The sequence below is a fragment of the Leptodactylus fuscus genome, chromosome 6 (genome assembly GCF_031893055.1).
Source record: "Leptodactylus fuscus isolate aLepFus1 chromosome 6, aLepFus1.hap2, whole genome shotgun sequence".
NCBI lineage: Eukaryota > Metazoa > Chordata > Amphibia > Anura > Leptodactylidae > Leptodactylus > Leptodactylus fuscus.
Genome location: NC_134270.1, coordinates 21,738,341 through 22,026,698, shown reverse-complemented (window position 1 = coordinate 22,026,698; position 288,358 = coordinate 21,738,341). Strand labels below are relative to the sequence as shown.

The 288,358-nt window shown below is 43.2% G+C and overlaps 6 protein-coding genes across 9 annotated transcripts in view; 3 read left to right on the top strand and 3 right to left on the bottom strand.

Moving 5' to 3' along the window:
* LOC142210409 (myosin-4-like) overlaps window positions 1-17,904 on the bottom strand; it is a 36,554-nt gene extending 18,650 nt beyond the window's left edge. The window contains exons 1-33 of the mRNA XM_075279521.1: window positions 17,494-17,904; window positions 16,611-16,754; window positions 15,475-15,631; window positions 15,030-15,057; window positions 14,428-14,548; window positions 14,096-14,188; window positions 13,387-13,450; window positions 12,890-12,988; window positions 12,312-12,415; window positions 12,047-12,185; window positions 11,564-11,682; window positions 11,254-11,403; window positions 11,000-11,170; window positions 10,573-10,882; window positions 10,420-10,487; window positions 10,141-10,228; window positions 9,561-9,678; window positions 9,232-9,355; window positions 8,929-9,065; window positions 7,906-8,161; window positions 7,311-7,553; window positions 5,909-6,085; window positions 5,617-5,762; window positions 3,758-3,848; window positions 2,889-3,278; window positions 2,371-2,497; window positions 2,094-2,212; window positions 1,825-2,021; window positions 1,447-1,630; window positions 1,195-1,360; window positions 982-1,106; window positions 559-867; window positions 194-397 (exon numbers count right to left, since the gene is read on the bottom strand). Coding sequence (XP_075135622.1) covers window positions 194-397; window positions 559-867; window positions 982-1,106; window positions 1,195-1,360; window positions 1,447-1,630; window positions 1,825-2,021; window positions 2,094-2,212; window positions 2,371-2,497; window positions 2,889-3,278; window positions 3,758-3,848; window positions 5,617-5,762; window positions 5,909-6,085; window positions 7,311-7,553; window positions 7,906-8,161; window positions 8,929-9,065; window positions 9,232-9,355; window positions 9,561-9,678; window positions 10,141-10,228; window positions 10,420-10,487; window positions 10,573-10,882; window positions 11,000-11,170; window positions 11,254-11,403; window positions 11,564-11,682; window positions 12,047-12,185; window positions 12,312-12,415; window positions 12,890-12,988; window positions 13,387-13,450; window positions 14,096-14,188; window positions 14,428-14,548; window positions 15,030-15,057; window positions 15,475-15,631; window positions 16,611-16,754; window positions 17,494-17,697 — 5,172 coding nt within the window. The 5' untranslated portion in view covers window positions 17,698-17,904. The remainder of the gene's footprint in view (window positions 1-193; window positions 398-558; window positions 868-981; window positions 1,107-1,194; window positions 1,361-1,446; window positions 1,631-1,824; window positions 2,022-2,093; window positions 2,213-2,370; window positions 2,498-2,888; window positions 3,279-3,757; window positions 3,849-5,616; window positions 5,763-5,908; window positions 6,086-7,310; window positions 7,554-7,905; window positions 8,162-8,928; window positions 9,066-9,231; window positions 9,356-9,560; window positions 9,679-10,140; window positions 10,229-10,419; window positions 10,488-10,572; window positions 10,883-10,999; window positions 11,171-11,253; window positions 11,404-11,563; window positions 11,683-12,046; window positions 12,186-12,311; window positions 12,416-12,889; window positions 12,989-13,386; window positions 13,451-14,095; window positions 14,189-14,427; window positions 14,549-15,029; window positions 15,058-15,474; window positions 15,632-16,610; window positions 16,755-17,493) is intronic.
* A 38,850-nt stretch (window positions 17,905-56,754) lies between these two features.
* GAS7 (growth arrest specific 7) lies at window positions 56,755-174,795 on the top strand. Of its 3 annotated transcripts, XM_075279514.1 has the most exons (15): window positions 56,755-57,080; window positions 121,976-122,096; window positions 140,463-140,540; window positions 150,011-150,096; window positions 156,578-156,631; window positions 161,947-162,036; window positions 164,715-164,830; window positions 165,362-165,436; window positions 169,401-169,479; window positions 169,714-169,842; window positions 170,061-170,184; window positions 172,507-172,586; window positions 172,770-172,868; window positions 172,952-173,068; window positions 173,108-174,795. In XM_075279514.1, the coding sequence occupies exons 1-14, from the start codon at window positions 56,901-56,903 to the stop codon at window positions 173,063-173,065; spliced, it is 1,425 nt and encodes a 474-aa protein (XP_075135615.1). In that variant the 5' UTR covers window positions 56,755-56,900; the 3' UTR covers window positions 173,066-173,068; window positions 173,108-174,795. The 3 variants fall into 3 exon arrangements, with proteins under 3 accessions (XP_075135615.1, XP_075135614.1, XP_075135616.1); XM_075279513.1 differs by having other exon boundaries at window positions 56,756-57,080; window positions 172,952-174,795; XM_075279515.1 differs by lacking the exon at window positions 121,976-122,096 and having other exon boundaries at window positions 56,907-57,080; window positions 172,952-174,795.
* A 5,171-nt stretch (window positions 174,796-179,966) lies between these two features.
* On the bottom strand, window positions 179,967-197,888 carry LOC142209951 (NXPE family member 2-like). Its single transcript, XM_075278985.1, has 7 exons — window positions 197,494-197,888; window positions 194,697-194,897; window positions 192,854-192,962; window positions 188,269-188,972; window positions 184,233-184,294; window positions 182,016-182,228; window positions 179,967-180,505 (listed from the first exon to the last, which is right to left on the bottom strand). Exons 1-7 carry the CDS (start codon window positions 197,886-197,888, stop codon window positions 179,967-179,969), a joined length of 2,223 nt encoding a protein of 740 aa, XP_075135086.1.
* On the top strand, window positions 197,887-202,957 carry LOC142209950 (uncharacterized). The gene is made up of 3 exons (XM_075278984.1): window positions 197,887-198,129; window positions 198,460-198,817; window positions 202,250-202,957. Exons 1-3 carry the CDS (start codon window positions 197,887-197,889, stop codon window positions 202,846-202,848), a joined length of 1,200 nt encoding a protein of 399 aa, XP_075135085.1. The 3' UTR covers window positions 202,849-202,957.
* An 8,387-nt stretch (window positions 202,958-211,344) lies between these two features.
* Window positions 211,345-254,339, bottom strand: LOC142209949 (NXPE family member 1-like). The gene is made up of 10 exons (XM_075278983.1): window positions 254,291-254,339; window positions 247,968-248,037; window positions 247,289-247,415; window positions 237,368-237,415; window positions 235,738-235,945; window positions 235,414-235,514; window positions 218,435-219,138; window positions 216,360-216,418; window positions 213,820-214,032; window positions 211,345-211,883 (listed from the first exon to the last, which is right to left on the bottom strand). Exons 1-10 carry the CDS (start codon window positions 254,337-254,339, stop codon window positions 211,345-211,347), a joined length of 2,118 nt encoding a protein of 705 aa, XP_075135084.1.
* A 6,380-nt stretch (window positions 254,340-260,719) lies between these two features.
* Window positions 260,720-287,988, top strand: LOC142210398 (interferon-induced very large GTPase 1-like). 2 transcript variants are annotated; one of them, XM_075279506.1, is made up of 4 exons: window positions 260,720-260,796; window positions 270,880-271,139; window positions 279,696-286,925; window positions 287,616-287,988. In XM_075279506.1, coding segments are annotated over exons 2-4 (7,452 nt in total). In that variant the 5' UTR covers window positions 260,720-260,796; window positions 270,880-270,919; the 3' UTR covers window positions 287,618-287,988. The 2 variants fall into 2 exon arrangements, with proteins under 2 accessions (XP_075135607.1, XP_075135606.1); XM_075279505.1 differs by having other exon boundaries at window positions 279,696-287,988.
* Window positions 287,989-288,358: the final 370 nt, after the last annotated feature.

The window sequence follows — 288,358 nt, the reverse complement described above, 5'->3', positions numbered from 1 at the left end:
AAGGTGGTCCCACTGGTTTACCCCATGGGATAATAGCTATGGGATAATCCCTTCAGTGGGCTCCACAGCAGCAATTAAATTGAGGCCCCTTTCATTGTATATGTTTGCACGATCACACCCCTATATCCTGAGACTGTTCTTGTATTCTGCCTTACTTTCCATTTTTTTATGTATTGGTATGATAAGCCCTTACTTGACTGTGTAGAAGCTGGACCCTCTCTGTAACATCCAGGAGTTCTTGTTCAGCTACTTTTCGCACTTTCTCAGTCTGCTCTAGGGCCGTCCGTAGGTCTTCAATCTCTGTCTGCTGTAGGAGATTCCGTCGATCTACCACACCCAAGTGCTCTTTTAGGTCGTCATTGGCTCGAACCAAGTCGTCTAGTTGTATTTGGGTATCCTATAAGAAAATAACAAAGTCTTTATGGTATTTCTCATCACAGAGCAAGACAAAATAAGAAAGCCGAAGATACTTTAGATGGAATTATACTGAAAGTCGTTTAATCCTCAAAATATCTGATGAACAAATGTTATGATGGATCTGTGGTGATATGAACAGACCTTGAACTGTGCCTGTAGGTTCTTCAGCTGTTTCTGGCTTTCAGCCATCAATCGGTTAGCATGACCCAGCTGTACCTCCATCTCGTTCAAGTCGCCTTCCATTTTCTTCTTGGCCCTAAGAGCATCATTCCTGCTCCTTACTTCAGACTCAAGAGTTATGTTTAAGGCATCTATTGTCCTCTGACTGCTACGTTTCAGCTGGTCAATCTCTTCATCTTTCTCAGCTACTTTTCTGTCCACTTCTGACTTCACCTGGTTTAGCTCCAATTGGATGCGAAGTATTTTTGCTCCTTCATGCTCAAGACTTCCCTAGAGAAAGAAGCTTTCTTCCATTAGTGTTAAATTTACAACAGGGTCTATAAGGTTTACAACTGATAGCTGTGTCTGCAGACCATTGCTTGGGTTGTTTCTTTAATGGCATACCTCAGCTTCCTCCAAAGCAGACAGCAAGTCGGCTTTTTCCTGCTCCACTTGCTTTTTGGCTTTCTCCAACTCGCTGACACTCTTTGCTGTCTCGCTAATTTGATCGGTCAGGTCTGATATTTCCTCTACATTAAATACAAAAACATTGATTTACAGAAAATACATTTCCAGTAGACCTTATGCATGTCCTCATGAAACAAAGTAGAAACTTACGTTGGAGATTTTTATTCTCGCGTTTAATTGTCTCCAGTTGATCCAAGGTGACTTCATATGCATTCCGCAACTTGAAGAGTTCTGTGCTGAGGCTCCTTGATTCTTTTTGGGAGATCTCCAGTTCAGTCTGGTATTCTTCACACTTCTGTTTCCATTCACCTATAACCTGCAAGATGGAGAGCAATGATGAGATAAAGAAGTTCCTGGTAGGGATAGACTTGTCCATAAAATTAGATTTGTGGAAGCACTTACCTTGTCAAAGTTCCTTTGCTTTTTATCCAGTGCAGCGGCTGCTGCATTTGACCTCTCTACATCCATCATTAAATCGTCCACCTCCATCTGTAGTCTCTGCTTAGTTTTCTCCAGAGAGGAACTCTTGGAGTTCATTGCTTCAACTTGCTCCTCAGCTTCCTGAAGTCGTTGGGCCAGTTTCTTCCTATCACATAGAACAAAGCAAATGAAACAATTTGTTCTAAAACCATGGGTTGGAAATCTGCACAGACCTAATATGTTAAGCCAAGTTTTAAGCTTTTGCATGTAAACGAGAATGTTGTCCCGCATAGAAACCAAGAACCTCAAAACTGTAGAACTTCACAACTTAAGTTTACAGGAACACATCTGGAGACTCACTTGGCTTCTTCCAGTTCCTCAGTCCGATGAATGGCGTCCGTTTCATACTTTGTTCTCCATGTCGAGACTTCATTATTGGCCTTAGATAACATACGCTGAAGCTCTGCTTTAGCTTCTTGTTCCTCATCAAATTGTTCACGTAGTAGATCACAGTCATGACGAGCAGACTGAAGAGCGTGGGCAAGGGCGTTCTTAGCCTGAAGTAAATGATAAATTAGAGCAGATCTTTCATGTGTCAATCATTTTTGGGTTGAGGAAAGACAGTTTACCTTGGTTTCTTCTTCAAGGAGTCTTCTAAAGTCTTCAATCTGTTGAGTAAAGGCAGTTTTGCCTCGGCTTAGTTGAGAAATCAAAGCCTCTCTTTCTTCCACCAAATGGGACATTTCCCCTAAAATAGGAACCTTAACATCAGTGTCAACACTTACAAGATTTTAGAAAACAACGAGTTACAAAAATTTGCAAAATGAATTTGCAGAAACCATCCAAATGAACCCCAATGTTCTAGAATAATTTTACTTGGACATGTAACAAACAAACCACACAAACCATGTTCACTCTGGAGTCGAGCCTTCTGAGTGGTGAGGTCATTGATAAGCCGGATGTTTTCTTCGTGCTGAGTCTTCATTTCAGACATATGGTCCTCCAAGAGCCGGCAAGTTTTTTCTAGATTAGCCTAAAATACAAAATTTACATGGGTTTATTTTGTGGTTAGTTGATTTTTAAGCATTGTAAATTACTATGCCCATACAAAAAAAATATGGGGAAAAGCTATTCCATGTACAACTCATTCAAAAGACAAGGGGGCACTTTCTATGCCTGGAGAAAAAAAAAAGCATTAATCTCAGGAGCTGGGGATTAGATGCTTTTTTTTTAAAGCAAAATAGCATTGATGATCATGGAAATCTATAGACTGTCATGACGTTTCCATCACCTGGTTGAACTTGATGGGCATATGTCTTTTTTCAACCATACTATGTCACTCTGCTAACAAGAACCATTCTAACAATAATCCAATTGACCAATTAGTGTTAACATCATAACTTGGTGAAACTTGAAGTTCTCACCTTGGTCTTGGAGACAGACTCCATGTTTCCTGCCATGTCATCCAATTCCATTTTGAGTTCAGTCTTCTCTTTCTCAAGTTTTTGTTTGACCCGTTGAAGGTTTTCAATGTGTTCCCCAAGTTCGGCCATGCCGTCGGCCTGTTTCTTCCTCAGGGTGGCCACCACAGATTCATGCTGTAGGGTGGCTTCTTCTAGATCTCGACGCAGTTTGTGGAATTCTGCCTCCCTCTTCTTGTTCATCTCGACTTGAACTGCACTTGCTCCTCCAGCTTCTTCCAGTCTTTCACTGATATCTTCTAACTCTCTAGACAGTTCTGCCCGCTGCTTCTCTACCTTGGCACGAGCTGCCCGTTCCGATTCAATTTCCTCATGCATTTCTTCATTACTAGCCTTTAGTAAAGTGAAATACACAAGTTCACACCAAAGTAGTAGTTTATGATGAATTTTTACAGGGATCAGGATCCTTCTGTTTTGGTCACATCAATTACAAAGAGTGTCTCCTTCTCTGGAGGACCTGTCCTATCCTCCATATCACAAGCAATGATTTGTGTACATAAACAATGTGTAATACTTAATTTCCCCTATGGTGGAGCTGCAGGGAAATTAAATACTTCCAGGTTTTATCACAAGTTACAGCTGATCACTGGGATTCCCAGCATCGGCAAACTTTGTGATCAGCTGTCAAGAGACCTTGTGAACAAGAAGGAATTTTTCAAGGTGGAGAATCCCTTAGATTTCCTTAAATTTTGGGCATATTACATACTTTATTGTAGTGAGCAAAACAATGTTCTTTGATTTTCAAGTATGAATGATATTATCTAAGCCATGCAGGAGAACCTACAAACCTCAACTCTTCTCTATGACAATACCTGCAGTTCCTTAATTTTCTTCTGCAGTTGAGCATTGATCATCTGTTCATCTTCGATTCTTCTCTGTATCTCTGCAACTTCAAAATCCTTTCTGGGGTGTCAAGTAAAAAATTAAATTAAAACACATCCTCTATTAGTGATAAGCAAGGGATGCAGTCAAGTAAATTATATGGAGGGAATTTTTCAGGCTCTTCATTCCAGAATTCTGACATTAAAAAAAGTTGCAAAATTGGGATTTGTAACTTTTTGGAAAGGTGGAGTAATATTGTAGGATAGAAGTGGTAGACTTAAAGATGACCCAAATTTACCAAACATCATGTGAAATTTGATAAATTTGGCACATATTAGGTGACACTGCACACTCCAGCAAATCTCAAAACTGACTTTAAAAATTTCTCCCATCATAAATTCCCCCCATAGTTCATAACATGATACGAAAGAAGACTTAATTTGTACCATTTTATCTTCTATTTCATCCATACGTAAAACTAAATTCTTCTGGTTTCCAGATGGAAATCGATAATTGGAACGCACCTAAGGCTAAGTTCACAAATGTGCACAGGTTTCTGTTCTTAGGGACCCGAAAAACTGAAACCCATTCTGCTTAAAAAGTGGTTACCCGCAGAAACCTGCAGACTTCATAGACTTTCCACATTTTTCAAGCAGAATGGGGGATGGAATCCCCAAACGGAAACCACACGCAGGTGTAAATCCAGGCTGCTTTCACACGGAGTAACGCTCCACTCATCCTGACACGTAAACATGTGTCCGAGTGAGCGCTGTAAAACAGAATCCCATTGACTTCATGGGTGCTGTCTTACGCGCACTACACAGTGAAATCAATGGGAGGCTTTTTAAGCCATTGATTTCAATGCATAGCACGCGTAAGACGGCACCCATTGAAGTCAATGGGATTCTGTTTTACAGCGCTCACTCTGACACGTGTTTACGTGTCAGAATAAGCGGAGCGTTACTCTGTGTGAAAGCAGCCTTACATTGTTGTTCCTCAGCTATTAGACCACGTGTCCGACAACTGGTGATGGTAAACCACTGACTGTTTCCAAGGTTATGAAACAATAATGCTGTAGGTCGCTTTAGTGAGGATCATTGGATAAAATAGTGTTTCTGAAAAAGACTAAAATATAACATTTAATGTGTATCTTTAATATAGGTATAAAAAAATGTGTATTCTCCTCACCAAGGAAATTTATGTTCAGCCGCATGAATCTACAAGTTTTTGCCCTTTTAATCATAAGTTGCTTTCAGACAAATCCATTGTTTACTGAAGCTAAACTGCTTGAATAGGACACACAGCGCACTCCCGAATCTCTCTACGCATTTTAACTTCACCTGGCCTCAGTACAGTCCGAGTACACTACGTGCCTGATAGACAACTATTTTTGGGCAATACACTTAGGCACCAGTTTTTATGCCTATTTTAAACATACACCTTTAATGTTACGTCTTAGTCGTTTACACAAACACTATTTTTTCCATTGTTTCCAAGGTTAACCAAAAAACATTTCAAAACAACTTTGAATGTGAATGGAGAACAATTGCACTTAAAATTAGTACAAAAAAACTAAAAAAAAAAAAAGTAAGTGCCAAGTTTATGTGTGGCACTGTTTTTAAGTAAACGCTACCATATGCGTCATGTCTTGTGGATGACAACAGAATATCTTAATTCTTTCTCGGAATTTGGTGGTGATCTAGAGATAAAGTTCTGTATCGTATAATAAATAATTCTCCAACACTTTCCATCCCAGAGGCCAAAGAAAGGAATGTGGAGCATGAAACAGGGATGATCAGATATAGATGGCAAAATATTATCATTTAGAAGGTGGACCAGTTTTTCTTACTTTTTAAGTTTTTCCTCCGAGTTGACTGTATCATTCTCAAGATCCATTATTGTGTCTTGGCTCAGCTTCAAATCCCCCTCCAGTTTCCTTTTGGTTCTTTCCAGATCTGCGCGGAATTTCTTTTCCTGCTCGAGAGCTGATTCCAGCTGTAATAGAGGAGAACCAACATTTCATAATGTGAACCTGAAATGTCAACATTTCTAACATGTCTGAAATCTACAATTCTCCTCCAATCAGTTTTATAATCCTTCATAAGGATTATTTGTTTCGAATTTGACATTGGCTGACATACGTCATCTACTTGTTGCTCCAGTTTCATCTTCATTTTCGTAAGACTGTTGACTTTGTCTTCTTCTGCCTGTAGGTCATCAAGCGTCTGCTGATGAGCCTCTTGGATGGCTTTCTTCTCTTTGCTTAGCTTGACAATGCTCTCATCTAAAGTCGCCATCTCCTCTGTCAAATTCTTCACCTAATGGAAGGATAAGAAGTTTATTATCAGTTCAAAATAAAAATACAGAACTCATGGTGAATGAGGGAAGTAACAACTAACTACTATAGTACAGCCACTATGTACAAGAATATAGCTACTATAATACTGCTCCTATGTACAAGAATATAACTACTATAGTACAGCCACTATGTACAAGAATATAGCTACTATAATACTGCTCCTATGTACAAGAATATAACTACTATAGTACAGCCACTATGTACAAGAATATAGCTACTATAATACTGCTCCTATGTACAAGAATATAGCTACTATAATACTGCTACTATGTACAAGAATATAACTACTATAATACTGCTCCTATGTACAAGAATATAACTACTATAATACTGCTCCTATGTACAAGAATATAACTACTATAATACTGCTCCTATGTACAAGAATATAACTACTATAATACTGCTCCTATGTACAAGACTACAACTACTATAATACTGCTCCTATGTACAAGAATATAACTACTATAATAATGCTCCTATGTACAAGAATATAACTACTATAATACTGCTCCTATGTACAAAACTATAACTACTATAATGCTACCACCTATGTACAAGAATATAACTACTATAATGCTGCCTCCTATGTACAAGAATATAACTACTATAATACTACCTCCTATGTACAAGAATATAACTACTATAATACTGCTCCTATGTACAATAATATAACTACTATAATACTGCTCCTATGTACAATAATATAACTACTATAATACTACTCCTATGTACAAGAATATAACTACTATAATACTACTCCTATGTACAAGAATATAACTACTATAATACTGCTCCTATGTACAATAATATAACTACTATAATACTACTCCTATGTACAAGAATATAACTACTATAATACTGCTCCTATGTACAAGAATATAACTACTATAATACTACCTCCTATGTACAAGAATATAACTACTATAATACTGCCCCTATGTACAAGAATATAACTACTATAATACTACCTCCTATGTACAAGAATATAACTACTATAATACTGCCTCTTATGTATAAGAATATAACTACTATAATACTGCTCCTATGTACAAGAATATAACTTCTATAATACTACCTCCTATGTACAAGAATATAACTACTAGAATACTGCTCCTATGTACAAGAATATAACTTCTATAATACTGCCTCTTATGTATAAGAATGTGATGATATAACATATAGACCTTATTTTCCGTGGCATGTTTCTCCTTCTCCACTTTGGCCAGGGTAAGTTCCAGATCATCGAGGTCTTTCTTCAGCTCACTGGTCTCATCTTCCAGTTTCCTCTTCCTGGCTGTAAGGTCGGCGCTCATCTCCTCTTCTTCCTCTAGTCTATCCATCAGTTCCTTTACTTTTGCCTCCATCTGGATCTTTGTCTTAATCAACTCATCACATCTTTCCTCGGCATCTGCCAAATTCTGATTTTCCTATTTTGGAGAATGTATTCAGTGTTTATATCCACCATCTATTTCATAGCATCTTCATCTTTGACAATATTTCTTACCATATTGTGTTGTAGGATATATAGTTCTCCTGCTATCAGACTTGATGTATTATGTCAATTCTATGCGCTATAACTCCCATAATACACCAGAACTTATATAATTTGTGGAGACACATGTCATCTGGCCACTATTAAATTTTTATAAGCAGCTCTGGGTACAACTACTGTCTAAGAAATAATGTTTCAAGACAAGCAAAGTTTTGGATCCAAGAATCCAAAATCTCCAAACTAGTAATGAATGACGGGTAATTTTTTGGCCAAAAATGTTGACGTACCGAATTTATTTGGAGTAACAGGTCATTTTTCTCTTGTGTGAGAGACACCAATTTCTCCTCTGCCTCTTTCCTCCGAGCTTCCGATTTGGCCAGTTCCTCTTTCATCTTCTCCATTTCTTCCTTCAGGTTTTGCAGCTCTTTCTCGGTCTCAGCACTTTTCAGGAGCGGCTTTATCTTAAAGAACAATTTCATCCATGGCCAGTGCTTGACGTTCATGAACGACCGGACGTTGTACTGAATGGTTGTGATGGCGTCTCTGTCGCGAATAGAGTAGGGGTACACGTTACAATGTCTTATACTGCGACCTCCTAATTTAAGTCCTGCCAAAATGCCGCCACTTACCGCTGGTTTGTCCAGTGTTTTTTTCTGTGAGTTCATATAATAGATCATCTAACACCCACCACGTAAGTATAGTGTTGGCTGTAGTGGTCATATAATAATGCCAGACACAGTAATGCTAGCCTCTAACTACTGTATAGTACTGTCAGCCATACAACAATATAATAGTGCTGGACACAGTGCATACATAATTGTAGTGTTATAGTGCCGACATAATAGTACTGGCATACTGTACATCAATGTAATAACACTAGACACAATAGTTCTAGCTATAGCTATCATGTATGGTATTAGAATTGCCATGCAAGAGCAAAATAGTGCCGGGCACCAGTGTGTTCATAAGTGTACTGTTAGCTATAGTTCCACATAATAGTACTGCCATACAATGCATGTATTAGTGTTGTATCCACGTAATGATAATCCCAGAAATAGTTTAATGTAATATAATAGGCAGTCACCGTGCCTATATAATGTATTATACTGTCCACATGATTATACTGACCCAGGGCCTGTATTCAGTAACAATATAGTGTCCACATATTAGTACTGCTATACCACAGCATAACAACGCCAGTCACAGTGACTACATAGTAGTGTAGTTCCAGGTACTGTTTTCATATAATACTGCCCCATAATATTTATTCAGTACATTAGGTGTCCAACCCTTCTCCCCCTTCTCCTTACCTCCTCTCCACCATCTTCTTGAACTCTTCTCTCATTAGGTATCCTCTGCAGATCGCCTGGGTGCGGGTGATCAGTTGTGCCAGACGCTCATCTCTCATCTCCTCCAAAATGCCTAGAAGACCAGCTTTGAAGAAGACCTAGGACGAAATATGCATTCCATAAAATATAAAAATATGTTTACTATCCAAAAATTAAAATCCGCCATGCAATGTGTGCTGGCCAAGGACAGTTTTCGACTTCTGAACGAACCTAATGGTCTCATCCATTGACAGCGAGTAGAAAACCACTCAGGATCATACATACCTTTGTGTGGCCAAACTTATACTGCGTGTGATCAATATCTATGGAGCCAAGCAGCTTCTCGCAGGCCTTCTTACTGTCAATAAACTGCCCATCAGGGATGGCGCTGGCATTGAGGACTTTATATCTAGAAGGGAAATGGCAAAAACTGATGATCTGGTGGTCAATGTGGGTGTGGGGCCAGTATTCAGGGGTGGGGCTTTGAAGGTTGCATCTCCAATCTATCTAAACATTGACCGCTATGGTTTTACCTATCTAATTACCTTATCTATTGGATTCAGATGTTGATGTGACCCTTTATGAGCAAAGATGGTAAGTTTCTTTCTTTTTACCTTTGCTTAAAGTCTCCATAGTGAATCCGGCTTGGAAACCCCTTTCGACAAATTCTAATTCCTTCCAATACTCCGTTGCATCGTAACTGATGGATGACGAGGTGGTTATCCATCTCCCCTGAAGTGACAAACATAGATGTATTTATAGGAGTTGTTCTGGATGATAGAAACATGGCTGCTTTCATCCAAAAACAGCGCCACACCTATCTACAGGCTAGAAGTGGTGTTGCAGCTCAATACTATAGAGCTCAGCACGCACAAAACCCATGAACCGGTGTACTATGGCCATGTTTTTCCTATCAGGACAACCCCTTTACAGGGAAGCGCATCCTAGCCATATATTAAATATAGTATCTGTATGCCTGCTTCCATGTCCTCATGATGCTGCCACCTCTCCTGTGGTCCTGTGGTCAGTGTTGTTCTAGGAACATTGTAATCTTCATCCACATCAATGTCCACATCCTAATCGACTCATTGAGCAATCATACCTATGACAACTATGAACACCCAGAACATAGGATAGGAAGTTTTGTCATCAGAGGACATCTGTTGGGATTTGGGCCACCTCCATCTCTTTTACCTGGGTTCTTGGTTTCATTAGGGATTATACACCGGACGAAATGTGGATGAGTGGTCTTCAAGTTTGACATCAGTTTGTTCAGATTCTCCTGTAATATTACATGGAACAGAAAAAAAGAGTAAGTATTCAGATTTTAATGAATTATCCTTCTCCTTTTAACATCTAGAGATGAGCAAATGTCCTGAGAATTGTTTTAGGTCAGATTTGATCAAATTGGGTTCAAAATGTGATTTGGACCAAATACATTTGGTTTGAATAGAAAGTGCTTGGTGGACGTACCCTGAACAATGCTGATACTGTCTGGAAAGAGGAGCCCTTCTTCTTACTCCCTCCTTTACTGGCTGCGGCTGAAGAAAAAAAAGGGATTGTGAGTAAAGAAAATCTACCAAATCTGTGAAATAATCATATTTTTGGAGTGACTCTGAAATCTACCTGCTTCCGAAGTGGCAAAGATGGAAAATAGATTGGCGAGAAGCTTGACAGAAGACTTCTGGTACAGTCCCACCACAGTCTCGTTGAGAGGGTCCTTGTTCTTCTCCAGCCAACCAGTGACATTATAATCTACAGTGCCAGCATAATGCACCAGAGAGAAGTGAGCTTCTCCTTTCCCTTTGCCTGGTTTAGGCTTTTGGAAATTAGGTGACTTTCCAAGATGTTGGTCATAGAGTTTGTTCTTGAAGGTGGTATCAGAAGCTTTTGGAAACATACACTCCTCTTCAAGGATTGAAAATATTCCCATTGGCTAAAAGAACAAAGAGATTGATAGGTTAAAGATTATTGTAACTCCTTGGTTACTTTTCTTCAGTATCGGTTTTACTTGTCGGCTTGTCTCTTGGGAACTTTCTCTAGACAAATGTACCTTCTCAATAAGTTGAATGCAGGCGGCCAAGTCCATGCCGAAGTCAATGAACTCCCACTCAATGCCTTCTTTCTTGTACTCTTCTTGTTCCAGCACAAACATGTGGTGGTTGAAGAACTGTTGCAGCTTCTCGTTGGTGAAGTTGATGCAAAGTTGTTCAAAAGTGTTGAACTGAACCCAAAAAGACAAATATAATAGTTATGACAAAGCCCTAAGATAACATATCATTACACATTCTATAATCTACCACTTACATCAAAGATCTCAAATCCAGCTATATCCAAGACCCCAATGAAATACTGCCGGGATTGTTTTGTGTCAAGCTGCTGGTTGATACGAGTCACCATCCATAAGAAGAGTTTCTCATAAACTGACCTGGCCAGAGCTCCAATTGAGTTATAGACCTAAAATGGAAATATCATGGATCTGTCATCAGCCAGATTTACCAAAAAGAGACTGCAAAGTCAAGGCTTCCAGTTTTGACAAGGAAAGTGATCTTGCTGAGAATCAGCCCTCGGCACACTGTGATTCGGAAGCTCATATGAATCTGACCGTTCGTCTTACCTGCTGCACATTTTGGCTTTTTGTCACAAATTCATTTCCAACTTTAACCCTTGGGTTGCAGAGAGATTTCACCAGATCTGAGGAATTGAGGCCCATCAAGTAAGCCGCTTTATCTGCATCTGTAATGATAATAAATTTGTCCAGTAAGCAAGGGATTAATGCAAACTGACAAAGTTGTCCGAACACGTAGGATGGTGGATGGCTGATGTCTATCTTTCACTAACATGTCCATCTAATAAGGTGCTGAGATAACAGACCTCTATTGTCTACCCAAGTAACACATATGGGACTCTAGCCAGACTATATTCCAGACAGAACCTGACATTGTCAGATTGACTTCTCGATTGGGTGGATTTCTCTTTCTTCTTTGTAGTTCTAGAAGATCATCATTTTTGGTCCTTATAAGCACTGGTGGGTTAGATATTACTGACTTCAATACTCTTCACCTGCCTCAATTACCAGTCCACCAGACAACGTTCTCACCTTCTGTGCCTTCAGGTTCTGCCTGGTCCTCACGGGGTTTCTGCTTGAACTTCATGTTGCCGTGGTGCATGACAGCACCTGTCAACTTATAGATCCCCATTTTCTCTTCTTGGTTAAAGCCGAGGATGTCTATGGCTTCCTAAGAGGACAACGTAAATGACAATAGTATGTGGTCTTCACATAGATTATATGTGCCAACAATGGACCGATTATGGGCTGTAGGTCAGTGGCTGATCTAGCACTTTGACTGGTTCTGGCTACTCACATCGGTTGCCAAAAGTTCTGCTTCATCGTCTATACTTTTCACAGCGATTTCCCCCAAGCTTGTATAATGATAATCATAGGGGTTGGTGGTTACCAGCAGCATTTCTGGAAAAGAAAAAAAAATAAACCGATGTAAATCTATTAATTTTACATACATTTAATGAACATATACACAAATTAAGAAAGCAGCTGTGTTTTCCAAAACTAGACATCCCCTTTAAGAACTGCTTCTCCAGTTGCTGGGGCTGCTGCCCTCTGTAGTCATGATATTGAAATCCCAAATGATTCTCTGCTCCTCCTCGATGGTCATTTAAAGGGTTTGTCTAAGGCTATTTCCATCCATAAACAGTGCCACACTTCTCCGCAGGCAGTATGTGTTACTGCAGGTCAGCCTCATTCACGTCAATGAACTGCAATATCAAACACAACTCTGAACAGGTGTGGCACTGTTTTTGGAAGAATGCTGCCATGTTTTTCTCATTTTGTAAACCACAGTCACTTTAGCCTAGGAAAAATATGGCAAAGAAAAAGTAACCCAACCCTAAAACTGTGAACCTACCCAGAAATCTGACAACCTACCTACAATCTCCGGCTTCTTGTTGGACTGGATTTGGTAGAATATATGGTAGCTGCGCTCATTGGGAAGCTGGAAGGTCACCCTGGACTTCTCCAGCAAATCTACAAGAAAAACAGCGAGAAAGATCAGAACAATGAACTGATCAAAATCAGATGAATACATTGACCTATATCATATATGTGGGATATAAAACTGTAGGGGAATTCTGCGGTATAATGCCATCATCCTGCCAGAGTCCAATGAATGCAAGTGAATGGGTTACTGTATGTGTACATATACCAAGCTACATACATTCTATGGAAGACATGTGTCAGTCTAGGCCTTTGAGGTCCATATTGGGAATTCCCTGCACTGTTTACCCCCCCCCCAAAAAAAAAAAAAAAAAAAAATCTAAGTAATACTGATAAAGATAAAATTAATACGGCAATAATAAACAACTCGATCATAAAAAAGGCCAAATTATAATAATCTTAAGATATAATCATTGTCCGTATCTCACATGTTTCGATATCTGCTGAGGACAGCTTTCCGGTGGCTCCAAAGTGGATTCGGATGAATTTCCCCTGTGTAAGAAATTATTGCAATTATACAAGATCCATAATCCAGAGATAAGGTTTTGCTATTACAAATACAAGAGACACAAAGGGTTAACTTAGGAGACACCAAAAACAACATGGTGGGACGTTTCCTTTTATATCTCTACTTTATGGCTGACTAAGAATCTTACAAGAGCAACTGGATGGGATTCGAGGTAAGGAGAATTTACATCACAATTTGCACGGGTAGTGAAAAAAATATTGCTGGTGCTTTAGGGTTGAGCGATCGGGTTCAGAAAAAAAAAAAATCGGATCCCGATCAGACATCGAGCAAATTTCACAATCGGGAAATGGCTGGAAAATGATTGGAAATCGGATTTTGAAATCTCAAGATCAGCTCAACCGTAAAAGTGACTTTTCCCATAAAGAAGTATTGACTAGGGTTGAGCGATCGGGATCAGGAAAGATCGGATCCTGATCGGCGATCGAGCAAATTTCACAATCGGGTTCGGATGGAAAATGATCAGAAATCGGATTTTAAAATCGATTCTGAAATCTCAAGATCAGCTCATCTCTACTGGTGAATTTTCCCCCAAATTTCCCCCAACCTTTTCTATTACTTTTATTTTCGAAACACTATGAGAGGTGGAAGGCTTTCTGGTGGTGACTTACAAAACGAGAAGAGTTGTCATTCCTGACGGTCTTGGCGTTGCCGAAGGCTTCCAGGAGAGGGTTAGCCTGGATGATTTGATCCTCCAGAGTTCCCTGGAAGAAAGCAAGGGTTTTTTCATTTTTATCTTCAGAGGATGTCTGGAAGGGTTGACTCCCCCTTCTTCTCATAGAAACAACATGCCTGACCAGATGCCACCCTCCAAGCTGATAATAAGCCATTGTCTTTGGCCAGCTTTAGTCACTTTACTTTCTCCCTTCTCTGTGGGTGGATTTAACATGTTGGAGAAAAGGAATGATCTCAGCCCCCCAAGGTAAGTATCAAGGAACCTAACCTGCATCTTGTTTGCGGAGGAAGTTTCTTTCTTTTTACCAGAATCTCCAGTAGCTGCAATTGTTGCAAAATACTGGATAACCCGTTTGGTGTTCACAGTTTTCCCAGCACCGGATTCTCCACTAAATTGAAATAATTATTAATAATGATGAAGCAATATAAAATATAATAAATTCTAACGCAATATAAAAAAATATATGCAAGATCCACAGGAATTTTTTTCATGAAAATTTCGTAATCTTTTATGTAGGGGCCCTGTAGAGGCTTATGTCAAGGGGCAAGATTGAATTATGAAGGAATAAGGTTAAATATTGGCAGTATATGTTAAAATAAGTGAGATTTAATTTTTTTTATATTAGTATTTAGTGAGTGTTTTTGGGGCAGCTACTGGTTAGCATAAGCCCGTCAGTCGGAATTGGCTAGTATGGGATAGTTGTCTCGAGCATTGTGGCTTCTGTTCATAGCAGATGTTATGCCATAGTGCTAGAACGTTCATATAATGGATACTACTCGGGCATCCATTGTGTGGTCTATTGTTTTGACAAAGATGAAGATGACAATTAACTAATGACATAAAAACAAGAGAGTAAAAAATATTCTCACGTGATGAGGATGGATTGGTTTTCCCGATCTGAAGAAAAAGAAAAAATTAAATAAAAATTACGATCATATCATAGTCACAAAGTTACTAAGGCTGTAAAAAATGTATAATTTTCTGGTGTCGATCCAGAAGACGGCACAAACCCCTGTAAGGTGGATGCCAATTACTCCATATTAGAGGAAAAATTCCTTCCCGACTCCAATTTGGAAATCAGAATAAATTCCTTGAACAACCGCTCATCTCCAAATAGGAGGCCTCCTACTATATGTAGTAGGAGGCCTCATACACATACTACACTCACAGACATACCATACCCCACCATACGACACCTTATTTCCATGAAATTCTCCCATAAAAGCATTGATGAAGATATCTTCGTAATACAACATCCAAATAATCAATAAGTAAACACCATAAATTTATGTAAAACCTAATTTTTTTCCTTACCAGTCAACATGAACTGATAGGCGTTGTCGGAGATGGAGAAGATGTGTGGAGGGGTTTCCATACGCTTCTTGCCTCGGTAGCCATTGACCACCTCAGGATTGTACACAGGCAACCACTTGTAGGGGTTGACGGTTACACAGAACAATCCAGAATACGTCTAAAACAAAAAAAATAGGCATGATTAAAAGTCATAAACTCATCAGCGAGACCTTGATCAATGGTTGTGCTGACCATGATAAAAAAAAAAACTAGATTATTTCAACCTCACGCAAAAATTTTCCTGTTTTGTATTAGTTTGGAAAACTGCCGATGTGGATGATATAGGACGTCATGATTTTTTGAAGATGACGGAGAAACTTCTTAGGTCGCCTTTTTCTGGATCAACAGGATAATATCTTGATTTGAATTTCTTTTTCTAATGTACCATTGTGACCTTAGATGGCCAAAAAACATGAAGTGGCTTTCTATACGAGGCCTTTTGTCTTCATTTTTGGCCTAGGCCAAGAAAACCTAACTACTTGGAGAAGACAATTATGCACAGTAGGTAAAGCACAACCAGCCACAGAATGTAAGAATGACATATATGATGAAAACATCTTGGAGAATTGTCTGAAGAACCAAGTACAAGACAAAACATTTTGAAGACCTATGGTTGGCAAGGTATTTTCAGGAGAAGAATATAAAATTGTGAGGGACTGAAGGACAGAGAGATGGAGAATGGACCAATACCATTTTATTTATTTATTTACTGAAGTTGGACCCCCTACCCTATTTTATAACTATCTAAAACCTCCTTTGACAACACCAGTTCTCAGCTCTGCCTTCTCTTTCTCGTGCTATGACTTGATCTTTAGGCCCAGCAACCCAAGACCTAAATAGCCAGCCATCGTAGAAAGTCCAATGGATGTTATACATTAGATAGCTTATTTGGCTGCCAGCTAATTCTCGTGAGCCCCCTGCTACCTCGATCCTTCGGTGGGGAGTTGTCTCCTTCAGAACAAAAGATGGAGCATGTTAATTGTCAATCTTTTTCTCTTCGCCATTGGCAAAGATCTCCGAACATGTCCAAAGTTTGCCGACAGTAATCTAATATGTATATGGCCAGTTTATATAAATATAACATCCAGATATCTTACATAGATCATCCAAGCGGCGTAACGTTCTTTGAGGTTGAAGAGGACAGATGGCTCATTGAGGTGGGTGAGTAACGCCATGTCTTCGATCTTATCGAACTTAGGAGGATTTCTTGGAAAAATATCATCTTCCTTCACAGTGACAACCTAGAAAACGTAATAGTATGGTACAGTGAAGTGATGACAGAAATAATAATTGCTTTCCTCCCACCATCCCGCCACATCTGAGGAGCTTAGCTAAGATGTTAGGGTATGTTCACACAATGGAAAATGAAGAAAAGCTTGCCGAATGTTTTCAGTAACAGCCAGAAGAATTATATCAACTCGGCTGTGTGAGTCAAAGGGTTGGGGCTCTGATAAGCTTCTATATTTTACTATTAAAGATGACCTTACACCACCTCCAACATTTAATAGTCGCTGCTCCACTGATTCCAGCACAGTTGTAACTTTTTCTCTAGCCCCAACCATTCCTGAGTAATAAATTCTGTTAGTTTTGGTACCTGATATGCTATTTAGTCTCTGTACTGTCAGGAGGGCGGGAGCAGACTAGGGGTGTGATTCTGATCTCTGACACTGGCTGCTTCTGATTGGAGCTCTGAATCACACCTCCTGTCTGACACTGCCCACCTGACATTACAGAGCCTACATCAGGAACCAAAACTAACTGTGCTAGTTACTCAGGAATGGTGGGGGCTAGAGAGAAAATTCCAACTGTTCTGAAATCAGTGAAGTGACGCCTATTAACAGATGCTAAGAACTAGAATTGGTGGAGGTGGTGAAAGGTTCTCTTTAGGAAGAGATGAACTTGTCTATAAAATGTGTAGTTTGTGCAACTCTAAGAATTATAATTCTAAAATCAGACTTGTAGACTCAATGCGAAACTTACACTTCCCCCGTCCGTCTTCACCGTGGCACTCGTCCCTTCTTTATTCTGTATGATCCCTTTCACGTACAGCTCCTTACTGTCAGTAACATACACAAACGTCTTGGCATCGAAAGGTTGGTTTTGGGCTTCAATCCTCTCTTTCTCAGACTTGCGCAGATATTGCGCTGCATCCCCAAAAATCATCATATCCCGGTCTCCACTCATGGCTGCAAAGTTTCTGCAAAATTAAAGATAGTTTCACAATGCATGAATAGAATGTCAGTTGTGCGGTGTAGACTGACACTGTAGCAGCAGAGAAATAGGAACGGACAAAGTGCTGCATACAGTTACTTGGTTATAGGAGTAGTCACCCCAGCATCTGTAGGGTAACAAAAAAGATTTGTCACAAGACGGCGCTTCCGGGTCATGATTTTATTTTGTGGAATTGGCCATTAATTTACAATGTAAATGTTTGACTGGAGTCCTAACAGTTTCAATCATTACAGCAGAATCCTTGTAAATTACATCCTACAAGCCCGCACAGAACTGTATAAACAGCTAGATCACATAACCGGCCTGGTTCCAGCTCTGTTGCCAGCCAGATGCCCAGAAAGTTGCTAATCTCCCTATTAATGCAGTGGGCACATGGTGTGCCAGCCTACGGACTAAAAGCCTTACGGTAACTATTCTAATTACATGGCTCTGGTTACAGAGTGGTGGCAGCAGAAAGCGAGAAGCAGCACGGAGTGGAAGGATACCAGCCAGGACCGAGAGTGGCTGCAGAGAGTAGTAGGCAATAAAGCATAAACAGACATGAAAAATATTAGACTTGGTCATTTAAGTATGTGAACCTTTAGACTGAAGCCTCATCGTGGCTCAAAAAAGCAGTAGAATATACAACAAAAGCAATTTTCTGCAGTTTGGGGCCTTATCCTTAGCATTAGCAGATAACCTGAAGATGTTTTTGCTCAATTGGAGGACAATCAGGTGTGAGTGGGTGACTGGCTCTGCTGAAGGAACAAGGATCTATTAAAGTTTGTTCTTCACAACACATTTGGGGAGGGGTATCATAGAATGAACAAAGAAGATTTTTGAGGACATCAGAGAAAGAGTTGTTGATGCTCATCTGGATGGAAATATAGCAAAATCACCTATAAAGATTTTGGACTCAACCAACTTAAAATTTGTTAATGGTTTGGGTTGTTCGTGTTGAACACAGTCAGGGCTCCTAGGAACCTATCTATAAAACATAGTGTATGACACTGTCAGGGCTCCTAGGATCCTATCTATAATACATAGTGTAGAACACTCTCAGGGCTCCTAGGAACCTATCTATAAAACATAGTGTACAACACTGTCAGGGCTCCTAGGAACCTATCTATAAAACATAGTGTAGAACACTGTCAGGACTCCTAGGAACCTATCTATAAAACATAGTGTATGACACTATCAGGACTTCTAGGAACCTATCTATAAAACATAGTATATAACACTGTCAGGGCTCCTAGGATCCTATCTATAAAACATAGTGTATGACACTGTCAGGGCTCCTAGGTACCTACCTATAAAACATAGTGTATGACACTGTCAGGGCTCCTAGGAACCTATCTATTCAATTTTAGCTCTCTAAGACAAACATAGCCAAAGTTATGTCAAAGTGAACATGACATGTATGTTTATGGAAAAACAAAAGGTAAGCAGAGAATACAAGCTCCCACTTTTAACCATACACTGAACCCGACACCATGAACCCCTTCCCCAAATATAGCTTATTATGTGTGGTCACCTAACGTTATATAACATAACATAGTATACAGTGATATTTCTAGGCACTGAATTGCGGTATAATATGGACACTATTACAATATTATAAGAGCTCTTAGAGGGAGAATGACTGAAGTCCTGCACTATATGGGGCTATTATTAGACCTTTATGTAACAGTTTAATTTTGGGAATATATGTGGGGAGATAATGCTGTCTGCTAGGTAGGATAATGACTATAGTAGTGGATACCGACTGTATTATAGGATAATATTAAGTGTATTAGAGCCAGGCTGTCCGGGACATTCTGCTTTCCTCACTGGAACGCACGCACATGACCAGCTGCCTGGATTGTGTTTCCTCTGAGCCCATGTTATTTCCAAGCCAAAATGGAATTAAAACTTCTGCTGGCATCTCAATATCTAAAACGTATCCAGAAATGGCAGCAAAGAATCTGACAACTTGTACGGCATTTTGTGAAGAACAGATTGATATTAACTTAAATCATATTGGATAAAAGGCTCAAAGATAGAGCGCAACGAGTTACTGACTTATAGTCTTGTTATCTTATCTACTAATGTGTAAAGAGCAACTCTATATAGTGTACACAGGGACAGTATTTACAGTAGTTATACCCTTGTATATAGATGGCAGTATTATAGTAGTCATATTCCTGTACATGGGGGCAGTATTATAGTAGTTAGATTCTTGTACATAGGAGCAGTATTATAGTAGTTGTATTCCTGTACATAGGAGCAGTATTATAGCAGTTATATCCTTGTACATAGGAGCAGTATTATAGTAGTTATATTCTTGTACATAGGAGCAGTAGTATAATAGTTATATTCTTGTACATAGGAGCAGTATTATAGTAGTTATATTCTTGTACATAGGAATAGTATTATAGTAGTTATATTCTTGTACATAGGGGCAGTATTATAGTAGTTATATTCTTGTACATAGGAGGCAGTATTATAGTAGTTATATTCTTATACATAGGAGTAGTATTATAGTAGTTATATTCTTGTACCTAGGAGCAGTATTATAGTAGTTATATTCTTGTACATAGGAGCAGAATTATAGCAGTTATATCCTTGTACATAGGAGCAGTATTATAGTAGTTAAATTCTTGTACATAGGAGTAGTATTATAGTAGTTATATTCTTGTACATAGGAGGTAGTATTATAGTAGTTATATTCTTGTACATAGGAGCAGTATTATAGTAGTTGTATTCTTGTATATAGGAGCAGTATTATAGTAGTTATATTCTTGTACATAGGAGCAGTATTATAGTAGTTATATTCTTGTACACAGGAGTAGTATTATAGTAGTTATATTCTTGTACATAGGAGCAGAATTATAGCAGTTATATCCTTGTACATAGGAGCAGTATTATAGTAGTTATATTCTTGTACATAGGGAGCAGTATTATAGTAGTTATATTCTTGTACAGAGGAGCAGTATTATAGTAGTTATATTCTTGTACATAGGAGTAGTATTATAGTAGTTATATTCTTGTACATAGGAGCAGTATTATAGTAGTTATATTCTTGTACATAGGAGGTAGTATTATAGTAGTTATATTCTTGTACATAGGAGCAGTATTATAGTAGTTGTATTCTTGTATATAGGAGCAGTATTATAGTAGTTACATTCTTGTACATAGGAGCAGTATTATAGTAGTTATATTCTTGTACATAGGAGTAGTATTATAGTAGTTATATTCTTGTACATAGGAGTAGTATTTTAGTAGTTATATTCTTGTACATAGAAGCAGTGTTATAGTACCGCATATACTCGAGTATAAGCCGACCCGAATATAAGCCGAGGCCCCTAATTTTACCACAAAAAACTGGAAAAACTTATTGACTCGAGTAAGCCTGGGGGGGGGGGGGGGGAGGGAATGCAGCAGCTACTGGAAAATTTAAATAATTAAAGTGGTCGGAGTTTTTGGGTGCAGTAGATGATGGGGAAGGGGAGGGGGTGTTTTGGTTGTCTGTCTGCCCCTTCCCTGAGCTTAAGGACTGTTTTTTCTTCCCCCACTTGGAATTCAGCCTGGCTGAATATAGGGTATCTGCAGTGCTCCTATTAACCCCTCCCGACGGAACAGGAGCTACATAACCCTATATTCAGTAGACCAGCACTGTCAGACACAGGATACCTAATGTGTATGTGTGTCACAGGAATTTTCTACTTTAGTACTTTTAGTAATTTTTCTTAAATCTTTTTTTTTTTTTTGCACTATTTTATGGGAGATTATATACATTAATATTGTGGCTGGTCATAGACCCCCCCCCCCCCCCTCCTAAAAAAATAATAATTTTTTTTTTTTCTTTTTGCTGACTCAAGTATAAGCCAAGAGGGGCTATTTCGGCACAAAAACTGGGCTGAAAAATCAGCTTATACTCGAGTATATACGGTAGTTATATTGTTCTACATAAGAGCAGTCTCGATGTAATTACATTCACGTCAACATGAGTGAATAAATCACAGGGTGACCTAGCAATATTTGGTTGTCCTAGCCTTAAATTGCTCAGTGGTCAGTCATTTACATTCCCCTCGTGCAGAAAGACATGAGGATCTTCTCTTTAGAGCCAGTGGTAACAGATTTCTTTGGTTCGAGCACCCTCTAGTGGACATTTAAAAGAATACAATCAAAAATCTATAACGTAATCGCAGCTACACGCAGACATATATTAGCCATACTTCCAAAATGTCCGCTGTCCAGAGAGCCAAATTAGTTATTTATGGTGCTGTTAGTCGCTGGTTCACCACTGGGTGACGATACTGTGATCATAGGGGAACAATAGTCCCACTGTAAGGCAGTCATCACAGATAACTATAATTATGAGTCCGGGTCTCTAGACAGGCTGCAATCCAGGAAATATGGATGATATACAGGCCTTAAAGGGGTTGTCCCATCACAAGGATCCTATCTATACTGCTAGTTTATGTGGATTTAAGACTTTTCCTAAATGCATTGCTTTATCAAAACTGCTTTGTTTGGCTGCTATCTTAATTTATTCACTTTATTGTTTACACTCCGTTTCTATGGCCCTTGGGATTATCTGCTAATTTGTCAAGTGATGTAGCTGCTTGCTCTCTAGGGGGGGGGGGGAGGGGCTGGGAGCAGCTCTGAGATGTTTGTGTCTGATAAGTAGAGGAGCTCCTTAGATAGGGGAGGTGAGAGCTCCGGGATTTCTGAGCTCTTATCAGTCGGTTTAATTGGATTTGGCTGAGATAGGGAGTCCGTTACCTCTGTATGTAATGCAAACTGACTCAAATCCAGCTCTGCTACATCAGCTTCACACTGTAGTAATTCATTTACAACCAATCCCATGCAAGTGAAACCCCGCCCACCAATGTGCCAAGAAAAGCAGGAAGTGAAGAGAGCACAACAGCCTGCAGGTTAGTGAACAAGCGTCATGGGAATACCCCTTTAATTCCAGGAGGCAGGTCAGAGGGAAAATAAGTAAGTGGGTGAAGGTGCTGGATGTGTAGTCAAGTAAGACGCTATGTCTGAGATAGTCCATTCCTTCAGAAGATAGTCAGCAAGAATAATTTCTCAGCCTTCAGTTTAAGGGCAAACTGCCAGGGATAGGCCTACTATAATGCGTGGAAGAGTTGGCAGTGTCCTGTGGTGATAGCTATGAATTGACTATCCTCTTGAATGGACCCTGGATCCCAAGTGACCATAATGGACAAGTGTTTGAGAACCACTTCTAATCCTCGCAAGGGAAGTGCAACCTTGGGGCACCTCACAGTAGCCAACATCTTACTAACCTGAGAATAGATGTGGACCTGGACCTTATAAAGTTGTATGACAGTCCAACCCTTGGGACCCCTGTACAAATGGAGCACAAATATATTCTGAGACCTTACATGTTCAAGTATCTGGCACTGGAGCCCATCACAGCTAGATCTCCAGCAGGAGACATGATATCTATGGATAAGGGTGAGTGCTGCCCCCTGAAAGCCCAGGATCACTACAGAGAAGAAAGAAGTCCCCTATACCATTGGAAGAAGAAGACCCGAATGGAGACTGTTTTTAGATTTGGCATTTCCAACAACAACAATTTTTGTCTAACTGTAGACGATGGGACCTTTGCCAAAGTTGCTTGGATGAGAACCAACAATGAGATGGTGTCAATCACAGCCGAGGGCACTTGTTTGGCAGCAGTAGGGTCTGTGAGAATAGCCTTGCCCACACTTGGAAGTGGCAAGCATTGAGCAGACCTGAGTCGGTGAGTACAGTGGCACGGCCATGTTCTAGGCCAGACTCAGGAGCAGTCTGGTGGTCTCAGTGCAAAGCCTTCTTGGAAAATACTCGAGTGCCAGATCTATGAAGAACAGACATAGATAGCTGGAGGAATTGCTGACTGTGCTGATGATCCCGCTACATCCTATCCTACTTGCCACTCATACATTTGAACACTGCATTGGTGCTGGAGATGGCTGGATCGCCGCAGCATCATGACAGAAGTGGAGGAAAGTCTGATATCCCGACCACTGACTCCGATGTAAAGATAATTCACCTCCGGCAGCAGAGAGGAGTGCTGAGGTGTAGGATAGACAGTGGTCAAAGTATCAGACTTTGCCCAAATGCTGTCATGAAGCAGGAGTGGGGACCCCTCAATGGAGAAACCCTCTAAAGGGCTATTCCAGTTACTTGCTATTGATGACCTCTCCTCAATATAGGTCATCAAGAAGAGATCTATGAGGGTCCAACTCTGGGGATCCCTACTGATCAACTGCTTAACCCCTTCCCAACATCTGTCGTAATAGTACAGCAGATGTTGGGTATTTAAATATGGTGGCTGCCATAGCTGCAGGGTCTTTGCTGTATTATACAGCAGAGACCCAGCGCTAAGGCCCAGGCACTGATCGCAGGCTTTAACCCTTCTCCCCCCAGCAATTCGGACAAAGCTGACTGAGGCATCATTTTGCCGATGATCGCTGGTATGCGGAGCGAGATTTGGGGCCGGTGTCTTGTTGCCCCCTACGCCCCGCTCCCTCCGCTCGGCTCCGCCTCCTCCGCTCCGCCCCCTCCTCCAGGGGGGGGGCTTTCTTACATCCGCCTCAGGTGGCACAAAGACTAGGTTCACCCCTGACCTACACATTAGGTATCCCTGTGTCTGGAAACGCCCGCTCTACAAACCTATGCAATATTTTTCCCGTACGCTAAACGCCATTATAGGAAAAAAAAAAAATCAAAAGTACCAAACGACCATTTTTTCACTGTTTTGCCGCTGCTTCAAATTTGAATAAAATGTGAGTAAAGCAATAGAAATTGCCCAAAATGGTAGAACTGAAAAGTACACTTGGCCCTGCAAAAAATACACCCTATACATCCCCGTACACGGACGTATAAAAAAGTGACTGGTGTCAGAATATGGCGACTTAAGAAAAAAAAAATTTTTTTTTTCAAACATTTAGATCTTTGTTAAGGGGTTAAAATATAAATAAAACCGCATACATTTGGTATCCCCAGAATTGTTTAGATATACAGAATACAGGTGACATATAACTTTTGGTTGCAGAGTGAAGGCCATAAAAATAAAGCCTTTAAGAACGTCGCACAAATGCATTTTTTCTCCAATTCCTCCCAATTCTGAATTTTTTCCAGCTTCCCAGTACATTATATAGAATAATAAATAGTGCCAATATGAAGAACAATTTGTCCCGGAAACATTAAGCCCGCATATGGCTCTGTGAACGGGAAAATAAGAACACTATGAGGCTTCAGAGGTGGGAAGTCAAAAGTGAAAATTAAAAAATGTCACAGTAAGGAAGGGGTTAAAGAGACTGTGCTGCTTGTGTGAGCGCTGTGACCCCTTCACCACTTACATATTACATTATACGTCTTATGTATAGCAGTCACTCAGTAGAATGGTCTGTTTGGTAACACGCAGTGATATACAATGGCCACCAGATGGCGAAAAGCTATTGCAGGAAAGGGAATGTGAGCTGTAGATGGCGCTAGACACACAGTCATGAATCCTGGAGGTCGCTAGCTCTCAGATCTCTCCATTGCCTTACCCTCCCTGCCTGGATCTCTGCAAAGAGGGAACAGTATCCTGCAGAGAATAAGTGGAATGACACAATATGGAGATTTGTAGTATCCGTCATAGGCTACACATAGCAAATACCCTGCTGAATGTCCGCAACCGTGTACAGCTGCAGCGTCCACTGCAAAACTGCCCAGGAATAAACACCTGAAATTGGTGCCCCTAAAGGAAGGCGGTCATAGTGCCGGAGAAACATGTGTAGGGTCAGGTGCTATTTGCTCCAGGGATGGTTTAGCCATCTTGACATAGTGCTTAGCAGATATATAGATATATACTCTGTACTCTGCACTTGTATCTCAGACCGGAGTCACTCGCTGCTTGAGCTAGTTACTGCTGCAGACAACTATGGGCATCGGCTGCAGACAACTATAGGCATCGGCTACAGACAACTATAGGCATCGGCTACAGACAACTATGAGCATCGGCCGCAGACAACTATGAGCATCGGCTGCAGACAACTATAGGCATCGGCTACAGACAACTATGAGCATCGGCTGCAGACAACTATGAGCATCACCTGCAGACAACTATGAGCATCGGCCGCAGACAACTATGAGCATCGGCCGCAGACAACTATGAGCATCGGCCGCAGACAACTATGAGCATCGGCCGCAGACAACTATGAGCATCGGCCGCAGACAACTATGAGCATCGGCCGCAGACAACTATGAGCATCGGCCGCAGACAACTATGGGCATCGGCCGCAGACAACTATGGGCATCGGCCGCAGACAACTATGGGCATCGGCCGCAGACAACTATGGGCATCGCAGACAACATTGGGCATCGGCCGCAGACAACTATGGGCATTGGCTGCAGACAACTATGATCGGCTGCAGACAACTATGGGCATCGGCTGCAGACAACTATGGGCATCGGCCGCAGACAACTATGGGCATTGGCTGCAGACAACTATGATCGGCTGCAGACAACTATGGGCATCGGCTGCAGACAACTATGGGCATCGGCTGCAGACAACTATGAGCATCACCTGCAGACAACTATGGGCATCGGCTGCAGACAACTATGAGCATCGGCTGCAGACAACTATGGGCATTGGCTGCAGACAACTATGATCGGCTGTAGACAACTATGAGCATCGGCTGCAGACAACTATGGGCATCGGCCGCAGACAACTATGGGCATCGGCCGCAGACAACTATGGGCATCGGCTGCAGACAACATTGGGCATCGGCCGCAGACAACTATGGGCATCGGCCGCAGACAACTATGGGCATTGGCTGCAGACAACTATGATCGGCTGCAGACAACTATGGGCATCGGCTGCAGACAACTATGGGCATCGTCTTCAGACAACTATGGGCATCGGCCGCAGACAACTTTGGGCATCGGCCGCAGACAACTATGGGCATTGGCTGCAGACAACTATGATCGGCTGCAGACAACTATGGGCATCGGCTGCAGACAACTATGAGCATCAGCTGCACGCAACTATGGGCATTGGCTGCAGACAACTATGGGCATCAGCTGCAGACAACTATGGGCATCAGCTGCAGACAACTATGATCAGTTGTAGACAACGATGATCGGCTTCTAGCCCCTTAGGGTTATATGCAGACGGCAGCGATATATAACACTTATTTCCACCAACAAATATAGCACCCGAGTCCTTGGAGTGTGCAGTAAAAGCACATGGACCCCATAGACTATAATGGGGTCCGTGTGCTTGCTGCGGGTTGCCCGCACATATCATGCGGACAGGAAAGTAGATTGTGAACTACTTTCCTGTCCGCATGTTCTGTATGGAGATCTCGCGGCAAGGACACGGACCCCATTATAGTCTATGGGGTCCGTGTGCTTTTACTGCACAGTGCTTGCAAGTAGTCAGAGACATGCAGCAGCTATAACGCCCACTGTAGTCACAGACACGCAGCAGCTATAACACCCACAGTAGTCAGAGACATGCAGCAGGTATAACACCCACAGTAGTCACAGACATGCAGCAGGTATAAAACCCACAGTAGTCACAGACATGCAGCAGGTATAACACCCACTGTAGTCACAGACATGCAGCAGGTATAACACCCACTGTAGTCACAGACATGCAGCAGGTATAACACCCACTGTAGTCACAGACATGCAGCAGGTATAACACTCAGTAGTCACAGACATGCAGCAGGTATAACACCCACAGTAGTCACAGACATGCAGCAGGTATAACACCCACTGTAGTCACAGACATGCAGCAGGTATAACACTCAGTAGTCACAGACATGCAGCAGGTATAACACTCAGTAGTCACAGACATGCAGCAGCTATAACGCCCACTGTAGTCACAGACATGCAGCAGGTATAACACCCACAGTAGTCACAGACATGCAGCAGGTATAACACCCACAGTAGTCACAGACATGCAGCAGGTATAACACCCACAGTAGTCACAGACATGCAGCAGGTATAACACCCACTGTAGTCACAGACATGCAGCAGGTATAACACCCACTGTAGTCACAGACATGCAGCAGGTATAACACCCACTGTAGTCACAGACATGCAGCAGGTATAACACCCACTGTAGTCACAGACATGCAGCAGGTATAACACCGACTGTAGTCACAGACATGCAGCAGGTATAACACTCAGTAGTCACAGACATGCAGCAGGTATAACACCCACTGTAGTCAGAGACATGCAGCAGCTATAACGCCCACTGTAGTCAGAGATATGCAGCAGGTATAACACCCACTGTAGTCAGAGACATGCAGCAGGTATAACACCCACTGTAGTCAGAGACATGCAGCAGGTATAACACCCACTGTAGTCACAGACATGCAGCAGGTATAACAGTAGTCACAGACATGCAGCAGGTATAACACCCACTGTAGTCAGAGACATGCAGCAGGTATAACACCCACTGTAGTCAGAGACATGCAGCAGGTATAACACCCACTGTAGTCACAGACATGCAGCAGGTATAACACTCAGTAGTCACAGACATGCAGCAGGTATAACACTCAGTAGTCACAGACATGCAGCAGGTATAACACCCACTGTAGTCAGAGACATGCAGCAGGTATAACACCCACAGTAGTCAGAGACATGTAGCAGGTATAACACCCACAGTAGTCACAGACATGCAGCAGGTATAACACCCACAGTAGTCACAGACATGCAGCAGGTATAACACTCAGTAGTCACAGACATGCAGCAGGTATAACACCCACTGTAGTCACAGACATGCAGCAGGTATAACACTCAGTAGTCACAGACATGCAGCAGGTATAACACCCACTGTAGTCAGAGACATGCAGCAGCTATAACGCCCACTGTAGTCAGAGATATGCAGCAGGTATAACACCCACTGTAGTCAGAGACATGCAGCAGGTATAACACCCACTGTAGTCACAGACATGCAGCAGGTATAACACCCACTGTAGTCAGAGACATGCAGCAGGTATAACACCCACTGTAGTCAGAGACATGCAGCAGGTATAACACCCACTGTAGTCACAGACATGCAGCAGGTATAACACTCAGTAGTCACAGACATGCAGCAGGTATAACACCCACTGTAGTCAGAGACATGCAGCAGGTATAACACCCACAGTAGTCAGAGACATGTAGCAGGTATAACACCCACAGTTGTCACAGACATGCAGCAGGTATAACACCCACAGTAGTCACAGACATACAGCTCCAACTCGCAATGTTCTCTACGGGAAAATGGCGCCGAAGGGAGCGCTACTGCGCATGCTTGTGATTTCAATAGAAACTGCCGATGATGGAGGCAGTGAATAAGCAGGAGAAGGAGGGCTTGGAGGCAGCAGTGCACATCCAGAAGGTATGACGCAAGGGGGTGCACGGAACGCCCACCGTGCACGATGCAGCTGATTTGCATATCGATTTCCACGGTAATTAACAAAAATGGAGGGGTCTTTCTACTAACGATTAGCTGCACCTGAATAGACTTTTTAAAGTCTATTCAGGCATAGCTTTAGCTAAAAACATGAAAATCTAGTAATAGCGCCCCTTTAATTAGGAAATTACTAAATAGTAAACAATCAAGAAGTCAACAGCTACGATTGGTTAAATATTGAGATAGTATTGGCTCCTCCCCTGTGACATCACTAATATGATACCGTAAAATAGTAATATAATGACATGTGATCAGCACACAGTACAACTATTCATCTATTACTACTGACAACCAGCCTGTATATCATGTGTGAGAGGTTGTCACAGCCCCGCCCCCTTTTACTGACAACTAGCCCATGTATTTGCAGCTGAGGACAGCAGAGGTCTCTTACCTTGTACTGCTGAGTTTCTGATGTGACTTCTCTCGGCTTCTTATCCTTCTGATATTTATACTGAATCCCCTCTCATCCCACACAACACAGGCTCTATATTAGGGCAACAATGGGCAGTTACCAGATCTACTAGACAGAGGATTATAGAATAACCACTGAGAGACACTGGAGCGGCTGATATCCTGGGAGATACCGAGAATGTATACAGTGTGCTGCACATTATATATTGTAGAGGAACTCATAGGGGAAATATTACATTTATGTTAATTATATTCTAGTACATAGGGGGCAGTATTATAGTAGTTATATTCTTGTACATAGGAGCAGTATTATAGTAGTTATATTCTTGTACATAGGAGCAGTATTATAGTAGTTATATTCTTGTACATAGGAGCAGTATTATAGTAGTTATATTCTTGTACATAGGAGCAGTATTATAGTAGTTATATTCTTGTACATAGGGGGCAGTATTATAGTAGTTATATACTTGTACATAGGAGGTAGTATTATAGTAGTTATATTCTTGTAAATAGGAGGCAGTATTATAGTAGTTATATTCTTGTACATAGGAGCAGTATTATAGTAGTTATATTCTTGTACATAGGGGGCAGTATTATAGTAGTTATATACTTGTACATAGGAGGTAGTATTATAGTAGTTATATACTTGTACATAGGAGGTAGTATTATAGTAGTTATATTCTTGTACATAGGAGGCAGTATTATAGTAGTTATATTCTTGCACATAGGAGGTAGTATTATAGTAGTTATATTCTTGTACATAGGAGCAGTATTATAGTAGTTATATTCTTGTACATAGAGGCAGTATTATAGTAGTTATATTCTTGTACATAGGAGCAGTATTATAGTAGTTATATTCTTGTACATAGGAGCAGTATTTTAGTAGTTAAATTCTTGCACATAGGAGGTAGTATTATAGTAGTTATATTCTTGTACATAGGAGCAGTATTATAGTAGTTATATTCTTGTCAGTGCTGCACCTCCCATGAGGCGACCTGAAGCGAGCGCTTCGGGCAGCACTATGCCAGGGCCTCAGGGAGGGCGGCATTTTTGCTAACCTAAGCCAGTCCAGGACAAGCTGTCCTGGACTGGCTTATCACCGAGCGGTTGTTTGGGGAGGCCACTGAAGCAGCGCTGCTCCGGCAGCCTCCCCTCACGCTCAGGCAGAGAGCAGGCAGTCTCCGGGCCTACTCTTTGCCGGCGAACGGGGCTAAGCCCCGCCCCTTCACTCGGCCACGCCCCCCAATCCAACCAGCCACGCCCCCGATCCACCCGGCCACACCCCCGATCCGCCCCCTCCTCCGGCGGGGGGGGGGGGCTTTCTGCAGTTAGCTCGGGCGGCGAAAGGGGAAGGTTCACCCCTGATTCTTGTACATAGGAGCAGTATTATAGTAGTTACATTCTTGTACATAGGAGCAGTATTATAGTAGTTATATTCTTGTACATAGGAGCAGTATTATAGTAGTTATATTCTTGTACATAGGAGCAGTATTATAGTAGTTATATTCTTGTACATAGGAGCAGTATTATAGTAGTTATATTCTTGTACATAGGAGCAGTATTATAGTAGTTATATTCTTGTACACAGAGGCAGTATTATAGTAGTTATATTCTTGTACATAGGAGGCAGTATTATAGTAGTTATATTCTTGTACATAGGAGGCAGTATTATAGTTGTTATATTCTTGTACATAGGAGTAGTATTATAGTAGTTATATTCTTGTACATAGGAGGCAGTATTATAGTTGTTATATTCTTGTACATAGGAGGCAGTATTATAGTAGTTATATTCTTGTACATAGGAGTAGTATTATAGTAGTTATATTCTTGTACATAGGAGCAGTATTATAGTAGTTATATTCTTGTACATAGGGGCAGTATTATAGTAGTTATATTCTTGTACATAGGGGACAGTATTATAGTAGTTAAATTCTTGTACATAGGAGTTAGTATTATAGTAGATATATTATTGTACATAGGAGCAGTATTATAGTAGTTAAATTCTTGTACATAGGAGTTAGTATTATAGTAGATATATTATTGTACATAGGAGGAAGTTTTATAGTAATTATATTCTCTTACATAAGGAATAGTATATGATAATTGTGTACATAGGGGGCAGTATTTTGCACATTCGCTGTATCTTACAGTCACTCAGATCTGTTCTGCATTAAATGTAGAAGTTTTCCTTGGTAAGAATGTCTCACAAAGTGCTTGATCCTGACATTAAGTCGCCCTAATCCCTGTGTGGATTGGTGCCCAGATAAATTCTTCTATCTCTAGCAGAGCTGAAGGTTTGTCGGGGAGCCCTTCACTCTGGAGATGTGAGGGATGCCGGGAATCTCCTCTCTGATTGGTTTCTTAAGTGTCTGCATTAATAACTCTAGAGATTGTAGGAGATGAAGAATATTTTATTTCCAAGATGCCAATCTTTGGAGTCACTCGGGTGAAAGGGTCGTTGTATGTGTGGTGTGAGGGTGCTATATCTAATATTGCGTAGTAGTTTCTTTTATGTATACGGTAGAAGCTGTTCTCCTGCTCTGTACACTGGTGATAATTATTGAGTATAAGGATCCTTCTTTACTGAAACACTCTGCACTGCTGGGGACCCTGCTCCTTCCATTATGTACTGTAACTCTTAGTCTGCGACTTCCTCTATCAGATCAGCACAGTTATCTCCTGAAATACTCTGTGCTGCTCAGGATCCTGCACCTTCCACTATGTAACGCTCAGTCTGTGACCTCCCCCCCCACACACACACAAGATCAGCATACTCTTCTCCTGAAATACTCTGTGCTGCTGGCAACACGGGTTTCTATGTTACTATCCTATGTGTCTCCTCCTTTTCTTTAAATGCATCTCTGTTCTCGCAACATCTTTCCTTAAATACTCTGTGCTGCTGTAATCGCCTATTTTTGCAGTATCTTTTATGGTGAAATGCTAAACTGATCCCTCATTTCTCAATCCGATATCTTGAGGTGATCTAGGAAATCCTTCAATATCCAAGTTATCCCAGGTATGAGGGAGCTGAGACCCTCATAATCCTGAGCTGTAACATTGGACGTGCTGGTCGCTCAGAGCAAGCGGGCAATACAGAGCATATATCAGCTTCCTATAGGGTCACAGCCCGGAGATTCTCAGTTGCTCGACCCCATAGACCACAAGTGGATTAAAATGTCGCTATTTTCAGCCTCAATGGCGAGTCACAATTTTCGTCCTTACGCGCCTGTCCAGCTTTTAAGTGTTCTGGTTAAGCCTCGAGTCATCCGACCCAGAAACACTTCGCTGCTGCTAAATTAAGATCTCTTGTTCAATTCCGAGGGAAAAGAAAAAAACTTGAAGTGTCGCCATCTGTTCTTCCAAAATCACTGAACAACGGAACAGGTGTGAATGCAAATGTAGAAGCCGATAATGACAGCGCACCGATTTTAACTCAGTAGCTGCTGGTCCAGGGTGCCAGGATCTTTATTAAAGAAAAAAAATTGCCAAAAATTGCAAAAAGTTTTCAAAACTTACAAGTGCAAACTGGTATATAGACAAAGTAAAATCATTGATTTGGCATTAGCCTTTGACCTTCCCATGGAGTCTTCACCTAGTTCTGAGGGTCCAAAATACATTGCAGATATATAAAGCCGTGAATGTCTTTTCGAGCTCACCCATGTACAGCTTTTCAGGCAATAGGAAGGCCCGTACTTCTTAATCCATAGAGAATACCAAATTTGTTGATCTATTTTATTAACATCAAAGCCATTATACAACGCGTTTCTGATCCTCGTTCCTAGTCATTGCAGTGCGTCATTTCAAGGAGCAGAATTGCTGACAGTCACAAATCCATGGAACGTAACACTTGCTTGAATTATGCTGAAAATCTGTGTTACTAGCCAATATACAATAATGGGACAACCAACGCATTTCAGATTCCAGTGCTTAGACCAATCAATGCTTCACTCCTTATGAAAGAGTGATCACCATTTGTTAATCTAATGACAAAGTGGGGGTTTTTTTAATCTGTTTTGGTAAAATCGCATTTAAACTTTCATTATATAAAATGAATAGTAGAAACGCATTTCAATCCAATGAGTTTCAGATACTAGTCCTTTGATAAGTCAGTGCATCAATCCAAAAAGGCGCTATTAGTTAAGTTAATGATAAGGCGATTTTATTTATTTGTTTTGGTAAAATCTTAGCGTAAACACCCATTCTATAAATTAGATAAGCAAGCGCGTTTCAGGAAATGGCCCCTAGTCGTAACAGGACTGACAATGATTAAGTCAATACACATATCCATCCATTTCTGATACCATTCCTTAGTCAAGTTAGTGCTTCATTCCAGAAAGAAGTCTGAGATTTCTCAATATAATTATACAGTGGATTTATTTGGCTGTTTTTGTAAAATCTCAGTTAAACTTCTAATATGCAAACTAGATAGTGCTGATGCATTTCAGGTAATGATCCATAGACATAGCAGGACTCTTTGAATTCATGACAAACTCTGCTCATTTACAAGAATCTGAATGGCTGTCACTCAATACCCATAAAATCCATGAAATGACTGCAAACATCAATCATACAGGATTCATACTCCCACGCATTTCTGATACCTGTCCTTAGCCTCGTCAGAGAATCATTTCAAACAAGAGAACGGCCACTATGTGTTAATTTAATGATAAAGTGATTTTATTTATTTGTTTTGGTAAAATTCCAGTGTAAACTTCTGTTATACAAAATGGATATACCAACACATTTCAAGTATGATCTTTAATCATAACAGGATTCCTGTACAAGTTGATGAATGTATGAGAAACAGAGCTCATTTATAAGAATCTGTATGGCTAATACTCAATACTAATAAAATGCTCATAAAATCAGTGCAAACATCCATCATACAAAAAAATAGAACACCAACGCATTTCTGATTCCATTCCTTAAGCAAGTCAGAGACTCACTTCAAACAGCAGATTGAATACATTTATTAATATAATGATAAAGTGGTTTTATTTATCTGTGTTGGTAAAATCTAAGATAAACTTCCATAATATGAAATGGATAGCGTCTACGCGTTTCAGGTAACAGTCTTTAGTGATAACAGGACTCCTTGAATAGAGGGCAAACATTGCTGCTTTACAAGAATATGAATAGCTACCCCTCAATCCTCATATTATCCATAAAATCATTATAAAATCACTGCAAACACCCATAATACAAAAATCAGAACACCAACGCATTTTGGATACCCGTCCTTAGACAAGTCAGTACTTCACTCCAAACAGGAGAACAGCCGCCATTTGTTATACTAATGATAAAGTGGTTTTATTTATCCGTTTTGCTAAAATGCCAGTTACACTTCCATTATATAAAATGGATAGTTCTAAAGTAACGCGTTTCAGGTAATGATCCTTAGTCATAGCTGGACTCCTTACAAGTCGATAAATGGATGACAAACTGGATAACTCAGGACTTATCCATTCCATAATATGATTATAAAACCAACGCAAACATTTGTCATCCAAGAGCCATACTCCCAATCTGTTTTTGTAAAATCTAAGATAAACTTTGCTAATAATATAGATAGTGCCGACACGTTTCAGGTAACACTCCTTAGTTGTATCATCTCAAGAATATGAATGATTGACACTCAGCACTCATACACTCTATCAAATGGTTATAAAATTACTGTAAAAATCCATTATACGAAAATCATATATCCTAACGCATTTCGTATACCAGTCCTTAGATAAGTCAGTGCTTTACTCCAAATAGGAGAATCGCCATGTGTTAAAATAACGAAACGTAAATTTCCCAACGTAAATTTCCATGATATAAAATAGTTCTGATGCATTTCAGGCAATGATCCTTAGTCATAACAGGACTTCTTAAACGGATGACAAATACTGCTCCTTTACAAGAATCTGAATGGCTGTCACTCAGTACCCATAAAATCACTGCAAACATCCATCATACAAGATTCATAACTCAACGCGTTTCGGATACCTGTCCTTAGTCAAGTCACAGACTGATTTCAAACAGGAGAAAGGCTGCCATTTGTTAATTTAATGGTAAAGTGATTTTATCTATCTGTTTTGTTAAATTCTCATGATACTAATTATAATTCCCATTATACAAAATGGACACCAATGCATTTCAAGTAATTATCCTTGGTCATAACAGGACTCCTTTACAAGCTGATGAATGGATGACAAACAAAACTTCTTTACTAGAATCTGACAGGCTAGCACTCAGTACACATCCAGCACATGAAAAGATTATAAAACCAAAGCAAACACTCCTCATACAAGATCTATAAACCAACGCGTTTCTGATACCAGCCCAGGCAGTGCTTCACTCCAAACAGGAGAAGACTGGTATTTGTTAGCCTAATTCATAATGTGGTTTTATTTATTTGTTTCAGTAAAATCCCAGTTAAAGAGATTGTCTGGGGACTTAAAGGGATTCTACCATTAAAACCTTTTTTTTTGTGGATAAGACATCGGAATAGTCTTTAGAAAGGCTATTCGTCTCTTACCTTTAGACATGGTCTCTGCCGCGCCATTGCTTAAAAATACCGTTTTTTCCGGTATGCAAATGAGTTCTCCCACAGTGATGGGGGTGGGCCCCAGCGCTCAAACAGTGATGAGGGCGTCCCCACCGCTGCCAGAGAAGTGTCTCCAAGCGCCGCCTCCTTCTTCGTCCGCCGTGTCATCTTCAATGTCTTCTGGCGCAGGCTCGTAACTTCGAGCAGAGCAGACTGCGCAGGCGCACAGGTCACGGGAAAATGGCCGCTTGCACAGTATTGTTAGCGGCCATTTTCCCGTGGCCTGTGCGCCTGTGCAGTCTGCTCTGCTCGGTTACGAGCCTGCGCTGGAAGAAGACATTGAACATGACGCGGCGGACGAAGAAGGAGGCGGTGGTTAGAGACACTTCTCTGGCAGCGGTGGGGATGCCCTCATCGCTGTTTGAGCACTGGGGCCCGCCCCCATCGCTGTGAGAGAACTCATTTGGATACCGGTAAAAAAAGGTATTTCTGAGGAACGGCGCGGTGGAGACCACGTCTACAGGTAAGAGACGAATAGCCTTTCTAAAGGCTATTCCAATGTCTTATCCACAAAAAAAAAGTTTTAATGGTAGAATCCCTTTAAATTTACCTGACATCTTCCAGTTATTTCTTCTTGCTGGACCCAGTGGTTCCGGCCTAGTTCCCTCCTCAGGTCATGTGATCAGAACTGGTCTCTGACCCTCAGGTCGTTTCACTCCCCCTCCTATGTTATGGGGGCTGACTGACTTTAGTAAAGCAATTAACTGTGAAATCAGGAGATGTGGGAGAGGGCGGAGTCATCTGGGGTTAAGTATTGGTTCTGATCACACAAACCCATGAGTTTAATTACCTGTACAATGTCTTTAAACTTACTTTATATAAAATGGGTAAATGTGACGCGTTTCAGGTGACATTCCTTAGTCATGACAGGACTCCAATGGAATGAATGATGGCTGCCACTCAAACAATCAATAAAACAGTTATAAAATCACTGCAAACACCCATCATACAAAAACCAGATCAATGCGTTTCGGATGCCAGTCCTTAGAAGAGTCAGGGCGTCAATCGAAATAGGGAAATGGCCGACATTTCTTAATCAAATGATAAAGTAGTTTTATTTGTTTGATAAAATCCCAATTTAGCTTCCATTATATATAACGGATAGTAACGTGTTTCAGGTAACACAGTCACAAGAGGTCTCATTGAGTGGATGAAAAATAGTACATCTTTATAAGAATCGGAATGACTGACACTCAATACTCAGAAAATCAATAAAATATGGTAATTATAAAACCAATGTAAGATCAACAATACAACGCGTTTCTGATACCATTCCTTAGTCAAGTCAAAGACTTATTTCAAACAGGAAAGCAATATGTTCAGTTAGAAAACAGTTCTAGTGGTCTGTTAGGTAAATTCCCAGTGGAAACTGCCATTGTACAAAATGATTAGGGCTAACGCATTTCAGATATTGATCTTTAGTCATAGCAGTGCTTTAGCTTCTTTACAAACATCTTAATGACTGTCAGTCAATACCCATAAAATCCATAAATGTTTGTAAAATCACTGCAGATAGGCATCATACAAATATCTTACCTCCAGCGCGTTTCTAATACCAGTCTTTAGTCAAGTTCAAACAGAAAAATCTCCATTTTCTAATTTCTATTGATCTGTTTTGCTAATTTCTCAGTCTAAACTTCATTATACAAAATGAATATTTCAACGCATTTCCAGTCATAGCAGTGCTCCTTTACATGATGTAGTTGAATGGCTGATGCTCACAAATCTATAACATATAAATACTGTATTAAAATCAATGACATAACAGTGTACCTTAGACAGCCATCTTAAAAAAAATCTGTCATCCAATATGTTGCCAATACAAGCGGTCATTTGTAAATCTAAGGTTGAAGCAACATTATTGTCACTTTTGATAAATTCATAAGGTATGAGAATCAGCCTATATCCAAAAAGGAGCCTCCAACGCATTTCAGGTAACAATCTTTAGTCATGGCAGCATTTAGGTTCAAGCAGGAGTATACGGAAACATTTTATATAACACCTTTATAGTACCATTTTAACAAAATCATATTGTAATCCACATCACAAGAAAATAAAATCACTGACGCGTTTTGCCAGTTTGTAATTGTAGCACCAAAGCATGATCTCCAAAGAGACAAGTGGCCTCCTCTTTAGGATTTTATCAGAATTGATTTTTTTTTTTAAAGTGACTGTCGGCTGCCATTATCCTTCGAGCACCGATATGACTAAAGATTGTGACCTGAAATGCGTCAGGGTTTTTTTGTAGGATGTTCATGCTGCAATTCCGTTGAAATTTATTACGTTTTTATAATTGTGCATAATGAGCTTTGTAGATTAGGACCGCCGCCAATTACTATGACTAAAGCTTCTTACTCAAAACGCGTTAAACTGGTCTTCCATTTTACGTAATACATATTTAGTCATGCTAACAACACATTGGAGGTTTTACAGTTTTATATTGACCACTAGATGGCAGCACGATGGGTAAACGGGGTAGATTTTGCTGTTTGTTAGTAGCGGCGGATTCTTCAGGAGTTTATAGGAGAACATTTCTAAGTAAAACTACAACTCCCAACATTGTCTCATAAACTTGTGACTTGCAGGGGACACAGTGTAGCCATATTGCCCAAGTTTCAGTCAGCGACAACCAAAATTGTTGATTGAAAGCAGAATTTCAGGTAGTTCTGTGTGTGCGTCAGGTCGCCACCTAGTGGTCATGAGTGGCATTACATTTTTGTTTAGTTTTTGTCATACTTTATGATAATTATGATCCACCTCCAATCCTCAGATTATGAAGCTGTGATCTGGCACATCAGTGGTTAATCTGGCTGCCAGTCCTGCACACGGTTACACGGCTGACCCTTGTTAGACCAGATTGGCATTAAATGAGCCGGCTCCGGTTACACGAGATGATGGAGCGAGCTGATGAGGAGTCTGATAATTTGCTGTCGAGGACCGGAATAAAAGGTTAAATATCTCCAGAGTCCCAGTGCTCTACCAGGCGCCAAGTGTGTAGAGTCAGAGGGGTCACTAACTTATCAGCGGGACTATAGTTAAAGGGATTGTGCTTCACGGAAGGGTAGCAGGGACTGAGCAATGTTCTGCAGATCTCTAGAGAGGTCAGTGGTGTAATAATCTGCAGAATATATAACAGATAGGAGAGGGTGCAATGTACTGAGGATCTCTAGAGGTCTGAGGTGTAATAATCTGCAGGATATATTACTACATATCTGACAGCAGGTAGAGAGGACAGAGCGATGTTCTGAAGCCAGTCCTATAACCAGATGGTCACTTGCCCCATGGAGATGGCCCTGTCCTTAGTGCCCGTGGCCGCTGGGGCCAAACCATCAGAAAGTAAGCTGGCCCAGCCTGTGAAGAGGCCTTGGGGTTGGTGGCGGCTTCTGTGTCCATGTTCTGGGTATTGTGGACGGTGGTGGTAATGATACTGATACTTGTTATAGGTGCTGGGTCTGTAGAGCTGCTCCATCTGCCCCTTACCCCAGGCCGGTTGTGTGTTGTTCCTGGAGCAGCGGGTTCCCCCTCCCCATCTCCAGGACAATATGGTGCACCTATGCCTCCTGAGGGATGGTCTGTAAGCCTTAGATTTGGGTTGGCACTTGGCACCCATGTTCACCAGGGTTGTTTTTTGAGTCCATTGTGTGTTCATAACTTTAAAGTGAATCTCTCCAAGAGTGAAGCCCTCAACATTACGTTGCCCCCTGCGGAGGTAGCCCAGCTCGCGGACCGCCTCCTGTTTAAGTGGCAGACCGCCTCCCTCAAATATCTCAGGATTCATATCCCCCTTGACTCAATTACCTCCCACTGCTTGAGACGATTACGTCCGACCTGCGGAAGTATGGCGCATATGGATGTGGCCTCTCGGCTTCTGGACCTGTTTCAGGCGCTTCCCATCCCCCTACCGTGCACCTTCTTCACCAGAGTTTGAGTCCTTGTTTGGGAGATTCATATGGGGCGCTGCACAGTGAAGAAAAAAATACCAGACACTAACCCACTGCAGGGACATGGAGGGCGCGGGCCTGCCGGATGCTAGATTATATTACCACTCCGCGGTATTGCTCCGCCTTTTTGATTGGCTCTACCGAGGGGATGACAAGCAGCGGGTCTCTAATTGAGGCCGATCTGCTCTTGCCCCCCCCCCTTTCCTCCGGGCACTCTCTCCTCGCATTTTCTTATAACCTGGAATTTGGCGTGCTCCAGCGGGAGGGCGGCTAGAGTTCCTGGTCTCTTGTCCCCTCCTTGGTAATGACAAGTTTCCCCCGGTTGCTCTGTGTACAGATTCCTTTTTTGGCGCAGGGACGACGATTTCCGGCTCTGATTTCTGATCCATCACGATTAGTGTGAGGGTCTCCGGCCTGGAGAGGGAAACTATATTCTTGATATCTCAGACACGCATCTCCAAAATGAATCCTTGGCATTGAATTTGAGACCAGAGGGGTTGAGTATGGCCAACCCTGTGGAGTTCCTTGTAAATACCTCTATTAAGACCAACATTGTAAACCTCTGACAAGAGAACGAGGGCCTCTTTGGGGTTTTCTCCTGTAGGGGATGGTCTTGGGAATAGAAGATAGGAGAACAAGTGAAGGATTCAGTGGGCGTCTTCCAGCTTATGCTACCATGGCTTTGAAGGTGATTGGCCAGTGGGGAGAACAGAAAACCCCATGACAAGAATGTCCTGTCGACTCATTTTTGGAGGCCAAACATGCTGGGATGGTGTAGCACTTTCTGTATACAGAGGTGTACAATAGGGCGGACGCCTCCATCAACTGGCCTGGACTGACTAGTGTCTCTTGTGCAGAATGGATGTTTAGGGGAGGACCAGCGCCAGCACCTGGCCATACTGGGCAGTGCCAGGGTGTGGAGCTATTGGAGGACAGCTCTTGCCGCAACCCAATGGAGGGACCGGAGGATGGGAGTAGTAGTGACGGTGGTGATGTCACAGGGTAGGCAGAGGACTCTCACCCGAGCTCCTCCAGCCCCGCTCCCAGACCAGACACTGACGTGGGGGGCCTGTGTGGTACCTGGTGGTATTGGTAGTTGTTCCCTCATGGCGCTCCCAATTGGAGAGGGGTCTTCTCTCTCACTCTGAGCCCTGTCATGGTGTTTGGAAGGGCCCTGATGGTAAGCGCAGGAACAACTCAGGAGGCAGCGGTGCAGTATTGCTAAGGTGAACTTTACTCTGTAAATCTGTATAACCATCAATGTTGGTGGGGGGGAGTAATAGTCTCAGGCTTGAGATGAGAGATGCCCAGTCTATGATAGTAAGATGGTGATTAGTCCACTCCAAATAATATGTGACAGCCTGCCCCTAGGGCCCAGATACCTGGTCATGGATGATGGCTTCCTAATATGTGCTGCAACAGATCTCACTGGGGTCTGGGATTGTGGAGGGAAAAATAAAACATTATTATTGTGATTATTATATTCTGATTATTATTATATTCTGATTGTCAGACATTACGACCATCACTTAGTTCTCAGTTTAACCAATATTTTATATTATATTTGCTATTTTTTTGATGTTATGCATTTTTATATAAGATAAGATAAGACCTGCAGATCTCCAGAGGGGTCATTACTGTTACTATTGGTTGTGCTGCCCTCTAGTGGTCACAGTATATGGCATATGTTTCTGTAACTTTTTGTGATGTCATCTGTAGTTACAGTAGTAGTAGTGGAAATGCAGAACCCTCCTGCCACCTAGTGGCCAACACTGAATATTATGTAATTACTACTATGGAGCCCTGGATAATCATGAATTCAGATTTCTCCTGAAGGTTCCACCTTTGGAGGGCCCCTGAAAAGATGAGAGTCCCGGGTAACAGTTCAGTTTGGCAGCCCCTTGTCCTGTCAGCTTTACTGTACATCACGCCAGAGACCTAGTGTGAGTTATACCCAAAATCTGTACTAGTCCCTGGCTTCAATTCTGGTGCAAGGGAACTCTTGACATACGATAGAATTAATATGGGGCCGTAGCACCGCGCAGCAGCCCATCATGACCAAGTCAAACTCAATACACATGTGAATAGGGCTATTAACAAATGCACACATTTTTGGACAGTTTGTTTTAACAGATAGTCAAAAATCAAGTCATGTCCTATTTTTTACCTGTTTAACAGATTACTCAATACACTGATATGTAGGAGGGATCTATGAAACCGTGCGCCCCTCGGATGCAAAACCGCTGTGAAAACTGTAACAGGCATTTTGAACCATGGTCATGTAAATGTAACGTAATGCTCCCTTATACCCCCACATAGTATAACGCTCCATAAGGTCCCCCCACACAGTATATAGTGCTCCATATAGTATTACTCATTCAGTGCCACACACAGTCTAATGCTCCTTTATTCCCCTACACAGTATAAGGCCGGGGCCCCACGGGACGTAAACACAGTGATTTGCCCACAAGTGCAAGCAAAGGGGATGGGATGCCATGCCCACTTTGCGGAAAAAAACGCAGTGCGGACACGCTGCGATTTGCAAAGCCGTTGCGGCTTTGCAAATCGCAGCATGTCAATTATATCTACGGAAATTCCGGCAGCTTTCCCATAGATATAATTGTAACAGAACGTCCGCAGAGGAAAACTCTGCGAACTTTCTGTTAAAAGCGCTGCGGAAAGAACCACAGTGCATTCACGCAGCGGTTCTTTCCGCAGTGCTTTAGCGCTGTGATTACGGCCCGTGGGGCCTTAGCCTAAAGTTCCCTTAATGCCCCAACACAGTATAATGCTCCCTTTGTGCCCCACACAGAATATTACTCGCTTAGTGCCCCACTCTGTATAATGCTCTCTTAGTGCCTCACAGAATATAATGCTCCCTTGGTGCTCCCACACAGTATAATGCTCCCTTAGTTCCCACACAGTATATTGCTCCCTAAGTGTCCCCACACAGTATAATGCTCCCTTAGTGCCTCCATATATTGCTCCTCCGTATATTACTCGCTTAGTGCCTCACACAGAATAATGTCCCATTAGTGTTCCATACAGTATAATGCTCCCTTAGTAACCAATATAGTATAATTCTCCTTTAGTGCTCCACATATCATAATGCAACCTTAATGCCCCACACAGTATAATGCCCTCCTTAGTTCCTCCACACAGTATAATGCTCTCCTTAGTTCCTCCACACAGTATAATGCTCTCCTTATGGCTCCCACCTAGTAAGAAAACAATTATAAGTAATACTGATGTCTCCCCATTCCCTCAGAGCAATGTTTGTGTCCACTGAAGTCCCGTAGCAGGTGCAGTGACATTATTACATTGCACCAGCTTAGGTTATGGCCGCCGGCAGCAGCAACAGCCATAAAGGAAATAACGGACCCCTGACAGACCCCATTAGGGGGTGTTCACACTACCGTCAGTGTCCGACAGGTAGTGTCCGCTCCTAGTGTCCGTTCAAAATCTGGCACGGACATTAGGAGCAGACACTAGCTGTGTCCGTGACACTTGTCCTTCACTTAAATGGCGATCGGGTGCGTTCTTTTGCACTCCGTGCCTGTTCTTCGATGTCCGCTTGTAAAGATGTCCGACTTTTCAAGCGGACAGAAAAACCCGACATGTAGGTTTTTTTCTGTCCGCTTGAAAAGTCGAACATCTTTACAAGCGGACAGTGAAGAACGGGCACGGAGTGCAAAAGAACGCACCCGATCGCCATTTAAGTGAAGGACAAGTGTCACTGACACAGCTAGTGTCCGCTCCTAATGTCCGTGCCAGATTTTGAACGGACACTAGGAGCGGACACTACCTGTCGGACACTGACGGTAGTGTGAACGCTCCCTTACAGTCAATGAGGATATTTGCATCTGCTGTTGTCCGTCATGGAACAAATCTGTCTTTACTGTTTAACCCTTTCTTCTGTTCCTAAGACTATAAATTGAGCGGTACATCCGGGCTTCACTGTTGCATGGGGTGATGGAAGCGGCTGCCACGTCTGCCCCCGCCGCCCTCTGCCCCCCATGTTTACATCAGCAGATTGATCAGAAGGTTTCTATTCGCAGCGGTTCAGATGTGACTCTGCCGCCATTCACTGATGATTGTCTCTTCTCTACAGACAATGAGGATAATTCTACTGACTGCGAGGAATCTGCCGCTCCGCAGCGCAACATTATTATATCTGCTTCTTATCTGTGCCCTTCCTCTGCCAAACTGGTGCCAAGGCCAAAAATTAATTATCTGGTATTGAGAGGAGGCAAAATAGGAAGAGGAGGAACCAGAGCGAGCGATTCATGTGCCCGCCATCTGCTGCACGAGACCGCAGAGTCATCAGCAGTTATAAATACCCCGGGCTGCCGTATCTCAGCCTGTCATGTTGCATAGTGACTGCTGTATCCAATCCTATCATGTGTGTGTGATACTGTCTGTTGATCTGCTGTATCTAATCCTACCATGTGTGATACTGTCTGCTCAGCTGTGTATTTAATCCTATCGTGTGTGAATGTTAATGTTCTATATGTAATCTATCATGTGTGATATTGAGTGTCACAATATTGTCAGCAGAGTGCCCATAATAAATAATACTGTCAGCAGAGTGATCATAATAAATAATACTGTCAGCAGAGTGATCATAATAAATAATACTGTCAGCAGAGTGCCCATAATAAATAATACTGTCAGCAGAGTGATCATAATAAATAATACTGTCAGCAGAGTGCCCATAATAAATAATACTGTCAGCAGAGTGCCCATAATAAATAATACTGTCAGCAGAGCGCCCATAATAAATAATACTGTCAGCAGAGTGCCCATAATAAATAATACTGTCAGCAGAGTGCTTATAATAAATAATACTGTCAGCAGAGTGTCCATAATAAATAATACTGTCAGCAGAGTGCTTATAATAAATAATACTGTCAGCAGAGCGCCCATAATAAATAATACTGTCAGCAGAATGTCCATAATAAATAATACTGTCAGCAGAATGTCCATAATAAATAATACTGTCAGCAGAGTGCTTATAATAAATAATACTGTCAGCAGAGCGCTCATAATAAATAATACTGTCAGCAGAGTGCCCATAATAAATAATACTGTCAGCAGAGTGTCCATAATAAATAATACTGTCAGCAGAGTGCTTATAATAAATAATACTGTCAGCAGAGCGCCCATAATAAATAATACTGTCAGCAGAATGTCCATAATAAATAATACTGTCAGCAGAATGCTTATAATAAATAATACTGTCAGCAGAGCGCTCATAAATAATACTGTCAGCAGAGCGCCCATAATAAATAATACTGTCAGCAGAATGTCCATAATAAATAATACTGTCAGCAGAGAGCCCATAATAAATAATACTGTCAGCAGAGCGCCCATAGTAAATAATACTGTCAGCAGAGTGCTTGTAATAAATAATACTGTCAGCAGAGTGCTTATAATAAATAATACTGTCAGCAGAGTGTCCCTGTAGATAATACTTTGAGCAGGTCACTAAGAACACAACTTTTAAAGCCAAAGCAGCAGACCTCCATGTATCTAAGCAGGGTCCGGACAAGGTATTGTGTTTCTTTAACTGATATGAAAGGTAATAGAAAACAGAATAAAAGACCCCCAAAGCCCTTAAATAAATACAGACCCCATATCAAAGCCAAAAATATCTACAAATATCTAAAAAAGAAACAGAGCGCAAACCAGGCCATATAAATAAATATGGATCCCCAACAAATACAGACCCCAGATAAATACAAACAGAAACCTGACCCCCTAAATACATACAGACCCCAGACCTGGCCCACTAAATACTTACAGACCCCAGACTTGACCCCCTAAATAAAAACAAATGGCAGATCTGACCCCCTAAATACATACAGACCCCAGACCTGACCCCCTATATACAAATACAGACCCCCCTACTACTTACACTGCAGCTCACTCTCTTCTACTCTGTAGAGCTTTGCAGTTCTGCTCATTCACTTCAGGACCTACATACGAGATATGGTCATGTGACTACAGGTCCTTCTACAATAACAGATCCGCACACTTATGAGCTCACTTTCTTCCTAGTCTCAACCCTGCACCTAAAGGCTTGAAATAGGGTTTTCTGCTGCCAAAAATAATACTTATTAACGCTGGATACATTGGATACAGATGAAGCCTTCATATATACAATATAAATCAAAATGTACAATAAGAAAGAGACTGGACTACTTGCGCTACATACACTTATGTGACAGACCCGCTGGCCTCAGCCCTTAAAGGGATTTTTTTTTTTTCCAGATTGGTGGGGTCTGACACCGGGACCCCATGTGATGAGCTGTTTTTAGCTCAGTGTATGGATCTGGAGCAGACGGCGCCATGTACTGTGCAGTGGCTGAGTGCTGCTACTACAGCTCACATTCATTTGGGTCATTGTTAGTCAGTCCATTGCCCCAGTGCATAAAACCAGCCCTTACTTCTATAATCGCCTTCGCAGACATTAGTGACAGAATGGCCGGCTTTAAGGGGCACTTTGGGGAAGGCTTCTCTTCTGTTTCTGCACCTGGGACCCCCGCTGACCAGCTTTTTGAAGAGGCTGCAGCATTTGGGTGACCACTGTGGCCTCTGCACTACTTACCAAGCATGGCGGCTTATATTATATAGTGGCTGTGTTTGGTATTGCAACCCAGCTCCGAACCATTGACTGGGAATGGGCCATGTGAGCGATGAATGTGATGTCACACGCCCTGTGAAGTGGGAGTGGTGCTCCGAGATGGGGGAAAGAGGGGGCTGAGGCAGTGGGGTTGGGTGTCAGACCCCCCGCTGGATAGGTCATTAGTCAATAAGTCCCAGAAACCCTTCTAAGGAAGTATAACATGAAATTCTGAGAATATGAACTGCCCCTTTAAGGATGGAAATCAATGGTCTCCTATATGCGGCTCTCCAGGTGTTATGGAACTACAACTCCCAGCACAACATGAAATCCTGCAATGCTCGAGCTCATCGTGTAAATAAGTGCCCCCTCCTGTCCTCTATCATGTCAGTGACTAAAGTGAGTGCGGTCAGTTCTTCTCTTTCACCAGAAGGGGGCAGACTTGAATATGAAAATTCTGATTCTGAACTGACTGAGTAGTTGAGAGCCGACAAAAATCTGAAATTTACAGAATAAAAACGGAAAAAACAAACTTTAAGTCAATGAAACATTCTGGGCTGGACGATCAGGATTATTAGCAGGATTTATGCGCAATGCACGTCATGATGTCATATATAATCATATGACATCATGGTGACATGCTTGAATCTAATCCTCTCGTGTGATGCCGTCTACAAATTGTGATGTCATCATATATAATTATATGACATCGATGGTGATATGCATGTACCCACTCCTGAGTGATACAGTCTTCACGTTATGATGTCATCATATAGGGTCATATGACATCACCAGTGACACATGAATGTTCTGTTGCAGTAAATCGGTTCAATCATGACTAAAGGGGATATTCAGGATGGTCAGAGCAGTCGCCTCCTCCTCTACAATTCGCTGTATATTGATATTCAAAATGTGACCAGACGGTACATATCCCGAGTAGTCAGTGGGGCGGAGCCTGCTGCTGATCAGCTACAAGGATCAATTTAGAACTTCCTATTGAGCCCACCACAGATCATTAATTCAGGTGTTTTGAGCATATTCTAATGAAAAAATATTCCCTTTAAGCGGGTCTATTCTGGTGGTGACGTCCCTTTAATTATTTTTGGATCCATTTTTTTTTTTTATTGAGAAAACATGAAGCGGCGTCCTGTGCGGGGAGATCAAGGGCGCGAGAAAACACGGAAGTCAAATATACAGGAGCTGAAAAAAACCACAAGGTCACAAGATTGTGTGTGCTCATGTGCCGCGCTCCAGAGTGCTAGAGTATATGGATGGACAAGTCACAATATACAGTATATACAAGTGACATATATATATATATATATATATATATATATATATATATATTGTAAATAGAAAGAAATAAGTGTATAACAACCAACAGCACAGGAAGACTGGTCTCCAAAAATACACGTCCGCCTCCGTCTCCAGAACAGATCCAGTGTGCCAGCATCTTGAAATTTAATGGAAGTTGCAACACACCATGTATCTACCTGCAGGGGTCTGCCTCAAGTGCCTATATATATATATATATATATATATATATATATATATATATATATATATATATATACACAGTCCTATGAAAAAGTTTGGGCACCCCTATTAATCTTAATCATTTTTAGTTCTAAATATTTTGGTGTTTGCAACAGCCATTTCAGTTTGATATATCTAATAACTGATGGACACAGTAATATTTCAGGATTGAAATGAGGTTTATTGTACTAACAGAAAATGCGCAATATGCATTAAACCAAAGTTTGACTGGTGCAAAAGTATGGGCACCCTTATCATTTTATTGATTTGAATACTCCTAACTACTTTTTACTGACTTACTGAAGCACAAAATTGGTTTTGTAACCTCAGTGAGCTTTGAACTTCATAGCCAGGTGTATCCAATCATGAGAAAAGGTATTTAAGGTGGCCAATTGCAAGTTGATCTCCTATTTGAATCTCCTCTGAAGAGTGGCATCATGGGCTACTCAAAACAACTCTCAAATGATCTGAAAACAAAGATTGTTCAACATAGTTGTTCAGGGGAAGGATACAAAAAGTTGTCTCAGAGATTTAACCTGTCAGTTTCCACTGTGAGGACCATAGTAAGGAAATGGAAGACCACAGGGACAGTTCTTGTTAAGCCCAGAAGTGGCAGGCCAAGAAAAATATCAGAAAGGCAGAGAAGAATGGTGAGAACAGTCAAGGACAATCCACAGACCACCTCCAAAGAGCTGCAGCATCATCTTGCTGCAGATGGTATCACTGTGCATCGGTCAACTATACAGCGCACTTTGCACAAATAGAAGCTGTATGGGAGAGTGATGAGAAAGAAGCCGTTTCTGCACGTATGCCACAAATAGAGTTGCCTGAGGTATGAAAAAGCACATTTGGACAAGGCAGCTTCATTTTGGAAACAACAATTGAGTTGTTTGGTTATAAAAAAGGGCGTTATGCATGGCGTCCAAAAAGAAACAGCATTCCAAGAAAAACACATGCTACCCACTGTAAAATTTGGTGGAGGTTCCATCATGCTTTGGGGCTGTGTGGCCAATGCCGGCATCGGGAATCTTGTTAAAGTTGAGGGTCGCATGGATTCCACTCAGTATCAGCAGATTCTTGAGAATAATGTTCAAGAATCAGTGACGAAGTTGAAGTTACGCCGGGGATGGATATTTCAGCAAGACAATGATCCAAAACACCGCTCCAAATCCTCAGGCATTCATGCAGAGGAACAATTACAATGTTCTGGAATGGCCATCCCAGTCCCCAGACCTGAATATCATTGAACATCTGTGGGATGATTTGAAGCGGGCTGTCCATGCTCGGCGACCATCTAACTTAACTGAACTTGAATTGTTTGTCCAAAATACCTTTATCCAGGATCCAGGAACTGATTAAAAGCTACAGGAAGCGACTAGAGGCTGTTATCTTTGCAAAAGGAGGATCTACTAAATATTAATGTCACTTTTCTGTTGAGGTGCCCATACTTTTGCACCGGTCAAATTTTGGTTTAATGCATATTGCGCATTTTCTGTTAGTACAATAAACCTCATTTCAATCCTGAAATATTACTGTGTCCATCAGTTATTAGATATATCAAACTGAAATGGCTGTTGCAAATACCAAAATATTTAGAACTAAAAATGATTAAGATTAATAGGGGTGCCCAAACTTTTTCATAGGACTGTATACACACACACACACACACACATATACACCATGACAGCATGACAGTCTTCTCCGCGCCGCCATTTGGCAGAAATCCCGGTTTTGCAAAATGAGTTCTCTCACAGCACTGGGGGCGGGACCCAGCGCTCAAACAGTAATGGAGGCGTCCTCAATGCTGCGAGAGAACTCTCTCCAGCTCCGCCTCCATCTTCGTCTGGAACAGCCTCTCTTCGCATCTTCTTCCGGCGCTGGGTTCAAACTGCGCATGCCCGCCGGCCAGAAGAAAATGGTCTCTTACAATTACTGTGTAAGCGGCCATTTTCTTGTGGCCGGTGGGCATGCACAGTCAGCTTGGCCTGAGGTCTAGAAGTTTGAACCCAGCTCCGGAAGAAGACGAGAAGAGAGGCCGTTCCCGTGCCGCGAGAGAACTCATTTACATACAAACAAAAACCGGGATTTCTACCGAACAGCGGCGCGGAGAAGACATCTAAAGGTAAGGCTATTCCGACGTGGCAGGCAGAAAAAATACAATATATTTTGCAAAGTTTTAGATTTTTGTTAGGAGTTTAAAATGTAAATAAATCCAATCAATGTGGTATCCCCAGATTTGTACCGAAACATAGACTGACATGGACATTTTGGCCGCAGTGAACAACGAAAGCCCATACAAGTTGCACCAATGCATTTTTTCTCCAATTCCATCCCATTCTGAATTTTTTCCCGCTTCCCAGTACATTGTACAGAATAATAAATGGCGCCATTGTGAAGAACAATCTGTCCCGCAAACATTAAGCCCGCATATGGCTCTGAGAACAGAAAAATAACAAAGTTATGAGATTTGGAAGGGGGGAGTCAAAAACAAAAATCGAAAAATGTCACTGGCGGGGAGAGGGTTAAGGAATTTTATTTTGATGGTTTTGCAGTGGGTGTGGCTTAAATTAAGGGTAGGCCATAACAACCAATCAGATTCCATCATTCTGTACCCTTTAATAGAAATTGAATCTGATTGGTTGCTATGTGTGATACTACTGATTCCTTAGCAACCAATCAGGTCCTTCCTTTCATTCTCTAACAGTATTGGACTAATGAGAGCTCTTGAAATATTAAGTTGCGATAGAGTTGGGGGTGTGGCACACAGCAACCAATCAGATTCCAGCTCTTGGCTGTACAATGCAGGTTAGAAATTGAAAGCAGGGATATGATTGGTTACTATGGAGGTGGTGGGTGGTACTGTCTACAGCAACCAATCAGATTCTAGACTATAAAACGAAAGCAGGGATCTGATTGGTTTCTATGGGGTTTGCCAATGTGTTTGACCTAGTAACGATTAGATCTTACACGGCTCGCAGTCTAGGGCAGACATCCCCTTTAAGAAGCAGAGAAAAGGACCGATACATCTTGTGTCTGAGGGGCGCCTGATCCTCTGGTAACCAGTTATACAGCGCCATCTGCTGGCAGCACAATAAACAGCATGTAGATGGCTGATAACATAGAACAATAGCCGGGCAGCGCAGCGGCCATGACACAGATATACATATAACCTTTATAAGGCAGGAGCTGAGACGTCAGAGAACCGCACAGTCCTAGTACAGCAAAGGGTTAATAATGATAATACATGACGTCACTATAACTCCGGGTACAGGGAGCTGCTGTACCTAATCCTGTCTGCTGAGCTGTGTATCTAATCCTATCATGTGTGATACTGTCTGCTGAGCTGTGTATCTAATCCTATCCTGTGTGATACTGTCTGCTGAGCTGTATCTAATCCTATCCTGTGTGATACTGTCTGCTGAGCTGTGTATCTAATCCTATCATGTGTGATACTGTCTGCTGAGCTGTGTATCTAATCCTATCATGTGTGATACTGTCTGCTGAGCTGTGTATCTAATGCTATCATGTGTGATACTGTCTGCTGAGCTGTGTATCTAATGCTATCATGTGTGATACTGTCTGCTGAGCTGTGTATCTAATCCTATCATGTGTGATACTGTCTGCTGAGCTGTGTATCTAATCCTATCCTGTGTGATACTGTCTGCTGAGCTGTGTATCTAATGCTATCATGTGTGATACTGTCTGCTGAGCTGTGTATCTAATCCTATCATGTGTGATACTGTCTGCTGAGCTGTGTATCTAATCCTATCATGTGTGATACTGTCTGCTGAGCTGTGTATCTAATCCTATCCTGTGTGATACTGTCTGCTGAGATGTGTATCTAATCCTATCATGTGTGATACTGTCTGCTGAGCTGTGTATCTAATCCTATCCTGTGTGATACTGTCTGCTGAGCTGTGTATCTAATGCTATCATGTGTGATACTGTCTGCTGAGCTGTGTATCTAATCCTATCATATGTGATACTGTCTGCTGAGCTGTGTATCTAATCCTGTTATATGTGATACTGTCTGCTGAGCTGTGTATCTAATCCTATCATGTGTGATACGATCTGCTTAGCGGTGTATCTAATCCTATCCTGTGTGATACTGTCTGCTGAGCTGTGTATCTAATCCTATCATGTGTGATACGATCTGCTTAGCGGTGTATCTAATCCTATCATGTGTGATACTGTCTGCTGAGCTGTGTATCTAATCCTCTCATATGAGATTCTGTCTGCTGAGCTGTGTATCTAATCCTATCATGTGTGATACTGTCTGCTGAGCTGTGTATCTAATCCTATCATGTGTGATACTGTCTGCTGAGCTGTGTATCTAATGCTATCATGTGTGATACTGTCTGCTGAGCTGTGTATCTAATCCTATCATGTGTGATACTGTCTGCTGAGCTGTGTATCTAATCCTATCATGTGTGATACTGTCTGCTGAGCTGTGTATCTAATCCTATCCTGTGTGATACTGTCTGCTGAGATGTGTATCTAATCCTATCATGTGTGATACTGTCTGCTGAGCTGTGTATCTAATCCTATCCTGTGTGATACTGTCTGCTGAGCTGTGTATCTAATGCTATCATGTGTGATACTGTCTGCTGAGCTGTGTATCTAATCCTATCATATGTGATACTGTCTGCTGAGCTGTGTATCTAATCCTGTTATATGTGATACTGTCTGCTGAGCTGTGTATCTAATCCTATCATGTGTGATACGATCTGCTTAGCGGTGTATCTAATCCTATCCTGTGTGATACTGTCTGCTGAGCTGTGTATCTAATCCTATCATGTGTGATACGATCTGCTTAGCGGTGTATCTAATCCTATCATGTGTGATACTGTCTGCTGAGCTGTGTATCTAATCCTCTCATATGAGATTCTGTCTGCTGAGCTGTGTATCTAATCCTATCATGTGTGATACTGTCTGCTGAGCTGTGTATCTAATCCTATCCTGTGTGATACTGTCTGCTGAGCTGTGTATCTAATCCTATCATGTGTGATACTGTCTGCTGAGCTGTGTATCTAATCCTATCATGTGTGATACTGTCTGCTGAGCTGTGTATCTAATCCTATCATGTGTGATACTGTCTGCTGAGCTGTGTATCTAATCCTATCATGTGTGATACTGTCTGCTGAGCTGTGTATCTAATCCTATCATGTGTGATACTGTCTGCTGAGCTGTGTATCTAATCCTATCATGTGTGATACTGTCTGCTCAGCTGTGTATCTAATCCTATCATGTGTGATACTGTCTGCTGAGCTGTGTATCTAATCCTATCATGTGTGATACTGTCTGCTGAGCTGTGTATCTAATCCTATCATGTGTGATACTGCCTGCTGAGTGGTGTATCTAATCCTATCCTGTGTGATACTGTCTGCTGAGCTGTGTATCTAATGCTATCATGTGTGATACTGTCTGCTGAGCTGTGTATCTAATCCTATCATGTGTGATACTGTCTGCTGAGTGGTGTATCTAATCCTATCCTGTGTGATACTGTCTGCTGAGCTGTGTATCTAATGCTATCATGTGTGATACTGTCTGCTGAGCTGTGTATCTAATCCTATCATGTGTGATACTGTCTGCTGAGCTGTGTATCTAATCCCATCATGTGTGATACTGTCTGCTGAGCTGTGTATCTAATCCTGTTATATGTGATACTGTCTGCTGAGCTGTGTATCTAATACTATCATGTGTGATACGATCTGCTTAGCGGTGTATCTAATCCTATCCTGTGTGATACTGTCTGCTGAGCTGTGTATCTAATCCTATCCTGTGTGATACTGTCTGCTGAGCTGTGTATCTAATCCTATCCTGTGTGATACTGTCTGCTGAGCTGTGTATCTAATCCTATCCTGTGTGATACTGTCTGCTGAGCTGTGTATCTAATCCTATCATGTGTGATACTGTCTGCTGAGCTGTGTATCTAATCCTATCCTGTGTGATACTGTCTGCTGAGCTGTGTATCTAATCCTATCATGTGTGATACTGTCTGCTGAGCTGTGTATCTAATCCTATCATGTGTGATACTGTCTGCTGAGCTGTGTATCTAATCCTATCATGTGTGATACTGTCTGCTGAGCTGTGTATCTAATCCTATCCTGTGTGATACTGTCTGCTGAGCTGTGTATCTAATCCTATCATGTGTGATACTGTCTGCTGAGCTGTGTATCTAATCCTATCCTGTATGATACTGACTGCTGAGCTGTGTATCTAATCCTACCATGTGTGATACTGCCTGCTGAGCTGTGTATCTAATCCTATCATGTGTGATACTGTCTGCTGAGCTGTGTATCTAATCCTATCCTGTGTGATACTGTCTGCTGAGCGGTGTATCTAATCCTATCATGTGTGATACTGTATTCTGAGCAGTGTATCTAATCCTATCCTGTGTGATACTGTCTGCTGAGCGGTGTATCTAATCCTATCCTGTGTGATACTGTCTGCTGAGCGGTGTATCTAATCCTATCATGTGTGATACTGACTGCTGAGCTGTGTATCTAATCCTACCATGTGTGATACTGTCTGCTGAGCTGTGTATCTAATCCTATCCTGTGTGATACTGTCTGCTGAGCTGTGTATCTAATCCTATCCTGTGTGATACTGTCTGCTGAGCTGTGTATCTAATCCTATCCTGTGTGATACTGTCTGCTGAGCTGTGTATCTAATCCTATCATGTGTGATACTGTCTGCTGATCTGTATCTAATCCTATCCTGTGTGATACTGTCTGCTGAGCTGTGTATCTAATCCTATCATGTGTGATACTGTCTGCTGAGCTGTGTATCTAATCCTACCATGTGTGATACTGTCTGCTGAGCTGTGTATCTAATCCTATCATGTGTGATACTGTCTGCTCAGTCGTGTATCTAATCCTATCATGTGTGATACTGCCTGCTGAGCTGTGTATCTAATCCTATCATGTGTGATACTGTTTGCTGAGTTGTGTATCTAATCCTATCCTGTGTGATACTGTCTGCTGAGCTGTGTATCTAATCCTATCATGTGTGATACTCTCTGCTGAGCTGCGTATCTAATCCTCTCATGTGTGATACTGTCTGCTGAGCTGTGTATCTAATCCTATCCTGTGTGATACTGTCTGCTGAGCTGTGTATCTAATCCTACCATGTGTGATACTGTCTGCTGAGCTGTGTATCTAATCCTATCATGTGTGATACTGTCTGCTGAGCTGTGTATCTAATCCTATCATGTGTGATACGATCTGCTGAGCGGTGTATCTAATCCTATCCTGTGTGATACTGTCTGCTGAGCTGTGTATCTAATCCTATCATGTGTGATACTGTCTGCTGAGCTGTGTATCTAATCCTATCCTGTATGATACTGACTGCTGAGCTGTGTATCTAATCATATCATGTGTGATACTGTCTGCTGAGCTGTGTATCTAATCCTGTCCTGTGTGATACTGTCTGCTGAGCAGTGTATCTAATCCTATCATGTGTGATACTGTCTGCTGAGCTGTGTATCTAATCCTATCCTGTGTGATACTGTCTGCTGAGCGGTGTATCTAATCCTATCATGTGTGATACTGTCTGCTGAGCTGTGTATCTAATCCTATCATGTGTGATACTGTCTGCTCAGTCGTGTATCTAATCCTATCATGTGTGATACTGCCTGCTGAGCTGTGTATCTAATCCTATCATGTGTGATACTGTTTGCTGAGTTGTGTATCTAATCCTATCATGTGTGATACTCTCTGCTGAGCTGTGTATCTAATCCTATTCTGTGTGATACTGTCTGCTGAGCTGTGTATCTAATCCTACCATGTGTGATACTGTCTGCTGAGCTGTGTATCTAATCCTATCATGTGTGATACTGTCTGCTGAGCTGTGTATCTAATCCTATCCTGTGTGATACTGTCTGCTGAGCTGTGTATCTAATCCTATCATGTGTGATACTGACTGCTGAGCTGTGTATCTAATCCCATCATGTGTGATACTGACTGCTGAGCTGTGTATCTAATCCCATCATGTGTGATACTGACTGCTGAGCTGTGTATCTAATCCCATCATGTGTGATACTGACTGCTGAGCTGTGTATCTAATCCTCTCCTGTGTGATACTATGTATCCCCGCTCCTCCTGCTGTGTTATGTCCGGTGTATCTAATCCTGTGCTGTGTGATATTATGTATTCCCGCTTCTCCTCCTGTGTTATGTCCGGTGTATCTAAGCCTTTCCTGTGTGATACTATGTATCCCCGCTCCTCCTGCTATGTTATGTCTGGTGTATCTAATCCTGTGCTGTGTGATACTATGTATCCCAGCTCCTCCTGCTGTGATATGTCCGATGTATCTAATCCTGTGCTGTGTGATTCTACCGTATGTATCCCCGCTCCTCCTGCTGTGGGCTGTGCCTCAGTATAGTATAGGGCTTGTTCACACTCTGCTCCCTCCCAGTCCTAGGCTGTGCTGCTGCTGCTGCTGGAGACAACTCTGCTGCTCCCAGTCCTGTCCTGGATCTTACAAGGTTTGGGCTGTAGAGCCACACTGCACACCATGAAGGGTTAACCCCCCCTCCTCAGGAGCTCCACAGCTGATCCTGCCTTGAGTGGGCAGCAGGGGGGTCTCTGCTCCTCTCCTGCATCCCTGGCTGTCATGTCTGGAGCCCTGTGCAGGAGCCTCTACGCTTTCTCTGGAGACCAGCACCAACAAGGACTGAAGTTTGAGGCCGGGGAGGTGATCACTGTGCTGCAGGTGCTGGATGGAGGCTGGTGGGAGGGCGAGAAGGATGGCCTGCGAGGATGGTTCCCTGCCAGCTACGTGCAGATCCTGGAGGTAAGGGGGGCGCTCCGCACTCACCTGTTCAGTGGTCCCTTAGCTGGGAGACCAGAAGTGTTGTCATGGGGAATGTTAACAGGTGTGAGGATGTGGGGTCCTCTTATGCAGGGGGTTGTGGATTGTGTCCCCAGTCTGATTGCTAGGGTCCCCCGTCCTCACCAGTCAGCAGGTAGGAGGAACACCATGTTAATACTGGGCAGAGCTGATCTGGGGTAACGCGACATTCGCTTTCTGGTTGTATCTAAAGTTGTGAGATTACACATAAGTGCAGGTCCTGCACCTCGGGGAGCCCGGTGTCAGGAGGCGGCCGCACAGCTCTGATCATTCTGGTTATTTTATATTGGGGGTAACCTGACAGGATTTAAGGCTTTGTGCTTGTATCGAAATCTGTGCAGTCCGGTTATATGGTCTATATACGTGCAGGTCCTGCATGGGTTATATGGTCTATATACAGTACATGCAGGTCCTGCACCTCGGGTAGCCCAATGCCAGGAGGCGGCCACTTGATGCTGCTAGTTATGTTTATAGAACTATATTTTTGGTGTATGCGTCTGATGTGGTACTACAAATCCCAGCAGCTCCGAAGCTCAGTTTATTGACTGGAACTTTCCACCATGTCCATCCAAGCTCAGTGGTCTGTACATGTGCAGGTCCTGCACCTCATAGAGCCCCATGTCAGGAGGCGGCCGCACAGCTGTGAATTATGTTATTCTTGTTTGTATTTTATTGTTTAATGTGGCTCTTGTGGCACTACAACTCCCAGCAGTTCTGAAGCTGTATACATACATATGTATTTGTGCTCCGACCAGATCCATCTGGTCTCAGTAAAGCGATCTGTCATCTGCTTCTAAATTGCTGGGATTTGTAGTGCCCTGAGCATCACTATTTGGCTACTATGGCTGTTATTGCAGCTGTTTGGCCACCAGGTGGTGCAGAGAGTTGGAGCAGATGTTTTGGATCGGAGTAATGACGTGATGATCGCTGGCGTTCAGGTGCACCCGAGAGCGCTGAACATCGAATAATCCACCATAATGTCGCCTGAACTCCTGACGTCATGTCATCGCCATCAACTGTACACAACCACTATGTGGCACGTGCATGGGGGAAAGTTGTCATGTGACATCACTAAACGGAACGTCAAGTTGTAGGAGCCCGACATACTGACAGATACGTAGTGATATACGCTGCAGGTTATTACACCTCTGATCTCTCTAGAGATCCGCAGAACATTGCACCCCTCGACCTCCTGATGGCTGGACCAGGGATGAATCATCTGAGGTCACAGGTCTCCGTTTTCATGAATTGTCCTGAGTTTTGGGTTGTGGCCTCACGGATCATCCTATTGTTGACTTGGCAGCGGCGCTGATCTGCTGACCGGACCCTGGCAGTGCGGAGTCATTGTGTAATTGTGTGTGACAATTGTCACCAGCATGAACTGTGGCATTGTGAGCGGCTGCTGCGTCACTGAACAATGAGCCGCTCTCCGGTCAGGACAGGCTGAGCTGTGACTATTACTGTGTACCAGGAGCGGCATGTCACCTCCATATACATCATACATGGCATGTCCAGAGCTGTCCGTAGGGGGCAGTATTATAGGAGTTATATTCTTGTACATAGGGGCAGTATTATAGTAGTTATATTCTTGTACATAGGAGGTAGTATTATAGTAGTTATATTCTTGTACATAGGAGCAGTATTATAGTAGTTATATTCTTGTACATAGGAGCAGTATTATAGTAGTTATATTCCTGTACATAGGAGCAGTATTATAGTAGTTATATTCTTGTACATAGGAGCAGTATTATAGTAGTTATATTCTTGTACATAGGAGCAGTATTATAGTAGTTATATTCTTGTACATAGGAGCAGTATTATAGTAGTTATATTCCTGTACATAGGAGCAGTATTATAGTAGTTATATTCTTGTACATAAGGCAGTATTATAGTAGTTATATTCTTGTACATAGGAGCAGTATTATAGTAGTTATATTCTTGTACATAGGAGGTAGTATTATAGTAGTTATATTCTTGTACATAGGAGCAGTATTATAGTAGTTATATTCCTGTACATAGGAGCAGTATTATAGTAGTTATATTCTTGTACATAGGAGCAGTATTATAGTAGTTATATTCTTGTACATAGGAGCAGTATTATAGTAGTTATATTCTTGTACATAGGAGTAGTATTATAGTAGTTATATTCTTGTACATAGGAGCAGTATTATAGTAGTTATATTCTTGTACATAGGAGCAGTATTATAGTAGTTATATTCTTGTACATAGGAGTAGTATTATAGTAGTTATATTCTTGTACATAGGAGCAGTATTATAGTAGTTATATTCTTGTACATAGGAGCAGTATTATAGTAGTTATATTCTTGTACATTGTAGCAGTATTATAGTAGTTATATTCCTGTACATAGGAGCAGTATTATAGTAGTTATATTCTTGTACATAGGAGCAGTATTATAGTAGTTATATTCTTGTACATAGGAGCAGTATTATAGTAGTTATATTCTTGTACATTGGAGCAGTATTATAGTAGTTATATTCCTGTACATAGGAGCAGTATTATAGTAGTTATATTCTTGTACATAGGAGCAGTATTATAGTAGTTATATTCTTGTACATAGGGGGCAGTATTATAGTAGTTATATGCTTGTACATAGGAGCAGTATTATGTAGTTATATTCTTGTACATAGGGGCAGTATTATAGTAGTTATATTCTTGTACATAGGGGCAGTATTATAGTAGTTATATTCTTGTACATAGGAGTAGTATTATAGTAGTTATATTCTTGTACATAGGAGGTAGTATTATAGTAGTTATATTCTTGTACATAGGAGTAGTATTATAGTAGTTATATTGTACATAGGAGGTAGTATTCTAGTAGTTATTCTCTTCTACATAGGAGCAGTATTATAGCAGTTATATTCTTGTGCATAGGATGTAGTATTATAGTAGTTATATTCTTGTACATAGGAGCAGTGTAATAGTAGTTATATTCTTGTACATAGGAGCAGTATTATAGTAGTTATATTCTTGTACATAGGAGGTAGTATTATAGTACACATTGTAGTTTTATTAAGACTGGTGTTTCATACATAGAGGCCTCTTCATAAATCTCTTGCACTCCTGTGCACCAGTTGGGCACTTGCATATAATCCCATTATAACACGCCCCTGAGAACTGGTGAGTTATAATGAATCTAAGGGGCTGAGGTGTCTCTGCCCCTCCCCACTCCCTTCCCCGCTCTGTCCCAATTCACATAATGTGGTGAGTGAGGCACATAATGGGGATTTCGGTACATTTGGCGCAAGAATGGACCTTGCATCACAATATCATCTCTCTATGCCAGACAATTGGTTAGAAGGGATTGATGACTCTTCCCCTCTCCAGTATATATCTCCCCCCTCCCCAGTATATATCTTTCCCAAGTTGTCTTCTCTATGTATTGTGTATAGGCCTGTGTCTCGGGACATTGCTGTGTATTATCACTCGCTGACTGGTGCGTTGCTTTATTACTTGCCAGTGATGTATGTGCAGTATATTGTCAGTGACTGTATATCATCCGTGCTGGCTGATGTGCGGCTCCTCCTCTCTGTCTATTATATATGGTCAGTGTGGAGTCGTACGTTACGTTTATGGTCTTGTAAATCGCACAGTGAAGATGAAGGATAATAAAGTCACATGATTAATAGATAATTATCAGTTCAGCGTAAGCGGAGGCGGCGGCCGTCATAAATGTGAATCGGCTCCTGTCATGGATGAGACGGCCATATATATATATATATATATATATATATATATATATATATATATATATATATATATATATATATATGTGTGTGTGTGTGTTACATATAATTTGTCCGAAATTTTCGACACCCTCGCGTCTGTACAGACGTCTGAGCACACAGTACATTTTTGAGTCACGGGGTGAGGCGGCCATGTTTATATCCCTATAATACGCCATTGTCAGGTTTATTCCTGGGCTTAGTGTGAATCATCCTCTATATAAAACCTGATTATATTCTCTGCTTGGATTAACCCTTTAGTGTAATGATGAAATTATTACGATTTATCGAGAAAACACAAGCCATGATATTTTTTTTCCGGTCACCTTCAGGCCTCGCTGAGATATTCAGGAATGGGTCACATGGTGTATGCGGCCATAGTGTGCTTTATAGTATATGCAGGAGTGGACAAGACCCAGAGAGCAGCAGGTTTGGCGCGGTGGTTCTGATCTTTCCTGTTGACGGGGGTTAATAATCCTCTCGAATAAAGTGCGTCCTTGGTCTAATTCTGTATAATGGCGCTTTTCACAGGCTGGGAAGTGAGAATGGCGACGTGTCGGAAAACGCTATTTTTAGGAAAAGCGAAGGTGATAATAATGTCCTGAGACTTCTAACACGAACGCTAAGTGAATAATCATCAGAACGGCGGCAAATGTGAGAAGACGCTTATGGGACCGGAGACAAGTCTAAGCCTGCATTGTGGAGGGCAATGACTTCTCAAACATGCTCCTCCCATCTGTAGTCACGAGACACGCCCCTGCAGAGCTCTAAATCCAGGTGGGCAGGGCTGTCTTCTTCTGGCCTCCTGATTGGCTGGTCTCCCCTGTTGTTATAGGCAGGTTTGTTGATGGTTATATAAGATATAGGATTTTTTTTCCTCCCCCCCCAGTAACCAATTTCCTCTTTTGTCCATAACAGAATATTTCACATTCCTCTGTGCTGGGGAGCGCGGGCAATGCCAGTGTGTGCCCAGGGTGGGGGAGGGGCATACACGGGCACAGTGTTAACCCTTAAGCTCATAGACCCAGACACTGGCACGAAGTATCATGTGTGATAGTGTCTGCTGAGCTGTGTATCTAATCCTATCCTGTGTGATACTGACTGCTGAGCTGTGTATCTAATCCTATCATGTGTGATACTGCCTGCTGAGCTGTGTATCTAATCCTATCATGTGTGATACTGTCTGCTGAGCTGTGTATCTAATCCTATCATGTGTGATACTGACTGCTGAGCTGTGTATCTAATCCTATCATGTGTGATACTGTCTGCTGAGCTGTATCTAATCCTATCATGTGTGATACTGTCTGCTGAGCTGTGTATCTAAGCCTATCATGTGTGATACTGTCTGCTGAGCTGTGTATCTAATCTTATCCTGTGTGATACTGTCTGCTGAGCTGTGTATCTAATCCTATCATGTGTGATACTGTCTGCTGAGCTGTATCTAATCCTATCATGTGTGATACTGACTGCTGAGCTGTGTATCTAATCCTATCCTGTGTGATACTGTCTGCTGAGCTGTGTATCTAATCCTATCCTGTGTGATACTGTCTGCTGAGCTGTGTATCTAATCCTATCATGTGTGATACTGTCTGCTGAGCTGTGTATCTAATCCTAACGTGTGATACTGTCTGCTGATCTGTGTATCTAACCCTAACATGTCTGAGCCCAGTGCTCTTGGATTAGATACATTACCTCCTCCATGTACTTGATATCTCTGCCTATAATTTTTGCACAGGTCACATGGCTCTCGGATTTTCGGAGATCAAAGCCCCTTTTGCTCTTCAGTATTCGGGGCCGTCTTGTAGGATTTGCCGTCTTCCATTGATACGGCGCAGATCTCGGCTCTTACAAGTCACAATTTTCACTTCAAAGAACATTCGTGTTAATTAAAATATTTACAGTTTCATTAAAATCCGTGGGGGCGGAGTCCTGCATTAACCCCATGTTGGGCTGCCGCTCTCAGGAAATCTAAAATGAGGAGAGAAGTGGTACTGTGTACTGTCTGTATATAGGAGGAGAGAAGTGGTACTGTGCATTGCCCATGTATACAAGGAGGAGAGAAGTGGTACTGAGCACTATCTATATACAAGAGGAGAGAAGTGGTACTGTGCACTGTCTGTATACAGGAGGAGAGAAGTGGTACTGTGCAGTGTCTGTATACAGGAGGAGAGAAGTGGTACTGTGCACTGTCTGTATACAGGAGGAGAGAAGTGGTACTGTGCAGTGTCTGTATACAGGAGGAGAGAAGTGGTACTGTGCACTGTCTGTATACAGGAGGAGAGAAGTGGTACTGTGCACTGTCTGTATACAGGAGCAGAGAAGTGGTACTGTGCACTGTCTTATACAGGAGGAGAGACGTGGTACTGATCACTATGTATATACAAGAGGAGAGAAGTGGTACTGAGCACTATCTATATACAAGAGGAGAGAAGTGGTACTGTGCACTGTCTGTATACAGGAGGAGAGAAGTGGTACTGTGCACTGTCTGTATACAGGAGGAGAGAAGTGGTACTGTGCAGTGTCTGTATACAGGAGGAGAGAAGTGGTACTGTGCACTGTCTGTATACAGGAGGAGAGAAGTGGTACTGAGCACTATCTATATACAAGAGGAGAGAAGTGGTACTGTGCACTGTCTGTATACAGGAGCAGAGAAGTGGTACTGTGCACTGTCTGTATACAGGAGGAGAGAAGTGGTACTGTGCACTGTCTATATACAGGAGCAGAGAAGTGGTACTGTGCACTGTCTGTATACAGGAGGAGAGAAGTGGTACTGTGCAGTGTCTGTATACAGGAGGAGAGAAGTGGTACTGTGCACTGTCTGTATACAGGAGGAGAGAAGTGGTACTGTGGAGTGTCCATATTCACACAGGTACACAATGTTACCAATCCTCTGATATCTCTTAGCAACCTCCACAATCCTTTACTATGTCACAGCCTTTTCCATTCCCTTTGTTACATCTTATACTTATGTAATATTCCTGCACTGTCCTTGAGTGATGATGCGCTTCCCCCAGAGCAAGCGGGTGACACATCCCTCCCCGCACCTACAGCCACAGCCCACGACTGACAATTGATAAACACGGTACAATCATCATGTTCTGAGAAATAAATCCAGATATTCTGACTCACCCCCCAAACAACCTGCTGTAATATACCACAAACTGTCTATAAACCGCAGCCCCACCACATGGCGGAGACTGCAACGCTATATGTAAGATCTTCCAATAGAAGGCTCCTACTCACAACATACAAATGTGGGTGAAGGCAGATCGGGATCAATCGCAAAAGTTACAGTGGGGCACCTGAAAATGAAGGGATGATGACTTTAAGACAAAACCTCAAATTCCTACCCTACACGTTCATATATCAGTGATTTAAAGCTGGGGTGTGTCGTTCAGCTAAGCAGGGGTGGAGCTACTGATGTCACTTCCTGTTTCACTCTCTCTAACATTGTGTCACAATAAAGTCCCAGCCAGGGGCATAGCTATAGTGGAGTGCAGTAATAGTGGTCACTATCCGCACTGGACCCTGAGGGAGACCCATAGGTCCTTCTACCACATAAAGTAGAGCATTGTTCTAACTGGCACAAGGTAGATGGGGGGGGCTATTATAGATTTTGGGGCCTACAAGTTTCCGGTTAAACCTTAGGTCACATTGTTACTTTGGGAAGGGGTTGTGCCCTCTGTTCCCCTACTTTGTGGGTGTGATTGTGATTAGTGCCCACTTTTTCACTATTTGGGGAGGGGTTGTGATTAGTGCCCTCTGTTTCACTATTTGGGGGAGGGGATGAGATTAGTGCCCTCTATTTCACTATTTGGGGAGGGGTTTTGATTAGTGCTCTCTATTTCACTATTTGGGGAGGGGTTTTGATTAGTGCCCTCTATTTCACTATTTGGGGAGGGGTTGTGATTAGTGCTCTCTATTTCACTATTTGGGGAGGGGTTGTGATTAGTGCCCTCTGTTTCACTACTTGTAAGTGGGGTTGAGATTAGTGCCCTTTGTTTCACTATTTGGGGAGAGGTTGAGATTAGTGCCCTCTGTTTCACTATTTGGGGAGGGATGAGATTAGTGCACCTCTGTTTCATTACTTGTGGGTGGGGTTTTGATTAGTGCCCTCTGTTTCACTATTTGGGGAGGGGTTGTGATTAGTGCCCTCTGTTCCACTACTTGGTGATGGGGTTGTGATTAGTGCCCTTTGTTTCAGTATTTGGGGGAATGGTTGTCTATAGTGCCCTCTGTTCCACTATTTGGGGAGGGGTTATGATTAGTGCCCTCTGTTCCACTACTTGGGGGTGTGGTTGTGATTAGTGCCCTCTTTTTCACTATTTTGGGGATTGGTTGTGTATAATGTGTTCTGTTTCACTATTTGGTTGAGGGGATGAGATTAGTGCCCTCTGTTCCACTATTTGGGGAGGGGTTGTGATTAGTGCCCTCTGTTCCACTACTATGAAAGGTGCGAGGTCTCGTAAGGTCCTAGGTATAGGCCGTGCACTGTTGTATACTTAAGCTGAGCAATCTGTAGTAGATAGGGGGATTTACAAGGCTGGATTAAATGACTGTGAATCCTTGCTTATAAAAGGAGTAGCCTGGCCCCGCCCCTCAGGAGCCATAGCAGTTTTGTGGCCAGCTTTACTGCTTGTTGGCCCTCCTGGAGTGTGTGTTGGGTGCTTACTAGGTGCAGTTTGACTGGTCACATCCTAATCTGGTAGGAACTTGTATGTGCAGAATGAATTAGCCGATCGGATACCATTGTCATCGCAGAGCTGGATACAGAATATTACCAAATCGCTGTCAGTCAGGTTCAGTGTGATCCCCGATCCTGACCCGCCCCATCATTAATTAACGCTCTAATTTATAACCATCCACCCATTACAAAAGAATAAGTAATGAGACCGAGACAAATTACTGGTAATTGGGCTGTGCCCGCCCTGGGGGATGGGAATACAGGGATGAGCTCAGTACAAGTCTTGGCTGCACTCACAGAGCACGTCACCCCCTGCTCCTCCTCTACATGGGAAAATACAGCACTGTGCACAGAGACTGCGCTCCGGGGGCCAAATGTCATGTGGAAAGCTCGGATACATTCCTAATGAAATCAGATACTACAGTGACTTATCTGGTTGTGAGGATAGGAGTAGTAGTCTTCCTGAAGACATTCATGCACCTACAGTAAGACTAATGTGTGCAGTGCTGTATCCAAGCCCATCATGTGCGATACTTCTGAAGGCTTGGGGTATCTAAGCCTCTGATCTCCATACTGTTTACAGTACATTCTGCATTATCAGCTGTCTCCAGTAGTAAAGAGCCGTATCATGTTCTGTGCTTATGTCTGTTTGTCTTGGCCGTCGCGTGTCTTGTATTTGCGCCACGACACGGATCACGGCAAGATTTAACCCGCTGTATGCCACTGATAACTTTGCGTAACCCTTGGAAGATGGGGATATAGTGATCCATGAGGTGTGTGAGTCATCCAGTGCAGTTTCGGGACACTGGAGGGCGAGCCGGCTGCTTACAAGCTGCTTGGAAAACATTCAAAAAGTTTGGCACGTAAGTCTGTGGTATGTAAAATAAAGGAGCGCGTCTTCTGAGTCGGAACAGCGTCCAAGTGTAATTAGACAGTGTAGCAAAAAAGCAGAAACGAAACGTAACATCAAAGGGTAGCTATAGAAAGTATAACCCGCCCACCCCCCCTACACACACACACACACACACACACACACACACACACACACGACTCCATGTCAAAAAAATCCAAAAAGTTGAAAGTCACTGAGTGTTCTGGTCGACCAATGTACAAGGTTAACAGCTGTCATAGAGTAAAACTGCTCCATTCCCGCCTAGATCTGTAGACTCTCTGCAGGGGCCTATCATCCATAATGGGTAAAAGGGGAGGAGCCTATATAGCTTCTCGGTTTCCAAAATCTTGTGTTCTGCCTATTGCCCTTTGCTGTGGGTCACATGGTCAATCTACCCTACTTAAAGTTCCTTTATGACCACAGTTGACTATCTAGTCCATGGGATTTCAGATCTGAGTATCATAGCCCCGCCCCTGAGGAACTCAAAAGCACATTGCCCTTGTAGCACTCACCAACTGAGCACATTAACTGTTTACCAGTTATTTCTGGATACGCTATAAAATGTGAGGATGCTATTACATATTTTTTTCTTAACCGCGTGTTTGATGGTTTTCCTTAACCCTTGACGAACCATTGAAGATTATATCTGTCAATTAACCTCCTATTAATTGTTGTGATGGCGTCATGTTAATATTGTGTCCTCCAATAACCTCAGCAATGCCAACTTTCACTGGACTGGATTATTGCTTGACTATTCGGTGTTATCTGCCACAAGGCCCTGGGCAAATGTCCCAGAGGAGAGGAGGAGGGCGCAGAGACTGGACGGGCACCAAAGGAATTCCTGCAGAAAAATGCCAAACGTCCCGGAACAGATAAGAGGACAAGGAACAAGTCTGTAACAATAAGTCCCTCATCACCGTGTGCGTGGCGGGCTAACAGGAGAGAACACGTGAAGGCTGTCAGATAACAAGAGAAGGTCTGTAAAATGTCTCACAGCTTCAGATAAATGTAAAAAATATAGAAAAATACTGATCTGTCTGCTCAGAAAATACTGTATAACTAGTGATGGACACTTATACTGTATCAGTAAGAAGAATTATATCCCCCAGTATTATAGTAGTTATATTCTTGTACATAGGAGCAGTATTATAGTAGCTATATTCTTGTACATAGGAGCAGTATTATAGTAGTTATATTCTTGTACATAGGAGCAGTATTATAGTAGTTATATTCTTATACATAGGAGCAGTATTATAGTAGTTATATTCTTATACATAGGAGCAGTATTATAGTAGTTATATTCTTGTACATAGGAGTAGTATTATAGTAGTTATATTCTTGTACATAGGAGCAGTATTATAGTAGTTATATTCTTGTACATAGGAGTAGTATTATAGTAGTTATATTCTTGTACATAGGAGCAGTATTATAGTAGTTATATTCTTGTACATAGGAGTAGTATTATAGTAGTTATATTCTTGTACATAGGGGGCAGTATTATAGTAGCTATATTCTTGTACATAGGTGCAGTATTATAGTAGTTATATTCTTATACATAGGAGCAGTATTATAGTAGTTATATTCTTATACATAGGAGCAGTATTATAGTAGTTATATTCTTATACATAGGAGCAGTATTATAGTAGTTATATTCTTGTACATAGGAGTAGTATTATAGTAGTTATATTCTTGTACATAGGAGCAGTATTATAGTAGTTATATTCTTGTACATAGGAGTAGTATTATAGTAGTTATATTCTTATACGTATCTGAAAGTATTATAGTAGTTATATTCTTGTACATAGGAGCAGTATTATGGTAGTTATATTCTTGTACATAGGAGTAGTATTATAGTAGTTATATTCTTGTACATAGGAGCAGTATTATAGTAGTTATATTCTTGTACATAGGGGGTAGTATTATAGTAGTTATATTTTTGTACATAGGAGCAGTATTATAGTAGTTATATCCTTGTACATAGGGGGTAGTATTATAGTAGTTATATTCTTGTACATAGTTATATTCTTGTACAAGGGTAGTATTATAGTAGTTATATTCTTGTACATAGGAGCAGTATTATAGTAGTTATATTCTTGTACATAAGAGCAGTATTATAGTAGTTATATTCTTGTACATAGGAGCAATATTATAGTAGTTATATTCTTGTACATAGGAGCAGTATTATAGTAGTTATATTCTTGTACATAGGAGCAGTATTATAGTAGTTATATTCTTGTACATAGTTATATTCTTGTACATAGGAGCAGTATTATAGTAGTTATATTCTAGTACATAGGAGTAGTATTATAGTAGTTATATTCTTGTACATAGGAGCAGTATTATAGTAGTTATATTCTTGTACATAGGAGGTAGTATTATAGTAGTTGTATTCTTGTACATAGGAGCAGTATTATAGTAGTTATATTCTTGTACATAGGAGCAGTATTATAGTAGTTATATTCTTGTACATAGGAGCAGTATTATAGTAGTTATATTCTAATACTCTTCCCAGTGGATTCTTTTTTTTTCTCTTTCTTTTCAGTATTTCATGATTTTCTTTCTTTCTTTCTTTCTTTCTTTCTTTCTTTCTTTCTTTCTTTCTTTCTTTCTTTCTTTCTTTCTTTCTCTTTCCCTCTCACTCACTCTTTGTGTCTCTCTCACTCCCTCTCTTTTTTCTTCTTTCTCTCTCTCTCGCTCCCTCTCTTTTTTCTTTTCTCTCGCTCTCGCTCCCTCTCTTTGTGTCTCTCTCACGCCCTCTCTTTTTTTCTCTCTCTCTCTCTCTCGCTCTCATATTTGCTGACAGCCATGACCTCCAAAACACATTTTCCTCAAAATAAAATGAACAACAAACCTTCGCTGCCAACATTTTATATTACACAGAGATGATTGTTTGTGGGATGAATCACTTGGGGCCGTTTTATCTATATTTTTGGCAGTGGTGGGGGTTGTATGGGGGATATCAGTGTTACACTAGCGGTGCACGTGGTAGGTCTAGTGTGATATATTTATTAAGCTTGGGTTAGTTGGAATTTTCTTCATGAATGCAAAACTTAAAGGGCACCTCCACTCCAAGGTGATGTTACCACACACAGGTCCTGTAGGAGTCTTCCTGGAAGATTGTCCTAGTAACTGTTCTCATCTTTAGGCCCCTTATATACTACTGTGTGTGGGCCCCTGGCCGTGATTGAACCGCACAGCTGGTATAATGGTGGTACTGTGCTGCCATGGCCCCATTCAATCAATGATGGGGAGGTCCACGGAAACAATGGCCCAGACTGGAAATGAATGGCTTGTAGGTGGATGTGGAGATCTTCTATAAAGACGTGTTTCCCCAAATACAAAAATGTGGGGTGCAGTGGCTGAACTCCCTCATCCAAGGGGTGTGGCTACTGTTTGTGGGCAGGGCTTGCTTACAACAAACACTTTGCACATGGCGTATCGAGTAGTTGTCAGTATTTTTGGTTGGGCAGATAGTGAGGTATGACCATGGTGGCTGACCACGCTGTTTAGAGGTGACTTCCCTGAGCCCCCTTGATCCCCAGCACATATAAGCCATTTAGATGTCACACCCGACAGACATAGATAATTGACCCCCAGCAGAGGAATCTCCTCCGTCCCAGAGAAGGACAGGACGCCAGGGTGGAAGCAAAACAATGGATACAACAGGAAGGATCTGAAAAGTGCAAATATCTCAAGAATTTGTAGAAGAGTCCTAAACGCTATCGCCTTCTATTATGGAGGCTTGTTATATGCAAAGGTTATGTCATATTACTATAAGTGTCCAGTAGCGCCCCCCATCAGAGACAGATCTATCTTCAGAGGTTACATAAGAAGATGCAATTACATTAATTTACATTACGCCACCTAGTGGCCTTAGAACTGTGAGCCACTGTAAAAGTGAGTCTGACTTCAGCCGTGTCACTGTATCTAATCCTATTGTGTGTAATCCTGTCTGCTGAGCTGTGTATCTAAGCCTTTGCTGTGTGATACATGGTAATCCGCTGTCACTATGAGTAGGGTTTCTCTTCTGTGGTTGGGAGGATGAAGCTTCCCTTTTCTTGTGCCTGTCATGGTGGAGGTGGCGCGTTCAGCCTCTTCACTCTGATGATACCGTCACACGCTGAGCCCAGAATCATTACTTCTGCCTTTCGATGACTTAGGAGGAACTAGAGACCAAAGTCACTTACATGAGGCCGGAAAATCTGAGCTCAGCTCTAGATACTGTACATGAGAATCAGAGGGCCAAGGATATCTCAGCTGATAACAGATAGTAATAGATTATATTCACCTGTCCTACAGTCAGCCTTTCCTCTCCTGACATGGCTGATAACAGATAGTAATAGATTGTATTCACCTCTCCTACAGTCGGCCTCTCCTCTCCTGACATGGCTGATAACAGATAGTAATAGATTGTATTCACCTGTCCTACAGTCAGCCTCTCCTCTCCTGACATGGCTGATAACAGAGAGTAATAGATTGTATTCACCTGTCCTACAGTCGGCCTCTCCCCTCCTGACATGGCTGATAACAGATAGTAATAGATTGTATTCACCTGTCCTACATTCAGCCTCTCCTCTCCTGACATGGCTGATAACAGATAGTAATAGATTGTATTCACCTCTCCTACAGTCAGCCTCTCCCCTCCTGACATGGCTGATAACAGATAGATAGTAATAGATTGTATTCACCTGTCCTACAGTCAGCCTCTCCCCTCCTGACATGGCTGATAACAGATAGATAGTAATAGATTGTATTCACCTGTCCTACAGTCAGCCTCTCCCCCTGACATGGCTGATAACAGATAGTAATAGATTGTATTCCTCTGTCCTACAGTCGGCCTCTCCCCTCCTGACATGGCTGATAACAGATAGTAATAGATTGTATTCACCTGTCCTACAGTCGGCCTCTTCCCAGTCTTTATGTTTTAACCTGGATCTGTAATTCTGTGATGTCATTATTTAATGGTGTGAGGTCAGCAGAGTAAGATGTTGGTGTTCCCCTTTAAGTGCGGGACTCTGGGGGTGACCCGCGATATTTGGACTTCTATCTTCTCTCTGCTCAGGGTCATTATGGGGGAGACATTTCCCACAAACAGGAAAAGGAAGCATTTGTGGCTCGGCCCTGTGGGGGTCGCTCGGCTTTAAAGGGCTACGAATGGCCTGCGGAAATTTCCTGCTGATTTATGTGGCGGTGTGTGCGCAGTCCCAGGGACCGTCTAGTGTGCTGGCTCATGGCATTTAAAGGGATAGTCCCAAAATGTGGCTTACAGAGCGTAACCTTACATATACAGTGAGGATTACAGCACAGGTAGTGCAGCCGTGGATTGGCCGCATTATTATTATTAATGTACTGTGTGGCAGTATTATTATTATTCACTGTATGGTCATATACCGTAATTGTTATTGCGCTGTGTGTCGGCATTATTACGAATACACTTTGTGTTGGTATTAATGCGTTGTGTGGTGGTATTATAGTAATGCACTGTATGGTGCTATGATTATTGCGTTGTGGAGGGGTATTATTATTATTGCACTGTGGGTTGGTATTATTCGTATTTGTAGTGTACTCTAACGGTATTATTCATCCACTCTTATTACCGTAATAATTTCCAGTGTATTAATAATAGTTATAGAGCGCATTAAGAATAATACCGACCCACAATGCACTAATAATACCACCGCTCACTGCACTAATAAATATACCGCCCCACAGAGTATCATTATTATTATTAGTGCACTGTGGGCTGGTATATTTATTAGTGTATAGTATTTTTATACACCATATGTTAGTAGTATGCACATAGTATTAGCCTTGCACTAGATGTACGGGCATATAATTTGGGTAGTGGATGGTAAAGGACAGATGACATAAACCACTCCAGTCACTGACTACGATTCTTCTGGACATGTGGAATCTTCTCTCTATCATTATTTGGTCCTAGTCTGTGATACTGTGTGTGGCGGTAGTATAGTATATACCTCATGTGGTAGGGCCCAGTTTAGAGAAGGAGTATAACATTTCCATGTAATATCTCAGTTGCCAGAGATTAAAAAAAGTGTGTGAGCATGTGTGAGGGCCACAGCCTATATATGAGGGCCACAGCCCATGTATGAGGGCCCAGCCTCAGTGTGAGGGCCACAGCCCATGTATGAGGGCCACAGCCTATGTGTGAGGCCCACAGTCCATGTATGAGGGCCCAGTCTCAGTTTGAGGGCCACAGTCTACGTATGAGGGTCACAGTCTACGTATGAGGGCCACAGTCTACGTATGAGGGCCACAGTCCACGTATGAGGGCCACAGTCCACGTATGAGGGCCACAGTCCACGTATGAGAGCCCAGCCTCAGTGTGAGGGCCACAGCCTATGTATGAGGGCCACAGCACATGTTTAAGGGCCACAGTCCATGTATAAGGGCCACAGTCCATGTATAAGGGCCCAGCCTCAGTGTGAAGGCCAAAGTCCATGTATAAGGGCCCAGCCTCAGTGTGAGGGCCACAGCCTATGTATGAGGGCCACAGTCCTGACTTCTGCTTTGGTTCTTGCACACCAGCCAGTGCCGCCACAATCCTCCTCTAGAAACTATTGACACAGCTGGGGTTGTATAAAAAAAGAACTGACGTCGCCATCTAATGGTGGTAAGGAGAACTGCACAGACATGCAGACCTTTCTGTGTGACCTGTCCGCTGATAGCTGCCCAGCAATGACACTGTTGGATTTTCTCAATTCATTTCCAGTTATGACATTGTCGTTGTCATTCTTACTACAAGGGTTTTTACCCAGCTTTCCCAGACTCCTGGCAGTCACACTCCTGAGCTTATGTCATTCAGCGCTCCAGGAAAGCTGGGTGACTATTCCAGTGGACTGTTGAATTAAGGACATTGGAGCAGATTCATTAATAAAGGCCTGACGGGCGCAGAGTTATAATAAATACAGCAGGCCGCGGCGTCCCTGCTCGGCTCCGCCCACAGCGATACAATGTGGTGAGCGAAGCGTAGAAAGGGGGTTGTGGTGCCTGTTTGGGGTCAGAAAGGACCTTGCACTGCCCAATGTGTGCCACAATATTATCCCTCTACACCACTGGCACATGGAGGGAACGATAAATCTCCCCCAAAATGTGTCTTGTAGGTCCGGTATCTTGTGCAAGGCCGTGTTCACACCAAGTCAGCGTGAAGGAGTCCACTCACATGTCCGCTTTATTGGACCATTTTCTATCTCCTATAATCGACATGTTCTACCGTTATTTGCTTTGGCGCGGACCCTATAGAGACCTATAGATCTGTCTATAACTGATTTCCGAGTTCGTCTGATAAAAACGGATCAGAGGGTTAGAAAAAAAGATCAATGAAAATTCAGGCATTTGTTTTCCGCATTAAAAGCGGAATAAAAAAAGAATAACATCTGAAAAACAGAAGAACCGTCATAGGCAGACAGTAGACCCAATACAAATGGCGCTTAAAGGGGTTGTCCAGGATAAGCTGCTGTTGGCGAGGAGGTCAGGGAAAGTTAACCCCTACTCGCCTGTCCCTGATGCTCCAGTGTCTCCCAGTGGGGTCTGGTGCTCGGGCGCTGCTTATGGTGAGAGTCCTTGCTGCACGTGACAAGAGGCCTGGTTACTTTCTTAGGCCGCTGAGTGGCGTGGACTTTACCGGAACAAGACCCCGGGAGCAGCAGGACTGGACTGCGGTGGGTAATGCCGGACTCCGGGGACCTGTGAGCGTGGATTTTTTTTTTCCACCTTTAACAGCCTCCTTGCCCAAAACAGTTTATCCTGGACAACCCCTTTAAGGCTGCGGTCTCACTAGCGCTGTGTGCTTGCCAATTTCAGGCTGAAACTGTACGGAAACCCGGCAGACGCCATTCCGAAGAACGGAAACCTAAATGCTAGTGTGAATTTAGCGTAAGGCAGCGTTGGGCCTTCATTCACTGCTATACAAGCTCACTGGTGCCCCATTCACAAGGAGGCCTTAGAGGAGCCTTCAGCCCCCCGTCTTCCTGATCACTGGGGGGCTCCGCTATCAGGCTCCCTAGTGATCGGACACTTATCCCCTGTCCTGTGGATACAGAGTAAGTGTCCATAATGGAACAATCCCTTTAATACTGGACCCATTGACTTGTATTGGTCCATCGGTCTGTAATAACCAGACAGGTGGATGCCCCCGTTGACTTCTGTTTTGCTGTTGAGGCATTAGAGCCCCATTTTAACCCCTTGACATAGCCAGGACATGACAGCGCTCCTGTGACCCCCGCTCCTGGCTCGGCCTGACGTCAGCGGCAGATGTGAGCGGAGTCGCTCCTTCCTGTGCTACAGCGGGGGGTTCGGGGTCACTCATGTGCCGATCCAGGAAAATACAGCTGCTGTCCTGTATCGACCCCAAATCACTGCAGGAATCTCCCACCATCCCCATGGCTTAACTCTACAGTGCCCACAGCTTGGATACAGTCAGTTAGATACATCTTACAAATTATCTGGAATCCTGGATGATACTTGTCACAAAGGTACAAAACACTGTACAATTGTAACAAACCTTCAGCCGTGAGAAGTAAGAGGTCTGGTGGGAGGGGGCTTCAGTCTCCAGGCAGCTCTTTCTATTGTCTGACCGCAGAGAGGGTGAAAGTGGAAGCCCAAGACTAGACTGGCCCTTTAAGAGAATCCATAGCAAAATGTGACCCCTTGTTATAGTTTGGGAAGGGGGCAAGGAGGTCTCTGGGGGCAACATGGATATTATGTATTTATTACACTCCAGGGTGGGGGCAGTAGTTACATTTACCTTCTGTTATGGGGGGGGGGGATAGTAGTTACCCTTTATAGGGGGGTGGGGACGGTATTTATAGTTACCTTCTATAGGGGGCAGTAGCCATCGTTAGCCTCTCGGGAGGGGGGGGATTTCTTCTCTCACCAGAGAAAAGCACAAATGTCCGGGCAGGAAATAATAGGAAATTGTTCTCCTGCTGTTGTGAAATCTCTGGATATGTGAAGAATGAGATCATAGGAGGAACCGAGAACTGTCACTGACTCACAAGGTAAACAGAGAGCACACCCCGAATACAGGGGGAACATGGCCAAGGCTATTATTATTATTACAGCCGGGGACTGTGGGCGGGGCTGTGACAACCTCTCAGACATGTCATTATATTATATCAGTATCAGGGGGCGGGGCTGTGACAACCTCTCAGACATGATATACAGGCTGGTAGTCAGTAGTAATAGATGAATAGCTGTACTGTAGTATACGGTGTGCGGATCACATGTTATTATACTATACAGCTGAGAGATTAACCCCCTGTATGCTGCACTGTGGAGCGGACTCTGACGTCTTCTCTGTTGCCTGGCAGCAGGGTATACTAATAATCAGATTCGGGCGCCCCTCTGTGAAGTGTCCATAGAGACCATAGAAAAGACTTTTCTGTTATCACTCCCATCAGTTTCTTACAGTGTATATAGGGGGGATATATACACATTACACAGTACCACTTCTCTTGCCCTGTGTATATAGACAGTGCACAGTACCACTTCTCTTGTTCGCTCTATACAGTATAGACAGTGCACAGTACCACTTCTCTTGTCCGCTCTATACAGTATAGACAGTGCACAGTACCACTTCTCTTGTCTGCTCTATACAGTATAGACGGTGCACAGTACCACTTCTCTTGTATGGTCTATACAGTATAGACAGTGCACAGTACCACTTCTCTTGTCTGCTCTATACAGTATAGACAGTGCACAGTACCACTTCTCTTGTCCGCTCTATACAGTATAGACGGTGCACAGTACCACTTCTCTTGTATGGTCTATACAGTATAGACAGTGCACAGTACCACTTCTCTTGTCTGCTCTATACAGTATAGACAGTGCACAGTACCACTTCTCTTGTCCGCTCTATACAGTATAGACGGTGCACAGTACCACTTCTCTTGTATGGTCTATACAGTATAGACAGTGCACAGTACCACTTCTCTTGTCTGCTCTATACAGTATAGACAGTGCACAGTACCACTTCTCTTGTCCGCTCTATACAGTATAGACAGTGCACAGTACCACTTCTCTTGTTTGGTCTATACAGTATAGACAGTGCACAGTACCACTTCTCTTGTCTTCTCTATACAGTATAGACAGTGCACAGTACCACTTCTCTTGTCTGCTCTATACAGTATAGACGGTGCACAGTACCACTTCTCTTGTATGGTCTATACAGTATAGACAGTGCACAGTACCACTTCCCTCGCTCCTGCCATCTCCTCGGTGTCCTCAGGACAGGGGAGCGGTCTCGGACATCTTGGAAAAACCCAAATATTTACATAACTCTCATTGTAATTAGAAGCATCTGCTGTTGCGTCCCCCTCGGTGATGGCTCTGGATCGGGGGGGAGGGGGACGGTCACCTGGAGGGCAGCCATGTTTCTTCAGGACTTTTATCTACAGACCTCAGAGAACAGGAGAGACCCCTGAGCCTGTGGGACTAGAAGTCCTAGAAGGCAGATCACATGACCACTGCTTGTATAACCTAGAGCAAAGCATTTTGTGGCACTAAGTGGCTGGAAGTTGTAGTTCTCCACACTGTAACATATATTCTATATTTATGTAGTCACACGTAACATAAACTGCCCAGTGTGGGATGGCCCAGTAGGGTGTCGGTAAATATCACCGGACAGCAGCCATATTGGGTCTGGCCATGAGATCTCCGGCCATAGTGGGCGCAGCCATCCGGAGCATCCGTCGTGATTCATGAAGTCATTCAGTCCACTGGCTAATATTTCTACACGTTGTGGCCCGGCGAGGTCCAGACTATTGGAAATTCTAGATGATCAGAATTTTATTGCTCCTTTATCCCGCTGAGGAGCCCCCGATAGTTCCAGTCCTTGTTATGGACGCGCGCTGTCTGTGTCACGTGTCCGCTCTCGTCATCCATCATTTGGACCGCTTACATGTTTGCTCCGCTGATGTTTTGGGCCCGGCACAGCTGCAGCACAGCTGCTCATAATGTCAGCTCAGCACGGGCGTCTCCCAGGAACATCGGAGAATCCTGACAGTGCACCGATCTGTAGAGAAGAACGCAGAAACGCCGAGCTCCAGCATCTGTGGCCTCTACTTAACCTCATGTCACCGGGGACTGCGCCTAAAACTGAAAGAATCAGAACAACAAAATGTGAAAGAGAACATAGAGCGGAACAGAGGAAGAGTATATAATAATGCCCGGTCTACTGAATATAGGGTATCTGCAGTGCTCCTGTTCCGTCGGGAGGGGTTAATAGGAGCACTGCAGATGCCCTATATTCAGCCAGGCTGAAATCCAAGTGGGGGGAAAAAAACTCAGTCCTCAAGCTCTGGGAAGGGGCAGACAGACAACCAAAACACCCCCTCCCCTTCCCCAGCATCTACTGCACCCAAAAACTCTGACCATTTTTATTTTTTAAATTTTCCAGTAGCTGCTGCATTTCCCCCCTCGGCTTATACTCGAGTCAATAAGTTTTCCCAGTTTTTTGTGGTAAAATTAGGGGCCTCGGCTTATATTCGGGTCGGCTTATACTCGGGTATAAACAGTAAGTACTATAATACTGCCCCTATGTACAAGAATGTAACTACTATAATACTGCTCCTATGTACAAGAATATAACTACTATAATACTGCTCCTATGTACAAGAATATAACTACTATAATACTGCTCCCTATTTACAAGAATATAACTACTATAATACTGCTCCCTATGTACAAGAATATAACTACTATAATACTGCTCCTATGTACAAGAATATAACTACTATAATACTGCCCCTATGTACAAGTATATAACTACTATAATACTGCTCCTAGGTACTAGAATATAACTACTATAATACTGCTCCCTATGTACAAGAATATAACTACTATAATACTGCTCCTATGTACAAGAATATAACTACTATAATACTGCTCCCTATGTACAAGAATATAACTACTATAATACTGCTCCCTATGTACAAGAATATAACTACTATAATACTGCTCCTATGTACAAGAATATAACTACTATAATACTGCTCCTATGTACAAGAATATAACTACTATAATACTGCCTCCTATGTACAAGAATATAACTACTGTAATACTACCTCCTATGTACAAGAATATAACTACTATAATACTGCTCCTATGTACAAGAATATAACTACTATAATACTGCTCCTATGTACAAGAATATAACTACTATAATACTGCTCCCTATTTACAAGAATATAACTACTATAATACTGCTCCCTATTTACAAGAATATAACTACTATAATACTACCTCCTATGTACAAGAATATAACTACTATAATACTGCTCCTATGTACAAGAATATAACTACTATAATACTGCTCCTATGTACAAGAATATAACTACTATAATACTGCTCCCTATTTACAAGAATATAACTACTATAATACTGCTCCCTATGTACAAGAATATAACTACTATAATACTGCTCCTATGTACAAGAATATAACTACTATAATACTGCCCCTATGTACAAGTATATAACTACTATAATTCTGCTCCTAGAGCTTCCTGTGTTTCGGGGAAGGGGGGAGAGGGAACAGATATGTGAGTGTCACATTTGATGGTCTTCCCTCCTGATACTTGTCGCTCATTTCCTCAGAGATACGTCTCCATCTTGTTAATGGTCAGAAGTCATTAGTTCTCCGCTTTCTTCTGTGATCTCGCCGCCTCTGCAGAATTTCTTCTTTCATCTTCTTCACAAAATTATTGTGAATAAAATTAATTTGAGCAGGAAATGCGGAGATTGTTAATCCTAAGTGACAGGGTGTAATATCAGAACTATCCGCGATCTTCCAGTAAGTCTCCTAGGATGTGACATATGGGGGTTAGTGGTCAAGTGCTCCAGATCAGCCACAGACGCAAAGCATTTTGTATGTGGGAGGAGGAATTGTTTCTAAATGTTTTTGTACTACATTAAGCAGAATTTTTATGGAGTGAAACAATTAATTCTTGGAACCGTTTTGTCCGAAATGTATCCATAGGTCTGTACAGACAACATTCCTACCGATATTGTACAGTCATCTAAGTCCTGATCTGTGGCTTTGATGTTAGTCCTGATCTGTGGCTGTGATGTTAGTCCTGATCTGTGGCTGTGATGTTAGTCCTGATCTGTACTGTGATGTTAGTCCTGATCTGTGGCTGTGATGTTAGTCCTGATCTGTGACTGTGATGTTAGTCCTGATCTGTGACTGTGATGTTAGTCCTGATCTGTGGCTTTGATGTTAGTCCTGATCTGTGGCTGTGATGTTGGTCCTGATCTGTGGCTGTGATGTTGGTCCTGATCTGTTGCTGTGATGTTGGTCCTGATCTGTGGCTGTGATGTTGGTCCTGATCTGTGGCTGTGATGTTGGTCCTGATCTGTGGCTGTGATCTTAGTCCTGATCTGTGGCTGTTATAGTAGTCTCATAGTCCTGATCTGCGGATCTGATAGCTGTCTATTACTCCTAATCCATGGCTACGATCATCATCTTAGTCCTGATTTGCAAGTGTGATTGTCGTCCTTTGGTCCTGATTAAAGATGAGCGAGTACTATTCGAAATGGTTGTTTCAAATAGCACGCACCCATAAGAACGAAGTGAAGCGGCCACTTAATCCCCTGCGTGCCGGCTACGTCCTTTCATTACTATGGGTGCGTGCTATTCGAAACTGGAGTTTCGAATAGTACTCGCTCATCTCTAGTCCTGATCTGTTTCTGTGCTCCTCATCTTTTAGTCTGGATCTGTGGTTGTGATCATTGTCTCTTTAGTCCTGATCTGAGGCTCTAATCTTCGTCTTATCTGTTAATGTGATTATCATCTTAATCCTGATTTTCAGTTCTGATCTATAGCTGTGATCGCCATGTTAGTCCATACCTTCAGCTGTAATCAACGTGTTAGTCCTGATCCGTAGTTCTGATCACCGTCTCTTAGTCCTGATCTGCAGTTCTCATCGCCGTCTTAGTCCTGATCTGTAGATCTGATCTCCGTCTCTTAGTCCTGATCTGTAGATCTGATTGCCGTCTCTTAGTCCTGATCTGTAGATCTGATCTCCGTCTCTTAGTCCTGATCTGTAGATCTGATCTCTGTCTCTTAGTCCTGATCTGTAGATCTGATCGCCGTCTCTTAGTCCTGATTTTAGATCTGATCGCCGTCTTAGTCCTGATCTGTAGATCTGATCGCCGTCTCTTAGTCCTGATCTGTAGATCTGATCGCCGTCTCTTAGTCCTGATCTGTAGATCTGATCGACGTCTCTTAGTCCTGATCTGTAGATCTGATCGACGTCTCTTAGTCCTGATCTGTAGATCTGATCGACGTCTCTTAGTCCTGATCTGTAGTTCTGATCACCGTCTTAGTCCTGATCCGTAGTTCTGTTCGCCGTCTCTTAGTCCTGATCTGTAGATCTGATCGCCGTCTCTTAGTCCTGATCCGTAGTTCTGTTCGCCGTCTCTTAGTCCTGATCTACAGCTATGATCGCCGTCTCTTAGTCCTGATCTGTAGATCTGATCACCGTTTTTTAGTCCTGATCCGTAGTTCTGTTCGCCATCTTTAGTCCTGATCTACAGCTATGATCGCCGTCTCTTAGTCCTGATCTGTGATCATCGTCTTTTCTCGTCTCCACCGTGGGAGTTCTCTCCGGGTCTGTTCTCTTGAGTGTTAATAAGATATTAACGCTGCGTCAGATGCCGATAAGAGATTTCCCGCAGAGATCATTGTAACGGCTGATTTTTGCTCTCATCTTCTCTGTGGGATTTCCTGTGGAGAACATATTGTAGTGTAGACGCCATTTAACCCTGTTACTGATACGAGCTCCCTGCAGGATGGATTAGTCTTGTCTGATCATTAGACCTGACCATATACAGCAGATAGAAGTCTGTCTTGGTAGAACCGTCTGATTCTTTATGCAGCCGTGGTCTGTCTTTGGGGCCGCCATCTTACTGTAATGATTAGAGATCTGGAACATTGCATGGCACAACATACCCGTACAAATTCATTGTTGTCAGACAAAACAGCATAAAATATCTTATCAAAAAATACTTTTATTTGATTGATATTTGTAGTGGCGCAAGAAGAGGTATCTGCGGGGCTCCAAATGGAGATATATACTGTGTATATATATATATATATATATATACACACTAGCCTCTGCCCGCGATTTTGTCTGCGTGTTGTTGGCGTCCGTGATCCGCCTATATTCAGCAAATTGCTGCCGTTGATGCTTCACTTGCTTCAGCGTTTTGGCAGTTCTCAAGCAGTCCTGCCGCTGAACTCGTTCCTGTGATTGTTCCAGCTTCTCTGCAGCTCGCTGCGATGCCATATAATGAGCTTGTTGTTGACGTCGATGATCCGCCTGCTCCCCTTGAGGAGAAGTCTATGACTTCTGGCTACCTTCATAGCTCTCATGCTTTTAGAATTATGCGACAAATTAGATATTAGGTGTTTTTAGCTGTGTGTTTTGGGTCATTATCCTGTTGCAAGACCCATGACCTGCGACTGAGACCAAGCTTTCTCACACTGAGCTGCACATTTCTCTCTAGAATCCCTTGATAGTCTTGAGATTTCATTGTACCCTGAACAGATTCAAGACACTCTGTGCCAGATACAGCAAAGCAGCCACAGAACATACCAGAACCTCCTCCATGTGTCACAGTAAGACAGTGTTCTTTTCAAGATATGCTTCATCTTTCTGTCTGTGAACATAGAGCTGATGTGCCTTGCCAAAAAGCTTTGTGGCATGTCAACAATTTTTACTTTTGTCAAGTTCAAGTCATTTCTGTGACCATTGCGAGTTTTTCTTTCATTAAATGAGTCGTACCAACAATTTTGTCCAAGTTTGTATGTGTAATTTTTATATATATATATATATATATATATATATATATATATATATATATATAAAATAATCCAATAAAAGAAAAATCCAGTGCTGTGCAATAATAAACCAACAACCTACAAACACAGAGGCATTGTCATCCAACCCATCCTGTTACCGTGGTGACAGATTTATTACAAACGCTACATTGTAGTCACATGGGGACGTTATATAATAAACAGAGGAAACTCATTATATTCTAATCATCGGGTAATTATAACGAATGTAACTAAGAGAGAAGGAAGATGATTACACCCATTGTCCAGAGGGGTCAGTATTATAGTAGTTATATTCTTGTACATAGGAGCAGTATTATAGTAGTTATATTCTTGTACATAGGAGCAGTATTATAGTAGTTATATTCTTGTACATAGGAGCAGTATTATAGTAGTTATATTCTTGTACATAGGGGGCAGTATTATAGTAGTTATATTCTTGTACATAGGAGTAGTAGTATAGTAGTTATATTCTTGTACATAGGAGCAGTATTATAGTAGTTATATTCTTGTACATAGGAGCAGTATTATAGTAGTTATATTCTTGTACATAGGAGCAGTATTATAGTAGTTATATTCTTGTACATAGGGGGCAGTATTATAGTAGTTATATTCTTGTACATAGGAGTAGTATTATAGTAGTTATATTCTTGTACATAGGAGCAGTATTATAGTAGTTATATTCTTGTACATAGGAGTAGTATTATAGTAGTTATATTCTTGTACATAGGAGCAGTATTATAGTAGTTATATTCTTGTACATAGGGGACAGTATTATAGTAGTTATATTCTTGTACATAGGGGGCAGTATTATAGTAGTTATATTCTTGTACATAGGAGGCAGTATTATAGTAGTTATATTCTTGTACATAGGAGGCAGTATTATAGTAGTTATATTCTTGTACATAGGAACAGTATTATAGGAGTTATATTCTTGTACATAGGAGTAGTATTATAGTAGTTATATTCTTGTACATAGGAGTAGTATTATAGTAGTTATATTCTTGTACATAGGAGCAGTATTATAGTAGTTATATTCTTGTACATAGAAGCAGTATTATAGTAGTTATATTCTTGTACATAGGAGTAGTATTATAGTAGTTATATTCTTGTACATAGGAGGCAGTATTATAGTAGTTATATTCTTGTACATAGGGGCAGTATTATAGTAGTTATATTCTTGTATATAGGGGCAGTATTATAGTAGTTATATTTTTGTATATAGGAGGCAGTATTATAGTAGTTATATTCTTGTACATAGGAGGCAGTATTATAGTAGTCATATTCTTGTATATAGAAGCAGTATTATAGTAGTTATATTTTTGTATATAGGAGTAGTATTATAGTAGTTATATTCTTGTACATAGGAGGCAGTATTATAGTAGTTATATTCTTGTACATAGGAGCAGTATTATAGTAGTTATATTGTACATAGGAGTAGTATTATAGTAGTTATATTCTTGTACATAGGAGGCAGTATTATAGTAGTTATATTCTTGTACATAGGAGCAGTATTATAGTAGTTATATTCTTGTACATAGGAGTAGTATTATAGTAGTTATATTCTTGTACATAGGAGGCAGTATTATAGTAGTTATATTCTTGTACATAGGAGCAGTATTATAGTAGTTATATTCTTGTATATAGGAGCAGTATTATAGTAGTTATATTTTTGTATATAGGAGGCAGTATTATAGTAGTTATATTCTTGTACTTAGGAGTAGTATTATAGTAGTTATATTCTTGTACATAGGAGGCAGTATTATAGTAGTTATATTTTTGTATATAGGAGGCAGTATTATAGTAGTTATATTCTTGTACATAGGAGCAGTATTATAGTAGTTATATTCTTGTACATAGGAGCAGTATTATAGTAGTTATATTCTTGTACATAGGAGTAGTATTATAGTAGTTATATTCTTGTACTTAGGAGTAGTATTATAGTAGTTATATTCTTGTATATAGGAGTAGTATTATAGTAGTTATATTCTTGTACATAGGAGCAGTATTATAGTAGTTATATTCTTGTACATAGGAGCAGTATTATAGTAGTTATATTCTTGTACATAGGAGCAGTATTATAGTAGTTATATTCTTGTACATAGGAGCAGTATTATAGTAGTTATATTCTTGTACATAGGAGCAGTATTATAGTAGTAATATTCTTGTACATAGGAGCAGTATTATAGTAGTTATATTCTTGTACATAGGAGCAGTATTATAATAGTTATATTCTTGTACATAGGAGCAGTATTATAGTAGTTATATTCTTGTATATAGGAGGTAGTATTATAGTAGTTATATTCTTGCACATAGGAGCAGTATTATAGTAGTTATATTCTTGTACATAGGGGGGCAGTATTATAGTAGTTATATTCTTGTACATAGGAGTAGTAGTATAGTAGTTATATTCTTGTACATAGGAGCAGTATTATAGTAGTTATATTCTTGTACATAGGAGCAGTATTATAGTAGTTATATTCTTGTACATAGGAGCAGTATTATAGTAGTTATATTCTTGTACATAGGGGGCAGTATTATAGTAGTTATATTCTTGTACATAGGAGTAGTATTATAGTAGTTATATTCTTGTACATAGGAGCAGTATTATAGTAGTTATATTCTTGTACATAGGAGTAGTATTATAGTAGTTATATTCTTGTACATAGGAGCAGTATTATAGTAGTTATATTCTTGTACATAGGGGACAGTATTATAGTAGTTATATTCTTGTACATAGGGGGCAGTATTATAGTAGTTATATTCTTGTACATAGGAGGCAGTATTATAGTAGTTATATTCTTGTACATAGGAGGCAGTATTATAGTAGTTATATTCTTGTACATAGGAGCAGTATTATAGTAGTTATATTCTTGTACATAGGAGCAGTATTATAGTAGTTATATTCTTGTACATAGGAGCAGTATTATAGTAGTTATATTCTTGTACATAGGAGCAGTATTATAGTAGTTATATTCTTGTACATAGGAGTAGTATTATAGTAGTTATATTCTTGTACATAGGAGCAGTATTATAGTAGTTATATTCTTGTACATAGGAGCAGTATTATAGTAGTTATATTCTTGTACATAGGAGTAGTATTATAGTAGTTATATTCTTGTACATAGGAGGCAGTATTATAGTAGTTATATTCTTGTACATAGGGGCAGTATTATAGTAGTTATATTCTTGTATATAGGGGCAGTATTATAGTAGTTATATTTTTGTATATAGGAGGCAGTATTATAGTAGTTATATTCTTGTACATAGGAGGCAGTATTATAGTAGTCATATTCTTGTATATAGAAGCAGTATTATAGTAGTTATATTTTTGTATATAGGAGTAGTATTATAGTAGTTATATTCTTGTACATAGGAGGCAGTATTATAGTAGTTATATTCTTGTACTTAGGAGTAGTATTATAGTAGTTATATTCTTGTACATAGGAGGCAGTATTATAGTAGTTATATTTTTGTATATAGGAGGCAGTATTATAGTAGTTATATTCTTGTACTTAGGAGTAGTATTATAGTAGTTATATTCTTGTACATAGGAGGCAGTATTATAGTAGTTATATTTTTGTATATAGGAGGCAGTATTATAGTAGTTATATTCTTGTACATAGGAGCAGTATTATAGTAGTTATATTCTTGTACATAGGAGCAGTATTATAGTAGTTATATTCTTGTACATAGGAGTAGTATTATAGTAGTTATATTCTTGTACTTAGGAGTAGTATTATAGTAGTTATATTCTTGTATATAGGAGCAGTATTATAGTAGTTATATTCTTGTACATAGGAGCAGTATTATAGTAGTTATATTCTTGTACATAGGAGCAGTATTATAGTAGTTATATTCTTGTACATAGGAGCAGTATTATAGTAGTTATATTCTTGTACATAGGAGCAGTATTATAGTAGTTATATTCTTGTACATAGGAGTAGTATTATAGTAGTAATATTCTTGTACATAGGAGCAGTATTATAGTAGTTATATTCTTGTACATAGGAGCAGTATTATAATAGTTATATTCTTGTACATAGGAGCAGTATTATAGTAGTTATATTCTTGTACATAGGAGGTAGTATTATAGTAGTTATATTCTTGTACATAGGAGCAGTATTATAGTAGTTATATTCTTGTACATAGGAGCAGTATTATAGTAGTTATATTCTTGTACATAGGAGGTAGTATTATAGTAGTTATATTCTTGTACATAGGAGCAGTATTATAGTAGTTATATTCTTGTACATAGGAGTAGTATTATAGTAGTAATATTCTTGTACATAGGAGCAGTATTATAGTAGTTATATTCTTGTACATAGGAGCAGTATTATAATAGTTATATTCTTGTACATAGGAGCAGTATTATAGTAGTTATATTCTTGTATATAGGAGGCAGTATTATATTATTATATGATATTTGTCTCAGCATATACACTGTACATAGCACAAGGCACTAGTCCTGTAAAATCCATTGATGGGGAGACTCTGTATAAAGATAAACTACCGCCTGTGGTGTTTCGTGTGTTAATCTTGTGACTGATAAATGTTTTTGCTCCGGTTTTATTAATATCAGTAATATCTAGACTTCCTATCATCTTTGTGTGATACTTTGTCCATACATTACGATAAAACTAAATAGTATATGACTGACCACCCACGATGGGAGGACATTGAGGGTCACTTTACATTTTTCTTCCTCCAGCTGTGATCTATCTCTTTGTAGTCGTCTTCCGTGTGTTGTACATAAGAGAAGATCTTACAGATGTGACTTATCTGCCCTGATCCGCTGATGATGGGATGGATTATAATCTGTATAATAGGAACGTGTCTGGTGACTGTGAGTGTCTGGCCTTGTCTAAGTCATGGTTTTGTTGTTCCAGTGAATGACAATCTAATCTTCCACATCCCATGGGCCCTTCAGGTCTAGGGGCCCACAGCTCCAACTGACCTCAAAGGCAGAGAGATCAGAAGAGCCCCCTCCTCACATAGATTTATCCGACTTCGCGGCTTTGCCGGAATATTTCACAGCATTGTCTATTGATGCCCAAATCTGTGTCAAATTTTTCTTTGAGAAAAACAGGAGTAAGTCTCGCAGGAAGTTTCCGCAGCCGGTGCCATGAGCGTGTTTGCAGCGTGCTGCTCAGGACCTACAGAGGCTTAAGGGATAATGATTTGTTTCTTAACCTGGTACGTGAGGCAGGGCGCTGGGTACACGCTGATCGGCTCCATGTTTATAAAACTGTCAGTGTGGAGCCGCCCGCCGTGCGCTGCCGCCAGGCACCATTAAATAGAAGCTTGTTCTTCTCACGTGAAAATATCAACACACCGAAATTTGACTTATTTCAACACAGTCACGTACATCTTGCTCCTGCCAGGGCTGCGCACGCAGCGGGGGCGAAACGTTAGTATATTGTATGTCTATGGTTCATTACAACACATTCAAGGAGGGTATGGCTTACAATGTGCACCTAGTATGCTGCCAGGAACTATGGTATGGACGCCATATATGTCACTGGGCGGTCCGGGACATTGTACATTGCATATATACCAATGGGCAGGTAAGTTATAGACCACCAGGGACTTGACAATATAAATATCACTGGTTTAGGCCATGTTTGCACCAGAAGCATCCCTAGGTTTCCATTAGTGTTGGGCAGACCTCATGAGCTCATTTAGTGAATATTTTTGAGGTTCTCCCGCAAGTTTTTGGTTCAGACCGGGAACTGGCAGCTCCATTATATTATGGGGTCTCCACAGACCCCAGAGTATAACTAGCAGAGGTGCAGACAAAATAAAACCGTTACTCCCCATTCCCTAACCTCTCCTGGGTGTTTGGTCTTAGCCTCAGGCTCTTGTGGCCTCTCCTGTTATCTTCTCCGTTGCACACCACAAGCTTTGATCCAAGTGATAGGACATTGATGCGCCCAATCAGAAACCTCAGAGGTGACCCGGGGCGTGAGTTGTTGGAGAAGACACTGGAAGAGTCTGCAATAGCCTGAGGCTGAAGACCAGAATTTTTATTTTGTCTGGACCTGAGCCTCCGCTAATGGACTCTTTTTAGACCTCAGAGTATAACAGCAGTTCATGGGGGACAAAAATCTAAAATTTTGATTTCCATCAAACCTGTAAAATTTGGGCAAATTCCTAAGGAATCCGCCTCATTATGAACTAGTTCTCTCCTTTCTAATCTTCATTCATGCAACAGACCTCAAAAGTGACCTTTTGGTCTTCCTTGAGTTGATGTCCAACCTTCTTCCTATACATTAGAGTGTTGTAGCTTTCCATCCAAGTTATATATTCTCCCGAAATAGTTCTCCAGTGTAGACTCTAAATGTTATGTGAACGTTTCCTTGCAAGCAACATCTTTACTACTGGTACACAAGGGCATTGCCACTAATTTCAGGGGAGGGGGTTGTAGTTCTCTAGTTTGTTCAGTGTTAATACCTTTGTGAACTAGTGGTATATGCCAAACCAGGTTTGTGTTACCCAGTGATCATGTCGTGGAGCCCACTGGTTCATGTACATGGGCATTTACTAGGTCATTTGGAATCAGTGGTGTAACTAGGAATGGCGGGGCCCCGTGGCGAACTTTTGACATGGGGCCCCCCCGACACCGAAGATCTCGACCGAGTCCCTCCTACGCATTCCTGCGCGCTCTATTATGTCCCATAGTGGCCCCTGCACACAGTATTATGTCCCATAGTGGCCCCTGCACACAGTATTATGCCCAATAGTGGCCCCTGCACACAGTATTATGTCCCATAGTGGCCCCTGCACACAGTATTATGCCCAATAGTGGCCCCCTGCACACAGTATTATGTCCCTTAGTGGCCCCTACAGGACTAAATACTGTCACTGCTGACCGCTATACCAGGACAAATTGTGGATAAAAAAAAATCTGGTCCTGTGCATTACAATTTAGTAACTCCATGTGCCTCATATTAATAACAGTTAACCCCATCATCTCCCTCACCATAAGAGTTACTGATATGTGAGAGACATGGAGGTAATAATAAAGTATCTTCATTACTATTACCCCCATATGTCTCACATATCAGTAACTCTTATGGTGAGGCAAACGGGTTAATATGAGGGAGATGATGGGGTTAACTGCTATTAATATGAGGCACATGGAGTTACTAAAACACAAGTAATCCCCCCATATGCCTGACATTAATAAGTAACCCCAGTACGTACCTGTGTAGCTTTAGTTTCACTTTCCTTCTTCCTTTCTTCCTCCAGTGCAGGACGGCAGGGATAAGCCCCGCCTCCTCCTCTCATTGGTGGGCAGAGGACAGCAGAGAAAGGGAGGGGGGAGAGAGGGGGAGCATCCTGCAGCGCTGAGAGGAGCCAGAGCTGCAGCTCCTGTGTCTCAGCCGTTGCTGCAGCTTCGGGGCCCCCTGTTGGTGGAAAGTATTCCACCAACAGGGGGCCCCGATCATTATACTCGGGGGTCCGAAAAGACCTCCGAGAATAATGATAGCAGCGGTAGCAGCTGGCACCGGGCCCCTAATGTCCCGGGCCCTGTGGCAGCTGCTACCGCTGCTATGGTGGTAGTTACGCCACTGTTTGGAATGGTATAAACCACTATGCCGCCATAGACTATTCACCATATATACTCCTGAAACAGCTCAGGTCAAATCCAGAACAGAAGTCGGTCTAAAATAGGAATCCAAAGCTGGACGTTAGGTCAAGTAGAAGGGGTGCAATCATAATGGAGTCTTGGTGTCCACAGGTAGCAGAGGTACATTTATAATGGCAGCTCGAAGGCCACACTTCAGAGGCGAGTTGTGCTTTGTTAGTACAATCATAATGGAGGCTTGTGCGCCACAGATAGCAGAGTTACAATCATAGTGGAAGCTTGGAGGCCACAAAAAGCAGAGGTACATTCATAATGGAGGCTTGGAGGCCACAGGTAGCCAAGGTACAATCATAATGGAAACTTTGAGGCCACAAGTAGCAGATTTACAATCAAAATAGAGGCTTGGAGGCCACAAGTAGCAGAGGTACAATCATAATGGAAGCTTGGAGGCCACAGGTAGCAGAGGTACAATCATAATGGAGGCTCGGAGGCTACAGGTAGCAGAGGTACAATCATAATGGAAGCTTGGAGGCCACAGGTAGCAGAGTTACAATCATAATGGAAGCTTGGAAGCTACAGGTAGCAGAGGTACAATCATAATGGAAGCTTGGAGACCACAGGTAGCAGAGGTACAATCATAATGGAAGCTTGGAGGCCACAGGTAGCAGAGGTACAATCATAATGGAAGCTTGGAGACCACAGGTAGCAGAGGTACAATCATAATGGAAGCTTGGAGACCACAGGTAGCAGAGGTACAATCATAATGGAAGCTTGGAGGCCACAGTGATAGCAGAGGTACAATCATAATGGAAGCTTGGAGGCCACAGGTAGCCAAGGTACAATCATAATGGAGGCTCGGAGGCTACAGGTAGCAGTGGTACAATCATAATGGAAGCTTGGAGGCCACAGGTAGCAGAGTTATAATCATAATGGAAGCTTGGAAGCTACAGGTAGCAGAGGTACAATCATAATGGAAGCTTGGAGACCACAGGTAGCAGAGGTACAATCATAATGGAAGCTTGGAGGCCACAGGTAGCAGAGGTACAATCATAATGGAAGCTTGGAGACCACAGGTAGCAGAGGTACAATCATAATGGAAGCTTGGAGACCACAGGTAGCAGAGGTACAATCATAATGGAAGCTTGGAGGCCACAGTGATAGCAGAGGTACAATCATAATGGAAGCTTGGAGACCACAGGTAGCAGAGGTACAATCATAATGGAAGCTTGGAAGCCACAGGTAGCAGAGGTACAATCATAATGGAAGCTTGGAGGCCACAGTGATAGCAGAGGTACAATCATAATGGAAGCTTGGAGGCCACAGTGATAGCAGAGGTACAATCATAATGGAAGCTTGGAGGCCACAGGTAGCAGAGGTACAATCATAATGGAAGCTTGGAAGCCACAGGTAGCAGAGGTACAATCATAATGGAAGCTTGGAGGCCACAGTGATAGCAGAGGTACAATCATAATGGAAGCTTGGAGACCACAGTGATAGCAGAGGTACAATCATAATGGAAGCTTGGAGACCACAGGTAGCAGAGGTACAATCATAATGGAAGCTTGGAGGCCACAGGTAGCAGAGGTACAGTCATAATGGAAGCTTGGAGGCCACAGGTAGCAGAGGTACAATCATAATGGAAGCTTGGAGACCACAGGTAGCAGAGGTACAATCATAATGGAGGCTCAGAGGCCACAGGTAGCAGAGGTACAATCATAATGGAAGCTCGGAGGCCACAGGTAGCAGAGGTACAGTCATAATGGAAGCTTGGAGGCCACAGGTAGCAGAGGTACAATCATAATGGAAGCTTGGAGGCCACAGGTAGCAGAGGTACATTCATAATGGAAGCTTGGAGGCCACAGGTAGCAGAGGTACAATCATAATGGAGGCTCGGAGGCTACAGGTATCAGAGGTACAATCATAATGGAATCTTGGAGGCCACAGGTAGCAGAGTTACAATCATAATGGAAGCTTGGAAGCTACAGGTAGCAGAGGTACAATCATAATGGAAGCTTGGAGACCACAGGTAGCAGAGGTACAATCATAATGGAGGCTCAGAGGCCACAGGTAGCAGAGGTACAATCATAATGGAAGCTTGGAGGCCACAGTGATAGCAGAGGTACAATCATAATGGAAGCTTGGAGGCCACAGGTAGCAGAGGTACAGTCATAATGGAAGCTTGGAGGCCACAGGTAGCAGAGGTACAATCATAATGGAAGCTTGGAGGCCACAGGTAGCAGAGGTACAATCATAATGGAAGCTTGGAGGCCACAGGTAGCAGAGGTACAATCATAATGGAAGCTTGGAGGCCACAGTGATAGCAGAGGTACAATCATAATGGAAGCTTGGAGGCCACAGGTAGCAGAGGTACAGTCATAATGGAAGCTTGGAGGCCACAGGTAGCAGAGGTACAATCATAATGGAAGCTTGGAGGCCACAGGTAGCAGAGGTACAATCATAATGGAAGCTTGGAGGCCACAGGTAGCAGAGGTACATTCATAATGGAAGCTTGGAGGCCACAAGTAGCAGAGGTACAATCATAATGGAAGCTTGGAGGCCACAGGTAGCAGAGGTACAATCATAATGGAAGGTTGGAGGCTACAAGTAACAGAGGTACAATCATAATGGAAGCTTGGAGGCCACAGGTAGCAGAGGTACAGTCATAATGGAAGCTTGGAGGCCACAGGTAGCAGAGGTACAATCATAATGGAAGCTTGGAGGCCACAGGTAGCAGAGGTACAATCATAATGGAAGCTTGGAGGCCACAGGTAGCAGAGGTACATTCATAATGGAAGCTTGGAGGCCACAGGTAGCAGAGGTACATTCATAATGGAAGCTTGGAGGCCACAGGTAGCAGAGGTACAATCATAATGGAAGGTTGGAGGCCACAGTGATAGCAGAGGTACAATCATAATGGAAGCTTGGAGGCCACAGTGATAGCAGAGGTACAATCATAATGGAAGCTTGGAGGCCACAGGTAGCAGAGGTACAGTCATAATGGAAGCTTGGAGGCCACAGGTAGCAGAGGTACAATCATAATGGAAGCTTGGAGGCCACAGGTAGCAGAGGTACATTCATAATGGAAGCTTGGAGGCCACAGGTAGCAGAGGTACAGTCATAATGGAAGCTTGGAAGCCACAGGTAGCAGAGGTACAGTCATAATGGAAGCTTGGAGGCCACAGGTAGCAGAGGTACAATCATAATGGAAGCTTGGAGGCCACAGGTAGCAGAGGTACATTCATAATGGAAGCTTGGAGGCCACAGGTAGCAGAGGTACAATCATAATGGAAGCTTGGAGGCCACAGGTAGCAGAGGTACAATCATAATGGAAGCTTGGAGGCTACAAGTAACAGAGGTACAATCATAATAGAAGCTCGGAGGTGACACTTCGGAGGCGAGTTGCAGAAAAATACTACTCGAGTCCTACTTTCCTCTCCTCACGTCTTTGGGTTTTCTTAGGCCATCACGGACTTTCTCTGGCATCTTCCTTCCTCCCGTGTGAAGTCAATGACCCGTGGTCACCACCAAGGCCTATGATTGAGCCTCAGCAGTCACATTGGGTGCGTCGACATCACAACACTTGCATTAAAGTATCACAACATTAACATGCCCCGCGTGACCGATGAGGCCTAAGCACAGGCCTTGGCAGTAACTGCGACCAATGATGTCACTCAGATTCATGGGTGGTGAACGTCATAAATTTAGGCTTAGGCTGAACTTGAAATTTTTCCAAAACTTGTAACTAGCCCAGTTCCTTGGAAGCCGGTCCGCTCATCCTAATGGGGTTCTGTCTCCTTTAAGTCGCACCCTATAGATATATTTTTCTTTCCTGAACACATTTCGGCTGGGTAATGATCTCGCTCTGCGAGACACAGACGCAGCAACAGCTGAAAGTGAAATTCGGAGAGAGGAAGCAGCTGCTCTTGTTTTGCGATAAATTAAAGCATTAAGTAGGAGCCTCTCTAATTAGCCCAGGAAATTAGCATAAATAAATAAATATGATGACATCATCGGTCTCCGCATTACCAGGAAGGGAGATAGGCCTCGCTCTATGTACAGAACAGCAATCCGTGCAAGAACATGGCTGCCCCTAGTCTCATATAAAGGGAGATGGTCACACCAGGATGATAGAAGAAGACGCTGTGTACCATTACCAGAGAAGAACAGCAGGACTCAGGCAGCCAATGTGAACACTGGCCAATTTCCAACCACTTTTCATTCTAGAGCTATCATTTTATCAGAATGTTTGTGCTGATGGAACATTGTATAAAGAATATGGGGGGGGGAGGATACAGCAGGGTTATGTGTACTGGACTGTTTATAAGAGTGCTCTCTATACCATAAACCTCTCTGTATTATACACTAGTTGTGGGCAATGTATAGTGAATTACCAATCAGAATGCTCTCTGGTACTTGAAGCCTATCCGAGGAGCCATCTTGGAGTCACACACTAGATATTGGAATAGTCTGCATTATAAACGGCCCATCGGAATGCTTTGTATACACGACTCAGTTGTTAGACTGCCCCCTGTGCCATACATCACTCATTATAATACCCCTCTACCATACAGACATCATTAGAATACCCCTCTACCATACATCACTCATTATAATACCCCTCTACCATACAGACATCATTAGAATGTCTGTATGGTACCATACAGTACCATACAGACAGCATTATACCATACAGACAGCATTATAATACCCCTCTACCATACAGACAGCATTATAATACCCCTCTACCATACAGACAGCATTATAATACCCCTCTACCATACAGACAGCATTATAATACCCCTCTACCATACATCACTCATTATAATACCCCTATACCATCCAGAAAGCTTTATAATACCCCTCTTCCATACAGACATCATTATAATACCCCTCTACCATACAGACAGCATTATAATGCCACTGTGCCATACAAAAGTCATTATAATACCCCCTGTACCATACAGAAGTCATTGTTATACCCCTGTACCATACAGAAATCATAATAATAGCCCTGTACCATACAGAAATCATAAGAATAGCCCTGTACCATACATCAGTTATTATAATGTCCTCTGTACCATATCCCCTATATAGTACAGGTATAAATAGACTGTTCTCTATTATATGTGATATTCTGCTGAGACCTTTCCTCTCTTTTCCACCACTTCCGGTGCCGCCTCTTCTCTAGTGGTTACTGCACTTGTGGGTTTATTTTAGGTATTTTGGGAAACCAAAGAACTTAACAGAGTTTTTCTTAAAAACTGACCAAAAACCCCAATGGAATGGAGAAGAATCTGTGGTTTAGTCTATAAAGAGTTCAATGGCCCAAAGCGAATTGTAATATGTAACAATCTGTCACCACCAAAAACATCTAAAGATGAAAAAAATGATAGAAATGGCACAAACTCCCCACAATACAGACCCCATAAGAAACGTACAGAAGACTAGAAGAGCACATGTAATTGTGCAGTATTATAGTAGTTATATTCTTGTACATAGGGGGCAGTATTATAGTAGTTATATTCTTGTACATAGGGGGCAGTATTATAGTAGTTATATTCTTTTTTTTTTTTTTTAATGTAGATTGTGAGCCCCACATAGAGCTCACAATGTACATTTTTCCCTATCAGTATGTCTTTTTTTTTGGAATATGGGATGAAAATCCATGCAAACACGGGGAGAACATACAAACTCCTTGCAGATGGTTTTTTGCCCATGGCGGGATTTGAACACCAGGACTCCAGCGCTGCAAGGCTGCAGTGCTAACCACTGAGCCACCGTGTGGCCCCTCAGTAGTTATATTCTTGTACATAGGAGCAGTATTATAGTAGTTATATTCTTGTACATAGGAACAGTATTATAGTAGTTATAGTCTTGTACATAGGAGTAGTATTATAGTAGTTATATACTTGTACATAGGAGCAGTATTATAGTAGTTATATTCTTGTATATAGGAGCAGTATTATAGTAGTTATATTCTTGTACATAGGAGCAGTATTATAGTAGTTATATTCTTGTACATAGGAGCAGTATTATAGTAGTTATATTCTTGTATATAGGAGCAGTATTATAGTAGTTATATTCTTGTATATAGGAGCAGTATTATAGTAATTATATTCTTGTACATAGGAGCAGTATTATAGTAGTTATATTCTTATACATAGGAGTAGTATTATAGTAGTTATATTCTTGTACATAGGAGGCAGTATTATAGTAGTTATAATATTGTACATAGGAGCAGTATTATAGTAGTTATATACTTGTACATAGGAGCAGTATTATAGTAGTTATATTCTTGTACATAGGAGCAGTATTATAGTAGTTATATTCTTGTATATAGGAGGTAGTATTATAGTAGTTATATTCTTGTACATAGAAGTAGTATTATAGTAGTTATATTCTTGTACATAGGAGCAGTATTATAGTAGTTATATTCTTATACATAGGAGCAGTATTATAGTAGTTATATTCTTGTACATAGTAGTATTATAGTAGTTATATTCTTGTACATAGGAGGTAGTATTATAGCAGTTATATTCTTGTACATAGGAGCAGTATTATAGTAGTTATATTCTTGTACATAGGAGCAGTATTATAGTAGTTATATTCTTGTACATAGGAGTAGTATTATAGTAGTTATATTCTTGTACATAGGAGTAGTATTATAGTAGTTATATTCTTGTACATAGGAGCAGTATTATAGTAGTTATATTCTTGTACATAGGAGCAGTATTATAGTAGATATATTCTTGTACATAGGAACAGTATTATATTAGTTATATTCTTGTACATAGGAGGTAGTATTATAGTAGTTATATTCTTGTACATAGGAGTAGTATTATAGTAGTTATATTCTTGTACATATGATCAGTATTATAGTAGTTATATTCTTGTACATAGGTGGTAGTATTATAGTAGTTATATTCTTGTACATAGGTGGTAGTATTATAGTAGTTATATTCTTGTACATAGGGGCAGTATTATAGTAGTTATATTCTTGTACATAGGAGTAGTATTATAGTAGTTATATTCTTGTACATAGGGGCAGTATTATAGTAGTTATATTCTTGTACATAGGAGTAGTATTATAGTAGTTATATTCTTGTACATAGGAGCAGTATTATAGTAGTTATATTCTTGTACATAGGGGGCAGTATTATAGTAGTTATATTCTTGTACATAGGAGGTAGTATTATAGTAGTTATATACTTGTACATAGGAGCAGTATTATAGTAGTTATTCTTGTATATAGGAGCAGTATTATAGTAGTTATATTCTTGTACATAGGAGCAGTATTATAGTAGTTATATTCTTGTATATAGGAGCAGTATTATAGTAGTTATATTCTTGTATATAGGAGCAGTATTATAGTAATTATATTCTTGTACATAGGAGCAGTATTATAGTAGTTATATTCTTATACATAGGAGTAGTATTATAGTAGTTATATTCTTGTACATAGGAGGCAGTATTATAGTAGTTATAATATTGTACATAGGAGCAGTATTATAGTAGTTATATACTTGTACATAGGAGCAGTATTATAGTAGTTATATTCTTTTACATAGGAGCAGTATTATAGTAGTTATATTCTTGTATATAGGAGGTAGTATTATAGTAGTTATATTCTTGTACATAGAAGTAGTATTATAGTAGTTATATTCTTGTACATAGGAGCAGTATTATAGTAGTTATATTCTTGTACATAGGAGCAGTATTATAGTAGTTATATTCTTGTACATAGGAGCAGTATTATAGTAGTTATATTCTTGTACATAGGAGTAGTATTATAGTAGTTATATTCTTGTACATAGGATCAGTATTATAGTAGTTATATTCTTGTACATAGGAGTAGTATTATAGTAGTTATATTCTTGTACATAGGATCAGTATTATAGTAGTTATATTCTTGTACATAGGTGGTAGTATTATAGTAGTTATATTCTTGTACATAGGTGGTAGTATTATAGTAGTTATATTCTTGTACATAGGGGCAGTATTATAGTAGTTATATTCTTGTACATAGGAGTAGTATTATAGTAGTTATATTCTTGTACATAGGAGGTAGTATTATAGTAGTTATATTCCTGTACATAGGAGCAGTATTATAGTAGTTATAGTCTTGTACATAGGAGCAGTATTATAGTAGTTATATTCTTGTACATAGGAGCAGTATTATAGTAGATATATTCTTGTACATAGGAACAGTATTATATTAGTTATATTCTTGTACATAGGAGGTAGTATTATAGTAGTTATATTCTTGTACATAGGAGTAGTATTATAGTAGTTATATTCTTGTACATATGATCAGTATTATAGTAGTTATATTCTTGTACATAGGTGGTAGTATTATAGTAGTTATATTCTTGTACATAGGGGCAGTATTATAGTAGTTATATTCTTGTACATAGGGGCAGTATTATAGTAGTTATATTCTTGTACATAGGAACAGTATTATAGTAGTTATATTCTTGTACATAGGTGGTAGTATTATAGTAGTTATATTCTTGTACATAGGTGGTAGTATTATAGTAGTTATATTCTTGTACATAGGGGCAGTATTATAGTAGTTATATTCTTGTACATAGGAGTAGTATTATAGTAGTTATATTCTTGTACATAGGAGCAGTATTATAGTAGTTATATTCTTGTACATAGGAGTAGTATTATAGTAGTTATATTCTTGTACATAGGGGGTAGTATTATAGTAGTTATATTCTTGTACATAGGAGCAGTATTATAGTAGTTATATTCTTGTACATAGGAGCAGTATTATAGTAGTTATATTCTTGTACATAGGGGCAGTATTATAGTAGTTATATTCTTGTACATAGGGGGCAGTATTATAGTAGTTATATTCTTGTACATAGGAGCAGTATTATAGTAGTTATATTCTTGTACATAGGAGCAGTATTATAGTAGTTATATTCTTGTACATAGGAGGCAGTATTATAGTAGTTATATTCTTGTACATAGGAGCAGTATTATAGTAGTTATATTCTTGTACATAGGAGCAGTATTATAGTAGTTATATTCTTGTACATAGGAGTAGTATTATAGTAGTTATATTCTTGTACATAGGGGCAGTATTATAGTAGTTATATTCTTGTACATAGGAGGCAGTATTATAGTAGTTATATTCTTATACATTGGGACAGTATTATAGTAGTTATATTCTTGTACATAGGAGCATTATTATAGTAGTTATATTCTTGTACATAGGAGAAGTATTATAGTAGTTATATTCTTGTACATAGGACCAGTATTATAGTAGTTATATTCTTATACATTGGGACAGTATTATAGTAGTTATATTCTTGTACATAGGAGTTGTATTATAGTAGTTATATTCTTGTACATAGGAGCAGTATTATAGTAGTTATATTCTTGTACATAGGAGTAGTATTATAGTAGTTATATACTTGTACATAGGAGCAGTATTATAGTAGTTATATTCTTGTACATAGGAGTAGTATTATAGTAGTTATATTCTTGTACATAGGGGCAGTATTATAGTAGTTATATTCTTGTACATAGGAGGCAGTATTATAGTAGTTATATTCTTATACATTGGGACAGTATTATAGTAGTTATATTCTTGTACATAGGAGCATTATTATAGTAGTTATATTCTTGTACATAGGAGCAGTATTATAGTAGTTATATTCTTGTACATAGGACCAGTATTATAGTAGTTATATTCTTATACATTGGGACAGTATTATAGTAGTTATATTCTTGTACATAGGAGTTGTATTATAGTAGTTATATTCTTGTACATAGGAGTAGTATTATAGTAGTTATATTCTTGTACATAGGAGTAGTATTATAGTAGTTATATACTTGTACATAGGAGCAGTATTATAGTAGTTATATTCTTGTACATAGGAGCAGTATTATAGTAGTTATATTCTTGTACATAGGAGTAGTATTATAGTAGTTATATACTTGTACATAGGAGCAGTATTATAGTAGTTATATTCTTGTACATAGGAGCAGTATTATAGTAGTTATATTCTTGTACATAGGAGCAGTATTATAGTAGTTATATTCTTGTACATAGGAGTAGTATTATAGTAGTTATATTCTTGTACATAGGAGTAGTATTATAGTAGTTATATACTTGTACATAGGAGTAGTATTATAGTAGTTATATACTTGTACATAGGAGCAGTATTATAGTAGTTATATACTTGTACATAGGAGCAGTATTATAGTAGTTATATTCTTGTACATAGGTGGTAGTATTATAGTAGTTATATTCTTGTACATAGGAGTAGTATTATAGTAGTTATATTCTTGTACATAGGAGCAGTATTATAGTAGTTATATTCTTGTACATAGGAGTAGTATTATAGTAGTTATATTCTTGTACATAGGAGCAGTATTATAGTAGTTATATTCTTGTACATAGGATCAGTATTATAGTAGTTATATTCTTGTACATAGGAGGTAGTATTATAGTAGTTATATTCTTGTACATAGGGGCAGTATTATAGTAGTTATATTCTTGTACATAGGAGTAGTATTATAGTAGTTATATTCTTGTACATAGGAGTAGTATTATAGTAGTTATATTCTTGTACATAGGAGCAGTATTATAGTAGTTATATTCTTGTACATAGGAGTAGTATTATAGTAGTTATATTCTTGTACATAGGAGCAGTATTATAGTAGTTATATTCTTGTACATAGGGGCAGTATTATAGTAGTTATATTCTTGTACATTGTAGAATTAGTAATATATTTATCTCTTTCATCATCCTTCCCTCCGGTGACCTGGGCTTTGCTCAGTTTTTGTCCTATTGTTACCTTCCATGGTGGTTGTTGCTGTTTTTGCTGTATTACAGATTTTCGGATTTGTTTTCATGCTCGACTACATAAATACTATTGTCACCCGGTGAATAATCTCCATGGTAACACACGCCTCAAACACTGTAAGATGCGGCTGAACTCTTGGGCACACAGAGTCGGAAAACCATAGAAACCAAATATTTTTCTGTCACATATGAACAGAAAAAAGAACTCAGAGGATGAAGAAAGTGTGAAAAGCAGAACTTGTGTCAACCTCTCTGTAAGCGGGAACTGACCGCACGTGTCAGGACCTCGGTGACTCTCGGAAACTCCAAGTATTGATCTTCTGATGTATTTGGCTTCTCTGGGGTTATGTACAAATTGTACAAAATAAGAGAGGTGTTCGAGCTACACTTTATGTATTGGCTTAAAATGCTGCCCTCTAGTGTAGACATTAGCAACTACAGCATTATCAGTGGGCGGGGAGGGGGTATACCCACTGCGTCATTACCTAATTATCTTGAAATGGTAAGCTTTCGTTGTCACTCCAGTCACTTCCAAAGCTGCATTCTTACTACTAGATGGTCACCTGGAGTCTAGGTTTGTAAGAGTTATTACATCCATATTACCTCACCATTCCCTGCATCATACACAACCAGAAGGACATTGAAAGGCAGAGGATCCAGAAACCTACAGACCAAACGTGAATGCTGCTTTAGCTGTGACTGTAGTATACCAGCTGATGACGAGGAGGTCACTTTACTCTGATGATGTCATCTGTTGGTCATTACATTGCACCACAATTTCCTGTCACGCTGTCAGGTTTCGGCTTTGTAGTCGTTCTTCCTTCCTGGGGGTTTTCCTTTGTTGACACACGGTAGAAATGGACACAATTAGTTAATAGGGAAGACCCTTCTGTAAGAACCTGACGACTCCTCTCCATGTATCCAGAGGCTTAAGTAGTGAAAACTACCATCACTAGTGTAGTGGGCTGTATAGTTACATCATGTTGACTTTTGGTGGGAGATCAGCCATGCCCAACATGTCCGATCCTCCTCTTTACTTCCTCAATGAGAAACTAGTCATTTTTGGAAACTTACTACATGTATGAATTATCGATTGGAAGTTCTTATCAAGGAGTGATCATATCCATCAGCTAACCTGGGGTAGTCAGAAGTCCAATAGTGTGGACCTAACATCAGGCCACCTTCTTGGGACAATCTGCAGTCCACTAATATGGACCACTTATTAGGTCACCCTCATGGACCAGTCATCTGGTCATCAACACGGAACAGTCATCAGGTCAGCAACACGGACCAGACAGCAGTCCAGCAGCATGGAACAGTAATCGGACAACTACATGTACCACTTATTAAGCTTACATCGTGGACTAGTCATTATGTCTCATTTTGGGTCAGCTCATGTGTGGCCAGGTGAAGAGACTGAAGAGTCAAAGTGTCTCTGACTTCATTGGTCTTCCACCACTCATTATGCCTAAAGGTCCATGAGGCACATCCTTCACCACCACATTTTTAAGATCATGGATGGACAAACTAAACTTGCCCAGGAGATTCTTTGACCTCTATTTTCAACCCTTGGGTTGATGCCACTCTACTTCCAGAAGACTCTCTAGTACTCGGAGTTCCTTCCCCGGGTATACTCTTGTCAGGAGGACCAATGCTGTTCTTTACATGAAATAGGCATGGGATTGAGACTCATCCTATACATTCTGATTCATCAGTCTATGGATGAGCTTGAAGAGCCCGAGACATGTTTGAGAATATTGTGGGACTGAACCCTTTGGGAGTAGTTTGTCTTTGGTACTTGCATTTCCCCATAATTTAATATTACGCTATCTATATGTTCCAACGTCTTATTCCGGTGTCCCCCTCTGGGTTTTGCCTAGTGTTTCGTTCCTGTATCTTTGTAAACTACTCCGCTACTTATAAACATGTCAATTACAGTTAAGGCCTGCGGTGCTCAAGGAAGGAAACCGGATGGTATTGTCCTGTGTATACAAGTCGTCTCCTGTGCCCTCCAGCTTCCTGACAGCTTGTATTGTGAGCCTCTAATATATTGTCCTCCTGCTGTGAGAGAGGATTAGAGAGGCGTTCTCCACACTCTCTGATACACTGTCCCCTTCGTCATTCTCATGGGTCATTCATGTCGGAGCTCTAGTGGTGCCTTCGGCTTACTGGTGCCTGCTAAGAGGTTTCCTTCACCATAAATATTACAGTCTCATATTGTTTTTGTTTTGGATAACTATTTATTGTGTTGAGAGAGACGTAATGACTTATGGGTTGATATATGTGAAGAAGATACCGTGACCAGAGTTGACTGGATTGGGGCAGCTCAGCTCAGCTGATCAACTGGAGAAGAATAGGTAAGATGGACATGGGAAGATCAAATGGAGATGAGGAGTTCAACTGGCCATGCGTATAGTAGATCCATTGAAAATTGGCCAAGTCAACTGGAGAAGGGTGAGAATTAAATAAAAATGGGGTCAGATCTGGAGACGGGAAGGTCAGCTGGAAATGGGTAGGCCAACTAGAGATGGATATCAATTGAAAATGGGTAAAGAACTAATGATGGGAAGGTTAGCTGGAGATGTGTAGGCCAACTGAAGAACAGAAGATCAACTGAAAATGGGAACCCAACTGGCAATGAGACCATGAGATGGGTTGGTCAGCTGGAGATGAGGCAAGGCAGACTTGTCGAGTAGACCTTGGATGGGTAATTTGCTAAAAAGCGAATAGGTGGGCAACATGTGTATAAATAGATATAAGTTCTCTACGTGGACATGGAACTTGGTGGAGGATGTTACGTAAAGTGGCTAGATCTATATCCTTCAGATATGAGATGAATAGTGATCGGACATAGGTAACTGGATATGGGATGGTTGGTACATATAAACATTCTGAATATGTTCTGCATCTCTATTTCTCCAGATTTTTGGGCAGCAGATAATTGTAGATCTGCCCTGAGGACATGAGGATGAGGTGACCGTTCAGACAACAGAGCCGCCTCACATTCCCCCTCATAGGGTCTTTGTAGATGTCTAGGGATTGGGCTCACGTCCAAGGTCATGTACTACAATCTTTCCTTTCTCTTCCCCTAAACTTGACCGCAAGTATCTGCTGTAACCGACCATTGTGTCCTCCATATGATCTAACCGGCTGTGCAGACTGGGGGGGGAGGGGGCCATGGTGCCCTTTTCGTCTTCCTCTAAGGGACAAAAGTCTGAATGAAAGTTTTGAATGGTCGGTGATGGGCAGGAAAGAGTCACCCAGATTGCTCCATCCATCGCCCTCGAGTGTTCGCACTTTGCTTCTGTAATCATTTCCTGCCCGTAAACTACATCCTTATACTAATCCCTTCTCAGTTGTGGTGCAGAGTCGAGAGCGTGCCGAGCGGTGAACATCAGAGGAGCCTACGGTAAGCAGAAGTTATTGTCAGTGATCCTATATAGAGGGGTTTGGGTATTACCGCACCTATTTACCTAACTGCGCACTCTGCAGCCACCTGACTCTAACATAAAACTAATATTAATCACACTTGAGAATTTTTTAATGCTTTTTTGTCCACTGGGTGGAGCTGTTTTATTGCATACTGTGTTATTACTTCTCCATAGCACACTATGATGATATGGCAACCTTTTAAGCCTTTGAAAAACCTATAAGATGACTTTTAGACCTGGCTGTAGACTGTTATTGTACCTGTATAAGTATTTCTTCTTTATCGGTTCTTAAAGCTCCAATACGGTCCGCCACTTTCTTCTCTTGTTCCAAAGCGTCAGACTAAGGCAGAAACGATGTAAGCCGTCAGATGTTTTCTCTCCCTCCTCACTCACTGTCTACAGTCCGTCCTCATCACTTAGTCTTTCTGTTCCCTGGCGCATGTGTGACAATAACTCTGACATCTAGAACCTCGTCCAACGTGCCACGTAACTCATTATATATCAGCACAACAAAGTCTCTGCCAAAGTCGCAGAGCGAAAGCGAGAAATGTTATTCTACTGTTTGTGTAACGGCAAAGTGATTCACTGGTCTGGCTGAAAAACATCAGCAGAGCGAGAAATCCTGCAGGAAGTCAGAGAAGGGGCGAAACTACAGAACCCCAGAACACTGGTATAACCCGGGCATAGAGCTGATGTATAGTAATATAGACCATACTGGTATAACCGGGGCATAGAGCGGATGTATAGTAATATAGACCATACTGGTATAACCTGGGCATAGAGCTGATATATCATTATATAGTAATATAGACCATACTGGTATAACCTGGGCATAGAGCTGATATATCATTATATAGTAATATAGACCATACTGGTATAACCCGGGCATAGAGCTGATGTATAGTAATATAGACCATACTGGTATAACCGGGGCATAGAGCGGATGTATAGTAATATAGACCATACTGGTATAACCGGGGCATAGAGCGGATGTATAGTAATATAGACCATACTGGTATAACCTGGGCATAGAGCTGATATATCATTATATAGTAATATAGACCATACTGGTATAACCTGGGCATAGAGCTGATATATCATTATATAGTAATATAGACCATACTGGTATAACCCGGGCATAGAGCTGATGTATAGTAATATAGACCATACTGGTATAACCCGGGCATAGAGCGGATGTATAGTAATATAGACCATACTGGTATAACCGGGGCATAGAGCGGATGTATAGTAATATAGACCATACTGGTATAACCGGGGCATAGAGCTGATATATCATTATATAGTAATATAGACCATACTGGTATAACCTGGGCATAGAGCTGATATATCATTATATAGTAATATAGACCATACTGGTATAACCCGGGCATAGAGCTGATGTATAGTAATATAGACCATACTGGTATAACCCGGGCATAGAGCGGATGTATAGTAATATAGACCATACTGGTATAACCGGGGCATAGAGCGGATGTATAGTAATATAGACCATACTGGTATAACCTGGGCATAGAGCTGATATATCATTATATAGTAATATAGACCATACTGGTATAACCTGGGCATAGAGCTGATATATCATTATATAGTAATATAGACCATACTGGTATAACCCGGGCATAGAGCTGATGTATAGTAATATAGACCATACTGGTATAACCCGGGCATAGAGCGGATGTATAGTAATATAGACCATACTGGTATAACCGGGGCATAGAGCGGATGTATAGTAATATAGACCATACTGGTATAACCTGGGCATAGAGCTGATATATCATTATATAGTAATATAGACCATACTGGTATAACCTGGGCATAGAGCTGATGTATAGTAATATAGACCATACTGGTATAACCTGGGCATAGATCTGATGTATCATTATATAGTAATATAGACCATACTGGTATAACCTGGGCATAGAGCTGATATATCATTATATAGTAATATAGACCATACTGGTATAACCTGGGCATAGAGCTGATGTATAGTAATATAGACCATACTGGTATAACCCGGGCATAGAGCGGATGTATAGTAATATAGACCATACTGGTATAACCTGGGCATAGAGCTGATGTATAGTAATATAGACCATACTGGTATAACCTGGGCATAGATCTGATGTATCATTATATAGTAATATAGACCATACTGGTATAACCCAGGCATAGAGCTGATATATCATTATATAGTAATATGGACCATGCTGGTATAACCTACATATCTCCTGTATATAATTATATATGTACAGATGGTATAAGTTATACATCTTCTTGTATATAGTGACTAGCAGGAGGATCCGGCTTCACATGGGTATATTTCATTTTTTGTTTGTTTATTGGCTCCATAAGAATTGCCCAGTTTTGCACTGGTGTATTTTGTATGTCATTTGTGTGTGTCCATAAGCGTCATGTGATCTCATTTTGAATATCCGTGAAAAACCTGCGATTGGTTGTTATAGATACCTGGAGTAAAGCTGTGTGAATGTGACCTTGTGTAACAGTGCCATCCACAGCGCCCTGCCCTGTTAAAGATGACATACAGCAGTGAAGAAAAATGGTTGGGTTGCTATGGAAACCTGGAGTAAAACTCTAATGTGTGGTACTATGTGCAGAGCCGCATATCTAATCCTCCGGTGTGTGGTATTGTGTGCTGAGGCGTGTATCAAATCCTCCGGCCTGTGGTACTGTGTGCTGAAGCAGATATCTAATCCTCCGGTGTGTGGAACTGTGTGCTGACGCATGTATCAAATCCTACTGTGTGTGGTACTGTGTTCTGATGCACGTATCTAATCCTCCAACATGTGGAACTGTATGCAGACGCACATATCTAATCCTCCAATGTGTGGAACTGTATGCAGATGCACATATCTAATCCTCCGGCGTGTGGAACAGTGTGCATATGCTCATATCTAATCCTCTGGTGTGTGGAACTATATGCAGATGTGTGTATCTAATCATCCGGCGTGTGGAACTGTGTGTAGATGCGCAAATCTAAACCTCCGGTGTGTCAAACTGTGTGCTGATCTGTGTGTATCTCAGTTTGGATATCAGTGTTGGGTTGTGCATGTGGAGTGACCCAGTGTATGGCAGTTGGAATATGAGTGAAAGCCTTGCAGGTTTGTTTTGGCTAATGGGGGGTGTCATTGTGTTGGGAATGCTGTATCCCAGCAACGGTACGTCCGAGCGAGTTGAGGCCTCGTCTTAAACCTTCCCGGACACCTGAAGAATCTGTGTGCCGAATTTGGTGAAAATCGGTCTAGTTGTTTGATCGTGCATAAAGAACAGACAGGCAGACAGAAATTCATTTTTACAATATAGAGAGATTTGGACCATGCTGGTATAACCTGGGTATCTCCTGTATATAATTATATATGTACAGCTGGTATATATTATACATCTTCTTGTATATAGTGATATGGGCCATCCTGGTATAACCTGGGTATATACTATGTATACTTTTATATGCTTAGCTGGTATAAGATAAGCATTGTGCATGCAGCATAAAGCTGCAAGCTTTTTTCAATGTCCTGATTTTTATTCGTACCTTTCCTGTGGACATTACAGTGATGGATAGGTATTACCAATATTCTTTTCACTTTTCCCCTTAATCCTGCAGAATTTATGTAGCCAGAGACACAATCTCCCTCTAAGCTGCATTACAGATCTGTCCACTGGGCGACTTCCTGCTCCATATTTATGAAGACTCCTTATTTTCTTGCTATAAAATCCATCAGTTCGACTGCCCTGCTTCATGGGAATTTTATGTAATTTTCTAGCTTGTACTTAAAAAAGAAACGAAACTTGGTTATAGATAATATAATTCATACAAAATGTCTGCTATGCACAAAATTATAACCACTTTAATACTGTCCCCTATGTATAAGAATATAACTACTGTAATACCGCCCCCTATGTAGAAGAATATAACTACTATAATACTTCCCCCTATGTACAAGAATATGACTACTATAATACTGTTCCTATGTACAAGAATATAAATACTATAATACTGTCCCCTATGTACAAGAATATAACTACTATAATACTGCTCCTATGTATAAGAATATAACTACTATAATACTGCTCCTATGTACAAGAATATAACTACAATACGACTACCTCCCATGTACAAGAACATAACTACTATACTGCTGCTCCTATATACAAGAATATAACTACTATAATACTACCTCCTATGTACAAGAATATAACTACTATAATACTGCTCCTATGTACAAGAATATAACTACTATAACACTGCTCCTATGTACAAGAATATAAATACTATAATACTGCCCCCTATGTACAAGAATATAACTACTATAATACTGCATCCTATGTACAAGAATATAACTACTATAATACTGCTCCTATGTATAAGAATATACTACTATAATACTGCTCCTATGTATAAGAATATAACTACTATAATACTGCTCATATGTATAAGAATATAACTACTATAATACTGCTCCTATGTACAAGAATATAACTACTATAATACTGCTCCTATGTACAAGAATATAACTACTATAATACTACCTCCTATGTACAAGAATATAACTACTATAATACTGCCCCTATGTACAAGAATATAACTACTATAATACTACCTCCTATGTACAAGAACATAACTACTATAATACTGCTCCTATGTACAAAAATATAACTACTATAATACTGCTACCATGTACAAGAATATAACTACTATAATATTGCTCCTATGTACAAGAATATAACTACTATAATACTGCTCCTATGTATAAGGATATAACTACTATAATACTGCTCCTATGTACAAGAATATAACTACTATAATACTGCTCCTATGTACAAGAATATAACTACTATAATACTGCCCCTATGTACAAGAATATAACTACTATAATACTGCTCCTATGTACAAGAATATAACTACTATAATACTACTCCTATGTACAAGAATATAACTACTATAATACTGCTCCTATGTATAAGGATATAACTACTATAATACTGCTCCAATGTACAAGAATATAACCAATATAATACTGATGCTAGATCCTGAGAACAAAAGAGAAGACAATGTAGAGACCATAGGTAGGTAGGTGAAGGTAGGTATTGGGGCATAAGTTAAAGAGGACCTTTCACCACTTCTATATACTGCCGGAAAGCTGACAGTGCGCTGAGTTCAGTGCACTGTCAGCTTTCCCGATCTGTGCCCGGTGTGAAGAGCTTATGGCCCGGTACCGTAGCACTTCTATGGTCAGAAGGGCGTTTCTGACCGTTAGCCAGAGACGTCCTTCTTCACAGCACAGCCAATCGCGCTGTGCTGTGAGAGCCGGGAGGAACGCCCCCTCCCTCTGCTCGCAGTACTCGTCCATAGACGAGTATTATCAGGGAAGGAGGGGGCGTTCTTCCCGGCTCTCACAGCACAGCGCGATTGGCTGTGCTGTGAAGAAGGACGTCTCTGGCTAACGGTCAGAAACGCCCTTCTGACCATAGAAGTGCTAGGTCCGTAAGCTCTTCACACCGGGTACAGATCGGGAAAGCCGACAGTGCGCTGAACTCAGCGCACTGTCAGCTTTCTGGCAGTATATAGAACTGCCTGTGGGCAAAATGGTGAAAGGTCCTCTTTAAGGCTCGCGGGCGCTAATGCAAAATATTTAATGTAGCCCCTGTTACCTCGTACTGTCTATATTACTGTTGTTTTCCCCATTCTAGAGGCCTTAGCTGCCCTCCTGGTAGGGGAAAGCCATTTTAATTATTTCACCCTGTGCATTCTTCTTGAAAGTGCCGCCCCCCCCCCCCCCCATAATGTAAGTTTCCCTGTTCCCACAACCACCAATATTACAAAAGAAAAATAAAAAAAACAAAGAATACTTACCGACCCTTGGCTTCGATGAGTGATGTCTGTTAGTCGGCGCTCATTGTGCTTCCCTGCGGCCGAAGGCTGAATAATGGAGCGCCGAGCAGATCGCTACTTGCTCCATTATTGTATTTGACCTATTAATGTGAGACTGTCCTGCACGATCCGGGGGGCTCTGAGGGGGCCCTCGCACCCATTGACCCTAAGGTTAAATCGGCCCTGGGTAGGGGACACCTCATATAAATGTTTGAATGTTTGGTGAAGGTGTGACTTGGTTTGGGCTCCATTTCTGGGATACGGCCCACTTTTTGTTTAATAGTTTCATGTCCATGTATTTAGGAGACCATAAAGAGGAACACAAAGGGTTTCTTCTGCACGTCTGAAGGACGTTTCGCTCTGTCATGCCCCGTTGAGTTCTTTTAGCTTTCTTTATCCCTCGTGAGGCGTGAAGACCACCTGTGGAGTTGTCCCTGTCAGAGGGTGAAGGTCCGTGTCTGACATTCGGTCCCTGCTCCCTCTTGGCTTTGCATTTAATCTTTTGCGTTCTATTTCTCGCTCTCCCTTCTTTTCTCGTATTCGCACTCTAATAATAAGGGGTCTGTGACGTTGTCCCTTTTCTAGAAGTCACTCGGCCTGATCTTTAACCCCTCTATGGTATAGTAACTTTTTGACTGTTTTTGTGGGGGCGCTTTAATATTTGTGTGTAGTAAATCGGGAGACGCTCCTGCTGATCTAGGACAAGAGTCTGACTCTTATTTTAAAGGAGACTTCTGAAAGGTCAGCGACTACGGGAACATTAGCGCTCCTCGCGTAATGAGGTGCTGACAAATGGAAGCTCGCCGCTCCGATCCTGCCGCTAACAAAGCAGCCATCGTTTAACCGTTCCATTCCCGCAGATTAGCTGGGAGATTTTTGTGCATTGACCATAGACTCGATGTGTGTGTTTGGGGGCCTAAACCTCTGCATGAAACCACCCTAAGATTAAGGCCGCACGGGGCGTCCTGCAGCGCTTTAGCAACGCATCGCGTTTTTTTCCACAGCGCTTTAGACACAAAGTTTGCAGAAGTTTCCTCTGCGGACTTTCTGTTTCAGTTATACCAATGGGGAAACCACCGGCATTTCCGTAGGTATAGTTGACATGCTGCGATTTCCAAAACCGTGGTAGATTACGGTCACTGCGGCCCCGGCCTAATGCGGTTTGCCCTTAGCCCATTCATTAACTGGTTCATCTCAACACAGTCTTGGGTTTTTGTGATCAGGAGGACATGTTTTTGTGGAATTTCAGTTTTAGTGATTTTCTGTTTTGGCATCATTGAACTTTATCCAACGGTAAAGTCTGATTGCCAACCAATCAGATTCCCACCATCATTGTCACCACCAGCTATGTGCCAACACCAGTGTCCCACTGTTCATGTGCTGCCATCACTGTTTCACAGTCCATGTGCCACCACCAGAGTTTCTCCATTCATGTGCCGCCACTAGTGCCTCACCGTTCATGTGCCACCATCCATCATTGTCTCCCCGTTCATGTGCCACCACCAGTGTCTCCCCGTTCATGTGCCATCACCAGTGTCTCCCCGTTCATGTGCCACCACCATTGTCTCACCATCTATATATTTCATCAGAGCTTCTTTGACACTGAGACTACAAAAATCTCTTTCCTCAAAGATGTCGTTGTGGTTCAGATTTGTTACAAACCATGGCCACCTCCTCCTGAGAATTAGTGGAACGTCTAGCTCATAACACCCCTCCTCCCCACCGATGTGGTCAAGACCAAATTTTTCTTCTAATGAACCCTTCTTCTTCATGTTTACAGCCAGTGTGGGATATTGCAGTGTACACACATCTGGCCAACGTCAGGACCTCCTGTGGTGTGAGATTCAACTTCTACTTTAAGGAACAGCCAAGACAATAAACTGTAAACGATATTACTCCGAGGCCGCGGCACCACATCCATGCCAACATCCCATCAGTGATCGTCAGGAGGTCTGGACTCTCTCCAGCTCACCATTGTCTGCTCTCTTTCTAGTAGCCCAGGAGACCTCATTAGACGTTTCCAACCCTCCTAATCGCCCTTTCATCCACCTCTTCCCTCCCAGACACATGGGTCTAATCTAAGGGTTTGGCAACTTGTCTGCAGTGTCTGGCAGAGGTCGTAAGGATTGAGATGTTTGTGTCTTGTTTGTTTCTTTCTGCTCGTGTCGGAATGAGATGGTTTATTGTAGGAACCTTCAGACCTGATTGTGGGACCTGAACACAGGCCAAGTTGTACACAGACAGAAATGTTGGGTGATGTCCTCTTCACCATTGTATGGAGGATGTTGAGAGTCGGGATCTTTTTACACCAGTAGATGACATGCCCGTACCAAGTGCCGACTGGCTACAGCAAGTCCAGCAGACTAACCCTCTGATTTATCAAGCTGAAATTATCGGGTTGGGGGTTTTCATACCATTGATCACTACAGAAAGTTTTGGACTGGCCCACCATAGCAATAGAGAATCCTTCCATGAGCCCAGCTCCGACACATCAAAACCATAGTCCCTCTATGGGGAGCAGTCCCTGGACCCCTGAAATAGTTGTATCTGGTGGACCCAAAGAACCTCTTACACTGACCATCGGGATGTCTTGCCAACAACTGATGATTTTTAAACTATTCTAAAATATGTGATAAATGACAAAAAAACGTGAATGATTTTTTTTTTTAATCATTGGGTTTGTGGACACTTTTTCCACTGGATGATGATTGGGAACGATTGTTCTAACCGGGAATTATTGATCCAAGACTAAGTACAAAACGGTTGCAAAAGTCACCGTCTCCTCCAAACCTTTACTTAGAGGTATCGGGGAAACTTCAGAGCTGGGAAATGGACAACCTAATGTTGTCTCAAATGTTCCATTTTTCATTGTGTGAGGATTTTTCGATTGTTTGTGGAATTTGAATTTCAAAAAGATTTTGGAGATCTTCGGTGGGCGTCTTGGCTACAGCTCCTCCTGGAGTGTTTGAAATATTTTGGAAATTTTACATCTAAGTTTCTGAGTTCCCACCAAAGATCTCAGAAAGAGGTGACTCGGCTACGAATCTTCAAAAGATTGTTTTGTGGAATTTGATTTAAATTTTCAAAAAGATTTCAGAGATCTCTGGTGGACGTCTTGGCTACAGCTCTCCCTGGCACCACCAAACGTGTCAATAGTCACCTGGCAAAAGACTTTTGAAATTTTACTTCAAAATCCACAAATAATCTTTTGCCAGTTACTGTGCTGGGTAGCCATCGCCATAATATTCACCAAAAGTCTCAGAAATCTCTTTGAAATTTTGCTTCAAATTCCACAGAGATCTTCGGCGGACGTCTTGGCTCTCGCTTCCTATGATTGCACCTGGCAAATGACTGTCTGACGGAAAATTTACAAAAGATTTCCGAGATCTTTTGACTTTTCCTGACAGCAACCGACAACGGTCTACTGGTAGGGTTGAGCCGATCTTGAAATTTCAGGATCGTTTTTAAAATCCGATTTCCGATCATTTTCCATTTGAACCCGATCCCGATGCAAGTCAATGGGATTTTTTTAATAATCGAAGATCGGATTTTAAAAATGATCCTATTCACTACACAGCATGGAGTCATGAAGGCATGTGAAGGAGAGAGGACCGGACGACAAGAGGGCAGCGGCAGCACTTCTGTGCAGGTAAGTTGAGCGAAGTTCGTGAGTAGATAGACAAGTCAATGTACAGTAGTATCTATCTACTCGTGAACTTGCCTCGTCGTCCTCACAGCAGCGCAGCACACAGTGATTTACCGCAGCCTCACACTCTTCTGCTTCGTCCCTGTTTTACCGTATATTCAGCTTAGTATACGGTAAAACAGGGACGAAGCAGAAGAGTGGCAGGCGGCGGTAAATCCATAGGAATGAATGGATGCAGCCGGCACGCAGGGGGTTAAGCGGCCGTCTGCTTCCATTCGTTTCTATGGGTGCTAAGCTTTTCCCACAATGATTGGCCAGTAGCCAAGCATTGTGGGAAATAACCTCCGCCCAAAAAGATCGGGATCGGAATTCTGATCGCGATCATGAAATTTACTCTATCGCCGATAGGAATCCGAACATATCCCGATCACTCAACTCTATCAACTGGCAAAAGACTGTGGGTGAAATCTTTTTGAAATTTTCCATAAAATGCCATGAACAATCTTTTGTCGAGTGCTGTCCTGAGGAACCGTAGCCAAGACATCCACCAAAGATCTAATTTTTTTTTTTTAAATTTTACGTCAAATTAAACAATGATCTTTGGTGGATGTCTTGGCTACGGTTCCCCAAAACAGCACCGGCCAAAGGATTTGTAAAAAATGTCCTTATTCTAGCAGCGGATCACTAGTGTTTGCTGTCTATGAAGCTCTATGGTAGGGAATGGTGGTGGGTTTTACAAATTTTTGGATTAACCAAGTAAAATCTGTCTGTGCAGGGACTCCTTTATAAGGACAATTCCCAGCGTAGTCGGCACCAGTGTGGCCTCCTTTGTTTTTCATGGACCACTTGATTTTCCATGTTTTTGACTTGTCTTGAATTGGTAGTGTGAACAGAGCCTAATCCAGTCCACCAGGACGTGACAGTCCACATTTAGGAATCCTGTGCCGGGCGATTATAATGTTACCGCATTACCATATTGTCAGCCTTTACGTGCAGCTTACCGACACTGAGAAGATGATTAATAATATATTATTTTTTCCTGGAGTTGAACGAAAAAACATCCTCCCCCCCCTCCCCCCCTTAATTCTGCATTTTCTGACTTGCCGTCTCCAACCTATTTCCATAGAGATTCCATCGACCATCGGTCTTTACAACCGGGAAAGTCTTTGATCCAGACTTAAAAGGCGCAGTGAATAAAAGGCTTCCCCCGGGCGCACGCCGTCTCGCACGTCACTTTCTCTTGTGTTTTTTTTTTTTTGCTTGGCAGTCGGGTTTGTGAGCGAATCCGCCTCTCGCTGTCACTGAATCACAGCAGATCTGTTAATGAGCGATATCAAAAGATTCCAGCCTGCCCGAGAAACGCGCGTGGCGAGTACGAGGAGAGGATGGCGTTGTCAGGGAGACGGGCAATGTATCTGCATATAAACATAATACGCTTAGATTTAGTGTGTACAGTCACCAGGAAATCAGGAACCGTCTTCCTGCTGACATCGCTGAACGGAAACTTCAGTCTCTGCGTCGCCCCTTTAATATCCTCTTAACCAGTAATGTGAACGGTTGGTCACCCGGCTTTCCACAGATCCTGAATGCCGTATACATCTGCATTATGTAGAGTTACAGCCCGCTACTCTCTGTGTCAGTCTTAACTTCTCCTAGTATTATATTCACAGTTCATAAAAGTGATTAATGAACCCTGAAGGGCGTGACATTGTCAAAAAAAGGGACAAGAAAATAGTTTATATTCGGATTTTAGGCTAGTGGGTGGAGCTATGCAAATAGTTTTCTATGGTCTCTGTTGCCATCGTGTAGCTCAGTTTCCCAGATCTGAAGTATTATATAGAGTTCCATCTCTTTCTTGCTTATTCGGTGTCAGTCTTTACTGCAGAATTGGAATTTTATTCACAAGCCAGAAATGGGGTTATAGGTCCTATACCTTGAGGGTAGTGGGTGGAGCTATGTAAATGAACATCTATTGTTCGTATGGCGATTATAATCGCGCTCATGTGCAATTTATAGGCCGCCTCCATAGTTCGCACTTCATAGAGGTTCTGGAAGCTTCTGTCAGGACTTTTCCATACAGCTTGTACCTTTTTGGCATGGTGCGCGCTCGTACATTTGGTGTTTTTGATGTTTTTTTTACTTTTGACGGTCAGGGTCTGCTTATTCGCCAGCAGCGAGGAACTTTCCGCTTTTTCTCCTGTCCATTAATGTGATACATTTTCTTACTTTCTTTATGATTTATCTTTTGCCGTTTCCTTCTCCTTTTTTATTTTTGCCAAAAAAGATTTCAGCAGCAGATTTTAGCTCTCACCTCCCCCCCCCCCCCGTACATACTTTAACCCTTTACCGTGGAGTCCAACACTTAAAGGGCTGCTCCTGTTTCTTGTGATTCCACTGGCAGGACGTTTTCCTAGTCTGACTCGGTGACAATCTTGATAGGATATTTCTCTGCCTTGCCCTGTTCTCCCGGGTGGGCGACTGGTAACATTAATATTTGGGTCAGGCCATTATGCGCAGGGGGGGTGATACCCGGTTAGTCTGCTCTGAGCGTGTCTGACCTATAAATAGTTAATATTAGCAAACTGCAACGATTTTAGCACAAGCCATGACACTTCCTTGTCACACTCGTGTAGGTGACAACAGCACAGAAACGGGTGATAATGAACCAGGAGAGGGGCGAGTGGATCTGCAGCACAGAGCATTTCAGGAGAGGAGTGTGCTGATCTTCTAGGAAGGTCACAGACTGAGCGTTACATGGTAGAAGGAGCAGGGTCCCCAGCAGCGCAGAGTATTTCAGGAGATGAATGTGCTGATCTTACAGAGGAGATCACAGACTAAGAGTTACATAGTGGTAGGAGCAGGGTCCCCAGCAGCACAGAGTATGTTTTGCCCCTTGGCTAGTAGTGCAGGGCGTGTAATGTGGAGGTGTTTGCGGAGTATCAGACAGGCCTGGAATCGGGGATATGTCAGGAATGTGCTCAGATCCCAGACAATCCTGCATTGTATTCTGGAGAGAATGGGGCCATTGTGCCGGATTCCTGCTGTACTGGGCGGATGGGAGCGAAGTCCAGGCCGCCACATAGTGACAGTGACAGTGACCGTGTACCATCAGAGGGGTGGTCAGGCACTTAATTAGTTCAATAATTGGACGGAAATATTTATAATTAACAGATAATTACTGAGGAGAGAGAGAAAGTTCCACTGAGCACAATCTATCTAATATCTATCTATCTCCTATCTATCTATCTATCTATCTATCTATCTATCTATCTATCTATCTATCTATCTAATATCTATCTATCTATCTATCATCTCCTATCTATCTATCTATCTATCTATCTACCGTATTTTTCGGACTATAAGACGCACCACAGGTTTTAGAGGAGGAAAATAGGGGAAAAAAATTTTGAAGCAAAAACTGGTAAAATATTTAATATATGGGAGTTGTAGTTTTGAAACAGCTGCAAGGCCACATTGACAGGTGACCCTGCAGCTGTACGGGGATGCATAGAGTGTTTTTTTTTTGCGGGGCCAGAAGTACTTTTTAGTTATACCATTTTGGGGAATATCTATTGCTTAGATCACCTTTTATTGAAAAAAAACCCGGTGGTTTATGATATATGATTTTCTACTTTTATATATATATTCTAGGGACAGGAGGTGATTTAGAACTTTTATTTATTTCATATTTTTATTATATATTTTTAAAGCTTTTTTTTTTTTTTCTTACTATTTTATTCCCCACCGGGGCTTGAACCTGCGGTCACTTGATTGCAAGTCCCATAGACGGCAATACAACTGTATTGCCGTCTATGGGACATTCTGTGTATTAGTATTACGGCTGGTCACAGACCCAGCCGCAATACTAATATATAGCAGTGACAGGCCCGGGAGCCTCATTAGGCTCCCGGCTGTCACCCGAACAGGTCGGCTCCTGCGATATCGCCGCGCAGGAGCCGCCCTGCAACTTTACAGGTACGGGGCCGGTGGGGACCGGCCCCGGGGGAGAAGAGGCCGCTGATACTGACCCGGCATCCGCTGTACTAGAGAGGCGGATGCCGGGGAGGGATAGACGCCATCACAGGTGCCGGGGCCTGAGACATCGCTGCCCTGCCCTGCATGAAGCCAGCGGCGGGGGTACGGAGGAGCGGAATAGCATCGCCCCTGCTGCTGCTGGCTTCATGCAGGGCAGAGGAGCGTAGCGATGTCTCAGGCCCCGGCACCTGTGCCGGCGTCTATCACTTGCCGGCTTCCGCCTCTCTATTACAGCGGATGCCAGGCGCCACATTCGGCCTATAAGACGCACCCTGCTTTTCCCCCCAAATTTGGGGGAAAAAAGTGCGTCTTATAGTCCGAAAAATACCTATCTATCTATCTATCTATCTATCTATCTATCTATCTATCTATTATCTATCTCCTATCTATCTATCTATCTATCTACCTACCTATCTTTCCATCCATCCATCTGTAGTGTTGTAGTGAGGATGCAGGTCTTCTGGAATAAGTCCACTATGAGATGGTTACTCTTGTAGATCAGAACACTTTATTCCATGCTCCATCATGGCTCCCTGTCTAACAACTCCTCCCCCTAAGCTCAGCTCCTCCTCCATTACTACCTCACTGTTGCTAGGCAGACAAAGCAGAATAAGTAAGCAGAACAGAACATACAGAACTTACTTATAACAACATCACATCTCTCCCCTTCTTATAAAAAAATAAATAAAATGCAAACATTATAAATGAACAATAAATAAAAGGTCCGAACTGAAAAGAAAATTTTACTGCAGAACATAGTCCCTGAGGTGCGTTGGTGGCCTTCGACTTATCCTTGTCGGGTAGCGTTGAGACATCTCGTTATCAGAAACAGTCTGTGAATTTTCGGTATCTCTTGTTGGTGTTGCTGAACCAGTTGTACCTGGTGAAATTTCCTCATCATCTGTCTCCTCTGCACTTGCTCCTGGGTTGTAGTCACAAAGCTTTTTAAAATGGGAGACATTTCGTGTCACTTGATGACCCTGGCGTTGAGCAGTAACCATGGTACCTTTGACATGTGTGACTTGAAAGGGTTCTGGATGATAAGGGGATGATAACTTGTCACTGGGTCTCAGCCTTTTAACCAGGACCCAGTCTCCCACATCCAGCTGTTTGAAGCGACAACTTCTCTTATCTGCATATCTTTTCATCCTGCCTTTGGCAAGGGAATCATTGAGGACCAATGGAGTCTGGACGTGAACTACTGGGATGTTTGGAAGCTTAATGCGCAAAGGCCTGCCGAAAAGCGCAGTCGCTGGCGGAGTTCCTGTAGTAGAGTGTGGGGTGGCTCTGTACTGTCTAAGGAACCTGTACAATTCTTGCTGCAAATCCTTGTGTTCCATGGTAGCAATCCAAAGAGTTTTGTTGATTGATTGCATGAAGCGCTCCACTTCACCATTGGCTTGAGGCCAGTAAGGAGTTATTTTCCTGTGGTTAAAACCAAGATAAGTTGCAAAAGACTGAAAATCTGCACTATTGAAAGGTGGCCCATTGTCAGTCTTCACCGTTGCAGGTATGCCATATGCAGAGAAGATTTTGTCCAGTTTTGGTATGACAGCTCTTGCAGAGGTGGTGGAAACGGGTTCAATGACTGGAAACCTAGAAAAATCATCTATGACAACCAGTAAATAGGAATGATCTGGCAAAGTGCAGAAATCAACACTCACAGCAGTCCATGGATTGTCTGGCAGAGGTGTCATTTGTACTGGTGCTCGGCTATGGTCCACCGTAGTTGTTTGGCAAGGTATACATGTGGCAATAAGTGCTTCCACTTGTTTATCTAGTCCAGGAAACCATACTTTCTCCCTAAGTAATTGCTTTGTTTTAACTATACCTTGATGAGCCTCATGGGCCAGATCGATCACTCTACTCTGAAGTTTCTGAGGAATGACCAGGCGGTTGTCACGTAGTAGTATGTTTGAGTCAGATACAGAAAGAGAGTGTCTTGCATTAAAGAAGGCCTGCAAATATGCTGTTTGGCCCTGCGGTTGAAGACGAGTGTCAGCTAGAAAAGAGTTCCAGTTCTTAGACCGAACAGTGTCAATTACCAACTGAAGTTGGGGATCAGAATCCACCGCATGTTTAATTTCTTCGAGGGTCATTGCTCTTGGCACAGAGTGAGTAACAATGAAATTTACATGCTCCTCAGCTAAGACAGTGGCAGGCAAGTCATCTTTGGTAGACTGTGGTGAAGGGTGTCTTGAAAAATAGTCTGCAGGGTTCCCAGCTCCTGCCTCATATCTCAAGTGAAAGCGATAGTTCTGCAGGCGTAGTAGCCAGCGTTCAAGTCGTGGGGGTGGCTTTGATGAATGTTTATTGAAGATTGGAATGAGTGGTTTATGATCACTGACCACTGTGAATGGACGACCAAAGAGGTAAAGATGAAAATGAAGGCATCCCCATACAACTGCGAGAGCTTCCCTCTCAGTTTGAGAATAGCGCTGTTCCGTTTCTGTTAAAGCCTTGCTCGCATAGGAGACTGTGGAGATACTGCCAGTTTTGGACACCTGAGTTAAAATTGCACCAAGGCCTACAGGACTGGCATCCACAGTGAGCTCAGTAGACTTTAGTGGGTCAAAATAGGCCATGGCTGGTGCTAGGATTGCAGTCTTGTACACAGTTTTCTGTAGCAGTGAAATACCTTTAGCTGATTATCCCATCCTCGTCGCCAATTGTAGTGTTGTAGTGAGGATGCAGGTCTTCTGGAATAAGTCCACTATGAGATGGTTACTCTTGTAGATCAGAACACTTTATTCCATGCTCCATCATGGCTCCCTGTCTAACAACTCCTCCCCCTAAGCTCAGCTCCTCCTCCATTACTACCTCACTGTTGCTAGGCAGACAAAGCAGAATAAGTAAGCAGAACAGAACATACAGAACTTACTTATAACAACATCACATCATCCATCCATCCATCTATTTGATCTATCCCACATCTATAAGTCATATTTATCTATATCTATCTAATCTATTTCTAAAACCATCCACTAGCTAAATTATTACAATGACATCACTGCCCCCTACAGGTAACAAATAAAAAAAAGCAAAAAAAGCTGTACGTGTTGAGAAAGTCTTGTAAGAAGGTCTTGGCAGGGAAAGTAAAGTTGTACATCACTTGGCGAGTCAGATGAGGAGGTGAAATACGCGCCGCAGACCTCACATACCGCTGATCCCGGCGCAGTAAACTTGGACTTTTTTCCCATCTTCTTTTTTCAGACCTCAGTCACATTGTTTCTAGAATATTTTCCCAGCTTCAGATCCTTCTGTTATTGAATGGTTCCTTTAAATCCGCTGTTTGCAGTAGGCCGATGATTTGGGGTCAGATGATCACCAGAGGGCAGCCAAGTCCTAAGCCACTATGTCCATGGCTCCGCTCCAGCACAGGGGACATCACAGTGGTGTCTGCAAAAAGAGAGGGGAATAGGCACAAGGGTCATAGAAGGGGGGCCCTTCTATCCCTGAGGGTGCCCTCATGTTCTGTGTATGCCGGTGATGCAATTAACCCTAAATACACTGACTATAACCAGCAAAAAATGATCTGATAGCTAGATTGTTTTTCCTAATTTCAGCAGGCCCCACCCATGCTTATCTAGCCACACCCCCAGGGAACAAGTGTCTAAGAAAAAGTGATGTCTATTAATATAAATCTATCAGGGGGGAGGAGGAGGGGTCATAACTGGGTACTGGGACCTCAGGGGCCCCTCAACCACATAATAGTCCAGTACTTTAAATGACATAAGTGGGGCCCCTGTGCATATCTGAATATAGACCTGTGTTGTCAGGCAGCTGTGGGGAACTACAACTCTCAGCATGCCCTGACTGCAACAGACTGGGATTTGTAGGAGATCACCGATCTAGTCAGTCCCACAAGAGATTAGTTTGCAGCGTTTGCCGTATCTGGTTGCCAGGCTGCGCCATGTGACCACAGGAAATGTTTATTTATTGCACAGAAAAACCACAGAAGCAATAAAAAGATAAGATTATCTGCCGGAACAATGTGATCGGAAAATTCTGCAGCCGAGCTTATCCTATGCAATGTAGTGTATGATATATGATCCCATGTCCCGGGTGACGGCAGGCCTTAAAGAGGAAGCCCATAAAATGATCACCTGGCCCCGCACCCCGGGGCGCCGGCTATTAGTCACCGGCATCAAGAGAATTAGCTGATAACGTTTTTCTGCCATTTTATATCAGTTTAGTGAATTTCACTTTTTATTTTTTGCCACAGAAACCGGGTATGATGAACCCACAGAGAATAGAAGATTCAAGCCAAGGCCCGCTGCCCCAGGGCTGGCAGTGCTACATGTCCCCGCAGGGTCGGCGCTACTATGTGAACACCAACACCAATGGTAAGTATGACCAGCGCCCCCTGTAGGAGTGCACTGGTACTAGTTATCTAGTTGGCTTTTCACAGGACTGAGTGTGCAGGCCGGGGGAGAGGGCGATCTTATAGTGAAATGTACTCAGATGACATCCAAATACCTTTTGGTCCCTTTGACTTTAATGGTGGGCTTCACACAGCAGGATTGGGCATGCTCTATAATTGTAGGGATGGAACATCGGACTCCCCCCCCCCCCCCCCCCCCCATCCCCATCGGAAGAGCCTCGGCCTGCACTCTCCGTCATGTACATGACACTTTTGTTCACAATATAGTTGGTGGTGGAGGAACTAAGCCGCAGTTCACACTGCTTGTCCGATTTGCCAGCGGCATGGCTTCAGCACAGTGTAGCCTGGGTATTATTGTGTTATACACTCACCGGCCACTTTATTAGGTACACCTGTCCAACTGCTCGTTAACACTTAATTTCTAATCAGCCAATCACATGGCGGCAACTCAGTGCATTTAGGCATGTAGACATGGTCAAGACAATCTCCTGCAGTTCAAACCGAGCATCAGTATGGGGAAGAAAGGTGATTTGAGTGCCTTTGAACGTGGCATGGTTGTTGGTGCCAGAAGGGCTGGTCTGAGTATTTCAGAAACTGCTGATCTACTGGGATTTTCACGCACAACCATCTCTAGGGTTTACAGAGAATGGTCCGAAAAAGAAAAAACATCCAGTGAGCCGCAGTTCTGTGGGTGGAAATGCGTTGTTGATGCCAGAGGTCAGAGGAGAATGGCCAGACTGGTTCGAGCTGATAGAAAGGCAACAGTGACTCAAATAGCCACCCGTTACAACCAAGGTAGCCAGAAGAGCATCTCTGAACGCCGCACAGTACGTCGAACTTTGAGGCAGATGGGCTACAGCAGCAGAAGACCACACCGGGTGCCACTCCTTTCAGCTAAGAACAGGAAACTGAGGCTACAATTTGCACAAGCTCATCGAAATTGGACAATTGAAGATTGGAAAAACGTTGCCTGGTCTGATGAGTCTCGATTTCTGCTGCGACATTCGGATGGTAGGGTCAGAATTTGGCGTCAACAACATGAAAGCATGGATCCATCCTGCCTTGTACGGTTCAGGTTGGTGGTGGTGGTGTCATGGTGTGGGGAATATTTTCTTGGCACTCTTTGGGCCCCTTGGTACCAATTGAGCATCGTTGCAACGCCAAAGCCTACCTGAGTATTGTTGCTGACCATGTCCATCCCTTTATGACCACAATGTACCCAACATCTGATGGCTACTTTCAGCAGGATAATGCAATGCCATGTCATAAAGCTGGAATCATCTCAGACTGGTTTCTTGAACATGACAATGAGATCACTGTACTCCAATGGCCTCCACAGTCACCAGATCTCAATCCAATAGAGGAGCATCTTTGGGATGTGGTGGAACGGGAGATTCGCATCATGGATGTGCAGCCGACAAATCTGCAGCAACTGTGTGATGCCATCATGTCAATATGGACCAAAATCTCTGAGGAATGCTTCCAGCACCTTGTTGTATCTATGCCACGAAGAATTGAGGCAGTTCTGAAGGCAAAAGGGGGTCCAACCCGTTACTAGCATGGTGTACCTAATAAAGTGGCCGGTGAGTGTATATTGTGTTGTGTTGATATACGACTTGCACCATGTGATTGTATTGGTATATGTGTGTCACTTGGTGCACATCATCGCATGTTTTAGGAAGCTTCTGGAGGTCATGACTCTAGAAAGGCGTTATGGAGTTACATGTGGATCGTTGCACCATGGCGGAAGCTGTGTGCCCCTGTCCTGTGGCGCTGCTCAGTGACATCCAAGGCCATCGTGCACGGCTAGCTGCGCTGGATTGCTAATGCAATGGGATCCCGCTCCGGATTAGGCCCGAACCAATGCCTAATTGGGAGAGAGTCTTGTGCCGCGGACGCTGTAGCTGAGTCAGCCTTGGAATCCGCAGCAATACACCGCATCTCGCTTCTTCTTTCTGCTACTAGTGGATTCTGCATCAAAATCCACGGCCAAGAAACTCAGTGTGAACTAGCCCTTAGAGGTGACACAGGGTTTGAGAGGACGGGCTTGTAGAAGTCACAGAGATCCCGCCAAGCTGTCTGAACTGCTGTTACCGACTGTTCCTGCTCAGCGGGGATCCAGGTGTCTTTGATATTTGCCTATGTCTCCATTCCCCACCCATGAGGAGCCCCATTATGTAACCTGCGAGGAAGGGGGTGGTGGGTCCCCCGATGACCAGTCAGCTAAGTGGTTTGTTGGTTGCTGAAGACTGCGACCACTGGCCATTGCTGAGTAAACGTCCCATTCTTCACTGTCCCACCAATATGTGCGTGCATTGGTTACTCTATCACTGGTCACCCCATCATAAAACGGGCAAATCAACTCTTGGTCTTCTCCCATCCCCAGTACTTCAGTACTTGTGGACCTGCACTGGTTCGGGGACTCTGACAAATTATTTTTACATGTTTATAATTTTTATATATTCTATTTTCTATACTCTACTATCTTTTGCACCTAATCTAGTTCAGGCTTCACTTGACGCCTAGCAGCCATGTTTTGACCTCTCGGTGCCGTCACCTTCCTGATGTGAGATTACAAAATTGAATGTTCTTCTGGTTTTTCACATCACTTGTGATGATCTGAGGCAATGACACATTTTGCAGATTTTTAGCCCTTGTCTTCTCCACCTGCTCCTCTATTACTGCCATCATGTGTGAGATGTTACCTGCTGAGCCTGAGTGATTCCAAGGAAATGTAGTGTGAAGGGGTCAGACAAGAGGCGGGGATGGAATACATAGCAGTTTTCAGATCGGTCACAGACTAAATATGATCGGAGCGCTAGTTTTTATGTGTGTTGGGGGATTTTTTTTAACCAGCAAGGAACAAAAAGTGATTGACACAGGCCCCATGTAAGGGAGGAGGTGTCCGGAGCCAGGAGCATGGTCGTGACTATTGGGAACCTGAAATTTCTGGGGCTCCATAGACCCTTCTGCCCCATATGGAGGCCAATATTATAAGATATGTGTAATAGAGGGGCTGAGGCTCTTCACAATACCCCATACTGGACAACTCTCTACGTTGCTCCCAAAAAATATCTGTAGAATTTTCAAGGGTCATTGAGTCACTTTAGATGTGCTGGTCACACGGTAGCAAATTTAGTGCCCAAAGGGGACTTGGCAAAGACTCTGAGGGGGTGACCGTGCCCACACAGGGTGTGTATTTTCTTTAAAAGTTACATGGCGCGCTGTATGCGCTGTTCTCCCAGAACTCATGAGAAAAATGTTGGCAAGTATGTGTTACCCTTTTGCCCAGGAAAACGGGGGTAATCGCCAGATGGTCAGTGGTAGGATGGCAGCTCAGTTGGTTGCTGGTTTGTATAGATGACAGATATTTTTTTTCAATTTCAATTTATAACCAGTACAGCGAAGCTTCTATCTCCCTCTAGTGGTGGCAGTAGGTAGCCAGAATTTATATCTATGCAGGGGACAACAGACTGATAAATGATAGAGATGAGCGAACAGTGAAATATTCGAGATTCGATATTCGTTTCAAGTAGAGCCTCAATATTCGACTACTAGATCGAATATCGAATCCCATTATAGTCTGTGGGGAAAAATGCTCGTTTCAGGGGAAATCACTATTTGACTAAAGGAGAGTCACCAAGTCCATGAATAGCAGGAGGAGAGTGTTTAGGAGGAGCGCTGTGAAGTTAAAGCGCACGGACCCCATTATAGTCTATGGGGTCTGTGCGCTTTAACTGCACAGCGCTTGCGGTTGAGCTGATAAAACGTAAGCTCCCTTGTAACAGCAAGCTGCCAGCTCTCCTGACTAGCAAGGATGAGCCTGCTGCAGAACCAGCATTGATTGGCCGCAGGCTCGTCCTTGCTACTCAGGAGAGCTGGTAGCTTGATGTTACGAGGGAGCTTACTTTTTCTCCACAATGGAGACTGCTGTGGCCCGATCTTAGACTCCGTCTCCTCACAGATGAGCCTCTGGCAGGACCAGCGTTGATTGGCCGAATGCTGTACACTGGCCAATCAACACTGGTCAATACACTCCTATGAGAAAAAGTAAACTCCCTCCTAACAGCAAGCTGCCAGCTCTCCTGACGAGCCTGCTACAGAACCAACGTTGATTTGCCGAATGCTATAACCTGTATAGCATTCAGCCAATCAACGCTGGCTCTGTATCGAATATTTACTGCAAATAGCTAGTAGTATTCGATCGAGTACGAATATTTCGAATACCGTAGTATTCGATCAAATACTACTCGCTCATCTCTAATAAATGACTGTATTAAGAATTAAACTGCAATCCCTCCCCTGACCACCAGGTGTCATTGCTTATAGATTTACCATAGAAATGGCACATAGTAATTTGTGCATTATAGTGGTCAGGAATTGCATATACAACATGGAGGACCCAATGTCTATGAAAACGTTGGCAATCCCTGCTTTGTATCAGTTACTGAACTCTCGGAGTAAAGTTTTCAAGTGACATTTGATTGAATTAAATTTTCTAAGGAAATCAGCGAGACTATGAGCAATCAGCGGATCGTGAACGTCTTAATGCTCTGTGTAAGAGGCGCATGATTAATCCCGCAGAACGCGGCTGTTTTATTATCCAAAAAAGAAATGTGCTGCGGGGACGGAAACGTGACATCTGCAACACTCAAGTGTAGTCAATAGATCCGGGCGGGGGAGGGGTGACGCCGCCGAGACTCAAGTGGCTCCAGCTGGGGAAGGTATGGAGGCAGAGGCTTCAAGAAAGCGCTTGACTTTTCGGGCTGTGTGAGAAGAAAATCCTTTATCCAATGGTGGTCATGGTTGCATTGGTCCTGTAAGTGTTTGGACGAGGATAGTTTTTACGTTACTGTCTCTTTAAATGTGAAGACTCTTCATCTTTATCCTGATGGAGAGGAACTTTCTCTATCTCTCATAATGCAATGAAGCAGGAGGTGAGGTATCTGTCAGAAAAATTGTGTATGCAGCTTTGGATGCGACTGGAGTATAAGACATAAGCAGTCCATATGTCGACCTCCTCCCATGTGAATCCAGGGTTAACCGTTCCCTTATTTTACATCGTCAGCAATTTTTGGCGTTGCATCTTTCTGTGGTGGTAACGTGACTATGTGCTGTTTACGAAATGCTTGCTGTGGGTTCACTTACTTTATCAGCACTTGCACGGATTCCTGCTAGCTGTAGTGCATGCTGGGAGATGTAGTGTTGTACAACAGTCTTGTGAGTGCAGCTCTGGATGTGACTAGAATATCACTGCCTTGCTGACGACTACCTATACAATATATAGGGTTCATTGTAGTCGTATAACCTTTACAGTCAGTTCGTGAAGAGAAGACATGGCGCAGAGGTCGTCTCTAAGGGTATCAAGTGTCCCTTGGCTCCCATCACTAGTTGCCATTCTATCTCTTCTCATAACTGGACATATCACCATTATATTACCAAGTAAGCAGAGAAGGACGGCCCCTGAGGATCCTGAGACTGGGAGGAGGAGGGGCAAACAGACATATCCTCCCCTGCAGGGCTAGGGAGGGGCATGTTTTGGCCAGAACCAGCTCAAGAATAAGGTTAGGGGGTGTAAGCTTTATAATTATTGTTGCCAATTACTGGGGTACAACTGGATGATAATGGTGGTGTGTAAAGAGTGCATGGTGCCAAAAACAGTGTGACTGTAACAATTCTGGGTGTGTACAAGACCGTAAAGCAGAATGTCACCTTTCCCACATCCAAACTATGGGAGGAATATGCAAATCTGTCTCCCAAGATGTAAATAGGGAGACAGCGCCTCGGTTATGCCGCCCTCTATAGGAAGCACCCTGAACATCATGTCCGACTTTCCCAGAAATCTTTACTGCATAATGTGGGTTATATACCAAGACAGTTTGTCAGCTATGGACGGCTGTTTCGGTCTGGTTGGACCTCGTCAGCGCAGCGTAGAGAGAACTGACTTGGTAGAAGTGAGAGGCTGAGAGACCAGATTATGGGGATAATGTCACTCCTTAAGGAGAGACCACCTATTAGGTGTGTGGAGACTTATACAGCCATAGTCGCTCCACTGTAAGGGATCATGGGAGGAGTATGCAAATCTGTCTCCCAAGATGTAAATGCATATTCCTCCCATGATCCCTTACAGTGGAGCGACTATGGCTGAACAAACTCCCCGGCGGACGAGAGGAAGCGAACCCGGAGGATTGTGGAAAGAGGATACGGCAGATGTATGGCATACAGGTAGAGAAAAAAGAAGCAACTAAACTGTCCCTGTCTGAATTCGTCCCAGTAACAGCCAGGATAATACATCAGCACGTGCCAAACACTAGACCCAACAACCAGAATCCGGCCTACAGCTCCATCGGTGGTCCTTGTGGTTGGCCCGTTATAAAATGGCTTTGGTGTTACAGGATGGGGTTAATCATCTTTCTAAGGGCTCCTTCACACATCCTAATTTTTGTCGCGATTTTTAACACCACTTTGGAAAAATGATTGCAAGTTGTGAATATGCCCCTATTGGGAATCGGCAGCGTCGCGGTAATTATAAGACCGTTCTTTGTTCTTGTGATTTTCCATTAAGGCTAATGGTGAAAGTTTTCCGATTTTCCTGTTCGAGCCGAGAATACGGGGGATTTAGAGCGGTTGGATGGATTTAGCGAGGAGAGCGCGGGGATGAGCCTTTAATTCTGCCTTTGAAGTCAGGAGAAGATTCTCTGGCAAGTCATCTCAGGGACGGTCTGTGAAAGCGAGAAAAATAAGGGCATCGCTGACCTGAGGAAAGTTAGAAAAAGTCATTAAAGGGAAGTCCGCCTTAAAGGGATCTCCATCAGTTCATTCTTTAAAAAGTGACCAAGTTGTCACCTGGTAGAGATTGTATCTTACAGGTGCCGATGGGAAAAGAAAACCATTGTTATGAGGCCTCCATCACTACATATGGTCCACCCTACGGTACCAGCTATAGCATTATCCCGGCACTGTATAATGCTATTTTGTGGGCACTGTGTGGCAGTATTACTGTATGCGATACTATTATATGGGTGTGCCCTTATAATCGATTGTATTGTTGTGTTATTACCTGGCACTGTGCGGTGGTATTATCTGGACTTGTTATGACAGTATTATTATCCATTGTACATTTTAGGGTGTGGAGGGTGTTTAAGAACAAAAGCTTATAAATGACACGACAAACAGATTCTGATCCCTCCCTGCAGGTATGAGAGACTGCCGCACTCTTCACCTCCGGCCTCCCCCTTATCCATCAAAGTTAACATCCAAAAACACAGGGTACCCAAATAGGAGGTGAGGGGGCAGAGGGGTCAGGTGAATTCATGCTGTTGTGAGGATATTTAGAAGAGTGAGGGTAGACCAATGCCATATTGTCCTATATACACCCTATATACAGGTACAGTGGTGCTTTAAAGAAGGAAAATCTGCACAGCAACATGAGAAAATCTTCTGCCGCCTGACGCTCTGTGTTTTCTGTGTAACCATTGCTTTACATATTCCTGGTGGACACGAGCCAAGATTAATCCAACGAAAGTGCAGGAATCCCGCAACAAGCAGAAATAGACCCAAAATGTGTTTCCTGTTACTTCTCACATTGTACACACTCCCTGTAATTTCTGCCATGTCTGACCTGTGGGCGGAGGGCGAGGCGGCTGATAATGACTTAACCAATTCACTGCTGCAGAGGAGAGAGGCAAACAAAGCTGTGTCTTCCCAAAGTACTAGAATACTACCCCCATGTACAAGAGTATAACTACTATCACTGCTCCCTATGTACAAGAATATAACTACTACAATACTGCCCCTATGTACAAGACTATAACTACTATAATACTGCCTCCTATGTACAAGAGTATAACTACTATCATACTGCTCCTATGTACAAGAATATAACTACTATAATACTGCCCCCTATGTACAAGAATATAACTACTATAATACTGCTCCCTATGTATAAGAATATAACTACTATAATACTACCTCCTATGTACAAGAATATAACTACTATAATACTGCCCCTATGTACAATCATATAACTACTATAATACTGCTCCTATGTACAAGAATATAACTAGTATAATACTGCTCCTATGTACAATCATATAACTACTATAATACTGCTCCTATGTACAAGAATATAACTACTATAATACTGCCCCCTATGTACAAGAATATAACTACTATAATACTGCTCCTATGTACAAGAATATAACTACTATAATACTGCTCCCTATGTATAAGAATATATCTACTATAATACTGCTCCTATGTACAAGAATATAACTACTATAATACTGCTCCCTATGTATAAGAATATAACTACTATAATACTGCTCCTATGTACAAGAATATAACTACTATAATACTACCTCCTATGTACAAGAATATAACTACTATAATATTGCTCCTATGTACAATAATATAACTACTATAATACTGCTCCTATGTACAATAATATAACTACTATAATACTGCCCCAATGTACTAGAATATAACTACTATAATACTACCCCTATGTACAAGAATATAACTACTATAATACTGCTCCTATGTACAAGAATATAACTACTATAATACTGCTCCTATGTACAAGAATATAACTACTATAATACTGCTCCTATGTACAAGAATATAACTACTATAATACTGCTCCTATGTACAAGAATATAACTACTATAATACTGCTCCTATGTACAAGAATGTAACTACTATAATACTGCTCCTATGTACAAGAATATAACTACTATAATACTGCTCCTATGTACAAGAATGTAACTACTATAATACTGCTCCTATGTACAAGAATATAACTACTATAATACTGCTCCTATGTACAAGAATGTAACTACTATAATACTGCTCCTATGTACAAGAATGTAACTACTATAATACTGCTCCTATGTACAAGAATGTAACTACTATAATACTGCTCCTATGTACAAGAATGTAACTACTATAATACTGCTCCTATGTACAAGAATGTAACTACTATAATACTGCTCCTATGTACAAGAATGTAACTACTATAATACTGCTCCTATGTACAAGAATGTAACTACTATAATACTGCTCCTATGTACAAGAATATAACTACTATAATACTGCTCCTATGTACAAGAATATAACTACTATAATACTGCTCCTATGTACAAGAATGTAACTACTATAATACTGCTCCTATGTACAAGAATGTAACTACTATAATACTGCTCCTATGTACAAGAATGTAACTACTATAATACTGCTCCTATGTACAAGAATGTAACTATTATAATACTGCTCCTATGTACAAGAATGTAACTACTATAATACTGCTCCTATGTACAAGAATGTAACTACTATAATACTGCTCCTATGTACAAGAATGTAACTACTATAATACTGCTCCTATGTACAAGAATGTAACTACTATAATACTGCTCCTATGTACAAGAATGTAACTACTATAATACTGCTCCTATGTACAAGAATGTAACTACTATAATACTGCTCCTATGTACAAGAATGTAACTACTATAATACTGCTCCTATGTACAAGAATGTAACTACTATAATACTGCTCCTATGTACAAGAATATAACTACTATAATACTGCTCCTATGTACAAGAATATAACTACTATAATACTGCTCCTATGTACAAGAATATAACTACTATAATACTGCTCCTATGTACAAGAATATAACTACTATAATACTGCTCCTATGTACAAGAATATAACTACTATAATTCTGCTCCTATGTACAAGAATATAACTACTATAATACTGCTCCTATGTACAAGAATATAACTACTATAATACTGCTCCTATGTACAAGAATATAACTACTATAATACTGCTCCTATGTACAAGAATATAACTACTATAATACTGCTCCTATGTACAAGAATATAACTACTATAATACTACCTCCTATGTACAAGAATGTAACTACTATAATACTGCTCCTATGTACAAGAATATAACTACTATAATACTACCTCCTATGTACAAGAATATAACTACTATAATACTACCTCCTATAGACTCCCATCATTATAAGGTGATACTCCCCCAGCCCCCATTGTCTCCTCTTCTATAAGGGCAGTGTAGATGTTATACTAGATTTATGGAGTAGATGCGGAGTTCTTTGTGTGGGTGTTGTTGTCTACATTACAGGAAGATCTTTGTCAGTGTCTTTTCTCTGGGGTTGATGTCGTACAGCTGTACTCGGGCGTCACCCCATTCCTGGAGAAATGAAATGCAGACGTCTTCCTCCGTCCTGGAGTATCAGAGCCTTCATCCTGAGGATGATACATTTGTCTTGAATGCAGAATTTCTTTACTTAACCCTCCGATCTGAGATTATACAGAATCTCCTGTAGCTGATCCTTCCATAAATATGGTTGGATTTTTTTCTCCGTACATTTGTCTCGGTTTTGATGGTCTGGGAGGGGTAGCATGAATGAGGTCAGTGGTGGCTGCTGAAGATCTCAGTGGTGGGTTTCCTCCTGGGTGGGTTCTCCTGTCTGACATTGCTGGTGACCTGACTGTCCAGTCCACCCCAGTTTGTGATTGGTACCATCAAAATATAGGGGTAGGGGCTTAGGTTCAAATTCAACCAGGACCGACATTTGTGTGTCCTCCTCATGTTCTCATTGGCTTCCATCAAGTTCTTGGTTTTCCTGGACCAACCTTTCTATGTCTTACTCATGTTCTTGTAGGTTTCCACCAGGATCTCACTTTTTTTTGGGGGGACCAACACTTGTTCTCATGTTCTTGTGGGTTTTCCCGAGGTTTTCAATTTTCTTGAACCAACATTTTTGTGTTGTCCTCATGTTCTCATGGGCTTCCACCAGGTTCTTGGTTTTCCTGGACCAACCTTTCTATGTCCTCCTCATGTTCTTGAAGTTTTCCACCAGTTTCTTTTTTTATTTATGGACAAACATTTGTATGTCCATGTTCTTGTATGTTTTCCCCAGGCTCTCAATTTCCTTGGACGTACATTTGGATGCCCTCCTCATGTTCTTGTGGTTTTTCAGCAGGTTCTCAATTTTTCTTGCACATCCCAAAAATATATTGAGACTATGGCCATGTGAGGACAGAGATGACGAGAGTGATAGTCTATAGGAAGATTATATTGGGAACTTCTGGGGTCAAGGACGTTAGAAAAGAAGCATTGTGTATAGGACTTATTTTCTGGGGATGATGGGAGTGATACATTATGGATAAGACATTAGACCATGGCCTTCTAGAGTTGTTGTAGACCGTACACAGCGCTGCGCCATATAAATCACATGGAATAAAACTGGTTCCTAAACATCTATGGTAGCACGTCAGCAAGCACGCCAAGATGGCAGCAGAGACCCCGCGTACTGCGGCCATGTGTAGGATTTTCTGAGATGATTGATTTGATGTTTTTGCTTCGCAGATGGTTCTGTGGGAAAACTGCAGACGAAGGCTGAGCGCTGCTCTGAGGTCTCTGCTCGCGGCTTCATTCATAAACACGGTGTGACTCAGAGGTCACATGAGTTCATGTTGTGCTGAAAGGAGAGAGAGAGTATTCTGCGCAGAGATACTGAGCTATTCCAATATGGCTGACAGCGGGCGCAATCTCCGCGCCACTTCAGTTCTCATAGTGAAGTTGCTGATTTCGACGCGATCGATGAAACTCGGTAGTTTTGGATTTGATTACTTTAGGGCAGTGATCCTTCAAAATGATACCAAACCCACAGGCCTGCCATAAGACCGAATATACATAAGAGGTGATGGAAGCCACAGGTTATGGCGGTGGAAATGATGATTATTATGTGTCCTGTCATTTCTATAAGATTAGTAAGAATTCCCAGGTAGGATATTCAGCAGCCTCTAATGTTATAGGGTCACAGGACGTATGATCAGTGATGTTGGGTGATCCCGAGTACATGGGGGGCAGCAGAGGGGAGGGGTCTTAGTGGGCTTTGGTTTCTCCAACCTAGTAGCTCTAGACATTCTCTTCTCCGTGCCGTCTGTCTCTTCTCTGCCGTCTGTCTCTTCCATGCCGCCTGTCTCGTCCATGCCGTCTGTCTCTTCTCTGCCGTTTGTCTCGTCCATGCCGTCTGTCTCCTTTGGTCTACTATTTTCATTCTGAATTATGAGACTCTTCATTCATGAACTATCATAAGCTTCAGTGTAAGGGGTTTTAATGGGATTTCTTTTCGATGGGGGGGGGGAGGGGGGGGGGTGACAGTGATGTAATCTGAGACCAGAAGAGACTCAACAGCGGGAAATATAAGATATTCACAGATTACACTGCTGTGGATTATTGTTATGGCTTTATCCCATATATAGAGGGCGCCACCACCCTACTATGAGTGATAATAATAATATCTGCAGCCTGTAGTGTGGGCACTTGTAGGTCCCCAGCAGCACAGAGTATTTCAGGAAGGGAGTGCATTGAGTATTTAGTAGATGGAGTCATTTACTTCTTGCACAGTGATTAACCATCTTTCCTCTTTTGGGAGCTTCTGTTATCCAGAGATTATTACTGTAATTTCATCATTTTACTAATTACTATTATAACTGTTGTGTGTCACCCCCCCCCCCTGCACTCCTATCCCCCGTACCTGTACTCCTATCCCCCCTACCTGCACTCCTATCCCCCCTACCTGCACTCCTATCCCCCCCACTGTCCTATCCCCTCCCCCCACCTGCACTCCTCTCCTAGCCCCCTCCTGCACTCCTACCCCCCCCCCGCAGTCCTATCCCCCCCCCCACTGTCCTATCCCCTCCCCCCATCTGCACTCCTCTCCTAGCCCCCTCCTGCACTCCTATCCCCCATACCTGCACTCCTATCCCCCCTACCTGCACTCCTATCCCCCCCCCGCAGTCCTATCCCCTCCCCCCACCTGCACTCCTCTCCTAGCCCCATACCTGCACTTCTATCCCCCATACCTGCACTCCTATCCCCCCTACCTGCACTCCTATCCCCCCCCGCAGTCCTATCCCCCCCACTGTCCTATCCCCTCCCCCCACCTGCACTCCTCTCCTAGCCCCATACCTGCACTCCTATCCCCCATACCTGCACTCCTATCCCCCCCCCGCAGTCCTATCCCCCCCACTGTCCTATCCCCTCCCCCCACCTGCACTCCTCTCCTAGCCCCCTCCTGCACTCCTACCCCCCCCGCAGTCCTATCCCCCCCCCCACTGTCCTATCCCCTCCCCCCACCTGCACTCCTCTCCTAGCCCCCTCCTGCACTCCTATCCCCCATACCTGCACTCCTATCCCCCCTACCTGCACTCCTATCCCCCCCCACTGTCCTATCCCCTCCCCCCACCTGCACTCCTCTCCTAGCCCCCTCCTTCACTCCTACCCCCCCCCCCCGCAGTCCTATCCCCCCCCCACTGTCCTATCCCCTCCCCCCACCTGCACTCCTCTCCTAGCCCCCTCCCCCACTCCTAACCCCCCTCCTGCACTCCCCCCCCCCCCACTCCTATCTCCTCTCCACCCGCACTCCTATTGCATGAGCATATATATAAGTGTGTAGGAATGGGGCGCTGGGAGATAATGTGTGTACTGTACAGGACCTCTTCTCCGAGGGCACTGCAGAACAGACATAAAACCAACATGCCACCCCAGTCAGAGACAGCAGAGGGCAGCAGTGTTATAGGCCCAATGTCACATTCTGTTGTGAGTCCTGAGGGCTTGTTACAATGTACCAGTGAGATAACACCACACGTCTCCCTCTGTCCCTTCCATATGGTCGGGTTGTGGGATGTTCAGTTTATCGCTATCGCTTACAACAGGGCGGATTGCTAAAACATCAGTTACACACGAAGTCTGGCGCATTGTATTGACTATATTGTGGTCCGTCATATTTAGAGTCCTATTGGAAGGCTTTTTTGGAGGCTGATTTTGAGGCAGATCCTGACCAAAAAACTCTGTGTGAACTCAGCCTTATACTGAAAGCGACAGAGGAGAAGTCCTGCATGGAGACTGGTCGCAGGTGTGAACATAGTCCATGTCCGGTGATGCCCAGTCTTATATCAGTTTACAGGAGGCCATGGAGAATCATAGCCTGTATATGGGATCGCTATAGTTATTGCCCCCAGTCTCCGAATAAGACACAATCAGGACATGATGGATTCAGGATGTTCTTGGCTTTTCCTTGGCTCGGCCTGAGACTTGGTCTTTGGTTTTTTCTTTGATTCCATGTATAGCATCATCATTCTCCATTGGATATTTGTACTGTACATGGACAATGTATAGGGCTGTGCTGTCATTAACATATATACAGGATCTTGTCTCCTTTCTGTTGTCTTGCCTGTTTCATGGCCTGCAGACCTCTCTTGGTGGTCTTATGGCTTCCATACATAGTCTCCGGTATGCTCCATTGAATACATGTCTTATACTCTATATGAACCTTGTATAAGACCATCCTGTCATGTTGGGTATATATATATATATATATATATATATATATATATATATATATATATATTGTTAGGGTCTGGGATTGCTAGGTGGGTGGCATAGACACACAAGTCCAGTTTCTTTTAGTCCAGAACAAAGGTAGAGTTTATTTTCACTCAAAAATATGGTGCAGCAGCAACAAAGGAAACAATACAAAAATAAATCCCTGCCCGGCTAGGCACTAACTAAACATAGAATAGGTTACCTCACCTAGAATAACAGAAATCCAAAAGCCAGTAGAATCATTCAGGACACAGCTCCCAAAAACATGACCTCTCTGTCAGCTCTCCAGCCAAGCTCTGCCCAAGTGTTGCTGCTGGAGCTGGCTTCTTAAGCCTCCCTTGACGAGGTGACTCTGAGCCGCTGCCGGAACATCCCCAAAGTGTGGACTGGAGGGGGGTGGAATTACAGGTCCCACTACCAACCTACCTTCCATTTCTAAAAATCCAGCCCAATACTGAGCATTTACCAAAATGCTCAGCAGATGAAAGTTGTCTGCTGAGAACAAACATTCCTGGAGTTTTCTCATCTCACCCATCTGAGTAGTCTGGGCGAGATGTACACCCCCTCCATTACCTGACCAGCCATCGGCTTTCTATATATATATACATATTGTCTTGCCTGGAGACCTCTCTTGCCATTGCTGCAGGTTACTGCTCCTACTTTGCCAATACTTTGCTCCCTCATCAATATATTGGGATCTCAATAGGTTAAACCCTGAGAGAAAAGAGAGATAAATCCATAAATCCATCTGTGGGAGAAGGTAATGAGTAATCATCTCCAGCTGTGCCGTCACCTGTGCCTGATTAAATCCGGGCTCGTTATCTGCCGCTGATTAGCTGGAGCTGATTGATACCAACAATGCCGCTCCACCTGTGCTATACACCTACCATTGTACCCACTGGAACACAAGATGCCCTGTAGTTTACATTCACATCACAGATCAGCCCTGCTCCAGATTCCAGCGACACGTCCCCTAGTACTGCTAACCAGGCCACTTACCTAGAATACGCGTACCTTTATATCCACAATACTGTCTCTTTAAGAGAAAGATACTACAGCGCTTTTGGGTATTCAGCCTTTCACAGTTTTATTGACCATACCCTGTGGGTTGTGGTACCCCACCTTGTGTACATGTTGTAGTGTCCACTCCTAACACTAGGGGTCCTTGTTATACAGTATGTGATATAAAGGCTTGCAGCAGGGGGCAGGTGGTAGCCAGGAGCTGAAGTCACATGGTATGACAGAGGACTGTAGGTCCTTACAAAGGAGTCAGGTGGTAGTGGCGAGCCAATCGTCCAGGCAAAGCGCGACCTATGAATCAGAGGTCAGAAGACTATGCGATACCAGGTATACATTGAGGTGACCATTGGTCTGGCCAATTTTTTTCATACTCCTATTCAGCGCAACTACCCCTAGCTGGTGTAACCATTAGGCCTGCGCCACCCTGGAGTAAAGATTGAGATTGTTGCATTCACAACTTGTGCTGTAAATTCTTCCCGTGCTTTTCCTCATTGCCTACCACACAGTCATATTAAAAGCGAAACCAAAAACCAGTACGAAAATGGAGAAGTGAATTTGAGATCTTTGAACTGGACAAGAGGTAGCTAAGAGGGGAAGTGCTCAATAATATAGTGATCAGAGGGAGAGAGCTCAGTGATATGTCTGATCAGAAGGAGAGTGCTCAGTGATATGTCATATTAGAAGGAGGAGAGTGCTCAGTGATATGTCCAATCAAAAGGAGAAGGAGAGTGCTCAGTGATATATCTGATCAGAGGGAGAGTGCTAAGTGATATATCCGATCAGAAGGAGAGTGCTCAGTGATATGTCTGATCAGAAGGAGAGTGCTCAGTGATATGTCTGATCAGAAGGAGAGTGCTCAGTGATATGTCATATTAGAAGGAGAGTGCTCAGTGATATGTCCAATCAAAAGGAGAAGGAGAGTGCTCAGAGATATGTCTGATCAGAAGGAGAGTGCTCAGTGATATGTCTGATCAGAGGGAGAGTGCTCAGTGATATGTCTGATCAGAGGGAGAGTGCTCAGTGATATGTCTGATCAGAAGGAGAGTGCTCAATGATATGTCGGATTAGAAGGAGGAGAGTGCTCAATGATATGTCCAATCAAAAGGAGAAGAAGAGTGCTCAGTGATATGTCTGATCAGAAGGAGAGTGCTCAGTGATATGTCATATTAGAAGAAGAGTGCTCAGTGATATGTCCAATCAAAAGGAGAAGGAGAGTGCTCAGAGATATGTCTGATCAGAAGGAGAGTGCTCAGTGATATGTCTGATCAGAAGAAGAGTGCTCAGTGATATGTCTGATCAGAAGGAGAGTGCTCAGTGATATGTCATATTAGAAGAAGAGTGCTCAGTGATATGTCCAATCAAAAGGAGAAGGAGAGTGCTCAGTGATATGTCCGATCAGAAGGAGAGTGCTCAGTGATATGTCTGATCAGGAGAGTGCTCAGTGATATGTCTGATCAGGAGAGTGCTCAGTGATATGTCTGATCAGGAGAGTGCTAAGTGATATGTCTGATCAGGAGAGTGCTCAGTGATATGTCCAATCAAAAGGAGAAGGAGAGTGCTCAGAGATATGTCTGATCAGAAGGAGAGTGCTCAGTGATATGTCTGACCAGAAGTAGAGTGCTCAGTGATATGGCCGATCAAAAGGAGAAGGAGTGTGCTCAGTGATATATCCGATTAGAAGGAGGAGAGTGCTCAGTGATGTGGCCGATCAGAAGGAGAAGGAGAGTGCTCAGTGATATGCTGGATTAGAAGGAGGAGAGTGCTCAGTGATATGCCGGATTAGAAGGAGGAGAGTGCTCAGTGATATGCCGGATTAGAAGGAGGAGAGTGCTCAGTGATATGGCCGATCAGAAGGAGAAGGAGAGTGCTTAGTGATCTGTCTGCTCAGAATGCGACTGCTCCGTAATCTGCCAGGAGGAGTTGCAGCGCTCAATCAGTAATCTTTGACCCTCGACACTTCATTGACCACTTTGTGTCTTAGACTCCTCCTTTTACACTCTATGTATCCGCATAAACAATATCTGAGGGATGAGGTCGACATCACATGAGGTTCCCGACCACAAGAGGTCCCAGCCAAATTCCCGACCATCTCGCCCCCGGAGTCATCAAATGTTCAGAGCAAATAAATCGCATCCATCATCTTCATTCTCGTCTTGGCACTCGGGCTCCGGCTCAGAAGACTCATTAATTCTCACCCATTATTTAAGACTCAGAGAAGTTATCGGGGCGATGGATCAGTTGGCGAGGCGGCGGCGGCGGTCTTATCTCTTCTCTCGCACCCGTTTCTTTGTAAACAACATAATTAATTCATGACAGCAGATCAGTCCCTCATGCAAATCATGGTTTTAATTTTCACTTGTTTTTGTTTTTATTGACTGTGGTGGGTCAAAAACATTGTCAAATTTAAAGGCGCAGGACGCCATCATTTTACCATCACGCCATTGCTCGAACTACTCACCTGTGACCCAGTGGACATCTGGATTTATTGCGTTCAATAGGGGGCAGCACTAACATAGATCTCAGGCTAGCGAGTGGAAACAACAGAATTGTAACTCCCATAGACTTGAATGAAGAAGCCCAGACCACTTGGGTGAATTATCCAGTAATTACAGTGCATCAAATGAAGAAGCCTGCAGTACCACCTGAGATCAGTAGGTTGTGCTAATGAGCATGTGGATGTTAGTGTTATTTGTACACTATGGGGGTCAGGAATCAGATATACCAAGAATATCTCCAGACTAGGATTAGATTACTGTATGTCCAGAGCCAACGCCATACTGTACGGTACATGAATAATCTCTATCTGTATGTTTATCTCCTGACCATGTGACATGTAACTGCATCATATTACATGCGTGTAAATGTTGTTTATTTCTGTTTCAGAGACGACGTGGGAAAGACCGAACACCTCACCTGTGAGCATCAAAAGTCCTTTAGTGAAGAAGACGTCACTGCCAACAGGTGAGATGATGTAAGAGCTGTGTATCTAATCCTATCATGTGTGATACTGCCTGCTGAGCTGTGTATCTAATCCTATCATGTGTGATACTGTCTGCTGAGCTGTGTATCTAATCCTGCCATGTGTGATACTGTCTGCTGAGCTGTGTATCTAATCCTACCATGTGTGATACTGTCTGCTGGGCTGTGTATCTAATCCTATCATGTGATACTGACTGCTGAGCTGTGTATCTAATCCTACCATGTGTGATACTGTCTGCTGAGCTGTGTATCTAATCCTGCCATGTGTGATACTGTCTGCTGAGCTGTGTATCTAATCCTATCCTGTGTGATACTGTCTGCTGAGCTGTGTATCTAATCCTATCATGTGTGATACTGTCTGCTGAGCGATGTATCTAATCCTATCCTGTGTGATACTGTCTGCTGAGTGATGTATCTAATCCTATCATGTGTGATACTGTCTGCTGAGCAGTGTATCTAATCCTATCATGTGTGATACTGTCTGCTGAGCTGTGTATCTAATCCTACCCTGTGTGATACTGTCTGCTGAGCTGTGTATCTAATCCTACCCTGTGTGATACTGTCTGCTGAGCTGTGTATCTAATCCCATTATATGTGATACCGTCTGCTATCGTGTGATGCTATCTGCTTAGCTGTATTTAAGTCCCTCTCATGACTAATTCATTCCTGTGTATCTAAGCCTCTCATATGTGATACAGTCATGGTGTATCTAAGCCTCTTATGTGTGATACAAACTGCAAGAGGAATACAATATGGCGTCTCCTCCATACACCTAATTGTAGACAAGTTTTCGGCTCGGCTCTCCTGTGATTAACCCTTCGCTCCTGCAGCTCCCCTCCCCCACAGATTATACCATAATATTGATGATATAACAATGGAGGAACCGCCATCTTTACTCGTCTCCCAGCAACCAAGAAAGATGGCTGTAAGAGGATATAAGTCAGCGCCCCCTGTAGGTTCTTCTTACTTTTGCGCGTCCTCCTTGGCTCTCTGCCTCTAATGCTCAGTAACCCAGTTGCTACGGCAACCGAGCTGCAGGAAAATGTCTTAAGAGGCTTCGGAAGAGACAACTTATTTATAAATCTGACTGGTTAATGGGAACAATCCCCGAACCTGATCTACAGGTACAGGGCACGGCCCCGAGGCTGGTAAACAGGGCGACAGCTGGCCAGAAACTGCGCCAAGAGCCACGTATCAGTAGTACGAGGGGGTAGAACTGTATGGCGGCCATATTGAAGCACGGTCGTCCATCAAGGCCCCGACTACATATAGAATTCAGCGAGTCTAGGTTCTGAGATGGGAACCAGAAGAAACCCAAAAAATATGGTGACAACCTCTCACACGTGTCATTATATTATATCAGTGATGTCATATTAGGGGGCGGGGCTGTGACAACCTCTCACACGTGTCATTATATTATATCAGTGATGTCAGTAACAGGGCGGAGCTGTGACAACCTCTCACATATGCCATTATATTATATCAGTGATGTCAGTAACAGGGGGCGGGGCTGTGACAACCTCTCACAGGTCATTATATTATATCAGTGATGTCAGTAACAGGGGGCGGGGCTGTGACAACCTCTCACAGGTCATTATATTATATCAGTGATGTCAGTAACAGGGGGCGGGGCTGTGACAACCTCTCACACATGCCATTATATTATATCAGTGATGTCATATTAGGGGGCGGAGCTGTGACAACCTCTCACACGTGTCATTATATTATATCAGTGATGTCATATTAGGGGGCGGGGCTGTGACAACCTCTCACACGTGTCATTATATTATATCAGTGATGTCAGTAACAGGGGGCGGGGCTGTGACAACCTCTCACATATGCCATTATATTATATCAGTGATGTCAGTAACAGGGGGCGGGGCTGTGACAACCTCTCACATATGCCATTATATTGTATCAGTGATGTCAGTAACAGGGGGCGGAGCTGTGACAACCTCTCAGACATGATATACAGGCTGGTTGTCAGTAGTAATAGATGAATAGCTGTACTGTAGTATATGGTGTGAGGATCTCATGTCTGATCACATGTCATTATATTAGTGATGTCAGTATCAGGGGGCGGGGCTGTGACAACCTCTCAGACGTGATATACAGGCTGGTTGTCCGTAGTAATAGATGAATAGCTGTACTATAGTGCAAGGTGTGCGGATCTCATGTCTGAAAACAATATGGCTGCACCATTACTCCCAGGAATACCCTAATCTTAGTAATAGGGGATTTCGCTATAAGGTGGACTTCCCCTTTAAGAGTTTTTCTATTCCCTAATCATTTTTCTATCTTGTATATTCTGTATCTCATCCTCTTCTATATCCTGGTGATGTTTTCTCATCTCTCGTACATTTCAGAACAATACATGTGATTATTATCAGATTATTATTCTCCCGGCACTCGTCACCTCTCATTCTCTGGAATGTTCCATTTCTCACATTGTTAATTCTGATTATATGTGACAGATGTCATGTGACCGCGGTGACTGCGAGATATCGGGTCATCAAATAACATTGTGTGATTCATATTAAAACTGCTGGCTGTCGGGGGGGGGGGGGGGGGGGAGAGACACCTCCAGGCGGAAAACAATGGTCTTATCCTGGTCTGTAATTAAAGGGCCAGCGCAGTCAGAGATCAATCGCTGTACAGTAACAAGTTTTGGAACTTTCTAATACTTTGTGTATTATTTCCTATTATCTGCAGTCAGTGACCACATACAGTATTACCACTACGTAGTGAATGAATAATGCCACTCTACTAGGGAAAAATAATACCCCCACATCATTACCATATATTGCCACCATACAGTAACTGAATTACATCAATATACAAGGAAAAAAATAATACCGCCAGATGAAGTCACATATTACCATCACATTGTTGCTAAATAAATGAAAAAATAATACTACCACACAATGATAACCTAATACTACTACATAGTAACTGAATAACACCACTCTACAAGGGACAACTAATACAGTCACATTACGGTTATAAACAGTATTACCACCACATACTGACTAACTAATACCACTATACAAGGTGCAACTAATAGCGCCACAACATGGTGTCTGACTGCCCAATCCACCATGATGACTTCTTCTCTCACTGCCCAGTCCACCATGATGACTTCTTCTCTGACTGCCCAATCCACCATGATGACTTCTTCTCTCACTGCCCAGTCCACCATGATGACTTCTCTCTCTGACTGTCCAGTCCACCATGATGACTTCTCTCTCTGACTGCCCAATCCACCATGATGACTTCATCTCTCACTGTCCAGTCCACCATGATGACTTCTCTCTCTGACTGCCCAATCCACCATGATGACTTCTTCTCTCACTGCCCAGTACACCATGATGACTTCTCTCTCTGACTGTCCAGTCCACCATGATGACTTCTTCTCTCAATGCCCAGTACACCTTGATGACTTCTCTCTCTGACTGTCCAGTCCACCATGATGACTTCTCTCTCTGACTGTCCAGTCCACCATGATGACTTCTTCTCTGACTGTCCAGTCCACCATGATGACTTCTTCTCTGACTGTCCAGTCCGCCATGATGACTTCTTCTCTGACTGTCCAGTCCACCATCATGACTTCTTCTCTGACTGTCCAGTCCACCGTCATGACTTCTCTCTCTGACTGTCCAGTCCACCATGATGACTTCTTCTCTGACTGTCCAGTCCACCATGATGACTTCTCTCTCTGACTGTCCAGTCCACCATGATGATTTCTTCTCTCACTGCCCAGTCCACCATGATAACTTCTTCTCTGACTGTCCAGTCCACCATGATGACTTCTCTCTCTGACTGTCCAATCCACCATGATGACTTCTTCTCTCACTGCCCAGTACACCATGATGATGACTTCTCTCTCTGACTTTCCAGTCCACCATGATGAATTCTTCTCTCACTGCCCAGTACACCATGATGACTTCTCTCTCTGACTGTCCAGTCCACCATGATGATTTTTTCTCTGACTGCCCAATCCACCATGATGACTTCTTCTCTCACTGCCCAGTCCACCATGATGACTTCTCTCTCTGACTGTCCAGTCCACCATGATGACTTCTCTCTCTGACTGCCCAATCCACCATGATGACTTCTTCTCTCACTGCCCAGTACACCATGATGACTTCTCTCTCTGACTGTCCAGTCCACCATGATGACTTCTTCTCTGACTGTCCAGTCCACCATGATGACTTCTTCTCTGACTGTCCAGTCCACCATGATGACTTCTTCTCTCAATGCCCAGTCCACCATGATGACTTCTCTCTCTGACTGTCCAGTCCACCATAATGACTTCTCTGACTGTCCAGTCCACCATGATGACTTCTTCTCTGACTGTCCAGTCCACCATGATGACTTCTCTCTCTGACTGTCCAGTCCACCATAATGACTTCTCTGACTGTCCAGTCCACCATGATGACTTCTTCTCTCAATGCCCAGTCCACCATGATGACTTCTCTCTCTGACTGTCCAGTCCACCATAATGACTTCTCTGACTGTCCAGTCCACCATGATGACTTCTTCTCTGACTGTCCAGTCCACCATGATGATTTCTTCTCTCACTGCCCAGTCCACCATGATGACTTCTTCTCTGACTGTCCAGTCCACCATGATGACTTCTCTCTCTGACTGCCCAATCCACAATGATGACTTCTTCTCTCACTGCCCAGTACACCATGATGACTTCTCTCTCTGACTGTCCAGTCCACCATGATGACTTCTTCTCTGACTGTCCAGTCCACCATGATGACTTCTTCTCTCAATGCCCAGTCCACCATGATGACCTCTCTCTCTGACTGTCCAGTCCACCATAATGACTTCTCTGACTGTCCAGTCCACCATGATGACTTCTTCTCTGACTGTCCAGTCCACCATGATGACTTCTCTCTCTGACTGTCCAGTCCACCATGATGACTTCTCTCTCTGACTGTCCAGTCCACCATGATGACTTCTTCTCTCACTGCCCAGTACACCATGATGACTTCTCTCTCTGACTGTCCAGTCCACCATGATGACTTCTTCTCTGACTGTCCAGTCCACCATGATGACTTCTTCTCTGACTGTCCAGTCCACCATGATGACTTCTCTCTCTGACTGTCCAGTCCACCATAATGACTTCTCTGACTGTCCAGTCCACCATGATGACTTCTCTCTCTGACTGTCCAGTCCACCATGATGACTTCTCTCTCTGACTGTCCAGTCCACCATGATGACTTCTCTCTCTGACTGTCCAGTCCACCATAATGACTTCTCTGACTGTCCAGTCCACCATGATGACTTCTTCTCTGACTGTCCAGTCCACCATGATGACTTCTCTCTCTGACTGTCCAGTCCACCATGATGATTTCTTCTCTCACTGCCCAGTCCACCATGATGACTTCTTCTCTGACTGTCCAATCCACCATAATGACTTCTCTGACTGTCCAGTCCACCATGATGACTTCTCTCTCTGACTGTCCAGTCCCCCATAATGACTTCTCTGACTGTCCAGTCCACCATGATGACTTCTTCTCTGACTGTCCAGTCCACCATGATGACTTCTTCTCTGACTGTCCAGTCCACCATGATGACTTCTCTCTCTGACTGTCCAATCCACCATAATGACTTCTCTGACTGTCCAGTCCACCATGATGACTTCTCTCTCTGACTGTCCAGTCCCCCATAATGACTTCTCTGATTGTCCAGTCCACCATGATGACTTCTTCTCTGACTGTCCAGTCCACCATGATGACTTCTCTCTCTGACTGTCCAGTCCACCATGATGATTTCTTCTCTCACTGCCCAGTCCACCATGATGACTTCTTCTCTGACTGTCCAGTCCACCATGATGACTTCTCTCTCTGACTGTCCAGTCCACCATAATAACTTCTCTGACTGTCCAGTCCACCATGATGACTTCTCTCTCTGACTGTCCAGTCCACCATGATGACTTCTTCTCTGACTGTCCAGTACACCATGATGACTTCTTCTCTCACTGCCTAGTCCACCATGATGACTTCTCTTTCTGACTGTCCAGTCCACCATGATGACTTCTCTCTCTGACTGTCCAGTCCACCATGATGACTTCTTCTCTGACTGCCCAGTCCACCATGATGACTTCTTCTCTGACTGCCCAGTCCACCATGATGACTTCTTCTCTGACTGTACAGTCCACCATGATGACTTCTCTCTCTGACTGTACAGTCCACCATGATGACTTCTCTCTCTGACTGTCCAGTCCACCATGATGACTTCTCTCTCTGACTGTGCAGTACACCATGATGACTTCTTGTCTGAGTACTCCACACAGCAGTAATGCCCCATTTATACCCCTAACTCAGTGTCTACGTCGGACCTCCATGCAGTAGTAATGCCTCCTTTTGCCCCTTCTGCCTCTCTTATTTGCACTATTCTGGACATTAGAGATGAGCGAACAGTGTTCTATCGAACACATGTTCGATCGGATATCAGGGTGTTCGCCATGTTCGAATCGAATCGAACACCACGTGGTAAAGTGCGCCAAAATTCGATTCCCCTCCCACCTTCCCTGGCGCCTTTTTTGCACCAATAACAGCGCAGGGGAGGTGGGACAGGAACTACGACACTGGGGGCATTGAAAAAAATTGGAAAAAGTCATTGGCTGCCGAAATCAGGTGACCTCCATTTTAGACGAATAGTGGATTTCAAATCCGGGTCATATGAGAATGTGAACTTTGTGACTATGAGACAGGGATAGCTGTACAGGCAGGGATAGCTAGGGATAACCTTTATTTAGGGGGGAATGTTATTAAAAATAACTTTTTGGGGCTCTATCGGGTGTGTAATTGTGATTTTTGTGAGATAAACTTTTTCCCATAGGGATGCATTGGCCAGCGCTGATTGGCCGAATTCCGTACTCTGGCCAATCAGTGCTGGCCAATGCATTCTATTAGCTTGATGAAGCAGAGTGTGCACAAGGGTTCAAGCGCACCCTCGGCTCTGATGTAGCAGAGCCGAGGCTGCACAAGGGTTCAAGCGCACCCTCGGCTCTGATGTAGGAGAGCCGAGGGTGCACTTGAACCCTTGTGCACCCTCAGCTCTGCTACATCAGAGCCGAGGGTGCGCTTGAACCCTTGTGCACACTCTGCTTCATCAAGCTAATAGAATGCATTGGCCAGCGCTGATTGGCCAATGTATTCTATTAGCCTGATGAAGTAGAGCTGAATGTGTGTGCTAAGCACACACATTCAGCTCTACTTCATCGGGCTAATAGAATGCATTGGCCAGCGCTGATTGGCCAGAGTACGGAACTCGACCAATCAGCGCTGGCTCTGCTGGAGGAGGCGGAGTCTAAGATCGCTCCACACCAGTCTCCATTCAGGTCCGACCTTAGACTCCGCCTCCTCCGGCAGAGCCAGCGCTGATTGGCCGAAGGCTGGCCAATGCATTCCTATGCGAATGCAGAGACTTAGCAGTGCTGAGTCAGTTTTGCTCAACTACACATCTGATGCACACTCGGCACTGCTACATCAGATGTAGCAATCTGATGTAGCAGAGCCGAGGGTGCACTAGAACCCCTGTGCAAACTCAGTTCACGCTAATAGAATGCATTGGCCAGCGCTGATTGGCCAATGCATTCTATTAGCCCGATGAAGTAGAGCTGAATGTGTGTGCTAAGCACACACATTCAGCACTGCTTCATCAAGCCAATACAATGCATTAGCCAGTGCTGATTGGCCAGAGTACGGAATTCGGCCAATCAGCGCTGGCTCTGCTGGAGGAGGCGGAGTCTAAGGTCGGACCTGAATGGAGACTGGTGTGGAGCGATCTTAGACTCCGCCTCCTCCAGCAGAGCCAGCGCTGATTGGTCGAGTAACGTACTCTGGCCAATCAGCGCTGGCCAATGCATTCTATTAGCCCGATGAAGTAGAGCTGAATGTGTGTGCTTAGCACACACATTCAGCTCTACTTCATCAGGCTAATAGAATACATTGGCCAATCAGCGCTGGCCAATGCATTCTATTAGCTTGATGAAGCAGAGTGTGCACAAGGGTTCAAGCGCACCCTCGGCTCTGATGTAGCAGAGCTGAGGGTGCACAAGGGTTCAAGTGCACCCTCGGCTCTCCTACATCAGAGCCGAGGGTGCGCTTGAACCCTTGTGCACACTCTGCTTCATCAAGCTAATAGAATGCATTGGCCAGCACTGATTGGCCAGAGTACGGAATTCGGCCAATCAGCGCTGGCCAATGCATTCTATTAGCCCGATGAAGTAGAGCTGAATGTGTGTGCTAAGCACACACATTCAGCACTGCTTCATCACGCCAATACAATGCATTAGCCAGTGCTGATTGGCCAGAGTACGGAATTCGGCCAATCAGCGCTGGCTCTGCTGGAGGAGGCGGAGTCTAAGATCGCTCCACACCAGTCTCCATTCAGGTCCGACCTTAGACTCCGCCTCCTCCAGCAGAGCCAGCGCTGATTGGTCGAGTTCCGTACTCTGGCCAATCAGCGCTGGCCAATGCATTCTATTAGCCCGATGAAGTAGAGCTGAATGTGTGTGCTTAGCACACACATTCAGCTCTACTTCATCGGGCTAATAGAATGCATTGGCCAGCGCTGATTGGCCGAATTCCGTACTCTGGCCAATCAGCACTGGCTAATGCATTGTATTGGCTTGATGAAGCAGTGCTGAATGTGTGTGCTTAGCACACACATTCAGCTCTACTTCATCGGGCTAATAGAATGCATTGGCCAATCAGCGCTGGCCAATGCATTCTATTAGCGTGAACTGAGTTTGCACAGGGGTTCTAGTGCACCCTCGGCTCTGCTACATCAGATTGCTACATCTGATGTAGCAGTGCCGAGTGTGCATCAGATGTGTAGTTGAGCAAAACTGACTCAGCACTGCTAAGTCTGCATTCGCATAGGAATGCATTGGCCAGCCTTCGGCCAATCAGCGCTGGCTCTACCGGAGGAGGCGGAGTCTAAGGTCGGACCTGAATGGAGACTGGTGTGGAGCTATCTTAGACTCCGCCTCCTCCAGCAGAGCCAGCGCTGATTGGTCGAGTTCCGTACTCTGGCCAATCAGCACTGGCCAATGCATTTCTATGGGGAAAAGTTAGCTTGCGAAAATCGCAAACTGACAGGGATTTCCATGAAATAAAGTGACTTTTATGCCCCCAGACATGCTTCCCCTGCTGTCCCAGTGTCATTCCAGGGTGTTGGTATCATTTCCTGGGGTGTCATAGTGGACTTGGTGACCCTCCAGACACGAATTTGGGTTTCCCCCTTAACGAGTTTATGTTCCCCATAGACTATAATGGGGTTCGAAACCCATTCGAACACTCGAACAGTGAGCGGCTGTTCGAATCGAATTTCGAACCTCGAACATTTTAGTGTTCGCTCATCTCTACTGGACATGACTTCCTTGTAATGTAAACTTTTTTTTTTTTACTTTTTTTTTAATGTCTTTTCAGTAAATGGATTCCATCCCTCAGGATCTCCGTTACATCAGCAGGATATTGGTCATGTGACCGTCCGAAAACCCAGTGGTGATCCCCAGGTGAGTGAGTGTACACCAAGACTGTTCAGCGAAACAGGGAGGGGCATCATCAAACCGCGTATCCTTATAACATGTATCCTTATATAAAATAGTTTGTGTAAGATTATTATTAATTCTACAAACCTGAGAGAGGGGGCGGGGCTGTGACAACCTTTTCAATATTATATACACAGGCTGGTTGTCAGTAGTAATAGATGAATAGCTGTACTGTAGTATACGGTGTGTGGATCTCATGTCTGATCACGTGTCATTATATTATCAGTGATGTGAGTAACAGGGGGCGGGGCTGTGACAACCTCTCAGATATGATATACAGGTTAATAGATGAATAGTTGCACTGTAGTATAAGATGTGTAGTTGATTGTAATGTATGAATCATAATTTTTGTTCTGGGTTCTGTCTGGTCACAATGTACAATAACGAAAGGGTTATATATTTGGCTAAAGTTCCCCTTTAAATTTACAGATATACATTCTGTATTTTCTTCCATGCTTGCATCATTCTTGTATTTCTGCCCATATGATTCTCTGCCATTTCCCATCATGGACTCCATCCAATTGGCCCCATAAGGAAACATCTGTTCGCTGGAGATCCCGTCTTCCTCTGCAGCTGCCAGTTCACGTTCAGTTTCTGGGCATAGAGTAGATCAAAGTAGAGACCACAGTGTGGAGGAGGGGGCGTCATATAGTAGAAACCGCTTTATGGCATTATCCTTTAAGTGGTAACGTCACCCTCTAATTATATTGTACAAACTATTTTGGTCGTGGATAGGAGATCCTCAGTGCTGGATAGTGTTAGTATTCATCTGCTCTATGTAGGTGTCAGTGTATACTGTAGTACTTGCATTTTATTCATGAGCTAGTACATCCAGTATGAGCTGTGCAGAAGTTTCCTCCCACCTAGGGATCTGCTGCAGTGCAAGGAATTATGGGAAGACTAATGAATGCAGACTCTGAGGGGTAGTCGCATGCTGTATCTATGGGGCCTCCAGGAATAGCCCTGTGTGTCCTATATCCAGGTGACGCAGCTGCAGGCTATATGGCGTAGAAGCCATCAGGGGCTGCAGTGCTGGTTGCAGATTTCAGGGCTTCCATAATATCGGTCCTATCGGATCCTGTGCCGTTCCGCAGTCCCTGCTCTTCCCCCTCCTCATGCGGCATTTACCTCTCTGCAGTTATTTGACGGAGTTTTGTGGAGTGTAAAAAATTGCAGCAATCTCGTATCATCGACTGTAACATTATATCAGCGCTCGTCTGCGGAGGGAAGACAGAGCCCCTTAATGGGCGCCATCATCTGATATTTGTCAGCTTAACCCCTCCTGCCCCGCTGCTTGTACAAAAGATACAAAGCTCTACATGACTATTACTTCAGCTCACTATTTTTGTAAAAAGCTTCATATTTTTTAAAAAATTTTCGTTTTGTATTGATGTTTTTGATTTTTTGTTTGTTTGTATTTTTTTGTATTTTTTTTTTTTTTACTATGTATGTCATATATCTTTAATCCTAAATGGACGATCTACAGAAGACGTCAATCTGGCCTTGGCATCATCATTGAAGACCTATAAATGATCTTGTAATAGACTGACGAGAAGACTCTTGTGGCCGAAACAGAAAAAGTATTGGCACCTTTGATGACTTTAGAGAAGTAAACAAATTTATGGATCCTTGAGGAAGTCGAGTCAAACCTTCTACTAGACTGGAACTCCGAGAACCTTTAAAGGGTTTTTCCTATCTCGGCATATATGGCTCATAGGATATGCCTGATATGGTAGGATTTGATAGGATATGGTATCATAGGATATGCCTGATAGTTTAGTGTCCCTCCTCTGGGATCTGCATCTACCATTGAGAATGGGTCCCCGAATGAGAGAGGCCTACACATGTGTGAGCGTCTCCATTGACTTCTGTGGCTAAGGTAGACTAAGGATATAGTCAAATGGTGAGATGGAAATATCCCTTTAAGGTGGCCATACACATTAGACAGAAATAAGTAGGTGGTTGAACAACTATTAAGTGTGATCATCTGGTGGCTGATCATGTCATGGCCACACACATCTTAGTCCTTCTGGCCCTTCTTGATTTCTGCCTCGTCATATATGGCTCTATCCATAAGATATATTATAATTATCTGATAGATAACAGTCCCGCATCTGTATTGAGAATGGAAGCCCGTTCATGGACTTAGGTAAATTCAAGAGGTCTACACCTGTGCAAGACTTTCCATTCACTTGTATGCGAGGTCCAAAAATAGCTGAGACTTTGTAAGGATATAATCATATGCCAAGATAGGAATACCCCTTTAAGGAGGCCTTACATTAGATCATCTGGTGACCATCTTTGTGGCCATATACTTAGACACTACTCTGTGTCCATAACTGTTCACTGACACCTGGAGAAGGATGAACAGTCTTTCTGCGAACGTTCTTTCGAGATGAAGACGGTTTGAGGGCTTTTTTAGAAACTTGTGAAAGCTCTTTCATAAGATTGCATGATCTTCATCCAATTCTCAGACTAATATTTTCATTCCTGGTCAATCCCTTCCAGATGATGATGGTCGTCACTCAGATAGAATGATTAACAAATTTTACCATCATAAATGTTCGGTATAGTTGAAATTGCCAATTTTCATCAACTTTAGTCTGGTGAGTATGGACACCTTGATGAGAAGATCCAGCACATTGGAAACCATGAAAATTTAGTTGGAAGAGTTGGCCATAAAAGAGAAGGATGACTGTCATCAAGAAGGAAGATGGAGACCACCAAAGGGATCCCGAAGACATCATCGAGAAGCCTGAGGAGCCAAATATCAGACCAGATGTTCTATAGATGTATCAGTCATAAAGTCACCAGAGGAGATAAAGTCTGTCCAATTCAGAGACTTGCCCACTTCACTGGCACGTAGAATCTAATGGGCAATTGGATTGTCCAACTGATTTTTGAATTGTCCAAAAGTAAAGCTCAATTTTGTTACAGAAATCCAATGTCAGGCTGGTAACGCCTTGGGAGGAGACACAAACATTGGACACCCCACACTTTTTAGCTTTGTCGAAATGGATCCTTCTTGTACAAATAGGAGGAGCCTGATTACATTAAGGGGCATCTTACAGCTTGACGTGAAATCACAAAACTTACCCTATACAGGGGTAATTAGAGAATGGACATATCTTGGCCTCAGCTGACAATCTCTCCTTCTCAGCTTTGACCTCTCCCCATACTATATATATATATATATATATATATATATATATATATATATATAATTATTGGCAGCCCCTCTAAATCCGTGCAGGGGGCAAAACGATCTTCACCATGTCTTATTGTTCCATAATGAGGAGCAGGTGGGTCATTCTTGAGGTTTCAGTTGACCTGGACCCAGATAATTACCCATAAATGACTGCATCACTAGCACATTGGCTTCCTATTTACTGCTCATGATGGGATTCAATTATATCCCATTGACCAAATGACCTCAAAGCTAAATAATTCACCACCAGGACAATGGAAGCCGCCAAGAACCGGTCAACGGACCATTCACTTGAGAATTTTTTTTTTTTAATTAAATGAATGTTATTACTTGAATATTTTAATATTATTTATACTTGTTTATATTTTTACAAAATTATTTTTTTGGGGAAATTGATCATTAGAACTTTTTGAAAAACAAAAATTTGTTCATTACATCGATAGACAATAACAACTGTCTATCTAGAGAGAGTTCAGTAGTCCTGATCCTATGATGCAGGGTGGTTCCCACAGTGGTTACCCTTCAAAGGAGTTACCCCTATCCAAATGCTGTTTTGGGGCATGTAAACATCGTAGAAGAAGGAACTCCACTTAGGGTGCTCCTCTATAAGCTTGGTAGCAGTTCCTTCTATGGTGGACAGTATTAAGTATGCACACCATAGAGACAGACCATGTAGCATAGAGAGAGGGACCATCCCTAGTTGGTCCCAAACCCTATTCTGTTGAGTGGTAAGGTCTGTATAAAGCCGAGTTCACACTGTTTTTTTTTTGGTCAGGACTTTGATGGGGAATCCGCGTCAAAATCTGGCTCAAAAAACTGCCTCCCGTTAAATTCAAAAAGAAGCGACATGCCCTTTCTTGAGGCAGAATCCACCGCTGAGTCCGTGGCGCGAACACTCCCTCGTCAAAATCCAGTCCAAAAACCCCAGTGTGAACCCGGCTTAAAACTCCTCTCAACAGTGGAACTTTTTTTGTTGGTAATGAAGAAGAAAACTTGATCAGAAGGTTATAATAAGGATTTGGGGAAGTCAATTCAAAGCCCGTTGTGGGCCCATTTTACCACTACTAAGATGACAGCTCCCCTTCTACATACCGTATATACTCGAGTATAAGCCAAATTTTTAAGCACAGTCTTTGTGCTGAAAAAGCCCCCCTCGGCTTATACTCGAGTCAAGCTGTCTATGACCAGCCGTAAAAAAATGACTGTGAAACACATTATACACATTAGGTATCCCTGTGTCTGACAGTGCCCGGTCTACTGAATATAGGGGATCTGCAGTGCTCCTGTTCCATCTGGAAGGGGTTAATAGGAGCACTGCAGATACCCTATATTCAGCCAGACTGAATTCCAAGTGGGGGAAGAAAAAACAGTCCTCAAGCTCAGGGAAGGGGCAGACAGACAACCAAAACACCCCCTCCCCTTCCCCAGCACCCAGCAACTACTGTACCCAAAAACCATTTTAATTTTTGAAGTTTTCCAGTAGCTGCTGCATTTCCCCCCTCGGCTTATACTCGAGTCAATAAGTTTTCCCAGTTTTAGGGTGAATTCACACTGAGTAAACGCTAGCTTATTCTGAACGTAAAACACGTTCAGAATAAGCGGCGTCTAAAGCAGCTCCATTCATTTCTATGGGAGCGGGGATACGAGCGCTCCCCATAGAAATGAATGGGCTGCTTCTTTCACTCCGTGCAGTCCCATTGAAGTGAATGGGGAGTGCCGGCGTATACGGCAAGCTCTGCTCATGCACTCCCCATTCACTTCAATGGGACTGCACGGAGTGAAAGAAGCAGCCCATTCATTTCTATGGGGAGCGCTCGTATCCCCGCTCCCATAGAAATGAATGGAGCTGCTTTAGACGCCGCTTATTCTGAACGTGTTTTACGTTCAGAATAAGCTAGCGTTTACTCAGTGTGAATGCACCCTTATATGGTAAAATTAGGGGCCTCGGCTTATATTCGGGTCGGCTTATACTCGAGTATATACGGTATCTCACAAGACTTTGCCCCGTCTATGAATTACACAGTGGTCTTTTCATTTCAGTATATGGGTTCAGAAGCCGGGCCCACCGCTGGTTGTCACAAGGCGACCCCTTTATCTATAAAGTGAGATTTGGCTTTTTACCGTAGAACCCAAATGTGGCCACTTTCCGAAATTTGTCATTTTTAATCCTGAAGGCTGCAAAGTAGAATCTATAGAACATTTCAGGTTGTGATGGATATTGATTGTCTTGAGCTTCGTACATCTTCACCGTCATCTGTTATATCATCGCTGCCTAAATTCCATCGACTCACTATAATATATAATAGTGACAAGAGGCGGCGAGGACGTCAACATCAATATAATAACGCCCAAGACGAGGACTGCACCGTACTGTGCGGATAACGACTCCCCCCCCCCCCCCCCTTCCCAGATAGTCCGCACCATAAGTAGTGATTATTGCTCAGGGTAGTCTATACTACTATACTATATGGAATATAGAGAAATAAAACGGGGGACATGTTGAATTGCAAACAGGAAATTTAAAAATTTTATTTTACGTGTAAATTTTTGAAAATGTTAAAAAATGGAAAACCTATAAATAAAAAAAAATATTAAAAAATAAACCAATATCTAATTGTATGAATTATGAAATATTTTAAAATATATAAAAAAATAATAATAAGTGGAACATTATTTTTTACAAAAATAAAAACCTAAGGAATTTTTATTTTTCTGTCCCTTTCCCTACAAAAAGCAAAGAATCCGCGGTTTAGCGTATTATTTTATGGGATGTGTTGAGTATTAATATCATGTCTCAGGGACCGGCTATAGGGATCGGAAAAAAAATTCAAAAATGAGAATGAATGGCTTAAAAAAAAAAATTCTGCCTCCATTGTACAAGCCATTCTGGGATTTCCCTGCACTTGAATAGATTTGTTTAGCGAGCCCCGGTCCTTGCGAGCGTCTGCGCTAGCCCTTTAGTCCGCGTGCTGATGACATAAGGGAGGTGTGAGTGCATTTTGGCTTCATGTGCTGCTTGACTGGGCAGAGTACATGAGCTTCATGTGGCAAGCGATCCTCGCTGTTACCTCAGGACACGGTGACAGAATTCATGCAGATCCCTACAAGCGTGCAGGGCTAATGTTCAGCTCCTGAGCCGTCCTTCCTCTCCACCCGACACCACCGAGACATTGGCATCACAAAAAAATGTCAGACATTGAGACCAGCTTTGACGATGCTTCTTGCCTCTCTCCACAGAGTCCCGGGTCCCCATCACCCACCAAAAAACAGAACAAGGAGACGACCATCACGGTGAGTATCCTCTCATCCTTGTTACTATGACGATGTAGCCATAAAAGCGGCAGCTCGAGGCAGCAAACATGGAGGCGACCTGGTTTGTGTTACATTGTGCACAAATTCAAAAACATTGCAAAAAAATAAAATAAAATTAAAAATGTCTTCCTGCAGTTCCCATAGAGCAGGGAGTGTTTTTGATTTTTTTTTTTCTAATGTAAAAAAAATACAGGGGGGGGGGGGGTCTTTATTAAAATATAATCTCAATTAGCTGAATTTTTTAATTTTTGTTCCCCCTCATTATTCCATTTTCACCCATGCTGCCAAGGTAAATATGACAAGAAGGGGGGGGGGGCGCTTGTGTACGAGATCTGCTCCAGTGCCCATAGATGGGGAACGCTTGTTCAGAATTTCTCCAGAATTTCAGGGGTTAATTTTTTTTTTTTTTTTTTTTTCTTAAATCACCATTTCTGTGTTTTTTTATTTTTTTTTAGGTGAAAGGGTTAATATGTACATGTATAAATGTAGATTTGTTTTTTAATTTTTTTTTGTGGGGGGGGGTGATCATTAGGCCGTAAATGCAGGAAGATTCATGTGAAATTTGCAAATGTGAGAATCCAAAAATAATGAGGGATTTGTTGGCTAAATATAGGCTTTGCCGGGGTTTACAGGAGAGGGGACGGTGTTTGCAGGTGTTTAATCAGCTGTTTACATCGGCGAGCAACAGGCGAACGCGACACGGGACTGCTTACCACGTTACGGCCATCTGGTGGGAATAAAAGCGAAAATTAGACAGGATTTTGAAAAATAAAAAAATTTTTTTTTTGCTGCAGTCGGGTGTTCTGTTGCTCACGTCTGTGCAGGTAAATATGGGGTGGGGGTGATTGACAGTGAGTAGGAGAGACTCTGTGTACTGTATATAGGGGGGGGGGGGTCTGGAGGGGGAGGGGCTCCGGTGTAGCAGATGAGATCCATATGCTGTTCCTTGTCAGATGGAATTCCCTCCGAGCATTTATGTAACGTTACATAAGTTGGATTTCGGAAGCGTTCACATGGCGACCACCCGGAGTAACCCCCGCCACTCCAGATCCAGCTCAATTCTTTTATTTTTTTTTTTCAAAAATTTTCATCTTAATCTTCGAATTTTATGATTTTTTTTAATGTGTAAAAGAATAAAAGAAAACAGTTTGATCAGTTTGTACCAATTTTTTCAAATTTTTTAAAAATATTATAGTAAGGAAAGCAAATACAAAACTGGCGACAGCGGAGGAGTCTGTATATAACATGTATCCATTCTATAGGCGGATATGCAGCTGAGCCCCTCCCCCTCCTCCCACCTACCCTCCACCATTCAATGGAACCTTCCTAGATTGTCAGTAATTACATTGCTGCTACAAAGTTGTAATTTTCTGCAATCCCCGGAGATGCCGCCATCTTGGTTTTTTGTAACTGGAAGCTGAAAAAAATTGTAAATATCTTTCGGGGTTAATTTGGAATTGGATTTTTTTTTTTTTTTGTATTTTGCCTTTTATTTAGTAAATGTGATTTCATTTTGTTTTGTTGTGTTGGTGAAATTCAGAATTTCTAGATTGTGTAAATGCTGCACGATGGTCATGGCCATTAGTATTCTCATTTATAGCCTTACCCCAGTGTAGTTGTATCATGTATAACAACATGGCTGATTGTATCACACGTAATGGGATTAGATACAGCAGCTCGGTATACAGAATAACACATGATAGGATTAGATACACAGCTCAGCAGACAGTATCACACAGGATAGGATTAGATACACAGCTCAGCAGACAGTATCACACATGACAGGATTAGACACAGGAACTCAGCAGTATCACATATAATAAGATTAGATACACATCGCTTCAGACCGTATCACACATATTATGAGATACAGCAGCTCAACAGACAGTATCACACATGATAGGATTAGATACACAGCTCAGCAGTATCACACAGGATAGGATTAGATACACAGCTCAGCAGACAGTATCACACATGATAGGATTAGATACACAGCTCAACAGACAGTATCACACATGATAGGATTAGATACACAGCTCAGCAGTATCACACATGATAGGATTAGATACACAGCTCAGCAGTATCACACATGGTAGGATTAGATACACCACTCAGCAGACAGTATCGCACATGATAGGATTAGATACACAGCTCAGCAGACAGTATCACACATGATAGGATTAGATACACAGCTCAGCGGTATCACACATGGTAGGATTAGATACACAGCTCAGCGGACAGTATAACACATGAGAAGATTAGATACACAGCTCAGCAGACAGTATCACACATGATAGGATTAGATACACAGCTCAGCGGTATCACACATGATAGGATTAGATACACAGCTCAGCAGACAGTATCACACATGGTAGGATTAGACACAGGAACTCAGCAGTATCACATATAATAAGATTAGATACACATCGCTTCAGACCGTATCACACATATTATTAGATACAGCAGCTCAGCAGACAGTATCACACATGATAGGATTAGATACACAGCTCAGCAGACAGTATCACACATGATAGGATTAGATACACAGCTCAGCAGACAGTATCACACAGGATAGGATTAGATACACAGCTCAGCAGACAGTATCACACAGGATAGGAGTAGATACACAGCTCAGCAGACAGTATCACACATGATAGGATTAGATACACAGCTCAGCAGACAGTATCACACATGAGAGGATTAGATACACAGCTCAGCAGACAGTATCACACATGGTAGGATTAGATACACAGCTCAGCAGACAGTATCACACAGGATAGGATTAGATACACAGCTCAGCAGACAGTATCACACATGGTAGGATTAGATACACAGCTCAGCAGTATCACACAGGATAGGATTAGATAAGCAGCTCAGCAGACAGTATCACACATGGTAGGATTAGATACACAGCTCAGCAGACAGTATCACACATGATAGGATTAGATACACAGCACAGCAGACAGTATCACACATGAGAGGATTAGATACAGTATTTCCTCTTCTATCAGTACGTAGACACGTGATGTGTTGCTGATGGCAGTGGCTGTCAGAACATATATGTACATTTTGCAGAATGTGTCTCGGCTGTTGCTCCCCTGCACGTCACGCTGTTGGGGAGGGGGTACGGTGAGAATCGTAGAGTACAGATCTTCTGTATTTTGGTAATAACATCCTAGAAAAGCTCTAGAAAAAAGTCATCCATGTTGTATCATAATAGGAGCCTCAGACGATTGGCTGTACAGCAGGGCGGGATGTGGGGTGGGTGGGGGCTCTTTTAGGTCATTCAGGTCGGTTCCTGGTATCCCTGGGGGTCTATGAGCTGGGATTGTTACCAATGTAATGACCCTGTATCTCTGAGTTTTGACCCTCATACCCTGAATATCTCATATAGTGGTTAGTGTTGTCTGACAGCTGATAGGATCTTTATCTAGACTCTATGCAGTATATACAGTATATATAGATTCTAGAGTAAATCTCCAGCGTCATACAAGTCGCCTCTCCAGGATTTCTGCTCTTGCAGGATAGTTAATGCTGCTGATCAGTCCTATCACCTCTTCATTGCTCCCGATATCTCTCTGGACTGTTGACCATTCTCAGAAGACATTCACACACTCAAGGTTTTGATGTGGTCTTTAAAGCCAAAAACTACTGTGGATCAAGAAGATAAAGTAGAAGTAACATGCGCTATTCCTTTTTTTTTCAGTCCACTCTTGGTTTTGGCTTAAAAAACTGCCTGCAAAAACCTGAACATGTGAATGCACCCTTCCTGATCTCCAGCGGCTGGATCAGATCAGAGACTGAGAGTAACACCTACATCTCCTGCTTGTCCATCTCAGCCAGGACTCCTCTTAGTTGTCTTCTGGTGACCTCTTTTAGGATATCATGTTCGTGACTCTTTGCTCGCGCTCCTTCAGGACCTTGACGTCCCTCTCCTCCTCTTTCTCCTGTCTCTTTCAAATAAATATTTTTGGATATTCTATGTCTTCTTCTCAGAAACTCTGTTCAGAGACTTCCCTCGATGTTCCGGGTGTTACCATCTGCCAAACTGTTGGAACTGTCACAGGACTTGATCTTGGGTATTTTTTGGATCTCTTGGTGGACAGACCATTTTCTGTTCTCCGAGTTGGTGATGGGCTCACCCATGATGTGTTCTGCGGACTTGCTGTGTGGTCATCACAAAGAGACGCTCATACAGGCGAGTGAACGCTGTAAGAACAAATAACCCTTTAGGTTTAAACTGGCCGAGCCCAGAAGTTCTACAACATTATATTGTTGGGTTCTTCTGTCTGTGCAGGACTTCTCCAAAAATGCAACAATTTTATAGCCCCAGGTTCAGAAGTCATGTCCATGTCTCAGCGTTACGGGGTTAGGGCTTCTGACCAAGGGAATATTTTAAATGGTCATGTAAACTCCGTCCCATTGGGTCTTGCTCAGTGCCCACCATTGAGGACTGTAGAGATGATGAGGAGCACATTCTGGTAAATTGACTTCATTACCATTGATATGTGGTCCTCTGACCACAGGTATCAAAGTGTGACCTCCCTTTCGGAGGTGGTGTTGGTGTCCATTGATGATATCATCATGGTTTGGATAAAAACTTAAGAAGGAAGAACATTTTTGGAACTGTTTTTGACTCGGATCCCTTGTACTAAACATCCATAATCCATGCGAAGGATAAAGGGTGTGGACCTGGCCAAGGTTTTCCTTCAAAAATGTCTTGTCGTCTACAGAGTTCCTTACAAAGACCGTACATGAAGAATCACGTTTCCTGCATCTCGGCAGAGCAGGAAGGGCCCACATTGGAGAAACAAAATGACCCTACAAGTTTTCACCTCCTTAGAATCGTCACCTATTGGACATCCATTTCCTTGTCTTCTACCACCAACCTACTGAGCTTACATCAACCTGGTGGCGTTTTTTATAAATAGCCAGTGGTAACCCAATGAATTTTGTGACACACTAGGTTCATGCAAAAAATGCAAGAGCTACAGTGAAGACTGACACAAGCAAAGTAATAGAGTCGGGTGCAGGTTCTTCTGAACATACTAATGATGGCGGCCATAGTAGGCTTAGTCACAGCCTCAGATCTCAGGCAGGATGAAGGATTCAATTGCCAGACATGCGACAACCAATGGTGGGACCAATGAGGATCTCCATGAACAGGAATCCGCACCAACCACCGCCATGTTTATTCATTGTAGAAAATTACTTGTATAATAGCTGTGAAATGTAAAAGACAAAGATAATGAAAAATAATTGTAATACTGAAATATCCGGATATTGTCTTCTAGATAAACTGTGTGACGTTCCCTCACCCTGACACCATGCCGGAGCAACAACTGCTGAAGCCTGGAGAATGGAGCTACTGCGATTATTTCTGGGTATGTCATATAACATCTTGTATATAGTCACCATGCTGGTATAACCTGGGTATATACTGTATATAATTATATATGTACAGCCGGTATAACCTGGGTATCTCCTGTATATAATTATATATGTACACATGGTATAACCTGGGTATATACTGTATATAATTATATATGTACACATGGTATAACCTGGGTATATACTATATATAATTATATATGTACAGCTGGTATATGTTATACATCTTGTATATAGTCACCATGCCGGTATAACCTGGGTATATACTGTATATAATTATATATGTACAGCTGGTATAACCTGGGTATCTCCTGTATATAATTATATACGTACAGCTGGTATAACCTGGGTATCTCCTGTATATAATTATATATGTACAGCCGGTATAACCTGGGTATATACTATATATAATTATATATGTACAGCTGGTATATCTGGTGTATGTGTCACTATCATCCCCTGTATATACTATTACACTAGTGCTCTGTATAATACATCAGTCAATTAACCTTGTGATATTGTCACTACTTGTTCCTTCTTTGTGTCTTCTTCTTATCATCTTTACCATGTGACGGTTCTTCCCCTGAGACTCCTTCCTTGAGCGCCATTATCCCCCCGCCCCCTCATAGTTACGATTGTCAGGTGTCGGTGGCTTCACTGTCTTCCCAGCTGTCAATAGTGATCACGTTGTGTACGTGTGACAGGTCCAGGATGGTGCGGACAGACATGGCGCTCACTTCAGTCATAAGGTGGATGAAAAGTACAAGGCAGAGAGTAAATGTGTCCTCACGTCTCAGACTATGGACATAGTAATTCTGTACAATGTCCATGTAGCACTACATACACCCAGCTGTGGACACTATATGGCAGTGTTATTTCTGATCTTATATGGGCACCGTATTACATACTATTTAGGTAGTGTAGGGAAGTATTATGTGCACTCTCCCTTGTAGTATTATGCAGACTTTATGGCAGTACATCATCTGAGCACTGTATGGTGGTATTATGAAAACACTATATTGCTGTATAATTTCTGATACCATGTGGATACTAATATTACATGTTATATGGACACTGTAGGGAAGTATTATTTACACACTTTCTTACGGTATTATGTGAACGCTAGGCTAATATTTGAGAATGGTGGTATTATGTGGGCACTATATGGCAGGATTATTTGTGATATTATAGAAGTACCAGTATTACATGTCATGTGGACACTGTAAGGAAATATTATTTGCACAATTCCTTGTGGTATTATGTGAACACTATATGGCAGTATTATGTATGATATTACTCAGGTACTAGTATTACGTATTGTGTGAATAGTGTAAGGATATATTATTTGCACACTCCTTTTACACTGTAGCAGTACAGTATTTTAGAACTGTATGGTGGTGTTAGTTGAATATTGTTTGTTATATCTACATACTAAGGCAGTATTATTTTACCACTAGTTATATTCTTGTACATAGGAGGAAGTATTATAGTAGTTATATTCTTGTACATAGGAGCAGTATTATAGTAATTATATTCTTGTACATAGGAGCAGTATTATAGTAGTTATATTCTTGTACATAGGAGCAGTATTATAGTAGTTATATGATTGTACATAGGAGCAGTATTATAGTAGTTATATTCTTGTACATAGGATTAGTATTATAGTAGTTATATTCTTGTACATAGGATTAGTATTATAGTAGTTATATTCTTCTACATAGGAGTAGTATTATAGTAGTTATATTCTTGTACATAGGAGTAATATTATAGTAGTTATATTCTTGTACATAGGAGTAGTATTATAGTAGTTATATTCTTGTACATAGGAGTAGTTATATTCTTGTACATAGGAGTAGTATTATAGTAGTTATATTCTTGTACATAGGAGTAGTATTATAGTAGTTATATTCTTGTACATAGGAGTAGTATTATAGTAGTTATATTCTTGTACACAGGAGCAGTATTATAGTATTTATACTCTTGTACATAGGAGGTAGTATTATAGTAGTTATATTCTTGTGCATAGGAGCAGTATTATAGTAGTTATATTCTTGTGCATAGGAGGCAGTATTATAGTAGTTATATTCTTGTACATAGGAGGTAGTATTATGGTAGTTATATTATTGTACACAGGAGCAGTATTATAGTAGTTATATTCTTGTGCATAGGAGCAGTATTATAGTAGTTACATGCTTGTACATAGGAGCAGTATTATAGTAGTTATATTCTTGTGCATAGGAGCAGTATTATAGTAGTTACATGCTTGTACATAGGAGCAGTATTATAGTAGTTATATTCTTGTACATAGGAGCAGTATTATAGTAGTTATATTCTTGTACATAGGAGCAGTATTATAGTAGTTATATTCTTGTACATAGGAGCAGTATTATAGTAGTTATATTCTTGTACATAGGAGCAGTATTATAGTAGTTATATTCTTGTACATAGGAGCAGTATTATAGTAGTTATATTCTTGTACATAGGAGTAGTATTATAGTAGTTAAATTCTTGTACATAGGAGCAGTATTATAGTAGTTATATTCTTGTACATAGGAGCAGTATTATAGTAGTTATATTCTTGTACATAGGAGCAGTATTATAGTAGTTATATATTACATGTACTATATTGTATATTGTATGAATTCCTCTCCTGGTTTCGCCTTGTTTACAGGCAGACAGGAAGGATCCGCAGGGAAACAGCTCGGTGACTGGGTTTGAAGAACTCCTCCAGAAACAGCTTAAAGGAAAACAAATGCAGAAGGAGATGGCAGAATTCATCCGTGAAAGGTACTCCTGAGTTTCCTCTCCTCTCCCAATAATCGCTGCCCCTCTCGGCCCCCTGTGGGCTTTAACCTACTTTCACAATGAAACTCTCCAGACTCTCCCAGTATATTAGTGAATATTAATCAGGATTGGGTGCATGCTCGGATCCAGTGGAAAATGCAGTTTTTCAGTTTTTTGATGCCAGGGTCGAATGGCAAGGACACAGATGACCATGACCCTCTCACCCTTGGGGTATACACATGGAGAGACCTCAATTCCTGTATAATAATGGGATAAGGCATTTTTCTTCCTCTGGATCTTGGTCATAGCCCGTGATCTGTGTTCACAGTAACCTGTGTCTCCAAATCTACTTGACTCCTCCCACAATCTTCTCAGTCTGACCCACTTAAAGGGAGTTTCCAGATCTGACCTGTTGACCACCTGTGTCACCTTTTCTTCTGACTTCATATCTTGTCATGTGGGCTTCTACAAGGGGTGTCGCATTAGGGATGTGTTTCCATGTATTTCACTCATCTTCTGTGTTTACATTTTCAGGATCAAGATTGAAGAGGAGTATGCCAAAAACTTGGCAAAACTGTCCCAGAATTCCCTGGCGTATCAGGAGGAGGGGTAAATTGTCTAAAAATAATAATCTTATTCTATAATTGATACAAGATATTATTAAAATTCAGTAATGTTAGTTGAAGGGGGCGGGGCTGTGACAACTCCATTGTTCTCCCCTTATTACTGTTGTGTTTCTATATAAACCCTTATAGTTTGGTCGTCTTTGCTCACAGTATTATATAAGTATGACACAAAGGTACAGGTAGATTTTAGGCTAGCTACTCCTCTGCTCGCGGCCTCCTTGTAATGTGTCTGCTGTTTGCAGTAGTCCCTGTAGGAGTGATGTGCTCAGCGGGGGCAGTACTATATCCTATATCATACATGTAATCTCTGTTTTATCTAGACTACATATAACAGTATCTGCAGTCCTGCAACGCCCTCTAGTGTCCACCCTGTGGTATTACAGCTGCATTCACAGCGCTGCAGCCTCTTGTTTTCTAAGCCCCATGTTGTGTCACTACATAATTCCTTTGTTACACTCCATCAATAATTCCTTGTAACAGAACAGGGGATCAGAGGGAAACAAAGACTGCGACAGGAATTACCCCCAGAACACCATGCAAATGAGATCACAAGATTAAGTGGCAACAAAGGCGACTGGAAGGAGCTATTAACTCACGATGGCCTGGAAGGGTTCTCGTCCGGGCTCAGGAGATTTTACAGTGCAAAATAAATTCAATTAAAAGACTTTACAGATTATAGAGGGAAAAATAAATGTATACAATGTAATTAAATAATCTCACCCTGGTGCCCTAGAGGTCAATGGTGAAATAATATGACAGGTGGCAGGTCGTGCTATGAAAACTACTGGTAACGTCTGTTAATAGCCCTGGTGTCCGGAGGTATCGCTAAGGATATTATTAACCCCCTATAGTATTAATGTAGTAAAAATGTCAGATAATATCCCTGGTGTCCGGAGGTATCTCTAAGGATATTATTAACCCCCTATAGGATTAATGTAGTAACAATGTCTGATAATTCTTTCTGGTTTTGTAGTTTTATAATATTGCATTTGTTTAGGAACTGAATGACTTCATTAATGTCTTATGAATTAATAAGATCAGTGATGTCTAGTGGATGCATAATATGTCAAGTAGAAGAAGAGGAAACAAATGGTCTGATAATTCCCCTGGTGTCTAGCGGTCTGATCATAGCCCTGGTGTCTAGTGGTCTGATCATATCCCTGGTATCTAGTGGTCTGATAATAGCCCTGGTGTCTAGTGGTCTGATAATAGCCCTGGTATCTAGTGGTCTGATCATATCCCTGGTGTCTAGTGGTCTGATAATAGCCCTGGTATCTAGTGGTCTGATAATACCCCTGGTGTCTAGCGGTCTGATCATAGCCCTGGTGTCTAGTGGTCTGATCATATCCCTGGTATCTAGTGGTCTGATAATAGCCCTGGTGTCTAGTGGTCTGATAATAGCCCTGGTATCTAGTGGTCTGATCATATCCCTGGTGTCTAGTGGTCTGATAATAGCCCTGGTATCTAGTGGTCTGATAATACCCCTGGTGTCTAGCGGTCTGATCATAGCCCTGGTGTCTAGTGGTCTGATCATATCCCTGGTATCTAGTGGTCTGATAATAGCCCTGGTGTCTAGTGGTCTGATAATAGCCCTGGTATCTAGTGGTCTGATAATAGTCCTGGTATCTAGTGGTCTGATAATAGTCCTGGTGTCTAGTGGTTTGATAATAGCCCTGGTGTCTAGTGGTTTGATAATATCCCTGGTATCTAGTGGTCTGATAATAGTCCTGGTGTCTAGTGGTCTGATAATACCCCTGGTGTCTAGCGGTCTGATCATAGCCCTGGTGTCTAGTGGTCTGATAATAGCCCTGGTGTCTAGTGGTCTGATAATAGCCCTGGTGTCTAGTGGTCTGATAATAGCCCTGGTATCTAGTGGTCTGATCATATCCCTGGTATCTAGTGGTCTGATAATAGCCCTGGTGTCTAGTGGTCTGATAATAGCCCTGGTATCTAGTGGTCTGATAATAGCCCTTGTGTCTAGTGGTCTGATAATAGTCCTGGTGTCTAGTGGTCTGATAATAGTCCTGGTGTCTAGTGGTCTGATAATAGTCCTGGTATCTAGTGGTCTGATAATAGCCCTGGTGTCTAGTGGTCTGATAATAGCCCTGGTGTCTAGTGGTCTGATAATATCCCTGGTGTCTAGTGGTCTGATCATAGCCCTGGTGTCTAGTGGTCTGATAATAGCCCTGGTGTCTAGTGGTCTGATAATATCCCTGGTGTCTAGTGGTCTGATAATATCCCTGGTGTCTAGTGGTCTGATCATACCTCTGGTGTCTAGTGGTCTGATCATATCCCTGGTGTCTAGTGGTCTGATCATACCCCTGGTGTCTAGTGGTCTGTTAATAACCCTGGTATCTAGTGGTCTGATATTAGCCCTGGTGTCTAGTGGTCTGATATTAGCCCTGGTGTCTAGTGGTCTGATAATATCCCTGGTGTCTAGTGGTCTGATAATATCCCTGGTGTCTAGTGGTCTGATATTAGCCCTGGTGTCTAGTGGTCTGATATTAGCCCTGGTGTCTAGTGGTCTGATATTAGCCCTGGTGTCTAGTGGTTTATCACATGTGCACTGTGTATCTCCCTTTCCTGGTTGCTACACTTACTGTACATGAGTTCTGATCCACTTCTGTGTTTTCTCCAGTACTTTTGGATTGTGGACTCTTATGGACTCCCACCCCCACCCCATCATATCTTCCTGTAGCGTATTTTTGGAGGTTGTATCACCTATATACCATGTTTATCCTTCACTTGTTGACTTTGTGATGTTTATTCAGGGCTGAATTTATTGAGGTCTTGGAGTTAATAGTCCATAATTCAGGGGAACGGGGCTCCCTCCGAACACTAGACACAATGTATTATTAATGGGGCAGATTAGGAACCCGCAGGCCTCATCTATATTCATGAAGCGGCTGCGCTCGGGATGATGGATCTAGCTGTGCCTTCCAGACTGGCACCAGACGCCTTCACCGGTGCGATAGATCTGGGGGAGATTACTAATCCGACCGGCAGCAATACTCGCCGCTTATACAATTACTGTTCTCAGACTAAGGCCCCGCGTTGCGGAATCGCAGCAGTATAAAATGCTGCGTTTTACAGGACCAGCAAAGTGAACGAGCGTCGGGTGAATTTGTACAGGGGGCGTTAGGGGGGGGGGGGGGGGTTCCTGCGGGGGGGTGTTTGGGGGTGCTGGGGCACATCTAGGTATACTGCCTATATACACAGCTGGAGCAGAGCGCCGAGAACAACTTGCGGAGGAAGTCGTGGGCAGAAGCTAGTATACTGTGCAATAAAAAATATTAGAATCCCGTTTTTAGCTAAACCCACATAGAAATAGCCTTAAGAAAGTCTATTCTTCCCCCACCTTTAGATGTCTTCTCCGCTCCGCCGTTCCTTAGATATTACGGTTTTCGTCCATATGCTAATTAGCTTTCTTGCAGCACTGGGGGCATCCCCTGTGCTGCGAGAAAACTCTCCAGCGCCGCCTTCCTCTTGGTCTCCGCCTCCTCTTCCTTGTCCCATCACGTCTTCTTGAAAAAGCGCCAACTGCGCATGTCCATCGCCATTTTCCTGTGGCTAAACGGGAGAGGCCACAGGAAAATGTCCGCGGACATGCCTAATGGGCGCAGTCGGCCATTTTTCTGTGGCTAACAGGAATGAAGAGGTGGCGAACAGAAGAAGGTGGCGCCCCCAGTGCTGCAAGAAAACGAATTAGCATATGGATGAAAACCGGGATATCTAAGGAACGGCGGCGCGGAGAAGACATCTAAAGGTGGGGGAAGAATCGACTTTCTTAACACTATTCCTATGTGGGTTTAGCTTAAGATGGGATTGTAATGATAGGACCCCTTTAAGGTAATACAATATGGTAACGTATTATAATATATTGTATTGGGCTGTAATATGATGTAATAAAATGTAATATAATATTATGTAACGGTCTCTTTCGGCAGAACCCTGGGTGAAGCTTGGGGCCAAGTCAAGAAAAGTCTTGCCGATGAGGCCGAGGTTCATCTCAAATTTTCCTCAAAGGTAAAACCAAAACCAAAAACCCAGTCCAATGTTTCAGCTGTGCCTTTATGGCCTGTGGCCTGTGGTGGCTCGGGCCTTGGGTGCGGCTCAGTGATTCTATAGCACAGGCCTGTGGGCTCGGTCACACCAGCTGGACACTGGTCTCTGTGGAGGATTGTCCTGTCCTGGGGGTCTGATTGGGATGTGACTGTATCTGCGGTCAGTGACTCCTTCATCTCCACATTACTCCTATAGTTACAAAGTGAGGTGGAGAAACCGCTGCTGAACTTCAGGGAGAACTTCAAGAAAGACATGAAAAAGTTTGACCACCACATAGCGGACCTCCGGAAACAGCTCGCCAGCCGATACGCCTCCGTAGAGAAGGTGAGTGACCAACCACATGGGATACTGTATAAAAGGGAACTCCATCTGGAAATGGTGTCAGGGGGCGGGTCTGTGACAACCTCTCATACATGATACTCAAGGGTGCGGTGCTCTCACCAGGTTACAGTAAGAAGTAGAGAGTTCCCCTTTAAGTCCCCCCCTTTTCTCTCCTTTTAGGTGTTGTATAACCTCTGACATTATATTTCCCTCCTCCCCAGGCTCGGAAAGCTTTGGCCGAGAGACAGAAAGATCTGGAAGTGAAGACACAGCAACTGGAAATAAAACTGAGCAACAAGACGGAAGAAGACATTAAGAAAGCGCGGAGGAAGTCGACACAAGCAGGTGAGGGGTCCGGGGTATAGGCTGATCTATAGGCCCATAGGGGTCACCACAGGCCTCGATTCCTGTCTATGTATGGGAGTGGTGACACCGCATTGTCCTCTCATCTGCAGCTTGTACATTACCTTGGAGGCTCCGCTCTGTCTTGTGACATAAAGTCAATATCTAATTCTCGGTGATTCTGCCGCCCGCAGCCCCCGGGGATTATAAGTAATGTTAGACCTCACCAAATGTCGCCGAGTAGCAGCATCTACTGAACGAAATAGAAAACTCAGCAGGTCTCGGCACTTCTGGACGATTAGTATCAGTCATGTTCTTCAGTATATTAGGCAATTGGAAGGACATTGAATTTAAAAAAAAAAAAAAAAAAAAAGCGAAAATTTTTTGCAAATGATAAATGACCCCCACTATATAATAACCTGTAGGTGATGTTACAATGCCAGCCATATACTGATGTGTTAGTGTTTGTCGCCATCTACTGGCCCCTGGAGGGATCAGAACATTACAGGCTAACCAGCATCATTCATTAGTCTCAGAAATCATCATCCATCACAATAGTCTTCACTGTCCAAGGTCTACTATCATTTGTAATGGTCCTTCATCGTCTCGAGTCCTTCTCCACCGTCGCGAGTCCTCCTCCACCGTCGCGAGTCCTCCTCCACCGTCGCGAGTCCTCCTCCACCGTCGCGAGTCCTCCTCCACCGTCGCGAGTCCTCCTCCACCGTCGCGAGTCCTCCTCCACCGTCGCGAGTCCTCCTCCACCGTCGCGAGTCCTCCTCCACCGTCGCGAGTCCTCCTCCACCGTCGCGAGTCCTCCTCCACCGTCGCGAGTCCTCCTCCACCGTCGCGAGTCCTCCTCCACCGTCGCGAGTCCTCCTCCACCGTCGCGAGTCCTCCTCCACCGTCGCGAGTCCTCCTCCACCGTCGCGAGTCCTCCTCCACCGTCGCGAGTCCTCCTCCACCGTCGCGAGTCCTCCTCCACCGTCGCGAGTCCTCCTCCACCGTCGCGAGTCCTCCTCCACCGTCGCGAGTCCTCCTCCACCGTCGCGAGTCCTCCTCCACCGTCGCGAGTCCTCCTCCACCGTCGCGAGTCCTCCTCCACCGTCGCGAGTCCTCCTCCACCGTCGCGAGTCCTCCTCCACCGTCGCGAGTCCTCCTCCACCGTCGCGAGTCCTCCTCCACCGTCGCCAGTCCTCCTCCACCGTCGCGAGTCCTCCTCCACCGTCGCCAGTCCTCCTCCACCGTCGCCAGTCCTCCTCCACCGTCGCCAGTCCTCCTCCACCGTCGCCAGTCCTCCTCCACCGTCGCCAGTCCTCCTCCACCGTCGCCAGTCCTCCTCCACCGTCGCCAGTCCTCCTCCACCGTCGCCAGTCCTCCTCCACCGTCGCCAGTCCTCCTCCACCGTCTCCAGTCCTCCTCCACCGTCTCCAGTCCTCCTCCACCGTCGCGAGTCCTCCTCCACCGTCGCGAGTCCTCCTCCACCGTCGCGAGTCCTCCTCCACCGTCGCGAGTCCTTCTCCACCGTCGCGAGTCCTTCTCCACCGTCCACCAACACTAGACCTTCTCCACCGTCACGAGTCATCCTCCACTCTCGCGAGTCCTCCTCCACCGTCATCACTATTTCTCATCTACCATAAGTAAAGTGCCTACATATTATAGTGCCTGTATAATAGAACTAGTTGTAGTTACTATAGTACCATATTGCCTATATAATGTTTGCACATGCCTTACAAAATAGTGACCAGGCCGTATTGCCTACATAATAGTGCCCACTCCAGTGTCTACATATTATGTACATGTGTCTTACATAGTACATGGCGGTGCCCAACGCAGCACCCTACATATTATAGTACCTATATAATAGAATCTACCTGAGCACCTACATTATAGTTTCCAACCAAGTGGCTTACTTATTGTATCCCAGTGCAGATATCATAGTACCCACATAAGTCATGACCTCTCTTCCTTACCTATTGCAGTGCTATTTTAATAGTGCCCACTACAGTGCCTTACATAATACAGTGCCCATATAATAGTGCCATTACACTGCCTTATATACCACAGTGCCCACATACCATTCCCCTTTATATAATATAGTGTCTATATAACCTCAGTTGTCATCTGCTCATTCACCACTTTCTCCTACTCCCATTGATGTCTATGTCTACCTTTCACATGGAGTCAGAGAAGTGAAGTCCCCGGTGATCAGCTGGTCATTGTCTTAATAAATATATGGCGGCTTCTCCAGACCTTCAGTCTCTGTGATCTGTAGATTGTCCATGTCATGCCTCAGCCTCTGAACTTTTTGCTGTCTTCTACCTGCAGGTGATGACCTCATGAGATGTGTGGACCTCTACAACCAAGCACAATCCAAGTGGTTTGAAGAGATGGTGACAACCACTCTGGTAAGTGTCCGGCCACTAGTGGAGGTCATAACGTGTGACAAGAATTAGCCTTCAGTCTTAGCTGTTAGTTGTCCTTTACGATAGATAGCATGGATAGAGTAATGGTTAATGGGTGGCATCACCCTCAGAGTAATGGAATATCTTCCAAGGTGGAACATCTCACATGATTTTTCTGTCTTGTAGGAACTGGAGAGACTGGAGGTAGAGCGGGTGGAGATGATCCGTCAGCACCTCTGTCAGTACACACAACTACGGCACGAAACAGACATGTTCAACCAAAGCGTAAGTACCAGATGTCTCCTCCATAGACAGTCACAAAGATACTAAAACCTTGGGTAATCTGCAAATGTATTCCTTCTCTGCAGACGGTGGAACCCGTGGACCAGCTGCTCCAGAAGGTCGATCCTGCCAAAGACAGGGAACTGTGGGTGAAAGAGCACAAGACGGGCGACATCCGACCCATCGACATGGACATATAGACTGTTTTTGATGTATTTTTGCCATTTCCCTGGTTTGGAGAGTTCTTTATACGGCCGCCACCGGGATATTGTACATTGCTGTAAGATATACAAGGTCATTCCTTGCCGAGCTACCAAATCATTATTTTTGGAATAGGGGACACTGGGACTTGTCTGTTTTTGGTTCCATGAATGCAGAATTGACAGGCATCCCGCGCCATTTCACTCGTGGTGCCAACCAGCTTAGCTTCTCTATCAGGAGACCTTATAGCTTGTGCCACACTGGATATTGCTGCATAAATGCCACGTTACCAGATCATCACCATCCTAAGATAATACTAAACCAAGTGGTTAAAACTCTAACGCTCGTGTCCCCTGGGGAGAACCCCTTTAGTTTAGGGCACTCGGAAGATGACATAAAACAGTAAGACTAGTAAGTATCTCCCCGCAAGGTGATGAGGTTGGGTTTTTCTGGTGAGTTGAACTCCCAAGAGGGATCACATGATATCCGGAATTTTTGGATACGTACCCTACTTGGGTGGGGAAATCTCAACATTTAAGAAGGCGTGGCCAACTCGGTGGGACCCATAGCACACACTGGTTCCATCAAGAAGACTGTCACTAATGGTGACCTTCCTTGTTCGGAGATTTTTTCCTGGGAACTGCACATTGGAATTTTTTGGCCAAGTGTTTTCAGAACATCAATGGCCATTTTAACTCATTTCCTGCCCGTGTCCTTTGAGCAGAAGACCTGTCCATGTTGGAATGTGTCATAAAGTATCAGGGTCCCAAATCTCCAGGCCATCTATGAGTAAATCACATCTTAGGTCCCCTTGGTGGACTCAAAAATATGGTCATCTCAAATTGTTTCACCTTGGGAAAAATAAGACCGCAAGTTCCTTAGTCCAGGTCCTGGGATTTGAGGATAGGTCCCACCAACCTGGTCTTATTCTAAGGCAAAGTCCATCTTTAGAAAGTGACTTTTTTGTCCGAAAGGGACCCTGATATTTTATGGAGGAGACTTAAACATACACCTCCTTGTAGCACGAGGGAAGGGAAGCGATTACCATAGAAAACCCACCTGAGGAATTTTTCTTACGGCTTTGGGTGGAAATATTTTTGGAAATTTTTGATTTGAGAATTCTTGACTATAATGTTATAATTGGAATTGAGGCCTGTATCCATGCAGCTTCCATATGACCCTTCAGCTGGACGTGGGCCCGAGCCAACTATTTTACTCTATGGGACTCAGTCAGCTTGAGGCCAATTAAAAATGTTTTTTTCCAGTTTCAAAAAAAAAACCCAAAAACTGACATTTCAGCAAAATTTCACCAGATTTTCCCCAATTCATCTGGTTCATATGATTCCCCGTAATTATGTATATTGTTGCTACCTGTGTAAATTCTGACCCCTCCCCCTTTCATGTAAGATACAAGATTTCTAACGCCTGATACCCTTTCCTCCTGCCCGGTCGCCCCCCTCCCCCATGTTTCACCCCCCTCTTTGTACAGATCTAATGTAAAAGACAAAAAAAATTTCAGAGTCTATAAAACTAATTTAATCGGATGAAGCGGAGAATTGTGTCCGTTGTTTCACGTTTGTGTAAAGTTGTGATGTCATTAAAATGTTTCCAGGACGAGACTGAGAATTTATCGATAAAAAAAGCAAAAAATGTAAAAAAAACAAACACGGACAGCCGGAGAAGCGAACGGAAGATTCCTGCTGTATATTCAGAGCTCTAATAAATCCTATATATATAACCAGGTCTGAATGGTGGCTTCTGTTTGTCATTGGGCGTACAGAGAAGTGGTACTGTGCAGTGTCCGTATATACAGAATAAGAGCAGATACTTAGGATTACACCCTGTATACAGGGCAAGAGAAGTGGTACTGTGCATAGGAATCACACCCAGAATACAGGGCAAGAGAAATGGTACTGTGCATAGGAATTACACCCAGAATACAGGACAAGAGAAGTGGTACTGTGCATAGGAAACATACCCAGAATACAGGACAAGAGAAGTGGTACTGTGCATAGGAATCACACCCAGAATACAGGACAAGAGAAGTGGTACTGTGCATAGGAAACATACCCAGAATACAGGACAAGAGAAGTGGTACTGTGCATAGGAATTACACCCAGAATACAGGACAAGAGAAGTGGTACTGTGCATAGGAAACATACCCAGAATACAGGACAAGAGAAGTGGTACTGTGCATAGGAATCACACCCAGAATACAGGGCAAGAGAAGTGGTACTGTGCATAGGAATTACACCCAGAATACAGGACAAGAGAAGTGGTACTGTGCACTCTCCATATATACAGAATAAGAGCAGATACTGAGGATTACACCCAGTATACAGGGCAAGAGAAGTTGTACTGTGTATAAGAATTACATCCAGAATACAGGACAAGAGAAGTGGTACTGTGCATAGGAATCATACCCAGAATACAGGACAAGAGAAGTGGTACTGTGCATAGGAATTACACCCAGAATACAGGGCAAGAGAAGTTGTACTGTGTATAAGAATTACACGCAGAATACAGGACAAGAGAAGTGGTACTGTGCACTCTCCATATATACAGAATAAGAGCAGATACTGAGGATTACACCCAGTATACAGGGCAAGAGAAGTTGTACTGTGTATAAGAATTACATCCAGAATACAGGACAAGAGAAGTGGTACTGTGCATGAGAATTACATCCAGAATACAGGACAAGAGAAGTGGTACTCCTTCATGTGTTCTTCATGTGTATACAAAAGAGAACATAAAGGACAGAAGGTGGAAACTATAACTGAGGCTTCTGAAAAGAAAAAAAAAAGAGATGCTTAGAAATCTTCTGGTAAGACTGACCTCCCAGAGAGCGTGAGACAGAGCAAACTATCCAAAGCCTATTGGAGCAGGTGAAAAGAGCCAAGGAAAAAGCAGCTAACCTGACAGAGAAAGTGACAGATGTCTTTAGAGATCTACGAAGACAACTGCAAGATCTAGAGAACACGGTCCTAAATGAGATTGCCAAGAAAAACGATCAGGGGTCACTCTCAGTGTCTGAGCTGATCCAGCAGCTTGGCATAAAGAAAGCTGAACTATCCAAGAACATCAGGAACATTGAGGACCTGTGTCACCTGTCTAACCCCATGCCAATCTTACAAGAAGACATTTTAGGCCAAGATGACTACAAGGTTGAATAGTCCTCTGGTGGACCGGTCTGTGATATTGGTGAGAGTCTGATTGTGGAGACTTTACACAGAGGCTTAATGGATGTGATCAAAGACACCAATGTGAGGTTCTACATGCAGGAACCTTGCTGGATGTAACGACAGCCGCCAATAATATCTATATTTTAGATGACCTGAAATCTGTTCTCTGGTCACAAAAATTCTTGAGTCGCTTAGAAGCGCCAGAGAGGTTTCAGTATTACCAGGTTTTAAGCAGCAGGAGCTTCTCTTCTGGGCATCATTACTGGGATGTGGAGACCAGTCAGTCAGGTGGGTGGCGTCTAGGGGTGTGCTATCCTAGTAGTGATAGGAAAGGCGATCAATCACTGATTGGAGACAATAAGATGTCTTGGAGTTTATGCAGATTGTGTCTGTGGAGATGGTACAGCCAGCACTCAGTGAGACATGACAGTAAAAAAATACAGGTGTCTCGAGGCATCTCCAGTAGTAGATTCAGGGTGTATACAAAATTTTCTCCCTACACAGTATTATGAGCACATAATACTGTGTGGGGGCCTCTGTGGAGCATATAATACTGTGTGGAGGCCACTGTGGAGCATATAATACTGTGTGGGGGGCCACTGTGGAGCATATAATACTGTGTGGGGGCCACTGTGGAGCATATAATACTGTGTAGGGGCCCACTGTGGAGCATATAATACTGTGTGGGGGCCACTGTGGAGCATATTATACTGTGTGTGGGCCACTGTGGAGCATATTATACTGTGTGGGGGCCACTGTGGAGCATATAATACTGTGGGGGGGCCACTGTGTAAAAATATAATACTGTGTGGGGGGCCACTGTGGAGCATATAATACTGTGTGGGACCACTGTGGAGCATATAATACTGTGTAGGGGCCCACTGTGGAGCATATAATACTATGTGGGGGCCACTGTGGAGCATATTATACTGTGTGGGGGCCACTGTGGAGCATATTATACTGTGTGGGGGCCACTGTGGAGCATATAATACTGTGTGGGGGCCACTGTGGAGCATATAATACTGTGGGGGGGGCCACTGTGTAAAAATATAATACTGTGTGGGGGCCACTGTGGAGAATATTGTAACGTGTAGGGGTCCTTCACTATTAGTCATACAGTATCTGTTCTATAGCAGACGTGATATTAGTACAGGCTGAGATAACATTGCTCGGTCACTATAAAACTGATCTTGTGCAATGTAAATAGTGATCATTAATTGTTCAAAAGTACTAAATGTGAACTATTTTACACCCCGACCCCGCACAGATCAGTTGTGGCGGCACCTCCGGGGACAGGATGCGGAATAAGCTCTGCTCCATGTAAGCAATAGGAGTGGAGCCGGACTCCCTGGGCCACCGAAATACAGTGGATGCCCCACTATACAGTGGACACCCTGCTATACAGTGGACACCCCGCTAAACAGTGGACACCCTGCTAAACAGTGCACACCCTGCCATACAGTGGACACCCCACTATACAGTGGACACCCTGCTATACAGGGCCGCCCCTATTACTAGCATAGAAGCATCCTCACCCATCCACTGCACCAGCTTGTGGAGCCTGCAGGGGCAGCTGCTCTGTGCGGGATGTGGGTGTTAGACTCTCACAGATCAGATACTGATGACCTACCCCCAACATGAATTTAGGGGCCATAAAAACCCTTTAACCCCTTCCCAATGTGCACCATACTATTACGTCACACTGAACATGTAGTTAATGTTCAGTGTTGTACAAATCTGTGCCTGCGGCATTAATTACAGCCCTCGACAAAGGCCCAGGATTAGTCGCTGGAGTCAGAAGATACTCAAACGCCAGCGAATTATCCTCCTGGATACTGTGATCAATAGTGATCGGAACATCCAGGGAATCTGGGGGAAGATCACCCCCGACCCATAGGATCCCCCACGAGAAAAACCTAAAAATATACATCATATAAATAAATAAAAGTGCAAACAAACACAAGAGCCAAGTCAAAGCCTGAAAATACCCAAACTATTACAACCGGGGGAAAAAAATCGTCCCGTATGGAAAAATCATATCATAAAATCGTATGGATCAGAATGGCTGAGGTGGCCAAAAATTTAATAAAAAGTGATCAAAACATCAGAAATTCCCCAACATGGTATCAATAAAACCGACATATTGTCCTGCACAAGATGCCTTACACAACCCCGCACACTAAAATATAGAAAGGTTACAGGGTCACAATTTGGGGAGTCGAGGAATTTATTTTCCAATCAAAATTTAGAATTTTTGTAAAGTTATTAAAATACGAAATGTGATCGTCCCGACCCAGAGAATAAAACTGACAACATCTGTACCGAACAGTAGAAGCCTTAGAAACAAATCCTGTAAGAAAACACAAACATGAAAAATCTGATCTGCGGGGTCCAACATCCCGATTATCGATTATTAGTAAAGACTATAATGATTATTCTTCATCAGTCTCTGGTCATGAGTGTAAAATAAAAAGAGAGAGAGAGAGCGCCATCTTGTGGAGGGAGACAAGAAATACAGTCCAATTGGATTAGATAGAGCAGACTAATATAGGAAACTGAGGACATCTAGTGGTGACTCTATTATAACAGCCCAAGGCTGCCATCTTGTGGCTAAAGCTTATAACTACTACTACAGTATATTCTACAAGGTTTCTCAGTCCAGACACCTCCTGTATACAGTGTATACAGACCTCAAAGCAATCACCCTTGTAAATACAACCCTCCTAGGGATAGTAGTAAAGGTAGAAAAAAAACGTGCAAAAGGTGTAAAAGGTGCAATTCACACCAATAAAGGTGCAACTAGCTTAATCTATCAGTCCCACTCATTTATCCATCCCATGTGGACATGTTTGAAGTGTTTGGATGTATCTGACAAGCTGAGAATACTACTAGCTGAATTAATGGAGAATCCTACATAGATTTTAAGCTTATGTGTAGTGCAACCAATGTATTGCAAATTGTATGCATACCTCCCAGTTGTCCTGGGTTCAGTGGGACAGTCCTGGATATTAAGTCCTGTCCCACTGTCCCGGTCGGCAGGAAGAATGTTTCAGCTTCAACTCATCTGTGTCTGGAGGATGCAGATGAGTTGAATATGGTGGTGAATCCAGAGCTCTCTTCCTCTCTTCCCTCTATCCCCATGAAATGGCAATGTTTTTGTTGTTCTCTTATATAGTGACTATGACATCATCAGTGACCTCACACACGTACGATGCATCATGATTGACCAAAGGGCAGCTATGCTTGACATTATAGAGAACCCTTCCTGCTCCTTTAGGTCATGTGGTCCTTCTTGTCTCTCTCTCGGCTTTTACGTGGCAGCGGCCATGGATGGTGATTTGGTCGGAATTTGTAGGAATCTGAAACTTTTGAAAAATTTGAGTTGAATTCTTAACAAATTGATTCGCTCAACTCTGATTGGACTTTATCAGGGAATAGCGGCAGAGACCTCACGAAAAAACATCAAGTTGTCAATTTATTTACATATTACACAATACATAGTTCTAAGAAAAAACGCTCCAGAATCGTTACTTCATGTGGAATACAAATATTTACAGAGAAGGTGAGAAAAAGCAAAAAAACCAAACAAAAAAAAAACCACATTATTTTTAAGATTCTACTTTTTGCTATTTATCTGCTATTTCGTTGCAATACCAGACACCACCCATAGGCACCCTCTGATTTTGGACGTAAAGCACTCCTTTAGTGGACAATCTCTTTAAGAACAAATATATGCCAGGAACATGTGTATTTGATTCAGGACTACAACATCAGGTGGATGGATTTTATATGAATTGAAGGCAATGGTCATGTCCCATGCATCCACTATAGCAACAGGCAGATCTTTGAAGACTTCCATTACAATCAGGTTCTGGACGTAGCCATGAAAGTCACTGAATCTCTGCGGATCCTTATGGACTTCTCGAATGTTCTCGGTTTTGATGATGACCTTGGTATCTGGACTCCTTACGAAGAGTCTTTCCACAGCTTTGTGCACATTGAAAACCCTCCTGGTGAAGAGCTGGATGGGGAAAGGCCTAAAGTGTTGACCAAATGAGATGGCAACCACATGGTGTGGACCTCCGACGACATGGTCAATCTCATCACTCATATAAGAATCGTCTTTGACAACATAGGGACGTATTGTGACAAAAGGATGGCTGTGCCTCTTAAAGAACATCAGAATATTCCAAATATCATCCACAGCAAAGAATTGTGAAGGGAAACCATAGAGGGTAAGATTAAAATTCTTGAAACCTATCAGAAAAAGAAAATGTTGAGGTCCTCAGCCAACATTACAAGTTTCAGGCTCCTGAGAACACAACAGTCACACTTTAGATTATGGCCTAAATATCTTATCAGTGGGGGATCAAGTTGTGTCATCTCTGAAGAGACCCCGAAGTATAATAATTTACCTCCCGGATCTATCCCTGCAAGTTCGGACCGAACCAGGGTTTCGCTTCATCCGAATATTCTAGGGTTTGCTTATCTTTACTGCCACTCTCTAAGAAGGGATGGATAGTGAGCCTAAGAGATCACGACCTCCATACTCCCTTTGCTGTATTTGATCCTCACTTGCCCCCAACATAACTGCAATGGCCCAGATGAGCTCACAGCTTGAAACCACATCCTTAGGCCTCAGCCCATAACTGCGCATGCGCCAGGGGTTTCTATCATTACTTCCATGTCTCATGATCTAATAGAAGATAAGGAGTACATGCGCAGAAGAAAGTGAATCTGAAACTCTACCGGAGTGATGAACGTAGTTGAGTCATTGAACATTCCTGCGTGGCAATGAGCTGATGTCTGAGGTTGTTGTTTCCAATTGTAGAACATTGTGGATTTAGAAGAATGTAGCATACTGTTAATATGGAAGAGTGCCTTACCAATGGAGAGACAGACTGCCATCAGGAATCAACCAGCTCACCCCCAGTCCACCATGGTCGATGCTCCACAAGGATATAAACCTCCAGTACTTGGATGCTGTTGTATTTATATTGTTCTGCCTCAAGTAAACACTCAGAGCTACTTTGTTGTGCAAAACCCTGCCAAGTCTTATTCCTCCACAACCATCATGGCCACTTCAACCACCATCAGGATCATGGAGGCTTACACCAATTAAAACATCAGGGAACACTATTACCTCCATCATACACCCTGAAGGCATAGGAGAAGCATTGGTGGATCCACCATGACCACTTTGACTACTACTCCCAACCACGTGGCCTTCCTCCCAATGGGCTGCTACACGTAGCTTATTTCCTATAAGTACCCCAAGTGCTACAGAAGTAAGACCAGAGCCAATGGTGAGGTGAGTAAGTAGCCGCTCTTTGGGGTGTAAGTGACTTGGGGTTCTACTGTGATAATTAAATGTTCCTTTCATTTTGTTGCGCATAGTGTATACAGTATATACATTGACGTTGTGTGAATGATTTGTTATAGTTATGGTTTAAATTAAATTCATGGAAATTCTGGTCTAAATCCAATTTGTTGCCTACCACGCACGCCTTACAGTGCAACCATATGTATGTGTTGAGACATGTACTCGATGATCATTGGGGTGTATTATGTATGTCCATGTTAGTATGGTGCCATATTGCCTCCACTCCCATGGCTGGGGCTGAATGGGCTGAGCCTCTTTTAGTTTCAATCGCTGGAGGGCATGAAAATATACATGAAGGAGGAGCAGTGCTGACTTCATGGCACCGGGCACCAATGTGCTAATGTGGCCCTGCCCAAGGTGGATGATAATGTATAATGACAATACCTTTTAGTACTTTTATCGACTGGTCAAACCATTGCCGCACCGTTGAGTCTCCAAAAAAATAGACCATCTTTTCCTTTAAACAAGCGTACATCTGATTTTGGGTGGTAAAGTCGGGCACTTTGCAGAAGGCAGGTCTCCACTTATTTCGTAACACAAAACCACTGGGAAATGGAGATTGCATTCCAGTCGTACAGATACGTAAGTTAGCCGGAGCTGTGAAGAAGAAGAAGAAGAGAGGAGGTTACTTATGTGTCCACATCCTTCTCTAGTCATAAAAATGTCTTACGGTAGGTTCACTCTAGCGCTCGGCGCTCCATTGTTTGGGTCTGCCGGGGGATCTGAATGGCGGCAAGTGAGACAGATAAAACAGTGGTCACACAGGGAGACTAGCGGACCCCACCGACTGAATCATAAAAAAGTTATGGGGTTTAGAAGGCGAAAAGGAAAAGACGGAAAATTTGAAAAATTGTCCGGGGGGAAGGGGTTAATATTCTACAACAATTAGGAGTATTAATAATACAGTATATAATAATAGCAGTATTTGTTGGGGGTTGACGGACCTCACGTACTGATCCCCGCTCCTGCTCACAACCGCTTCCCCATCTACCCTCCAGGGGCCCCAGCGACATGACATCGGACGCAGAAGGGGAAACAGAGGCGGCCATGAGCAGAAGGGATGAGTATGTAAATAGGGCCTGTTATCGTCTGGGGTTTCTCCAGCAGGTAACGGCCTATTTAAAAAAAAAAGCATCAGGGGCCCGCCAGGCCCCCTAACGTCCCGAGCCCTGTGGCAGCCGCTACCTCGGTACTTACATCACTGACCGTATGGGATAAATGCTTTTGTATTTCAATGGCACAGGCATTTATGGAAGGGGTGACATCTTTTTTTTTTTTTTTTTTTTTTATAATTTTGTCTTATTTTTATTGTAAAATAGGAAATGGTGGTCATTGTAATTTTATTTCCTTTTTTTCTCAGATTGTACAAAATTTCAAAAAATGTGCATTTATTTATTTTTTCCTTCCCTGGGGGATTTACACATATGGTTACTGCTTATACCTAGGATGCCATAGTATTGCAGTCTATAGTAACATTACTAAGTTGCTATTAAGTTCTGCCTCAGGCAGGGTCTACTAATGGTAGGCCTGGGGAGTTTTCAGAAGGCCCCGGTCTGACATGGCAACCAAACTGCTCCGGCAGTTTTGCCTCAGAGGACCATTTGGTTGCTCTTACATGTCCCAAATCCAACCTTATCTACATTCTGATAAATTGAGTACAATAGTGGAGCTGAGCGCCATCATCAACCTGTGAGGGGCCACTAAGGTGGCATTATACTGGGTGGGACCACTAAAAGGGCGTTATACTAGGTGGAAATACTAGGGGGGATTATACTAGGTGGGACCACTTGGGGGGGGGGGGCATTATATAAGGTGGGACCACTAAAGGGACATTATACTAGGTGGGACCACTAAAGGGAAATTATACTAGGTAGGACCACTAAAGGGAAATTATACTAGGTAGGACCACTAAAGGGACATTATACTAGGTGGGACCACTAAAGGGAAATTATACTAGGTAGGACCACTAAAGGGACATTATACTAGGTGGGACCACTAAAGGGAAATTATACTAGGTAGGACCACTAAAGGGAAATTATACTAGGTAGGACCACTAAAGGGACATTATACTAGGTGGGACCACTAAAGGGAAATTATACTAGGTAGGACCACTAAAGGGAAATTATACTAGGTGGGACCACTAAGGGGACATTATACTGTATGTTATATAATGATGGTCAATATTACTGTGAGAAGATACAAAGTGGCTTATATTACAGAAGACATAGTGTCAGTGTTTCCTATTAGGGCAGCAGCTCTCTGCGCTGGATAGTAGAAGGTGGTCTCAACCTCTATAAAGCCCATGTGCCTTGTTAGAGCAAATAGAATACTGTAGGTTGCCCCCCCCCCCCCCTTCCTCTATTAAGTGGAGACCTGATGCAAAGAGAATCTCCTGCATTGGAAGACTCAGCCCAACTATGCAATATATAGGTGTCATATCACTGAAATAAATTCCCTGTAGTACTACAAGTCCCCTGTAGTGGCCACCATAGTGGTAACGTGACGTTACTCCTACTATTAGCAGAACAGCCTAGGTGTTAGCTCCATATGTGGCAACAGTGAGGAATGAAAATAATATTAAACACCCCCCCCCCCCCTTACCTGTACATGTGGATACATCGATGTCACCAAACTCTGCTGGAATATTAACGGCTATATTTCCCCTAAAGAGAAAACATAAGGAAATATTGAAAAATATATAGAAAAATAATGTTTTATTATTGTTACGTGTCAGAGTGGATGTGATATACAGACAACTATACTCGGAGGTGAAAGGATCATCAGCCTTAGAAACTTCATGTCCAAATACTATATAAGGGCTAGTTCACATCTACATTTGGTATTCTATTCGAGGAGTCCACTTGGGGACACCCTGAACAGACTACTGAAGGCACTAAAAAGTGGTAAGCAATGAAAGACTACAATGGGGTCCGTGGGTTTTCTGCGCGGTGTCCGCATGAGTCATGTAGAGAGAAAAATACTTCAAGAACTGAACATGAATATGATTAGTGTGGCCACCGCGTGGAAAACCTACGAACCCCATTATAGTCTTTCATTGCTCACCGCTTTTTAATGCTTTTGATATTCTGTTCAGGGGTCGCCAAGTGGACTCCCCGAACGGAATACTGAACGCAGTTGTGAATCAGGCCTAAGGCTGAGGCCATACGTTGCGAAAAAGCAGTTTTTTGTTGCATATTTTGCTGCATTCTGAATTCACAAGAAACCCACAATGCAGTGTAAGTTAAGCTTGTGCTACATAGCGAAATAGCAGCAATGCCCGTCACATGACCAAAGATTGCCACCCTGTGCTATGTAATGGGAGTTAATGGAGTCTTATTGTGATCCTGAGGACACTGCGACTGCAACTTCTAGCTGAGTTGACTAAGTTAAATCCAGGATATACTTCCCACCGACTGGGACTGTGGGACACGACCTGGAATCCGGGACTGTCCCACAGAATCTGGGATATATGCATACGTTTCATTACAGTATCTGAGAGTAGATTTTAACAACACGTTTCATGCTAAGAAGCCCTTCAGCAGGTTCATAAAATCTTGTACTTAGTTTACAAACTAAATTTTGGTAACGTGATATGAATAACTGCGGCTCTACAACTATTCACCCTACAATGAAGAGGTTGGTCCCCTTACATATTGGCAGCAGAACTCACACTCTAGGAGATATACCACAACTATAGGTTTCTTTCTGTACAATTTCTCCCCCCCCCCCCTCGAGACATCTACCTCCCCCAAAAAAAATAAAATACTCCTCCACATCCTTTTGATAACTTTAATCTCTAAGATATTCTCATTCATGATAACAGATTTATTAGGATAATAGGAATTTACAAGCCCTATGGAATGGATACAGGACTATGCTCTCTTGTATCATCTGACACTACTGAAGGGGACAGGTCTCTGAGAAAGGTTTTGAAAGCATTGGAGGATCTACACACACGGACAAAATTATTAGTCGCCCTCGTGTAATGAAAGGAAAACCCACAATGGTCACAGAAATAACTTGGATCTGACAAAAGTAATAAGAAATAAAAACTATGAAAATTAACAAATGAAAGTCAGACATTGGTTTTCACTTCAGCAGAATTAAAAACAAAAAAAATAAATAAAACTCATGAAACTGGCCTGGACAGAAATGATGGGACCCCTGAAAATAATGTGACCAAAGGGAGAAGGCTGTCCCAACCGTGAAATGTGAAGGAGGCGCTATTATGTTCTGGGGATGCTTTGCTGCATCTGGCACAGGATGTCTTGAATCTGTTCAGGGTACAATGAAATCTCAAGACTATCAAGGGATTCTAGAGAGAACTGTGCTGCCCAGTGTCAGAAAGCTTGGTCTCCGTCGCAGGTCATGGGTCTTGCAACACGATAATGACCCAAAACACCCAAGAATGGCTAAGAGGAGAACATTGTATTATTTTGAAGTGGCTTTGATGAGCCCTGACCTAAATCCTATTGAGCATCTTTGGAAGGAGCTGAAACATGCCGTCTGGAAAAGGCGCCCGTCACACCCGAGAGAACTGGAGCAGTTTGTACATGAGGAGGCCAAAATCCCTGCTGAGAGGGGCAGAAGTCTCATTGACAGTCACAGGAACCGTCTGATCGCAGCGATTGCCTCAAAAGGTTGTGCAACAAAATATTAAGTTATGGGAACCGTCATTTCTGTCCAGGCTGTGTCATGAGGTTTATTGTTAGAAAAATTCTGTTGAAGCGAAAAGCAACGTCTGATTTTCATCTGTTCATTTTCATAGAATTTTTGTAACTTTTGTCAGATCCAAGTTATTTCTGTGACCATTTCAGGGTTTTCTTTCATTAAACAGGGGCGACCAACAATTTTGTCCACGTGTGTATCTGTAGATCTTTCTAATGGGTGATGCCACTGAGGAGGTTCAGAAATCCCTTATAGATGTATTACATTGGGGCACGGGTTTGGGTATACTATCAGAGCAAGACGTTGCATTTCTGCTGTTTCTGGTATTTGATGTTGTCCCTAAGACACATAAAGGGCTGTTTCCTCCACTTCTTTGACCCATCATTTCAGGATTTGTATCTCTCAATGAATGGCTTAGCATATGGTTGGCAATGGTTGGCACCTGTTTAGAATACTAGATCAGTAAGAATGATCTTACAATGGTCTGCACTGCAATGGCGTCAGAATCTTATGTAGCTTACATGTGACGCCTCTGCTCTATATACATGTAGGACTGGCCCAACAGACTACCACAGGATCCTCCAGTAGGTCCAAGCTCTAAGACAATAATTGTCCAGTAGAATGCACCTAAATATAAAGGGCGCCTCCTGGTCTATCTCCTGGGGGCTGCTGGAGGGGGCCTACACAATAATTTATCTCTTGGGCCCAGGGAACCTCAGTCCAACACTATAGCTAATAATGTTGGCTCTACCTTGACAATGCATCGGCTATACAGCAGGATTCTTAAAATGATGCCCATTATTTCATGATCTTAATGATAGCCAAGATTTCTTGAGTTGTATTTTTCATTTGGAATCAAATGACACATCTTTTATGGCTTTGACCTTGGTAGGTGATGCTTCAATGGGGCGTATTGTCACAAAAACAGATTCTTTACAGACCCCAGAGTATAATAATTGGAGACCGAGGGGGGTACAAACATAAAAAACACTGTCACTTACCTATCCCCGGCTCTGCTGCACTCCTCGGTGGTATCGGCCAGCTTCAATGACGTCGAGACATCACATGACCTGGGACACAGGTCCCGGTCATGTGACGTCAGATACGTCACACAACTAGGCCGAAGCCTGTCTGGAACGCGGAGAGGTAAGTAACACAGTTTTTTATGTTCCTTTACCTCTGCCGGGCCTCCGATCATTATACTCGGGGGTCTGAAAAGACTCCTGAGTATAATAATAGTATTTGTGGGGCCCGCGGTGTCACTTACCGATCTCTGCCCCTACCAGGATTAGTAAGTAACTCCAGACGGTAATGGCCTATTAAAAAACAAAAAAAACACAGCGGTAGCGACTGCTGCCAGGCCTCTAACGTCCCGGGCCTTGTGGTAGCCACTACCCCTGTTACCATATAGTTAGCTTACTTTGACCAGATTTCTGAGCCAAACTCTTGCCTTGCATTGTTAGGGCTCGTTCACACGGGGGGTGGTGGGGCGGATTTTGACCATATTTTGACTCAGGGAGCCAAGTCAAAATATGGTCAAAACCTGCCTGCCACGATGTCGCGGTCGCGGCTTCCCCCACCTTGGAGTTGGCTCAAATGAATGGGCCAACGCTGGAGGTTGCAGCTGCCAGGCGGAAGCCGCGGCTCAGGGAGCCGCGGAATCCGCCTGAAAAAAGGGCAGCTCGCTTTTTTCCCGCTATCGGCAATTGCCGATAGCGGAAAAAAGAACGCTAGTGGTCTCCATAGACCACCATTGTAAAGGGGTGGATTATGACGTGGATTCCGCTGTCAAAATCCACCCCTTTGGCCCTGTATGAACTAGCCCTTACATATTAAGCTATGGCCCCTTATGGCAGATCACGCCCATTTTCAACTAAGCCCTTCTGAATTTAGCTCAGTATAACTCAGTCTATCTGCCTTGTTGTATCCAGGACAAGAGTTCTACATATAATCATGTTATATCTAATACCTGTTAAATAGAGGCTTCTCCGTATTACTGAGGAAGGTGACGGGGCGGTTGTTGGTTTGAAGAAAAGTAAATGTACTGCAGTCGAAATTGTCGGCCTTGATGCAGTAGAAGGACTCCTGATATCTCGCAGGTTTATACTCACAGACTTCTTTTCCTGAGTCTACCTTGAACCCACATTGAGTTTTAATGGACTGATTTCTGTTCACAAACGTTCCCGTGAAGGCTATGAGACCGTAGTCGTTGTCCCTGGCCCTCCATAGAGCTGAAACCGCTTCACTGGAATGATAAAGTAATAAGGAAATAGAGACTTTCCCTTCCCAGAATAAAGTAAAATGGACGTGATAAGTTCCATTGTTAAAGTCTTCCACCACCCCGGAGGCTCCGGCCTGGAGTTTAGGGTTGAACATTCTTGGTCTTATGAAGTCTCCTCCATACGTCTTCCTATTACCTAGAGAATCAAACATCTCAATCTGGATAAGTAACTTGTCTCCGGTGCAGTACTTCTTTTTTGGGTTAATTATAATGGCTCTGCTCTTCTTTGCGTTTGATGCCAATTTTGTGTTATTAATAGACACTGTAGGGATGACCTGAGATATCTTGTTGAGAAGAAGGAGCTCATCTTCTGATAGGATAAGGCTGCTGCGAGGGGACGGTACTGTAGAGGTCGGAGTCAGTATAGGTGGAGGAACATTTGCAAGGGAAACCTAAAAAAATAAATAATTCTAATAGATTATCGCATGTTTATAGTTTTTATTAAAAAAAGAAAATATACATATGTTACTGCAGTCTATATCCTCTCAATATACCCGTATATACTCAAGTATAAGCCGACCCGAATATAAGCCGAGGCCCCTAATTTTACCACAAAAAACTGGGAAAACTTATTGACTCGTGTATAAGCCGAGGGGGAAATGCAGCAGCTACTGGAAGATTTCAAAAATTAAAATGGTCGGAGTTTTTGGGTGCAGTAGTTGCTGGGGCAGGGGAAGGGGAGGGTGTGTTTTGGTTGTCTGTCTGCCCCTTCCCTGAGTTTGAGGACTGTTTTTTTTTTTTTCCTTCACTTGGAATTCAGCCTGGCTGAATATAGGGGATTTGCAGTGCTCCTATTATCCCCTTCCTGATGGAATATGAGCAGTGCAGATACCCTATACTTAGCCTGGATGTAGTCAGGCTGAATTCCAAGTGGGGGGGGGGGAGGGGGAAACTCAGTCTCGGGGAAGGGGCAGTTAGACAAAAAATTTTTCCCGCTACGGCATTTACGGTACAGGAAAAATATATTTATAGGTATGTAGAGCGGGTGTTTTTGGACAGAGGGATAACTAACGTGTATGTGTTTCACAGTATTAGTATTATATGTGTTCTAGGGAAAGGGGGGATTTGAATTTTTAATACTTTTTATTTACTAATACTTTATTTTATTTTATTTTTTATTTTTGCATTTATTAGACCCCCTAGGGGTCTTAAGCCCCAGGGTGTCTGATCATTAATGCAATGCATTGTAATGCTAATGCATTGCAATACATTGCAAAAATTGTCATTTCTTTTGCAGGCTGCATAGAGCAGCCTGCAAAAGAGAAGCACTGCCAGCAGGGGAGCCTTTACAGGAGCTCTGAAGGGAACCCCTGGCAAGAGCTCTGAAGGGAATCCCCAGCCGGCTGGAACTGCAGCTGGCCGGCAGCAGGAGCGCTGAGGGGAATCTCCGGCAGAAGCGCTTCTGCCGGCAGCCGGCCGCAGTTCCTAGGATCGCCCTTGAGAGAGCGGCCGCGCTCCCTCCCTCCCTCCCTTGTACCGGGACATCGTAGAGCATCTCCGCTGTAACACTTACAGCGCAGATGTTCTAGCTCCCCATACCTGCAATCTGTGATTGCAGGCATGATTGCAGGGAGCACCGAGGTGCTGGTTGGTAAGGTGACCGCTCTGAAGCAGAGCGGCGCCATTATAGTTAAATAGTCAAAAACCACAAATGCAACAGATTTTTTCATATTAGCAGGGTGTGGCTCTGTTTATTTGGTGAGCAAAACCCACATAAAAAACAGAGATTTTTCTTCACAGGCAGAATCAGTGTTTTGCAGTTAGAATGGCATTTGTATGTGTTTAATGGAAAAAAAGATTTTTCACTAACAGGATGGACTTTGTCAATAAAACAATGTAAGACACTCTGTGGACAGTCACAGATCAAACTGCTTTGTTGCAAAATAGTCTTTGGCAAAATTATATTCTTGGTAATGAAAGGGTTAACTGTCCATTGTCTATATTCCTCTAGCAGTCTGGCTCACACATCTCAGATATTCTCTCGCACTCTCATCCATAATTTCTATCACCAACTCACTGTAATTGACTAAATCTGACTACTCTTTGCTCTAACTCTCCTACTCCTAAGATTCTCTAGCTGTATCACAGGCTTTGCTGCGCTCAGTGCTTTGTATTGCAGAATAAAACGGAGTGATTGCTTTAGGTCATGTAGTGATGAGTAGCACATTCATCTACTACTTCCACCATCACTGAAGTGTCCCATGTTCTTGTCCACAGTACCTTATATACTGTATATGAATCAACCCTGTAAGTTGTCCACCAACCACTGACTATTGGCTGAGAGGCGGTCATGTGATTTCAGGTGATACCCGGATGTCACAGTGACTCTTTTTCATTTTTAACATGCAATACATGTTGCTGCGGGCAATTTAGTTAATCTGAGATGAAGCGCCATTTATTCGGTTTTGTTAAACACCGAACAATTTGTAACATTCGGGTCAAGTCTGGCTCAGAACAAATCTAATCACTCATCTCTAATGGAAAGTGAGCAAGTGAGCCTCCCTTAAAGAAGCCATGCTGCTCTGGTAGGCCAGTCCTCTATACGTTACTGACACTAGTGATGGGGGGGACATACACTAGCATTCTTCTGATACTCTGCTATGTTTCCACTTTTGTAGTCACTTTCATGGTGCTGTTAATGAAGGCACTTCAGCTGTCATCATGCCAATGGTTTGACCTGGCACCTTAAGATTGTTCAATATTCCTGGTGCCTCCTTGTGTGTGGCTGCCTGATACAGTGCTCCAAGCTGGGAGCAACCTTTATCTTTACTTTTTCACTCTTTTTCTCTGTATCTTTAAGAATCCTGTAACCAAGCAAACTAGCACTATGAATTAGCAACTATAAATCGAATGGAAGATCCTGTGGAGTATTTTGTTCCTTTTGTTTCTATTGTTAAGCATGGACAATGAATCAAGACCTGGAGACCTGTACATGTGCCTGTTACCATCCCCCCAGGAGCTAAGGACAGCATGGACACCATGTGGCATGGAGGAGAAACCTATATGGAAGTGTAGACTTCTTCTTTTCAAGGAGATGATTTTTGGAGTCTGTTGCTGATGTGTGAAGATGCTACAGCTGGCTGGTATTTCTTTCTTTTACTGTGGACACGTGGGCCTCTGTTACAACCTGGGAACCTATCATCACCCACCTACCCATGTGTTTATGGAAGCTTGGCAAGAGAGCAGCACCCTGTCTACCTGGATGGCTTCAGACCTGTCTGGGCAGTAGAACACAGTGGTAAGAAGAAAGGAAGAGGAGGAGGGCTTGTGATGAAGGATATTTGGGGCATTTTTTTGTGGTTAATGGACAATAGCGCTGATGCAAGATACCGAACTATCAGCTGTGAGCAGGAGATCTCACCACCTACCAAAGGAACTGCCACATGTTATCATGATAGCTGCATATGTCCCCAACCTCTGCAAAAAAACACGTTTTTTGCCTGTTATATCTACATGCTGTGACCCCCTCCTCGTGTCCTCCAACCACATTCGGCTGTATTATTAACATCACTCCGCACAGAGAACTAAATGATCCTGCAGTGTGTCTGTGTTTCTTTCTTTTTAGTTGCTATGATTCCTAGGATTTCTCTATCTGCCATGAGCTTGTATGTGTTTTTCTCTCTTGTTATATACTACTGTACCATCTATGAAACTGTATCACTGAAATTTCCCCATTGTGGGACTGTTAAAGGATTATCTTATCTTATTGTAGTATACTTAAAGGGGTTGTCTCATCTCAAGGATCCTAACTATACTGGTCACTTATATAAATTAAAGACTTTTCCTAATATCTTGCTTTAGAAATCCTGCTTTGTTTGCCTGCTATGTGACCTTATTCCTCCCATTGTTTATGCAGTGTTGCTATAACCATGGACCTATAGGGTAAGTGAAGTGATTTCCGGCAACACAATCATTCAGCTAATTGCAGTTTGCTGATAAAGCCCGATCTGTTATCTCTCTATGTAAACACACAGATAGCACTGAGTCCATTGTGTACAAGCATCTGCATATTATCTGATTTGCATAAGTATTGTGAGACTTCTCTGGCCGGTTTAGCAAGAGAAATGAGGGGAAGAGAAATACAGGAAGTGAGATGAAATACTCCAGAGCCAGATTGTTGAAACATTGAGATGGGAAAACCCCTTTAAGTACTGTTTGAAGATTTATAAATTGAAGACAAGTGCTGGAAATAATCTCATGATGTATATAAACAATCTAGGAAGAGATCATATTCTTCTTACTGAGTTATGCAGACAGGAGTGAGATACTGTACCTGTGGGAACTGGCGCTGAATTGAGAAAAGTATGAAGATGATGGATATGAATGTAACAGCCAGAAAGATCTTACGTTTCCGAGATCCAGACATCCCCTTCAGGTCAGCTCTGTAAGACATATTCTACTGTTATTAAAGCTTAATAATACATAATACATATTATTTAACCACTTCAGGACACTCCTATTTTGATACTTAAAGGGGTTGGCGACTTTCAGACCAATATTGACAAAGAAATGTACAATAGTGCGTGCTGTTGGGGTCTTCAGCATCGGTCGGTAAGGTACCCATGTCAAAAGTTCACCACAGGGCCCCACCATTCCTTGTTATGCCACTGGATGGGGTTAATATTAATGCAGATTATAGTATACTACCTAAGTGGGTGATAACACGGGGCTCAATCACTAGTATAATACTCCACAACACTTGTGTATTCCTCTGCACTAACACCAGTCAGCAGAACAATATTAGCAGAGGTGGAGGCTTTTATTAGGAATTATAAGGAAGGAATATTATAATAATAATAATAATAATAATATTTCCATTTCCTACCAAACATTTCTGGTCTGAATTTAAACAAGGTCGGCCCATCACTACTATTAGAGAAGAGCGAGTAGTACTCGATTGAGTAGGTATTCGATCGGATACTACGGTATTCGAAATACTCGTACTCGATCGAGTACCACTCGTTATTCGAATGGAAAAGTTCGATGCAGAACCAGCATTGATTGGCCGAATGCTATACAGTCAACCAATCAACGCTGGTTCTTCTCCTACCTTTAGAAGTCTTCTCCGTGCAGCTTCCCCGCGGCGTCTTCCGGCTCTTCATTCACTCTGCAAGGAATTGGGCCTGGGCAGAGCCGACTGCGCATGTCCGCTTGTAGTGCGGGCATACACAGTCGGCTCTGCCCAGTCCTGATGCCTGGCAGAGTGAATGAAGAGCCAGAAGACGCCGCGAAGACGCTGCATGGAGAAGACTTCTCGGAGGATCCAGCCCGACCCTCACTGATGGACTTGGTAAGTATAGTTTGATTGAACGTTACCTACCCCTGAAACGAGCATTTTCCCCCTATAGACTATAATAGGGTTCGATATTTGATTCGAGTAGTCGAATATTGAGGGGCTACTTGAAACGAATATCGAACCTCGAACATTTTACTGTTCGCTCATCTCTAACTACTATGAGTATATTTCTGTATCTCTATATATACTGTATATATAGTTTTATTTACTTTCATTTTGGACTATAATATCTTTATATGAAACATTTGGTGCAGTATTCTGTCCGAAGCCTTTATCCATTGTATTACTGTATCAGATCCCCCGCAGGTCACATTTCATCACCGGGGACATTTTGGAATTATTTTATCCTCTACATTTTTTTTAAAACCTGAAAACAGAAAACCTGGTAAACCAGTTTTCCTCCTGTATTATGGTGAGACTATCTTCAGCCTCTGTGTGTAAACAGAATTGTGTAAATTCAATAACACCAAGCAGAAAAAAATTGCACTGTGTGAACCAGACCGCAGGTGATCATGATCAGATTTCTGTATTGCATCCTAATACAGCAGATATAATTGATATAATATATAGGCGATATCTACACATATAGATGGATATCCTCTAAATCTATAGTAAATGGTCTGTATAACTGTAATAATATGTCAGCCATTATATCTAATAATTCTATGTAGTCAACACAACGAAGATCCAGATAAGGAGACATAATAAGATTGTACGTCTGGATTTTCATGATAAAACATCACCCTATACAGCAGCTATAACACAGAGTCTTGTAACTTATGTAAATGTCTTACATTACATTCAAAGAATTCTGTCCCACAAATGTGTTTCACGACATCGACGTTTAGAGGACGACATTAATGAGTATCTTTCCGTCCACGTCTTCGGGGCTTGAGGTCTGGACTTTACGATGTTACATTGGTCGGTCTCTTTGCCTCTTCTGTCTCGCAGACTGACAGTACTTGTTATAAACTGGAAGTCTTTGAACTCTGAGTACTGCTTGTATATAGACTGGGTGTAACTACAGGGAAACAGGTAACATGTGGAAATGTTATGAGATCTAGAAAATCATCCTTTTCACCCAATTTCTGACCTAAAATAGATGACTTCTGCAGATACATTTTCCAAAAAAATCAGCAAAACCAGTCAAATTCAAGGGGCAATGTCAGATTTGTAGGTAAAGGCTCTGGGACCCAGTGGCAAAGTTTATATGGGCTTTGGGAAGCTTCTTACACCCCTCATACACTGCCTATCCATGCTGCTTACGTGACCCCTAGAGATGAGCGAACAGTAAAATGTTCAAGGTTCGATATTCGTTTCGAGTAGCCCCTCAATATTCGACTACTCAAATCGAATATCGAACCCTATTATAGTCTATGGGGGGAAAATGCTCGTTTCAGGGGTAGGCAATGTTCGATCAAATTATACTTACCACAGTCCACGAGTGAGGGTCGGGCTGGATCCTCCTCCTGCACATGTCCGCACTACAAGCGGGCATGCACAGTCGGCTCTGCCCAGGCCTAATGCCTGGCAGAGTGAATTCAGAGCCGGAAGACGCCGTGGGTACACTGCGCGGAGAAGACTTCTAAAGGTAGGAGAAGAACCAGCGCTGAGTGCCCGACTGTATAGCATTCGGCCAATCAATGCTGTTTCTGCATCGAACTTTTCCATTCGAATAGCGAGTGGTACTCGATTGAGTACGAGTATTTCGAATACCATAGTAGTCGATCGAATACCTACTCGATCAAATACTACTCGCTCATCTCTAGTGACCCCTCAATGCAGCCCAAACGGCCAGATTCATTGCTAGGGTCTTCATAGACTAAAGGCACAAGCTTCAAGATATATGTTTTTCCCCCTTTATCTATTATAGAGGAGCAAACTCATTCCAACAAACCAGATTTGTTCCAAATTTTGCCCCCAAAAAAAATTCAGGTTTGAACAAACCCAAACTTTTGCGGTTCTCTTTACACAAACCAACTAAAATGGCAGCTGCCATGTGGAAAGCATGAAGAAATCAGAAGGGTCTTGAATTTGCAAGGCATTATGGGAGAATCCATCTTACTACAATACAAAAAAAAAAAAAAAAAAAGCACAGGAAGGGTTAAAAAGTCTAAGGTTATCAACGACTCGCGGGCAGTATAAAGAGCCCGGGCAGAAAGAGAAAGTGTCTATTATGTGGGGAGAAATCAGATGGGGGGGTCTCAGACTAAGGTTAAGTTCACATTTGCCTTCAGTGACCATTTGGGGACTCTATTCCCAATTCCACTTTAAAAATTTTTGAGCCGAGAGATCCGATTATGGTCTATGGGATCTGTGGGATTCCAAAAGTAATGACTTTTTAAGCGGATTGGATTTCTGTTTTTTGGGTCCCCAAGTGGACCAGAAGAACGGAGACCCCAGTGCAGGAGTGAACCTACATTAGATAGATAGGAAATAATACACAGATAAGGCGGTGTGGGGGTTGTAGGGTCAACGAAAGATGGCAGCAGTGCATTTGTGTTTCCTTGCGGCAAAGATACACCACAACTATCCCCATCCAAGCCAGTTTTGTGACATAGAGGGAATATTCCAGGCACTGTTTAACATTCTTTGCTGTTATCCCCATTGTTTACAAGGTTTTGCATTGCCTTTAAGACATTCTTTTTCGGTTGTGACATTTGGTCAAGAGTCTCTAGAAGGAAGGAGGAGATAACAGCCAGTTTAGCAACCTTTAGCCAGAATGGAGGAGACGTATTTACATGTCTTATTACCCCCCAGCACATCATGTCATGCATGTACTTTTCCATATTGTCCAAACGAGGCGTGGGAAAGGGCGTGGCCTAGGTTACGACACCTTATGACAAAAAAAAAATGCAGTAATTTTTTGCATTTTTTCTGGCATAAACTCAGCCAACTAATAGGAAGTCTAAAGTTAAATTAGACAATCTAATAAAGTGACGGATTCTCAAGCAATATCAGATACATAGACAGTATTAGTAATTCTGCTCCAGTGAATTCAGTATGGAGTTAGATGGAGTTGAGTCATGTTCGGACATGGTTTAGAGCAGCTTTGCTTTTCAGTTTAGTCGCCGTTCAGACCAGATACCTTGAGACAGACTGCACCACTGGGCCTCAAAACCTCAGAAAAGTAGACAACAGAAGATCTCCGCTAGTAATGAAACTTGTATCCATGGCCTGTGGCTTTAATTACACCTTCCACCAAGGGCCAAACCAATATCAGCCAGAAGGTCCATAACAGTGTGCACAAGGGGAACTTCTACTACTCACATCCACATTGGTGCATCCACCTCAACACTTTGTTTCCTTAGGGCCTGTGGGAGAGTTTGAAGCAGAAGCCACCATGGTCAGTGAGGAAGAAACCAGTTGACACCTGCTTTGGTCTGTCATCGTCACACCATAACTCCTGGGATATGGCCGACTGACTGAATGTAAGAACCGTGATTGTGAGGAAGACTGACAGCAATGACGCTTACCTGACTGTGACACTGAAATAGCCCTAAACTGAATAAGGAAAGGGCTGCTGACTCATTGGCTGAGTTTTTGTATATTTGGTAAATATGGTGACGTTTTGGTAAGTCCATATATAATAGAGGGCACGTAGGCGGGAAACTCACCTTCTACCAGCGCTGGTGAGAGGAACAGGACCTGCCATGGCAGACTCTTTGGAGCAGATGGTGAGGGATCGGGTGGCTAGCCAGGGCCCTGGCTGGCTTCTAGGCCTCCTACAGCAGACTTGCAGCGACGGGGCCGGGGGATCGGCGTCTGGTGGAAGTGGGCGGCCGCAGCGGGTGTCTCGCCCGCCGTCGCGGCTGAGTCCTAGCCCGCCTGCTCGAGGCGTTTCCAGCGCTTCCAGACAGAGGAGGGATACACGCGCGCGTGGGAGACAGTCGGCGTCCGGCTCCGGCAGACAAGGTGAGCGGGTGGGTCGGGTTCCCCAGCGTGTTCGGCCCTCGGCGGGTGGGGGTGGGTCACTTGTGCAGCCGGGAATAGGTTCCGCTGTGTCCAACATGGCGGACGCCACGAGGTCGTCCGAAATGGCCGCTGCTGAGTTGCCTGGGGGAGGAGCTTCTCCTCTCCTGTTCGGGGACGCGTCACTGGAAGGGGCGGGGCTTGCGTGTGACGTCGGCAACGCGGCCGGAAGTGTCGGGGCGGAAGGGGCGGGGCTTACCGCCGGGAGCTCCGTGCAGGACAAGGCCCTGCCTGGGCCTGTTGTTTTCTCTGATCCTGCTGGCGAAGGCTCCACTTCTAAGGTGGGTGCTGCCTCTGCTGGGACAGTAACGGGGCATAGTGCAGCAGGAGGGCATAGTGCAGCAGAGCGGCGTGGGCCGGGTGTATCGGGAGCAGCCCCCGGGGGGGGCGGGGCCTCGGGTGTCACCACAGTGGGGGAAGTTATCTTAGCCCCAGGATCCTCTGCAGCCGGTCGGTCTGTGGGTGGTACCGGCGGTTTTGATAGACGGGCGGCTCTGGCTTATCGGGGCTCATCTGTATTTCATTGCCGCGGCCGCGATGAAGGGGTTAAAGGTTGGGGGAGGTCGGCCAGGGGTCCAGGGTCCCGTGATAATGTGTCCTCTTTTTCTGAGTCTTCTTCTTCAGAAGACTCCAGGTACCGCCGCAGCAGTGGGCGCCACAGAGAATCTTCCAGAAGACGCAGCAGTCGACGACGCCATCGCAGTCGGGCACGCCTGGACAGACGTCGTACCCCGCGCAGCCGTTCGTCCTCAAGGTCAAGGCGGAGCTTCAGCCGTTCAGACAGGAGGCTGCATGGCGGGTCACGTCATTCCTCCACACTTCAGGAGAGTCGTCGGGGGTCTCCAGCGGCTGTTCGACCGGAGAGGGCTGCCTCTTCTTCATCCCAGACAAGACGTCAGGAGCTACAGCCTCTTCCGACCGCTCCTGTTCCGGCTGAACCTCTACCGATCCAGGCGGGATCGCAACACGGTGAGTACGCCTGCCGTTCGGCTTGGGCACCTCACACCACACCTACACTCGCTCCAGGACAGGATATGTCTTCTTATCTTAGGCAGTTATTAAGTGTCTCCGAAAGTTCTAAGGCTAGGAAGGATTCAGAGGTGGTTGCTGTACCTGGGGGGGTTGCTCCTGCCCCGGCCGTAGATGTAGCCTCAGCTTGTATGTTTAGGGACTCGATGTTTTGTGGCGTTGCTCCGCTGGGGACTCATGTCCCGGCGGAGACTCGTGATAAAATAGTCAAGGGTGAGTACGTGGATATATGGTCCTTGTTGTCGGCCGATCATATCGCCGTTGACAAGGAACGGAGTTTTGAGAAGGGACCGGAGCGTAGGCAAAAGGTGGCCAAGACTTTCGGCAATTGGCTGCAGGCCTTCGCCACCTTGGCTTACATCACTTGTCAGGCTTATCCGGCGAAGGGCCCTGAGCTCTTCGTTTACATGGATACAGTTTATAGTGCCCATAAATTGCACGGGGGCACAGCTTGGTGGCGATACGATGAGGAGTATCGTCGCCGCCTGGCTCTTTCCCCATCAGTCGGTTGGGCCTCTAAGGCCACCGACGTATGGATCCAGCTGATCCTTTCCCAACGCCCTCAGCGGCCATTTCTGTCCGGTGCCGCCGGTGCGGGGCAACAGCCCGCGGCGACCACACCGAGACAAAGTGGATCGTGCTGGCTCTACAACGAGGGCCACTGCCGTTTCCATGCATCCTGTCGTTTCCGACACGAATGCTCTATCTGCGGAGGGGGACATTCAGCATTGCGATGCTTCCGCCGTAATCGGCAAGGTAGCAAGCTGGGTGTTGCCGGCTCCGCAGAGAACGCCAGTGAACGTACCGCTGTTGGGGCGGTGGCTCGCGTTGTATCCCAAGAGGCGGGAGGCAAGCCTGCTCCTTGAGGGATTTTCCGTAGGTTTTTATATCCCCCATGTCCCTTCTCCTGTTATGTTGCTTTCACCCAATTTAAAGTCGGTTAGGGATAACGAGGACGAGGCCTGGGAGAAGGTCATGAAGGAGGTGACTTTGCGCCGGATGGCTGGCCCTTTTCCGGACCCTCCTTTACCGAACTTGAGGGTATCACCTTTGGGTTTGGTTCCTAAGAAGGAGGTGGGCAAGTTCCGGCTCATACATCACCTCTCGTACCCTCCTGGGTCCTCTGTTAATGACGGCATCTCAAAGGAGGATGCGGCAGTGTCGTACACCTCCTTTGACAAGGCTGTGTTGTTGGTAAGACAGGCAGGTCCGGGTGCTCTCCTAGCTAAATCCGACATTGAGTCGGCTTTTCGTTTGCTCCCAGTGCACCCGGATTGTTTTCATTTGTTGGGCTGTAGGGTTAGGGATAGCTATTTTGTCGATATGTGCCTGCCCATGGGTTGCTCCATCTCTTGTTATTATTTCGAATTGTTTAGTTCTTTGTTAGAGTGGTTATTGAGATACGAGACGGGCATCCCATCGGTGATACACTATCTTGACGATTTCCTGTTTGTTGGCTCGGGTGGTTCAAGCGTCTGTGCTTATTTATTGTCTACTTTTCAGTCTTTGATGTCCCGCCTAGGTGTTCCCCTCTCAGCCGAGAAGACGGAGGGCCCCTCTACTCGGCTGTCATTCCTGGGTATTGAGATAGATTCGGTCGAGATGGTGTTCAGGCTTCCGCCTGACAAGCTTGACCGTCTCCTATGCTTGGTGAGGGATTTTCTTGTGGCTAAAAAAGTTACGCTGCATCAGATGCAGAGTCTCCTTGGCCTTCTGACATTTGCCTGCAGAGTCTTGCCCATGGGTCGTGCCTTTTGTCGTCGGCTGTCGCTGGCGACAAAAGGCGTGTTACGGTCGGATCACTTTATCAGAGTGACGCGTCCTCTTAAGGAGGATCTCCGAGTCTGGCTGTCTTTTCTTTCCAATTTTAACGGGCGGGCGGTTTGCCAGAAGGCCGAGGTGTCGAATGCAGAGCTTTCCCTATTCACGGACGCAGCGGGTGGCGACGGCTTCGCGGCCATATTCGGGGATGATTGGTGTAGGGGGTCCTGGCCGCTGATGTGGTCAGAGACAGGGTTGGTTAAGAACTTGGCCCTGCTGGAGCTATTCCCGATTGTGGCCGCTGTCGTGCTTTGGGGCGATAGAATGTCCAACCATAGAATTATTTTTTGGTGCGATAATTTATCGGTAGTGCAGGTTATCAACAGCCAGTCCTCTTCCTCCCCCCCGGTGCTGGCGCTGCTTAGACATTTGGTTTTGGTTTGTTTGCAATACAACATTTGGTTCAGGGCGCGTCATGTTCCGGGGGTGCGTAATAGGATGGCTGATGCTTTGTCCCGCTCACGTTTACAGGACTTCCGTGCCCTGCATCCGTCGGCGAGACCGGAGGGATGGAGTTGCCCCGTTTCTTTGTGGGACCTGGTAGGGAACAGCTTCTAGAGCTTATCCGAGGATCGGTTTCAGCGGCTACCTGGAAGAGCCACTACAATGCCTGGGTCCTTTGGCTATCCGTGTCTGGCGGCGTTGTACCCGCGGACGTACATGGTTTGTTGGATGTATCCTTGGAGTTTTTAGCTAAATTGCGCAGTCAGGGGTTGTCGTATTGTGTTGTCGCTAAAAAGGTAGCGGGTGTTGCTTTTATGCTTAAGCTTTTTGGTAGGTTTGATGTCACTAAACATTTCGCGGTTAGACAGGTTTTGAAGGGGTGGAAGAAAGAGAGGGGTCCTGGGGATCGGCGCCGGCCGGTCTCGGCGAGCTTGTTGGAACGTTTGTTGCGGGTGTTAGCCGTGGTTTGTGTGGATGGCTATGAGTTGGCTTTGTTGAGGGCCGCTTTTGTTTTAGCCTTTTTTGCAGCCCTCCGGGTGGGGGAGTTAGTCAGCCCCAGCAGATCTAGGCCCGGGGGTCTTGGTGCGGGTGATGTGGTGGCCTCTGACGTTGAGATCAGGATTTGTATTCGCCGCTCGAAAACGGATGTTTTCGGGCGGGGAACTTGGGTGACTATCAGGCGCACTGGGTCTGAGTTCTGCCCGGTGGACTTGGTTAGGGGTTATATTGCTCGACGATCTACGGGCAATGTTTTCTTGCTGCATGAGGCGGGAGCGCCTCTGACCCGTTTTCAGTTTTTGTCGGTTTTCAGAACCTGTTTAGTGGAATTAGGTCTGGAGCCTCGGGACTTCGGCACCCATTCGTTTCGCATTGGGGCCGCCACAACGGCCGATGCGTGCGGTTTGGGCGAAGAGGCGGTGAAGCGCTTGGGGCGCTGGAGGTCCGACTGCTTCAGGTCTTATATTAGGCCCGACCTGATGACTCCCTGATCCTCGGCGTCCGCTGAGTGTGATGGGGTGCTGATTTGGGCACGTAGACTGTATTTTGTTTTTTGCACCCTCTCCTGTTTTGCTATGTTTTTCTTCCTTTGTTTTCTTCTGTTTCTAGATGGCGGTCCGGTTGTTGTATGGCTGATTGGGCATTCCTTCCTGTATTGGGCGGAGAAGAGGGCGGAGGTTCGGCCTGGCGGTCGGCATTTTGGCTTGGAGGGCGTGGATGTTCGCTGGCGGGGCTCTCGCGGGCTCCGTTGGCGGCAAGTCTTGCCGGATATCGTGGCGGCTAGTCGTTTGACGCCCGGCCCGGCGGTGGTGATAGTCCATGCCGGGGGAAACGACTTGGGTCACGTCAAGTTGGCGGAGCTTATCACCATGATAAGGCAGGACCTTCGCCGGGTATATGACTTCTTCGGCCAGGTAGTACTTGTCTGGTCGGAGATTGTGCCTCGCATTTGTTGGCGTGGTGCTCGCGACCTAACCGCTATCGAACGGGCCAGGAGAGTGCTGAACATTAGAGTCTCTAAATTTGTCAAGTCTTTGGGGGGTGTGACGGTGCGCCACTTGGAGTTGGAAGGGGAAAATGAGAAGTTGCTTCTGAAAGACGGGGTGCACCTCAACGCTATTGGTACCGATATATTTCTGTCAGGTATTCGGGATGGTTTGGAAAGGGCGCTAGTGCTTTTAGGTGGGGGGGCCAACAGGCAGGTGTAGGGTGGAGGCGGTACACTGCCTGTTTGGATGGCGGGAGGGTCCATGCCCAGATACAGGAAACATTGGCCTACATGCTCGCTGGATCGCAGCGGAGCATCCAGGAGGAAGAGGAAGAGGTACTCGGAGGAGGGGCATGGACACACACATTTACATATGTTTGTTTATTTTCTGGTTTATTATTCAAATAAAGCTGTGGCCTACCCCACTTATACCACAGATACGCTTTTGGTCATTCTTGGGTATTAAGGAGTAAGTCACCAAGGTTAAGGTTTTACATTCATATAATTATATATGGGTCCAATGAGTCGAAATAGCCCTAAACTGAATAAGGAAAGGGCTGCTGACTCATTGGCTGAGTTTTTGTATATTTGGTAAATATGGTGACGTTTTGGTAAGTCCATATATAATAGAGGGCACGTAGGCGGGAAACTCACCTTCTACCAGCGCTGGTGAGAGGAACACCCACCCACCCTGCCCTTCTGGTTTTTGTCATGGACCGGTTTCTGGTTTTGTTTTTATGTCTTGCAGGTTCGTTGTCACAGCTGGCGGGAGGGTCCATGCCCAGATACAGGAAACATTGGCCTACATGCTCGCTGGATCGCAGCGGAGCATCCAGGAGGAAGAGGAAGAGGTACTCGGAGGAGGGGCATGGACACACACATTTACATATGTTTGTTTATTTTCTGGTTTATTATTCAAATAAAGCTGTGGCCTACCCCACTTATACCACAGATACGCTTTTGGTCATTCTTGGGTATTAAGGAGTAAGTCACCAAGGTTAAGGTTTTACATTCATATAATTATATACGGGTCCAATGAGTCACTGTACTGACTCCCATCTCTCCCTAGTATCTATCTCTGATGTCCACTCTTCTCAAGCCTTTATCTCTATCCCCAGGGGTGTAGCTATAGAGGATGTATTGTAGTAAATGCTAACAGCTCTGGACCCTGAGGTGGCCCCATAGTCCTCTCCGCCACATATGTTATACCACTATTCTAAATGGCACAAAGAAGCGAGAGGCCCCAATACAGATTGCACATTGTGACCCAGGACCTTCAAGTTACTCTGTCTATCCCTACAAAAAAATCCTGCTTGGGCTGTTTTGTGACTGGTGATGACTACCTGAAAGACATTTAGGCCTCTTGAATACGACCGTGGGCGAGATCAGTGTGCTACCTGTGTTTTTCCCGCATAGCACAATGACCTATTCATTCCTATGGGCACATGCACACATGATTTCTACTGATCAGTGAGTGGGCCGTGAGTCTGCGCCACAAAATATAGAGCAGGTCCTATTCTGTTCAGTGTTTGCGGAATGGACTCACCCATAGAAGACTATGAGTAAAGGCAAAACCAAGGACCAAGGTAAAGAATCCGAGCTTCACCCAGTAGATGATTAACAAAACCTTTTATTAGTTCGGAACACACAACACGTTTCGGGCAGGGATTGCCCTTTTATCAAGTGCATAAGAACTGCTGTGGATGGCTGGATGCAGTGGCGTAACTACCACCATAGCAGCGGTAGCAGCTGCCACAGGGCCCGGGACATTAGGGGCCCGGTGACAGCTGCTACCGCTGCTATCATTATTCTCGGAGGTCTTTTCAGACCCCCGAGTATAATGATCGGGGCCCCCTGTTGGTGGAATACTTTCCACCAACAGGGGGCCCCGAAGCTGCAGCAACGGCTGAGACACAGGAGCTGCAGCTCTGGCTCCTCTCAGCGCTTCAGGATGCTCCCCCTCTCTCCCCCCTCCCTTTCTCTGCTGTCCTCTGCCCACCAATGAGAGGAGGAGGCGGGGCTTATCCCTGCCGAGCTCCTGCCGTCCTGCACTGAAGAGGAAGAAAGGAAGAAGGAAAATGAAACTAAAGCTACACAGGTACGTTCTGGGGTTACTTATTAATGTCAGGCATATGGGGGGATTACTTGTGTTTTAGTAACTCCATGTGCCTCATATTAATAGCAGTTAACCCCATCATCTCCCTCACATTAACCCCTGTGTGCCTCACCATAAGAGTTACTGATATGTAAGACATATGGGGGTAATAATAATGAAGATACTTTATTATTACCTCCATGTCTCTCACATATCAGTAACTCTTATGGTGAGGCACACAGGGGTTAATGTGAGGGAGATGATGGGGTTAACTGCTATTAATATGAGGCACATGGAGTTACTAAATTGTAATGCACATGACCAGATTTTTTATCCACAATTTGTCCTGGTATAGCGGTCAGCGGGTGACGTGACAGTATTTAGTCCTGTAGGGGCCACTGAGGGACATAATACTGTGTGCAGGGGCCACTATGGGACATAATACTGTGTGCAGGGGCCACTATGGTGGATAATACTGTGTGCAGGGGCCACTATTGGGTATAATACTGTGTGCAGGGGCCACTATTGGGTATAATACTGTGTGCAGGGGCCACTATTGGGTATAATACTGTGTGCAGGGGCCACTATGGGACATAATAGTGTGTGCAGGGGCCACTATGGGACATAATACTGTGTGCAGGGGCCACTAAGGGACATAATACTGTGTGCAGGGGCCACTATTGGGTATAATACTGTGTGCAGGGGCCACTATGGAACATAATAGAGCGCGCAGGAATGCGTAGGAGGGACTCGGTCGAGATCTTCAGTGTCGGGGGGGCCCCATGTCAAAAGTTCGCCACGGGACCCCGCTATTCCTAGTTACGCCACTGGCTGGATGCATGATGCGAAACGCATTGTGTGTTTCGATCTAATAAAAGGTTTTGTTAATCATCTACTGGCAGTGTTCGGGAGTACTTAAATTACAAGAAATTAAAATAGTAATTAAAATACTTGTCAGGTATTTGTATTTTGTAATTAAAATATTTTTAGGAAGTATTTTACATATTTTAATTACTGTCTAAATTCAAAACAAATGCTGTAATTTAAATATCCCGCCTCACCGCACTTAAAAAAACAACAACAGTGCGAGTCACGTCATCACTCTCGTTTCTCGTATCTTGTGTGAGGTGCGACGAGAGGAGGGAAAATTCCAGCGCGTTCCAGCATCACAAGTCCGCCTTGTAGTGAAGTGTGATTTATTTTTAGTTTTTAATCATTCCGATCGCATAATCCATTCCGTAAAATTATTCAAAAATGAAGGAAAATCGTAATAGCAGGCTCGGTTCACATCTGCGTTCAGGTTTCCATTCCTGAATGGAAACCTACACGCATTAAAAAGTGGTTATCTAAGAAACCACACGGACCCCATAGACTATAATATACTCTGGGATCTGAAGAGACCCCAGGGTATAATGTGGCAGGCATTTTAGTTTATCAGAGACAAATCTCCATTTTTATGTTTCCTAATAAACATTGGAACAATATGGAATATTCTGATTGCACCCGGCTCGGTACAAGTGGTTTGGCCCATCTCTAGACCTCTTCCAATCACGTTCCTACGTCAGCAGAACCGAGGCAGCTAGTTTCTAAAGTCTCGGTCATATTTTTAATATTTCAGTGAATGGTGAAACATGTAAATGGACAGCGCTCCATCTGCACCATTCTGTCTGCTTTTCTGTCCTTTGCTCTGATCCTACAATGGATCAGACAAGTGACAGAAAAGACAGCAGTGTGAACATAGCCTTAGATATTAAAGGCTTTTCACTATTTTTTTTTTTTAAGGGTGCCTTCACACTTCGGATACGCTGACTGATTCTGAACGTTAAAACATGTTCAGAATCAGCGCGTATAAAGCAGATCCTATTCATTTCAATGGGAGCCGGCATACGAGCGCTCCCCATTGAAATTAATGGGCTGCTTTTTACTCTACGAGCGCTCCCATTCACACGGCGTAAGCGCTCGGCTCGGAATGAAGCGCTCGTATGCCGGCTCCCATTGAAATGAATGGGATCTGCTTTATACGCGCTGATTCTGAACGTGTTTTAACGTTCAGAATCAGTCAGCGTATCCGAAGTGTGAATGCACCCTAAGAATGACATTTTGGCCTATAACACTGGTCAACACAAGAAAATCATCAGCAAAGGTAATAAATCTGTTTTGTGGGGTTTGATGTGCTGATTCCAAAAATCTGCTTAGTTTTGCTCTATCACATAAGGTTTCTGAGATTGAAGCAATTTTGTTATCCCGTTATTTCTACATTTTCAATGTAAGCGGTTTTTCTGATGTTATTCCCATTTCTTTCCTTGTCTTACTTAATTGTGAATTTTCTTCCAGGGACAACATCAGTAAAGGTTTTAGTGAGTTTTATGGGAAGGAGTACTGACAGGGCAGCCAACCAATGACGGCTTCTCGGAAAGTCACATGTTATGGGGAGGAGCTAAGTGTTATGAGGAGGTAAGATTTCAGCCAGTCAGAAAAGGATGGTGATGGCAGCAAAGACTGGTATGTGAGACTGTGACAGGAGACAGGCCTCTACAGGGGGATAGGAGGGAAGGCAGCGGACAGCCGCCATTGTGAGACTATGACAGCAGACAGGCCTCTACAAGGAGATAGAAGGGAAGGCAGCGGACAGCCGCCATTGTGAGACTGTGACAGGAGACAGGCCTCTACAAGGAGATAGAAGGGAAGGCAGCGGACAGCCGCCATTGTGAGACTATGACAGGAGATAGGCCTCTACAGGGGGATAGGAGGGAAGGCAGCGGACAGCCGCCATTGTGAGACTATGACAGGAGATAGGCCTCTACAGGGGGATAGGAGGGAAGGCAGCGGACAGCCGCCATTGTGAGACTGTGACAAGAGACAGGCCTCTACAGGGGGATAGAAGGGAAGGCAGCGGACAGCCGCCATTGTGAGACTATGACAGCAGACAGGCCTCTACAAGGAGATAGAAGGGAAGGCAGCGGACAGCCGCCATTGTGAGACTGTGACAGGAGACAGGCCTCTACAGGGGGATAGGAGGGAAGGCAGCGGACAGCCGCCATTGTGAGACTATGACAGCAGACAGGCCTCTACAAGGAGATAGAAGGGAAGGCAGCGGACAGCCGCCATTGTGAGACTGTGACAGGAGACAGGCCTCTACAGGAGGATAGAAGGGAAGGCAGCGGACAGCCGCCATTGTGAGACTGTGACAAGAGACAGGCCTCTACAGGGAGATAGAAGGGAAGGCAGCGGACAGCCGCCATTGTGAGACTCTGACAGGAGACAGGCCTCTACAGGGAGATAGATGGGAAGGCAGCGGACAGCCGCCATTGTGAGACTGTGACAAGAGACAGGCCTCTACAGGGAGATAGAAGGGAAGGCAGCGGACAGCCGCCATTGTGAGACTGTGACAAGAGACAGGCCTCTACAGGGAGATAGAAGGGAAGGCAGCGGACAGCCGCCATTGTGAGACTGTGACAAGAGACAGGCCTCTACAGGGAGATAGAAGGGAAGGCAGCGGACAGCCGCCATTGTGAGACTGTGACAGGAGACAGGCCTCTACAGGAGGATAGAAGGGAAGGCAGCGGACAGCCGCCATTGTGAGACTCTGATAGGAGACAGGCCTCTACAGGGAGATAGATGGGAAGGCAGCGGACAGCCGCCATTGTGAGACTGTGACAAGAGACAGGCCTCTACAGGGGGATAGAAGGGAAGGCAGCGGACAGCCGCCATTGTGAGACTGTGACAGGAGACAGGCCTCTACAGGGGGATAGAAGGGAAGGCAGCGGACAGCCGCCATTGTGAGACTGTGACAGGAGATAGGCCTCTACAAGGAGGATAGAAGGGAAGGCAATGGACAGACGACATTGTGAGACTGTGACAGGAGACAGGCCTCTACAGGGGGATAGAAGGGAAGGCAGCGGACAGCCGCCATTATCAGAGGATTTTCACTGCATTTCTGGGAGGACAACTCACCTCAGAGGGAAGAAAACAGCTCAGCCACTGAGGTAACTGAGTGAGGGTCTCCACAGAGACAGAACCTGAAAGCAGCCGATATCACACTGAGAAACTGCCTGTCTGCAAATGTAAGGAATAGGCCGACCCGTTTACCTCACAACTGTGTATAGTCGTCTACCAGATTACCTCCAATTTTTTGGTCAGGAATGCGCCTCAAAATCCTCCTCCAAAAAAAGCCTCACCATACAGTCCTATGTAACCTGTTTTTTTTCCCCGCTAGTGGAAAAAAATGAAGTGACGTCCATTCTTCAGGCGTTTTTTGAGGTGTTTTTTGCCTGAAAAAATCAATGCAAGTCAATGGGAGGCGGAAAATCCGACTGCCATTTTTTGACAAAAAACTCCTCAAAAAACGCCACTCGGATTTTTCGCTTCCATTGACTTGCATTGATTTTTTCAGGCGGAAAAGGCTTCTAAAAACAATTCAAAAAACTGATTTTTCCTGACCAAAAAACTCAGTGTGAACTCAGCCTAAAATCAGTTCTAAATACAAGACAAATTCCCAAGGGTTCCCAGACATTTCACAGAAATTCTCCAGCATTTCACCAGCGATACTGAAGGAAGGTCCTAAGATTAGAGAGCTTATGAGAAATGATGTGTTTGAAGGAATTCTATAAATGATAAGGAATTGAGATCTTAGAAACCTTCAAGTGGATCTGTGAAAACTTCTTACTGCGCAGTACGCACTGTTCGGCGAACTTTGCCGAACGTACTGCGCATGCCCGCGGCCATAGTGCTGACACCGCAATTTCGCGCATGGCGTCCGACATCAAGCTGAAGAAGGAAGGGGAGGATACAGAAGAACATAGAGGCGGCGCTGCAGTCGGTTTTTGAGCAGCAATCGGGACGCCCCCATTGCATCTCCTATACTGGGGGACGCCCCCATCGCTGCAAGAGAACTAATTAGCATACCGGTACAAACCGGTATTTCGAACGAATGGCGCGGCGGAGAGCACTTCCAAAGGTAGGAGACTAATAGCCTTTCTAAAGGCTATTCCGACGTGTTACCTAGAAAAAAAAGTTTTTTAATGGTAGAATCCCTTTAAAGTAATGGCACATCACTACCAGGGTTACTGGAATGACTCATTGATGGCAGATTGCTGTTGGACGTTATATAGGGACAACTCTGAAAATTCGTATCAATCACAGTCTAATGTCAAGCACTTTTAATTTCTGCTCGTATTTTGGTTTCTATTTTGCATGTTTAAGATTTTTTTTCTGATATGTAGATGACTATTTTCTTAATGTCGCCAGTATATTTCCTATACCTTATAATAATGATGCTGCGACGTTTTTGAAATCAGGATAAAAAGCGGAATCAGAAAAATACAAAGTCACAGGCGATGATTGCAAAAAATATTTTTTGTCGACCTGTGTAACCATTGAAGATCTACAGTATATCAGACCAAAGTCCTTCAATTATCAGTCTATACGTAGCTATAAAGCAATCCTTCACCTTCATCCGTGCAGACATATTTATCAGGTACATATCAGAAGAAAAAACGTATATAACCACGTAGTGTCATCATGTGAATTGTTTTACAGTCGTACAATGACAGTTCTAAAAGTCTGTTGTAAAACTTTAATGGTTATAAGTCATGTAATGCTTATTGACAATGATCTACAGTTTCCTTCTGAAAAGAGAGAGCTCATAGACAGGGCTGTGCGGTCAGACTAGACAGTCTTTTCTTGGTGCTGAGGCTCCACATACCGCCCTGTAGTGTTTTATGGCTGTGTGATGTCTGTTTTTTTTAACAGATGTTACATGGCAGCATTAAATTCAATGTCAGTGAATGGGGGCTACGCACATGGCTGTTATTTTGATAGTCCGTTGTCATAAACCGTCAAAATATAGGTCAAGTCCTATTTTTGGGAGTGATCTATGAATATTAATTCCCCTCGGGTGCAAGACAGACGTGAAAAAATGTTTTGCACCTCAGTCACTTGAATGTAGCCTTACATTGGACCTCTATATAAACTGTTGTGGAATGAACCGACTAAGTCTCCCAGAATACACTGCATTACAGTGCACTGAATTATAGGAGCTTATCAAACTTGTCAAGGGTACGTCTGTCGGTAACCGTCCACTGGTTGATTGTAGTTCTTTTTTAACTGTCTAGGTGGTTTATATCTAGATGAATGACAGCGTAAAATTCTTGTCCATGTATTGTGTTTAGATATTGAAGATCATTCTTATTGGCTTGAATTGGGATGAACTGTAATACCACCCATAGACAAGAGGTTCTCTGTTTGCAGAAGTAATGCTGGTTGCAGGTGACCATGATACAACCGGCCTGCCATGACTTAAAAGCATGGGCCGCACACGAATGACACGGAATGTCCCTGTGTGCTGCCCATGCACGGGCCGTGCTTCCCTGGCTCCTTTCATTAAACAGGAAGCACGCGCCATGAAATAGGACAGGAATAGGAGCTGTTCTATCTGATGCGGCCCGAACTGTCGGCCCGCATATGAGACCGTAAAATCACAGTTGTGTGTACGGGTCCACAGAAAAGAATAGATCAGTGTGATATCCCTGAAATGACAACACACTGACCCACAGCATGGTCATCTGCAAGGGGTCTAAAGCAGTCCCAGTTTTCTAATTGCGGATAATCCCTTTAAAATCGTCAAGTACAAAGATATGACAGGAACATGTACATTTCATTCATGATTACATTCTCCAGCGGATGGACTCTACATGAATTGAAGGCAATTGTCATGTCCCATGCATCAACTGTAGCAACGGGCAGATCCTTGAAGGCTTCCTTTACAATCATGTTATGGATGTAGCCATGAAAGTCACTGAATCTCTCCACATCTGCACTGATTTCTCGGGTGTTCTCAGTTTTGATGATGACTTTCGTATCTGGACTCCTTAACAAGAGTTTTTCTATCGCCCTGCGGACATTTAAAACTCTCCTGATGAAGAGCTGGATTGGGAAAGGCCTAAAGTGTTGACCAAGTGTAAAGGCAACCACATGGTGAGGACCTCCGACTACGTGATTGATCTCGTCGCTCATATAGGAATCATCTCTAACACCATAGGAATGTGATGCAACAAAAGGATGGCTGTGCTTTTTATAGTATATCAGAATATTCCATTTATCATCTCCTGCGAGCATCGCGGAAGGCCGATCATTACTGGCGAGGTCATATTTCTTGAATCCTATCAAAAAATGAAAAGTTGACAAAAAGGCTTTTTAACACTGGGAACGACTCAGTAAACTTTACAGGTATACTTTATTTTCCATCTCCTTCGAAACACACAACAGCCATGGTTTAGAAGAGACTTTTAGTATCTGATTTTTTTGGGGGGTTTAGATCATGGCACCCCTGCGGACCAGCTAAACAAAGGGGAAGCTTGAATTGAATAGAGTTACTATGAGTTGCAGTAGGGACCACTGTGCTGGCAAGAGTGCCTGGATCCATTCATCGAGCTGGTTGGCAAGGCTGCCAGGACTAGGACCTCACAGAGCAAATGCTTCATACAAGGGATAATTCTTCAGTATTACAGTCCTGGAAATTCAGAGACCATGTGTATATTAAATGTATATAAATATAAGTTTTTCATGAGTGCATCTATGTATAGTATGTGTGCACTTATATGTGGTAAGAATGTTATGTGACTAATAATATGAATCAGTAGTGTGTATGGATCTCACCTGCTTGACAACATCTGAGCATGTTCATGATGAGATCTCCTCCCAGACCTGGAGCTTCTGGGCATCAGTGAGCCATTTTTTGGTACCCTTGTACCTGGATCAGTTATATATACTGATTTATTATTCCCTAGAGATTTGTTATTGGATTTAGGTTTGGAGACATGAGGCCCAGTCAAAGGCATTAATACCTTCTTCATCTAAGGATCTACCTATATATACAGGTCACATGTGATCAGGCAATGTCTTGTACCAAGAGGAACCCAAAATCCACCGTCCATGTGTAAGATCTGACAATAGTGCATTTCGTCCCAGCACCCAGTGTAATATTGACTATCACATGGAGGGTTATGTGACCTTCTAAACATATTCCTCTCCAGACCATCACTGACCTATTACCAAACCAGTCAAGATGGATGACGTCGCAGGCAGTGTAATGTTCGACATGGCATCTCTAGACTTTTTCAGGTCCTTGACTTGTACTTAGTGGGAAACATCTCTCGTCTGTGTACAGAACAGAGCCTATGGCAGAATTTACAATGTGGGTCTTCTCTGGTGAATGCCATTTAAGTTGAACAATGCTGGGACGTGTGTGTGTGTCCTATGACAAGATGTTGGGCACCCATTCTACCCTCATGGCATCTCTGAGAGTTTAGTCACAGACATGCTTACTAGTAGTCCTCTGAAAGTCATTTTGTAGGACTCTTTCCACTACTCCTCCTGTTCCTCCTTGCATAAAGTAGCAGATACATGTCCTGCTTCTGGGTTGATTCCCTATTACTGTCCAGAGGCTCTCCTCTGGAATGGCCTGGTATCTTCTCAATGCTGGAAGCACAATAAACCATCTTGCAATGGCACATATAGCTGCGCCTGTCTGGAATAGCTAGACTACCTTTACAACCTTAATTTGCTTCAGGTACTGCCTCATGTTACCGGTAATGACAAGAGCTCTAGCAAAATGTAGAAGAATCAGTCAGGATGGATAAGGAGAGAGGCATTGCCACGACCTGCAAAACCATTCTGACATTGGGGGCTGTATTTCTGTTGCCTCTCCAGTATACCTATTGTCACGTTCATTTACATCAGTCAGTTTATTTCACTTAAGAGATAGATGGATCTATTTTTTTTTTCTGAAAAGGTTCAGAAATGAGGATCACTTGGGGGCCACACGGTGGCTCAGTGGTTAGCTGGTCCTGGTGTTCAAATCCCTCCAAGGGCAAAAAACCACCTGCAAGGAGTTTGTATGTTCTCCCCGTGTTTGCATGGATTTCCATTCCATATTCCAAAAAGACATAGTGATAGGGGAAAAAAATGTACATTGTGAGTTCTATGTGGGGCTCACAATCTACATTGGAAAAAAAAAAAAAAAATCACTCAAGAAGTCCTGGCACTGGACCCACCAACATACTGAAGTGGCCCTGCCCAAATAGATGATCACAATACCTTGTAGTGTTTTTGCCAACTGATTAAACCATTGTCGCATAGTTGAGTCTCCAAACAAATATACCATCCTATCCTTTAAACAAGCGTACATCTGATTTTGGGTGGTAAAGTCAGGGATTTTGCAGAAGGCAGGTCTCCACTTATTTTGTAACACAAAACCACTGGGAAATGGAGATTGCATTCCAGTCGTACAGATGCTTAAGTTAGCCGGAGCTGTGAAAATGAAGAAGAGAAAAGATTACTTATGTGCCCACATCCTTCTCTAGTCATAACAATGTCAATGTACAGATGGAGCCATCGCTAACTTGAATTGGATAACTTGTTGCAGCATAACACAAATCAAAACCCATTGAAAATAGTTAAGTATAAGTGTGCACTTGGACATAGAGCCGGATACAATGGTGAACCGTGGAGATAACAGCCCCATGCTCCATTATTCAGGCTTCTACTAGGCAGGGAGGCAAAGTGACCACCGAGCCACAGACCGCTCTAGAGCCAGACACAATAATCTGATAGCCACATAATAAAACCAATAATATCATTATATCATCAGGAACCCCCAAAGACCAGCCATATAACCAATAAATACTTCTAGGAAGTAAACTCACTTCCAAAAATAATGAACAAATAACTGCATAAGCAAATCATATTACAACAAATTGTACAATCAGACAGTGAGGCATTGTATAACATTCATATACATCATAATTCATCAACAACTGAGTATAATCCCTGGCAGAAGATATCATTCCCTACCATATACCACAATTCATCATTAAATTGATAGAAATAATCAATCAGATGTTCTCAGCTGCTGATACACAATGAGTAGAGAGATAAGAGATCCATTCTCCATGTAGCGGCTGAACATATCACTACACCTTAGTTTCCATCCAAGTGAATGGGAGCGGATCTACAGGAACTTGGCCTAGCTACTACAAAGAGAATGGAGTCAACTACTTCCTTCTCTATTTCTTTCATATCAGGAAGGACCGAAGAAAAAAGGGGGATCACTGCGCTCAACTGGTCATCAAATGGATATACTTTATTTCTTGTAAAAGGCACACACTACGCGTTTCGGGCAAAATTCCCTTTTTCAAGTGTATAAGCTTGCTTGCCTCTGGCATCCAGCCAGGCTATATTGAATGGTTGTACACACAACCTTTTAAAGGTGAGAAGCTTTTTTTCACTCCACCTTTCATCCATTCATACGGTACTTCACCATATGCAGCTCGGTGTTGTTTTTTGTTTTTATCTTTACCCATTTCTTTCATGTTAGGGTATATTCATTTTCCGATGACGTTTTCTGTCCTCGGTCCGCCACCCCCCCCCCCCCCATGCTTAGGTCTAGTCAGCAGGAAGTCTCAAGAGAGGAATCCTTGGAAAGATGGAGCTTTATGCTTATTCAGCATCCTGAGGACTTATCCTTATGATAGGAATAAATCGTTTTGGTCTGGAAAACCACTTTATGGTAACAAGCACAATAATACCTTTTGCACTCTTCAATGAGAACACTGCAATGGACCACCGATTTTTAGTTGTAATGACTATGCTATAACCAGAATAAAAAACAAAAGAGACACCGAGCACACTATATAGTGTAGAATGTCTGATAAATTTTGGTGGAAATAACCAGAAGATTTAAAAGGACCAAATGGCCTCTCACCTGATGAGGTTGTGACAATCGCTCACAACTACGTTTGGGGTTTACCGTCAGGTGGAGGAGGCAGCACGTCTGATGGACACCGGCCAAGGCCAGGGAAGATAGAGTTTTCAATGAAATGGAAAGACGGCGCTCTCAGGTCACAACAGGATTTTATTCAAAAAGACAATGATGCACTAAGTGCATCATTGTCTTTTTGAATAAAATCCTGTTGTGACCTGAGAGCGCCGTCTTTCCATTTCATTGAAAACTCTATGCTATAACCAGTGCACACATACCATGTTAGGCCAGCAGTTCTCTACATTGGCAATAGAAGGAAGTCTTAAGCAAAGGATCTCCTTTGTGATAACATGTGCCCTGTTTGGGCATAGAGATAAAATACTGTACCAGATAATCCTCTATTACCCAATGTAGAGACCAACTACTAAAGCAGGGTTCACACAAGCGTTGGTGTCCGACATCTAGTGTCCGATGCCAATGTCCGCGGAAGATTTTAGCATTGGTCACTAGCGGTGTCCGTTCACAATTTGAATTGTTTTAAATGGGACACCATGTTGTGTCTTTTAGTATCCGTGGGTGTCCGTTTGCAAAGATGTCCGATTTTTCAAGCGCACAGCAAAATCCTACATGTAGGATTTTGCTGTGCGCTTGAAAAATCGGACATCTTTGCAAACGGACACTTAAGGACACCCACGGATACTAAAGGACACTACATGGTGTTCCATTTAAAACAATTCAAATTGTGAACGGACACCGCTAGTGACCAATGCTAAAATCTTCTGACGGACATTAGCATCGGACACCGACGCTAGAGTGAACACTAAGAGAATCTCCTGCTTTGTAGGACTTAGAACAAACATGTCTTATAGAAGTTTACCTGTACATGTAAATACATTGATGTCAAAGTCTGCTTGAATATTAATGGAAAGATTTTCCCTGAAAAAGAAAACAAGGAAATTTTTAAAAATTTATGGAAAAATCTTGTTTTGCGTTCATTTGTATTTTCAAATATATTATTAGTGAGTTCTGGTTTATTAGTCTTACTGATTGTTTCTGGCAGATGATACGGCACTTGGATAAAGTTACTGAAAGGCTTATAGCCCCTGGCCCCTGTACATGCGGGCGTTTAGCCATCCGGCATTATGGCACGCTATCCACAAGATTTTCATTTTTAAGTTACAATTTGAAATATGGTCACTTGGATATAGACCGGTAGTTGCCCTGGTTTTGTATACATAGAAGCTTGAAGCTTAACTATACACATTGCACCAATTTATGGTACCACAGGTAATAAAACTAATCTGAAGTGTATTTAATGGCATTGTAAAAGTGAATGGACTTGTTGCAGGAAATACAGTAATGGAAATAATGGTTGGCTATCGTATACGGTGTGCAATAAAATGAGTGCCGCCGTGCATGTGCATCAATTGTCACTTTACTTATAGACAGTCTAGGAATGTAGGAAATGTGACAGCAATGGCTGATGCCGCCCTGACTGTCCCACTGCCTACCTAATATAGAGACAATAGTACTGACTACATTCTCCCTAAAACTTCTCTTTATCAATTTGTAAATTGTAATTAAATGTAATACATCTCGTCTCCTCAGTATGGCGCATACTAATTCCCAATATCTATCTATATTCCGTGTTTTATACAGTTTCTTCCTGACAGATAGGGTCCATTCACACAGAGTAATGTGCCACGTGATGTGGCACTTATACGGCGTGTGAGACTTTGCGCGCCGTGAAAGCTCCCATTGATTTCAATGGGAGCCTGGATCGTCTACGCCGCGTTATTTTGCGGCCCCTGGTGTTGAACCCCAGGGGGTCTGATCACTAATGCAATGCATTAAAATGGTAATGCATTGCAAAAAAAAAAATCATCCTTTCTTTTGCAGGCTGCATAGACCAGCCTGCAAAAGAAAGAGCTTGCAGACCGGCTGGGGAGCCTTGTAAAGGCTCCCGGCTGTCATGCCAATGTGACGTCGGCCCTGGAGCATGTTCCAGGAGCTGGCGATCACGGGCAAAATGGCGGCGCCCATGCGCCGCCGGGAAAATGGCGCCTCCGGCGCCTTTGACCGTGGCGTCGGAGGGGTTAATGCCTCCGATCGGTCCGGGGACCGATCGGAGGCATTAGAGTCGGCTGTTTACTGCTTAAAGCAGTAAACACCCGGCGTTATGGCGGCCGCCCGGCTCCCGGGCGGTCGCCATAATTACACACCCGACATGCGCTGTACTATTACGGCGGATGTCGGGAAGGGGTTAAGGACACGTTGATTCAGGGTTTTTATACTGACTGCCAGATTAGAGTCGGGAAGGAATTTTCTCCCCAGAAACGGGGTAATTGGCATGAGCCTCATGGGGTTTTTTGCCTTCCTCTAGACCAACATTGTAGGGATTGTAGGGTTATAGTTTGAACTTGATGGACTGATGTCTTCATCCAACCTCATCTACTATGTAACTATATGTTGACAATGGAAAATTGCAAATTTTTAATGTAAATGTGTCCTAACTGGCATGTAACCGAAACCGGAAGAAATGACATTATCAAGGTCTACATTGGTTGGCTTGCTCATAATGTTACTGCAAGAAATATAACAAACATACAAAAGAAGAGAAGATTAAGTAGCCCTGGTGAAGTGATGATATCACCCCCGACAGAGCTCTGAACTTATCATCATCCAGTCTGTCTGGGATGACATGAGACAGAAGGATTTAAGATATTTGGAATTACCTCCAAGGAGAGTTCCTTCCAAAACTGTCTGCAAGAGTACCGAAAAGATTTGATACTTTTTTGAGGACAAAGGTCGGGCACACCAAATATTGCGCTAATGAGATTTCACTTTTGTTCATTAACAAAGATAAACTATTTTGCTATTTTTGGAAGTATTCCTAATTTGCATTTTTTCCACACCGACTAAAATATTGCAAAATTTAGGTAAACTTTTTACCTGTTAAACAGAAGCTTCTCTGTATTACCAAGGAAGGTGACTTCACGGTTGAAGGACTTGAGGGAACTTAATGCTCCACAGTCAAAGTTGTCCGGTTTGATGCAGTAGAAGGACTCCCGATCTTTTACAGGTTTATACTCACATATTTCTTTCACCAAGTCTACCTTGAAGCCACATTCACTTTGAGTGGACTGGTTTCTGTTCACAAACGTTCCTATAAAAGATATGAGACCATAGTCGTTGTCCCTGGCCCTCCATAGAGCTGAAACCGCTTCACTTGAATGATAAAGTAACAAGGAAATATAGACTTTCCCTTCCCAGAATAAAGTAAAGTGGATGTGATAAGTTCCATTGTTAAAGTCTTCCACCACCCCGGAGGCTCCGGCCTGGAGTTTAGGGTTGAACATTCTTGGTGTTATGAAATCTCCTCCATACGTCTTCCTATTACCCAGAGAATCAAACATCTCAATCTGGATAAGTAACTTGTCTCCGGTGCAGTACTTCTTTTTTGGGTTAATTATAATGGCTCTGCTCTTCTTCGCGTTTGATGCTAAATTTGTGTTATTAATAGACACTGTAGGGATGATCTCAGATATCTTGTAGAGGAGAAGGAGCTCATCTTCTGAGGGGTTATTGCTGCTGTGAGGGGACGGTACTGTAGAGGTCGGAGTCAGATTGGGCGGACCAACTTTTGCAGGGAAAATCTAAAAATTCATATTTAAGGGTTATTTACTCAGAAAGGGTGAATTACATACAGTATCTTACGGGTACGTACAGTACAGACCGAAAGTTTGGACACACCTCATTCAAAGAGTTTTCTGTATTTTCATGACTATGACAATTGTAGATTCACACTGAAGGCATCAAAACTATGAAGTAACATGTGGAATTATATACTTAAAAAAGTGTGAAACAACTGAAAATCTGTTTTATATTCTCGGTTCTTCAAAGTAGCTACCTTTTGCTTTGATTCCTGTTTTGCACACTCTTGGCATTCTCTTAAGGAGCTTCAAGAGGTAGTCACCGGAAATGGTTTTCACTGCACAGGTGTGCCCTGTCAGATTTAATAAGTGGGATTTCTTGCCTTATAAATGGAGTTGGGACCATCAGTTGTGTTGTTCAGAAGTCAGATGCAGTGGCGGATCCAGGGTTTGCGGGGCCCTGGGCAATTGACTTTGGCGGGGCCCTAAGCGCAGCGCGCCGCAGCAAATTAGGCCCCGCCCACTTATATGTTGACTACGCCCATTCTCATTCATTTTTCATGTGATTCCACACAGTATAATCCTCCTATAGTCACCCGTAAATTATATGTCCCCCCTCCATCTCTCCCCATTTTCATATACACCCTTCATCTACCCCTAGTTTTACCCCCCTCTATCTCTGTCCCCAGTTTCATGCCATTCTCCCCCTTTATCTGCCCACAGTTTTATGTCCCCCCCCGTCTCTGCCCCAATGTCATGCCATTCTCCCCCCCTTCATCTGCCCCAGTGTCATGCCATTCTCCCCCCCTTCATCTGCCCCAGTGTCATGCCATCCCCCCCTTCATCTGCCCCAGCATCATGCCATTCTCCCCCCTTCATCTGCCTCAGTGTCATGCCGTTCTCTCCCCCTTCATTTGCCCCAGTGTCATGCCGTTCTCGCCCCTTCATCTGCCCCAGTATCATGCTATTCTCCCCCCTTCATCTGCCCCAGTGTCATGCCGTTCTCTCCCCCTTCATTTGCCCCAGTGTCATGCCGTTCTCGCCCCTTCATCTGCCCCAGTATCATGCTATTCTCCCCCCTTCATCTGCCTCAGTGTCATGCCGTTCTCCCCCCCTTCATTTGCCACAGTGTCATGCCGTTCTCCCCCCCTCCATCTGCCACAGTGTCATGCTGTTCTCCCCCCCTCCATCTGCCCCAGTGTCATGCCGTTCTCCCCCCCTCCATCTGCCCCAGTGTCATGCCGTTCTCCCCCCCTCCATCTGCCCCAGTGTCATGCCGTTCTCCCCCCCTCCATCTGCCCCAGTGTCATGCCGTTCTCCCCCCCTCTATCTGCCCCAGTGTCATGCTGTTCTCCCCCTCTCCTTCATTTGCCCCCCAGTTTCTTTGGGCCTCCTCCATCTCTGTCCCCAGTTTCATGCCGTTCTCTCCCCACCCCTTCATCTTCCCCAGTGTCATGCCGTTCCCCCCCTCCACTTCATTTGCCCCCCAGTTTCATAGGCCCCCTTCATTATGTTCCACCTTAATATTTAATACAAAACAAACACTTACACTCACCTTCCATCACTCACCTTCCATCGTTCCCCCGACGCTCCTCTCTCTCACTCCAGTCACATATGCGATGCAGGAGCTGTGACCTCAGCTCCTGCTTAGCTGCGGCCCGGCTTGCGTGTGTAAGCGTGATGTGATGACGTCATTGCGCCTACACACGCAAGCCGGACCGGAGCTTTAAAGCAGGAGCTGAGCTCACAGCTCCTGCTTTAATCGCGATTCAGCTCATCGGCGGACGGACGCCGATGAGCTGAAATCGTGACTGGCAAGTGCCGGGGGGCCCCCAGAGGCTCTGTGGGCCCCGGCACTTGCCTGACTATGCCGAGCTGACCAGGACCATTTTGTTAGGGCCGGGCCACGGGGCCCCACTAAGCGCGGGGCCCCGGGCGGTTGCCCGGCTCGCCCGGCCCTGGATCCGCCCCTGGTCAGATGGATACACAGCTGATAGTCCTACTGAATAGACTGTTAGAATTTGTAATATGGCATGAAAAAAGCAGGCAAGTAAAGAAAAACGAGTGGCCATTGTTACTTTAAGAAATGAAGGTCAGTCAGTCCAAAAAATTGGGAAAACTTTGAAAGTGTCCCCAAGCACAGTTGCAAAAACCATCAAGCGCTGCAAAGAAACTGGTTCACACGAGGACCGCACCAGGAAAGGAAGACCAAGAGTCACCTCTGCTGCAGAGGATAAGTTCATCCGAGTCACCAGCCTCAGAAATCGCAGGTTAACAGCAGCTCAGATTAGAGAGCAGGTCAATGCCACACAGAGTTCTAGCAGCAGACACATCTCTACAACAACTGTTAAGAGGAGACTTTGTGCAGCATCCGGCCTTCATGGTAAAATAGCTGCTAGAAAACCACTGCTAAGGACAGGCAACAAGCAGAAGAGACTTGTTTGGGCTAAAGAACACAAAGAATGGACATTAGACCAGTGGAAATCTGTGCTTTGGTCTGATGAGTCCAAATTTGAGATCTTTGGTTCCAACCACCGTGTCTTTGCGCAACGCATTAAAGGTGAATGGATGAACTCTACATGCCTGGTTCCCATCGTGAAGCATAAAGAAGGAGGTGTGATGGTTTGGGGGTCCTTTGTTGGTGACACTCTTGGGGATTTATTCAAAATTGAAGGCATACTGAACCAGCATGGCTACCACAGCATCTTGCAGCGGCATGCTATTCCATCCGGTTTGCGTTTAGTTGGACCATCATTTATTTTTCAACGGGACAATGACCCCAAACACCTTCAGGCTGTGTAAGGGCTATTTGAACAAGAAGGAGAGGAATGGGTTGCTACGCCAGATGACCTGGCCTCCACAGTCACCAGACCTGAACCCAATGGAGATGGTTTGGGGTGAGCTGGACCGCAGAGTGAAGGCAAAAGGGCCAACAAGTGCTAAGCATCTCTGGGAACTCCTTCAAAACTGTTGGGAAACCATTTCAGGTGACTACCTCTTGAAGCTCATCAAGAGAATGCCAAGAGTGTGCAAAGCAGGAATCAAAGCAAAAGGTGGCTACTTTGAAGAACCGAGAATATAAGACAGATTTTCAGTTGTTTCACACTTTTCTGTTAAGTATATAATTCCACATGTGTTACTTCATAGTTTTGATGCCTTCAGTGTGAATCTACAATTTTCATAGTCATGAAAATACAGAAAACTCTGAATGAGAAGGTGTGGCCAAACTTTTGGTCTGTACTGTATATTTTATCCACTTAACTAAAGGAAAAACACACAAAGTGGGGGGTCTGTATGAGACGCTAATAGGTTACTTGTGGACCATCTTGGAGGACCTATTCCATTTTGCCATGATAATACACACAAGGCTAAACCACACGAAGTTAGGTAATCTTTTACCTAAACTACTGGCAAAGGATTAAAATTCTCATACAGTTTTATGTGTACAACTAGTATACAGAGCTATGTGTTTTCTCAGTCAAAGACTACAAACAAATCCAAATTTTATTATACCACCTATGTACAGTAAGATTATGTAATATAATGCATGTAACTTCACTGAGTTTTTTGGCTTGTTTTTCTTTGTCTGACACACACTTTATAGATTGAATAACTTTTGACTCCGAATATTAGAAACTTTGTAATATATCTTATTAAACATTTTTTTCCATTTCACTTTTTTACATAGAGGTCTATGGAGGGGAGGGAAGGAAGTGGCTGCTGGTAAAGACACAAAAATAGCTATAGATGCTAAACTTTTCTACACTGAGTGGAAGAGTGTTCTTCAGATACTGTATCTTAAAGACAAGATTCTAACACCGCACAGAATTAGGCAATTTTCACAGTTTTGAGATGGAGAAATCAAAACTAAATTGTAACATTAAAAAGCATCCCCCCCCCCAAAAAAAAAAAAAAACCTATATATTTTCTTAAAGTAGACACCTGCAGCATTGTCAGAATGCCACTTGGTACTGTATATGAACAAGCACCTTCATGCAATTTTGATTTAAAGTGAGTGTTTTATGAAAAAATGCAAATAAATGTATATTAGTTGTTAAAAGTGGAAACCAAACAAAAAATTATATGCACCAAACCTCCTAAAAATAAGAGTTGAACATGTGCAGAGTTCATACATATCACTATGGCCTACACCCGCATGCCTGTGTCTTCAGAAAATCGCTAGAACTGGAAGGAACAAAAATCTGCTTTAAAGCTGGAAATGTTAAAAAGTATCATCCTATAAAATGTAGGGATTACACAGCATGAAAAGTAAGTGAACCCCTAAACCCTATAATTTTTTTTGAAATTAGACAGCCTTAAGTTTACAAATGTCTTAATGGGTCATCAACATCCTCCTTCATGCAACTTTGTGACAGCGCATTTTTTCAAAAAATTCTTTAAGAGATATTTGCACCTAAAACTCATGTTCAATCTCACATTCATATACAAAATGCATTTAAAATAATAGCTTAAGGTGTAGATAATATATATATACATACACACACATACATACACTATATGTACCGCAAACATCAACTACAACAAGAGCTCAGACTCCCCAAAATACTAATACAGAAGACAAGCAGGATTTTGCTGTTATTCACTAATTAAAAATCTATACTGCACCTACCAAACTGTGACACCAAAATCTAACTTTTTTCAGAGTACACAGCATACCGTGTATAAAAACACAATTTAATATTTCATATATACAACCACCTTCATGCAACTGCAGCAAACAGAGATTGCAAGCAAAAATTCAAAAGTGCGGCTCAGGCAATCCCTTTCTGCAAACAAAATGTACTTACCAAAAAACCACAAGATGTGAGGAGTTCATACATACCACACATGTATATATTTACGGGGCGGGTGTTAAAGAAACACCAAAATCGCAGAAATGCGTCATCCCATTTTGTGCATGCAAACTAAATAGGACTTTATATAAAAATTTTATTTTCCCCCTACGTCCTACAGAAGCACAACTGGGGTATTCCTGCCCCTATGAGCTGTTAGGACAGGTGGAATTTTTAATTACCTAACAGCTTTTGACCTCTATAAGAGGCCGGAAGACCTGCTCCTCCCTTGTGTTTTTTTCTGTCCTGTGGGACAGGACAGGTGGTCAGGGGGGGGAGCAGATGTTCTGACCTCCTATAGGGGTCCACTACTCTCCCCCACCGGTACCTGACAGCAGAAGATCTTTTTTCTGGACATCCTCTTTTTTCAGCAGAGGTCCCCTTCTCCCGGCGGGGACCCTGCCGGCTCGTGCACGCTCCTGTCCGGCTGGCGCGCCGGGTCGGGGCTTTCCCCTAGGAACGCTAGACCTAGGAACCTTTCTCAGGTTCCTCCGGTCCGCCGTCTAATAGGGTCCGCCGCACATGCCAGTGCGCGGGTCTCGCGGCGGACGGGAAGAGAACAACCCCTAGACACGAGCATTGCACGGTAGTTCGGGAGGGGGGTCCCCCGGTCCTGGGGACCATACCTGGGTTAGATCCCCCCTCCTCCTGTCTTCTCCCCTCCCCTTTTTTTTTTTCATGAGATTCTGGCTCCATTGTAGCCCCTACCCCTTGGGCGGGGCTCCGGGCAAAACCCCGCCCCCTGGCCTATTTAAGTCCCCTTAGAGCTTCAGTTAGTGCTTGTCGCTCCGGTTGCAAGCACATCAGTTGGTGAAGCTCCCTGGTCAATTTCTGTGCTGGAGAACTGTCTTCATTGACTAAGAATGTCTTCTTCTTCCTCCACTGTTCCGCCTAGAAGGAAGGCTACTTCCAAAAGGAAGCATCTGGCGTGCGCTTCTTGTAGAGTGCTGCTGCCTGATGACTCCCAATATCGCTTCTGTCAGGGGTGCAGGGCCCCCTCTGTTGAAACAACTCCCATGCGAGAGATGGTGTCCTGGGTGAAGGGGTACGTCCAGGACTCCATGAAAAGAATGGAAGCCGTCTCCCTGGCCAAGAGGCCACGGCTGGATTGCGAATTGTCCCTGCCGCCTCTGGAAAAGCTGCGCCTCAGGGATGTGGAGTCGTCTTCTAGTACGAAGGAGGAGAAGGAGATTTTTCCCCTGGACAAAATGTCCAGAGTATTCAAGACCCTAAGAATCAGAGACCGGGAAGGCGGGGAAGGCTCTAGCCGTAGGTCTCGTACCTTCAGGCCCTCTTCGGAGATGCTCCGCCTGATGGAGGGCGAATGGAGGCACCCGGAGAGATCCTTTGCGCCATCCACACGCTTCAAGGCACTTTTTCCCGTCTCTGAGAGTCAACTAAAGGCGTGGGGTCCCCCGCCAAAGGTGGACGTCGCCGTGGCCAAGTTATCAAGGCGCTCCATCCTTCCATCAGAGGACGGCTCGGGCCTCAGGGACCCCATGGATCGCCGAGTCGAAGGATCTTTGAGGCGTATATATTCGTCCGCCTCTGCCCAGGCCTCTTTGGGCATGGTCGCGAATGAGGTAGCAACTGGCTTACGCGCAGAACTGTCATCCCTGGCCAAGGACATCGATTCCGGCGTGGATCGTGATGATCTCCTCGCGGCAGTGTCCGACATCACGCTGTTGGTGGATCACCTGACAGAAGCTACCCATTTTCAGACCCGTCTGGCGGCTAGATCCATGGCACTGGCTACTGTGGCTCGCCGACCCCTATGGCTGAAGCCCTGGAAGGCTGACCTTACTTCCAAAAATAGCCTCTGTGGTCTCCCCTTTGAGCCCGGACGGCTGTTCGGAAGGGAGCTCGACCATATCATGGAAGGCTGGGCCGACTCTAAGAGCAAGAACCTGCCACAGCCCCTTGAAGGTCGGAGTACCTCCTTTCGAGGAAGAGGCACTCGAAGAGGCACCAGAGGCCAGCGGCGATCCGGGAAAGGAAGAGGTCGGGGCTCATCTCGTGGCCGTAAGAATGCCCCCTTCTAATTCCCTCTCAGTACACCCCCCCCTTCCTACTCCCCCCCCCCCTTCCTACTCCCCCCCCCCTCCCCTGGGGTGGGCGGTCGTCTTTCCCACTATGTGGAGGCCTGGCGGCAGAATATTCGGGACCCCTGGGTCATCCAGATGATCCAGGAAGGTTATAAAATTAATTTTGTTTCCCAGCCGCCAGAGAAGATGGTAAGAAACCGCCCTCTTCAGGGCCCCAAACAACTTCATCTGGAGAGATTGATTCAGGAGTACGTGGACAAGGCCGCGCTAGAGATGGTTCCTCGCGCAGAACAAGGCACAGGCGTCTACTCTCCAGTCTTCTTGGTCCCCAAGCCATCAGGCGAGTGGCGTATGATCATCGATCTCAGGTATCTGAATCACTTCATCCGCAGGCTGCGGTTTCGCATGGAAACCATAAGGTCAGTCTACCTTTCATGCACCCTGGAGATCACTTCGTCACTCTGGACCTGAAGGACGCCTACCTCCACGTACCCATCTTTCTGGCACACCGAAAGTTCCTAAGGATTGCCGTAGACATACAGGGGAAAGAGGCGCACTTCCAGTTCGCAGCCCTCCCGTTCGGCATATCCTCCGCCCCCCACACCTTCACAAAGGTCATAGCTCCGGTCGCTGCCGCCCTGCGCCTTCAAGGCATATTCATAGTCCCGTACCTGGACGACTGGCTTCTGAAGGCTCATTCAAAGGAGGTTCTTACCACGCAGGTGCAGACCGTCGTAGCTCTACTAGACAAGCTGGGGTGGCTGGTAAACTGGCAGAAGTCAGTGATGGTGCCATCAACACGAGTTCAGTTCCTGGGACTTATTCTAGACTCTCTCAACATGACGATCTCTCTACCCTCCTCTCGCAAAAGGAAAATTGCTCGGGCGGCACATCATTTGTCTTCCACACGGAAGGTCACCATCAGGACGGCGATGAAGGTCCTCGGATTGATGTCCGCTGCCCTAGATGCAGTTCCTTGGGCCCTATGGCATATGCGCCCTCTACAGAACGAGATCTTGAGAGTCTGGAATCACAGTCCTTCAGGTTTACAGAAGCCAATCCAGTTAACCATCAGCACCCGGCAAACCTTGCCCTGGTGGACCCATCTGCGAGATGGGAAGTCCTCGGTCCAGCCCGCCTGGACCCTGTTGACTACAGATGCCTCCCTCACAGGCTGGGGAGCTCATCTGGGGGAGACCCTGGTTCAAGGTACATGGAATCAGCGGGAGAGGACGCACTCATCCAACTGGCGTGAGCTTACCGCAGTTCATCGAGCCCTTCTGTCATTTGCACCACTTCTACGAGGGAAAGCGGTCAAAGTAAGATCAGACAATCTGACGACAGTCCACTACATCAACAAGCAGGGAGGAACCAGGTCCCCCTCGCTCATGCAAGTCACCAACCTGATCTTCTCCTGGGCAGAACGAAACCTCTCCCAGCTGGCGGCGGTACATATCCAGGGCCGCCTGTACATCCTAGCGGATCAACTCAGCAGAGGCCGGCCGACCGCAGGCGAATGGTCCCTGAACCAGGACATCTTCCACTACCTGACCAGGAGGTGGGGTCTCCCCGAGGTGGATCTGATGGCCACCCAACACAATGCCAAAGTAGAAAGGGTTTGCTCCCTGTACCGGGAAGTCAACCCTTTGGCTGTGGATGCCCTGTCAATACCATGGAGGTTCGAACTGGCATACGTGTTCCCTCCCATCCCGATGATACCGAAGGTATTGGCGAAACTCAGGCAGGACCAGACTTCGGCAATAGTGATCATGTCGTTCTGGCCAAAAAGGGCATGGTTCACCGACCTTATCCTTATGAGTCGGGGGAACTACTGGAGGCTTCCACCAGTCAGGAACCTGGTGTCACTGAACAGTCGGCCGTGCCTGGGCCTAGACAAATTCAACCTCACTGCCTGGAGGCTAACCGCGCCATACGCGCAGACAGAGGATTGTCCCAGGGAGTGCTAAGTACCTTAGCCCATTCAAGAGCAGAGGCAACCAATCAGAGCTACCAAGGGATCGCCCGGATATTCCGAGATTGGTGTACAGGCAGCCACCGCGATCCAGACAGAGATGCAGTCCTAGAGTTCTTACAGAACGGCTTGGAGAGAGGACTAGCACCTGCCACCCTCAAGGTTCAAGTGTCAGCTCTATCTGCTCTCCTGGAGACACGGTTATCACAAGATCCTCTTGTCAAACAGTTCCTTAGGGGGGCTGCCAGGCTCCGCCCCCAGGTACGGCCCCCTGTCCCCAGGTGGGACCTGGCCGCGGTTCTACAAGGGCTATGTGCGCCCCCCTTCGAACCATTATCTGAAGTGGACTGGAAGTACCTGTCATTTAAAGTGACCTTTCTGTTGGCAATAACCTCCGCCAAGAGGGTTGGCGAATTGCAGGCTCTAGCAGCCTCCGAACCTTTCATAACTTTCTTTCCTGACAGAGTACAGCTAAGGTTCGTCCCAGGATTCTTGCCGAAGGTACCCACACTTCAGAACACCAATCAAGTGATCACCCTACCGGGCTTCTTTCCCTCCCCTGCTACTGAGCAGGAGGAGAAGCTACACACCCTGGATCTGGTAAGAGCACTACGTATCTACCTGGATCGTACAGCACCGTTCCAAAAATCAGAGAATCTTCTGGTTAATGTGTTTGGCCACAATAGAGGCGCTAAAGCATCAAAGGTAACCCTGTCTAGATGGATCAGAGAAGCTATCAGCTGTTCCCTACGGGCTCAGAATCTTCCTGTTCCAGATTTCCTACGAGCCCATGCCACCCGATCAGTGGCGACATCATGGGCAGAGACACGGTTCCTCTCTCTAGAGCAGATATGTGCTGCAGCCTCTTGGAGCTCACAGCTGACTTTTGCCAAACACTACAGATTGGACTGGCGTACGGCCGATGCTACAGCATTTGGGCACTCCGTCTTGGCATCAGCCTGCCAGGAGGTCCCGCCCTAGGGGAGATAATACTTGCTAAATCCCCAGTTGTGCTGCTGTTGGGCGTAGGGGGAAAGAAAGATTATGAATGATAATCTGTTTTCCCTTAGCCCAAACAGCAGCACAAGGCTCCCTCCCTAAGAGGTGCTATTGTACAGATTTTGTGTATGTGTGTAGCTCTTGGCATAGATTGCTCTGTATATCATACTTGTTACTAACACAAGGGAGGAGCAGGTCTTCCGGCCTCTTATAGAGGTCAAAAGCTGTTAGGTAATTAAAAATTCCACCTGTCCTAACAGCTCATAGGGGCAGGAATACCCCAGTTGTGCTGCTGTTTGGGCTAAGGGAAAACAGATTATCATTCATAATCTTTCTTTCCATCCCCCTATACAAATTTTCTATCTCTAGTGATAATCGTTATTACTATTATTTTAGCGTGTAACGGATATCGCTAGAGGCGTATTTTACTGTAGAAAGCTCAGGTATGGACAGGACAGGGATTGGGTGAAATGTAAACTTTATTCATGACTTTGTGTATATGTTGTGTAAGTGTTTGGTGCGACTTTTTTTTGGCGCTGTGACCTGGACAATGGTAAACTTCTGGGTCACAGCGCCAATATGTTTAGATCAGTGGTTCTTAACCAGGGTTCGATCGAACCCTAGGCCCTATGCACGGTTCATTTTGTGTACCAGTAAAAAAATAATATACCTATGTCTTGAATTTGGAAAAAAATCATATTTGATTTATCACTAAAGAAGGGTTCGGTGAATGTGCATATGAAACTGGTGGGTTCGGTACCTCAAACAAGGTTAAGAACCACTGGTTTAGAGGGTATTACATAACAATACCCCACTAGTAAAGCTTGGGGGGGGGGGGAACTACATTACGAGTATACCTGTATGTGACAGTCAGAGTGTAAAAGTATAGTATAATCTCTGATTGGCATGAAAGGGGTTAAGAAGGATGAAAGTCCCTGATAACCCCCCTCCTGGTGTCACATACAAGTTATGCACAGATAACGACGATCATTTATTATCACTGTGCACGCTGCAGGGCTGCTCCTCCCCCTCCCATTCTGCTACAGTTCACTAGTGCTTCCCGAGACAGGAGTGGGGGGGGGGACAATTTAAAGCCCTATATCTCTGGACTGCATTAAGATATATTTATAATTTAAAATTAATTTTAAAGAGGAGAATCTCATCTTTAAAATGATACCAAGAACTTGATGATAGAACTTAAAGTTTTGGAGCGATTCACTATTGAAATGCAGTTGGGAATTGAGATCTGCAGTTGGATCTCAATGCCAAATAGCATTTTCAACAGTGAATTGCTCCAAAACTATAAATTCTATCATGAAGACCTTGGTATCATTTTAAAGATGAGATTCACATCTTTATAATGAATGTGAAAGCATCAAGATAGGTACAGGCAGTACAGAGATATCGGCATTAGTAGGGAGGACATTTTAGCTACGTCCTCCGCTACTGAAGTGCCAACCTGGGAGGACATAGAGCTGACGTCCTTGGCCAGAAAAGGGTTAATGATATCCCTGTCATATAAATCCTTAGCTTACACTTGTTGATGTAGCACTTAAGCCTATTTGGAAAATTTAAATAAAAACCCTCTATTTAAAGGGAGTCTTCCACTAGATCCCAGTAGATCAACCAAGCCCTACAGATAAATAGGTCCCTTGAATCAAACAATGTTTTCTCATTGTGAATCGCTGCCATTGTTGCTGAGATATCACTATTTTTGTCAATATGGAAGTGATTGGCAAAAAGTCAATATCTCAGAAACTGTTTTATTCAGGTGATCCGAACCAATCTGTGGGGCTGGGTTGATATGCTGGGGTCTGGTGAAAGACCCCTTTGAAAAAAAAAAAAAAGTAAATCATAGACAAGTGCAGGGAATAATTTACCTTTATCAAATGGAAATCTGATGATGAAGGTAAAACATGTAGGAGTTCAGTTTCTTCTTACTGAGTTTTGCAGACAGGAGTGAGATACTGTACCTGTATGAACTGGCGCTGAATTAAGAAAAGTATAAAGATGATAGATAGGAATGTAGCAGCCAGAAAGATCTTATGGATCCAGACATCACCTTGACGTCAGCTCTGTAAGACATATGTGCGATCTATTGTCAGGAAATCTTAATAAATCCTTTAAATGAATGTTACTTAACCCCTTCAGGATGCAGCCAAGTTTAGTACATCCCAATTTTTTTTTTTTGTCAACTGTATGGTGTTATGGTTCTGTGTAAGTATATAAAAATAATATTTTAAACAGAACCGCTAGTCTGCAAGATACTGCAGCGAGGTCCACAGGCCCAGATGGGCGGCTGTATGTCTGAACAGCGCACTACCAGTTAAACTGCACTGGCAGTGATGTGGCGCGGCATTCAATGTGAACAGGGTGCAACCAAACCTTGCCAGTTAACCTCACTGGAAAGGAGCACCTGTATACAGCTGACACAGCAAGGCTACCAAGGGTTAACCCTCACCCCTGGTCAGCAACAAAACATGCACCTGCAACAGCTAGGAGTACAAAAGGAATAGACAGTTCAAATAGGCTAACTAAGAGACCAAACCTGCTGTCAGCGCCACAGGCTGGAACAGAGACCACTGCTGCTAGCCTACTAGTTCTACTTACAGTGCCAGATAGAGGCTGAGGTATCCCCATACAGAGGTCTAATCTGGCAACCTGCCTGACTACTGGATCCAAGCCATGAAGTACTGTCATTAACAAATTACCAGTGAAAGTGTGAGCACCCGGCGGGTGTCGGCTCACACTATATAAAGGGAAGTCCCCACCCAGCAGGAGCGAGCAGTGCCCATGACCTCACCGGTCATGCTCAATATGGCCAAAATGGGACTTCGCCTCTGAGCGGCTCGAAAACGTCCAAGCACACTCAGTAGGGGGAAACTGGACTTAGAATCCAGTCGTCTCACTGCATGAGACCGAGGGCGGGAGTCGGGCTGCCCCGCAGGTGGCGCTGTGTGCCAGGACAGATACCTGCGAGACCCGATCCTAACATATGGTTGCTTGTTTTGTGTGATGAGTTGCAATTTTTCAATGTCACTTATAATATTGATTAAAGGGGTTCCAGTTTATATTTTATGAAAGCGAGCTATGATTTCCTTATGGCGGACAGGTTATTGGGCAGGTACTAGTGTTGGGCGGATCGGTTTGAAACAAACCAAATTTGACCCAAATATTCAATTTTTTAATTATTTTCCACAATTTTAAATCACTAAATTATATTTAATGGACATCCAATTTCAAGGCAACAAACATACTAAACACCTTATAAGCTTTAACTGCAGGAAAACTGAGAACCCCCAGACAGATCCCTGCACAGGTTATATTCTGCCAATGCGGACACTTTGCCTTTATCTTACCATCTAGATACCCTTCTTACATAAAATATCAAAAGTAGAAAACTGCATAACCCAGCGGTGCTCCTGTATAATGATCAGGACAGGGCTCCGGCCTCAGGATTGTTTCCATTCATTAACACCAAGCAGAAAAACTGCACCAAACTGCCCTGTGTGGACTTGACTGTTGCAGATCATTTATAACGTAGTATATTGTGTGCTAATACAGCAGATACAAGTATAATAATTATTAGATGGAATCTACACTTATAGGTCCACTTACATGTCTAAATGAGCGGCGCATTACTCCGTGGGTCTTACGAGGCTTGAGGTCTGGAGTCTCTGACTTTCTATTTCTTGGTAAGTTAGACGGTCTCTTTGCTCTTCTGTCTCACAGACTGACAATACTAATAAACTGGAAGTCTGGACTTTGAGAACTTTTACCTGTATAAAGACTGGGTGTAGCTACAGGGAAACTGATAAAAGAAATAGAAACGTCATGAAAAATAGAAAATCTAAATTAAAAAAAAAAAAAAAAAAGTAATTTCTCATGAGACATTATTCTGAAAGAGGCAGAGGCACACAGACCCTGGTGGAAAAGTTCAGATTGGTCTTGGGCAACTTCTCTGCAGGAAAACCTGCCAAAAAAAAAAAAAAAAAAAAAAAAGGACTTCATAAAAGGTTCCATTTAATAGTCTGTGCAATGTACTGGGAAGCTGGAAAAAAAAATCTAAATGGGGTGGAAATGGAGAAAAACTTTGTTTATGCAACTTTCTTATGGGCTTGGTTTCTATAGTGTTTGCTGTGCCATAATGAGATGTCACCTCTATTCTATGAGATGGTACAATCCAAAAAATTTACAAAAAAAAAATGCCATGGTGTCTCTATATTCTGATACCCAGTTTTTTTTTTTTTTTTTGGTTTTTTTTTATAAGGATGCATAAGGTGTTCAGCTAATGATAAAAAAAAAAAAATCACAATTCATGACAGAGGTCCCATCCAAAACCCGGCACAAAATTAAAGACAATACAAAGATGATATGATTAGAGATGAGCGAACACTATTCGAAACAGCCGTTTCGAATAGCACGCTCCCATAGAAATGAATGGAATCTAATTACTCACAGAATTTAGTGATATCCACCAGATATTTACATACGTTTTAATGATAGTGCCATACATATAAATAGACATAACAGTAAATGGCCTCACAAAGAATTAGTGCAATTGACAAATAGTCTCTAATATAGCTGTGTGTATACACCAGACCACTACACAAATCATCACATAATAGCAGACCATTAGAGGATATCACAATAATGTCTACTAGGTCTGATGCCGCACATATAAAAGGACCTTACACACTATTGTGTCCTTGACAGACAAAGACTGGAGGAGGTAAAAACATATTCCAAGTTATGGCACAAATGGCAAATCTCCAGATCTCATTATATACAAAAGGAGTGTCCAATATACATGTGTGTATACAGCAAAGCACTAGAGATGAGCGAACACTGTTCGGATCAGCCGATCCAAACAGCACGCTCCCATAGAAATGAATGGAAGCACCTGTGACGCTGGCCGGCTGCCGGCAAAGTCAGCGTCACAGGTTCTTCCATTCATTTCTATGGGAGCGTGCTGTTTGGATCGGCTGATCCGAACAGTGTTCGCTCATCTCTACAAAGCACTACACATAACATTACATAATAGCAGACTATTAATATATATAATATTGTAACAAGATTAAATAATACAAAGCATCACCAGAGGTATAAGATGTACATCAGAGGTTTACAAGGAGAGTTTTGTTAGGTCTGAAGCCGCACATGTAAGGAGACTTTACACACTATTGTGTCACTGCACAAACAAAATAGACTGGAGTGGATGGTAACAAACTCCAAAGTATGGCACAAATAGCAAATCTCCGAATCCTAATTCTATGCTTGTGTATATGCCCAGAACACATAGAGCTACAATAACTATTACCATGCAATGAAAGTGAAATACAATACCAGGGAATGGATGGGACCTCCACCACAAGCCCCTACACATGTCTCACCACTGGCTTCCTTAGGGGACTGCTAGGTCAGGGTGCCACATCCATACATAAGTAATACCTGCAGCAGGTGTAGATAATCCTATATTACCCTCAGTGGCACCATTGGGGAAGTTGCACTACTTGAAGTATCAGAATGACACCAGCAGCCAACACCCACCTAATTCCATAACATAGACACTTGTGTAGGAAAATGCCGTGGTAGTGCAAGGTAAAAACAAGAACTGCAGCATTCATGTATAGAGTCGTGCATGCTCAGTCACACAAAAAACAGCAAGAACCTGGCAAGTATTAACCCATGCTATGCACAGAATAATTTAAAGGGAAAAAATAAATATATTATTAAAAAAATTATAACAATAAAAAATAAAAATAAAATGAAAAAATAATGAAAATATGACTAATTGCAAATGTGAAAATAAACAAAAATAAAATAAAACAAAGCAATGTTGATTTCATCGGATTTTGTTGTCGCCCATAATAAGATATCATGCTGCAGTAGTTTTACCAATTGCAAAAGTTCAGGTTAACTCTGCTACATTTGTAATACTCCTTCTGTACCGGATCGCCCCCTGCTTCTTCTGGCAAAAGAGATGCTTACTGAACGCCTCAGGATCTCCTATCTGTAAGGGGTCTTTGTCCCCTTAAATAATAACATGTCTATCCCATGTTCTCCCCATTATTAGTCATTGGGGGGCAGTTGGCTGCCCATATACACAAGTGTTGCTGTTTCCACCAACATTTTTATCATTAGTATTATTACTCTTGCACTAGTAGACAGAATGGTAGAGGCACAAGTGTTTCCTCCTACTATTCTAGCCTTTCCCCTGCCCTGTTTTTCCTTTTTTTCCCAGTTATTTTATTTCACTGCATATATAATAGCGACTGGCAACAGTCAACAGTTCTGACTCTGTGAGAATTTCTTTTTTCTTTTCTTTCTTTCTTTTTTTTTTTTTTTTTAAACCCCTCGTGTTGAAGAAAATTAGAAAAAATTAGGTCAGTATTATACTATAACACACTGCATTAGTCAGCTTGGTTTTATTTTTCACAGAACATGTGTCATCCTTCTCTTCTGTATTTTCACTGCACAATACAAGTCCCAGCAGACTTTTAAGTTCACCTGAGAGAAATTGCAAAGGTTTTGGTTTCATTAAAAAACAAAACATTTGGTATATTTGGTTCCAATCTGCTCACTATGAATTAGTTTGCCCATATCTAGCCTCCATTAGGTCTGCCCAGGAAGACTTTTTGAATGTTTGGTATGCACATTGGCTGGAATTATTAGTATCACCCCTGCCAACACCCCATTTCTCTGATGGAATCATCATTGACGTTGCCATCACCTTTCCAACTTTTTTCTGAGTCATCTTGGCCATGAGATTTTTGCACACCCTCATAACTTCCATCTACAAATTTCCTCCTAGAGCTTCTCCCAATACAAGTACCAGCACCACACTCCATGCCATAACTACCTTTCCCACCAACATTTATGTCTTCCTCTTCTACTTTTGCTTCCTCTGCTTTCATATAGTACTGACTGTTCTCATCCGACTAATCAAAAAGAGGAGGAAGACTCAGACTAGGAGAAATATCTTTCTTAGCATGTGCCACATCACTACTAGGGATCTGTGTCAATGAAGATGAAGGAGACATAGTTAACAGTCCAGAAAGGCCTTCCAATAAATTAAAGGGGTTGTCCCATCACAAGGATCCTATCTATACTGCTTGTTAATGTGGATGTAAGACTTTTCCTAAATACACTGCTTCAGCAAAACTGCTTTGTTTGTCCACTATCTTACTTTATTCAATTCATTGTTGACACAGCCCTTGACTTATCTGCTCAAAAGTCAATTGATGTATCTGCCTGCTCTCAGGGGGGAGGGAGGAGGGGCTAAGTGCACGGGAGCGAGCCTGTGTATCTAGCTATTCCTGTGTCTACACCACGTGACCTAGGTCCTGCACTCAGATAGGGGAGAGGAGCTGCTTTCATTTCTGAACTCGTCTTCTGTTCTCCCAGTTATCAGGCTAGCTAATTCAGTTGTGTTCATTATGGCAGAGACAGGCAGTCTCTGTATGTAACACAGAATGGAGTTGCTCCTGCCTGTACTTCATTGTACATTGTACATATAGTGTTTAAGGACCTTTGATGACATCACAGGCCCTTCAGCCACCCCATAGGATCACGCTAATTTGGACGCGGAGCTAAGCAGCAGGTTGCATATGAAACTCTGCCCACCAAATGACGCAAGAAACCAGGAAGAAAGAAGATTTTACAGCAGTGAAGACTGGCGAGTATGCCACATGGGAATCCCCCTTTAAGTCTTACAATATAAGAGGACATTTTACCAAAAGATCCTCATTTAAATCTTCCATCTAGGTCAGTGATCACTTTCAGAAGAGCTCCCTCACTGAAAAATATTCTTGCACTTAGCATTTAACGTCAATGCTCAATTTCCTGCTAAAAAACCTTGTGAGCTTTAAATGTGGGATCCCACACTGTCTGTGTCATAGAACAATTGTGAACAACACAAAAACTTCACATCTATTTCTACAGGAGAGAGATTTTCTATTAAATACAATCTGATATGTCCCTCATCTTTTATTATATATTTGATGCAATGTAAATGTCCATTACATTACACAGGTAGAACTACACAATCCTTCTGGCCATTGGTATAAAATCAATAACAATTACTTGGTTTATCTACATTGTTGTAATGTTCATCCCCAGGATTCAGATCCCATTACTATTATCCCAATAGATAACATCCCCCCCCAAAAAAAGTTTTGAATGACTGAAAAAGGGACATTTATTGGATATAAAGATCTGAATGAAATCAGAGAAACCATTATAGAGAATTAAAGATTCATCATTTTATTTCATTTCTGTTATTTTAGCAGATTTATTAGTTTTGACTAATCCTTTCCAGTGTTACATTCCTGACTAATAAGTAAATCTGCTTTTATATTTACCATTTTTCCTGTTTTTCCTCTTTGGGACGTCTTTCCCATCACCTCATTCTGAAACGAGAATGTACAAAGGAAGAACTCAGCGAGGAGCTGGTGACATCTTGTGGCTTATCTGTATTTCTACACTTCTCTGCATAGGGTTTTTCACATCAGTATTTTATCACAACATCTATAAGGTTGCATTCACACGGAGTAACGTGCCACGTGACCTGGCAATGGGAGAGTATACGGCGCTCAAAATCTCACACGGCATATACGTGCCAGGTCTCGCGGCACGTTACTCCGTGTGAATGCACCCTAACATAGGAATTGTCTCTTTTTTGTGCCTTTTGCTGTTGTTATTATGATTTTTCCTTTGTATGGATTCCATACCTGTGTAGATTTTTTCTTTTTGTGTCTGGTATTTTTATGCACCATGACTTGGTTTCTTTAGCTGTAGTGTCTCTACTCTACATATATGTTTTATTGTTATTTATTTCTATATCCTTTATTCAATCACCTTTGACTTTACTCCAATATGTGTTATTTGAACAAGCTGGTTTTCTCTTTGTTGGATGTATTTTTGGACTTGACATGGAGCACAAAAGGGTTAATTCATTTTACAATGCTAGCTAGTGTGCATCTGCTTTTTTGTCTAGGTTTGGAGTATTCTCCACAGAAATACAATGTAGTTCATGTATGAATACCACATATGGTATCACAATTCTGATATGGCATGATTAGAGATGAGCGAATCGATTCTGTAGAAGTGGAATTCAATCCAAATTTCAGGAAATCTTCAATTTACCAAGAATCCAGAGTTCCTCACGCTTCGATGCATTGAATCGCCTATTTTAATAAAATGGCCGCTGCACATGTTAGAACAAGGGGCAGGGAACTCTGGGAATGAGGGATCACCCACAATGCCAAGCGTACAGATAATCAGCAGCCAGCCGCCCCGGTGATGTCACAGCCCTATAAAAAACAGCAGCCATTTTAAGTACAGTCATTTCACATCGCTCTTACTGTAGTGACAGACATCAGCAGGAGCTAGGGACAGTGATAGAAAACAGATAGAAGTTCAGGGAAAGAGGATTACAAGTGAAGGGAAAGTACAGGGAAGAAATCAAAGAGGAATTTGGCGTTTTTACAGCCTCATTAACAACAGCAAGAATCTTAATACACATTGCATTGCTCACTGCCGCTATACTGCTGCTCATTACTCATACCTGTGTGTTCAAGGTGTAAGAATAAGGGGCCTTGGTAGCAGGGATCAATTACAGAGGCCTGACCTCCCAGTGTCATGTTGCGGTCGTGTTTTGACCAGCAACCCAACGGTTGTAGACTGGTTGACTTGGTCATCCACTTCACCCCAAGTCACATCAGACACCCCCAGCCAAGAGTCGGTGGGTATGTCAGACCCAACCCTTAGGTTGCATGGCCTGGGAGCAGGCCCTGTACCCTCAGGTGTCCTGAACCTCTCTCTGTCCTTTTCTGTTCCCTAAGCTAGAGAAGTACTGTATTCTGTGGGCTCAGAGCCACTATACAGTGAGGAAGACCCACTACAGGACAGTCAGCAGCTAGCGCCCAGCCTAGATCTGGAGGAGACATCCGGTAGGCAGGCAAGTAGTGATGATGAGAGTGGGGTGGGAGCTGGTGTTGCGAGCAGTCAGGGTCTTGGCTCAAAGACCGTTGAGGAGGACATTAGAGACCTTCAGACATTAGTGAATGACGATGTAGCAGATCGCAATTGGGAGCCATGTGACAAAGGATCTTCATTGTCATCGGTAGAAGAGGGTGGCAGCTTGCACATAAGGCAGTGGTGGAGTCAGCAGGGTGGTAGCAGTGGTAGGTCGGGAGCCAAATGTGCCCAGGATAGACCACCTGCTTTTCAGCAGCCTACCTGCTCAGAAAGCAGTGGTGCAGGGGTTCATGGAGGCTGTGGCTGTAGCAGTCAGTTAGTGCAGAGTGTTGGGTTAAAATCACCTACTCGGCAGTGTGGCAGTTTTTTGTTAAGCTGCCGGGAGAGGTGAACATGGCCATATGTTCAATCTGTGCACAGAAGGTGAAGCATGGCCAGGGTGCCACTGTTGGCATCACAGCCCTGCATCAACATATGCAGTGTTATCATAAAGTGGCCTGGGAGAGCCCCAATGTGGTGGCCCAGCCTTACGCAGGCTGGAACCATTGAATCACCCAGTGGCACGCACCCCATTTTAGGGAGTCAAGGCTTTACCACCTCAGCCGAAGGTAGCTGTGTGTCTTTCCCATCATCTCCTGGTCGTGATGCTCCAGCTCCTCCTCCTAGTCAGTCATTGCGACAGCAATCAATCAGAGAATCTATATCTAAGAGACAAGAGTATGCGTGCACTCATCCAGTGGTGCAGAAGCTGAATGTGCTCCTGTCCAAGTTGCTGGTTCTGCAGTCACTCCTTTTCCATTCGGTGGACTCTACACCTTGCAGTTAATTGAACGCTTGCACCAATGGAGAATCCCAAGCTGTCATTTCTTTGCCAGTATCAGTCGTGCAAAAAATATGTAGAACTTCTACACTGTAGAGCTTCTCAGTGTCTGCCAAAGTGCACGGCATCTGTAACGTTCTTGCACTGTTGGTCTTGAAATGTTTGCCTCATCTTCCACTATCTTCTCAGCCTCCATTGCAGGGACATCTCCCAGTGCTCTTCCAGCATACCACATGTGCAGGACACAACGGTGTCATTCACCTGGGCGAATGTAGTTACACAGGGGAGGAAATCCTCCATTGTCTCAATCAGGAAATTGAATCCTGGCTTTCTCTAAGAGAACTTAAAATTGGAACCATGGTGACTGACAATGGTTAAAACATGGTGTCTGTGATACGTCAAGGAGGGCTGAGCCATGCTCCTTGCATGGCACACATGTTCAATATAATTGACAAGTGTTTTCTTAAGTGTTCCATCCATCTTAAGACATCCTAAAATGTCAAGGAAACTTTGCATGCACTTCAGCCACTCGTACACAGCCAAGCACAGCTCCTTGAGCTGCAGCAGCAGAATGGCCTCCCACAACATAGGCTGATATGTGATGTTTCCACCTGTTGGAATTCAACCCTCCATATGTTGAATCTACTATATGAACAGAGAAAGCCATAAACAATTTCTTGATGATACAAGCGGACAGAGGTACTCCCCTTTGTAACTTTAATGTTAGCTAGTGACAGCTGCCTTTTGCTTGTTCCCTTTGAGGAGGCCGCTTTGTTAGTCAGTCGCCAGGACTACGGGATGAACAACATCATTCCACTGATTCACATCCTGGAAAAAATGCTTTTCAATCTGGCTGATCAGGGGACTGGAGATGTGGCGCCAACAATGTGGCGTATGTGGCACAGATTAAATGATCCATGCTGCCTCACCACACTCTGTCAATGGGTCACAGTATGTCCTGCTAAGGCTGTTGCTACTTCTACATTATATTGCCTTTTATTACTGTATATCTTTGTATTCCCTGTCGTCTCCGACTGTGATGAGGCCTACTATTGCAGAGTCATCGGAGTACTTCTGTAAGTAACAGCTGGACGAGTTGCATCTAAAGTCAGCAGTGTACAGTGTGAAGAGAAAAGGGGCAAGAACTGTACCTTGTGGTGCCCCCGTACTACAGATCACAGTGTCAGATACGTATAATCTGGCCTGGAGGGGTACAGTTTGGCCTAGGCTATTTTATACCCTAGGGTATAGTTTGGCCTAGGCCAGTTTATACTCCGGGGTATATTCTGGTTTAGGCCAAATAATACCAGGGGTTAATCTGGGACAGGGTTACTCTGGCCTGTTACACCCGGGAAGCAGGCCGGGTTCATGTGATTTCAGAGACGTCAGACAAGAAGGAAGGAGGCCTGGCAGGATCGTGGAGAGGCAAGTAACTGTGTTTGTCACGTTCCCTTACCTCTCCTCTCCTGGTCCTCCCAAAAAAAGTTGCTTTAATGGTAGAATCCCTTTAAATATCCGCTCAGATTTATCATACATTTACTGACTAATTTATCAGTGTAACCAATTTTTAATAATAACCATTACTATTTAGTTTCCCATAAATTAAGTAGGTTATTTAATTTTCATAGAAATACATAAAATAGTACAATACAGTTAACTAATATAATTAAAATACATTTACTAATCATACAATATAATATTACATTTTATATTCAATATTGTTAATATTTCTATATTTCATTTTCATCTGTATCTTGAAGAATAAAGTAAATCTAGAAGAACAAAAGATAATAATAAAAAAACAATAATAATCTTTTACTAAACATCACTTAATACGAATATGTTAAGATTATACTGACCTGGGGTTTCTTTTTGGTTTTTCTAGCAGTCTGATGGTTTTGAGACTTGTTGCTGTGGGAATTGGTGCTTGTGCTATCACAGTAAGGTTGTCCACTCCATTGTATTATGGGTATGAAATATGTGGTCATGTGATTCATAGATCACATGCTTAATTTAAAGGGGCTCTATCAGCAAAATTATGCTAATAGAGCCCCACATATGTGTGAATAGCCTTTAAAAAGGCTATTCAGGCACCGTAAATGTTATATTAACCCCCGGTCCCGTTTTTAAATAAAAGCATTAAAACATATATGTTAACCGTACCTGAACATGTACCATGGGCAGGGATGCACGATGCTAAGTCACCTTCGGGCACGCCTGCCTCTTCTGTCTTCTTGTAGTTACGCCCTCTGGTTCCGTGTCTTCTTCCGTCTTCTTGTCTTCAAATCCTGCGCCTGCGTAGCAGCGCTTTTCTCCGGAGCACTACTGCGCAGGCTCACTTGCCAGTCCCCGTAGAACTACACGAGCGTACTGCTCCGGAGGGAAGCGCTACTACGCAGGCGCGAGATTTAAAGACCACAAGCTGGAAGAAGACCAATAGGAAGCTGGCAGAAGAGACGGGACCAGAGGGCATCGCTCCAAGAAAAAAGAAGAGGCAGGCGTGCCCGAAGATGATGCGACATCATGCATCACCGCCCCCGGTGCACGTTGGGTAAGATTTGTATATATGTTTTTATGCTTTTATTTAAAAACGGGACCGGGGTATAGCATAACATTTACGGTGGCTGAATAGCCTTTTTAAAGACTACTCACGCATATGTGGGGCTCTATTAGCATAATTTTGCTGATAGAGCCCCTTTAAGAGGTGGTTTTCTGTGCCTCTGTAACAATATCAGCATATATAATCATGTGATCAGGGTATCACGTGACTACCTTGGCTATTGGGTGAGTGATCTTCCCTCGTTCTAGTAACGGAGAAAACCACGTAATATGATGATGTGGTATCCACTAAAATGATATAAAGTTCTTCCGTTTAATTGTATCGGTTATAGAGCATGTAACTTATAAATCACATGCTTTCCTTCACAAGTGAAGAGGCGTCTCCGTGTCCCTGTAGTAACAACAGCACATGTGATCGGGATATCATATGGCTACTTTTGTAGTGAATGAATGGTTTCCTTTTGCTGTAGTAACAGAGAAGTCTATATACATAATTATTAGCACTCATTAAAATTACAGAATTAAGTTTTCAATAACATAAACCTAATGGATTTTCAAATATATTTTCAGTTTTTTATATTTAGATTGATTTATTATACAACAATAGGTTTATGATTATTAACGGGATTGTCCGATGACCTGTTCGTGTTTCTAAGCATATGACTAGTGTCTATCATTTAAGTAAACTGTAAGATCATGAGATAAGGAGGTATGAACATATCATTTATAAGTCTATATATGTTGTATAGAAGAAGTGAAGAAGAAAACGGTCGAGTATATATTTCTCTTAGGGGTTAAAGGTTTTAAGGGTGGAGACATCAATTAAGGGTGTTTTTAAGGAAAGTTTGCACAATATGTCAGAATGCCATGAGGAAGGAACAATGTTCTGAAACGCGTAGCTCTGTTATACTCTGTATCCGCTTCTATTCCCTATGGACGTGATAATTGTTTTTAGAAATAGCATAGCTAATGCTTCTCTCTCCTCTTGATTGAGGAGAAAGAAGCATTAGCTATGCTATTTAGGCAGCTAGTATAATATGATAGGAATTGAGATAGAGCCTGGTTTTCATTAACTATGTGGAGCCTGGGTGTTTTTCTTGCCGGTTAGTCAATAAGCTCGTCTATCTTCGGGCATCTGACTAGTGATATGTATAATGCATATATTTTGAAGCATAGACATTGATATTGAAGCTTCTAAGTGTGAGGTTTTGTTGAGACCTTTGGGTTTATTCAGGCGATGTGAAAATCATACACCGCATGCCTATTATTTAAAGTCCAACTACCGAAACACATTTTTTAGGACTTTACATTTTCTCCTATATTTTAAATTATTTAATAAAAGTTAATTTTTAGTCACTCCATCAGTGAAATATATTTATAGAGTGGTAACCCGTCAGTGAAATTTATAATAAAAAGTTGTACAATTTTCCAATAAACTTTCTGTATCAATGCCTCATGGTTTTCTAGATCTCTGCTTGCTGACATTGATTCTTTACTCCAGTGGATAAAAATCAGTCCATGGTCACGCAATATACTTTTCATGGTCATGTGATGTAGAGATGAGCGAGTACTGTTTGGATCAGCCAATCCAAACAGCACGCTCGCATAGAAATGAATGGACGTAGCCGGCACGCGGGGGGTTATGCGGCCGGTCGACGTCAAAGTGGAAGTACCAGGTGCATCCATTCATTTCTATGGAGCATGCTGTTTGGATCGGCTGATCCGAACAGTACTCGCTCATCTCTAATGTACAGTCCAGGTGCACCTGTGTCCATCACATGACCATGGACCGTATATATCACATAATCATGGACTGTTGTTTATCCACTGGGAGTAAGCAGAATGAATGAATGCAAGCAGAGATCTAAAAAGCCTTGAGGAATTGGTACAGAAAGTATATTGGAAAACTGCACAACTTTTTATTATACCAACAATAATATTTGTGCCAAGAAGTTTTAAGCCAACTGATAGGAAGAGCAAAGTTAGACTAGATAGTCGACAAATGCAACAGATTTATCTAACTGCAGCCAGGGGTATATCCAGGGCCGCCGATAGGCCAGTACTACTGCTACTGGCGTCAGGGGCCCGGCCAAATTTAAAAATGGGGGGGGGCCCGGTTTTGGCCCGCCACCGTGTGCCGGCCCCCTGGCGCCCACAGCAGTCATTCTATGTCTGCTGTTTCAACTCAGATCTGCGTCCAGAGGACGCAGATCTGAGTTGCAGACATACGCGGCTGAAGCAAGGAGCTGACCTGTGTCAGCTCCTCTCTTCGCTGCTGCCGCCTCTCTCGCTGACACATATGCGGCTGAAGCCGCATATGTGTCAGCGAGACCGGCGGCAGCAGCGAAGAGAGGAGCTGACACAGGTCAGCTCCTCGCTTCAGCTGCATATGTGAAAGCGAGACCGGCGGCAGCAGCGAAGAGAGGAGCTGACACAGGTCAGCTCCTTGCTTCAGCCGCATATGTGTCAGCGAGACCGGCGGCAGCAGCGAAGAGAGGAGCTGACACAGGTCAGCTCCTCGCTTCAGCCGCATATGTGTCAGCGAGACCGGCGGCAGCAGCGAAGAGAGGAGCTGACACAGGTCAGCTCCTCGCTTCAGCCGCATATGTGTCAGCGAGACCGGCGGCAGCAGTGAAGAGAGGAGCTGACACAGGTCAGCTCCTCGCTTCAGCCGCATATGTGTCAGCGAGACCGGCGGCAGCAGCGAAGAGAGGAGCTGACACAGGTCAGCTCCTCGCTTCAGCGCTGCCGCCGGCTACCCGGCAGTGTAGACGCGATGTGATGACGTCACATCGCGTCTACAACTGTGCGCCAGTAAGAGAGAGAGGCGCCGAGAGAGCAGCGGGGGAACGAAGGAGAAGGTAAGTCTAATGTGGAACGTGAAACTGGGGGCAGATGAAGGAGAGGACGGTATGACACTGGGGGCAGAGATGGAGGGACATGAATCTGGGGGCAGAGATGGGGGGCATGAATCTCGGGGCAGAGATGGGGGCATGAATCTGGGGGCAGAGATGGGGGGCATGAATCTGGGGGCAGAGCTGTGGAGACATGAATCTGGGGGCAGAGATGGAGGGGACATGAATCTGGGGGCAGAGATGGGGGGACATGAATCTGGGGGCAGAGATGGGGGACATGAATCTGGGGGCAGAGCTGTGGAGACATGAATCTGGGGGCAGAGATGGGGGGACATGAATCTGGGGGCAGAGATGTTGGGACATGAATCTGGGGGCAGAGATGGAAGGGGGACATGAATCTGGGGGCAGAGATGGAGGGGGGACATGAATCTGGGGCAAAGATGGAGGGGGGACATGAATCTGGGGGCAGAGATGGAAGGGGGACATGAATCTGGGGGCAGAGATGGAGGGGACATGAATCTGGAGGCAGATGAAGGGTGTATATGAAGCTGGGGGAGAGACGAAGGGGGGACATATAGTTTACAGGTGACTGTAGGAGGATTATACTGTGTGCGGGCACATGAAAAATTAATGAGTTGTCGGAGTCAACATAACAGTGGGTGGGGCTAAATTTCCCACGGCGCGCAAAGCGCGCCGCACATTTTGTCCCTCTTTTGGTTCTTCAAAAGTTGGGAGATATGGGTACTGGGGGCAATGGAAAGATGTTAGAGGGTGGACGGGGGGGGGGGGGAGGGGGATTGTTGGGACATCGGGTGTGCGGCACTGCGGAGAGGAAGCTGGGGCAATAATATATAATATATAAGTTTTTAGCTGGAGAACTACCAAGCACACAATAGCTCCAAAGGTATGTGTGCTTTGTATTAATAATGATGTAGGCGGCTATGTTACTAGCATAGCAGCCTGTTTGGGGGTGGGACTTTCACTTTAAAGGAGTGTTCACGTTGCGTTTTTGGCCTCCCTTGCCGGGATACGTTGGTAACCAGTCACAATCAGCTACCCACTTATCCCTGCACGGAGAACTGCAGGCCCCCCCTTTTTTTAATGGCCAGTTCTTTGTGCAGGGATAAGTTGACAGGTGATTCTGACTGGTTACCAACGTATCCCGGCAAGGGAGGCCAAAAACGCAATGTGAAAAAGCCCTGAGGATTTATTAGGAGGCTCTTATAGATGGTGTTGGCTCTCTACACATAGTAGATTTTACCTGCAAATAGAATCTGATTAAGCCTTGTAATGCTGCTAAATAAAGGGAAATGTGATACAGAATTGGTATGACGCAAAATAAGGTAGTTTTAAAATGGCGTGGGGGGGGGGGGGGCCCAGACACTTAGGCTGTATGGGGCCCCAAAATTCCTGATGGCGGCCCTGGGTATATCTATTCCATCCGCTGCCTGAGGCAAACAGTGAACTAGCAACCCCCACCCTCACACAAACCATAGCATTCACTATTTATGTTGGCACTGGACTGTAATTGAAGGAGAATGCCATGGACTGATTGGGAATGGGTAAAATCAGTGAACTAGTTTAGTTCCCCTTATTCCTTCCCATGGTAACTTACCAGGTCCCGGATAGTTTCAATTTCCATTGCTGTGTTTAGTGTAAATGTCAATAAAGTTGCACTAATACTGTACATGGTATGCTATCCTATACTTTGTGTCCCCCTCATATTCACCATTAGTCCAGTCAGACCTCTGTGGGGGCTTTTTCTGCATCTGCTTCTCCTTCATAATGTGAAACTAGGTAGGGGTTCCTGTTTCACTATTATAGGTGAGTTATTTCTCCGGCTGTGCTCGTGCCCACTCAGGCAAGTTAGTCTGGCCCACGGCTACTTCTACTTGTGCAAGGCAGGGTGTAGGAGTATCCACACTAGTATTCCAAACTTCTCATACTTCTGGGGGGTTTTGTATGTTTTTTCTTTTAAGCTGATTGAGAAGTTATCACTCAAGGGCCAGTCCATGGTAAGAGATCCCCAGACCATAACACCCACCACTACTACCTCCACCACCACAAACACACATCATGTCTTCCTTCTCTGCTTGTTCATAATGCTGACTGTTCTCATCCAGCTCATCAAAAAGAGGAGGAAGTCTGCTCTGATTAGGAGGAATAGATTGCTCAGCAGTTGCAACATAACTACCTCTGTGTCAGTGAAGAAGACACGGGTGACAGTCCAGAAAGGCCCTTCAGTAAATTACTTGTTATGAAGGAGGAGGTACACACAGAAGCCTGACTCAAGATCACATCACTCTTGGATACAACATCCTCCTGTGACTGAAATGAACTAGCTAAATAATAAAAACTTCATCAACATTCTCAGGAAGTACAATCTCATGGCTACTGGCAGTGTCATCGAAACCAGTGCTGCTGTTCCGCAGATATCCCGGTTTTCGTCCATATGCTAATTAGTTTTCTCGCTGCACTGGAGGCAGTTCCCAGCACTCAAATAGCACTGGGGGCTGCAAGAAAACTCTCCAGCGATGGCCTCTTCTTCCTCTGGAACACCCTCTCCACGACCACTATTTCCGATGGTTTCTTCTGGCTTTAAATGTCATGCATGTGCAGTCAGCTTTGTCATCGGGAAGAGCCAACTGCACATGTCTGCGGCCATATTCTTGTGGGTGCTTACATGAGCATACTGTGTAAGCGGCCAACTGTGCATGCGCGCCATTTAAAGCCAGAAGAAGATGTCACAGAGAGGGCATTCCAAAGGAAGAAGAAGCTGTCGCTGGAGAGTTTTGAGTGCTGGGGACCGCCTCCAAAGCTGGGAGAAAACGAATTAGCATATGGACGAAAACTGGGATGTCTGCAGAACGGCGGCCCAGAGAAGACATCTAAAGGTAGGAGAAGAATAGTCTTTCTTAAGGTTATTACTATGTGTTAGTCTTAAAAAAATCATTTTTAATGATTTTAACTTTAACTCTTGCCTAAAAAAGTCCTTAACAAAATATTTTTCACTAACAGAATTGTCTTCTACAGTACAAAATTATGTTTAAAGAATGTGTATAACTATTGTACAGCTTTCTGACTTCTGCTGCCTATAGTCTATCTAATAGGTTGTGAGCCAGTGAGTTAATACACAGATGTGTGTATGTCAACCCCTTTCATGAGCTGGAGCTGATCAGTATTGTCCAAGCTTTTTTTTTTTACTAAATATGACATCAGCACTGTAAGGTCTAATGGATGAGAGGCTGGTAGATGTTACGATCACGTGATCTGCGAGTCACTACACATGACATTGTCTGCTCTATATCTCCTGGTCTAACACGTAGTGCAGCCATTTTTGTTCATGCAAAGAAAATCGCCATTTGTTTGGTTTGGATTATTTTAACCCGGCTGACTTCCAATGGATTTGTCAATCTCTATTACATAGACACAAATCCACATATATAGACACAGACCCATGTACATAGACCAACATACACATAACACACAATGGCTGTTTACTTTATCACTATCTTGAGGATGTCGGATCACTATGGGGCACTGCTCAGAGTGAATGAATAGGGGAAGAAGGGCAGCTTGGGTGGTTTTCTAATATAGAAGCAGTCAGTACATGTAAGGTGGCTCTTGGCAGTATCTGTTGACATCAACATGGATATTTATATAGCCTGCTGACATGTGTAGCTACGGCCCAGCAGTCCTGTTACTCTGCCTGTGGATCTGCTGTACCTGGATGGCGGTAAGAGCAGGTACTACACCCCTGACCGCATCAGACACTTCGCGATATATACGGTGCAGTTTAAAGGGATTCTACCATTAAAGCAACTTTTTTTCTAATTACTTCTTCAGAATAGCCTTAAGAAAGGCTATTCGTCTCCTACCTTTAGATGTGATCTCCGTCGCGCCGTTCCTTAGAAATACCGGTACTTACCAGTATGCTAATGAGGAGCAATGGGGGCGTCCTTCTTATTCATCTGCCTTCTCCCCTTGTCTGTCGTCTTCTTTCTTCGTCATGTCTGACGCCTGCGCAGTCGGCTCTGACAGCGAGACCCTGTTAGAGCCGACTGCGCATGCTCAGTAAGGTCTGTACAGCCCTCCGACGCCTGGATGAGTTCACTCGCGCGTCGGAGGGCTGTACAGACCTGTAAAGCTCTCAAAAGTGCCATCATATACAGTATGATGAATAGAGATGAGCGAGTAGTATTCGATCCAGTAGGTATTTGATCGAATACTACGGTATTCGGGCCTGGACAGAGCCGTCTGCGCATGCCCGCGCTACAAGAAAATGGCAGTCGTCTCTGCCCAGGCCCGATGCCTGGCAGAGTGAATTCATTGCCGGATGACAATGCGGGGACGCTGCGCGGAGAAGACTTCTCGGAGAATCCAGCCCGACCCTCACTCGTGGACTTGGTAAGTTCAGTTTGATCGAATGTTGCCTACCCCTGAAACGAGCATTTTTCCCCCATAGGCTATAATAGGGTTTGATATTCGTTTCGAGTAGTTGAATATTGAGGGGCTACTCGAAACGAATATGGAATATTTAACTACTCGCTCATCTCTAATGATGAACATATATACGTACTGTAGGGTATTGTCTAGTTGAAGAACACTTGTGTCTACCTCTTCTCAGCCCGGAATGAACACTTTACTTATAGATCCAACAACGTCATCAGCACAATCAATCAAAAAAATGATCGGACCCTGGCTAATTATTGATAGACTATTGGTCATATATTGGTAAAATGTGACATTTATCTCATAAAGTTGCTTTTGGTCTCATGATGAATTAGCTAGAATTCGTCCTATCCCACGCGTCAGCACGAATGTTTTACATACAAGACCATAAATGCTCAAACATTAAAGAGATGATACTCCACAACTTTGGAAAACAAAAGGGTTAAATAATCCATATCTATAATCATATAAATGTATCTATCATGCCACAGTGCAATCATTGGGCAGGGCCAATGTACTAATATAGAACCAGAACTTAAGAGCCTCTAGCAAATCCAGTGAATTCCCCGGATAATATTTAGTAGTGGGGGACTCGGAGCTATAGGAAAGTCACTAACATACCATGAGCAGTATACCGGAGATGAAATAGAAGGAGGGTCAGGATGTCCAGAACTTGGCAATGGGATACAAACTGAAACAAACATGGTTTCCTCTCTCCTCTCCATAGACTTCTATGTAATAAGTTACGCTTAATAAGTGAAAAGGAAACATATTTATTTAATAAATTATATTACAATGTTTCTTATATTCACCTGTAATATTAATTTATAAAAAGCTGTTTTATATCTGGAGGTTCCCTTTATGGCCTGTAGTGAGGTGAGCCAGTGATAGACCTGGGTAGGTGATACAATAAGAAGGATAGGAAGGTGGTCCAGAAATGCAGATATAGCGGTGCTGAATGTGCAGTACAAACATTCAACTGTGTTTTACAACACAATATGAACAATATTGTTCCCAACACTGGTGTGGTGAAGAGCGCCCTCTGGTGTGGGGGTCAATATAACTTACATACAATCATAAGAAAATCTTGATTGAATTCTATAGTTTTATGTTTCAGGTCATACAAACATCTAGTCCTTGGAAAGTTTAGGTGTAGGTTTCATTGACAGAAAAAATAAGAACAATCCACAGGACACAGATGTGTCTTCTCACTTGAGGCCTCTGAGATAAGAATCAGCAGCTTAGGGACATGACTGTCTACATCTACATCCCTTCACACACAGAGTGACCTCACCTCATAGCGTGTATGTATAAGTGTTTTATTTATTTATATATACATGTGTATATATATATATATATATATAAATATATATATATATAAATATATATATATATATATATATATATATATATATATACAGTCCTATGAAAAAGTTTGGGCACCCCTATTAATCTTAATCATTTTTAGTTCTAAATATTTTGGTGTTTGCAACAGCCATTTCAGTTTGATATATCTAATAACTGATGGACACAGTAATATTTCAGGATTGAAATGAGGTTTATTGTACTAACAGAAAATGCGCAATATGCATTAAACCAAAATTTGACCGGTGCAAAAATATGGGCACCTCAACAGAAAAGTGACATTAATATTTAGTACATCCTCCTTTTGCAAAGATAACAGCCTCTAGTTGCTTCCTGTAGCTTTTAATCAGTTCCTGGATCCTGGATGAAGGGATTTTGGACCATTTCTTTCTACAAAACAATTCAAGTTCAGTTAAGTTTGATGGTCGCCGAGCATGGACAGCCCGCTCTCAAATGATCTGAAAACAAAGATTGTTCAACATAGTTGTTCAGGGGAAGGATACAAAATGTTGTCTCAGAGATTTAACCTGTCAGTTTCCACTGTGAGGAACATAGTAAGGAAATGGAAGACCACAGGGACAGGTCTTGTTAAGCCCAGAAGTGGCAGGCCAAGAAAAATATCAGAAAGGCAGAGAAGAAGAATGGTGAGAACAGTCAAGGACAATCCACAGATCACCTCCAAAGAGCTGCAGCATCATCTTGCTGCAGATGGTGTCACTGTGCATCGGTCAACTATACAGCGCACTTTGCACAAGGAGAAGCTGTATGGGAGAGTGATGAGAAAGAAGCCGTTTCTGCACGTACGCCACAAAGAGTTGCCTGAGGTATGCAAAAGCACATTTGGAGAAGCCAACTTCATTTTGGAAACAAAGATTGAGTTGTTTGGTTATAAGAAAAGGCGTTATGCATGGCGTCCAAAAAGAAACAGCATTCCAAGAAAAACACATGCTACCCACTGTAAAATTTGGTGGAGGTTCCATCATGCTTTGCGGCTGTGTAGCCAATGCCGGCACCGGGAATCTTGTTAAAGTTGAGGGTCGCATGGATTCCACTCAGTATCAGCAGATTCTTGAGAATAATGTTCAAGAATCAGTGACGAAGTTGAAGTTACGCTGGGGATGGATATTTCAGCAAGACAATGATCCAAAACACCGCTCCAAATCCTCAGGCATTCATGCAGAGGAACAATTACAATGTTCTGGAATGGCCATCCCAGTCCCCAGACCTGAATATCATTGAACATCTGTGGGATGATTTGAAGCGGGCTGTCCATGCTCGGCGACCATCTAACTTGACTGAACTTGAATTGTTTGTCCAAAATACCTTTATCCAGGATCCAGGAACTGATTAAAAGCTACAGGAAGCGACTAGAGGCTGTTATCTTTGCAAAAGGAGGATCTACTAAATATTAATGTCACTTTTCTGTTGAGGTGCCCATACTTTTGCACCGGTCAAATTTTGGTTTAATGCATATTGCACATTTTCTGTTAGTACAATAAACCTCATTTCAATCCTGAAATATTACTGTGTCCATCAGTTATTAGATATATCAAACTGAAATGGTTGCTGCAAATACCAAAATATTTAGAACTAAAAATGATTAAGATTAATAGGGGTGCCCAAACTTTTTCATAGGACTGTATATATATATATATATATATATATATATATATATATATATATATATATATATATATATCCTATTAATATTAGAAATGTGAAAGTTTGTGAGTTTGTGGGTTTGTGTGTTTGGATGTTCGGATGTTTGTTCCTCAATCACCGAAAAACCGCTCCACCGATTTGGCTCCAATTTTCCACAAACATAGCTAATACACTGGATTTTCGTCACAATAACGCACATACGTTTTTCCCACGACCCACACAAACATCCAACTCACATCACCATCTCTGCAAAATCACACACTTTGGCCCATAGCAAGCCCCTAAACTTCACATTCCTCTCTACAACCTAGCCCCTAACCACACACAATCACATTCACATACACTCACCGGCCACTTTATTAGGTACACCATGCTAGTAACGGGTTGGACCCCCTTTTGCCTTCAGAACTGCCTCAATTCTTCGTGGCATAGATACAACAAGGTGCTGGAAGCATTCCTCAGAGATTTTGGTCCATATTAACATGATGGCATCACACAGTTGCCGCAGATTTGTCGGCTGCACATCCATGATGCGAATCTCCCGTTCCACCACATCCCAAAGATGCTCCTCTATTGGATTGAGATCTGGTGACTGTGGAGGCCATTGGAGTACAGTGAACTCATTGTCATGTTCAAGAAACCAGTCTGAGATGATTCCAGCTTTATGACATGGCATTGCATTATCCTGCTGAAAGTAGCCATCAGATGTTGGGTACATTGTGGTCATAAAGGGATGGACATGGTCAGCAACAATACTCAGGTAGGCTTTGGCGTTGCAACGATGCTCAATTGGTACCAAGGGGCCCAAAGAGTGCCAAGAAAATATTCCCCACACCATGACACCACCACCACCAACCTGAACCGTACAAGGCAGGATGGATCCATGCTTTCATGTTGTTGACGCCAAATTCTGACCCTACCATCCGAATGTCGCAGCAGAAATCGAGATTCATCAGACCAGGCAACGTTTTTCCAATCTTCAATTGTCCAATTTCGATGAGCTTGTACAAATTGTAGCCTCAGTTTCCTGTTCTTAGCTGAAAGGAGTGGCACCCGGTGTGGTCTTCTGCTGCTGTAGCCCATCTGCCTCAAAGTTCGACGTACTGTGCGGCGTTCAGAGATGCTCTTCTGGCTACCTTGGTTGTAACGGGTGGCTATTTGAGTCACTGTTGCCTTTCTATCAGCTCGAACCAGTCTGGCCATTCTCCTCTGACCTCTGGCATCAACAACGCATTTCCGCCCACAGAACTGCCGCTCACTGGATGTTTTTTCTTTTTCGGACCATTCTCTGTAAACCCTAGAGATGGTTGTGTGTGAAAATCCCAGTAGATCAGCAGTTTCTGAAATACTCAGACCAGCCCTTCTGGCACCAACAACCATGCCACGTTCAAAGGCACTCAAATCACCTTTCTTCCCCATACTGATGCTCGGTTTGAACTGCAGGAGATTGTCTTGACCATGTCTATATGCCTAAATGCACTGAGTTGCCGCCATGTGATTGGCTGATTAGAAATTAAGTGTTAACGAGCAGTTGGACAGGTGTACCTAATAAAGTGGCCGGTGAGTGTATACTTCAGCACTTTCACACTCACCTTCACCATCCTGCAGGAGCCGATCTGTTTCACTCTCCGGCTCAGCCATCTTTACCACCCCCCACCACTGGGAGGATCCGTGGCTCTGCCACCAGACTACTCCACTCTCTTCACACACTGTCACGAACATGGCGGCTGGCCGCATGGTTCCATACACCGCTCATATGCCGGCCGCCACACATTGCCTCAGGCCGGCATACCATACAGCAGCAGAACCCAGCCGAACACGGCCAGCCGCACGTAACCCCCGTACTCTGTGGCTGGGAACACAGATGCCTCGTGTAACACCACGCATGACTGCTGAAGCTGCAGCCGTGACACACACAGCTCCCGGCATCATCATGATAAGTGTTGTAGGGACACTGATCGGCAGGTTGCTTAGCGGAGGCGGGGGGTTACAATAGGTGGTGTGCAATGAGGGGGGTGGTAGTGGTTAGGGAGGGGTTCTGCTGGGGGGGAAATGGTGCCACAGGGCCGAGGATGCGTAGAGGGGGGTCCCAGATTGCACATGTGGAAGGGAGGGGGGGTTACGGTCACCGGAGTCATGGGTGGCTGGTGCTGGGGGGAAGGGGGAGATGTAGGAGGTCACTGTAATCTCTATATGGGGGCAGGGGGCTGGGGGAGCGGGTGGTGGGTAAGGGCAGGGTCGGGGATGCAGGTAGCGGAAAAGAGGGGGGGCCGAGGTGCAGCAGCAAGGCCGTTGCCCCCTGACCCACCATCATGTAGGAGGGGCCCGCCGCAGCCGCAAGGAAAGGGACGTCGGGGGCCACAGGCCGCGCTGCAGGTGGTTCGCGCCAGGGTCAGGGGGGCTGCGGAAGAAGTCGCGGGTAGGAGGGGACAACAAACTGAGGGCAGAGATAGGGGAACAAGAAATATAAGAAGTTCACCGCCACCGCCAACCCGTAGACGAAGTCGCGGGTAACTGCTAGTGTGTATATATATATATATATATATATATATATATATATATATATTAGAATACAAAATGGATGACAGATATAAAATGGAGGACTACTCATTGAAGATTATCTCTAACCCCACTATTACCATATCTAAAGCCATTCTGTTCCGCCACGTCATTGGAGAGGTTGGTCCGCGATGATCAGCTATTCCTATTATTGTCCAGGAGAATAGTCAAAGGTAAAACCAGAGGTCAGGAATATGAATTCAGGTAACAAAACAGCAAGCGTAAATAGCCAGCATGCACAAGGCAATAGCAAGCAGCAAAGTGAATGTGAGCAAACAATAAATAGGGAGGAACAACCCACCCCAGACTTGATAAGATGATAGGCTGTCAATCACACAGTTAAGGCTAACATTAACTATTAGAGGAGCAGAGGGAAACCAAGGTGAAGGAGATGGGTGTGGTGGGAAATCAATTACAGAGGTGAGGGAATAGGACAGTGTTCAGACAATACAAGAAGAATCTACAGCAAGGAATCAAAACTGAACATACATCCTGCGCCGCAGCGTGCAAGTGGGTGGGGTAGAGGTTTGAACGGGTGTGGACGTAACAACAGGACATACACAATGCAGACAAGGCATTTATCTAAAGGATCTTTTAAAACCAACCACTTGACAATCACTGTTTATACAAACCGCAGCATTTACGCCACGTAATATTGTGCACTGAAATTACGTATTCCTGGAAAAAATGTCATTCTTACTTTGTGCATGTGATGGTGCGTTCATTTCTGGAAAATAAAATAAATCATAATAACATATATAATGCATATTAACCGGTTAAGGACCGCTGGCCGTAAATTTACGGCCAGCAGTCCTGGTCTCTAAGACCAGCCGATTGTAAATTTACGGCCGGTCTTCAGAGACTCACTAGGCAGGGGGTGGGGCGGGGGGAGGGCAGGGGTTAGGTGTTACTGACACCTAACCACCCCCTCAACAACATTCAGTCGGACTCAGTTCCGACTGAACGTTTTAACCCTTTCGATCGTGCCGTGAAACATCACGGCGCGATCGAAAGGGATCCGCCGCATATTGAAGCTGATCGGCACCCCCCGCGGCGAGATCGGGGGGTGCCGATGTCAGTAAAAGGTAGTCTGGGGTCTGGCCAGTGACCCCAGACTACCGGAGCCCCCACATACCTGGTTGATCCTGCCGACCGATGGAGGAAGTGAGCGATGTGTCTCACTTCCTCTGCTGCTTGCAGGACACGAGCAGGCTCATGTCCTGCTCGTGTCCTGCAAGCTACTATACAAAATCAGTTGATGCTTTCATGAAAGCATCAACTGATTCAAGTGTCCTAAAGGGACACATGAAAAAGTTAAAAAAAAAAAAGTTAAAAAAAAAGTAAAGTGTATGAAAAAAGTAATAAAGTTATAAAGCCCAAAAATCCCTTTTTCTCTATACAAAATGAACTATATAAAAAAGTACTAAAAATTAATAAAAACAATGCATATTTGGTATCGCCGCATCCGTAACAACCTGTACAATAAAACTGAAATAATATTTAATGTATACGGTGTACATCTGAAAAAAAAACCGGAAAAAACCCGCCAGAAGTAGTGATTTTTCACCATATCACCTTACAAAATATGCTATACAAAGTGATCAAAAAATCATATGCACCCCACAACAGTACCAATAAAAAGCGCAGGTTGTCCCGCAAAAAATAAGCCCTCAACCAACACTGTCAACCGAAAAATAAAAATGTTACGCCTCTCATAAGATGGCGATGCAAAAATCACTGATTTATGTCCCCAAATGTGTTTTTGTTCTGCAGAATTAGTATCGCATAAAAAAATAGTATAAATGAGGTATCGCCGTAACCGTACCGACCCGCAGAATAAAGGGAACATGTTACTTTTACTGTGCGCTGCATGGCGAAAAATTTAAAGGGTACAACTCAATGCCAGGATTTTATTTTTTTTTTAAATCCAGCAAGAAAGAGTTAATAAAATGTATTCAGTATGTTGTAGGCACCCAAAAATGGTGTCATTACAAAATATATCACATCCCGCAAACAACAAGCCCTTATATGGCCGCGTCACCAAAAGAATAAAGAAAATATAGCATCTACCAATGTGAAGACAAAAAAAACCAAAATCGCCAAATTATTAGAATACAACTGGCGGCGTCAGGAAGGGAATGTATAAGCTGTGTCAGTGTACTTCAGGAGACACCCCAGATTTACAGTTTACAAGGGAAAGACACCAGAAGTGACCCCCAAAATGAGCCCCAGAGTGACTCCCCCAATCATAGGAGCTACTGGGACATAGTAGGGAATTTGGTGTCTGCAATGTACTCCGCACCGCTTACACATTCCCTCTTCGCCATCCGCTGTGCAGTCATGTCCGGGATACTAATACTCACTACACCCCCTGAGAAATTCTTTGAGGGGTGCAGTTTTCAAAATGGGGTCACTCCTTTGGGGAATCCACTTTTCTGGTACCTTACAGGCTCTACAAACATGGCATGGCGTCCAGATACCAAACATCTGAATCTGTACTCCAAAAGCCTCATCGCGCTCCTTCCCTTCTGCGCCCTGCTGTGCGCCCAAACTGCAGTTTATGCCACATGTATGACACATGTATGACACTGGTGTACCCGGGATAACGGACGTAATGTCATATGTGGGTATAAACTGATATTAGGGCACAGCCGGACACAGAAGGGAAGAAGGGTTATTGGGTTTTTGGAGCGCAGACGGTTTGGTTTTTGGATGCCATGACACTTTTGCAGAGACCCTAAACTTGCCCCTACAAAATGGGGTTTACAGTTACCTCCAGGTCTCTCCAAAAGGAACATGGCCCCCAGAAAGTCCCTCTAAATCTGTACCCCAAAAGCTAAAAAGCGCAGTGCTCCTTCCCTTCTGAGCCCTCCTGTGTGCCCAAGCAGCAGTTTACACCCACATATATATATTTTTTGCCCCTCGGGATGGCCCCTTAATAGTTTTAGGAGTGCAGGTCTCTGACAACACAAAGTGGGTGCAATGTATGGGGCACCGAAATGGCATATTTCTTTCAAAATTTAAATTTTCATTTTGGACATTCATTTTTTGGAAGCATTTTAGGCACAAAATGATAATACCCCTTGATTCATTCCTTGACAGGTGTAGTTTCTAAAATGGGGTCACAATGGGGGGTTTCCATTGTATTGATACTTTAGGGGCTCAGCAAATGCGACATGGCACCTGAAAACTATTCCAGCCACATCTGCCCTCCAAAATCCAAATAGCTCTCTTTCCATTCTGAGCCCCACCATGTACCCATACAGCAGATTATGGCCACATATGGGTTATTGCCGTGTTCAGGAGAAATTTTGTAACAAACTGTGGGGGGCTTTTAATTCTTTAACTACTTGCAAAATTAAAAATATGGCGCTAAATGGACGATTCATTGGGAAAAAAAGTAATTTTTCATTTTTACATCCCAATGTTAATAAAATCTGTGAAACAGCTGTGAGGCCAAAATGCTCAGTATACCCCTAGATAAATTCTATGAGTGGTGTAGTTTCCAAAATGGGGTCACTTTTAGGGGGTTTCCACTGTATTGGTACTTTAGGGGCTCTGCAAATGCGACATGGGACTTGAAAAATATTCCAGCAAAATCTGTCCTTCAAAAGCCAAATAGCTCTCTTTCCATTCTGAGCCCCACCATGTTCCGATACAGCAGATTATTACCACATATGGGGCATTTCTGTGTTCAGGAGAAATTGTTTAACAAACTTTATGGAGCTTTTTCCCCTTTATCCTCTTGTGAAAATGAAAAATTTGGGGCTAAATTGACAGTTTATTGGAAAAAAAGTAATTTTTCATTTTCATGCCCCAATGTTAATAAAATCTGTGAAACAGCTGTAGGGTCAAAATGCTCACTCTACCCTTTAATATGTTCTGTGGGGGGTGTAGTTTCCAAAATGGGGTCACTTTTAGGGGGTTTCCACTGTATTGGTACTCTAGGGGCTCTGCAAATGAGACATGGCACCTAAAATTATTCCAGCAAAATCTGCCATCCAAAAGCCAAATAGCGCTCTTTCCATTCCAAGCCCCGCCATGTACCCATACAGCAGAATATGGCCACACATGGGGTATTGCCGTGTTCAGGAGAAATTGTGTAACAAACTGTGGGGGGCTTTTAGTCCTTTATCCCCTTGTGAAAATTAAAACTTTGGGGATAAAGTGACATTTTAGTAATTTTTCATTTACACATCCCAATGTTAGTAAAATCTGTGAAACAACTGTAGGGTCAAAATGCTGACTATACCCCTTGATGAATTCTGTGAGGGGTGTAGATTCTAAAATGGGGTCACTTTTGGGGGGTTTCCATTGTTTTGGTACTCTAGGGGCTCTGCAAATGAGGCATGGTGCCTGAAAATTATTCCAGCAAAATCTGCTGTTCACACACCCAGTGTCGCTCCTTCCCTTCCATGCACTGCTGTGTACCCAAAAATCAGTTTACGCCCACATGTGGGGTATTTCTGTGCACGGGAGAAATTGCATAACAAAATGTGAGATGCATTTTCTCCTTTAACCCTTTGTGAATGTGTTAATTTTAGGTCTAAATGAATGTATTAATGAAAAAAAATAAAATGTCTAAATTTCACTGCCATATTATTTTTATTCTTATGAAAAACTTAAAGGGTTAACAAACATCCCAAATGCTGTTTTGAATAATTTGAGGGGTGTAGTTTTGAAAATGGGGTGATTTATGGGGGTTTCTATTATACAGGCCTTTATAATTCCTTACAGAACTGAAGCGGTCCCTAAAAAATTGGTTTGGGGAATTTTCTTGCAAATCTAGAAAATCGCTGTTACACTTGTAAGCCTTGTAACGTCCAAAATAAATTAAAAGACAATCAAAAGATGATGCCGATATAAAGCAGAGATATGGGAGATAATATTTATTTATGTATTTGGGTGGTATGACTATCTGCCTGAAAAGCAGAGAATTTCACATTTTGAAAATTGCAATTTTTTCCAAATTTCCATCAAATTTCCTAGTTTTTTTATAAATAAATACACAAATATTGATTAATATTTACCACTAACATGAAGTATAATGTGTTACGAAAAAAACAGTCTCAAAACCACTTGTGTAAGTTAAACCGTCTCAAAGTTATTGCCATTTAAAGTGACACATGTCAGTTTTGAAAAAAAAGGCCTGGTCTTTAACATACTTTTGGGCCTGGTCCTTAACCGGTTAATAACCGGGGGGGGGGGGGGGTAAAATTACTCCAGTATGTTATAAGCCAATTGCACCCAAAGCCAATCCTTGGACCGATCTACCCTGATCCGGAACAAAAAGTTCATTTATCTCTACCCATAGGCTATAATCACATTCATTAAATGGATTTTTCCTTAGTTTCGATTTCCTGGAAATGGTCTGACTTCTAGTGCTGGGGGGGAGGGAAATGAAACTGAAAGTGAATTCTCCGGCTATAAATAGAGCAGTGAGCTGACAGATTCAGCAGAGCTGTGGAAGAGAGGGACCATCGCACATCTAACAGAGACCGCTGCACATCTAACAGAGACCGCCGCATCTGGGAGGGAGGTAATGTTCTATCTCTATGGCATCATATGTACTAGTACTATAAGGAGGATTTTCTTCTCACATATAAGATCTGTGATAGATTAGATAGGAGATGGATAGAAAGATCTGCATACAAATGGGTGAATACATACACTACTTGTTTTCACTTTATACTGAAGTGCTGCCTTTTTAATTCTTCTGTATTTTGAATCCTTTTTGCCTAGATTTTGGATTTGCACCCAGGAGTTTATAGAATGATACTTTTATATATATCATCTCATTAATGTACACTCAGCCCCATCTTGACAGATACAAATCAGAAATGTAGATATGTTTGCAAGTTTATCTATGAAATAGATATGGGATAGATAGATAGATAGATAGATTGTTCTGTCCCCACATGAAGGCAAATGAAGATGTAACTAATAGTGGCCGTGTGACTTTCCTACCTTCGTATCCAAGCAGAGAAGCAGACCAGACCGGCAGGAGCTCAGGATAGATGGATTCAAATGTAGACACAATGATATGATGAACCAACGTGGGTTTATTTGACCCAGGAACAGCGACAAGCGATAATACATTACTGTAATAGCCTTGGTAGTAGTGGTAGTGATGCAATCCTGTTGGTATCTTTCCTGAGCCTAACTGCTGGTCAAAAACTGATGCCTTCACAAGCCCAAAAATAAGCAAGTCCTGTCACACAGCTATGAAGAACTAAAATGGCTGCAGGGAGTGACATGGACCAGGGCTTGCCTAAAACCACACCCAGAGAGAAAAACTTTATTAACAAGAACAAGGGCGTGCAGCATGCAAATTCTGGCCAGCAGATGGCAGCAACAACAATGCATAGAAATAATATGAGAAGGAATTAGTAATACAGGACATTTAACTAATAAATATGAGAAGAAAAGCACATAGATAGATAGATAGATAGATAGATAGATAGATATGAGATAGATAGATAGCAGCGCCGCACCTCCCATGAGGCAACCTGAATCGACTGCTTCAGGCGCCGCTTTGTCAGGACCCCAGGGAGGGCGGCATTTTTGCTTACCTAAGCCAGTCCAGGACAAGCTGTCCTGGACTGGCTTAGCACCAAGCGGTGGATTTTGGAGGCCGCTGAAGCAGCCCTGCTCCAGCAGCCTCCCCTCACGCTCAGGCAGAGAGCAGGTCCTCTTCCTGCCTGCGAACGCCGCTAAGCCCCACCCATTTGCTTTGCCACGCCCCCTTCACTCCATCACGCCCCCTCCACTCCGCCCCCTCCTCCCAGGGGGGAGGGGCGGCTTTCTGTCGTTCGCCTCGGGCGGCGAAAGGGGTAGGTTCACCCCTGATAGATATGAAATAGATAGACAGATATATGATACATAGCTAGTCCTTTGTGTGATTCACTCTCCATCTTTAGGTATATGTAGTGATATTTATAGTTAAAGGGGTTGTCCCATCTCAAAGATCCTATCTATACTGGTATCTTATGTGAATTGAAGACTTTTCCAAACTATATTGCTTTAGAAATGCTGCTTTGTTTGCCTGGTATGTGAACTTATTCCTCCCATTGTTTGCACAGCATTACCATAACCGTAAACCTGTGTGATAGGACAAGTGACATCACTCACTGCTCTGCTGGCAAGACAATCTGTTCAGCTAATTGCAGGTTGCTGATAAAGCAGAGTTTGTTATCTCCATATGTAAATAAGCAGATAACACTTCTCTACAAGCATGTCCATATTATCTGATTTGCATAAGTATTGTGATACCTCATAGTGACATTCAGCAAGCTGGGGGAGGGGTGGGGAGGAATACAGGAAGTAAGAAGAAGAGACAACAGGAAGACTGCTGAAACACTGAAATGGGAAAACCCCTTTAAAAAAAAAAAAAATTCTATTAGGTACATTAACCCCTTCCCGACATTCGCCGTAATAGTACGGCGCTGCAGGGAAGGGCTTCCCGCAAACCGCCGCACTATTACTGCGGATGCATGGTGCGCACACAGAAACTGTGTGCGCACCATGCACAGCGGGTGTCAGCCGTAATACACGGCTGACAATGCCCTGTAACACCCGCGGTCGGAACCGGGTCCGATCGCGGGTGTTAACCCCTGAGATGCCGGCGATCAACATGACCACCGGCACCTCTGGGGTTTCGTTACAAAATGTTGCCGATCGGCACCCCCCGCGCCGGTTTCGGGGGGTGCCGGTGTTCGTAGGGGGCAGCCCGGGGTCTGATCAGTGACCCCGGGTCTGCCCCATCACTTACCCCGTCCTCGTACCTGGTTGATCCTGCCGTAAATGAAGCTGTCAGCCTGTGCGTCTACACAGGCTGACAGCTTCCTATACAATGCAATACACGTGTAACACGTGTATTGCAGTGTATATGTAGTGAAGCGGTGATCAGCAGATCACTGCTTCAATCCCCCATGGGGACAGAAAAAAAAAGTTAGAAAAAGTAAAAATAAAAAAGTTTAAATAAGTTTAAAATACAATAGAAATAAATAAAGAACCAAAAATCCCTTTTTCCCCATATAAAATGTTTTATTATGTAAAATAAAGAAAAATAGAAAAAAACATTACATATTTGGTATCGCCGCGTCCGTAATAACCTGAACAGTAAAATTAAAACATTATTTAACCCAAACGGCGAACGGCGTAAAAAAAAAAACGTAGAAAACCGCACAAAATAATGATTATTCACCACCTTTCCCTTACAAAATGTTCAATAAAAAGTAATCAAATGGTCAGAAGAAAACCAAAATGGTACCAATAAAAAGAAGAGGTGTTCCTGCAAAAAATAAGCCCTCAACCAGCTCTGTCTAGCGAAAAATAAAAATGTTATGCCTTTCAGAAGATGGCAATGCAAAAATAATGATTTTTTTCCCTAAATTGAATTTTATTCTGCACAAATAGCAAAGCATTAAAAAATAAAATAAATGAGATATCACCGTAACCGTACCGACCCGCAGAATAAAGGTAACATGTTACTTATGCTGTACGCTGCACGGGGAAAAAAAATAAATGCTAAAAAGCAATGCCAGAATTGATGTTTCCTTTTACATCCCACCCAGAAAGAGTTAATAAAATGTAGTCAATAAGTTACAGGGCCCAAAATGGTGGCATTGAGAAGCACATCTAATACCGCAAACACCAAGCCCTCATATGGCCACATTGCCAGAAAATAAAAATAAAAATCTAGCTTGTGCAATGTGAAGACAAAAACCCCAAAAGTCGCCAAATCATTAGGACATAAGTGACTGCGACTAGAAGGAAATGTATAAGCTGTGCGAGCGTTTTCAGGGGACACCCCATATTTAGAGCTTATGAGAGATAATACAGCAGCGCTGATCCCCCAGAATGCCCCTCTTCCCCGTCCGTGTCATAGGAGCTAGTGGGAAAATAAAATAGGATTTGGTGTGCCCAATTTACTCCGCACAGCTTACACATTCACTTCGGGGTTACTAATGCTCACTACATCACTTGATAAATTCTTTGAGGGGTGCGGTTTTCAAAATGGGGTCACTTTCTAGAGGTTTCCAATGTTTTGACACCTTAAGGGCTTTGTAAATGCGACATGGTTCCTGAAACTGATCACAGCCAGATCTGCCCTCTAAAAGCTCTTTGGCGTGCCTTCCCTTCTGCGTCTCACTGTGCGTCTATATATTAGTTTACACCCACAAGTGGGGTACTATGGTAGTCGGGAGAATTTGCCTAACAAATTGTGGGATGCGTTTTCTCCTTTAACCCCTTGTGAATGTGCAAATTCTAGGGCTAAACGAAAATATTAGTAAAATAAATTCAAATTTGAAAATTTCACCTCCATTTTGTATTAATTCCTGTTAAGCACTTATAGGGTTAAACTACTAGGTATATGTTGTTTTGGCTTATTTAAGGGGTGCAGTTTTGAAAATGGGGTGATTTATGGGGGGCTTTAATACAAGGGTCTTTCAAAACGCCTTCATAACTGGATTAGGCCCTTTAAAAAATGGGTTTTGGAAATTTCTTGAAAATTTTGAATATTGCTGTTTCACTTGTAAATCTTATAATGTCCGTAAAAATTAAAAGGGCGCCTAAAGTTTGATGCCGACATAAAGCAGAGATCTGGAACATGAGATTTATGATATAATTTTGGCGGTCTGACTATCTGTATGCAATGCACATCATTTCAAACTTTATAAAATGCATATTTTTCAAAATTTCCACCAAATTTCCAATTTTTTCATAATTAAACACAAAACATATCAACCAAAATTTACTACTAACATGAAGTACAATGTGTTATGAAAAAACTATCTTAAAATCACTTTGGTAAGTTAAAGCGTTCCAAAGTTATTGCCACATAAAGTGACACATGTCAGTTTTGAAAAATTGAGCTTGGTCAGGAAGTCAAAAAGTGCCATTGGCGGGAAGGGGTTAAAACTGATGAATTGTGGCATAATAATTATTATTATTATTATTATCTAAAAATTTATTTTTATTTAGATGTTTTTCTTTCTTTTTATTTATTTTTATTTGTTTCTTTATTTTTGGGGATAGTGACGCTTCTCCATAATATAAAATTTGTTTTCGATCCCAAAGGCTAGAGGGTCAGAAGGATAACTCAGTCTAACACTGGATTGAGCTGTCGCCAAAATGTCTGATATGGAGGGGTTGGGGCTTGAGACCCCCATTCCCACTATACAGCCTGGTTGAGCATTGTACAAATGGGGACGTATTGCCACGCAGGAGGTTGATGTTCCTCATTGAAAATTATTCTAAAATAGACTTTTGTCGTCTTAATATATATCCCCCAATATTATATATATTTTTATTTATTTATTTTAATTTATTTTATTTCATTATTATTTATCATTTATTGATTTAATCATTTGTACTTATTATTATATGTATATTGTTTTGTTTCTTGTTTAGTTTTTTTAAAATATATGACTGTTGTTTGGTGCCTATTCAGATCTTTGTCTGACATCTGCAGTGCACTTATGGGCATTTTGCCAGCACCTAATATGACCACTATGTACGCAGAGAGGTTCTGCACATGTGTGGACACACACACGCAATAGCTGCAATGCAGTCCCTACATAGTAACACTGTCCTGCCATGTGCAGCAGTAAGTGAATGCTGAAAACCCTACATGTGGCTTTTTCATTGGCAAAACTTATATCAAGTACCTTACAGTAAGCGGATTGTTACTAATACATTGTATTAATATCTCCTGCGTTCTATATGAGTTTGTTTATACTCTCATTATTATTCTAGGAATATTATTACAGCTTTTTGCACTTCTTACCTATGCTATATATCCCATTGGATTTCCATATGACACATATATGCACTGATGCTTTTTGCACTTCATAATATTTGGATATTTGTAATAATTATATTTGATTGTGATAATTACACTGGGTGTAGCACATCCTATATAATGCTGCTTGTATCATTAGGTCACTGTTTCCAGTTTGAGGGACCGAAGCGTTGAATATCTTAGAATAAGGCACCAACTTGAATTTGTATTATTTGTAGTGTTGCCAGTAGAGATGAGCGAACAGTGTTCTATCGAACACATGTTCGATCGGATATCAGGGTGTTCGCCATGTTCGAATCGAATCGAACACCGCGTGGTAAAGTGCGCCAAAATTCGATTCCCCTCCCACCTTCCCTGGCGCCTTTTTTGCACCAATAACAGCGCAGGGGAGGTGGGACAGGAACTACGACACCGGGGGCATTGAAAAAAATTGGAAAAAGTCATTGGCTGCCGAAATCAGGTGACCTCCATTTTAGACGAATAGTGGATTTCAAATCCGGGTCATATGAGAATGTGAACTTTGTGACTATGAGACAGGGATAGCTGTACAGGCAGGGATAGCTAGGGATAACCTTTATTTAGGGGGGAATGTTATTAAAAATAACTTTTTGGGGCTCTATCGGGTGTGTAATTGTGATTTTTGTGAGATAAACTTTTTCCCATAGGGATGCATTGGCCAGCGCTGATTGGCCAGAGTACGGAACTCGACCAATCAGCGCTGGCTCTGCTGGAGGAGGCGGAGTCTAAGATCGCTCCACACCAGTCTCCATTCAGGTCCGACCTTAGACTCCGCCTCCTCCAGCAGAGCCAGCGCTGATTGGCCGAATTCCGTACTCTGGCCAATCAGCACTGGCAAATGCATTGTATTGGCGTGATGAAGCAGTGCTGAATGAGTGTGCTTAGCACACACATTCAGCTCTACTTCATCGGGCTAATAGAATGCATTGGCCAATCAGCGCTGGCCAATGCATTCTATTAGCTTGATGAAGCAGAGTGTGCACAAGGGTTCAAGCGCACCCTCGGCTCTGATGTAGCAGAGCCGAGGCTGCACAAGGGTTCAAGCGCACCCTCGGCTCTGATGTAGCAGAGCCGAGGCTGCACAAGGGTTCAAGCGCACCCTCGGCTCTGATGTAGCAGAGCCGAGGGTGCACAAGGGTTCAAGCGCACCCTCGGCTCTGCTACATCAGAGCCGAGGGTGCGCTTGAACCCTTGTGCAGCCTCGGCTCTGCTACATCAGAGCCGAGGGTGCGCTTGAACCCTTGTGCACACTCTGCTTCATCAAGCTAATAGAATGCATTGGCCAGCGCTGATTGGCCAATGCATTCTATTAGCCCGATGAAGTAGAGCTGAATGTGTGTGCTAAGCACACACATTCAGCACTGCTTCATCACGCCAATACAATGCATTAGCCAGTGCTGATTGGCCAGAGTACGGAATTCGGCCAATCAGCGCTGGCTCTGCTGGAGGAGGCGGAGTCTAAGATCGCTCCACACCAGTCTCCATTCAGGTCCGACCTTAGACTCCGCCTCCTCCAGAAGAGCCAGCGCAGATTGGTCGAGTTCCGTACTCTGGCCAATCAGCGCTGGCCAATGCATTCTATTAGCCCGATGAAGTAGAGCTGAATGTGTGTGCTTAGCACACACATTCAGCTCTACTTCATCGGGCTAATAGAATGCATTGGCCAATCAGCGCTGGCCAATGCATTCTATTAGCGTGAACTGAGTTTGCACAGGGGTTCTAGTGCACCCTCGGCTCTGCTACATCAGATTGCTACATCTGATGTAGCAGTGCCGAGTGTGCATCAGATGTGTAGTTGAGCAAAACTGACTCAGCACTGCTAAGTCTCTGCATTCGCATAGGAATGCATTGGCCAGCCTTCGGCCAATCAGCGCTGGCTCTGCCGGAGGAGGCGGAGTCTAAGGTCGGACCTGAATGGAGACTGGTGTGGAGCGATCTTAGACTCCGCCTCCTCCAGCAGAGCCAGCGCTGATTGGTCGAGTTCCGTACTCTGGCCAATCAGCACTGGCCAATGCATTTCTATGGGGAAAAGTTAGCTTGCGAAAATCGCAAACTGACAGGGATTTCCATGAAATAAAGTGACTTTTATGCCCCCAGACATGCTTCCCCTGCTGTCCCAGTGTCATTCCAGGGTGTTGGTATCATTTCCTGGGGTGTCATAGTGGACTTGGTGACCCTCCAGACACGAATTTGGGTTTCCCCCTTAACGAGTTTATGTTCCCCATAGACTATAATGGGGTTCGAAACCCATTCGAACACTCGAACAGTGAGCGGCTGTTCGAATCGAATTTCGAACCTCGAACATTTTAGTGTTCGCTCATCTCTAGTAAGGACCTTCTGTGTGTATACGTTGTGAGTTATCCTTACACCCGGTGTTCTATAGAGATGTTAGATACAGAGAAAGCCACAAGTGTCTATCTGGACTAACAGTAAATATGAGGACACATGAAGAATAGAGCAGAGAATAAACATGAAACACAGCAATACTGACTCTATGCAAAGGGACAGGATAAACAGATCTTAACATCACACAAAAAACCCTACTAAAAATCCAAACTCCCAAGCAGTAAAAGACTAGGGCTTACTATTAGAGATGAGCGAACAGTAAAATGTTCGAGATTCGAGATTCGTTTCGAGTAGCCCCTCAATATTCGACTACTCAAATCGAATATCGAACCCTATTATAGTCTACGGGTGGGAAAATGCTCGTTTCAGGGGTAGGCAACATTCGATCAAATTATACTTACCAAGTCCATGAGTGAGGGTCGGGCTGGATCCTCCGAGAAGTCTTCTCCGTGCAGCGTCTCCGCGGCGTCTTCTGGCTCTGAATTCACTCTGCCAGGCATCGGGCCTGGGCAGAGCCGACTGCACATGTCCGCACTACAAGCGGGCATGCGCAGTCAGCTCTGCCCAGGCCCGATGCCTGGCAGAGTGAATTCAGAGCTGGAAGACGCTGCGGGGAAGCTGCACGGAGAAGACTTCTAAAGGTAGGAGAAGAACCAGCGTTGATTGGCCGACTGTATAGCATTCGGCCAATCAATGCTGGTTCTGCATCGAACTTTTCCATTCGAATAGCGAGTGGTACTCAATCGAGTACGAGTATTTCGAATACCGTAGTATCCGATCGAATACCTACTCGATCGAATACTACTCGCTCATCTCTACTCACTATGCCTGAAACAGGCTATGCTTGGAACAAAAGTGCTCAGATACTTTCCAATAGGTATCTTGAAACTCAGAAGATAGCAGCAATTCCAGGCAGAGAAATATCTGGAAGACAAAGGCAACTGAAGTTTAAGACTGGCAACTGACAAGATGCAAAGTGGAGTTATATAACCAGGAGCAGGAATAAACAAAAAGTGAATTGGACAGCAGTGCTCTGAACTGCCCACAACCTGTAATGTGTCAGCAGCACTGCAGAAAGACTTATCTCCTTCAGAAGGAAAGACACATTAGAGCACTGAACATCGATGTAACTCATTGCATGATCAACATGTGAGTGCTACCGCAGAGACCACATGCCTAGTGTGAACATTCTCCTGCGCGTCAGACAATTCATGCGCAGAATGTCGCCCAGACACCCCGCGCCCGAACCTAACAGGCTGAGACTGTAAAGACCAGGCCATAACAATGGCATGCGAGCTGGTCCCATAAATGCTTGATTGGCAAGCCAACGACCAGATGGGTTGTTGGAAGTGTTGCAATGTGGCAGAAAAATTACTGGGAAACCCTAGCTGTGACTCACTCTACAGCAAAGACAGGATTGAAGCAATCACCACAAGGCCTTCATACTCCAACCTGACCAGAGTCAGATCCAGGAATGTAGCTTTAGGAGGTGCAGAGGTAGTAGTGACTATTGGGCCCTATATCCTGAGAGGGCCCTAGCAGACCCTCTGCACATAAAATAAACCACCGTTCTAAGTAGCACAATGTCAGTAGGGGCTCCATTACAGATTTATCATCAGGGCAAATGAGCTTCAATATATACCTCATAAGATCCCAGGAAAAACATGTATTTGTCACAAAAGACAACTTGGTTCCAGTCCTCATCAGTCCAGGTTTCTTGTTCATGACACCACTGCAAACAAAGGCAAAGGTGGCTGTCTGTCAAAGGCAAGACATGTGATGGACACCGTAACACAAAACTCACTTCTGGTAAGTGCCTGGAAATGGTTCAGATAGAGGGTTGTGAAATTTAGGTGCCATCTATGTCTGCTAGGTAGACAAGGAAACTGTGGGAGCTATAAACAATAATCTCTACTAGTGGTCTGTCTAGGTTGTCCACACCTCCTAACAACTAGGTGAAAACAGCCTAGATGACAGGCAGTTTGTTGAAAGAACCATCCTGCTTCTCTCAGTCCAGTGATGAAGCCCCTCTCAAAATCTGTCAGCTGAGCAAAATGTCTTCAAGTACATGGTAGAGGTATATCTAGCTGTTCATGATTTCTAAATAAAGGGTACACTACCAAAGAGTAGCCTCAGAGCAGGGGAAGCAAGGTATCTAGGGTATCTGGTTGACATAACTGCAATCTGATATTCCATCTCTCTATCTATCCATCTTGTGTCTTTATGTGTATGTCTAATATCTATCTATCTTTCATCATACCTGATTTATTCTATATTTTTCTATCATCTATCTATCTATCTATCTATCTATCTATCTATCTATCTATCTATCATATCATGTTAAACTCATATATGTTTATATATCTACTTCAGTTGGCTGTTCACTGCCATTTGTTATTTGCCATATCTGCCATTTCCTCCCATCCTCAGTATTTAATTTCTTTTCTACAGCATTGAGCTTTTCTGGAGGCCCTGAGGGTATCCGAGCACCATGAGCCACGTAGAGGATGAGGAAAAAGAGAAGTGCCACGTAGAGGATGAGGAAAAAGAGAGGTGCCACGTAGAGGATGAGGAAAATGAGAAATGTCACGTAGAGGATGAGGAAAAAGAGAGGTGCCACGTAGAGGATGAGGAAAACGAGAAATGCCACGTAGAGGATGAGGAAAAAGAGAAATGCGCCAGAGAGGATGAGAAAACTGAGACTACCAAAGGTAAAGTCCAGTTCTGTTTCTATTCTGTTGACGGTCATTTCATCTGCTCTCTACCTGTATCTATACAACTGGAATCCACTCTTTTACTAGATCATCTTGATCTTCTGTAATACTCGGCACTTGGTATCCCACATTCACAAATAAGCTATAGTGTATGTTATTTTTATTTTGTTTTTATTAAAGGGAATATTCCAGTTCATTTTATTGACAGCCTATTCTCTGTATAGGCCATCAATGAGAGATCAGTGTGGGAATGTAACCAGAAACCACCAATCAGCTCTTTGAAGGGGCTATGGCGTACATTTGAGCGGCAGGACCTTTTAAGTACTTATGCACACCGCTTGCTTCATAGTGGCCCCAAGATGTGATAAAACAGCTGCTATAAAACAGATGACAAGTGAACTGCCTTGGCCCTTCAAACAGCTGATCAGCGAGGTCTTGGGTGTTAGATCCTCACTGATTTCTTTTTTGATAATCTGCCTAGAGGATAGGTCATCGAATACAAGCCAAGGCCCCTAATTTTACTGCAAAAAACTGGGAAAGCTTATTGACTCGAGTATAAGCCTGGGGGGGAGGGGGGGGGAATACAGCAGATACTGGAAAATTTCAAAAATTAAAATAGATACCAATGAAATTACATTGGTATCTGAGTTACTGAGTTACTGTTCTGTGAGAGACATGGAGATAATAATTATTACATTAAACGTTATTAAGGCACTTTATTATTACCTCCATATGTCTCACATATTAGTAACCCTTATATGGGGCAAACAGGGGTTAATTTGAGGGATATGATGGGGTTAACTGCTATTAATATGAGGCACATGGAGTTACTAAAACTAAATTAATAAACCCAAATGCCTGACATTAATAGGAATTGTAACCCAGTATGTACCTGTGTGTTTTACTTTCACTTTATTGTATGAGTTCTCCTGGATGCAGACACAGGAGCAGGGACCTGAATGGGGGAGTGTCCTATATTATTACTGTAGCAACCACTGAAGGTCACTCCCCCTTCACTTAATTTATGAAGGTCCTTGCAGTCTGTGCTGCCTGACTTGAGTATAAGCTGAGGGGGGGCTTTTCCAGCTTAAAAACTGTGCTGAAAAAGTCGGCTTATACTTGCGTATATATGGTAAATGACCTGAAAAAACTAATTTAATTTTATTTATGACATTCACTGTGCAGATTAAATAATGTTTCATCTTTATGGTATGGCTTGTTTCGGATTTGGCAATACAAAATGTATTATCTTTATATGTTCAATCACGCAAGCGCAGTTCAATTTTATGAACGTTGCATGCAAATGCTTGCCATTCAAAAAGATTTCTGACTCCATATGTATCTTGTAAGTACAGATTTGTTTTTTAAACATCCATATACATTAGAGGACCGTTACTAATATGAGTCTATATATTTATTTATTTTTATATATTTCTATATTGTTAATCCTTACATCGTAGAAACTCCCCTAGAGGAAGTGACATCACCCAATTGTAGATCTATAAACTGGTAAATTAGCAGCCTGATTTATGCTCCTGTAAATTGTGAACTTGAGAAAGGGGTAAGAAAACCCCAAAACAGGTTATGCTGTCTTGCTCTTTCAATAAATATCCTTCTTTTTGGAGTCTTATAATCTCCTAAGTATATTTGGATATTGGCTAAGGTCATGGTTCTGCATTGTCTGCAAAGGGGAGGAAATTCATCAACTTGCAATTTTACAGCCCGGTTTGTAGAAGATCCAGCTAGAGGGGGCGCTCTCCTGGATCTGATCATCTCTAAAAATACGAGACTCATTGGAAATGTCAGTTAGTGAAAACCTTGGTAATATTGACCATAATCTATAAAAAGCCTATAAATCACTTAAATTGTAAAAAACAAAGGCTGAAAGTTAGAGAAATCCTTAAACTTTAAGAGACCCCATTTCCCCAGGTTTAGGGTTGCTGCTCAGGACATAGACTGGGAGCAGCTGTTGCCAAATAATGATGCAGTGGTTAAGTGGTAGACATTTATATCTACATTGAACAAGTATATAGTGTGGGGAATCGCTCAGGTAGATGCTCGTAGCAGTGCAGGAAACGACACAGACACTGAATTGCACACAGTTTTAGGCTTTATTCACATGCATTGCATAAACTTGCCTCTTCAAAGGCACAAATAACCAAAACAAAAACCTTCTCTGCTGAGAGCTAACTAAACATAAGGAAACTTTTCCTTGTCTATACAAGAGCCTGGCTACCAGGCTCCCACCTTGGTAATAACAAGTGATTATGAAGATAATCTTGTTTCCCTTAGTCCTAACAGCGGCACAATGTGGGGTATTTCTGCCCCTGTGTGCTGGTAGGACAGGCGGATATTTAACTAGCCAATCAAATGCGTGGCAGGCCCTATAAGAGGACACAAGAACCTCCCCTCTGCGTGTAAATACAAAAGTACCTCCATAACATTTATATACAGTTTTATACATAAGATATGATTCCCAGGGTGGGAAATCTTGTGCCGCTGTTAGGACTAAGGGAAACAAGATTATCTTCATAATCACTTGTTCCCTGTCGTCCATACCAGCGGCACAATGTGGGGATATAGCAAGCAGGTCCCCAAGATGGGTGGGACTAGCCCATGACCGAACTTAAAACGGTTTGGGCAAAGGCAGTGGAATCTGCCACTTGGTCCTTCAGGCGGTAATGCCGAATGAAGGTGGATTCAGATGCCGAAGAGGCAGCTGCGCATATTTGGTCCACAGACAAAGCACTTCTTTCTGCCCGTGAAGTGGACACTGCTCTGGTTGAATGGGCATGAAGGAAAGATGGAGCCGACAGCCCTTGGGCGGTATAGGCGACTCTAATGGTCTCGTAACCCACCGGGATATTGTAGCTTTGGCGGCTTTGGCGCCCTTGTTTTTCCCCGTGTAGCTGACCAACAGGTTTTCAGTCCGCCTTAAGGGGCAAGTGCGCTGCAAGTAGATCTGCAGGTATCTAACCACATCCAGCTTGTGCCAGCTTTCTTTTTCAGCAGAAGGGAAAGGAAAAAATACTGGAAGGGAAATCAGTTGGTTCCTGTTTACAGCAGATGGCACCTTGGGACGAAACACAGGGAGGAACCTAAGCTGTACATGGTCAGAGAAAAAGGTGGTATATGGCTCCTCAGCGGACAAAGCTTGTAGTTCAATAATGCGTTTGGCAGTTGTGACTGCCAATAGCAGCGCCATTTTGCCGGTTAGCGACTTGAGGGAGACTTCTTCCAGAGGTTCAAATGGCTGGCCACATAGGGCGTTCAGGATCGGAATAAGGTCCCATTGGTGAACAGGGGTGTTTACCACCGGTCTCAGCCTAGTTGCCCCTTTAATAAAGGTGCTCACTAAGGAATCCTGAGACAAACGCCTCCCCAGATAGGCGGACAGGACTGCTACGTGTACCTTGAGTGTGGCCGCAGCAAGACCTCTGTCTAGTCCGTCTTGAAGGAAGTCCAGGATCGCCTCCGTAGGGGGATCGGTGGAGTCCACTTGATGCAGCAGACACCAGGCATTAAAGGTGTTACCTATTCAACGGTAGTTCCCGTTAGTCGAATCTGCTCTGGCGCTAGATAGGGTCTTCAAGACGGCTTGTGACAGTCCTCTATTCCTCAATAGGGACTGGTCAACCTCCAGGCTGTCAGGTTGAGTCTCCTCAGATCCTGGCATCTCAGCTCTCCTTGGGTTACCAGGTGTGGGAGAAGGGGAAGCCTCCAATATATGCCCTGACTCATTTGTATGAGCTGAGAAAACCAAGCCCTTTTTGGCCAGAATGGGATTATGGCTATTCCCGAGGCTTGGTCCTGTCTTATTTTTATCAATACCTTCGGTATGATTGGAATTGGAGGGAATATGTAAAACAGCCTGAACATCCATGGGATGGACAGGGCATCCACCGCCAAGGGATTGTCCTCCTGGTACAGAGAGCAGAAGGTCCCCACCTTGGCGTTGAGTCGGGTAGCCATAAGATCGACCTCCGGGAGACCCCATCTCTGGATGATCTGTTGAAATACATCTGGATTGAGAGACCATTCTCCTGATATGGTAATACCCCAACTCAGCTGATCCGCTACTATGTTCAGGGAGCCCTTTATGTGAACAGCGGATAACTGGACCAGATTCTTCTCTGCCCAGGCAAATATGAGATTCGTCTCTCTCAGCAAGGTTGGTGACCTGGTGCCCCCTTGTTTGTTTATATAGACTACCACCGTTGTATTGTCTGACCGGATTTTGACAGACTTGCCTTTCAATTCTGGGGCAAAGTGTACTAGGGCCAGGTACACTGCTCTGAGTTCCTTGAGATTGGATGACCCCAGCTCCGGACATCTCCATCGTCCTTGTACAGTTTTGTCTTGACAATAGGCTCCCCATCCCCACTGGGATGCATCTGTTGTCAACAGGGTCCACACTGTCGGGACCGTGGACCTTCCGTCTTTCAGGTGTATCCACCATTTGAGGGAAAGACGGGTAGCGGGAGAAAGGCAGATCTTCTTGTAAAATCCCCGTGGAGACCTGTTCCAGGTTCTCAACACTTCCATCTGCAGGGGACGCAAATGCCATAAAGCCCAAGGGACCGCCCTGGCCGAGGATGACATCAGGCCCAGGACTCTCATGGCGGTCCGGATGGTTACCTGCCGAGTGCGCAATAGGAATCGTGCACTGGCTTGGATTCTTTCCTTCCTTGGACTGGAGAGGAAGATCTGCATCGCTTCTGAATCCACTATAAATCCGAGGAATTTTCTTCGGGTGGATGGAACGATTTCGGACTTCTCCCAATTGATAATCCATCCTAACTCCTGTAGGAAGTTGATGGCAAGGTTGAGCTGCTGGAGGAGGGCAGCAGGAGACTGAGCTTTCAGTAGCCAGTCGTCTAGATAAAGAATGATGAAAAGACCCTGAAGTCTGAGGGTCGCGGCGACCGGAGCGATCACCTTGGTGAATACCAGTGGGGCGGATGTGATGCCGAATGGCAGAGCTGTGAATTGATAGTGCTCCCTGTGGCCGGCCATAGAGACGGCAATCCTGAGGAACTTCCTGTGGAAATGAGCAATGGGGACATATAGATAGGCGTCCTTCAAATCGAGGGTAACCATCACCTCTCCTGGCTGAAGAAACACAGCCACGCTATCCACGGTTTCCATTCAAAATGACCTCTTCCTGATAAACCGATTGAGGTAGCTCAGATCTATTATCATCCTCCAGCCCCCGGTGACCTTGGGGACCAGAAAGACGGGGGAGTAGACTCCCAGACCGTAGTCTGAGGCTGGTACCTTCTCCAGGGTGCCCTCGCCTTCAGCAGATACTGCAGGAAGGTCCCTGACACCAGGCCAGCCAGCCTTTTAATTCTGGCTGGCTGGAAGTGGGTGGAGCCACAATCAAAGCTGGTGAGGCAACCTGCCCAGACAACTACCCCTGTAATCAGGGGTCTGCAAAGATATACATCCCCCCCCCCCAAGAGGCCCTTAACCCGGGCACTTACCCCCACATCTCCCCGTCTTTTCCGGCCTTTAATAAGGCCTGATTCTCCCCTGAGCGAGCGGCCGCCGGCGCCAGGCCTTTGCCATGGCGCCATGATACTTCCAGCGAAACCGGAAGTGCGCGCTTACAGCGGCCGGCGGGGAACAGGATACACAACAGTGTGGTTCCACACTGGCTCCCAGCATTCCAAACCCCAACAGTTTTTTTTATCCCTAAATCATATGAGGACTTAATGTTTGTGGGGCAAATTGTACGATGTCCTGGGAGGCTGGTAAAAAAAATTCAGCAGCACTCTTGAATTTTTTTCCCGCTACGGTGTTCACTTTACGTGAAAAATATTTTTAGAAGATTGTAGACTGGGCATTTTTGGATACAGGGATACCTAATGAGTATGTGTTTCACAGTAATATTTTAAGTTTATATGTACTCTAGGGGATGGGGGGGTGATTTGAACTTTTATTTTATATATTTTTTAAACTTTTTAGAAATTTTTACTATTTTATTAGGCCCACTAGGGAACCCGAACCTGCATTAATTTGCTTGCAAGGCCCATCGACTGCATTACAACTGTTAAGCAATCTACAGGAGTTTCGCTACATAGACCAGCCTCAATCGCTATAATGCAATGACAAACCTGGGAGCCAGTAGGCTCTCAACTGTTAGAGGAACAGGTCGGTGTTACGGTTCTGTGTGTATATATAAAATAATAATTAACACAAACAGAACCGCTAAACTGCAGAACACTGCAGTGAGGTCCACAAGCCCCAGGGGAAGGGGCGGCCGTGTGACTGAAAAGCTAACCACCAGTTAACTGCACTGGTAGTGATGTTGTGCAGCACCAATGTGAACAGGCTGCAAGAGACTCTCTCCAGTTAACTTCACTGGGAAAGCGTGCCTGTGTATAGCAGCTTGAGTGAAGCCAAATGAAGCCTTGCAAGATGCACCTGCTAATTACAGCAGAGGAACCAGGCCCTAGCAAATGCTTCACTCTGTTACACCAACAAGACTGCCAGGGGTTAACTTCACTCCTGGGCAGTCACACTAAAACTCCTTAACCTGCTAGGAGCTGCAAAGCAATTAGACAGGGAATAGGCTTAACTGATTCCCACAAGCAGAGCCAAGGAATACTAACTTGGTCCCTAGACAACTCCTGCCATTAACTGGAACCTGGCCCTAACCTCCTGTCTCAAGGTATTTCAGTCAAAGTGTGAGCACCGGGCGGGCGTCGGCTCACACTATTTAAAGGCTAGTCCCCCCCCCCAACAGGGGTGGTGGCATGGCGTCACCGATCATGCTCAGTATGGCAAAAATGGGACTTAGCTTCTGAGCAGCCCCAAAATGTCTGAGCATGCTCAGTAGGGAAAGAATGGCACAGCCTCTGAGCGGCTCCAAAATGTCTGAGCATGCTCAGTGGGCCGAAAGCTGGACTTAGACTCCAGACACCTCCCTGCACAACGCCGAGGGCGAGGTTTGGATTGGCCTGCAGGTGGTGCTATGCGCTGGATGGGAAGCCTGCGGGACCACATCCTAACAGTCGGTTCCCACGATCTTCCCGCACAGGAGCCAACCTGCGATGGTAAGGGGCCGGCGGGGCCTATTTTTTTTTCTTTTTTTGGTGGGGGAAAGTCCTGAAGACAATGAAGAGGGCATTATACTGTGGGGGGGGCACAAACACGGGAACAGTATGTTCACTATGGGGTCCACAATAAGCAGGAATTACACTGTGGGAGAAACAATGAGGAAGTGGTGGCTACAAGGTATAGCTGTGTAAATGCATTGGTTTTTTTTAGGGAGAACACATGCGTAGGGGAGATGTCAGTAGATTGTGTGGTGAGTGACTCGCTCTTAAAAGTATAAAGGTGAAGTCCTTTAAAGTGGGACTTTGGATGGCGTACTGACAGTGGCAAGTTGGCAGCAGTTGAAAATATATAGCCCCTGGCTTCAGAGCCTCACTCAGCATTACCTTGAAGCAGTGTTTGACCTAAAAAAAAGATGACATGTCCACTGACCCAATTTTACCAAGAATCACACATTTCTCATCCTCCCTCTCCCGATCACAAAATCCCTGACTTCAGCTCCCAGCATTAGTGAGGGGGTGACCAAGTCAGAGGACTCCAGTACACACTGTAGGCAGTAGGTGATCTCGGAAGTATGTAGAGAGCTATACAGGATGTGATTGTATAGCAATAATTAACCCCTTCTCCACCGCTATTATCAGAGAAGACATACAGAACTAACAAAGTACTTTCCAGCACACTACAGTAAAATGCTGTCATTCTGTTTTCAGAAAAAACTAACTCACATAGTAACTCCAGTGACACACTCATTGTAGAGACTTCTGGACATGTAGGCAATGGCTATATGCAGTGCTAGGCTCAGGTGCCTAGGGCCCACCAGTAAAATTCATTCTTGGGACCCACTATACAGCTATACACAAATATAATCATTGACATATTCCTAAAATACCATCAACATAAATGTAGTAGCTTACTACCCTTTCCTCTGATTGCTTCTATCCTTAGGTACTTTCCGCAGTCTGCTGCCTGCCTACCTACCTGCCTTGAACTAGAGCCCTGTTAGTTCTGTGAGCCTGGAATATAGGTCCACACAGCAATAGATGCAAGGCAGCAACAAATGGCTGCAAGACAGAAAAAAGTGTCTCATCCATCCTCTTTTCTGAATTTAGGCCTATAAAGGAGCAGTATACTGTGGGGGGCTAATAAAGTGGACAATTACTGTGCAGGGGACTGAAAGGAGGCAACATGTGGGGGGCCTGTAAAAAAGACAATTCCAGTGTGAGGGGCTGTAATAGGGGCTATATACTGTGTGGGGTCAATAAAGGGTAACTTATACCATGTGGGGAATAAGTACATGGGGTGTTATATCGTGTTGAGGACAGAAAAGGATGCATTATACCGTAGAGGGGCCAGGCCAAGTGAAAACATTGCTATGGGACCTCATCATTACTACTTATGTATTGACTTTAAAAAATAATGAGTAAAAAGATGTTAAATCACTTTTTAGCTTATCACTATGATAAAATAACCTCTTCATTTTTTTTTTCTTAGAAATGTCTGAAAAGCATAATGAATTGAAAGAATGCCAGGCTGATATACAGCTCGAGAGTAGACTTGAAGATAATGGCTTGGAGCTTGGGTACTGGCTAAAGGAATTAAAGGAAATAGGAATTACAAATATCCAGGCCTTACAATATGTCGGGACCGAGGACTTCTCAAGTTTAGAGAATAAGATCCGGTATCCTTGGGAAAAAAAATCTTTATGGAATCTATTTGGAATACCAGAGAGCGGTACAAAGATCGCTGAAGTACAAGAGAAACAAGCTCAGGTCCTCAAAGAGAGAAATGAAGAAGCATCTAAAATACTAAAACAGTTAAAAGTATTAAGATCTAAAAACAAACGTCTTCAGGATAAAGATGTTTTCCAAAAAGTGGAAGAAATGCAGAAACTTCTGGAGATACCTACTGAGAGCTCGGTACCCCCAAATAAAACCTTAGGAGAGCTGGTGGATTACTTTGAAAAACAACATTTTCTCCGGGTTGAGGCATCTTCAAAAACAGATCATTTCACCGATAAAGAAGTCATTAAAAATTCTTCAGCAGGACTGGCCCTGGAAGGAATATTCTACACCAAAAACATACAGGACTATTTTAAGAATCGAGAACAACTTCTTTGTGTTCCAGAAGACTTTCATCTGCTGAGTCCAGAACAAAGTCCATGCTTCAGTCAAAAAGAATTTTCCTCTCAAGAAGGAGAATATAATTATAAAAAAACAATCGAGAAACTTGGTCTAAGCTTCAGTATGTCACTTGCTTTCATTATTGAAGACTTTTATCTAAGTCTTGGCATAGATGGTGGTATATCCTCAATATCTGAAAATTCAACCAGCTCTTCAAGTGACCATACTTATATTAGTGCCACCAGGTACAACTATGTCCCTCTGGCTTCTTATTACTTCACCCAAAACCAGCTGAGACTTTCAGAGGGAGCACTCAAAGAATTAAAAGAAATTGAAAAGTTAAATTGCATAAGCAAAGATATCGAGATTATAAGAAGTAAATGTAATGCTTTTTTTCAAAGGTTTGGCTCCCATGCAAGCCTTGGTCCTATACATTTTGGTGGAATATACTGGATGAAAGCATCTATGGAAAGAGTTCATAAGAACAATATTAATGAAGCAAAGACATCCACACACAAAGCATTAAATGTCATCATGAGTGGCTATGACGCTGAAGCTGCCGGTGATATTGCTGCTTCATACACTGACACCAGCGGTTCTGCTGATAGGTCTAAAAAACTTGAACTTAACTCACAAGTTGAGATATCTGTCAGCACAACTGGAGGACCACTTGATGCCGACTCTCTGCCCCATTGGAAAGCTGGACTTGTAACTAGTAACAAATCCTGGAGTGTCATCGATCGGGGTTTTCAGTTGATTCCAATATGGAGAATCATTGTGTCTAATCACAAAAATGAATTCGCAGATGTTGTGAAATTGAGCTCATGTCTAATGGATTCCTACAAATCACTGACTGGACTCAGTTCTGAGATGATTGTTGGTGAGCAGCTCCTCATCGCCTTCGATGAAACCCAAGTCTTCATGAAAGGTGTAAAATCCTGGGATCCAAAAAATGCTAAGACACATTTAAATGATTTGCTTGGTTTTAAAAAGAAAATCAATGGACTCACAAAAAGTGACAGCACCTGGGTCAATGTGTGTCTTTCAGATAAAAGCCTTCAGACTTTCTTAGTCAACGTTGCAGAAACATATAAGTCTGATTTCTCATATGATACTGACATCATAAAAGACCTAATGCAAGAGCTCCTGGACCCTCATATTTATTCAACTGAAGATTTCCCAGAGGCTCGACTTCTTATGAAATGGATTTATGATTCTGAATATCATAAACTTGATGTTGTTGACATTTCTAATTTTACCGAGCTTTGCAGTGTTCTGCAACAATCTAGAGATATCATCCTACATGTAACTATGGATCCTAAATCATCCAAAGAAGAAGTCCACAAAACAAGAATCAGAGCTGTGTTAAATATAAGCCTCTCATTATATTCCTTTCTAAGAATCCTGAGGAACACGGGACAGACTGAAACAGAATTACTGATTCTCTGCATTGCTAACAACTCTGGGTATTGTGTGGAAAATCACAACTTCCAAATAGTGTTAGGACATAAGGAAATTGAGTTTCTGCAAGATCATTTAGATGAAACCTATAAAGAATATAGAAACTTGAAAAATCAAAGTGGTCAATGGGCTCAAGCGTTTGTCCTGTATACAGGTCTCACATCCATGGGTCAGTACAGCGAAATATCTTCACAGCAGAAAACAGAGCGCCTCAATTTTATGATAAAACACTTAAGTAGTTCTCTTTTTCCTGCTGTTAAAGACATTCTTAACCAAAATTCAGGAAATTATGAAGTCATACAAAATAAACTGAGAGCCTACAGTAATGGAAATGCAGTTCAAGAAGATATTCAAGCCCAGGATCTTGTAAGACAGTTAAGTCAACTGTACCAGGAAGAAAAACCATCCACAGAAATCTTAGACATTGTTGACATCAGTAACAACAGAGAAGACTTTGTAATGTTGCTGAAGGACCTGGCCCTTGAAAAGTATTATCCACAGAAAATGAAGAAATCTGATTTTCACACCGTCAGTAGCGCCATGTTGTCAGGAGCTCAGCCGTCAGAGAATGGAAAACTTCCAATTTATTTCTTGCAAAAACTGCTAATGATGGACTATAGTGCCAGATATGTGCATTGTGAGAATAAAGGTGAAGAACCACAGCCAAATACAGGAACCATGAATGATGACAACACAATTGGTTCACCAGGCAATCTCATACAAAATTTTTTTAGTATAAATAAAAAAATTACTGAAAAACACATTGTCAACCAAGTTCAACATATTCATCCTATGGACGTTCAGATGGCAATCTTTCATTGTGCTGATGACTTTATGAGACAATATATCTACAATAAACTCTCCTTCTGCCAGTTCGCTCTTCCTATTTTAGTACCTGATCCGAACACAAAATCTATTGGATTCCCACTATGGGCTTTTCAAGATGTTAAAAAGCAATGGAAGACAAAACATGGAGATGACACCAAGAAGAGTAAATTGAATGATACATTTATTAAGGACACTGCAGCTCCCATAGTGTCTTTTATCCGTCTTGGTCCATCTGCTTTTTCCAAGTCCCAGACAATGAATTGGTTGATGAGTAAACATAGACATGACATCTTCTACCATCGACATTGTGAAGGAAGCACCAAAAACTCACTACTGATGGATGGAGTCACAGAGATTGCCTGGTACTGTCCTGGTGGAAGAGAAGATGATGTATTTGATAATTGTACTGCATTTCTTAATCTTCATGGAGATGCCAGAGACCACAGTCCACAGCTGGAGTTCATACAAGAAATTTCTTCAGTCCTGGTAATAGTCCTCACTGGTTCTGACTTGGAGGATAGTAAATCTGCCAGTGTAATAGAACAGCTGATAACATCGGCTAAGCCATGTGCCTTTTTACTGGTAGATGAAGAATTAAGTGACTCAAGGACTCCTCATAAATTAAAAATTGGTGTAAAAGACAAAAATGAAGCTGAACTGATAAAAGAAGTAAGGAGAAAAATACAAGAATTATTACTGCTTCAGAAAGAAGTGTATTCCCTAAACCAGTGCGCTACTTGTGCCAGAAGTCATGGATTTACCATTGACGAGGATAAAGTGCAATGTAAGGTCGGCAAAGAACAAGCTGAAACACTACTGAAATTACTAAAAACAAAAGATCTATCAGATAGGAAAAATACATTTCTTCCATTACAAGGTGATCTGTGGAGACAGTGGTGCAGAAAAGACAAAGAGATGAATCGATTAGGAGGAAAAATTCATCTCACTATTGAGCAACAGAGAAGTGACATTGAAACTAAGAAAGAAGCATTAAGGAGAGAACAACTGAAAAGAGCAATTCCTCTCAATATCTTCATGAAAGATTTCTTACAAATTCTATATTCTAATGAGCAAGGATCAAACATGTATTTTCTTCAGTGGTTTAAGATGTATTTAGATGAATTGTCCTTACAAGATCTTTCAGGTCTATATAAAAAATATCATTCTTTGTGGTTGAAGGTAAAAGAAGAAAAAGAAGTAGAAAAAAACAAAAAGAATATAGATAGAAGGGAAAAAAAATTACAAGAACTCTCAAATCTGATCAAGGACTCAATGCTTGGACTTGAACATGTTCTTCGGGAACTGGGACAAATCTATGAAGCTTTAGAAGCAAACACTCAAGATCAAGTTATTAGCAATTTGCCAAAAATTGGTGCCAATCTCATGATTTGGGGATATCCCATAGAACTGATGGATGGTGATGCTGCACATGTCCCTCTAAAATGGATTACAGCTATTCTTCATGAACTGAAGGAAACATTGGGAGATAAAAAGTTATTTGTCCTGTCAGTGCTGGGCATACAAAGCACTGGGAAATCCACCTTACTCAATGCCATGTTTGGGTTGCAGTTTGCAGTAAGTGCTGGCAGATGTACTCGAGGAGCTTTCATGCAGCTTGTGAAGGTTGAGGAGGAGCTTCAGAAGAAATTGAACTATGATTATGTCCTAGTTGTGGATACAGAAGGACTAAGATCTGTAGAGTCATCCAACAAGAATGGGTTTAACCATGACAATGAGCTGGCTACATTTGTAATTGGCCTCGGGAACCTCACTCTGATCAATATCTTTGGAGAAAATCCTTCTGAAATTCAAGACATGCTTCAGATAGCTGTCCAAGCCTTTCTGCGAATGAAGCAAGTGAATCTTAATCCAAGTTGTCTATTTATCCACCAAAATGTTGGAGAAATCACAGCCAATGAAAAAAATATGAAAGGGCAGACATGTCTGGAGAAAAAATTAGATGAGATGACTGTGTGTGCTGCCGAGCAAGAGGAATGTGATGCCACCTGCTTTAATGATGTCATCAAATTTGATGTTCGCACTCATATTCATTATTTTGCCCATCTCTGGGAAGGTGACCCCCCAATGGCTCCTCCAAACACAAGATACAGCCAAAATGTACAAACCCTTAGAAAGGTCATACTTGATTCAGGGAAGTCAAACTACAGTATTTTAAGTATCTCAGACCTTAGCAGACGTGTCACTGACCTGTGGAAAGCTTTGCTCAATGAGAATTTTGTTTTCAGCTTTAAGAACTCTCTTGAGATTGCTGCCTATAACCAACTGGAAGTGAAGTACAGTCAATGGCAATGGGAATTGCGAAAACACATGCTGACGCTTCAGAATGAGATCAATAACCAAATCCGAAAGGGAAAAATAAAATTCATTGACGTGATATTGATTAATGAAAAGATAAATGAAGTCTACAGCGCAGTGCAGGAAGATATCAAAGTGTTTTTTGACGAGTCTAAAGAGAAAAATATATTGGTTCAATGGAGAAAAAATACAGAAACCAGAATAGCTGTTCTTAAAGATGAACTTATACAGGAGGCGAAGGAAAAGGCAAATGAACTGATCTCGTCTACAGAGAGGAACAGAAAAATTGATGCCAGGAAAAGAAAATACGAAGATGAAATTTATGCTAGAAGCAAAGAATTGGCTCTATCCTTGAAAGGACAAAATTTAAATGATGAAAACATAGAAAAAAAATTTAACATATCGTGGAATTGCTGGATTGTAGAAGTAGCCGGTGACGTGGCTCCTCCTCACTCACCAGATATTCAAGGAGATTTGGATAAAATACTTTTAGATTACTTCAAAAAGGAAGTCAACCTAAGCAACACAATCCGTGAATCTCATAAATGGAAGAATGTAACAGATGAATTTTCTAATTTTGTTTCAAATAAAACTAAGTACTACTTTATGAGTGAGACTCTTTCAGATAACAAAAAAGCACAAATAAGCTATGTTGGGAATATTATTAAACAGCGGATAGATGAGTATATTGATGAAAAAGAGCGAAAAAAATTGGATTATCAGAGAAGTTACTTTCATGAAATATTGGAAATAATAAAACAAAAACTCAATACCATGTTTGACAAGAAGTTCAAATTCCTCTCAGACTACATTCTCTATGTGTCCCTCTTCTTATGCCAAAAAGCTGTTCACAGGTTTGAAAAGCTTTCGGCTGCCTACAGAAAAGCCAATGAACCTGTAGCTTATCTGGAAAGTAAGTGGGAAGAATTCTATACAAGTTTTAAAGTTTCTTGTGAAGCAAAACTAGAAGTGGCTTCATTGGCTGACATCATCTCCAACACGATAAAAGTCTCCTTCCAGGAAGCCGTATATGAGAAGTCTGCCATTGATGTGTCTAATGACATGAAATGCAACTACCCAGCTCTGAATGGGAACAGGTCCAATCTAGAGCTTTATCTCCTCAAGTCCTTGGCCGAGAAGGAAAGTTTTGAAAATTACCTTAAATATTTCACAGATCCAAAATCAGCAGTAAAAGACTTCATTAAGGAATGTATTGAGGACTATATGAGGGATACAAGAAGACTATCCGATTTTCTACACACCAATGTGGATGAATATAAGACTATTGTATTAAATGCCATTAACCAGTCAACTGTAACGAACACAGAGAACAAAGGCATCTTTGATTCGTGGTTGGACGACTTCTGTTCACAGCTTGGAAGTAAATTTAGCCTATCACGTGATGACTTGAAAAGTGTGAAGTATCAGTTTCAGAATATAACAGAAATCGAGTTTCTGAAGGAGGCCATGACCCAGTCTATGGACACTGTGGTGGAGATGTGTAAAGAAGAATTGACAACATATGATATGGACAGCTGTAAAAAGAAAATGTTTGCAATACTAACTGAGAAACTTCCTGGATGTTGGGAACGATGTCCGTTCTGTGGAGCCGTTTGTACCAATACTGATTGTCAGGGCAGCACAAAGCACCAGGCCCAATTTCATCGTCCTGCTAGCTTTGGAGGACGTACACAGTGGATGTTCAAGCATTATCTTAGAACAGATATATGCTCAAGTCTTGTAAGTAGTTATGCCATTTTTATGGCAAATGGCCATTTTACTCAAACTTACTATAGAAATTACGCCAAAGCAGGACCCCCTTACAGTGACTGGTCCATCAAACCAGACAACTCCGCCTTATCTTACTGGAAATGGGTGACCTGCAGATTTCAGTCTGACATAGAGAAGTGGTATGATCTGTATTATGAAACAATCCCTGAACAGTGGCAACAAATCAGTAAAGCCAATGCGATTTCAGAGATTGAAGATTACATTTGTAGTGGGAAGCAGGTGATGATATGCGCAGTAACTGCACCGAGCAATGGAAGAACAATATAAAACAGTTTAATAAAGAAAGGTGGGGAAGGGAATGAGAACGGGAGAGAAGGTAAGAAATAAGTATACAGTAGCTAAGCAAAACGTATAACTTCAATATGACAGTGCACACTACAGATTGTGGTAGTTACCCCTGTAGTGTCCTTAGTTAGAACCTGCATGCATTGACTAGGAGAGGCCTCTCTTAAAGTAAGTCAGTAACATGGTGCACCGTATCAATCTTCCAGGCAGGGGCCTGCTTTATCTTCCAGGCAGGGGCCTGCTTTGTCTTCCAGCACACAAAGCTGTTTTAAAGCTTGACCGAGCTGTATGGCCCCTCACTCTACTCACACTCCAACATACCTCTGTTTATAAGCTGACACAAGGCAGGAATACTGAAGTCTCTCAGGGCCCTTGTTTATCAAAGGAAAGTCCTTAGTGGGCACAGTAACCTACAGCAGGTCCTCTTAGCATGACGTGTCTCCTTCTGCCTGCAGCTTCCTGTATTCACACCTTTTACCTCCCTGGAACATACCATTTTTCTCTGAGCTGTAAGGGGGTTCTTTTGTGAATAGCTTTGCCCTGCAATTTAGTCTTTCGGCAGCAGAAGATCAGACAAATGACAGTTATTCCACAAGCCCCTTACACATAGAAAGTAACTAGAACATCCCTGTCCATCAAGTATCTTCAGCTGTGAATATTCACCTGGTGACATCAGGATGGACAGCATCAGTAATGGGATCATTCTTGGCAATGCGTTTCACCCTGGACTATGTCGTGTATACAGTACAATATAACCCTATAGAAAACCTTTGGAGGGAGTTGAAAGTCCGTGTTGCCAAGCGACAGCCCCAAAACATCACTGCTCTAGAGGAGATCTGCATGGAGGAATGGGCCAACATACCAACAACAGTGTGTGCCAACCTTGTGAAGACTTACAGAAGACGTTTAACCTCTGTCATTGTCAACAAAGAATATATAACAAAGTATTGAGATGAAATTTTGTTACTGACCAAATACTTATTTTCCACCATAATTTGCAAATAAATTCTTACAAAATCAGACAATGTGATTTTCTGGATTTGTTTTCTCATTTTGTCTCTCATAGTTGAGGTCTACCTATGATGTAAATTACAGACGCCTCTCATCTTTTTAAGTGGTGGAACTTGCACTATTGGTGACTGACTAAATACTTTTTTGCTCCACTGTATATACAACGCCAATCACATTAGACATAACTGTTGACAATCTGATGTGTGCCGGGGCAGATATATGAAGAAAGAAGGACCAGGCATGTTGTAATTCCCATCAGGAGGTGTCTAGATGCGACAGAGAGAGGCCACATAACATAAGGACTAGAAGTCTTACAAGATTCCTATAGAAGGTTGGAGGGTT

Coding starts and splice junctions, on each gene's coding strand:
- GAS7 (XM_075279514.1), top strand. CDS start 56,901: ATGTCTGGAGCCCTGTGCAGGAGCCTCTACGCTTTCTCTGGAGACCAG. Junction 140,541..150,010: donor GAAGACGTCACTGCCAACAG/GTGAGATGATGT, acceptor ATGTCTTTTCAG/TAAATGGATTCCATCCCTCA. Junction 172,869..172,951: donor CAGACATGTTCAACCAAAGC/GTAAGTACCAGA, acceptor CCTTCTCTGCAG/ACGGTGGAACCCGTGGACCA.
- LOC142209950 (XM_075278984.1), top strand. CDS start 197,887: ATGGCGGACGCCACGAGGTCGTCCGAAATGGCCGCTGCTGAGTTGCCT. Junction 198,130..198,459: donor GCGAAGGCTCCACTTCTAAG/GTGGGTGCTGCC, acceptor TCTTTTTCTGAG/TCTTCTTCTTCAGAAGACTC. Junction 198,818..202,249: donor CCAGGCGGGATCGCAACACG/GTGAGTACGCCT, acceptor TTCTGTTTCTAG/ATGGCGGTCCGGTTGTTGTA.
- LOC142209951 (XM_075278985.1), bottom strand. CDS start 197,888: ATGTTGGACACAGCGGAACCTATTCCCGGCTGCACAAGTGACCCACCC. Junction 192,963..194,696: donor CGATGTCGTGAAACACATTT/GTGGGACAGAAT, acceptor TATGTCTTACAG/AGCTGACCTGAAGGGGATGT. Junction 184,295..188,268: donor GAGAAGCCTCTATTTAACAG/GTATTAGATATA, acceptor TTTTCTCTTTAG/GGGAAATATAGCCGTTAATA.
- LOC142209949 (XM_075278983.1), bottom strand. CDS start 254,339: ATGGCTGAGCCGGAGAGTGAAACAGATCGGCTCCTGCAGGATGGTGAA. Junction 219,139..235,413: donor AAACCAAGCTGACTAATGCA/GTGTGTTATAGT, acceptor ATGAATTTTTAG/ATTTTCCCTGCAAAAGTTGG. Junction 214,033..216,359: donor CAATGTATTTACATGTACAG/GTAAACTTCTAT, acceptor TCATTTTCACAG/CTCCGGCTAACTTAAGCATC.
- LOC142210398 (XM_075279505.1), top strand. CDS start 270,920: ATGAGCCACGTAGAGGATGAGGAAAAAGAGAAGTGCCACGTAGAGGAT. Junction 271,140..279,695: donor GAAAACTGAGACTACCAAAG/GTAAAGTCCAGT, acceptor TTTTTTTCTTAG/AAATGTCTGAAAAGCATAAT.